Consider the following 206,133-nt stretch of genomic DNA (forward strand, 5'->3'; position numbering starts at 1 on the left):
TATTTTTAGACAATTAACATAACGTGCTTGTTGTACAGTTTTACTTAATGCTAAACCGGCGGTAGCGGCTGTGGCTGTTAAAGTGGCTAAGGCTAATATGCTACATATTAATATTCCAATGAATCGTTTAGGTCTTTTTAAAGCTTCAGATAATTCTAGCCAAGCTTGCATGCTAGTACTATGATACCATGGTTCAGAAATATTTACAGGCAGCATTACATAGGAAGGTTGTTTTAACATCATAACAGAAAAAGTTCCTTTCATAGGCAGAATGCAAGTACTAAAAATACAATTCTGACAAGTTATATTATATCCTAAGGAACCAGAAGTAAACTCAATCTGTAAATCTCCTATTAGCAAGGCATATGAGGGTGTAACACAAGTAATAACCGGTTGATAAGAATAAGACAATGCAAACTTCCCAAAATCCCAATGCTTATAAAAAACCAAACTATTATCAGTAACAGAAACTGAAGAAATTAGAATGGTACCATTATTATAATTTAAGGTGCACCAGATTTGAGAATTCAAAATCAGATTGGGGAAAATCAGAAGGAACAAAGGAGGGAAACTTCAAACTTGTAACAGCTTTAACTACCTTTAAACTATGGCCGGCCAGTAAAGTCCCTTGTCCTCCTACATATATTTCAACACAAAAATAGTATCTTTGACTTTGCAGCTTCTATTAGAGCTCTACTTTCAGCTTTATGATTAGACCCATCTTTGTTGCCGTAATTACCAGTCTCATTCTTTCCATTTTTGTTATTGTTGCCCTGTGAAATCATTATTTCTAGAACAGCAAGAAGATGTAAAGCTTTCTCAGCTGGGTAGGTTAATATATACAGGTCTACGAACAAAACACACACTGCTTGGGCAAATTTTTCTTCAGAAGGTTCTATGAACTGATAAAGTTTTTCACCAATGGATATGGCTTCTGTATACTGTCGGACATGATACAGGATGACTGCTTGATTGTAATACAACATACTGTTTTCAACATCATCTAATCCATCCATTTCTTCCTGATTCTTCAACTGGTTAAGTGTCTGTCTTAAACTATCTGTTGTTGTCTGGTTACTTTTGAAAAACTCAGCTACTGCCGTATTCAAAATTATTTTATAATCGTCTTTGTTTATATCTTGTAGGCAGGCAGGATGTTGTAGACAGACATTATAATTTCCAGCTGTGAAAGCCTGGAAAACACTGGTGGACAACTCCTTCTCTTGATCAGTGATCTCAGGTCGCTCCTTGGATACTTTTTGTCCCATATTTTTTTACTTCTGACTATTGCCCCAAGTTACTATCAACTTTACTATGTGGCCACACTTTCACTCCTAACTCCGGGGATTCATTTACTGAGATTCAGATGTCCCTCTTGTCAAGTCCCTGTTCAGGCGCCACTTGCCGCCAGCCGCGGCGGGTCCTCAAAGTGCAGCAACAATCGACGAGAGGGGGTAGGGAACTGAACGCACCAAGGTATGGGATCAGAAGGGCACAGACAACTGATGGTTGCAAGGCAAGTTTAATAACAAAGCATAGCCATATATATACCCCTAAAGCAGGGAATTTGCTTAGTCACGCCTTATCGGCATCAGCTGGTTGATTGGCTTCTCGGCTTCTCCCTCAAAGGCACCAAGTTCCCCTCCAGGGTTGCTTTTCCTAGCTTTAGGGAACAACCAGGGACTCCCAGTAACTGAGCAGGTTCCTGGAGCGATCTGGCCAAAGGCCATCTCCTTTTTTACGTTCACACCATAAAGTCCAGGATGCATATACCAAGGAGAGTACAATCGGGCCCTGAGGCTTATGAGGGTCTTAATGGCGCCTTCCTCAGAGGGCAATGCTCGCCACATATTCCCTGCTATTTACACAAAAAGTTGTCCTTGTATCAGTTTATACTTTGCTAAAAGGACATTCCCCAAACCGCAGGGACTAGATGTACTCAGTAATGTAAATAGACTATAATTCTTCTCTGCAGAGCCAGAGAATGTTAGGGCTAGAATGATGTCCCTCAGGAATCTCATTCACGTCCTTCATTTTGTGACAGCAATGGAAGCTCAGGTATATTTAGTGACTTGTGCAGAGCACACATCTCCCAAAGACAGAACAGGCAATCTAGCTCAGGAGTCCTAATTCTAAACCCAGTGCCCTCACTGCCACTAGAAGAGGCCTTCTCTGCTCCAGAGGAAAACCTTCTTCTCTTGCAGTGTTCAGTCTTTGTTGTCCTAGCCTGAATCATAATTAGTTGTTTCGTAGGACTTGAAGTTAGAAGTGAGCCTGACAACCCTATCCTGTTAATCCCTAGTTAACTGGGTGAGATTGTATCAGCTGGGAGGCATCCTGCCATTGCCTTTGAAAGACCTCTTCTCACTCAGTAATGGAAGAACCGTGAAAGGGTTCCCATCGTTTGCACAGAGCTGCCTTAAAAGGCAGCAGTAAAAAAAAAAATAAAATAAAATAAAAATAAAATAAAATAAAAGGCAGCAGCACCTGCAATGATTGTGGCAGGCAGCCCTCGGGAGGTTGCGGGCCAGGATCTGCAGAAGAGGCAACAACCATCCCTATCCAAGGAAGGTAGAAAGAATACTAGGGATAAACACAGGCTTGGGTCACAAGGTCTCTCACAGTTGAAGCAAAGTCTTAGAAATAAGGGAAGATATTCTCTTGGGTGAAAACGATAACTCCCAGCTCTGGAAGTGACCAGACACTCAAAGAGCAGGAAATAGAAGTTCAAAAGGTAGAATCCTATTTGGGCAGCTGAGGCAGCACAGTCACCAGCTAGAGGAGCCTGTGGGTGGCTTCCCTGGCCAGTGCCACCTTTTAGAAAAAAGCCCTCTCAACCGGCTGAGGGCACAGGGCAGCTGCACCCAGCCAGGATGTAACTGCAGAATCCTGATGGATTCCAAACTTCTCTCGAAAAATCAGTACCTTTCAAGAATGCATGTTGTGGGACTCTGGGGTGATTACTAAAGATTTCAGCATGTCTTCTCTTTTAGCCATCAGCCTCCTGCACAACCAGTGAAAAGACTTCCTTGGGTTTCTGAGTGGGGGCTGGAGTCACAGTAAATTAAAAAGTTATCCAAACTGTTTATTCCACTGGCATCTCTGACACAAGACTTACAACTGTTGATGGGATTTAGTGGTTAATAACAGATGGCAATGGTTTGTCTTTTAATTCAATTATTCAAAACAGACAGAAACTAAATAGTGGCATGGCTCTTTCCGGTCCAACAACCATCCCTTAATTTCTTTTCTTCTTTATTACATCATTTATTTTCACTGAACTTCAGTTTCCTTAGTTATAAATAGAGTTAGACCAGATGATTTCTGGAGTCCCATATTATTTTCTCTTTTAGGAATCATTTCTTTTAAATTTTTTGTTTCTTTTTAAAGAACAGTTGATAAAGTTTTGGTTTTGTTTTTAGGTATTTGTACTTGGGGAATCAAATACATGTAACCAACAAATGCGTGACCATACTAAACCATCACAAAACAAATTTCACAATGATAAACCAGACTCTCTGCTGTGTTTCACGGGGTCCTGCTAGCTTAATTTTCATCCTTTGAATTCAATTCAATTCCTATAACAAAAACATAAGAATCTTGCAAAGTTCCCAAATCTTAAATTCTGTCATATTACTTACTTGATTGAAGGTTAAACTTAGTGGGAAGAAAGTTACCTTCTTTTTTTCCTTTCCGTAGGAAAGTGCTGCCAGGTTCCCATTAGACCTTCTGGACTACTAAATGAAATAAACTAATGACAAAATCTTCTTTAAAGAAAAGCCCTATAATAAAACAGCTACTAATCAGGAAGCTCTAATATGAGCTAACTAATATTAACCAGAAAATTCTTTTGCTTAAATGCAGGGACATATTTATATGCATGCAAACAAATTTGCAAAAATAGTAAGTTCATGTGGAAAACAAACATTAAAAAAAAAGACTTGACCTAAGTGTTCTAAGCCCTTTATATTGAAAAAGAGAAGGATGAAAATATTGATTAATTTGATGACTTAAGGATTTACATTAAAATATCTAGGGTAACCATAAAAGAATACTGAGTTTGAAAATTTATTTTAAAATAGCAGAAGAAAAAAAGGTAAGAAATTAAAGAAAGTGAAATAAGGGAAAATAGAAGAGCATATGCTGGTAGAAATGAAAATGTATCAATAATTCCAATTTATATAACTAGCCTAAAAAATTAAAGGCCAAAGATTATCAGACTGGATTAGAAAAACAAAATACAACAATATGCTATTTGAAAGAGACACCTAAAGCATAAGGACACAAAGAAGTTGAAAAGAAAAGGAGAGAAAAACATAAATATACCAGGCAAATATTAACCAAAACAAGACTGAAGTGGCTTTATTCATATTAGGGAAAAAAATAGACTTTAAGGTATTTCTCAAGATGAAGAGGGTTACAAGGAGATATAACAATTCTAAAATTTGCATGCAGCTAATAACATGCAAAGATATATAACAAATATATATTTTATCCTTCAATATAATATAGGCTTCAAAATATATAACTAAGTCTGGCATCGTATAAATGGAAATTGACAAGTTCACCATCATAGTGGGAGATTTTAACACACTTCTCACAGTAATTGGCAGATTTAAAAGAAACAAAAAAAGATATAATTTTTTAAAATAACATCTTTATTGGAGTATAATTGCTTTACAATGGTGTGTTAGTGTCTGCTTTATAACAAAGTGAATCAGCCATACATATACATATGTCCCCATATCTCTTCCCTCTTGCGTCTCACTCCCTCCCACCCTCCCTATCCCACCATTCTTTGTGGTTCCAAAGCACCGAGCTGAAACGATACAGATTTGAACCACACAGTTAACGAAATTTACCTAATGGACATAAAACAGAACCAAAGGGTTTTTTTTTTTTTTGGCCATGCCATGTGGCTTGTGGGATCTTAGTTTCCTGACCAAGGATCAAACCTGGGCCCTTGTCAGTGAGAGCACAGAGTCCTAACCACTGGACCACCAGGGAATTCCCCAAAAGCTCATTTTTAATCTCAGTATGGAACAACTTCAAAACTTGACCACTTACTGCACCATGAAACAAATCCCATTTAAAGAACTAGTGTCGCACAGACATCCTTCCCCAGCAACAATGAATAATTAGAAATTAATAGCACAAAGTACACAATAATTTAAAAAATAAGAAAAATTCACTTTGTTGTAAAGCAGAAACTAACACACCATTGTAAAGCAATTATACTCCAATAAAGATGTTAAAAAAAATAAAAATTAAAAAAATTAAAAATAAGAAAAAAACCCCTGATGTTGGAAATGAGAAATGTACTTTTAAGTAACTCGTGATCAAAAGGAAACTGTCATGGAAAATAGAAAATATTAAAAACTAAACAATAATAGAAACACTGAATTTTATTTTATTTTATTTTTTTAAAATTTTATTTATTTATTTATTTATTTTTAACATCTTTATTGGAGTATAATTGTTTTACAATAGTGTGTTAGTTTTTCCTTTACAACAAACTGAATCAGTTATACATATACATATGTTCCCATATCTCTTCCCTCTTGCATCACCCTCTCTCCCACCCTCCCTATCCCACCCCTCTAGGTGGTCACAAAGCACAGAGGTGATCTCCCTGTGCTATGCAGCAGCTTCCCACTAGCTATTTAATTTACATTTGATAGTGTATATATGTCCCTGCCACTCTCTCACTTCGTCACAGCCCACCCTTCCCCCTCCCCATATCCTCAAGTCCATGCTCTAGTAAGTCTGTGTTTTATTCCCGTCCTACCACTAATCTCTTCATGACATTTTTTTCCCTTAGAGTCCATATATATGTGTTAGCATACGGTATTTGTTTTTCTCCTTCTGACTTACTTCACTCTGTATGACAGACTCCAGGTCCATCCACCTCATTATAAATAACTCAGTTTCATTTCTTTTTATGGCTGAGTAATATTCCATTGTATATATGTGCCACATCTTCTTTATCCATTCATCTGTTGATGGACACTAGGTTGCTTCCATGTCCTGGCTATTGTAAATAGAGCTGCAATGAACATTTTGGTACATGTGTCTTTCTGAATTATGGTTTTCTCAGGGTATATGCCCAGTAGTGGGATTGCTGGGTCGTATCGTAGTTCTATTTATAGTTTTTTAAGGAACCTCCATACTGTTCTCCATAGCGGCTGTATCAATTTACATTCCCACCAGCAGTGCAAGAGGGTTCCCTTTTCTCCACACCCTCTCCAGCATTTATTGTTTCTAGAGTTTTTGATGATGGCCAATCTGACTGGTGTGAGATGATATCTCATTGTAGTTTTGATTTGCATTTCTCTAATGATTAATGAGGTTGAGCATTCTTTCATGTGTTTGTTAGCAATCTGTATATCTTCTTTGGAGAAATGTCTATTTAGTTCTTCTGCCCATTTTTGGATTGGGTTTTTGTTTTTTTGTTATTGAGCTGCATGAGTTGCTTATAAATTTTGGAAATTAATCCTTTGTCAGTTGCTTCATTTGCAAATATTTTCTCCCATTCTGAGGGTTGTCTTTTGGTCTTGTTTATGGTATCCTTTGCTGTGCAAAAGCTTTTAAGTTTCATTAGATCCCATTTGTTTATTTGTGTTTTTATTTCCATTTCTCTAGGAGATGTGTCAAAAAGGATCTTGCTGTGATTTATGTCGTATAGTGTTCTGCCTATGTTTTCCTCTAAGAGTTTGATAGTGTCTGGCCTTACATTTAGGTCTTTAACCCATTTTGAGTTTATTTTTGTGTGTGGTGTTAGGGAGTGTTCTAATTTCATACTTTTACATGTAGCTGTCCAGTTTTCCCAGCACCACTTATTGAAGAGGCTGTCTTTTCTCCACTGTATATCCTTCCCTCCTTTATCAAAGATAAGGTGACCATATGTGTGTGGGTTTACCTCTGGGCTCTCTATCCTGTTCCATTGATCTATATTTCTGTTTTTGTGCCAGTACCATATTGTCTTGATTACTGTAGCCTTGTCGTAGAGTCTGAAGTCAGGGAGCCTAATTCCTCCAGCTCCATTTCTCGTTCTCAAGATTGCTTTGGCTATTCAGGGTCTTTTGTGTTTCCATACAAATTATGAAATTCTTTTTTCTAGTTCTGTAAAAAATGCCAGTGGTAATTTGATAGGGATTGCATTGAATCGGAAGATTGCTTTGGGTAGTAGAGTCATTTTCACAATGTTGATTCTTCCAATCCAAGAACATGGTATATTTCTCCACCTATTTGTATCATCTTTAATTTCTTTCATAAGTGTCTTATAGTTTTCTGCATACAAGTCTTTTGTCTCCTTAGGTAGGTTTATTCCTAGATATTTTATTCTTTTTGTTGCAATGGTAAATGGGAATATTTTCTTAATTTCACTCTCAGATTTTTCATCATTAGTGTATAAGAATGCCAGAGATTTCTGTGCATTAATTTTGTATCCTGCAACTTTACCAAATTCATTGATTAGCTCTAGTAGTTTTCTGGTAGCATCCTTAGGATTCTCTATGTATAGTATCATGTCATCTGCAAACAGTGACAGCTTTACTTCTTCTTTTCCTATTTGGATTCCTTTTATTTCTTTTTCTTCTCTGATTGCTGTGGCTAGAACTTCCAAAACTATGTTGAATAAGAGTGGTGAGAGTGGGCAACCTTGTCTTGTTCCTGATCTTAGTGGAAATGGTTTCAGTTTTTCACCATTGAGAATGATGCTAGCTGTGGGTTTGTCATATATGGCCTTTATTGTGTTGAGGAAAGTTCCCTGTATGCCTGCTTTCTGCAAGGTTTTTATCATAAATGAGTGTTGAATTTTGTCAAAAGCTTTCTCTGCATCTATTGAGATGATCTATATGATTTTTCTCCTTCAGTTTGTTCATATGGTGTATCACGTTGATTGATTTGCATATATTGAAGAATCGTTGCATTCCTGGAATAAACCCAACTTGATCATGGTGTGTGATCCTTTTAATGTGCTGTTGGATTCTGTTTGCTAATATTTTGTTGAGGATTTTTGCATCTATGTTCATCAGTGATATTGGTCTGTAGTTTTCTTTCTTTGTGACGTCTTTGTCTGGTTTTGGTATCAGGGTTATGTTGGCCTCATAGAATGAGTTTGGGAGTGTTCCTCCCTCTGCTATCTGTTGGAAGAGTTTGAGAAGGATAGGTGTTAGCTCTTCTCTAAATGTTTGATAGAATTCGCCTGTGAAGCCATCTGGTCCTGGGCTTTTGTTTGCTGGAAGATTTTTAATCACAGTTTCAATTTCAGTGCTTGTGATTGGTCTGTTCAAATTTTCTATTTCTTCCTGGTTCAGTCTCGGCAGGTTGTGCATTTCTAAGAATTTGTCCATTTCTTCCAGGTTGTCCATTTTATTGGCATACAGTTGCTTGTAGTAATCTCTAATAATCTTTTGTATTTCTGCAGTGTCAGTTGTTACATCTCCTTTTTCATTTCTAATTCTATTGATTTGAGTCTTCTCCCTTTTATTCTTGATGAGTCTGGCTAATGGCTTATCAATTTTGTTTATCTTCTCAAAGAACCAGCTTTTAGTTTTATTGATCTTTGCTATTGTTTCCTTCACTTCTTTTTCATTTATTTCTGATCTGATCTTTATGATTTCTTTCCTTCTGCTAAATTTGGGTTTTTTTTGTTCTTCTTTCTCTAATTGCTTTAAGTGCAAAGTTAGGTTGTTTATTCGAGATGTTTCCTGTTTCTTAAGGTATGATTGTATTGCTATAAACTTGCCTCTTAGAACTGCTTTTGCTGTATCCCATAGGTTTTGGGTCGTTGTGTCTCCATTGTCATTTGTTTCTAAGTATTTTTTGATTTCCTCTTTGATTTCTTCAGTGATCACTTCGTTATTAAGTAGTGTATTGTTTAGCCTCCATGTGTTTGTATTTTTTACAGATCTTTTCCTATAATTGATATCTAGTCTCATAGCGTTGTGGTCGGAAAAGATACTTGATACGATTTCAATTTTCTTAAATTTGCCAAGGCTAGATTTGTGACCCAATATATGATCAATCCTGGAGAATGTTCCATGAGCACTTGAGAAAAATGTGTATTCTGTTGTTTTTGGATGGAATGTCCTATAAATATCAATTAAGTCCATCTTGTGTAATGTATCATTTAAAGCTTGTGTTTCCTTATTTATTTTCATTTTGGATGATCTGTCCATTGGTGAAAGTGGGGTGTTAAAGTCCCCCATTATAATTGTGTTACTGTCGATTTCCCCTTTTAAGGCTGTTAGTATTTGCCTTATGTATTGAGGTGCTCCTATGTTGGGTGCATAAATATTTACAATTGTTATATCTTCTTCATGGATCGATCCCTTGATCATTATGTAGTGTCCTTCTTTGTCTCTTGTAATAGTCTTTATTTTAAAGTCTATTTTGTCTGATATGAGAATTGCTACTCCAGCTTTCTTCTGATTTCCATTTGCATGGAATATCTTTTTCCATCCCCTTACTTTCAGTCTGTATGTGTCCCTAGGTCTGAAGTGGGTCTCTTGTAGACAGCATATATATGGGTCTTGTTTTTGTATCCATTCAGCCAGTCTGTGTCTTTTGGTGGGAGCATTTAATCCATTTACATTTAAGGTAATTATCGATATGTATGTTCCTATTACCATTTACTTAATTGTTTCGGGTTGTTCTTGTAGGTCTTTTCCTTCTCTTGTGTTTCTTGCCTAGAGGAGTTCCTTTAGGATTTGTTGTAGAGCTGGTTTGGTGGTGCTGAACTCTCTCAGCTTTTGCTTGTCTGTAAAGGTTTTAATTTCTCCATCAAATCTGAATGAGATCCTTGCTGGGTAGAGTAATCTTGGTTGTAGGTTTTTTTCCTTCATCACTTTAAATATGTCCTGCCACTCCCTTCTGGCTTGTAGAGTTTCTGCTGAAAGATCAGATGTTAATCTTATGGGGATTCCCCTGTGTGTTATTTGTTGTTTTTCCCTTGCTGCTTTTAATATGTTTTCTTTGTATTTAATTTTTGACAGTTTGATTATTATGTGTCTTGGCGTGTTTCTCTTTGGGTTTATCCTGTATGGAACTCTCTGTGCTTCCTGAACTTGATTGATTATTTCCTTTCCTATATTAGGGAAGTTTTCAACTATAATCTCTTCAAATATTTTCTCAGTCCCTTTCTTTTTCTCTTCTTCTTCTGGGACCCCTATAATTCGAATGTTGGTGCGTTTAATGTTGTCCCAGAGGTCTCTGAGACTGTCCTCAGTTCTTTTCATTCTTTTTTCTTTCTTCTGCTCTGCAGTAGTTATTTCCACTATTTTATCTTCCAGGTCACTTATCCGTCCTTCTGCCTCAGTTATTCTGCTATTGATCCCATCTAGAGTATTTTTAATTTCGTTTATTGTGTTGCTTATCGTTTCTTGCTTCCTCTTTATTTCTTCTAGGTCCCTGTTAACTGTTTCTTGCAAATTGTCTATTCTATTTCCAAGACTTTGCATCATCTTCACCATCATTATTCTAAATTCTCTTTCAGGTAGATTGGCTATTACCTCTTCATCTGTTAGGTCTGGTGTGTTTTTATCTTGCTCCTTCATCTGTTGTGAAACACTGAATTTTAAAATGTGTGGAATGCAATTGATAACCTTAAATGTTTATAGTCTAAAAGAAAGGGTGAAAAATATTTTGTGACTGATACAAATTATGGAGGTCAGTAAAAGAACAACAGAATACACTTCTAAAAATTGGACAAAATAAGCAGACAAGCAGAAATTGAGTAAAATAGAATCATAAATGGAGACAATTAACAAAATAAAAAATTTGTTCTCTCAAATGATTCATATAATTGACAAAACTGACAAGCTTAATCAAGAAAAAAAGTAAAAAAGGACAAGAAAATGATTTAGGCATGAAAAGAGACCTTACAACAGATGTTACACACTCTCAAAAAGCAGTTAAGAGGATATTTTGAGCCATTTATGTCAGAAGATTTGGAAACTTAGAAGATGTGGACAAATTCATGGCCGGAGGTGAGGACTTATCACTTGGACTCAAATAGAAATAGAATACCTAAATTATTAAAAATATAAATTTCTTTTATAACCATTAAAGAAATTCAATCCTAATTTTAAAACTTTCTTCAGATAAAACCCCAGGTCCAGACAGTTTTACTTAGAAGGTCTACCAACATCTAAGGGACAAACACGGCCAGTCTAACACATATACCATTCCAGAGTATAAACAAAGAAGTAACACTCAGCATTTCTTTTTATGAGATTAATATAATCGTAACATCAAAACTTTAGGAGACAATAGGATCTAAAACCACTAGTCTGATTTTACTTCTGAGCATAGGTACAAAAACCCTAAACAAAATATTATCCAAAAAAAATCCAGCAAACCAACCAAATAGGTGACAATCAAGTTGGGTTTATCCCAGAAATACTTGATTATTTTAACATTAGAAAATCAGTGATCACACTTCACTGCATTAATAGAACTGCAATGCCAACTAGGGAGTCTTAGGGGCAGCTAAACATCCAGACTTAACAGTATCACAGGCCTCCCTTGGTACCAATATCCTCAGAAAGATACTGTACAGCACAGGGACCAGAGCTTAATGGCACAATGTCACACTTTCTTCTCTGGGAGTCTTTGCAGCCATCTGGCAGCAGTTCATACCAGCTATCCATGAGCTGTTTTCTTTGCCTGCCTAGATAAAGTCTCAGATACCAGGAGACAAGATTCATGCCAGATGGATGTAGACACCCCAGTTTAAAGGTCTCATCTCCACAGAAGCCAGTATCTCTTGTAACAACTCCATAAGCCCAGCTCCCAGACGCCTCATAGATGACACACCTGTTTATAAGAGTTACACACTCAGGAAAGCGCAGAGCTCTGGCTCGCCTATCGGGTATTTATAGTTCGCTTATACTGGATTGGATTCCTCCCAATCCAAAGCAATTTACCAATCAGGGATCATTTTTACCAGAAACAAGTTTACCTAGCAACATAATTGACATACTGTATTATCAGATTACTAGGTAAACTAAGCTAGAGTTAAGCAAAGATCATCTTTTTAATGGGGAAAGGTTCTGTTAAGCCCTATTCACAGTAGATTAAAGAAGAAAAATAATTTGATCTTAGTAATGCAGAAGCACTTTATATAATTCAACATTTACTCACGACAAAAGTAAACCCTGAGTGAACTACGAATAGAAGGGAACTTCCTTAAGTTGAGAAGAAAACTTGCAGCAAATCTTATATTTAATGGTAAAGTATTGAAAGCATTTCCTTTCAGATCAGTGATAAGACAGGAATGCTTGAAATCACATTTCTATTAAAAATTGTACTGGAGGGTCTGGTCAGTGTAGTAAGTCAAGAAAAAGAAAATATGATATTGGAAAGGAAGAAACAAGACTATTATGCAAAGATGATATGATTATCCAAATAGAAAACCTGAAGCAACCTGCAGGTGATTAGAATTAATAGTTTCACAGGTTTGTCTCTTAGCCTTAGCCCAAAACAAGATATAAATATTATTTTATCATATATAATTAAGCATCTTGAGTTAAGTACATGAGGGTCATTATTCACACGCTAACAGCCTCTTTTTTTTGTGTGTGTGTGTGTGCTCTTTTATTTTATTTTGTATTTAGTAGTTTTCTAAGTTTTATTTTATTTTATTTTATTTTTTAACATCTTTATTTGAGTATAACTGTTTTACAATAGTGGGTTAGTTTCTCCTTTACAACAAAGTGAATCAGTTATACATATACATATGTTCCCATAACTCTTCCCTCTTTTGTCACCCTCCCTCCCACCCTCCCTATCCCACCCCTCTAGGTGGTCACTAAGTACAGAGGTGAACTCCCTGTGCTATGCTGTAGCTTCCCACTAGCTATCTAATTTACATTTGGTAGTGTGTATATGTCCCTGCCACTCTCTCACATTGTCACAGCTTACCCTTCCCCCTCCCCATATCCTCAAGTCCATGCTCTAGTAGGTCTGTGTTTTATTCCCTCCTACCACTAATCTCTTCATGACATTTTTTTTTTTAGATTCCATATATATGTGTTAGCATACGGTATTTGTTTTTGTCCTTCTGACTTACTTCACTCTGTATGACAGATTCCAGGTCTATCCACCTCATTACAAATAACTCAGTTTCATTTCTTTTTATGGCTGAGTAATATTCCATTGTATATATGTGCCACATCTTCCTTATCCATTCATCTGTTGATGGGCACTTAGGTTGCTTCCATGTCCTGGCTATCGTAAATAGAGCTGCAATAAACATTTTGGTACATGACTCTTTTTGAATTATGGTTTTCTCAGGGTATATGCCCAGTAGTGGGATTGCTGGGTCATATGGTAGTTCTATTTGTAGTTTTTTAAGGAACCTCCATACTGTTCTCCATAGTGGCTGTATCATTTTACATTCCCACCAGCAGTGCAAGAGTGTTCCCTTTTCTCCACACCCTCTCCAGCATTTATTGTTTCTAGAGTTTTTGATGATGGCCAATCTGACTGGTGTGAGATGATATCTCATTGTAGTTTTGATTTGCATTTCTCTAATGATTAATGATGTTGAGCATTCTTTCATGTGTTTGTTGGCTATCTGTATATCTTCTTTGGAGAAATGTCTATTTAGTTCTTCTGCCCATTTTTGGATTGGGCTGTTTGTTTTTCTGTTATTGAGCTGCATGAGTTGCTTATAAATTTTGGAAATTAATCCTTTGTCAGTTGCTTCATTTGCAAATATTTTCTCCCATTCTGAGGGTTGTCTTTTGGTCTTGTTTATGGTATCCTTTGCTGTGCAAAAGCTTTTAAGTTTCATTAGATCCCATTTGTTTATTTTTGTTTTTATTTCCATTTCTCTAGGAGATGGGTCAAAAAGGATCTTGCTGTGATTTATGTCATAGAGTGTTCTGCCTATGTTTTCCTCTAAGAGTTTGATAGTGTCTGGCCTTACATTTAGGTCTTTAACCCATTTTGAGTTTATTTTTGTGTATGGTGTTAGGGAGTGTTCTAATTTCATACTTCTACAGGTAGCTGTCCAGTTTTCCCAGCACCACTTATTGAAGAGGCTGTCTTTTCTCCAATGTATATTCTTGCCTCCTTTATCAAAGATAAGGTGACCATATGTGTGTGGGTTTATCTCTGGGCTTTCTATCCTGTTCCATTGATCTATATTTCTGTTTTTGTGCCAGTACCATACTGTCTTGATTACTGTGGCCTTGTAGTATAGTCTGAAGTCAGGGAGCCTGATTCCTCCAGCTCCATTTTTCGTTCTCAAGATTGCTTTGGCTATTCGGGGTCTTTTGTGTTTCCATACAAATTGTGAAATTCTTTTTTCTAGTTCTGTAAAAAATGCCAGTGGCAATTTGATAGGGATTGCATTGAATCTGTATATTGCTTTGGGTAATACAGTCATTTTCACTATGTTGATTCTTCCAATCCAAGAACATGGTATATTTCTCCACCTATTTGTATCATCTTTAATTTCTTTCATCAGTGTCTTATAGTTTTCTGCATACAAGTCTTTTGTCTCCTTAGGTAGGTTTATTCCTAGATATTTTATTCTTTTTGTTGCAATGGTAAATGGGAGTGTTTTCTTAATTTCATTCTCAGATTTTTCATCATTAGTGTATAAGAATGCCAGAGATTTCTGTGCATTAACTTTGTATCCTGCTACTTTACCAAATTCATTGATTAGTTCTAGTAGTTTTCTGGTAGCATCCTTAGTATTCTCTATATATAGTATCATGTCATCTGCAAACAGTGACAGCTTTACTTCTTCTTTTCCTATTTGGATTCCTTTTATTTCTTTATTTTCTCTAATTGCTGTGGCTAGAACTTCCAAAACTATGTTGAATAAGAGTGGTGAGAGTGGGCAACCTTGTCTTGTTCCTGATCTTAGTGGAAATGGTTTCAGTTTTTCACCATTGAGAACAATGCTGGCTGTGGGTTTGTCATATATTGCCTTTATTATATTGAGGAAAGTTCCCTCTATGCCTACTTTCTGCAGGGTTTTTATCATAAATGGGTGTTGAATTTTGTCAAAAGCTTTCTCTGCATCTATTGAGATGATCATATGGTTTTTCTCCTTCAGTTTGTTGATATGGTGTATCACGTTGATTGATTTGCGTATATTGAAGAATCCTTGCATTCCTGGAATAAACCCAACTTGATCATGGTGTATGATCCTTTTAATGTGCTGTTGGATTCTGTTTGCTAGTATTTTGTTGAGGATTTTTGCATCTATGTTCATCAGTGATATTGGCCTATAGTTTTCTTTCTTTGTGACGTCTTTGTCTGGTTTTGGTATCAGGGTGATGGTGGCCTCGTAGAATGAGTTTGGGAGTGTTCCTACCTCTGCTATCTTTTGGAAGAGTTTCAGAAGGATAGGTGTTAGCTCTTCTCTAAATGTTTGATAGAATTCGCCTGTGAAGCCATCTGGTCCTGGGCTTTTGTTTGTTGGAAGATTTTTAATCACAGTTTCAATTTCAGTGCTTGTGATTGGTCTGTTCATGTTTTCTATTTCTTCCTGGTTCAGTCTTGGCAGGTTGTGCATTTCTAAGAATTTGTCCATTTCTTCCAGGTTGTCCATTTTATTGGCATACAGTTGCTTGTAGTAATCTCTAATAATCTTTTGTATTTCTGCAGAGTCAGTTGTTACATCTCCTTTTTCATTTCTAATTCTATTGATTTGAGTCTTCTCCCTTTTTTTCTTGATGAGTCTGGCTAATGGTTTATCAATTTTATTTATCTTCTCAAAGAACCAGCTTTTACTTTTATTGATCTTTGCTATTGTTTCCTTCATTTCTTTTTCATTAATTTCTGATCTGATCTTTATGATTTCTTTCCTTCTGCTAAATTTGGGGTTTTTTTGTTCTTCCTTCTCTAATTGCTTTAGGTGCAAAGTTAAGTTGTTTATTCGAGATGCTTCCTGTTTCTTAAGGTATGATTGTATTGCTATAAACTTCCCTCTTAGAACTGCTTTTGCTGTATCCCATAGGTTTTGGGTCGTCGTGTCTCCACTGTCATTTGTTTCTAAGTACTTTTTGATTTCCTCTTTGATTTCTTCAGTGATCACTTCGTTATTAAGTAGTGTATTGTTTAGCCTCCATGTGCTTGTATTTTTTACAGATCTTTTCCTGTAATTGATATCTAGTCTCATAGCGTTGTGGTCAGAAAAGATACTTGATACGATTTCAATTTTCTTAAATTTGCCAAGGCTAGATTTGTGACCCAAGATATGATCTATCCTGGAGAATGTTCCATGGGCACTTGAGAAAAATGTGTATTCTGTTGTTTTTGGATGGAATGTCCTATAAATATCAAGTAAATCCATCTTGTATAATGTATCATTTAAAGCTTGTGTTTCTTTATTTATTTTCATTTTGGATGATCTGTCCATTGGTGAAAGTGGGGTGTTAAAGTCCCCTACTATGATTGTGTTACTGTCGATTTCCCCTTTTATGGCTGTTAGTATTTGCCTTATGTATTGAGGTGCTCCTATGTTGGGTGCATAAATATTTACAATTGTTATATCTTCTTCATGGATCGATCCCTTGATCATTATGTAGTGTCCTTCTTTGTCTCTTGTAATAGTTTTTATTTTAAAGTCTATTTTGTCTGATATGAGAATTGCTACTCCAGCTTTCTTCTGATTTCCATTTGCATGGAATATCTTTTTCCATCCCCTCACTTTCAGCCTGTAAGTGTCCCTATGTCTGAAGTGGGTCTCTTGTAGACAGCATATATATGGGTCCTGTTTTTGTATCCATTCAGCCAGTCTGTGTCTTTTGGTGGGAGCATTTAATCCATTTACATTTAAGGTAATTATTGATATGTGCGTTCCTATTACCATTTACTTAATTGTTTCAGGTTGTTCTTGTAGGTCTTTTCCTTCTCTTATGTTTCTTGCTTAGAGAAGTTCCTTTAGCATTTGTTGTAAAGCTGGTTTGGTGGTGCTGTACTCTCTCAGCTTTTGCTTGTCTGTAAAGGTTTTAATTTCTCCATCAAATCTGAATGAGATCCTTGCTGGGTAGAGTAGTCTTGGTTGTAGGTTTTTTTTCTTCATCACTTTAAATATGTCCTGCCACTCCCTTCTGGCTTGTAGAGTTTCTGCTGAAAGATCAGATGTTAGCCTTATGGGGATTCCCTTGTGTGTTATTTGTTGTTTTTCCCTTGCTGCTTTTAATATGTTTTCTTTGTATTTAATTTTTGACAGTTTGATTATTATGTGTCTCGGCGTGTTTATCCTTGGGTTTATCCTGTATGGGACTCTCTGTGCTTCCTGGACTTGGTTGACTATTTCCTTTCCTATATTAGGGAAGTTTTCAACTATAATCTCTTCAAATATTTTCTCAGTCCCTTTCTTTTTCTCTTCTTCTTCTGGGACCCCTATGATTCGAATGTTGGTGCGTTTAATGTTGTCCCAGAGATCTCTGAGACTGTCCTCAGTTCTTTTCATTCTTTTTTCTTTCTTCTGCTCTGCAGTAGTTATTTCCACTATTTTATCTTCCAGGTCACTTATCCGTCCTTCTGCCTCAGTTATTCTGCTACTGATCCCGTCTAGAGTATTTTTCATTTCATTTATTGTGTTGCTCATCGTTACTTGCTTCCTCTTTATTTCTTCTAGGTCCTTGTTAACTGATTCTTGCAATTTGTCTATTCTATTTCCAAGATTTTGCATCATCTTCACCATCATTATTCTAAATTCTCTTTCAGGTAGATTGGCTATTACCTCTTCATCTGTTAGGTCTGGTGTGTTTTTATCTTGTTCCTTCATCTGCTGTGTGTTTTTCTGTCTTCTCATTTTGCTTATCTTACTATGTTTGGGGTCTCCCTTTTGCAGGCTGCAGGTTCGAATTTCTATCTATTTTTGGTGGCTATCCCCAGTGGCTGAGGTTGGTTCAGTGGGTTGAGCAGGTTTCCTGGTTGGGGGGACCAGTTCCCCTGTTCTGGTAGATGAGGCTGGATCCCGTCTCCCTGGTGGGTAGGTCCACGTCTGGGGGCGTGTATGGGGATGTCGGTAGCCTTACTGTGATTCTAGGCCGCCTCTCTGCTAATGGATGGGGCTGTAGACCTGTCTCGCTCTTTGTTGGGGATAGGGTGTCCAGCACTGTTTGTTGCTGGTCCTTGAGTGAATCTGGGTCTTGGTGTTGAGATGGAGATCTCTGGGAGATTTTCGCCGTTTGATATTACGTGGAGCTGAGAGGTCTCTGTTGACCAGTGTCCTGAGGTTAGTTCTCCCACCTCAGAGACACAGCCTTGACACCTGGCTGGAGTGCCAAGAGCCTTTAATCCACACGGCTCAAAACAAAAGGGAGAAAAAAGTAGAAAGTCAAGAAAGGAAGGAAGAAAGGAGGAAGGGAGGGAAGGAAGGAAGAAAGGAAGGGAGGGAGGAAGAAAGGAAGGGAGGAAGGAAGGAGGGAATAAAAGGAAGGGAGGGAGGAAGAAAGGAAGGGAGGAAGGAAGGAGGGAATAAAGAAAGGAAGGGAGGGAGGAAGAAAGGAAGGGAGGAAGGAAGGAGGGAATAAAGAAAGGAAGGGAGGGAGGAAGAAAGGAAGAGAGGGAGGAAGAAAGGAAGGGAGGGAGGAAGAAAGGAAGGGAGGAAGGAAGGAGGGAATAAAGAAAGGAAGGGAGGGAGGAAGGAAGGAGGGAATAAAGAAAGGAAGGGAGGGAGGAAGAAAGGAAGGGAGGGAGGAAGGAAGGAGGGAATAAAGGAAGGAAGGGAGGGAGGAAGGAAGGAGGGAATAAAGAAAGGAAGGGAGGGAGGAAGGAAGGAGGGAATAAAGAAAGGAAGGGAGGGAGGAAGAAAGGAAGGGAGGGAGGAAGGAAGGAGGGAATAAAGGAAGGAAGGGAGGGAGGAAGGAAGGAGGAAATAAAGAAAGGAAGGGAGGGAGGAAGAAAGGAAGGGAGGAAGGAAGGAGGGAATAAAGAAAGGAAGGGAGGGAGGAAGAAAGGAAGGGAAGAAGGAAGGAGGGAATAAAGAAGGGAGGGAGGAATAAAGGAAGAGAGGGAGGAAGAAAGGAAGGGAGGGAGGAAGAAAGGAAGGGAGGAAGGAAGGGAATAAAGGAAGGAAGGGAGGGAGGAAGAAAGGAAGGGAGGAAGGAAGGAGGGAATAAAGGAAGGAAGGGAGGAAGAAAGGAAGGGAAGAAGGAAGGAGGGAATAAAGAAAGGAAGGGAGGAAGGAAGGAGGGAATAAAGGAAGGAAGGGAGGAAGGAAGGAAGGGAGGAAGGAAGGAAGGAGGGAAATAGGAAAAGGAGGGAAGAAAGGAAGAAAGAAAGGGGAGAAGACAAAATAAAGTAGGGTAAAATACAGTTATTAAAATAACAAAATAATTATTAAGAAGAAAAATTTCTTTTAAAGAAAAAAAAAAAAGGTCGGTCTAACCCCAGGACAAATGGTGAAAACAAAGCTACACAGACAAAATCTCACACAGCAGCACCCACATACACACTCACAAAAAGAAAAAAGGGGAAAATAATAGTATATCTTGCTCCCAAAGTCCACTTCCTCAACCTGGGATATTTCGCTGTCTATTCAGGTTTTCCACAGATGCAGGGCACTTCAAACTGACTGTGGAGCTTTAACCCGCTGTTTCTGAGGCTGCTGGGAGGGACCACCCCCTCTCTTTGTTCGCACAGCTCCTGGGGCTCAGCCCTGGACCTGGCCCCGCCTCTGTGCGCAGGTCGTCCGAGGGCGTCTGCCCTTCGCTCAGAGAGGGCGGGGTCAAAGGAGCAGCGTTAACGGAGCAGTTGATTCGGGGGCTCTGGCTCACTCAGGCGGTGGGTGGGGGGGCACGGATGTGGGGCGAGTCCGCGGCGGCAGAGGCCGGCGTGACGCTGCACCGGCCCGAGGCACGCCGTGCGTTTTCCCGGGGAAGCGGTCCCAGGATCCCGGGACCCCGGCACTGGCGGGCTGCACAGGCTCCCGGGAGGGGCGGTGTGGAGAGTGACCTGCGCTCGCACACAGGCCTCTTGGTGGCGGCAGCAGCAACCGTAGCGCCCCACACCCGTCTCTGTTGTCCGCGCCGACAGCCGCAGCTCGCGCCCGTTTCTGGGGCTCCTTTATGTGGTGCCCTTAATTCCCTTTCCACGCGCCCCAGGAAGCGAAGAGGCAAGAAAAAGTCTCTTGTCTCTTCGGCAGCTCCGCGCCCGTTTCTGGAGCTCCTTTAAGCGGCGCGCTTAAACCCCTCTCCTCGCGCAGCAGGAGGTAAAGAGGGAAGAAAAGGTCTCTTGCCTCTTCGGCAGCTCCAGACTTCTCCCGAACTCCCTCCTGGCGGGCCGTGGTGCGCTAACCCCTTCAGGCTGTTTTCGCTCTGCCAACTCCAGACCTTTCCCTGGGATCCGCCCGAGGCTCAGTTCCCAGCCCCGCCCACCGCGGCGGATGAGCAGACAAGCCTCTCGGGCTGGTGAGTGCTGACCGGCACCGATCCTCCGTGCGGGAATCTCTCTGCTTTGCCCTCCGCACCCTGTTGGCTGTGGTCTCCTCCGCGGCTCTGAAGTTACCCACTCCGCCACCCGCAGTCTCCGCCCGCGAAGGGGCTTCTAGTGTGCGGGAACCTTTCCTCCCTCTCGGCTCCCTCCCACTGGTGCAGGCCCCGTCCCTATTCTTTTGTCTCTGTTTATTCTTTTTTCTTTTGCCCTAACAAGGTACGTGGGGGGTTTCTTGCCTGAGGTCTGAGGTCTGAGGTCTTCTGCCAGCGTTCGGTGGGTGTTCTATAGGAGAAGTTCCACGTGTAGATGTATTTCTGATGTATCTGTGAGGAGGAAGAGTGATCCCCGCGTCTTACTCTTCCGCCATCTTCTCCTAAGTTTTAACAGCCTCTTTTTAACATAGAAACTATGGGGGTGTACATGGATGTACAGAATTAGGGATTCAGATGGGGCAGCTCAGGGACATACATAGAAGTTTTTCTGAGGGATTTTAAAGTTATTCTGTAAAATTCTGACTTTGTTTTTGTAATCTGCTTCTTCCCTAAGTCAACAATTAGGTTTTAAAAGGCTAAAATTTAATTAGATATAAATTTGAAACAGGATCTTTTGCTTGAAGGATGTCCCTGTGGCATTCTGATACCAACATTAAGTTAGATTTAAAGTGAGGGTTTTTTTTAACATCTGTATTGGAGTATAATTGCTTTATAATGGTGTGTTAGCTTCTGCTTTAAACAGTGAGTTTTTTTAAGTATAGAAACCTATAAAGAAAAATTACAAGCTTAACGTATGACTTTATAAAGCTGATTGATTTATCCCACGAACAAGAAATTTATATTAATAGTAACATAATACAATGAAGAGCCTCCTGGATGAGGAGAAACACTTGGATTCTCCTTCACAGTGCAGCATTGGGAAACCTTAGTTTCCTTATCTATAAAATGATGCAGTTGAATTGGATTCTTTCTGAGATCCTGTATAGGTCTTCAACTGTTTCCAAATTCTTGAATAACCAAACTGATCAAGATATAAAGTAGCACAGAAATAAAATTAACCACTTTCTCCATTCTAAACCCTTGGTCCCTCCATGGCCTGGCTTGTTTATTTTCTAAGACTGACTCTTGATTTTTTTATTTATGTTTACTACCCCACTGTGCATCCTTTCCCTCTGTCTCTTGCTCATCTCACTGGTCTCTGCTTCTGACCTTGGTCATAAACTTAAAGGCTTTAGTAAACTAGTCATTTAGAAAATAGGGACTGGACATCTTAAGTTCTGTTCTCTGACCAAGATGAAACTACAGTGAGAAATTCATTCAAACAACCAAAGTGTTTGGGTCTATCTTTCCCAACACAAATAATAAATTGAGCTCAAGATCTCAAGTCAGTCATTGTACCACCTGGACAAATTACTTAAAATGTCAGTTTTCTTTCCTATAAAATAAGAAGGTTGAAGTAGGTGATCTAAGTTTTCTTCCAATCCAATTTGATGGAATAAGACTTAGAGATTGCAACTGTTAGAAGGGTATCTGACTGGATATAATTTCCAGGTTATTTATACAAATAGATAATGGCTAAATTTTCATTTAACAAATTTGTGTCATTTAATATCAACAACATACTTAAGCTGAGGATACAGAGAATAAAAGAACTGCCCCTTCCTATGCTTAGTTTAGGTTTGTACCTTAAAAAAAGAAAAAGAAAAAGCCCTCTGTGTTAAAACAAGCAATGTGCTTGCTATTTCTACTGAAATATAAAACGGGGGAAATGAGTTTTAAATATGGAGTTGAATCATCTCCCAAATTAATTTAATTTCTGAATGAGTTAATGAGGTGGCTAGTACATTTTCTTCCTCAAAACCCTTTTCAAATGGCACCTGATAGTTTTACTATCTTAGAATAATTTTCTCTAAAACTGAAAGGATTGATCAAATAGTCTTACTAATGGAGAGAGACAGAGAGAAACGTCTAGATTGCTGGTAGCAGGATGAAGAAACCTGTCATTATGTGGCTGAAACAGTTCTTTTTTTGAAACATACATTTACCTCCTACCCAACCATGCTGCTTTGCCTCTTGTACTACTGTAATTTAATTTACATCAGAAACCATGTCTCTTAAAGATGGTTATTTTAAACCATGTAACTAACACATAAAATTTTTCCTACTTTTGAGTTCCATATTTGAAGCACGTACTTCAAACTGGAGGCAGGGGGAGTAGGGAAAGAAAAAAGTAGTGTGAAATGACCAAATGAAGAAAAACACCATCATTGGCAATTCTTCTAAATACCTCTTCAAGAAACACAACATATCTACCCACAGGGCAGTGATGCCAGAAAGCTGACAAATTTACTTACACATGAGAAATCCACAGCAGCCATTGCCCCTGGTACTATTAATATTTTCTTAGTGCAGCAGCCATTGCCCCTGGTACTATTAATATTTTCTTAGTGTAATTTTGAATAATTAGACTCCCTACAGCCTATAACCTCTGCCTATTTGTTATTTTATAAATGTATTTTCTGAGGAAAAGAAAAATTTCAATATCAATGCAATTCCAGTCAAAATCACCACAAGGTTTTTTTGGTAGAAATTGATGGGCAGATTCCAAAATTTATATGAAATAGCAAAGAATCTAGAATTGCTAACATAAATTTTGAAAAATACAAAATTCTTCACCCTGGCATTTACTACCACACTTTAAGTGACTGTGTTATGTTACTAATGGGCTACCGGTAGACTTGCATATTCAAGCACTGTTTTCTTCCGGAGTGGTAATAAATCATAAAATTCCACTGTTATTTTCTTAGTTTGTTCTTTCTTTTCATCGAGGTATTGTTGATTTACAATATTGTGTTAGCCTCAGGTGTACAACATAGTGATTCAGTATTTTTAAAATTATATTCCATTATAGATTATTATGAGATATTGAATATAATTCCTTGTGCTATACAGTAAATCCTTGTTGCTTATTTTATGCATAGTAGTCTTTATCTGTTAATCCCATACTCCTAACTTGTCCCTCCCTCATCCATCTCCCCTTTGGTAACCATAAGTTTGTTTTCTATGTCTATGAGTTTTGTATATAGATATTTTTTTTTCTAGATTCCACATATAAATGATATCATATAGTGTTTGTCTTTCTCTGACTTATTTCACTAAGAATAACATTCTCTAGGTCCATCCATGATGCTGCTGCAAATGGCAGTATTTCATTCTTTTTTATGGCTGAGTAATATTCCAATATATGTGTATATATATATATATATGTGTATATATATGTATATATATATACACACACACACACAGGTGGTATATATATATATATATATATATACCACATCTTTTTTTTAACATCTTTATTGGAGTATAATTGCTTTACAGTGTTGTTAGTTTCTGCTGTATAACAAAGTGAATCAGCTATATATATACATATATCCCCATATCCCCTCCCTCTTGTGTCTCCCTCCCACCCTCCCTATCCCACCCCTCTAGGTGTCACAAAGCACCAAGCTGATCTCCCCATGCGATGCAACTGCTTCTCAGTAGCTATCTATTTTACATTTGGTAGTGTATATATGACAATGCTACTCTCTCACTTCTCCCAGCTTACCCTTCCCCCTCCTCATTTCCTCAAGTCCATTCTCTATGTCTCCAACTTTATTCCTGTCCTGCCCTTAGGTTCATCAGAACCACTTTTTTTCTTCAATCCCATATACATGTGTTAGCATATGGTATTTGTTTTTCTCTTTCTACTTCACTCTGTATGACAGACTCTAGGTCCATCCACTACAAATAACTCAATTTCATTTCTTTTTATGGCCGAGTAATATTCTATTGTATATATGTGCCACATCTTCTTTACCCATTCATCTGTTGATGGACACTTAGGTTGCTTCCATGTCCTCGCTATTGTAAATAGAGCTGCTATGAACATTGTGGGATTGCTGGGTCATATGGTAGTTCTATTTTTAGTTTTTTAAGGAAGGTCCATACTGTTCTCCATAGTGGCTGTATCAGTTTATATTCCCACCAACAATGCAAGAGGGTTCCGTTTCCTCCACACCCTCTCCAGCATTTATTGTTTGTAGAATTTTTGATGATGGCCATTCTGACTGGTGTGAGGTGATAGCTCATTGTAGTTTTGATTTGCATTTCTCTAATGATTAGTGATGTTGAGCATTCTTTCATGTGTTTGGTGGCAATCTGTATATCTCCTTTGGAGAAATGTCTATTTACGTCTTCTGCCCATTTTTGGATTGGGTTGTTTTTTTTGATATTGAGCTTCATGAGCTGCTTGTAAATTTTGGAGATTAATCCTTTGTCCGTTGATTCATTTGCAACTATTTTCTTCCATTCTGAGGGTTGTCTTTTCATCTTGTTTATGGTTTCCCTTGCTGTGCAAAAGCTTTTAAGTTTCATTAGGTCCCATTTGTTTAATTTTTTTTTAATTTTTAATTTTTTAAAAAATTTTATTTTTGCGGTACACGGGCCTCTCACTGTTGTGGCCTCTCCCGTTGCAGAGCACAGGCTCCGGACGCGCAGGCTCAGCGACCATGGATCATGGGCCTAGCCGCTCCGTGGCATGTGGGATCTTCCCAGACTGGGGCACGAACCTGTGTTCCCTGCATCGGCAGGCAGACTCTCAACCACTGCACCACCAGGGAAGCCCTATTTTTGCTTTTAGTTCCATTACTCTAAGAGGTGGATCAAAACAGATCTTGCTGTGATTTATGTCATAGAGTGTTCTTCCTATGTTTTCCTCTAAGAGTTTTATAGTGTCTGGCCCTACAAATAGGTCTTTAATCCATTTTGAGTTTATTTTTGTGTATGGTGTCAGGAAGTGTTCTAATTTCATTCTTTTACATGTAGCAGTCCAGTTTTCCCAGCACCACTTATTGAAGAGGCTGTCTTTTCTCCATTGTATATTCTTGCCTCCTTTATCAAAGACAAGGTGACCACATGTGCATGGGTTTATCTCTGGGATTTCTATCCTGTTCCATTGATCTATATTTCTGTTTTTGTGCCAGTACCATACTGTCTTGATTACTGTAGCTTTGTAGTATAGTCTGAAGTCATGGAGCCTGATTCCTCCAGCTCTGTTTTTCTTTCTCAGCATTGCTTTGGCTATTGTGTCTTTTGTGTTTCCATACAAATTGTGAAATTTTTTGTTCTAGTTCTCTGAAAAATGCCATTGGTAGTTTGATAGGGATTGCATTGATTCTGTAGATTGCTTTGGGTAGTATGGTCATTTTCACAATGTTGATTCTTCCAATCCAAGAACATGGTATTATCTTCCCATCTGTTTGTATCATCATTAATTTCTTTCATCAGTGTCTTACAGTTTTCTGCATACAGGTCTTTTGTCTCCTAAGGTAAGTTTATTCCTAGGTATTTTATTATTTTTGTTGCAGTGGTAAATGGGAGTGCTTCCTTAATTTCTCTTTCAGACTTTTCATCATTAGTGTATAGGAATGCAAGAAATTTCTGTCCATTAATTTTGTATCCTGCTACTTTACCTAACTGATTAGCTCTAGTAGTTTTCTGGTAGCATCTTTAGGAGTCTCTATGTATAGCATCATGTCTTCTGCAAACAATGACAGCTTTACTTCTTCTTCTCTGATTTGGATTCCTTTTATTTCTTTTTCTTCTCTGATTGCTGTGGCTAAAACTTCCAAAACTATGTTGAATAATAATGGTGAGTGGGCAACCTTGTTCTTGATTTTAGAGGAAATGGTTTCGGTTTTTCACCATTGAGAATGATGTTGGCTGTGGGTTTGTCATCTATGGCCTTTATTATGTTGAGGTGAGTTCCCTCTGTGCCTACTTTCTGGAGAGTTTTTATCATAAATGGGTGTTGAATTTTGTCAAAAGCTTTTTCTGCATCTACTGAGATTATCGTATGTTTTTTATCCTTCAGTTGGTTAATATGGTGTATCACATTGATTGATTTGCATATATTGAAGAATCCTTGCATTCCTGGGATAAACGCCACTTGATCGTGGTGTATGATCCTTTTAATGTGCTGTTGGAGTCTGTTTGCTAGTATTCTGTTGAGGATTTTTGCATCTATGTTCATCAGTGATATTGGTGTGTAGTTTTCTTTCTTTGACATCTTTGTCTGGTTTTGGTATCAGGGTGATGATGGCCTCATAGAATGAGTTTGGGAGTGTTCCTCCCTCTGCTATCTTTTGGAAGAGTTTGAGAAGGATAGGTGTTAGCTCTTCTCTAAATGTTGGATAGAATTCGACTGTGAAGCCTTCTGGTCCTGGGCTTTTGTTTGTTGGAAGATTTTTAATCACAGTTTCAATTTCAGTGCTTGTGGTTGGTCTGTTTATATTTTGTTTGTTCCTGGTTCAGTCTCAGAGGTTGTGCTTTTCTAACAGTTTGTCCATTTCTTCCAGGTTGTCCATTTTATTGACATAGAGTTGCTTGTAGTAATCTCTCATGATCCTTTGCATTTCTGCAGTGTCAGTTGTTACTTCTTTTTCATTTTGAATTGTTGATTTGAGTCGTCTCCCTTCTTTTCTTGATCAGTCTGGCTAGTGGTTTATCAGTTTTGTTTATCTTCTCAAAGAACCAGCTTTTAGTTTTATTGATCTTAGCTATCATTCCCTTCATTTCTTTTTCATTTATTTCTGATCTGATCTTTATGATTTCTTTCCTTCTGCTAACTTTGGGTGTTTCTTGTTCTTCTTTCTCTAATTGCTTTAGGTGTAAGATTAGGTTGTTTATTTGAGATGTTTCCTGAGGTAGGACTGTATTGCTTTAAACTTACCTCTTAGAACTGCTTTTGCTGCATCCCATAGGTTTTGGGTCATTGTGTTTTCATTGTCATTTGTTTCTAGGTATTTTTTGATTTCCTCTTTGATTTCTTCAGCGATCTGTTGGTTATTTAGTAGGGTATTGTTTAGCCTCCATGTGTTTGTATTTCTTACAGTTTTTTTCCCTGTAATTGAAATCTAGTCTCATAGCATTGTGGTCAGAAAAGATACTTGATACGATTTCAATTTTTTTAAATTTACCAAGGCTTGATTTGTGACCCAAGATATGATCTATCCTGGAGAATGTTCCGTGAGCACTTGAGAAGAAAGTGTATTCTGTTGTTTTTGAATGGAATGTCCTATAAATATCAATTAAGTCCATCTTGTTTAGTGTGTCATTTAAAGCTTGTGTTTCCTTATTTATTTTCATGTTGGATGATCTGTCCATTCGTGAAAGTGGGGTGTTAAAGTCCCCTACTATGATTTTGTTACTGTCGATTTCCCCTTTTATGGCTGTTAGCATTTGCCTTAAGTATTGAGGTGCTCCTATGTTGGGTGCATAAATATTTACAATTGTTATATCTTCTTCTTGGATTGATCCCTTGATGATAATGAAGTGTCCTTCTTTGTCTCTTGTAATAGTCTTTATTTTAAAGTCTATTTTGTCTGATATGAGAATTGCTACTCCAGTGTTCTTAGTTCTTTATTTTAGTATGTTGTAGCATTATGTAGTTTTGTCAGGTTTACTGAAGCATAATTTCCATACATTAAAATTCATCCTTTTAAATGTATAGTTTGATGAGTTGTGCAATCAGTCTTCTCTTCCCACCAGATCCTGGTAACCAATGATCTGATTTTGGTTTCTATAGTTTTGTCTTTTCTAGGATGTCATATTAATGGAATCACACAGTGTGTAGCCTTTTGTGATGAGTGTCCTCACTTGGCATAGTACTTTTAAGATTCATCTGTGTTCCTGCATATATTTCACTAGTTTGTTCTTGTGTCAACTTGGGTAGGCTGAATTATGATTCCCAGAATTCTCTCCCGTGTATGCTTCTAGGTAGGGTGGGCACAAGACACTTTTCAGTGTGAAATTTGGAGGGCAGAAATTGAGCAGCAGCCATTTGGGGTTTTTTTGCAGGCATTTTCATAGTTTATACATGTTGAAACTTATCTGCTGCCTCAACCTGCTGGTGAAGGGCAGCAGCCAGGACTCTAATCATTCCACCTTTCCTTGGCTTGTCCTTCAGTTTCTCTAATTCTGGGCCAAGTGTGTTTAGCAACGTGGCAAAGGGTAACTTCTCCCACAGGATTCCCACATCATCAAGGTTGGAGACAGTGACAAGTGACAAGGGTCTCAGACCATCCTCATGGGTTCCAACTTATCCACATTTCTTCCCCCTGACACCTATTTTCCTCTGCGAACAGCCAACCTGGTGAACTTCAAGCTCCAGTATTAGATGCAAAAACAACAGCCTTGGAGACTGCTTAACCAACTCCAACAATTGTGTAATGTCAAATCCCTGTAAACAAATCACTGTACACACAAACATATGTGCCTGCCAATATCCTAGTAGTTCTGCTTCTCTGACTGAACTCTGATACGATTCCTTTTTATCACTGAGTAGATTTCCATTGTATGGATCTATGATTTACTTACCCATTCACCAGTTCACGGGCATTTGGTTGTTTTCAATTTGGTATCATGAATAAAGCTGCTATAAACACTCACATACAGGTCTTTGTATAAACATATTATTTAAAAACATGGTATTTACAAATATAAGAAGAAATAGCTAAAAGAGTCAAATATCATTGCCACCAGAGGCAGGAAGAAGTACAAATGGGTTTGATGTTGATGCTTAGCATTTTAGACCTTTGTTGCCATAATTTAAAAAAACAACAACAGTGAACTGTATACTTTAAAAGAGTGAATTTTATGATATGTGAATTATATCTCAATAAAAAGTATAAAAGTATATAATATACAATGAACAAACTGTCAATTTATAATCTAATATCAAGTTTTATTTACCTTTTTTCTTACAATATGCTGTCATTCAAAATATACCTCGTAACTCATGCATACAGTAGGCACTCTATAAATATTTTGATTTAATAATTAGATATTTTTTAGAATGACTAAAAACCCTGATGTAAAATCCCAATTGGGAAGTGCATAATCCCATAATAGACAAAATATATAACTTTACAATAAACATTTTTATAAGAATTTGCCCAAAAAAGGGAACACTTACAATTTGGAAATTAAAAAATAAAAAGTAAAAAGCAAGATGAAACACAACACTAACATATTTCAACAATGATCCCTGGATTGGTGGTACTTATAGACCAAGGGCTACCTGCACCCTGTGGCCTTAAGACCATCTGACATTCAGTTAAGAAGCTAATTATATACATAATAACCTCTTAACTGGAAATGCTGCAAGAATAAATAAGGAATAGCCTATGAAAAAATGTTAACTATATCCCTACATGAGCACAGGAAAAAAATTTAAATATATACTTTATTCTCCAATTTAAAAAGTCAATGTTTTTCACCCTAAGCATCAAGAATGAGCTACAAATAAGCATGAAGTCTCATTTATAGAACTATGTTAAATCCTGTGGAAAATACTTTCGGATATAAGATCAAGAACCTTAGTCCAAAAATAAAACAAATCCTTGCATTAAAGGGTCTTCCAATGTTTACACAAACAAAACAGGCTGTGACCATACATGACAAAGAAATACCTTCTAAATCTTTATTTTGGGTTAGCTTTATAACTAGGAACATTCACTCCAGCTTGAAAAAAATTATATCACTTTTATGATAATAAAAAATTAAAAGCCAATAAATACCTAATCTTAGAGAAGCAGCTGTGCAAACTTATAAACATAATCAAATACTCTATAGCTACAAAATGAAAAGTCTAACTATATTTTTCAAAAACTATATAATTCTATAAAAATTTAAATACGTGGACTCTATCAATACATGGAAATGTATATATAAAATACTATTAAGTGAAAAAAGCAAAATTAAAAATATAAAGTGATTACAACCATGTAAAAGTAAATATATTACAGTAACAAACACTGAGGTGAATTTAAATTTATAGACACAAATAGATTCAAACATTCATTAGGGCTTTATCTTTGTTGTTTAAGATTATAACAAAAGAAAAAAGAAAAAACAGACTACTGTTTTAGGTAAACCTATACTCCTAAACAATAAATACTGAACTATATATGTAAACTCCTAAAACAAAGATTTTAAAAAACAAGACTTCTATATCTCAAGTGTACCCTATGGAAGGAGATCAGTCCACATTTGCTGATCTTCATTTTTACAAAACCTTCTGGCAATAGTCACTACAATTCTAATGCTGCCCTTCTTAAGCAGAAAGAGAAAAAAAATTTAAGCACCGTTTAAATAAGAAAACTAAGCAGCATGCTAACAAAATCTATCTACTTAATCTGTTTTATTACTGCAAAAAGCCATGAACAGAGGGTTTTAAAAAAACTAATCATATATACATATTTTACATAACATACATTTATGCTATAAATATTTTAAAGAATGGCTTTTATATAATTCTTTATTTCAATATATATCTTACTAATTTAATTGAAAGTTATACAAATGCAGTCTTTCAGATTTATTATTGAAAATTATTCTCTACGTGATTTAGAAAATGGCTAATTTCTTGGATAAAACATAGCATATTTAGAAGTCCGAAAGCCAAGTAAATCCCTTATTTCATTTCGGAATTTTGACAGATCTTGGCGCAGTTCATTTAGATTTTCCACAGTTGCCTGATCTGTACTTTGCATCTTTTGTCTCATGGAAGTCAAGTAACGATGTACTAAACAGCACATCACTTTTTGGTAGTTTTCATCTCTCTTTTGCTTCAAATTTCTCCATTCCTTCAAAACAAAAAATATGATACTAACAATATGCATAAAAATATTTAAATGAGGTGGATTTTTAAAAAAATTTACAGATAGAAACACATATCTTGTAATGCTTTATTAGACTATATTTTTGCCACTACATGTTACAAAATAATATTCAACACATTTGAAACATGCCATGAATATTTATTTTATTCATTTACCTGTATACTTACCTTGATTTAAGATCTTTAGTTTATAGTAGGGATTAGCAAACTATGACTCACAGGCCAAATATGACCCACTTCCTGTTTCTGATGGCCTATGAGCTAAGAATGGCTTTTACAGATGAACATTTTATAATCAATTTGATGATGGGGACTACTAACTTTGAACTCCAAATAAACAAAATGGTATTCCACCCCCAAAATGGAATTCCATTCATTAACAGAGCTGTATTATTAAAAAAGTATTACTCAATTATTCTCATATGTTTAATTTCATCAATAAAAATTTTGTGGAAATTTGTTTTCTCTCGTTATATTACTACCCACATAAAATCTACAATTTTTTCACAGCCCACAAAGTCTAAAATATTTATTATCTGGTTATTTACAGAAAAAGTCTACCAATTCCTGGCTTATAGCAACATGTATTGAATTATTCACGTATTGAGCAACTTTCAAGCAGAACCAGAAAAATATGCATTGACTCTGAGTCACTCTTATGCTGACAGCCTAGGTATTCTGAATATTTTCCTTGTTTTAAAACTGTGAGATGAGAATTCATGAAAAAAATCACAGCTCTCTCCCATTTTCAATAAATGTGTATTGAATCCTTACTTTATGTTAGATACTATGCTATGCATTAGGGATACAGGAGTGAAAAAAAAAAAAGACAAGTCTTAGCCCTTCTTTTTTTTTAAGCTGTTTTGCTACTTGCTTTATAACCACAACAAATTAGTACAGAGAATGCCCTGTACAAAACAACACAAGTCTTAGCCCTTAGGAACCTGCATATTTCTGCTTTAGAAACATCTGAGATTAGTAATTATTAAAATTATCATGTTGCAGTTCAACCATCTAACTTCTTACCTTTAAGCTGTTCTGCCGTTTAACCTTGCCTTTTGATGTATGAGAGCAAATCCATTTACTGAGGCTACTAATCATATAGCAGATAGTCTTTGGTGAAGGAATGATGTTGAAAGGTGGGGGTAATGTACATTTGTCATCAAAGTAGCTAAGCCACAACTTTGCTCGAGCAAACTTCCATTCTTTGTCTTCATGATTCTATAAGAGGCAAGTGAAAAAACAACACAGGATATGAATAGGCATGCACACGCGCACACACACATGGTAGGGCTGGTATGAAGAGTTTGTTTAAGATTGTTCAAATGTTTCCACACCTTGTAGGTAAAAATTTGGTTCAAGACTTGCAGTTAATATACATTACTTACATTTTTAAAAAATCTATATTTAATTTTTAAATGACACATTCTTAATTCTTTTAAATCTTTGCCTTATCTACTACACACATTTGGTATGGCCTGAAGATAATATAAAATTTTTAAAAGAATGAACACTTACTGCTATCAACTGAAAACTTTTATGAAGCATTGCTACCAGCAGCTTGGTAAGCACAATCACAACCACAACATTGTATGTCCCAACAATAACAGCTCCGACGAAGGACTGTAATTCTTCTCCGTAGCTAAACCTTGTGACAAAGATTGCCACATGTGCTAAGGAGAAAATATACCAGAACAAAGCAAAGCAAGTGCCGATGAACCTGTAAAGACAAATACATTTCTGTTTAAAAGAAATTTTAAGTTAATCAGGGAAAATAAAGAATTCATTTATATCAACATTACATAAAGAATACATAGATAGCCCAGGAGTAATATTTTATAAAATAACTGAGGTTGGACCCAACATCACAGATATGCCTTACTTTAAACTAAGAAACAAACTCAAAAGGAAGATAAATTATTTCTGTTAAATCTCTTACTACTTCTCTGTCTTTTCTCAACACAGCAGCTTATGATCCTGTAATACTTAATTAGATTTTGCCACTTCTTTGCTCAAAAACTTCAAATGGCTCTCAAGCCCAACAGCCCAAAGTCCATACAAGGGCCAACAAGGTCCTACATGATCCCATTACCTTTCTTTCTTTTTTTCCCTCCCTTTATTTCTTTCTTTCAATTGAAGTATAGTTGATTTACAATATTATGTTAGTTTCAGGTGTACAGCATAGTAATTCAGTATTTTTGCAGATTATACTCCATTATAAATTATTACAAGATAATGGCTATAATTCCCTGTGCTATATAATATATCCTTGTTGCTTATCTATTTTATACATAATGGTTTGTATCTATTAATCCCATACCCATAATTTGTCCATCCCTGCTTCCCTCTCCCCTTTGGTAACCACAAGTTTGTTTTCTATATCTGTGAGTCTGTTTCTGTTCTGCATATACATTCATTTGTATTATTTTTTAGATTCTACATAGAAGTAACATTATACAGTATTTGTCTTTCTCTGACTTATTTCACTAAGTATAATATTATCTAGGTTCATGCACGTTGCTGCAAATGGCAGAATTTCATTCTTTTTTATGGTTGAATATTGTGTGTGTATTTATATGGATTAAGAAGATGGAATATATATATCCCATCTTCTTAATTCATTCATCTGTCGACAGGCCCTTGGGTTGCTTCCATATCTTGGCTACTGTAAATAGTCGTGCTATGAACATTGGGGGTGCATGTATTTTTCAAAATAGTGCTTTCATTTTTTTTTGGATATATAACAAGGAGTGGAATTGCTGGATCATACAGTAGTTCTATTTTTAGTTTTTTAAGGAACCTCCATACTGTTTTCCACAGTGGCTGCACCAATTTACATTCCCACCAAAAGTGTATAAGGTTTCTCTTTTCTCCACATCTTCTCTGACATTTGTAATTTGTAGACTTTTTGATGATGGCCATTCTGACTGGTGTGAGGCAATATCTCATTTTTGCTTTGATTGCATTTCTCTAATAATTAGTGATGTTAGGCACCTTTTCATGTGCCTGTTAGTCATCTGTATGTCTTCTTTGGAAATATGTCTATTCAGGTCTTCTGCCTATTTTCTGATTGTGTTTATTTTTTGATATTGAGTTGTATGAGCTGTTTACATATTTTGGATGTAAGTCCTCTGTCAGTCACACAACTTATAAATATTTTGTAGGTTGTCTTTTCATTTTGTCAATGGTTTCCTTTGTTGTGCAAAAGCTTTTAAGTTTAGTTAGGTCCATTTGTTTATTTTTGCTTTTATTTCTTTTGCCTTAGGAGACTGATACAAAAAATATTGCTATGATGTATGTCAAAGAGTGTTCTGCCTATGTTCTCTTCTAGGAGTTTTACTGTGTCGTGTCTTACATTTAGGTCTTTTAACCACTTTGAGTTTATTTGTGTATATGGTCTGAGGGAATATTCTAATCTCATTGTTTTAAGTGTAGCTGTCCAGTGTTTCTAGCACCACTTGTTGAAGAGAGTGTTATTTCTCCACTGTATATTCTTGCCTTGTTTGTCACAGATTAATTGACCAAAGGTGCATGGGTTTATTTCTAGGCTCTCTATTCTGTTCCACTGATCTGTTTTTGTGCCAGTATCATGCTGTTTTGATTTCTGTAGCTTTGTAGTATAGTCTGAAGCCTGTGAGGCTTACACCTCCAGCTTTGTTCATTTTTCTCAAGATTGCTTTGGCAATTCAGGGTCTTTTCTGGCTCCATATGAATATTAGGATTATTTGTTCTAGCTCTGTGAAAAATGTTATGGGTATTGATAGAGACTGAATTAAATCTGTAGATTGCTTTGGGTAGTTTGGCCATTTTAACAATGTTAATTCTTCCAATCCAAGAACATGGGATAACTTTTCATTTCTTTGTATCATCTTAAATTTCCTACATCAATGTTTCATAATTTTCAGAGTACTGTCTTTCACCTCCTTGGTTAAGTTTATGGCTAGGTGTGATTTTAAATGGGATTGATTTTGGTTTTTTACTTTCTCTTTCTATTTCATTATTAGTGTATAGAAACTAACATGCACAGATTTCTGTATGTTAACCTTGTATCCTGCAACCTTGTTGAATTCATTTATTAGTTCCAATAGCGCTTTGGGTGGAGACGTTAGGGTTTTCTATATAAAATATGTCATCTGCAAATAGTGAGTTTTACACCTTCCCTTCCAATTTGGATATGTTTTATTTATTTTTCTTGTCTGATCACTGTGGCTAGGACTTCCAATACTTTGTTAAATAGAAGTGGTGAGAGTGGCCATCCTTGTCTTGTTCCTGAATTTAATGGGAAAGCTTTCAGCTTCTCATCATTGAGTGTGATGTTGGCTATGGGTTTGTCATAAATGGCCTTTATTACGTTGAGATAGGTTCCCTCTATTCCCGTTTTGATGAGTTTTTATCATGAATGGATGCTGAATTTTGTCAAACACTTTTTCTGCAACTATTGAGATGACCATGTGATTTTTATCCTACCTTTTGTTAATGTTGTGTATCACACTGATTGATTTGCATATGTTGAACCATCCTTGTGATCCTGGAGTAAATCCAACTTGATCATAGTGTATGATCCTTTTTACACATTTTTAGATTCAGTTTGCAAATATTTTATTGAGGATTTTTGCATCTATATTTACCAAAAATATTAGCCTGTAATTTGCTTTGTACTGTCTTTGTCTGGTTTCGGTATCAGGGTAATGGTGGCCTCATAGACTGAATTTGGGAGTGTTCCATCCTCTTCAATTCTTTGGAATACTTTGAGAAGGATAGGTATTAATTCTTTATATATTTGGTAGAATTCCCCTGTGAAGCCATCCCATTCTGGACTTTTGTTTACTGTTTTTTTTAACAAATCCAATTTCACTTCTAGTGATCAGTATGTTCAAATTGACTGTTTCTTCTTGATTCAGTCTTGGCAGGCCATGTTTCTAGAAATTTGTCCATTTCTTTTTGGTTGTCCAATTTGTTGGCATATAACTGTTCAAAGTATTCTTATGATTTTTTTTTATCTCTGTGGTATTGGTTGTTATTTCTCCACTTTCATTTCTTATTTTGTTTATTTGGGTAAAGGCTGGCTTTTTCTTCTTGGTAAGCCTGGCTAAAGGTTTATCAATTTTGTTAATCTTTTCAAAAAACCAGTTCTTGGTTTCATTGATCTTTTCTGTTATCTCTATTTTATTTATTTCCACTCTGATCTTTATTATTTCCTTCCTTCCTTCTGCTGACTTGGGGCTTTGTTTGTTCTTTTTCTAATTCTTTTAAGTGGTAGGTTAAGATATTTGTTTGAAATTTTTCTTATTTCTTGAGGAAGGCCTGTATTGCTATAAACTTCCCTCTTAGAACTGCTTTTGCTACATCCCTCAAATTTTGGAAAGTTGTGTTTCCATTTTCATTTGTCTCGAGCTATTTTCTGATTTCCTCTTTGATTTTATCATTGACCCATTTGTTTTTTAGTAGCATGTTATTTAGTCTCCATGTGCTTGTTCTTTTCCCATTTTCCTTTCTATAGTTGATTTCTAGTTTCATACCACTGCGGTCAGAAAAAAAATGCTTCATATAATTTCTATTCTCTTAAATTTATTAAGGCTCGTTCTGTGGCCTAGTATGTGATCCATCCTGGAGAACATTCCATATAAGATGTGTATTCTGCTGTTCTGGGATGGAATGTCCTGTAAATACCAATTAAGTTCAACTGGTTTATGGTGTCATTTAGGAACACTGTTTTCTTACTGATTTTCTGTTTGGATGATCTCTCCATTGATGCCACTGAGAGGTTAAAGTCCCCTACTATTATTGTATTACTGTCAATTTCTCCCTTTATGTCTGTTAGTATTTGCTTTATGTATACAGGTGCTCCTGTATTGGGTGCATATATGTTAATGAGTGTAACATCCTCTTTTGTGTTGATTCCTTTATCATTATACAGTGCTCGTCTTTGTCTTTTGTTACAGACTCTGGCTCTGTTCCTTTTCGAGTGTGTTTTTCCTTCTCCCCACACCAGGATCTTTGCCCCAAAGGAGGGGGGTGCTGAAGCAAGTGGGGTTCATGTACTTATAGAGGTCTAATGCACTACCTGTGTAGGTGTCCTTGGCTACACTCAGATGCAGCCCATGGTCATGTCTTTTCTCTGGTATTGGCCACCCCAGATCTAGCACTGCGCTATGGTGTGAAGTGAGTGGGGCCAGAGCATCCACTCAGCCTGGGCTTGGGCACATAGCAAGGTGGTCACAGGAAACCCAGCAGCTGTGCTGCTGTCAAAACTCTGGGCTGCTTCTGGGGTGCCGCTGGAGTAAGCTCCAACAATGGCAGCTGCCGCACCACCTGGGCTACGCTCCAGGACTGGTTGCCTCTATGTCACAAAGACGAGTCTTTTCCCAGGTCCTGGATGCCCTAGGTCCAGTGCCATGCTGTGATGTGGAATGAGTGGAGCTGGGGTGTTCTCTCAGTTCGGGCTGGGGAGAGCAGCAAGGTGGCCACAGGAAACTTGACAGCCACTAGCATGTTATTTAGTCTCCACGTCTTTGTTCTTTTCCCATTTTCCTTTCTATAGTTGATTTCTAGTTTCATACCACTGCGGTCAGAAAAAAATCTGTGGAACACATTACATAGGGCAGACCTCTCTCTTCCCTAGCCACTAGGGCAGACCTCTCTCTGCCCTAGCAGGGGGCAAGCCAGCACCTGTACCCGTCATGAGTGGCATCCAGGCATCTCCAGCCTTTCTATCTCTCCCAGGGGTTCTCCTACCAGTTAAGGGGGCTTGTCTCCTATGCGTAGAAACCAGACTGGAACACCCAGTCTGTGGCTTGACCCACTAACTCCCCAGGGCAAGTATCCACCTGTGCAATCTCCCTTTTCCTTTGAATCCCTTCCCGGGGCATAGGTCCTGACCAATCACTTTATTCTCATCCTACCCGATTACATGTATACCTTTCTTACAGCCTTGGTTGTACAGGAGTCCTTCTGCTTATTTCCAGCTAGCTTTCAATGAGCATTATTCCACATGTAGATGTATTTTTGATGTGTTTGTGGGGGGAGGTGAGCTCCAAGTCCTCTTACTCAACCGTCTTGATCTGCTTTATTCACCATTACCTTCCTGACCTAATCTACTACAACTCTCGCTCTGATTCACTACATACCATGCTCGCTGACCTCCTGGCTTTTCCTTGACCATACCAACCACACTCCCATCTCAAGGCATTTGCATTTGCCATTCCCCTATCTGCCAACGCTCCTCCTCTAGATACCTTTTCATGTCTTGATCCTTCACCAGCTTTATATTTTTACTTGGATGTCATCTTTTGTGAGGCCTTCCTTAACCTCCTACCTAACTAAAGCTACACCCTCTCACACAAAAATCCTCCCTGGCCCAAGCTTTATTTGGGCTACAGGCAAGGGCCTGTGTAATACTGATATATACTATATCAATACTGTGTAATATACTATATATTTTATTTCTATTTTTATTGCCTGTATCACCTCACTAGAATAATAAACTCCATGAGTGTAGTTTTGTTCACTGATAATTCATTTACTTAGCACTTAGAACAGGGTCTGGCATACTGAAGGTGTTAGATGAATATTTATTACTCATTTAATCTTATTCCTTAAATAAACTAAAGAATAGTTGGTACATAACAGGAATAACAACAAACATGTAATTCTACACTTCTTCTCCATTATTTTATCTAAGAATGTGGGGAGGTATTTTGTCTGCCTCACAACTGGTTGTTCAATTCCTTCTAATACAATAAATTAGAGAAAAAAATGTTCTTGAAGCTTTAACAATCTCAACCCTAATGACCTCCTAAGAAGTGTTGAAATCTGAGAGTGCTTTGGTTGTAACAATGACTGAGAATTGCCACTGACAATTAATACTTGAAGGGCAGAGATGTGGAACATCTCACAATACATGTATAGGACCCACAAAGAACTGTCCTGCCCAAAATGTTAAGAGTGCACAAAATGCAAGAGTTCCTCTGTTAAGATAGACTGTAGTGAAGGAGACAATGTAATAACTCAGGCCACTAATTATTTAAGATTCTATGTGTAAAGATGACTATCAAATGATTCATGAAAAATAAGTATTCTTATTCAAAATGCATTTCTTAAAGAAAATCTGAAGTTCTATTTCTGTAGGTATGAATTCATACATAACACAACAGAAAGGCATATATTTACTAAAAATTTAAAAGACACTCACGAATGGAAGGTATCATTGCTTTGCTGTTCACAGAAGATGCCTACACAGTCCTTCTGTTCTTTTGGAGTATAGTCTTTATCATACAGTTGTGTCAGTCCAATTGTGAAAGAAAACAAAACGAGAAGAAACATTCCAAGAAATTTTCCAAAATCTTGTAACATCTGTCCCATTGAAATCTGTGGAATAGATTACATAGGCATTCATTAAAATCATCAGGAAAACAAAATATGAAAAACTAAATGACCAGGCAAGAAAACATATGATCCACAAGGCTACTCCTTGTTTTCCACCTGTTTGAGATATTTCATAACTTTTAAAACACCAAAAATCCAGCTGCCAACAAAAAGCCATTCTGATCATGCCAGCACTGTGAGTGTTGGATGGTACATTCCTTGAATCCAGACCAAGTCTGCAGAGGATAATTTTGCTATGAAGGTAGAGGAAGAGACATAGAGATTTAAGAAAAGGCCTAATTTGCAAGGGATGAAAGGAAAATTCTTTGCTAAAACCTAAAGGGAAATAAATGCCTATATTTATAGTTTCTCAAAGTTTACAAATATAAAACCATTAGGACATAAAGTATTTCATTTGATTTTTGCAACCAATTCCAAACCACTTCCTGAAGAACAGCATTTCCCCCTCTAGGACTGCCCTAATCTCTTTTGCCAAGGTGATCAATTTTCTTTCATTTGGGGTCTATTATAAGAAAAAATTACACGTGTTAAGTCAAATGAGAGGGTCTAATACTTATGTGAGTATTTACCATAATTTAGGCATGTGTAATGCGTCTGGGAGCTTTATTCAAGCTTAATTTCATTCTCCTTTAATACTCTTTCAAATTCTGGGGAATAGGTACTTTTCATAAATTCTTGTTATTTAAATTGGCATAAAAATTTGGAGAATAATTTAACATTATGCTTTGATCCCGAAATTCTATCCCTAGGAATTTAGCCAACAGGAAGTACACAAAGATGCATTACATACAAGGATTTTCATTGTAGCACTGTAGAAAAAAAAAATTAGAACATCCTAAATGTTGTTGTTAAAAAGAATGAAGTGCTATGTGCTGGCATAGAAAGGTGCCTACAAAACATTAAGGCAAAAAAGCAGGGTACACATCAGTATTAAACAGCTATTTTTTAAAGGATAGGTTAGATACATATTTTCATATAGATAAGGTTTGATATGCACAGGAAATTTCTGGAAGTTTACACAAGAAAACATTAACAGTGCTTATCTATGGGAGGTAGGACTAGGGGTATGGTTTGAATCTTCTTTGCTATATGCATTTATTACTTTTAAGATACAAAAATTAGTGTTTAGAAATAATCCCTCCTCAAATGTAACCAGGCCAAATTTATATAATTAGTGAAATCCAACTTCAAATAAAATTCCGAACTCCCTCGAGTCTGCCAACATAACACACGCCAATCACCGACGATACAAAATAGTAGCAGCAGGCAAGTGGCCAAGCCCCTCCAGCCCACTATAGTGAGCCAGCTAATTAAGTCGAAGAGGTGTGCTAAAATTTTTAGGCACAGCACAAGCTAGTATTCCAGGCGACTTGGAGTGGGGAGGTCCACTATGCCTGACTTTTATGCACTTGGCTAGCATGTGGCTGTTTTCAAAATCTTATGCTTCCCTCACTTGGCCCCCTTGCAAAATTCTGATGGAAGAAACAGAAAACTTTTAGAATCAGAGAGCTCAAAATGTGTGAGAAACAGAAGAAATACATTTCTGTCTTAATCAATGATAGCTTTATTAGGTCACTTTGGAAAGAAATCATTTATTCAAATTGTGTGTGCTTAGAATAAAGCTGTATCTTGTTAGTAGAGAACCTAATAATGTATGACAGTAAGAGTACAATAACTGCTTTAGATAAGTATGGAGGAGATTAGATTTGAAGAAAATTTAGACACTGTGAGCTTAAAGGTAAATAAAGTTTTCCAAGAGTGACCATGTATGCTGTTATAATTTTAATTTCAAAAATTTAGTCCAAAAGTAAAAGCCTTAATATAATATTACTGTTTTAAAGATAAAAGTAATTTAATTTCAATATCAAGATGAGCAGTATTTAATGAGAACACTACAAACTTCATGACTTTTTTAAAAACATGATATTAGTTCTTGTATAACATGGAAGAACCAAAATTAGCTACAGTGGATATTGCTGAGGTGACCATTAGCTTGAAGAGCACACTAATGAAACATTCATGTGAAATGCAAACATTAAAAGCAGTAAATTAATTTTAGTCTGAGAAAGATTATAAGGCTCATTTATTTGTAAAAATAACAATCACGCTTTCTTACGTTTACTTATTTTAAACTACTTAGTAGTTTTAATTGAGAAATATGAACAGTAAGTAATAAAAAAAGATGGTAGTTTACAAATTAGTACTGAAATTTACACAGTAGTTAACACTAGTACACACAAAGAAAAGTATTTTCCTAGTAATCAGAAGAACAGAAATTAAAGAAAACTACTAAGATAGTATAACAAAGAAAGATAGCACTAAAGCTACTAACATGGTGAACTGTTAACTGTTCGTGTGCTTTTACACTGTTTGTGTGACTGAAAATTAACACATCCTTTCATAAAGAAATAGAAATACTGAGGCACTATAAGAATCCTATCTTTTGATATGTTAATACTACTGAAGATGTATCCTTAGGATATAACTTAACAGAGGAAAAAGCCTCATACACAGAGCACTATGTAGAATAGAAAAAACATGCTAAATGCCTGATAGAGGAAAGAGGTGTTATCATTAGGGTGCATATTAAGTGTTCAATTATAAAAGTGGCTGACAAAAGGGAAGAAACAATAATAACTTCCAGTCATTCTTTTTCCAAATCTTTCTACAGAAAAACCCACAATTATCTGTAGGAAAGATAATCCATCTATCTAATCAAGCCATTCATGCTCAAGATGCCCTTTATATGTGTCAAAAGAATCAAACTGGACTACTTCTCACACCATATACAAAAACCTGAAACCGTAAAACTCCTAGAAGAAAATATAAGCCAGTATGCTCTTTGTTATTGGTCTTAGCAATACATTTTTCGATATGTCTCCTCAGGCAAGGGAAGCAAAAGCAAAAATAAACAAATGGGACCTACTCAAACTTAAAAGCTCTTGCACAGCAAAGGAAACCATCAACAAATGAAAAGGCAGCCTACCGAATTGGAGAAGATATTTGTAAATGATGTGTCTGATAAGGGGTCAAACCTCCCCACTCCAAGCACCCCCTCAGTCATGCTCCCGAGTCCTTTGTATGTAATCTCTAAAATAGTATTCTTCACTTTATACTTTATTTATGTTTGTCTCTTCTAGCAGTCTGTAAGGGCAGGCACAATGTCAGTAAGCTCCAGAGCCTAGCATATTAATTAAAATATTGAATACAGGGACTTCCCTGGTGGCGCAGTGGTTGAGAATCTGCCTGCCAATGCAGGGGACACAGGTTCGAGCCCTGGTCTGGGAAGACCTCACATGCTGCAGAGCAACTAGGCCCGTGAGCCACCACTACTGAGCCTGCGCCTCTGGAGCCTGTGCTCCACAACAAGAGAGGCCATGATAGTGAGAGGCCCGCGCACGGCGATGAAGAGTGGCCCCCGCTTGCCACAACTAGAGAAAGCCCTCCCACAAAAACGAAGACCCAACACAGCCAAAAATAAATAAATAAAATACTGAATACATAACTACTTTTTATATGTCTTTTATCTAACTCTTTACCATTTAACAAGAGGTATCACATATTTTTACTTATCCTGCAAGGTGGGGAAGGCTAGCATTATCTCCATTTCTCCAAGTGACAAAAGATTTAGTGAATTGCTCAGGGTGAAAGAACTAATAGATGGCAAAGGTGGAATTGAATTCTTGCTTCTGACTCCTTGCAAGGGCTTTTCTAAAACATCACTTTGCATTTTTTATCTTAGCTCTCCCATTAGAAATTTGGGGCTGGGTACAATTAAGAAATATTTCGTTCTCACGCATTTTGCCTACACAGCAGGGCTTGTTGAATTAATACACGAATAAATGTATTTTAAAAGATGTAATTGTTAATTAACATTTTGCACCGTCTTTTTTCTACCACTATGTGAGCTGGGCCTTACTTTCCTGACCTATAAAAGAAATGGCCACATGCTGCATCAGACTTGCTCATCTACATGCTATTAAAAATTTGTCAGATTTCACCCCAAACTATTTAATCAGCATCTCTGAGGGCAAGACTGGAGAATGTAGGTTAAATGTGTTCCCCACACCATCCTTGCAGCCTCTCCAGTTTTTGAACCCCTAGACTATACGACTTCCAATTTTCCCTCTAGCTCTGACATTCCATACTCCTTTCAAGAAAAAATATCCATCCCCAGTATACCCTAAAATGCAAAACACCTGAAATCACTCTTTACTCACAAAGAACAATACTTTACAAACAACAATAATATGGCATTTATGTTCTACAGGCCACTAAACTAAGTCTGATAATTATCCAATAAAAACAAACAATTCACTAGGAATAAAGGATGCACTCGTGTGTCACATACTACATTCACTTTCCAAGTTTTCTTGTATTATTTTTCAGGTCGGTCACAGTTACCTCCACTACTCTAAGGGAACGGAGGAATGGATCTAAACGTTTATGTAAAGCCCATGATGCGTCAGGTACTCTGCTATGCATCTGATATACACTGACCCATTCAATCCTCACAACAGATACAGAAACTGAGACTCAGAGAGAAGAGGTAACAGTAAGTTATGGAGCAAGATGCTGAACCAAGCTGTGTGATCCTGTCTCTTCCTTCTTGTCTAATCACCCAACTACCAGTATTAAAGGCTGCGTAAGTCATTTGACACACATGGATAAATGAAGAATTTTTAAAATCTATAAATTATGAAAGCCTGCCAACAGAAGTATTGTACAGTAAAAGTTAATGAGGGACTCATATTACTCAAGAGAACTCTTGAGAAGCAATTCAGCACAGTGGTTAAGACCATTAGCTCTGGAGCCAAACTACCTGGGTTGGAATCCCAGTTCTACTACTCAGCCGTGTGACCTTGTACAAGTTACTTAATGTCTCTACACCTAAGTTGCTTCCTCTGTAAAATGTAAATAAGAGTCTGCCTCTTCGAATGGTTGTGAGGATTGAATGAGGTCATAAGTGTAAATAAAGATCTTAGAATAGTATCTGACACACAGTTAAGGACTCAAATGTTCACTGTTAATATTACCATTATTCACGATTATTTATAGATTGTGTCTTTTTTTTTTTTTTTTTTTGGTTGTTGAAGTATGTAACGTTACTGATTTATGCCCAATCATGTCTCTCACATCTGTTGAGGTAGATTAGCTGGCATTCTGAATTCAAAAAAGCGGAAGAGCTAACTTCAAAGAGCAGGCTGGCCTCTGGAGTCAGACCGATGCAGGTTCAGCTCTTGACTCTGCCACTTAATAGTTCTGTGAACTATTTCTCTCCCTAAGCCTTAAACCCTGCATTTGTAAAATGAAAATAAAAAATAACAAGGGTTGTGATGGGGCTTAAATAAATGGAAAACATATAACAGAGTGCCTGGCCCACATGAAATGTTCAGTAAATGTTAGTTGCTGTTATTAATGGGAACAAGCAGGTACAGCAACAGCTAGGATGTAGCCCTATTTCTCCATCAGATTTTTTTGTTTTCTCAGACCAATCAGTGCTTGTATTTACTCAACCCCATCTAACAAGGTTTTCAACTCAATTCAACAAACAGACATTAAGTCCATTCTATGGAGAAATTCATTCTCATGGGAGTACGAGTGTAGGAATAGATTTTCTAGTGGTGGGGACACTAAAGCTGGTGCATGTCCCCTCTCCCTGGAATGCCCGACAGCCAACCTCCTTTCAACTCATCTTTTAAGGCTTAATTTCAGTGTCATCTCTTCTGGGAAGTCTCCTCTGATGCCTTCGACTGAAGTGAGTACCCTTCTTCTGAGCTCTCTATTACAGCATCTACCATTCCAAATGTTGTCATTGGCTTGTCATCCTCAGTGAACAATGCATGCTTTAAAAGGAGCCTGCAGCATACTCACTTCAGTATTCCCAGTGTCCAGCACCTATCAGGCACTCAGTACATGTTTACTGAATGAATAAGTAAAGTTTCAACAAGCAGAGGATAGTCTGGGACAGCGGTCCCCAACCTTTTTGGCACCAGGGCCTGTTTTCGTGGAAGATAATTTTTCCACATACAGGGTGGGTGGGGAGGGGGGGGATGGTGCCGGCGGTAATGAGAGTGATGGGGAGCAATGGGCAGCGGCAGATGAAGCTTCGCTCGCTTGCCTGCCGCACACCTCCTGCTGTGCAGCCTGGTTCATAACAGGCCGCGGACTGATACCGGTCCGTGGCCTGGGGGTTGGGGACCCCGGGTCTGGGACATTCTAAACAGGGTAATAACATAAAAAATGACAAGGAAGTGGGAAAGCACAGGACCTGTGTGAGATGAGTGACTGGTCTTGGCCCAGATGGAGAAGTATTTCATGAAGAGATAAGGAGATGACTATATAGTGAGCAATGGCTAGAAAGTAAGGCCCGATTGTAGAAGGCCATCTTCCAAAGTCTACCTACAACATGTCAGAAATTTAACAAATACGATCATACAAATTTCAAGTAATAGAATAAAGGATTCAATCACTGCTGAATCAGGATCATTTTATGTATTCCACTACAGGATAATTCCATGACCTTGCTTTGCCTGGTAGAGTCCCAGTTCACAGCTGTTGTCCCAACTTAGTAATGAATAATATCCTTTTCATTCTCTGAAGTGTCTCTATTTGGATGATAAATTATAGTTATTCTAACTAAGGGAGAGATCTGGACTCCTACTGCAGGTTATATAACCAGCTAAAATAAAAGTCTGTCAGCTTCTAAATCTACAGATTTGGAAGGAAAAAAATGTTAGTAAATGGAGATAAATTTAACAAACAACTGCAGTAATCACATAAAAACATTACCTGACACAGCATGTTATGTAAAGAAAAAAAGCTGCATTTTGGCTAAAGTAGTTAACTTATTGTCAGTTTTTCTTTTGCATTTCTTTTCGCTTTATATTCATAACTGGATCACTCTCTTAATTGAGTTCCTTGCTTCTGATCAACAAAATAGAAGAAAATATATTATAAATCTTCTGCACAAAATTATTCTAGAGTTCTTTGTCACCAATATGTTATACAAATCTGTCATGTCAATAAGATTATACTGGAAAACAAATAACTTTATTGGAGACATTTTTTAAGTAAAAGCCTGAAGATAGGACTCTACAGATTCTTATTAAATATCTATTTTTCACCCTCTTTCTGACTAATCAGACCTTGTTTTCTTGGGGAGAAATATGTTCAATTAAAAGTACTCATCTCCTCAGAGATACAAACAGCCATATGACCCAATTCTGGCCAATGAGTTATAAGTGGAAGTATTTCGTAGGCCTCGAGGAAAAAATAATTGTCCTCTTGTTAAAAAAAAGAAAGACAGCTGGCTCATGGTCTCTGCCTTTCCCCTTCGTCCTGCTGGATGCAGACTTTATATAATGACTTGGAGCAGGGAGCCTGCGACCATGAGAACCAGTCACACTCGAAACAAGTTTATATATTTGCAAAACTCATCAAACTATACAGTTAAGATGGGTACATTTTACTGTATGGCAAATTATACCTTAAGATAATTTTTTAAAAAATCATTTGCTGGACTAGATCATAATATTTAAACATATATTATGATTAACCTGTAGACCTTTTAAAAAATAAGAGCACAATAAATATTTGTTAGCTTCACTTAAATTATTTGCTAGTTGTATGGCTATTAGAACAATATAAAGTACCCTGCTGGAGGAGAAAAACACACACCACGGCTGAAAAGACAAATACCCACTTACACAGTATTTGTATACATATCTATAGTTCTTTTGGGAAAAGATTAAGTCAGGAAGACCTGACTCAACAGTTCTAAGAAAAAGAAACAAATAATTTGCTAAGAAATAATAATATACTTTTTCCTTTTTAACTCGTTGTAAAAATCTGTAAAGAAATTTTCAGTATAGAAACATAGTGATACCATCAGTTTTTAGCTAAAAAACCAAGAAAACAATGTGCATGTAGAAATACTGTGGACTCTTGATTAAAACATTTACAGAAGATATTAGTGATAAAATTAAATCAAAATAACAGATAGTCTAAAGCAGTGTTTCACAAACCATGTTCTGGAGAAAAAAAGAGACCCGAGCATATTTCATGAAAAATGGGTATGATGCTAACTGAATTTAGGTGATGAGAGTATGAACAAGATCAAACAAGTTTCTTTACTTCTTTCTCATAGGCTTTAATGTGATAATGTGCACTGTGAATTCCCAAAAGAGGTTATAGGGAATGCAGTGGATCCCAAACTTATTTCAGTCCGAGCATCTCACAGGACTTGACTAAGAGAGAGTCACACTTCAGGAAACACTCTTGGAGGATGACAGCTCAAGCCAAATCAAATGGGGTTTTTCCTACATATTTTGTTTTCATATCTCTGTTGGAGAAGGTAATTATGCATTTTATTTAAAATATCTCCTTTAAAAATACAAAAAAAATCTAAATTGTTAGTAAATTTTGACTTAACAAGGAAAAATGAATATTTTTTTTTTTTTGCGGTATGCGGGCCTCTCACTGTTGTGGCCTCTCCCGTTGCGGAGCACAGGCTCCGGACGCGCAGGCTCAGCGGCCATGGCTCACGGACCCAGCCGCTCCGCGGCATGTGGGATCTTCCCGGACCAGGGCACGAACCCGTGTCTCCTGCATCGGCAGGCGGATTCTCAACCACTGCGCCACCAGGGAAGCCCAGGAAAAATGAATATTGCTCAGGTTTTCAGACTTACAAAATAACAAAGTATTATGTAGAGCTGGTCACCAAGCAGAACTGACTCCACCATTCAAGAACAATCAACTACTAAAATCTGTGGGGTACATGCAACCAATTATGAGTCCTTTCTTTAGTGTAAAGAGACTTAGAATTTAGTCCTGGACTCTCATGTATAATAATCATACTACTTTGAAAAGATAAAAGCTCAATTTCTTTAACTATAAAGTACTGTAAAGCATAAAGTTGGACTATATAAGCACTATGAAATTTTTTAGCTCTAAATACTCCATTTTCCAACTTACTACATTTGATATTTAGTAAACAAAGTAAAAGAGTATTTTGTTAAAATATAACTTGCATATTTTCAACATCATCATGAAGTATGAATTCTGTTTGTACAACATCTCCCTTATATTTATCACTTAAAACTTTAAATGTGAAATTCATTTTGGTAAAAAGCAAAATTTTATGTCCCTCTACTGTCTGAAATATAACTATATTTTACATACATCTACACCTACGTCTATGAACTCAGGGGAGAGGGACAACGGACCACAGCTTAACACAGTTTGGAATGTCTGAAAGCAAAGAATTCTCATTCAGCCAGAAGCAAAGCAGATGAACATGCTGTGACTTTTCAACTGTTAACTATTTTCAAAAGCAAAGTTTAGCTTTAATATCATGAGAAAACAATGTTCCAGTGGACAAGTAAAAGGTGTAGTAGTTTTACAAATTTTCTTCAAGAAATTTTAATTACTTACCTGTAATGGACCCAAGATAGAGCTTGTTGTATACATAAAAAAGAGACGAAGATAACTCAGAACATTGGCAAATGCAAAAAGCCCTTCTGCCACCAGTGTAGGATGGAATGCATCCCAGTCCTTCCGATCAGCAAAATCATGAAACTAAGGTTAGGAAAAAAAAAGCCAAAGATAAAACAGCTCTCGCAAGTTAGGAAAATAAAAACAAATATTCTGACTGTTGAAAGAAAACTATTTTATGTCTCCTTGTGGGGGAACTCCATTTATGTTTTATAAAGTTCTCTTCTTTTAATAGAAATAACATTGTTTTAAATAAATAAAAGATTTCTACATATGTGGGGCAATATCACTTGTGCTATATAAAGAGGTTTTCTCAGAAATTCTTATGTTTTAAAAAACTAATGTTTTAAAAACTGTCATTAAATTTTTTATGAATGAAATTTTTGCTAGTTTTTCTTAAATTCCACAACACAAACTGTAAGAATGTGTGCTGTCAATTAATTAGCTATCACATTAAATTAACCTAGCCCTTTGACTCAGGATTCTACAATGGCCCATAGATGCATTCTCCCTTCTAAATAACAAGAAAAAAAAAGTGTATTATTATACTTAGACATAGAATGACCACGTGTTCCAATTGCCTGGGACAGTCCCAGATTACATACCAGTTTTCCTGGCATAATTATTAATTGTGCCCCCTTTCATTTGTAAAGTGTCTTGGTCTGAATAATAAACTATATGGACACCCTGATTCTAGAACTAGAGAGACCAGTCTAAAAAAACCAATGACCATCAACCTCTCTATCAAACCATCTATCTATATATGATCTTTTCATTTTCTTAATAACTTCACAACTCTGGTCATTGAACATACCTAATAAACATGTTTGGTACTACTGATCAATTACATGAATAGAGGTTTTTAATAAAGTGATATAAGATAAACAGTTTGCTTTCTCTATAGTTTATAAATTAGTCAAAAACCAAAAAATATTATATAAATAGTTCCTTGAACGTGACGCCTCAGAATTCTAAACTCAGGTGTAAACAAAGATAGTTAACATAATCTCCATTGCCTTTCCTGGGCTTTTAATAAATCTTTATAAAAGTAACATTATAAGATGTCTATAAGGTTAGATTTTTGTCAAATTTTAAATTTAAAAATAGAGGAATCAGAAAATAACCAAATTTACATAACTTTTTAAGCTGTGGAAGATAATAGTCATGATTTGGATTGTGTAAAACACTATATAATGAGTTCCATTCAGATAAACTTTTTCTTGATAGATATAAAGATATCTAACACTAATCAATTTAAGTAACTCTATGTTACTTAGGTTAATGAGGTAATACATAGGTTAATGAGGTAAGTGAACCTAGCTCAGATGTAAGGAATTGGCATTTGGTAGAAAGAAAATGCCTAGACAGACCTGGATTTAAATCCAGTCTTGGTTTCTTACTGTGTGGTCTTGGACAAGTTACTTATTATCTCTGAGCTTCCTTTTCCTTATTTGCAAAATGGGGATAAGGACATCTGTCTCATAGAATCCCTGTGAGAATAAAATGAGATAAAGTATAGCAAGTATCAACCATGGTGCCTGGCATAAAATAGGTAACCAACATTTAATGGTAATTAACACCCTTGAAGCTATTAGAAAGGAAGGAAACAATGTGTACTATTCCCTTGCACAAGGATAGGTTTAGAATAAAAACACATAAGACACAGATTTGGGCCAAAGTAACTCTGAGATACATAGCTAAATATCCTGGTTTTTTCCTAAATAAACTTCACTTGTGCCTCCAGTTGACATAGTTAATAGTCACCTTGTTGTGAGCAACCACTTTGAGGGCAAAGGTTGCCAAATAAAGTGAATTCATGACAAAACTGAGTTGATTACGTGATTCTTCTAAAAAGTCTTCCAACCCTTCATACCAGAGTCTTTTAATGTCTGACCAAATCATCCCTAAAAAAGGAAGAAAAAAAATCAGATAATGCTCTTAATTCAATAATAAACTAAAAAATACCTTAAGACTCAAAGTATTAAATAAATAACACGTGTCAGTTGTAGCCTCATTCAGCAGAAAAAAATAACATTCAGTAAAATGTTCTTAAAATACGAAAGAAAATAACCTTAAGTTTCATATGACAATATCTTTCCCAGAGAGGGATTTTAATAAATGATGTGAAACAAGCATAAGAAAGCAAATTGATGTTAAATACATAACCCCCAAAAGGCTCAGTTCCTGATTCTTTTCTCTGTCTACACTCACTCCTATAGTGACCTCATCCAGTCTAGTCTAATGGCTTTAAATACCATCTATGTGACCTCATCCAGTCTAGTCTAATGGCTTTAAATACCATCTATGTGGTAGACTCTCAAGTTTTTATCTCTGAACTCAACCTGTATTTACATAATAATAAATATCTCTAAACTTCTTTCCTAAACTTAACTTGTATAGGTACTTGGCTACTCTACATCTCAAACTGGATGTCCTAACATGTCCAAACTGAGCTCCTAATCTCTGCACCCAAATTCACTGCTCTTGAAGACTTCCCCATCTCACTTGATGGCAACTCCATCCTAGCTGCTCACTCTAAATGTCCTTGAATCATTCCTGACTGATATTCTTTTAAATCACACATTCATTGCAGTAGTAAATCCTGCTGGCTTTACTTTCAAAATATAGTTAGGATCTAACCTTTCTCACCACTATTTCAACTTCAAGCCACTATCTTCTCTGGCCTGAATTACTGAAATAGCCTAGTCTCCCTGCTTCTACCCTGTTCTCCCTAAAATCTATTCTCAACATGGCAATCAGAGTAATCCTTTTAAAATGCAAGTGTTACTTCTCTCCCCAAAACACTGTAGTAATTCCCAGAGGAGAAAGAATTAACTGCAGGACAGAACGCTTTTCCCATGGGAACAAAATCTCATGTTTTCATCTATTTAAGTGTTGCCTTGGAAACATACTACATTAAGAAAAATATGGAAGGTCAGCTGTGTTCAAGATTGTTATAAAAACAACCACTGATTGGGAAACTGCATCTGGACTGGGAGGACCATGAGTGGACTCATAGACCTTAAAAGTATACCCAACCAGGACTATATAAAAACATGCTGAGAAACACAGGCCTCAGCTTCTCTGTGTGATGTCTCTCTTAATGTAAAGTGTGCATGTAGTGGGAGCTACATTCTGAGGCTTTCTAAGATATCCTGCTGGATTTATAAGAAATCCTGGTAGATTTCAGGCTTCTTTGGCTGGGGTAGCCCACACCCATGAATATGGCCTCATTCCATACAACTGAGTGTGCCCCTATGGGGCTGGGAAGCAGCCCTGTCTTTTGTAAGACCTGCCAATAAAGATATATTTGAAGCTGTCATGCGGATGTGCTCTATTTCCTGTCATGTCTTCCGAAGGTAAGTAAACCTGGTGCCAGGTTTTTGCCTATCGTGTCCGGCGAGTGTGAATGTTAATGAGAACCTAAGACCACTGCTGCTGACTGTGCGGAGTGGGCATTGCACCTTCCCTTACAGCTCATTTTATTCAGAGTCAAAACCAAATTCCCTACAATGGTCTACAAGGCCCTACATTACCTCTTCTCTCTGATCTCCTCTCCTATCAATATTTCCCTCCACTACTGGCCTCCTTGCTTCCTTGCTGTTCTCTGAACACACAAGACTCCTGCCTTAGGGCCTTTACGTGGGCTCTTCCCTCTGGCTGGAAGCTCCTCACCCAGACATCCATTTGGCTAACTCCCTCACTTTGCATCTTTGCTCACCACCTACTCCGATCACCCTACTTAAAATTGCAAACCCCGTGCCCCTCACTCCCAATCCCCCAACTCTACTTATCACTTTTAAACAATGGATATAGTTTACTTATTATGTCTATTAGTAACTGACTATCTTCCTCCCACTTCGGGTAAACTCTTCAAGGGTAAGAATCTTTGTTTTATCAACCAATGTCCTAAATGTCCTATATGGTGCCTGATACACAGTGGGTGCTCAAAAATTTGCTCAATGAATAAATATACATAAATAAAAACCAACCGAACCAAATAACTCCCTTCCCCTTCTTTGGCCAGAAGTTTCTCCATAGTTATATATTCCTGGGAGTAACAGAGAACAGTACTACAATCAAGAATAGCTTTATGACACATTCCTCCACTAAGGTATTTTTAAGGAGAATGTAAAGTGACAAAAGAACAGAGTGCTACAACCTAAATATGGATGAAGATCAAGGTAAGCCAATCAGAATCATCCTCTGACTTACCAGTGAACAGAGTAAGTCCCCTGGGAAACACATGAAGTATTCTCGAAAAACTCTGTTCGTAACATCTTAATTATACAGTACCCATATTTTACTTAGAAAAACATTTTAAAATATTTGCAGGTCTGACAGGGAAAACACTTTTTAAAAATTCCACTTGGGTGAGCTTCTATTTAAAATGAATAGATAAAAACTAACCAAAAATGTTAAACCAAATAGTTTACATTTTATTAACCCGAACACTGTAACAGTAAAACCTAAGCCAAGAAAGATGCTTACAGAAATAAGTGTTTTATTTCTGTAAAATGTAATATTATACCTAAAGGGAACACTTGACAAAAATTACAACATGAATTGGAGAAGATTTTGATCAAGAAAGGCAGACATATGAAAGAATATTAAGTACCACTGACAGGTAGTTTCCCAGCTCCTGTGGAATATCCCACACCAAAGTGAAGCTAATACACTTGATGTATTTCACATTTCTGAGCTGGATTGGAAGAACACAATAATTTTAAACTATTATAAGCAATGCAATCACTACATAGTCAATGGACTATATTTTGGGGTCCTTTTTTGTTGTTTTTTAGAATTAGTAAGATTAGCAAACCGTAATCCCATCATTCTGGGAATTCCTCGAGGCTTGCTCCTAGGTCCTCTCTTCTCATCTTACACTTTCTCAAGTGTCTCATGTGTGCCCACAGTTCTGTCTACGACATATATGCAGATTATTCGCATACTGCTAACTCAAGCTTAAACTTCTTCTTGAGCTCTGGACTATGATATCCAATTGTCTGACTGACATCTCTTTTGAATTTCTCGAAGGCTGTTCAACTTCAACATACCTAAAACCACACTCAGGATCTACTCTTTCACAAATCCTCAAACCTAGTACTCTCCTAGAATACTTAGGTTGCTTAATAATTTCCTCCTCCCTCACTTCATATATATATATATATATTTCCATGTCCTACTGGCTTTACTTTGTAACTATCTCTCAAATCCGTTTCCTTCTCTTTCTATGGCAAGTGTCATAAGTCCAAGGCACCATCAGCTTTCATCTAGAGTACTGCAACAGGCTCCTTATTGGTCTCCCTCTACCTGCTCTTGCCACAGCTCTTCCTCCCAACCCGTTCTCTACGCTGTAGCCAGAACGATCTTTTCAACCTGAAAATCTGATCATGTCACCCACCTACTTAAAGACGCCAGTGGTTTTCCACTGCTCTTAGTATAAAGTCAAAATTACTTAATATGGCCAACAAGGCTGTCCGTGGTCTAGTATTACATCCACTTCTATAGGCTCAGTGGTCACGGCTCCCGGGCCCAGCCGCTCCGCGGCATGTGGGATATCTTCCCGGACCGGGGCACGAACCCGCGTCCCCTGAACCGGCAGGCGGACTCTCAACCACTGCGCCACCAGGGAAGCCCGGGAAGCCCCCCTTCTAGAGTTTCATCTCAAATCCCAATTCCCTTGTCCTCCTTCCTCCAGCCTTTACGCAGTCCCTTCTTTGCGCCATGCTCCCTCTTCGCCAGAGGGCCTCTGAATGTAACTTTTACATCAACCTAGAATATTCTTCTCTCCCAATTCTCCCACAATACTTTTCTTTCCCGATTCTCCAAGTGGACTCATTTATCCTTTAAATCTTAGCTTATTTATCACTTCTTCAAGATAGACTTTCCAACCCCCTGAGTAGGTAAAATGCCCTTATAAAATGCTTGCTCTCCTAGCTCCATGACCTTTACTTAGTAGCACTTAACTCGTGTAATTTTTAAATTTTATCTGTGTGATTTTCAAGTTATTGGGTGTTTTTCTTTTAAACAATAATTAGACCATAAGCTCCATGAGTGTTGGGCCATATCTGTTTCTGCCTGTGCCTGGACAAAGTAGGTAAACAACATTTCAAAATATACATTTCTGTAAGGGCTGTTCTATTATATTCCAATGGTAAAAAATTAAGTAAATGGATACCATTAATATTCTGTGGATTCATCAACACATTGTTTTCTTTTTTTCTACCTTGCTTTTTATAATTTAACCCTACTTTTTTCCTGAAGGGCTAAGGAAAAGAACAGGAAACAAATGTACAGAAGCCAGGCATCATGAGTCAGAAGTCCCTGTGCTTATTGCATGAAAAAGTAAATTGAACCAAGGAGTGACTCTGAACAAGTAGGCAAATGATTCCTACATGTTTCCTTAGAGCAAGTTCAGATCTATATATTTAAGGAAGTCAGAGTGATCTAAAGACATAACAGGTTCAGAAAACATCCTTGGCAAGGTTTATTCATATCTAACTGTTTCAAAGCAGAAGCTGTGCTGAGAAAAGAAAAACACTTCCAGGAATTTTACTGGCATAATTCATACTGCACTCTTCTACTGAGAATATGTTTAGAAAATTAATAATAGTGTGTGTGTGTGTGTGTGTGTGTGTGTGTGTGTGTGTGTTCAGGGCCATTGTGATTAGAAAAGAGTAGCCACAGTTTTACCACTTGTTGTGAAATTCAGTGACAGCAGCAATATTTATGCTATCCAAGGAGTGGTATGACTCTCTGACTTCAATGAGTTTTTACTCACTGCTAAGAAATATAAACTTTACTTCTTATACAGACTTGGCTACAGACTTGTTTATTTTACAAAACAAAGAAAATATTTTTTCTCTCTCACTACTATTTAAACAATAGGTTACAGATGAATGATATAAATTTTCCCTTTTATATAACTAAGGTATATATAACAATCTTTCAGAAGTAGTTTAAAGAGAGGGGAAAAGTGCTTCTAAGAGATTCCTTTCAGCCTAACCTACCCAATTAAAAATATAAACAAATTTCACATTGAAAAGATCTACAACAATGCAATTTGGAGTCAAATAAGATAAAGTATAAATTATTTCCTAAATTAAAATATTAAATTTTAGATAAGATAGTGGAAATATCAGAAACATGAAAATATTAACAAGAAATTATTTAATTCTCTTTAACCTAAAGTTCAAATGTGTATTATTTTAACTGTATCTACTTAATTTTAAACATAACTCTGATTTAAGATCAAGTTACTTGAAATGAACTAATTTCCAAATAAAAATAAAAATCCCAAAATACACTTTTATATCTGAAGAACTAAAGGTGAACAGTGTACATTAACTCTTCTTAAATTATTTAATAACTGAAACAGTCAAGAACGTATTAATCAATCAGTGCTTCATAACATAGAAAAGAATAAATTTCAATATTCCTTTTACTCTATAGCAAATAGTAAAAAAAAAAAAAAAAAAAAAAAAAAAAAAGGTGGGAAATGCTGAGGTTAAAAACAAGGTTGAAGATCCAGAGGGAAATAATAAAGGGGATGTCATTAAAAGACCATAATACCTCAACTTCCCTCCTCCTCCCACCTCTCCCAAAAAGGGAAAGGGCAGTAAAAACTGCAGAAGAGCATTAAAATATTTATTATACAGCATAATACTTATTAAAAAAACCCAATTTTCAGAAAATAAAATGTCTTTTTTTTAAAAAAAGCTGTCATTTCTAAAGAGATCTGGCTGTCATTACAAAGAACTGATTTATAGAGTGAGTCACCAGGGAATGTTTTATCTATATAAGGTAATATGTAACTATAAAAGTTCATAGGTTCTTAAAAGAAAAACTAATGATATAATAAAACAAAAGAGTTAACTCTTAAAATGCAACCGAGTATAAAATGGATTATTACATTTCAAAATACCTAAGAAAATGTTCATATTCTTATAACCAAAAAAATTCATCGCAAAATTTGTTTTTCTGTTTTAACAATCATGAACAATTTTAGCAACTGAGAAAGAATTTTTAACTTCCATGTAATTAAGTAATACTAAGTAAGAGATCTGCTTATCATCAAGTTCAAAAACATTTATCTTAAAAAAAAATATGTTAAGTCTTCAATGATCATGGAAGCATTCAAATTCTTCCTGTATAAACAGTGTAAAATTACAAGTTGAAGGCAGCTTATAATGCCACCAAGCAAGGGAGAATTAATGGGATAAATAAAGGCAGAACTTTTTAAACTAACTTGATACTTACCAATAATCCACAGTATAAGGAGGTAGTCTATTCTTTCAAGGGCTGGCCCCATTGTGTTTTTCTTATCCTCATTGTAGACAAGAGAGTATAAGTTTAGTAATAGCAGGAATGTAAAATATGATGCTCCATGAATAATAAATTTCATAAAAGGTGTGTGAATAATTCTGCCAAACTGAGATTTGGGAGCTATCAAATAACAAAGTGACAAAACTGGCCAAAACATGCCAACTGTCAAAACAGTCATTATCTTCTTACAGGTAGGCTTACGTCGGTAACCTGACATCTGTCCAAACCAAACAGTGTTCAGGAACTGCTGACAGTTGGACTGGGAGACAAACTGAAAATGAAGCACACACATATAAAAAAAGTAAAATATAACTTGTGAATACGATCTGATAGTACTATTATTTAATTGATATTCAAAGTTTTAATAATAGTTTGAAATCAATTCTATACAGTCCAGTTCCTTTTTTTTTGTTTTGTTTTCTTACGTGTAATAAAAGAGTGTAGTGGTTAAGAGCATAGACTCTGGAGCCAGATTACCTAGATTCAAATCCAGGCTCTGCCACTTACTTACTAAATGACCTTGAGCAAGTTTTTAAATCTCTCTAAGCCTCAAATTCCCCATCTATAAAATGGGGATAATAATAGTATCTAGTCATACACTTGTTATGAGGATTAAATGTAAAGCTCTTAGAATAGTGCCTGGTCATAGCATGCACTATATAAACATTAGTGATTATTACTAGCCTACTCAGCCATTTCAAAACATTTAACTTATAAAGACTCATAATAGTGTTTATGAAATTTCAAAATTAACAAGCACAATCCACAGAAAGAGACTTCAGCCTAGAAAAACTGATGATTTCAGCTACAAGAAACCAACATGTCAAGATAGCAAAGCAATTAAAGTCTAGACATGAGATATTTTTATGCTCCACGAAAACACTGAGAATTTCTTAAAATGTATTAAAAATACTCTTAAATCTTCTTACAATGGAATTCTATGTGAGAAGAAAAGGAAAAATATTCCCAAATAAGAGGAAAATTCTAGTTCAAGTATAAAAATGAATTTACCAAAGTTTATGAAGCTGTTTAGTTTACAAAATTCAAAAGCAATATTTTCCCAATATAATGCTCAAGTTGTGAAGTATAAGTTAAGGATTCTGATAACTCTGGACACAATAATGTAATCAGGTTTGAAATCACCAAAGTAAAGCACAAGTGATAATAATATCATTCAGATATTCAATAATATTTGGTCAATGTTCTGTTTTAAAATGATTTATCCCAAGATAGAATATAATCTATAGAATGCAACACTGTAGTTTAAAAAAGTAGGCAGAGTTTTGTTGTTTGTTGTGCTTATCAAGAAATTTCCTAATATATCAATACTATACCTATTTTTGGCAGTTAAGTCTTCATTATTTATCCTTCTGCTTAGATTCCAGTGTTGTTAGGGAATCGTAATTTGTCCCTCAAGAGGAAATATCAGGGAGGAAAATAGCTTTTCTTCCCACCAACTACCCAGTTTAGTAGCATCCCAAACTTAGTGGTTTCATCCTTCCCCTAAGTATCAAAGCAATCTCAGGTGTGACTGCTGCCCTTGCCATTCCTCTATATAATGATGATTTAATTAACAGTAATGTTAAATATATAATTGGAAGAACATATTTTCAATTGGAGATGTTCTAAGTCTGTGGTGGTTTTTAAACATAGACACAAATTCTTTGATACTCCTCTCATCAATAGGTGGGCTACCAATATTACCTACCCTTCAATTCAACAAGCTTATGATTGCTTTAACTAGTAGATTCTGGAAGAAGTGATGCTACGTGACTTCTGAAGGTAGGTCTTAAAAGGTCATTCAACTTCCACCTTATATGAGAAACACTTGCTTTTGGAGCCAAAAGCTGGCAGGTAAAAAGTCCTACTACCCTGAAGCCACCATGCTATGAGGAAGACCAGGCTACATGTAGGCACTCCGGTCAGCCCTCAGAGGCTACTCAGACCATCCCCCTGCAGCCAGCCCACCATGAGGGCCCACCCATGCCCCTCCAAGGTTCCAGTCCTAGGTTCTTAGGGGACCCACCCTCTATGGACCCACCCACCTGAGCCCACTCAGAGCTCCCTGTTTGAATCCTCAGCTGCTGCTCAGGCACCAGACATATGAGTGAGAAGCCTCTCGAATGATTGTAGCCCCCCATCATTTGAGCTATCTCCAGCTGAGTCCTTGACATGGAGAAGCAGAGACAAATCAGCCTTACTGTGCCCTTTCCTAATTCTTTTTTTTTTTTTTTTTTTTTTTTTGCGTACGCGGGCCTCTCACTGTTGTGGCCTCTCCCATCGCGGAGCACAGGCTCCGGACGCGCAGGCTCAGCGGCCATGGCTCACGGGCTTAGTTGCTCCGCGGCATGTGGGATCTTCCCGGACCAGGGCACGAACCCGTGTCTCCTGCATCGGCAGGCGGATTCTCAACCACTGCGCCACCAGGGAAGCCCCCCTTTCCTAATTCTTGACCTAAAGAACCCAAGAGCATAATAAAATGATCATGAAATTACTACAAAATGACGATGAAATATTGTTTTATGCCACTAAGTATCACAGTAGTTTGTTATTCAGGATGTATGACCTGAACAAAGCCTACCAACTATTTGGAAAAATATTATCTTCCCCTTTGATTATATTTAGAAATCTAGTTTAAAAAACTAATTTACATTTTCATTAAATCTTAAAATTATAGAGTATCTTCCTTCCAACTAAAAATATTACCACTATTTCTTTTTCCTTTTCTCTACTCGTCTTTAGAATGGAACATTTGGTTATCCTCTGTGAGTTCTTCAGGGATATACATATATATATATATATATATATATATATATATATATATATCATGAGGAAACTGCCTCTTAGTTTTTTCTTCTCTTACCAGGATAATCTTGGTTCTTTCCACCTTTTTTCGAGGTTCTTTTTCCAAGCACTTAAGATGGTTTTGTATCTTTGTTATATCTTTATTCTATCATTTTCTAGTATTTTGTGTCTATTTTAGGTTGTGCAACACATAAGTAAATAAATTAACATAAGATCTAGTCAAAATGTATGTTAGGAGAAGATTACATCAGGGTTCCTATTTTCTCTGTTTCTACATGTACATATTAGCCATTGTATTTCCTTTTAAAGCCACATAGGTATGTTGTTGATTTATAATCTTACAGCTACACTGATCCAAATTCTTGTACTTAATTTTTTTTTCCTATAAATGGTTTACCTTAAGCAAGAATGCTGGAGTACTAGAAAAATTATAGGATTTGAAGCCAGAGATCTAGATAAGAAATATAATATTTAGGTTATTTTATTTTATTATTTGTTTAACATCTTTATTGGAGTATAATTGCTTTACAATGGTGTGTTAGCTTCTGCTTTATAATCTAGGTAATTTTAAAGTAAACATCTTAAAATTCCTTTATCAATCTCCTGAGTCACGAAGCTATTGGGAGGCTCAAACTGTCAATGAAGATAATCAAAAACTCTGTCCCTAGCACCAAAAGTCCTATATCTTGCCTTCTACCATAATCTGTTTGGAGCCCCATTTTTATATTAATATAAATTTGATAAGCAAGTTTTAGTCCAATATCTATGTTGATAGTAAGAATAATGGGTCTTAGAAGAAATACCTTAAAAGTACCATTTACCAACACCCTCTACTGAACATCATTATCTACATATAAATATCCATGTCTAATAAATTATCTCAAAAAGTGAAGTTAAAAATTCATACCTTCCTTCTTCAAGTTCCTGAATCATGTGCATGTGAGTGTATGGGGAGTAGAAATAGGTATTTCCCTTAATAGGAAGGGATGATGCCAGAAGAGCCAGATTCAACTTAGTTATCATAGCATACGTCTCTCCACCTTTGGGTTTCACAATGAATTAACAAATAAGAATAAGGAACATAATATCTGATATTTTATTTTTAAACAGAAAGGCCCTATTACTATAGAAAGGACTACTTATAAACAGATCAATAATACAAACCCATGACAGACAAAACACAAGACGGAAACTTCATTAGGAAGGCATTTACTATTTACTATACAGGATCTTACCTGCATAGCTACTATTTAGCAAAAACATTACATTAACATCCATATTATTATTATTAATGTTAATTGTTAAAAATAATAGCAACTACCATTTATTGAGTACTTGCTTAATGCTAATACTCATTGTACTAAACTCTAAATATATATACCTTTAATTAATTCTTAAAACTAAAGCTCAGACAGAGTCAATAACTTTCCCAAGGACACACAGTTTTTAGGAAGCAGAACTAGGATCTCAACCTAGATGTATTGCTCCAAAGCCTTTGTTCTGAGCCACCAGACTACTGTGGAGGAAATAATTTAAATATATCACAGAAAACCTCATACCTCCTTTTGGTTATATTTGATAGCAAGTTTTAGACGACTTAAATTCATTCTTTCTTCTAGCAGTCCCCGTTTGTCAAGAGGCTCATCACTAGATGTATGGTTTAGGATAACTTCTAATTCGCGAGAATTCCGGGCTTGTGCAAGTAAATCTTTAGCAAACATTTTACATTGCCGGGCTAGTTCCTCATAATCATTCCTGCAAAGTGCAACAGTCTATTATTAGAAATGTCACTTCCATCTTCTAATTAAGCTGTTCTCACCAGAACATTTTTTACTCAGTAACATTTTAATTCTGATACTGCTACACAACATCTTTTGTGCTGACAGTCAAAGGAACCTACTGGTGCATCAATTCTCCATAGCTTTGGGGAAAATTGTAACACAGTTATGTTCTCTGTGTACACTCTGATAACCTTAGGTAAGCACAATGTTTTCTTACATATACTGATATTCCTAGAAGTTCTGATAATATTTGCCAAGCAGCTCTTCACTTAACTCATTTGCCGTCATTCTATAACAGTTTTGTATAAAGCTTCCTTTTATATTATTTATCTAAACAATAGATAGTAATATCTTGATGTTATCCAATAAATATTATTATATAATTTTTAACTAGAAGTTTTTTCAAGCATAGTCTACAACATGTTTATGCTATTCTGATATTAAAATAGTATTCTGTTTCATTTTTAAAGTGCTCATTTAAACAAAATTCAAGTTAGAAAGAAAACTACTGAAACACACCTAGTACAGAATTCTCTTTCAGAATCACTATTCCTTGAAAGTTAGGACCTACCTGCTCATTAAAGGCAAGCCTAAATCACTTCTGAGAAATTAAGAAGTTTTAGTAGATAATTATTTTTAAAATATCAATTACATTAAGCTTATGCCTGAGTGGAACAACTTAAGAATAAAGTTAGAAATAAATAATTATGAATTAATTGGGGTTAAATTTCAGAAAATAATTTTTCATTCAGTTTTTTTAAAGGGAAAGGAAGGGAAAATAGGGAGATTTCCCATTGATTAATCTTTTTTTTTTCAACGGGATTTTCCATGAACTGGCTGCATAAAATTATAACTCAAGGAATTAAAAAGTTTTCCTCACCAGCTAACATTTTTAAATCCATTCTTTGCACTTACTATGTAACCAAAATTTCCTAAGAATAAGTGGTTGAATTTCTTTTTTGAAAAAATAAATAAATTTATTTATTTATTTATCTTTGGCTGCGTTGCTACACACAGGCTTTCTCTAGTTGTGGTGAGTGGGGGCTACTCTTCGTTGCATTGCGCAGGCTTCTCACTGTGGTGGCTTCTCTTGTTAAGGAGCACGGGCTCTAGGCGCGCGGGCTTCAGTAGTTGTGGTGCACGGGCTTAGCTGCTCCGCAGCATGTGGGATCTTCCCGGACCAGGGATCGAAACCGTGTCCCCTGCATTGGCAGGTGGATTCTTAACCACTGGGCCACCAGGGAAGCCCAGTAGTTGAATTTCTTTAACAAACAAAGTATTACCTACTTCTTAGTCTAGGAATCTAATTGCAGTCGAATCAATTTTATGCCTACATGTTATGTTTCTCCTACTAGAAAATCTCACCAAACAGTGAAAAGGGACAAAGTTGGGGTGTGTGGAATGTACCTGACATACAAAAAGCATTCTATATGCTTCTGAAAGTTATGAAGGATCGGGCTTCAAGGATGCTTACAGAATCTAGGAATGAGGGGAGTAGGACAGAGAGGAGTTATAAATAAGTTTGTTCTTGCTTAAGGCTACCATTCCCACTACTCTTCACACTGCCTTGAATGCCTCCGGCAGTGTTGAACAAAGTAGGGATTTAAGGGTGGTGGAAAAGTGGAAGAAGGAAGATGGGGAAGGAGTGACGTAAGTGGGACTGGGGTCTATTCCACTGAGGGAAAAGGAAAATCCCAAGTATGTGGCAGCAAGGTTTGGTCATTTTGGATCAAATGTAGATAAATAAATGATAATTTGTCCTATGAAAAAACTCAGGCTGCAAATATTCTGGAAAACAAAGAGATAATTTACAATTTCCAAGGCTTCCCTGGTGGCGCAGTGGTTAATAATCCACCTGCCAATGCAGGGGACATGGGTTCAAGCCCTGGTCCGGGAAGATCCCACATGCTGCAGAGCAACTAAACCCTTGTGCCACAACTACTGAGCCTGCACTCTACAGCCTGAGCCTGCGTGCTGCAACTACTGAAGCCCACGCACCTAGAGCCCATGCTCCACAACAAGAGAAGCCACTGTATTGCAATGAAGAGTAGCCTCCGCTCGCCACAACTAGAGAAAGCCCACGCTCAGCAACGAAGACCCAACACTGCCAAAAATAAATAAATAAAATAAATAATTTTTTTAAAAAAATTTACAATTTCCATTCATTCCCACCTGAATTCCACCTCCACAAGGCTTAGTTCTTTTAAATCAGCACTAAGTTCAAATGCTCGCAGAATTGGATCCTCCTCTGTTAACATTATTAAAGCTGGACTGGCCAAGCAGCGATATATATCAAGACGAAACCTGTGATAAAATTTGATTCCATAATGTAAAACAAATTTATTAGATAAATATGATCAGTATCTTTAGCCTATAATTTTCATAAATTTAAAATTAAAGTATTATAAAATTAAAAGAAAATAAAACAACTATAAAATACTTATTATAAGGTAAACTGCATAAAAGACTTAAAAATAAATATTTTGAAATATAAATATTGTAATTTTTTTATATCTACTGCTTATAAAGAAATTGTTTTAGTATTTGTTTTCAGATTCAAAACTTTGTATCCTTCAATTGAATTTAATTTAAAAATTTCTATTCCTGAACTCAGTATTATTTTAAAGGAAATATGTTAATAACTAATACATTTTGAATATGATATGAATGATCATTAAATTTTCCTTCCCCAGTGATAAGTTTACTTTAATATGCTACATATATATAACACATGACTCATTCAACCAGGTTATTTTTGAAAGACCTTTCAAATCTTAAGAATGAAATCACTGATTTATGTCTAACCTCTAACTAATAGAAAAGTACTCCCTTTACCTTCCATAAACTAATTAATGTTTATAATCAATATCTAAATAGGAACCAAGTCAGAAAAATTTTGCTATAATTCTTTCATTTATAAATATATAATTCTTAATTTAAAATTTGGTAGATATTACATAAATATTTTTTCTTTTAAATACAAATTTAATATATGCTTGTTTAAAAAAAAGCAAGCAGTTTAGAAACATAATGCTCCCCAATTCTCCTCCTTCCACCAACTCCACTCCTCAAAGAGTCACATTTCAGAGAATTATGAAAATCTTTCCTGATATTTTCTATTCACACACAAACATAATCAGACATACTGTGTACAGGGACAACTATTTCTTTTTTTTTTCTTTTCTGAGTTTGTTTATTGATTTTTATCAATTTTTGGTTATTCATAAGGAATCAGCTTTCATGCTACTTTTGTGACAAGCCTACAACCCTAAAATCCTTAGGTGAAATTTATTGCATCTGAATTTCCAAGACACTTTTTAAATTTTTTTTCTTTTTATATTTCTTTTTTAAAATTAATTTTTATTGGAGTATGGTTGCTTTACAATGTTGTGTTAGCCTCCACTGCACAACAAAATGAATCTGCCATACATACAGATATCCTGTCCCTTTTGGACTGCCCTCCCATTTAGGTTCACAGTGCATTAGGTAGAGTTCCCTGTGCTGTACACTATGTTCCCATCAGTTGACTATTTTATACATAGTATCAGTAATGGATATATGTCAATCCCAGTCTCCCAACTCCTCCCACCCTACCCCTTTCCCCCTTGGTATCCATACATTTGTTCTCTACATCTGTGTCTCTATTTCTGCTTTGCAAATAAGATCATCTGTACCACTTTTCTAGATTCCATATATACACGTTATTATACGATATTTGCTTTTCTCTTTCTGACTTACTTCACTCTGTGTGACATTCTCTAGAAGGGACAACTATTTCTATGTCACTACATACAGAGTCATCTCGTTATTTCCTAAAACTGGATGGTTTTCCATTTTATGGCAGTCCATCCAATCTCCATTAATGGAACTTTAGGTTGCTTCCGATTTTTTACTTCCATAAATAATGTAAAAATGATTATTATTTAGTTCATACACCCTTTGCACATTCAGAACTGCTGGATAAAACAGCATGTTCATTTTAAATTCTGGTAGATGTTTCCAAAGCACTAACAATAAGGAGAGCTCATTTTCCCCTACATCTTCATTAGTACATTGCTACCCTAACAGATGAAAAATGGAATTTTAAGAGTTGTTATTACTCTGAATTTCTTTAGAAGCTTAAGCATCCTTTCATGTTTACTATTTGTTTATACTTCTGTAAACTACCTGTTCATTTGCATTAGCCTATTTTTCTGGTGTGTTTCTTTTTTAAATCACCAATTTGTAAAACCTCTTTATATATAAAAGAAATTGCCCTCTGTCTAGTCAAAAATGTTTTAAATACTTTTCTCTCATTGGTTGTTTGTCTTTTTACTTTGTTTGCAATGGAGTTTTTCTGTATGGAAATTTGAAACTTTTATGTAACAAATTTATTGAAATATTCCTTATTTACCTGATAGGTCTCATGTCTTACTTAGACACAAAAATAGGCCCTATACAATGCATTTTTTTCTATATAATGCATTTCTAAGAAAACAAATTTTATGAAATCCAGCTCTGATCTAGATATTTAATTAACAAGTACAATTACCTGTATCTTAAGTAAGGATTTCTACAGAGGTATTTGCCTATACCAAAACTATCCAAAAACTTGAGAAAAATATATATAATTGAGCAACTTATCTTTGTTTCCATCATTATGTCTATAGCAATTAATTTTTATAGTAATTAATTTTATCAGATTGTCTCTAAAAATGACTTTTGTATTAACCTACATAGTCATGTCTCAAAATATGGATTAGTCACAAAATGTACAGGAAGAGTGACTGCTAGTACTGGTGGCAACCAGCTATGCTGGAGTAATAATGAAGAGCTATAGTATGGAAAACAATTAGATATAATCTGAAAAATAATGAGGCTGCCTCGCTTTATTAAATCTGTCATTTTTGGTATCCAAAACACTATCAAAAGTAATGGTGGGGGCTTCCCTGGTGGCGCAGTGGTTGAGAGTCCCCCTGCCAACGCAGGGGACACGGGTTTGTGCCCTGGTCGAGGAGGATCCCACATGCCATGGAGCGGCTGGGCCCGTGAGCCATGGCCGCTGAGCCTGTGCGTCCGGAGCCTGTGCTCCGCAACGGGAGAGGTCACAGCAGTGAGAGGCCCGTGTACCGCAAAAAAAAAAAAAAGTAATGGTGGGATATGAAGAGGTCAGTGATTTCACTACACAAAATATATGCATAAAAATGACAAAATTTTTTTTAAAAAATCAACTATTTCAGGTCACTGGAAATTGTCTATTGAGAATCAATTATTGGAAAACTGCCGGGGCTTCAGGTAGGAATGGCTGGAATCTGTGGCCTTCTCACCTGAGGCTACCTCTTCACCTCTGCCTCCAGTTCACTCAATGAGAACCGCAGTTTTCCAGCCTGAAGCTGGTAAATCTGTATCTTTGTGCTATAGGGGTAAAAATCAATTCATTGGGAAGCAAAAACCTACAGCTCTGCTGGCTGAAAGGATTAGACTTAGTAGAGACGAACAAGGAAAACCTGCAGCTTTGCAAGACCAAGCATGCAGTCTGATTTGAGACAAAGAGTGGACCAATCAGAAATTTAATAGGGAGATCTTGGAAATGAGAAAAGATATACAAGGATTCATATATAGTCTCCACAAATCCCTGGCTGACTAAAAAATTAGGCATGTGTGCCAAGCATCAGAAAGTCTGATAAAAAGAAAAAGACAGGGAACTCTTGAGAAATGGCTGCAACTTTGAATGCCTTCTCCAACTAACTCACAGACTGTGTCTTATATTCCACATACAAGTGAAATCATATGGTGTTTGTCTTTCTCCGTCTGACGTATTTCACTTAGCATAATGCCCTCAAGCTCCATCATGTTGTTGCAAATGGCAAGACTGCATCACCTGGCACTGCATCATCTCTGAAATTTAAAACCCAACATCTTAGAAATACAGATTGCCTCTCTTCCTTATTCCTAGTATACCGACTCTTCAACGTCACTGAAACCTTTACCATCCCTTACTCATTTTGTTAGCTTCCTTTCTCCTGCAGGTCTGCTTAGCAATTCCTGGAAATGACTTCAGTCAGATCCCTTTGACATTTGCTATAACTGTTTTCTCAAACATCAATAACAAACTCTCTCAATGTCTTCAACAAATATACCAGACCATCCCTAAATAAACCACACTCACATACTGTGTAAAATGCCTTTTACTTGTTAATTCTCATCCATACTTAAACACTGAGCTCAAGCCACAGCTCCTCTAAAAACTTTCAAAACAAGCTTTTTCCACACCTCAAACCAAGACAGGTAAAGTGTTTTCTCCAGCTTCAACCCCCCACCTCCAACTGCTTAAACTACACACATATTTAATAAGCATACCTAATAATATTTAATAATATTTGAAAAATATTTATATTTAATATTAATAAAGGATTTTAATACTAGAAGAAGTCTTAAAGATCATTTCTGCTTGTCATTTTATAGACTATTTTATTTTATTTGCCAAGCTGCACATCTTGCAGGATCTTAGTTCCCTAACCAGGGACTGAAACTGCCTTGTCAACTTCACTGACACTGCCCTCGGCAGTGAAAGCACAGAGTCCTAATCACTGGATTGCCAGGGAATTCCCCATAGACTAGTCATTTTAAAACTAAAAAGTTAAATGAAATTGGCATAGCTATTAACCAGATCTTATCAAAGAGAAACACAGATCTCATTGTAAAATATTCTTGAAAATAGAGGGACTTCCCTGGTGGCGCAGTGGTTAAGAATCTGCCTGCCGATGCAGGGGACACGGGTACCAGCCCTGGTCTGGGAAGATCCCACATGCCGCGGAGCGACTCAGTCCATGCACAACTACTGAGCCTGTGCTCTAGAGCCAACACAGCCAAAAACTAATTAATTAATTTTAAAAAATAGAAAAAATTTCCAGTACAATCTCTGCAAGTAAACATTAAAACGATTCCCACACCAAGGAGCAGTTCCCAGAACGTATGCTGTCAGTGCCTTGTCCCCGCTGTGAGCCACAGCCACCCCTACCTCTGCAGAAGACCCTCTAAATCTAGCAGGCTCCCCCCCGTTAAAGATGGCGGAAGAGTAAGACGCGGAAATCTCCTTCCTCCTCACAGAGACATCAGAAATACATCTACACGTGGAACTTCTCCTATAGAACACCCACCGAACGCTGGCAGAAGACCTCCGACCTCCAAAAAGGCAAGAAACTCCCCACATATCTGGGTAGGGCAAAAGAAAAAAGAATAAACAGGGACAAAAGAATAGGGACGGGACCTACGCCAGTGGGAGGGAGCCGTGAAGGAGGAAAGACTCCCACACACTAGAGGCCCCTTCGCGGGCGGAGACTGCGGGCGCCGGAGGGGGAAGCTCCGGAGCCGCGGAGGACAGCGCAGCCACAGGGGTGCGGAGGGCAAAGCGGAGAGATTCCCGCAGAGGATCGGTGCCGACCGGCACTCACCAGCCCGAGAGGCTTGTCTGCTCGCCTGCAGGGGCGGGCGGGGCCGGGAGCTGAGGCTCGGGCTTCAGTCGGATCCCAGGGAAAGGTCTGGAGTTGGCAGAGTGAAGACAGCTTGAAGGGGGCTAGTGCGCCACGGCTGGCCGGGAGGGAGTTCGGGAGAAGTCTGGAGCTGCCGAAGAGGCAAGAGACCTTTTCCTCCCTCTTTGCTGCCTGGGCGCGAGGAGAGGGGATTAAGTGCGCCGCTTGAAGGAGCCCCAGGGGCGGGCGCGGAGCTGCCGAAGAGACAAGAGACTTTTTCTTGCCTCTTTGCTTCCTCGGGTGTGAGGTGAGGGGATTAAGAGCACCGCGTAGAGGAACTCCAGAAACGGGCGCGAGCCGCGGCTGTCAGCACGGACAGTAGAGACGGGTGTCGGACGCTAAGGTTCCTGCTGCCACCACCAAGAGGCCTGTGTGCGAGCACAGGTCACTCTCCACACCGGCCCTCCCGGGAGCCCGTGCGGCCCGCCACTGCCGGGGTCCCGGGATCCAGGGACAGCTTCCCTGGGAGAACGCACGGCGCGCCTTGGGCCTGTGCAGCGTCACGCCGGCCTCTTCCGCCGCGGACTCGCCCCGCCCCCGTGCCACTCCCTCCCCCCAGCCTGAGTGAGCCGGAGCCCCCGAATCAACTGCTCCTTTAACATCGTCCTGTCTGAGCGAAGGGCAGTCGCACTCGCACTCGGACAACCTACACGCAGAGGCGGGACCAAGTCCAAAGCTGAACCCCAGGAGCTGTGCGAACAGAGAGGAGAGGGGGAGGTCTCTCCCAGCAGCCTCAGAAGCGGCGGATTAAAGCTCCACAATCAACTTTAAGTGCCCTGCAGCTGTTGAAAACCTGAATAGACAACGAATCATCCCAAGTTGAGGAGGTGGACTTTGGGAGCAAGATATACTATTATTTTCCCTTTTTTTTAATTTTTGTGAGTGTGTATGTGTGTGCTGCTGTGTGAGATTTTGTCTGTATAGCTTTGCTTTCACCATTTGTCCTAGGGTTAGACCGACCCATTTTTCTGTTTTTTTTTTTTTAAAGGAAATTTTTCTTCTTAATAATTATTTTTTATTTTAATAACTATACTTTATACTACTCTGTCTTCTCTCTTTCTTCCTTTCTTCCTTCCTTTCTTCCCTCCTTCCCTCCTTTCTCCCTTCCTTCCCCCCTTCTTTCCTCCCTTCCTCCCTCCCTTTCTTCCTCTGCACCTTCCTTCCTTCCTTTCTTGCTTCCTTCCTTCATTTCTTCCTTCCTTTCTTCCTTCCTTCCCTCCCTCCCTCCTTCCTTCCTTTTCTTTCCTTTCTATTTATTCTACCTTTTATTTTGAGCCGTGTGGATTAAAGGTTCTTGGCGCCCCAGCCAGGCACCAGGGCGGTGTCCCTGAGGTGGGAGAACCAACCTCAAGACACTAGTCCACAAGAGACCTCCCAGCTCCACGTAATATCAGACGGCGAAAATCTCCCAGAGATCTCCATCTCAACACCAAGACCCAGCTTCACTCAAGGACCAGCAAAGAACAGTGCTGGACACCCTATCCCCAACAAAGAGCAAGACAGGTCTACAGCCCCATCCATTAGCAGAGAGGCTGCCTAAAATCATAATAAGGTAACCAACATCCCCAAACACACCACCAGACGAGGACCTGCCCATCAGAAAGACAAGATCCAGCCTCATCCACCAGAACAGAGGCACTAGTCCCCCCAACCAGGGAATCTACTCAACCCACTGAACCAACCTTAGCCACTGGGGACAGCCACCAAAAACAACAGGAACTACGAACCTGCAGCGTGCAAAAAGGAGACCCCAAACACAGTAAGATAAGCAAAATGAGAAGACAGAAAAACACACAACAGATGAAGGAGCAAGATAAAAACACACCAGACCTAACAGATGAAGAGGTAATAGCCAATCTACCTGAAAGAGAATTTAGAATAATGATGGTGAAGATGATGCAAAATCTTGGAAATAGAATAGACAATTTGCAAGAAACAGTTAACAGGGACCTAGAAGAAATAAAGAGCAAGCAAGAAACGATGAGCAACACAATAAATGAAATTAAAAATACTCTAGATGGGATCAATAGCAGAATAACTGAGGCAGAAGGACGGATAAGTGACCTGGAAGATAAAATAGTGGAAATAACTACTGCAGAGCAGAAGAAAGAAAAAAGAATGAAAAGAACTGAGGACAGTCTCAGAGACCTCTGGGACAACATTAAACGCACCAACATTCGAATCATAGGGGTCCCAGAAGAAGAAGAGAAAAAGAAAGGGACTGAGAAAATATTTGAAGAGATTATAGTTGAAAACTTCCCTAATATAGGAAAGGAAATAATCAATCAAGTCCAGGAAGCACAGAGAGTTCCATACAGGATAAACCCAAAGAGAAACATGCCAAGACACATAATAATCAAACTGTCAAAAATTAAATACAAAGAAAACATATTAAAAGCAGCAAGGGAAAAACAACAAATAACACACAAGGGAATCCCCATAAGATTAACATCTGATCTTTCAGCAGAAACTCTACAAGCCAGAAGGGAGTGGCAGGACATATTTAAAGTGATGAAGGAAAAAAACCTACAACCAAGATTACTCTACCCAGCAAGGATCTCATTCAGATTTGATGGAGAAATTAAAACCTTTACAGACAAGCAAAAGCTGAGAGAGTTCAGCACCACCAAACCAGCTCTACAACAAATCCTAAAGGAACTCCTCTAGGCAAGAAACACAAGAGAAGGAAAAGACCTACAAGAACAACCCGAAACAATTAAGTAAATGGTAATAGGAACATACATATCGATAATTACCTTAAATGTAAATGGATTAAATGCTCCCACCAAAAGACACAGACTGGCTGAATGGATACAAAAACAAGACCCATATATATGCTGTCTACAAGAGACCCACTTCAGACCTAGGGACACATACAGACTGAAAGTAAGGGGATGGAAAAAGATATTCCATGCAAATGGAAATCAGAAGAAAGCTGGAGTAGCAATTCTCATATCAGACAAAATAGACTTTAAAATAAAGACTATTACAAGAGACAAAGAAGGACACTACATAATGATCAAGGGATCGATCCATGAAGAAGATATAACAATTGTAAATATTTATGCACCCAACATAGGAGCACCTCAATACATAAGGCAAATACTAACAGCCTTAAAAGGGGAAATCGACAGTAACACAATTATAATGGGGGACTTTAACACCCCACTTTCACCAATGGACAGATCATCCAAAATGAAAATAAATAAGGAAACACAAGCTTTAAATGATACATTACACAAGATGGACTTAATTGATATTTATAGGACATTCCATCCAAAAACAACAGAATACACATTTTTCTCAAGTGCTCATGGAACATTCTCCAGGATTGATCATATATTGGGTCACAAATCTAGCCTTGGCAAATTTAAGAAAATTGAAATTGTATCAAGTATCTTTTCCGACCACAACGCTATGAGACTAGATATCAATTATAGGAAAAGATCTGTAAAAAATACAAACACATGGAGGCTAAACAATACACTACTTAATAACGAAGTGATCACTGAAGAAATCAAAGAGGAAATCAAAAAATACTTAGAAACAAATGACAATGGAGACACAACGACCCAAAACCTATGGGATACAGCAAAAGCAGTTCTAAGAGGCAAGTTTATAGCAATACAATCATACCTTAAGAAACAGGAAACATCTCGAATAAACAACCTAACTTTGCACTTAAAGCAATTAGAGAAAGAAGAACAAAAAACCCCCAAATTTAGCAGAAGGAAAGAAATCATAAAGATCAGATCAGAAATAAATGAAAAAGAAGTGAAGGAAACAATAGCAAAGATCAATAAAACTAAAAGCTGGTTCTTTGAGAAGATAAATAAAATTGATAAACCATTAGCCAGACTCATCAAGAATAAAAGGGAGAAGACTCAAATCAATAGAATTAGAAATGAAAAAGGAGATGTAACAACTGACACTGCAGAAATACAAAAGATTATTAGAGATTACTACAAGCAACTGTATGCCAATAAAATGGACAACCTGGAAGAAATGGACAAATTCTTAGAAATAAACAACCTGCCGAGACTGAACCAGGAAGAAATAGAAAATTTGAACAGACCAATCACAAGCACTGAAATTGAAACTGTGATTCAAAATCTTCCAGCAAACAAAAGCCCAGGACCAGATGGCTTCACAGGCGAATTCTATCAAACATTTAGAGAAGAGCTAACACCTATCCTTCTCAAACTCTTCCAACAGATAGCAGAGGGAGGAACACTCCCAAACTCATTCTATGAGGCCAACATCACCCTGATACCAAAACCAGACAAAGACGTCACAAAGAAAGAAAACTACAGGCCAATATCACTGATGAACATAGATGCAAAAATCCTCAACAAAATATTAGCAAACAGAATCCAACAGCACATTAAAAGGATCATACACCATGATCAAGTGGGGTTTATCCCAGGAATGCAAGGATTCTTCAATATACGCAAATCAATCAACGTGATACACCATATCAACAAACTGAAGGAGAAAAACCATATGATCATCTCAATAGATGCAGAGAAAGCTTTTGACAAAATTCAACACTCATTTATGATAAAAACCTTGCAGAAAGTAGGCATACAGGGAACTTTCCTCAACATAATAAAGGCCATATATGACAAACCCACAGCTAGCATCGTTCTCAATGGTGAAAAACTGAAACCATTTCCACTAAGATCAGGAACAAGACAAGGTTGCCCACACTCACCACTCTTATTCAACATAGTTTTGGAAGTTCTAGCCACGGCAATCAGAGAAGAAAAAGAAATAAAAGGAATCCAAATAGGAAAAGAAGAAGTAAAGCTGTCACTGTTTGCAGATGACATGATACTATACATAGAGAATCCTAAGGATGCTACCAGAAAACTACTAGAGCTAATCAATGAATTTGGTAAAGTTGCAGGATACAAAATTAATGCACAGAAATCTCTGGCATTCTTATACACTAATGATGAAAAATCTGAGAGTGAAATTAAGAAAACACTCCCATTTACCATTGCAACAAAAAGAATAAAATATCTAGGAATAAACCTACCTAAGGAGACAAAAGACTTGTATGCAGAAAACTATAAGACACTTATGAAAGAAATTAAAGATGATACAAATAGGTGGAGAAATATACCATGTTTTTGGATTGGAAGAATCAACATTGTGAAAATGACTATACTACCCAAAGCAATCTACCGATTCAATGCAATCCCTATCAAATTACCACTGGCATTTTTTACAGAACTAGAACAAAAAATTTCACAATTTGTATGGAAACACAAAAGACCCCGAATAGCCAAAGCAATCTTGAGAACGAGAAATGGAGCTGGAGGAATTAGGCTCCCTGACTTCAGACTCTACTACAAGGCTACAGTAATCAAGACAATATGGTACTGGCACAAAAACAGAAATATAGATCAATGGAACAGGATAGAGAGCCCAGAGATAAACCCACACACATATGGTCACCTTATCTTTGATAAAGGAGGGAAGGATATACAGTGGAGAAAAGACAGCCTCTTCAATAAGTGGTGCTGGGAAAACTGGACAGCTACATGTAAAAGTATGAAATTAGAACACTCCCTAACACCACACACAAAAATAAACTCAAAATGGGTTAAAGACCTAAATGTAAGGCCAGACACTATCAAACTCTTAGAGGAAAACATAGGCAGAACACTATATGACATAAATCACAGCAAGATCCTTTTTGACCCATCTCCTAGAGAAATGGAAATAAAAACACAAATAAACAAATGGGACCTAATGAAACTTAAAAGCTTTTGCACAGCAAAGGATACCATAAACAAGACCAAAAGACAACCCTCAGAATGGGAGAAAATAGTTGCAAATGAAGCAACTGACAAAGGATTAATTTCCAAAATTTATAAGCAATTCATGCAGCTCAATAACAAAAAAACAAACAACCCAATCCAAAAATGGGCAGAAGAACGAAATAGACATTTCTCCAAAGAAGATATACAGATTGCTAACAAACACATGAAAGAATGCTCAACCTCATTAATCATTAGAGAAATGCAAATCAAAACTACAATGAGATATCATCTCACACCGGTCAGATTGGCCATCATCAAAAACTCTAGAAACAATAAATGCTGGAGAGGGTGTGGAGAAAAGGGAACCCTCTTGCACTGCTGGTGGGAATGTAAATTGATACAGCCACTATGGAGAACAGTATGGAGGTTCCTTAAAAAACTACAAATAGAACTACCATACGACCCAGCAATCCCACTACTGGGCATATACCCTGAGAAAACCATAATTCAGAAAGACTCATGTACCAAAATGTTCATTGCAGCTCTATTTACAATAGCCAGGACATGGAAGCAACCTAAGTGTCCATCAACAGATGAATGGATAAAGAAGATGTGGCACATATATACAATGGAATATTACTCAGCCATAAAAAGAAATGAAACTGAGTTATTTATAATGAGGTGGATGGACCTGGAGTCTGTCATACAGAGTGAAGTAAGTCAGAAGGAGAAAAACAAATACCGTATGCTAACACATATATATGGACTCTAAGGGAAAAAAATGTCATGAAGAGATTAGTGGTAGGACGGGAATAAAACACAGACTTACTCGAGCATGGACTTGAGGATATGGGGAGGGGGAATGGTGGGCTGAGACGAAGTGAGAGAGTGGCAGGGACATATACACACTATCAAATGTAAATTAGATAGCTAGTGGGAAGCTGCTGCATAGCACAGGGAGTTCACCTCTGTGCTTTGTGACCACCTAGAGGGGTGGGATAGGGAGGGTGGGAGAGAGGGTGTTGCAAGAGGGAAGAGATATGGGAGCATATGTATATGTATAACTGATTCAGTTTGTTGTAAAGGAAAAACTAACACACTATTGTAAAACAATTATACTCCAATAAAGATGTTAGAAAAAAAAAAAAAAAGATTTCCAGGAGACTTTTCCAATTTATGGATTTGTGACTATCTGTTGAAAGGTGAGGAAGGAGGGAGGGTGGGTGGTTTGCAGCTTTAAAGGTAATTTCAAATATACTGTACAACAATCCTTAACTAGAAAACAATGTCAACAGATGACCTGGGACTTCCAAACCACATTTTCTGTAGTAAATGTTATACTTGATACTATTTCAACTATATTTGACTACTATATAGATAATATATACATAAAGGCATATGCTGAATATTAGATTCTGAAGTCTAGCTCAGAACCATACACCTTATACAACATGCACATGTGTGATCTTGCTCAACCCATCCAAGAAGGGGTACTTTCTTGTTAATTCACTCCTCAGTTGTTCTTAATATTTTTGACTGGGGTGAATGAGAAGAGAAAAAGACTCAAATACTGTGTGAGAGGAGAAAAAGAGGCGTAACAGGTTGAATATCTAGTTAGTTAGATGATAGTTTTTATTTTCTTATAAATAAGACAGGAAGTAGTATCTCCACCCCTTCCAGTGCTTGGAAATTCTCTTAGATTAAAAAACTCTGCTTTTAAAAAGGAAACAGTGACCCCATCCCTGACCAGCAAAAGTATGAGATAAACCTTATTCATAATTTGAAATTTTTTCCTAATTATTCATCATTTAGTAAATACTTCTTTAAAATGCAGAACTCATTGTATTAAGCAAAGGAGCTGGAAGTTTGGCTTTCATTAGTCATTGCAGTACCATATTTCTTAAAGTAGACATAGAAAGAACAACAACAACAAAAACTTCATTGACATATACCTTACTGCATCACACATCTTAATTTAAACCTTAATTTTCTGACCTGGAATGTCGGAGGCTGTCCTTTTTGTTTTTTGCAGAACACAATGTACATTCACAGCCAACCGCATGGGGCTTAGGTAGAGATACATCCTGTTTTAACAGCATTGTAAGAATTTCATAGTTGTTACGATGAGCAGCTAAAATGACAGGTGCAACATCCATAGTTGTTGAATACTCAGGATTCTGAATTCGCTCCATTAGTTTCTGAAAAATATTTATAGAAACGTCCAAAGGTTCTTATTTGTGACTTTAAAAAAACATTTATCTAAAAAATGTAATGAAAAAAATTGAAGGCACAAAGAATATAAAAATTATTTTGAGGAATATGATAAACATTTTCCTAGGATCAAATCTTTTTTGAAACCTCAAAACTTAACTTTCGTTAATAAATGCAACATAATCATGACAGACAAAATCTTCAATAGGAAATGTTCATACAGCCAGACTTCTGTTTTCCTAACAAAGAAGAAGTGTGGATATCTAGAGAAATACTTAGGAGAAAGTGTTTCATTTTCACAGGATTATGGAAACATGCATGACAAGGATAAAGAACAAGAATTTTAGAAAAACAATATAATGGAAAAACAGAAATGTTAAAGTACGCAAAATATAAATGCGTGAGAAAAAAAATTTTAATTCCACCTCTATGGCAAAACCTTGCCACATTGATAACAATGAAGTTACTTGAAAGGAATAAGTAAATAGGAGGCACTCTTCATTTTGTGTAATTCTCTACATATTCTCAAACACCGCCTATACTACTTCCTGTTACAAATGCACAAAAACACTAGCAATCATAGCTACTGGAACTATTAGGCAGTTTACATTTATCATCTCATTTAATCCCCACAATAGCCTGCAAAATTGAACATTATAATCCCCATGAAGAAACTGAGGCTCAGAGAAGTTAATGTGCCCGAGCTACACAACAGAGTGGCAAAGTGCAGACAGACCCCAGTTGAGTGTTACTCTGGAGGCTGAGCTCCCTTCACATGGGCTCATGCCTGGTGATTGCATGACACGAGGAAAGAAACATTACTAAATAAAGAGCAGGATTAAATAAAGAAGGTGGACTATTTTATGACTATTACATATTCTTTCTAATACTTATCACTTTTTCACAGATGTTTTCCTGTGAGCTGTTTGATTCCATAGTATAAGCTCATCAAGTTCACTGTTAATTTTTGTAATTTTTATTAACATTGTAAAAGTAGTGCACACATTATAAAATATCTGAAAAATATGCAAAAGCAGAATAAAAATGCCCATATTCCTACTACCCAAAACATTTTACAGTATTTCCTTTTAGTCCTTTCTCCACCACACCCGCTTTTTAAGGGCAACTTTGGCATGAATGACTTGGCACCAATGATTAAAAACAATGGTCCTTAATATTTTGAAGATCAAGGACCCTTATAATGATCTTGTAAAGCCATAACCCAGAATCTTCTGGAAAAAAAATTCATGTACAGAATTTTGCATGCAATTTAAGGAAGTTCATAGACTCTATGTTCAAGATATATTATTTTGCTAATATAAATACTACTACTACAAACATCTTTATGAATACAGCTTTTTCAAAATTCAGGATTATCTCATTAACATAGAACCCCTGAAGTGGAATTATAGGTCTGAAGGCCATGAACAATTTTGAAGCTGTGTATACCTATTATCAAAGCTCTTTTAATAGTTTATATTACCAATAATATAGGAATGTACCCACCCACTAAGGTTTACTCACCAGCACTGAGCATGATCACTCCCAATTTATGAGTGAAAAAACTATCATGAAATATTAATTTACTTTTCTTTTATTACTGGTAAATTTTAGTATTTTCTGACATTCTTATATTTTTATGCCTCTTTTATGAATAGTTTGTTTATATACTTCCTATCTATTTATTGGGGACTTCAAATTAATGAATTTATTTTAAAATTACAGAAAAATCTAAGAATTTACTCCATTCCCCCTAATTACAAAAAAAGAGGTTATAAGAGGAGAAAATCATATTTAATCCCTTAAGAAAAAAAATGGTCCTTATTTTTCCTATGAAACATAATTAACTGTATGAAAAACACTATTAGAGATAGATGATTAAAGTTCCTAATTTCAATGCTCATAATCTACATACTATCAAAAAACACCTGTATTTAAAAGTGAAAACTTATCAAAAGACAATTTTGATAAGCCAAGAATATACAATGAATTCACTGAGATGGTAGAAAAAAAAAGTATATAAAAATATTTGATACTGCCTGTCCAGTTGTAATGAGGCCGTTAAAATGTGATCTTGTCACTGGAAGTATTCAGGCAGAGGCTGGATAACTTTCTTTGTTAGAGATAGTGTAAAAAGTGTTCTTTCATTGAGTAGGTGAGGACTGCCCACCATTACAACTCAGTATTCAATTGGCAGTGGCAATGGTGATGAAATGATATCAGTCAGTTGCTGCAATACCCTGGCACACTACACTCACCCTCCCCAAGAGTGTAAATGGATTAAAAGGCTAGAAGGTGGAATAGGTATACCAAAACATACTAGTAACTGCAGGATAGGTGTCAGAAAATTGAATAGGATTTCTGATCATTGCTGATCTTTTGGATAGGAGTTATATTATTGGCCCTTTTTCCTCTACTCTTGTTGGCTGCTTACCACCACTTAAACTAGTTAGAACTATCCTCTGGAGAAAGTCATGCTTACACAAACTTCGTAATAGTTTAAATGAGAGAAAAATATTTCAGTTAATATACGATAAAGTATGCAATTTAGGGGAGCTTCTCATTGCTCTCAGAAAATGGCAGATAATTTGCAACCAATTTATAATTCTTTCTTAAAACAATATTTTTCTTCTGAGTATAGCCAGTTTACACTCCCAGAAATTATTTTTACTGATTGTTTTACTACATCCTCACCAATAATGAATGTTATAACTTTAAAATTTTGATACACAACAAATATCTCATTTTTACAGTAGAATTTATTTAATTATTAGTGACTATCTTCCTAGTTACAAAATAAAGAAAAATTTAAAAGTAAGGAAAAATATCCTTAATTTGGCAATGTGATGACTGCTGTTAGGTAACATTTTGCTACATTTCCATACAGTTCCTTTTCTGTGCATATTTTTAATCTCAGATCATATTATATGTACAGTTTACTATTCTCACTTTTTCCCTACTGTATGATATTTTTTCATGTTCCTAATTATTCCTTTAAAAAATATGTTAATATATATGTAATTATTTACGTTTCCAATCTTCTATTTTGGGATGTTTAGATTGTGTCACATGGCTTTTTCATTGCTACAAATAAGATTACAAGTAACATTTCTGTCCATATTTCTGACCATTTCCTTGACAAATTCCTAGAGGAGGAAGCACTCGGTTCAAGAATATGAACATCTTTCTTGTTTATGACATATCCTGCCAAACTGCTTTTCAAAATACCCTCTTCCAGTGGTGTATGAGATTGTACTATGCCTTTGCCATCAATGGTTATCAGTTTTTTTAAAAAACTTTGCTGTTTGATAAGCAAAAATTAGCACCTAGTATTTGATTATTAATAAGATTTAATATTTTGTACTTTCTTTTGAGAGTTTTCCATGTCTTTTATTGATTTTGATGTTGTTCATCAATTCATCTAATATTAAGATTATGAATTTGAGATATATGTTGGAAATATCTTTTGAAAGTTATCCATCTGCTTTCTAAATTTTGCCTGATGTCTTGATTCTAGAAGTTTAACTTCTATACAACCAAAGGCTGTGCCACTGTGATTTTTCTCCAAAGTCCTTCCCTCCCAGTCAGTTAAATATTCACCTATATTTTCTTCCAGTTCTATGGTTTCACTGTTTATATTTAACTTTTAAATGCACCTGGAAGCTAATCTGTATTTTCAACTTAACCTGCAGAATGTTCCAAACTAAAAATACTGGATCACACTGGCAAAATTATATAGAAGTATCATGAATTTTAAGAAGGTTTCCTGAGAGCAACATTAATTATTCTTGCAAATGTCTACTTACTTTAAAGCAGTATTTTACAGAGTAAAAAAAAAAAAAATCTATTTCTTTAAAACAAAGCAAATTGGAGGGGAGAGAGAAAAAAATGGCAGTGGGGCAGGAGATCTATTTTGGTTTAAAAATCCAAATTAATAAATATTTAAGAGTACTAACTACTATAGTTGGTCTTGATGATCGTTTTGGTCGATGATTAAGTAGTATATCAACAGCTCCCACTACTTCAGAGTCGATTGCCACCAAAAGTGCATCTGCGGACTTTAAAAAAAAAAAAAGGTTAAAAATGAAAATGGAGGATAAAAAGGTAAACTATTTATTTTTATTAATTCATAAAGAAAACTATTTTAAAATTTTAAACTGTATTATATACAGTAATACTGAATTTTTAAAAATTTAGACTGTCCAAATAGTATATTTGCTAGCCCTGGCAGTACTTCAGTGTACCACAACACACATATTTTTGTCCTGGTTTCACTGAATGAGCTGGTAAAATAATGAATGCTTGATAGTGGGGTTTATTAATGAAACAGTGCTGATCTATTCAGTATTAGTTGATATGTTATTTTTTTCAAGATGTTTACTCTCGAACTTTGGACCAAAAGAATCTTCATCACTCCAAATCTATAAAAGAAATTGCCAAGAACAATTACTACAGGTAAAGGATTGTTATTCTGTCTGATAAAAATGATAATCAATGCAACCATGAGGCTAGGGGACAATGAAAAATATGTTAACAGAAGGTGGAGCCCCTCTGTTCTCATCTTTAAAGCACACATGGATGACTGAAATGGTACAAATATGGCATTAATATTAGCAGTCTTTTTCTTTTTTTTGGTGGTGCCACACTGATTGCGGGATCTTAGTTCGCTGACCAGGGATCGAACCCAGGCCACAGCAGTGAAAGCGCCGAGTCCTAACCACTGGACCACCAGGAAATTCCCAACATTAGCAATCTTATCAAGTAAAAATCACAAAGAACTAGGATACCAATGTCCTTAGAGACAAGCGGGAGAAGTGACTTTATAGTTTTACTCCCAAACTATAGGTCATTATGAAGCTGCAACTTTGACAGGAGGAAAAAGTAAATAAACAGAAGCTGAGGAAATGGAGATTTTTCAACTTTTCAATATAACAAACTCTTCAGTCCTACTGTGATACTTGGCAAGTGAGACATCAGGTTTGGGGTTTCTTTTTGTTTTTTTTTTTTTTTTTTTTTTTCTTTTTTTTTTTTTAAGGAAAACCATAAAGGCAGAAGCAAAAAGTGGGGATAGGTAATGATTTAATCTAAGAAAATACCCTGATTATTTTAAAATGTACCCTGTACATTTTTAAAGTATTGTAATGTTTAACAACTATTTAAATCAATATTCTCTCCCATGGAAATGAAATTATAACATATCTTTAATATTCTTTGTAGCTGAAAAGAAAGCTTTCATCCACTTTCTCTAGATGTCAAAAACAGGACTAAAAATGGCAGACTTTATCTGGATGTCTAAAAATAGGACTAAGCACCTCTAATAATTGGGTTGGGGTCACATTCAACCATTAGGAACTGCCTATGTATTCCTACAGGAAAAACTCCCCACCCTCATGGGAAATTTAATTCATTATTTTATCCCTTAAGCATTTTAGGGTCCACTGGGCTGTAGCCTATTCTTTAAAAGCTAGAACTATTATTCTTCTGCTTTACAAACGTTTCTCTTCAGTTTTTACTGTACTTGGTCAGGTGAAGCAAACAAGCAAAAAGAACCATGTGTTCATTACTACTAAACAGTTCATTCATGGTTTTTAATTTTAACCTATAAAGCTAACTACAGCAATGCCACTGCTCTCAAAGTCAAAACACCAGGCAACTCCAATCATCTGAAACACAGCCATGGATCTAGCTGCAAATTTCTCCCCAAACCACACTGAGCTGTCATAAACTAACTTCATGGGCATTATTTCCTAGAAGCAACTGCCTCACCCACACCGACTAAGAGTTGTCTATAATGACAGACACCTGGCTTTCCCAAGTACCCTTCAGGCTAGATTAAAACCAACAAAGAAGAGAGGAAGGATGAAAAACGGCTAAACGTTGATCATTGAGAAGATAAAATATCAGCATAGCAAAATCACTATCAATACAAAGCAGTCTGAAGCCACTTAATGTAAGGGAAAACATGTCAATAGCTTCAGACTATATGAAGCAAAGTAAAATGATTAAACTCTCAATGATCCCCACTTACAATGGTAAAGTTAAATTATATTCAGATATACTATTCAGTAAAGAATAAAGAAAGATTCATGTTAAATCTTTCAAGGCTTAAAAGGATAAGCTTCAGGTATAAAAAAAATTTATGTAAAAACGTCATGTAAGGAGTTGCCCTGGACTTATTCTGCACAATGCAGTTACTTGATATATCAAAGGCAGGTCTGAAGGGAAAAATGTTTTAAATTATTTTTTAAGTATCTCTAGGTATACAAATGTCCTCATTAGTTTTGCTTCCTAATTTTTCACAGATATTTGACCATTCTTTATTAAAATCTATTCAGTACACACCTATTATGTATTAATGAGGTTACTATCTCCCTTCTCACCTCAGAATTTGTCTTTTCAACAATTCCCATACTCTCTCCTCTAAGCTTAGATACTCATTTATTTCCTTCCTTCCCAAAGCTAAATTTTCCACCTAGGTATTCTATTTAGTGCTCTGGTCTTCTACAGGACCTTGGTCCTTCCTTCGCAGAAACACCAGTCCCAGCCCTCACCTCCCCAAACCTCCCAAAACATGAAATACTTCTTCACTCTTCACTAATTGACATGATCCTCTCCTTTCTCTCACCACTAGAGTTTTCTTTCTCTCACTCTCACTCTCAAACTCACGCATGTCATTTTCTCTAATTCTACTGATGCCAGTTTCAAAATCCAAAGGCCTTTCCTACCATTTTCCTTGATTTCTCAGCAACATAATAAAACCGTTTCTTTGGTTTTCACAACGTTGTGTATCCTAACTCCTTTAATGAAACCCTTTCCTTCTAATGCCCTTTTTTACTGTAGATGCTTCCTGAGAAAGAATCAGCACTAGTTGTTTGCTCTTCTCTATGATTTCATCATAGAGATGAAATCTCTATGATGAAATCTCTCATGATGTCAGGTCATCTCCATGGCCACGACCGCTGTATCTCTCCAGCCCAACCTCTCCCTAGAGATGTCAGCTTTCCACGGGAAACTGCCTGATAGCCCCAAAACAAACAAGGCTAAAACCAGAATTCACAGTTCTCTGCCCCAAGTTTGACTTCTCTTCTTAACTTCCTGTTTTTCTGGCATCATTCTCCCAGTAACCCATGTTTAAGATTTTCAAATCATCTTGGACTCCTTCTCAATCCCCACCTCCAAATTTAAATACTCACTAAGTTCTATCAATTCTTCCTTCATAACACTTCTCACATCTGCCATTTTTTCCCCTATTCTTATAGCCACTATTCCAGTTCAGGCTTTAACCTCTTCACATCTGGATTATTATAAAAACTGCTCACCCAAGCTATTTATAGCCTTCCCCACTTGCCATTTTTTAATCTGCACTGAACACAGCCACTAGATTAGTTTTTCTAAAATACCATTGGACACATCACATCCTTCCTCAAAAATCATTTAATGATCTCACTATCTATCATATAAAATCCAAATTTCTTAGACTGGCATTCTAGCCCTTTTCATCAGTTTTGTCTTAGTTATTTTTCCAGATATCTTCCACTACTATCCAACCCAAATATTTTGTTCAAAAAGGCTAAGTCAATTCACTGTCTCAAGAATATACATTTACATGCCTTTGTTTATGTCCTTCTCCACCTCCTGTTCCCACCTATCTACATATTGTTTTACAGTAGTTTTAGGTAGCAGGTAAAAGCAGGGACTCTGGAGCCAGAACCTGGGTTCAGATTCCAGATCTGGCATTTACGGAGTAACTTTGGGCATGTTACTGAAACCTTCTGTACCATTGTTTCCTCCGCTATAAAATAGGGATAATAATATCACCTATCTCATAGAACTGTTGTAAGGATTAAGGAAGTGAATATATTTAAGATTCCTGTCACACAGTAGAACTATATAAATATTATCAATTATTAATATTTCAAGGCTGAGCTCAACTGCCATTCTTCCATGAAACCTTTCTTGCTAGCTCTAAACCACAGTGATCTTCTCTTTCCTATGTCTCCAAAACATTTATTATGAACCACAAAAGTTTAAGTATAAAACAGGGTTTCTCAATGGTGGCACTATTGACATTTGAGGCCAGATAATTTGTTATTGTGGGGGGCTGTCCTGTTCACTGTAGGATGATTAGCAGCGCCCTTACCTTCTACCCGCCAGACGCCAGTACTAACCCACCCCCAAGCTGCAAAATCAAAAATGTTCCCAGACATTGCCAAATGTCCCCTAAGGGACAAAACTGCCGGTTGAGAGCCACTAGTATAACACAAGATAAAATACATGAAAGCACTTTGTAACCTCAAAGCGACATACAAGGGTCAAGTACTATTACCACTCAGCACTTATGAAATACACTTTTGTATCATTTGATTGATTTAAAATTCATATGCACTTTCATTGTCCAATTGGTTTTAACATCCTTTAGTACAGAACTCATGTTTTACATATTCATTTCCACAATCACACCCAACCAGAGGCCTTGGACATCTGTTGACTGACAGATAAGACATAGGTAATTTAAGATGGAACACAGTGAATTGGAAAGAGCATGGGATTTGCAGTCAAAAGGTTAGCATCAAATCTTAGCTTTGCCCTTACTTATTTTAGAACTTTGGGCAATTCATTACAGTCTATGAGCCTCAGTTTTCTGATCTATAAAAAATATAACACCTAGACAGTCTGGCTATGATGTTCAAATGTGATCAGGTATGTGAAAGAACCATATATATCACAGAAATTTTATATATATAGAATCTTACATGTAAAAAGACAAAATGATTACTATATCAATACCGTAATACCCCTTTTACATAGAATCATCAGAGACTTTCTTTGCGACATTATTTTATAGGTAACTGAAGCTTATGCCTTTAAGTGTTTAACTTTGAAATTTAAACAAATTTGATGGAAGTTTTCTGCTTTCAGAAGTACTATATATATTCTTCTTTCTTCTAAAGTAATACGTACTGAGTATAATTTAACTTTCCTTTACTGACTCTGGGCCATTGTCATAAACAACAATTACCACTCTAACATACAGTTCCCTTAGAGATTAACAGGTATCTAATGCTATTGACCTCTTTAAAGAGTCAGAGGTACTGTGCCTAATTTTTTTCTGCTGCAGCCTCACGCCCTTTCTGTTGCCCCTGTAATTCTCTATGGATTAGAAAACTAAGTTAAGTTTGTTAAAGTGGAATCTAAAGTAAGAAAAAACAGATTTTGAAGGAGGACTCCAGATTACCCCTATGATAAAGCTCATAAATGGGAAACTTCACCGCATCTACCCTGGCTGCTCAGAGGTATTTTTCACTTACTTCCTGGTTCTGGATAAATGAAATTTCTGGGAAAGCAACTTATTTCTACTCTAAATATGTATACATAGAGACAGTACCACATGTTTTAATACATATATATGTATTATATTTATATATATAATAGAAACGTACATAGGACTAACCTACTTATTTTAAAAAAATCTTCCATGAGTACTTCCTGATACCACTCCCAAAAAAGTCTCATTAGTTTAAAGTTACAGAAGAGCAAAGAACCATACTGTTTGAAAGAAAAAAAAGAGCCAGAATTCATATGCTAAGTCCCATCATAAGCAAACCAAAAAGGAAGGAAAATAATATTATTAAATTTCCTTCCGATTTCTTAACTGAATTCTTTCAGGACATACACATGCCTGCTTTTTTACACGAAATGATATGAAGACAAGCAGAAAGGTCAATGTTTCCCAGTTTAAAAACATCCATTCACCTTTAGCTATAAACGAACACTAAATTTCAGACAAAAAGGACAATTTAATAAAACTTTGGAGAAAATCAAATTGAAAATTGCTTTGTAAGTGAGGAGTATTCTGTTTTTATGCTTGTAAATTATATGGGCCACAGAAATACCTGTTCCCCTGACACTTCCAGAACACTTGTACTATTTTTAGATATATAAGGTAAATAGTAATATAATAATGTAAGTAATAAAAACAAAGTCATCTTTAATAAGTCATGATAATTTACCTCTGTCGGATGGTTTAAAACATATAAGGGGCAGGAGTGAAAGTTGGGAAGAAAGAGATAAATCAAGTCAAAATACTATACTTTTTTTAAAAGGTTTTTTTTTGGTTTGTTTTTAAATTTTTAGTAGCTCAAAACAAAATAAAAGGTGAAAGAAAGAGAGGAGAAAAATAGAGAGGGAAAGGAAGGAAAGAAGGAAAAAAGGAAGGAAGGAAGGGAGGAAGGAAACTAGAAAGAAAGGAGAAAACATGGCATATCTAACAGTACTTAGAAGCTACTGGATAAAATTATCTAGCCTTGTACCTGACAACCGTAGTCCAAAAGAAGCTGCAGTATATCCAAGTTTTCGTTTTCAATAGTTATGGTAACAGCATTTCTCCCAAGCACATCTACGCAATTTATGTTCAAGTCACCTGAACTGTTTTCCTCCAAAATCTTTTTAACCATATAATAGTCACCTAAATAACAATATACAAACATAATTTAATATCCATGACATATTAAATAAGAATGACTGTAAAGAAAACTTAGCCTGTTGATTTAAAAGATTAAAAAATGTAAACTCATTTTTGTATATGGAAATGTGCAAAGAAAATGTGAGCATTTCCTTGCTGAAAACTTATACCCTGATAAAAGAATATGTACGTCAGTTGCAAATATAAAAAATAGAAAAAATTTAAATGTACAGTTTAAAATAAAAGTTGTTTAAAATTCATAACTGATTGATTATAAGGAGAAGAACTTTCAGAAGATATTTAAATAAAGAACGTCTAAAAACATAGACTGGCTGCTATCAAAATAAGATATAAGCTTAAAGGATTTAAGTTTTATATCTCAAATACATACACACATTTAATTGTTAAATGGTTAAAAATGAGATCTAGTAATAAGTGGAGGATGTTATGAAGAGGTTTTACAGGCGAAAATACTTTGGAAAAGCAGTGTGAACGTGTATATGCTTGCGGGTATGTATAGTAAAAGGGAAAGATGTCCGAAATTCCTAGTCTCCTCCTCACTCTCCCAACACACACACACACATCTCATTAATGAAGCTGTTTAGATTAAATAACGATAGAATATTCAGCTCACAAAACTCTTAAGTAAGACTATGACTAATGCTGGTAGAGGCCAATGTCAGAATATTTCAAAGCGAAATTTGACCTGTCAGGATTATGCAGATAAGCTTCTGCCTCACTCTACCCCACAACAAAACAGCTAACTCATCGGGGGAAATGAGAATAATTATGGAGGTGATCATTTTCACAGAGGGCCCACTATACTTGTCTGCTAACCAGCTGGTGCAGCAGGTGAAAGGGGAATAAGTCAAAAGAGAAATGCTAATTAAATGGAGAAAGAAAGCAAAGTGGGTTTTGTTTTATTTCATCTTACTTTTTAAACATACAATGAATAAATGATTTTAAGTGACTTGCAAATATAGCTGTCCCTTGGAAGTCTATGAATAAGAAACAGGAAAAGAACAATCAGAGTGTAAATCAAAAAGGAAAAAAAGGGCTTCCCTGGTGGCGCAGTGGTTGAGAATCCGCCTGCCGATGCAGGAGACACGGGTTTGTGTCCCCGTCTGGGAAGATCCCACATGCCGCGGAGCAGCTGGGCCCGTGAGCCATGGCCGCTGAGCCTGCGCGTCCGGAGCCTGTGCTCCGCAACGGGAGAGGTCACGACAATGAGAGGTCCGCGTACCGCAAAGAAAAAAAAAAAAAAAAAATCATTCTTCGCTCACAGGCCTTCCAAAAACAGGTGGTGGGTGGATTTGGCCTGTGGGCTGCAGTTTGCCCACCTCTACTCCAGCACCACCTCTTTAATCCACTCTCCACCCAGCATTCACAGTGATCATTTTAAAATTCAAATCATATCAGGTTTTCAATCCTCAAGATTTTTAATCACACTTTAAATGCCACAATTATGGTACCTGGGCCTTGCTATCATTCTGCCTTTACCTTGTTGCCTCTCTCCCACTTACCCACTGTGATCTTTGCCTCTCTCCCACTTACCCACTGTGATCTTTCTACACCAATGTTTCCCAAACTGCAGGTTGAAACCCATTAGCAGTCATGAAACAATGTACTGAGTCCTAACCAACAATTTTAAAAAATGAAATAGCATATAAAAATACTGTTGTAATCCCATGGATCCTTAGCAACAAATTCACCCTGGCCAACTTGAGAAAGACAGTGGAGATATGTTATAGTATCAGTGAAGAACTGGTAATCATCTTTTTTTCATTGCCATCTCATTTTATTTTCTGACATATGATGGTAAATTTCAACATCACTGAAATCGGAGTATTAATGTCGGTCAGTTTAATTTTATAGTAACCAAATTTTCATTTAGTTGTGAAGTATTGGAGAGTTTATTTATCTGTCAAAAAATCTGTATTTTTTCAAACCAAGTTTTTCTAACAAACTTTTTGACTATGGCAACTGCAACATTCTTACTGAACTATTACTAAAGACACTTAGAACAGAAGATTTTATTATTAAGAGGAAAAAGAATGATGAAGTAAAAAAATATAAAGCCATGATCAAATTCAATTGTTGGATCTGGAAATATAAATAGTGACAATACTGATTAAAATGTTAACTCTACAGCAAACTTCAAATTAGTCTGAACCAAATTCTAAAAAGAAAAAAAACACACACATGGAAGACTTTTAGAGTGAAGACAATTTAAAATGTAGTTTTACCAAATGTGCAAAACCCAATATTTATCATAGACCCCAACATGTTTGTAATCACATTGTTGTGGATGAAACCTTCAAAATTAGATACTCAGTAACATGGTATGCTGCACTGTCCATAGTATGCTGAATATTTTTGGAAAAAGAAAATTATTACTATAATTTCTTAGCCATTTATGTCTGTTAATTAAGACTATTAGTGATAATGAATATCACTTGGCAAAAGAGCAGACACTGCTGCAGGAAAAAATTATACTTATATCATAGAAGGTAATGCTGATTTTTTTTAGAGTAAATTAGTTTATAAATTAAAAATTATTAACATGTTCTTGAATCTATTAGAAGCAATGTTTACTTTGTAATTAGAGTCTGGTATATGCCTTGAGATCTAATTCACAGTGATGTTACAAGTTGTATAAAACTTTAGTTAATATCAGGTGTGCAGTAACACAGTTTCATAAAGGATTTATTGTGTTGCTTAAATTTAATCTCACATACATTTAAATTATACATATTTACAGAACTGAAAAAGTACACTATGGATCAATATAAATTAAGCTACAAAAAATATAAAAGGATTAGTGATGGATCAACAAATATGACCAGAAAATAAACATAGGAGTTTTTTGGGTTTTTTTTAATTAACAGGACCTATTAATAACAGTGCTGATCACCACTTTAGAGGTCACAAAGTTTGGGCATGCAAAGAAAATCCACTGAATCGCATAACTATACTGATATGGTATTGGAATTCTTCTAGTCCTGATAATTTGTTTAGGCTCTTAAAAGTCACTACTTACCTCTTAGTGATAGCTTTTGAACTCATTACATATTAAACTACTAATCCTAGATCTTAAACCTCTTAGTATCATTAAATTTGGTGGTCAGTTATAAGGAAGATATTTCTAACACTGGAAGCATGGAAGAAGAGGAATTATTCTTAGGTTGCAACAATACCCATACAATAAAATTTAATCTTTTAACACCCTTCCCCAAAGTTTATAATATACTAGGTAAAGGGGTTTGGCTTGGGTTACATTTTTCTAACTGCCCAGATAATAGACTGACTGTATACTAAGAATATCCCATCTTCCAAATCATAAATAGGCCATTTAAGTTAAACTGAGCATTTGTTTCTGCCCTTCAGACAGATCTATTAAGCACAAACATACTTTATTTCCCTTACTGCTCCTCACCAGAGCACAAGAGAGCATCTCCATTACAGAAGCTACTAAAGGATAGGGATGTAATCAGTTATTTCTTGATAAAGTACCTTTCTCCAGTGTCCTAACAAAATAGTCAGATGATGAACTACAGAAAAGAACACCAAGTTAAAAATGAAATAAAGAAGCACACTTCTGTAATCACTACAAAGAAACGCCAGTATTATACTACTAAGAAGCAGCTAGCTGCTCAATGATTAGCCTCTTACAATAAAACTATCCACAAAGATTCTGGTGATTTAAGAGTCTTTTTTGTTAAAATAAAGATGAACCATACACTATGGCACCACTGGTGATTTGAAAAACTCTCCTGTACAAAATCTTAAATGCTTAAATACTAATGACAATTTGTGAAATGCCTGTAGTATTTTGTATATAGTACCCTCTTTGCCTCTCCTTTCTGTAAAGTTTTCTTCCTTCACAGCACATACCTCTTAACATCAGGTGTCCCTTGTCGACATAAAACTTCTTGGCGGTACCCAGTACTCTGCACTTTTTCTTCCCACTGCCATCCTCTCCAACCCCAAACACTTCAAAATCTCTTTTCAAATAGCTTTTTTTTAAAGTCCCATTAAATATATTAAATGCTATTAAAACAACAGCTTAATATTACTTCTCCCAGAAATGTTACCCATTTCAAAAGCATGCTAAGCCAAAGGTATGCAAAGTTTAAGCAGAATTCAGGCATCAAAGCACCCTCCATACAATGCAGCAAATCAATACCACAAAGGTGACACAGATCTAGATTATTAGACTGAGCCCAAGAATAAAGGTGAAATTCAGCTCTCTCCATCCCTCCCCTGACTCCATGCTGAAATTTCAGGAAGGGCCTCCTGACTTATTTATTGCAAATCGAATTTCCTGAAAATGCTCTTCATGAAAAGTTGGCAGGGACTGAATCCAGACTGAATCCTTTCATCATTTTCTTTTTCTACACAAGAACTGATTACTGATCATCAGCAAATTAAAGGGTTCAATACTAAAGCTACCATCTACTCAACAGTTACTTTCAAAGAGGTGAATTAACAACTATATTTAGTTTAGGTGCTCCCTAAATAAAGGTATTAATTCTTTCTCCAGCCAGCAGATCTGAAGTTAGACCCCTGTCACCCACAAATAAAAGTGGCTCATTACCATACTAATTCTCAGTGTGAAAGGAAAAAGACTTGGGTGGTAAGAATCACTGCTTAATATTCCATAAAACAACAATCTTGTTTCAGCTCTTGTTTCAATTAACATTTACCTTTGAATTGCAGCATTCTACATCTAAAAAGAATATGTGTACTTTCTGAGAATTTTATGTGGGGTGGGGGGCCAGACTTAGCTTTATATAACTGGCACAGGAGCCTTCAATTCACTTTTTCTTCTTTTACGAAAAAGAACCGATGTTACCTTTGAGATTATTCTGACCCACTTTCAAGATCAACAATAGCCACTATTTAAGTCGCCACTACCTGGATCTGCGCTTGCCTAGATCTATTGGACTAATAATTTACATAAAAGCTAGCTGTACACACTATAAAATCAAACTATTAAAATCGTTTTCTTTCCTACCTTTTTTCTTTACTCCTTAATCTGTACACACCTTTCAAAGGGTCACCCATCCACTAACAAACACATGACCCCATCTCCACAATTTTTGCTTTAGGAATTTTCCTTAAATGGAATACATTACGGACATTTTACACATGTAGTGTAAACCTGATAAATGAAAAAAGGATGAGAAACATAGATGTTCTAGAGTGGATCTGCTCTTGTGCTATTAAAGCTTTTTACTTTTATTGGATAAATATAATCTATGGAAACCACAGTTAATAAAACATGCACAGAGAGCAAGTTTAATTTCCAATTAGTAAATCCAAATATGGATGTGTCTTTTCTAACACAAGTGCTTTTCATTCATTCAAATACAACTAGATCAAAACTTAGTGGTTAAGAGTACAGGCTCAAAATAGATCCGAGTTCTACAACTAACTATTGCAACCTTGGGCAAAGTAATTCTAACATTTTGCTAAGCCTCATTTTCCTTATTCATAAAATGTGGATAACAACATCTGGCTCACAGGGTTGTGAGGATTAAATGAAATCATCTAAGAAAAGCATATGCACTCTACCCCAAAAGCTGTCTCCGTCAATGTTTGCCATTTGGCTTGATGAAAGCTCCAAAGTAATAGTGGAAACTATAGCTACTTCAGGAAACTTTTCACTTTTAGATTTGGTTTGGGTAATGCTAAAAAAGGTTTAACAATATTAGTGAATATAAACAAGTAAACAAAAAAACCCTGCTATAACTCAAATATATTTTTTCAGCATAAATGTATACCATAAGTACACGTAAGAAATAAGCCATTTTTCCAAAGTTAACCTAAGAATTCATTTCAACATACCTGAAACAGAAAATACCTATTTAATCTCACTTGTTAAAAAATGTTTTAATTTATACGGGGAAGAAAAAGCATGCATATTTACTTTCCACCCTACCCCAAAAGCCAAATCTCTCCAAGGATCTTAATGATGTTATAAAAGGGAAACTGATGAAGAAAGAACATCAAGGCTATTTCAGCTGGCACTACTGGACAGGCTACAGAACTGTCATACATTCAAACTCTTCTGAGATATGTCATGCAATAATCCTAAATGTACACACCATACAAGTACTTATTCGAGCTATGTTCCATTATGACATTCCTCTGTCCTCAGTTTGACAGGAATATTAAATTGCCTTTCTTGACATAATTTCTGTTTGCTTTAAAATAACCATAGCTCAATAAGCTGGGGTAGATGTAGCAGCCACTTACTAATTCTAGTACAACACAATCTGTTCCCTTCCTCTCTCAGAGAATTTTTGAAGGAAGAGAACTCAGACTATCCACTCTAGAAATACTAAATAATTCTACATAATCCACAGACAATGATATTTATGAGGTTATAGACATATATTCTATGTTTCTTCACATTTCCAAGACTGTATGAACCTGTCCACGGTGGACTTTCACAAATGCTTTCATAATATACTTCAATACTATTACATAAGATCATAAAAGGACTCATGATGGACAGGGGTGGACTTTGTTTATACATCAATGTGTTTTCAAAAAGTTGTGTAAATAAAATCCTATCTCAAAGTAAAAGTGGTTAAGGAGGCTGTCATTTATTAAAAAAAAAAAAAAAACACATACAGACAAACAAAAAAATCCTCTGTACTTAATCTTTTCACAGTGTAAGTTGCCCTTTGGGTTTATGTTTTGGAAGTTTGCATGATCCTAAACATTTTTCCTAAGCAAGCATGGGCAATGGAAGGCAAGCTGAATAAATTTAGAAAGAAAATTTACAGCACTTTTTTACATGTAGGAAATAAAGGCAGTCTTAGGGCAATCAATTTCCCATTCTTTTTATTATATTCATCAATAGAAAGCATGCTTAAGTGAGGAGACTTTGTTATCGCCATAAAAGTGATCGATTTCCAGATTTTTTAAAAAAACAAAAACGCATTAAATATATTCCACATTTTTGCCCTGTAATTATTTTGCACTACCTTTATTTCCCAAAGAAGGATGAGGAGCAATAAACCTTCCTCTCTAATAAAAAGCATGAACAAAGTTGTTCCATAAATTTGGAGAAACTCTGGAACTTAGGCAGAATTCCTCCATAAAGTGCTGTCTTTATGTCCACCTAGGATATTGACATACCTAATGCCATTCGACAGTCACTGAACACCAAGGCACCAGGTGGCTGCAGTTAAATAATACAAGTAAGGTTTTAAAGAAAAAAGAAAACAATAAACCAGCTGAGAGCCCATAAGCAGGAGGAACCTTAAGCAAGGACATGGGATTTTTTCGGACTGAAAGGTCCAAAACTAGACAAAACCTCTGGGCTTCCAGAAAGAAAGAACTAAAGCCCCAAGCGGGAGACCAGGTCATTCAAGTGGTCAGTAGCGCAGGTGAGGCTGAAACCCTAGGGTCCCGGCCCCCACGACGCTACCCGAACACCTGCACCTGACCGCACTTAAAGAGACCACCGGGCAGGGCCGCCGCCCCAGGTGCGGCGCTCGGACGGCGCCACCTGCGGCTGCTCCCGCCCGACAGCTCTGCACTCACAAGGGAGAGGCGGTGCCGGGCAGCTCGGGCGGTTCAGCGGGCGCGGCGCGAACAGACGCTCGGCGCACGAGGAAGAGGGAGTGCCCCGAGTTGAGGCTGGGGAGAGGATGAGGGGTGTGAAGGACACGGGCATCCAGAAGCAGAGAAAGGGGCCTAGCTCTCACCCTTGTCGCATGCCAGCAAGAAAAGCTTCTCATTCAGGGTGTTCTCCTCCTTCACCTCCCGCACATCCTTCAGCGCCATCACCTCGTTCGGCGACGAAGAGGAGGATGGGGAGGAAGGCAGGGAGGAGGAGGAGGCGCCCGAAAGGTCCGTGCTCGGGTACAGGGCCGCCATCATCGCGGCCCATGAAGGGGGCAGGCCAGGAGACGGGGGCGGGGCCCCCACCAGCCCCGACCCCGACCCCAGCCCCGACCCCCGGCTGGAAAAGGGATGAGTCGTCCCCACGGCCGCCTCGGCGCGCGGCCCGTTGGCCCCGAAGGGCGTCGCCTCCCCACGGAGCCAGCACTCGCCCTCCACCGACAGCCCCAAATTGGTGGCGGCGCATGCGCGGCCCCGGGGCCAGCGCCCCCTCCCCAGCCGCCGGCGCCCAGGCCGAGCAGGTCCGCGTCCGTCCGGGGACGGCAGAGTGGCTCGCGCCAGGGCGGCAGCCGAGCGCGGGGCCGTGCCAGGAGCCGCAGGGGCCGCGCAGGGGGCGGCCCGGCCAGAGAGGAGGACGAAAATCGGTGGGAGAGGAGCTCCAAGAGGCGACTCTGCACCAGCCGTGCTCCAGGGCTGTGGAAACCGCCGACCGAGCTGCGCCCAGAGATGTTCGCAGCTCTCCTCACGTCATCTTCCGCTCGTTGAGAGCGACGACCACGGGGCGGGTTCTGTGGTGGGCGGGACCTGGGGCGGAGGCGGGGTCCGCGAGCGCACCGCCCCCTGGAAGGCTTCCAGTCTCGGAGGAAAAAGGCGAATGGCCAGGTGTACCCTCTCCACAACCAGGTTGCAGGTTTGAGGTAATTTCCCCGCCGTCTCGGGCTGCACACAAGTTAAACATGCAGCGGGGTGGTTCACTGAGCCTCTGATGACTTAACGTTTAGTCGAAACCCCCCCGTGGAATTGTCGAATTATTGCATATTCCTTTGTCCTCTGCCTAAAGCGGAAAGGACAGGGCCCTCGCCACGCCACCGGACCTGTGTTGTCTGTGGGTAATTATGTTGGGCTAGCTACTCTTGTTCCTAAAACTGTATTTAAAAAAAAAACTCCTTTGTGATATAAAATTGGCATAACATTTCTAGTATCATACATTTATTCGCATGTAACCATTGGATAAGCACATCATTAGGATCATACGACATAGTCCTTACAGTGGTTTCTTGTTCATCTTCATATTTATAACTCAAATTTTAGAAGATGAGTGTTATTTAAGCAAAAGCTAACCGAAGTGCAGTAAGTGCTATTTCCTTGAATATTTTTTTTAAATTAAGCTTGTATTTAAAGCATATTCTTGCACCTTTAAAAGCTGAGGGAGGGGGACTGGAAATTGTATCTCGAATAATTATTGCTTTCCACAGCCAACTGTGCAAAAATCTAAATTGCGCCCATAGTGCTTAGGTTTTTAAGGCAATACATAAATTTACTTGAGTACATGTATTTGAGAGAAATACTTCCTATTCTGTTCGGGTTGATTTGTTCCATCGCTGTCCTGGCCAACTCTAACTCCCAAATTTCCTAAATATATCTTTCTCATCATTCACAGTGCTCTTTCGATCTTCTCTAAGAGGCCTTAGGTAGACAAGATTTCCCAACCTTTCCAAACATTTTTATGTGTTTACTTCAAAACAGTTATCTATTAAATCATTTTAGCTTTTTCTTTCTTATCTCTAGTAGATCATAAATCTGCCCCATTCTCTAATGTTTAATATAGTTCTAAGTTTGCGTATTTAGTGGAATGTCAAAATTGCTCATTGTAACTGTGGCCAGTGAACAGAGTGGTACATATTTGAGTTTATGTGAGTGTACTTACACACTCTTTGTAGTCCAGTAAAATTTTTTTCTCAGTAGCAGAACAACTGTAACCTGGACCCAACCAAAAGTTCCAGAGTGTTTAAGGGTAAAAATTCAGATGGCTCAGAACTATAGAAACCACTTTAATCTGAAGTTTTTTCAAGCTTCTGGGTTTAGGTGATTCCTTTTCCATAAGGCTCCCACGGGGGCTGGACTGATTTCTTAGACTCAGGAGAATTCCAATTTACTTTAGGAGATAATCCTAGGAGGCATTCCAAAGTATTAGAGGGTTTTTCCTCCTTCAAAGTAAGCTAGTGCTGCAACTGTATCTTCAGAAGTCTTTTTGAATCATTTCAGATGCAGAATATTCTCTCTTGTTTCTCGGATCCTTTTTCATCCAGTGTAAATTGGGGTATTTTAAGATCCTCTATATGATTTATTTTTCATCTGTGATATGGAAACCGTTGATAGAGCTATGATGAACATGCAAGATTCAGAAGCAGCATGTTACTTAAAGCAACTCACCGAACCTCCTATACTGAAGAGCCATCACAACTCCAGTTGTGATGGAGAGGAGAAAATCCAGATTCAGATCTAGACCTATAAGTAATAGACCCTGTCTTCATCTCCAAACTCTCTACCTCTCCCTCACTACTCTTAGGCCACATTTGCCTATTTCTTTTCCTAAAATGCCTGCAAGACTCTTCCTGCCTCACAGCCTTTGCACTTGTTCCTTCTACTGAACAGTTATCATCTGGCTGCTCCTCCTACCATGCATACCTCAGCCTGACTATCACAACCTTAGAGAGACCTTCCCTGACCCACCCAAACTAAAAGCATCTTCACCCCAGTTCCTAAGTCTCTATCCGTTTCCCTGTTTTATTTCTCTTAGTGCATTTATCACCATCTACAAATCCTATGTTTACTGTCTGTCTTTCTCCACTAGGAAATAAGATTCATGAGGCCAGAAAACTTTGTCTGTATTTTTCTCAGCTGAATCCCCAGTGTCTAGTATCATACCTGGATCACAATAGACAAATTTTTGTTGACTAACTCAAATTATTTCATCACAAACTACATTTGTAGTAATCACATACTTGGTCTTTCCTAAAATTCTTCCTGTTAAAGAATCATAGAACCATCTTCACTCCTCCCCAAATAATAAATTTTTTGTTGCTGTTTTACTCATTAGTGTAGGAATTGTTCTCTTTTCTTTTCTGGAAAATAAGTTTATGATAGATTAATTTTCCAAGTTATATATTTTTCTTTAAGTGAAATAAATACTGACACATTTGTACATACACAGAATTTTTATTAAATATATTTTGTGAGAGAAAGAACACTCTAAAGTGCCAAATTTCATGTAAATCAGGTAACTTAGTGAATATAATGGTGAAAAAAATCAAGAGGAAGCGATTTAAATAATCTCACAGAAGAGCAAGAACATATTTTAATCTTCACATAAGAAAACAATTATCAAATGATAAAGGGAAAGGAAATCTCTTTTGTAGAATATATTTCAACGTTCCACCTGTTGATGATTTCATTTAAAAAATTCTATTCTAAACACATGAGTAGTCGTACTCTTACCATCACGTATGTTTTAATCCATGGTAGAAACAAGGGGGTTTAGACTACTCATTCCCAGTGAGATAAAGTGACAGCATTTTTTGTTGCACAGCAGTACTGGTCACTGGCACTAACAGTGGAAGATGAAGGAAGTAAACTTCTGAACTCAACTGTTAACAGAATTGGTCTACTGCTAAAAAATTCAGACAAAAATAGGTCTGAAGCAAAGCTACTGCCAAGTAACATAAGCATTAACCAAACATTGCCAATTTGAAGGAAACTGGGAAAAATGTGAAAATATGTTGAATATTAGCTTTGTGTTACTTTCTACTAAAGGTATTCAGTGGGCATATTCTAAATTATTTAGGGCTAGAATATCAAAAATTAGCATGTGTAATATGAAGCTAATAATATGGTATCAACATGTCTTGAGAGCTGTAGCCAGTGTTTGAAGTCAGTTGAAAAGTAACTATATGCACATCCAAAATGAATATTTCTAAAAGAAATCTTCATGTACCAGATAACTACACGCTGAAAAGTGTTACGCACCTAGTGGGGGCACAGTTATTACTTAATGTTGGTTAACTGACCAATACAGTCATCCTTCAGTATCCAGAAGACTGGTCCCAGGACCCCCCCAAAGGATACCAAAATCCGCAGATGCTCAAATCCTTTATATAAGACAGCTTAGTATTTGCATATAACCTACACACATCCTTGCGTGTACTTTAAATCATCTCTAGATTACTTATACCTAATATACTGTTTAAATAGTTGTAAATACAATGTAAATGCTATGGAAATAGTTGCTGGCACTTGGCAAATTTAAGTTTTGCTTTTTGGAACTTTCTGGAATTCTTTTTTTCAAATATCTTTGATCGCCAGTTGGTTGAATCTGTGGATGTGGAACCATTGGATATGCATGCATCAGATATGGAGGGTTGACTGTATACATACCACTTAAGAAAACCTGGGTAATTCAGGTGCATATGTATATGTACACACATTTCTCTAATAACGTCTTAGCAACATATATATGCTGCATGTCATAGTTAAAGCTGTATTACCAAACGAGTACATGTAAAGTATCGATGCAGTTAAAATTAAGTTTTAAGTAAAAAGCTCCTGCTACTTATATAAGAGAATGTACTTTGAAGTTTATTCATGAGTTAGTCCTTATATATAAAAAAGTTTAATGCTAATGAACAATACTTGTCACTTAAAAATTTTAGACACTATAGAAATTTACAGAATAGTTAAAGTTTTGGACCACTTCACATAGTTGGAGGAAAAAAAATAAAAGGATTAAACTGGATTATGACTTTGAATACATTTATGATCAAAATCAACACACACACAAAATCAAAACACATTTCACAGCAGGACCTGCAGAAGAAGTTTTGCATTGATCATTTCTGAACCATGAAAAAGAATGAATTAGTCTTGTTTTAATGAGACTTTCAGGAAACAATAATTTAATCATAAAATATCATATTGAAAATGAACACACTCTTATCAGTATCGACTGGTAAATTAATTGTCAACAAATCCTAGCTAGTATGAACAGGATATTAAATTAATTAATGATTCATACAACTGTTTTGAGCATACAAATAATCACTGGTTTTATACCCACTACATTTCAGAATTCTGTAAACTGTGAGGCATTCAATGTGTTTAATGTGGCAGAAAATCATAATAAATGTTTCATTATTTTAATTTGTTCAGTCCTTTTCCCATTAAGCATGCAAACACTGTCATAACCATCTTGGGTTTCACTTCCACGAGGTCATCAGGTAAGGCATATATCCGGGCACCTATCTTTCGAGCAACTGAAATGGCGTATCTTGAAAAGACAAGAAAAATATCTTGGTATTTGTTTTCACTTAATATATGTTAACAAAAGAATGAAACATTTTGACAAGGTTAACTTTACAAGAAAGTTAAGTTTGTGAGTCTTTAAATCATATTCCTCACATAAATTGTACTTAAAAATGTGAATTTTAAGGACATCATAGCCTCACCTGCAAGGGTTAAGAACAAAGGAGCCACTATGTTCTAATATAAACCATAAAGGCTTACTTAGCATTGTTCAGCCTGTCCTCATCAGAAAAGTCTTCTCTCTTGATCATTTCTTGACGAACTGCATTTGGTGCAATGGCATCTATTAAATCCAAGACAGGTAAACTAGTGCTAATAGATTTGTCCTAGAAAAGAAAGAATAGATGAACATTCATAAACATCTTTTGTAAATGTCAGACCAGAAGATCATAACAATATAACTAAAAGCATTTTATAAATTTTCATTATACTTAACATTCAGCTATTCTGCAACCAACACACATTACAAACCATTTAAAATATGCTTTTCCTTTCATCCTTACAGAGCTTACAGTATAGAGAATTGTCATCATACCTGGAATAAGGTTTGTGGATTTGACAGTTCCTAAAGTATGCTAACTACAGTATCCATTCTGTAAAAAATAAACAACTTTTGAAAGGGAATAGGAGATGAATTTTCAGTGAATAGTTCTGCAAATTCTACTAATATTCTTTTTCTTAGACCATGGACTCCTAAGCCTTCACTTAATATTTTTCAGAAAGAAAAATTAAAATAATAGTGGAAAGGAACTAATATTTATAAAGGCATTATTCTTGTTGCTTTACATGTTCAGTTTGTTTAATCCTAACAGCCTGGTAATAAAGAAATTATAATCTCTCATTTTAAAATGGAGAACATGAAGGCCAGAAGGCTCAAAAGAGCTGTTCACGCAACCAGTACGTACAGAACCAGTATTTGAACCCATGACTGTCTGACTCTACACGCCCAAGATTCTCTCCACTTTTGAAGTTACCTCCAAGGCAACTAAAAATGGACAACGAAATTCTAGTGGATAGAACACTGCTACTGAAGTCAGAAATCCTGGTCTGAATTGATTGTATAACTTACCAGCACTTGAACAAATTATTTGTTTTGTCTCTCAGGATGAATAGTAGCAAATGTCGCTTGCCTACCCGGAATCCACTCCTTACTACTTTCTCTATCCTACCAGAACCCGCATGTTTGCTCTGTGTCCATATATGGATGTGTGCTTCAAGGAAAATTAACCCCATCCACAGCTCCAAGAGTGACCCTGAATTAGTGTAGACCGTTTATTCTGCGGGTAAGGTGATAAACTTATTCTTTTTATGTATAGAGCAATACAGTGAATAACAGATATACTAATATCTATGGCATTAAAATTTCATGGGGGAGGGGAATTTAGGAAGAAAATGTCTAAAAGACTCATTAGGCAAACAAAAGTGAAAAAAGGTTGGAAAAAATAGTCTAAAAAAGCCAAAGGGAGGAATCCCATCTGATTGCCACAGTGATTTATTTGGCAATCACTAATTTAATTTAACTTAATTTAATTTAATGTGAGGCCCTTACTATCCAGGAAGAGCTATGGAAAGCTAGCAACACCTCCTCCTGACTGAATGAGAGGATGAAATCTCTGGCACAACCAGCAGCTATCCAATGAGCAAGAGGAAAACCAACTTTAGAGGAAACCACTTTAGACGGCAAAGCAGAGATGGACAAAACCTGATTGACATTCTTCAATTACTGGCTCAACCAATCCTAATGTCTAGCCTACCTCTGGATCTTTGCTATTCTATGCCTTTACTTTTGGTTTAAATCACTTTGAGTTTCTGTTACTTGAAGCCAAAAGCACCCATTCCTAATCACTACAATGGAACTGTCAAAGGATTCTTGGGAATATTAAGATAAATGAAGACATCTAGTACAGTTCCTGGCCAAAAGTGGTTTGTTTTTTTTTTAATTTATTTACTTATTTTTGGCTGCATTGGGTCTTTGCTGCGCGTGGGCTTTCTCTAGTTGTGGTACACAGGCTTCTCATTGTTGCAGAGCATGGGCTCTAGGTAAACGGGCTCAGTAGTTGTGGCTTGTGGGCTCTAGAGCGCAGGCTCAATAGTTGTGGCGCATGGGCTTAGTTGCTCTGCAGCATGTGGGATCCTCCCGGACCAGGGCTCTAACCCGTGTCCCCTGCATTGGCAGGCAGATTCTTAACCACCGCGCCACCAGGGAAGCCCCCCAAATGTGGTTCTTAATAAATGTTCGATAAAACAATTTGAAGCCATGTGAAGCGTACAAAGTTCTTTTTTGGGGCCATGATCTACTACATTTATTAATTTTAGAAAAATTTATATTCTTCCTTTTCAGGAATGTTCATTTTATGAAACAGATTTTTTGGGGGGGAAGTAGAAATAGAGGGATAAAAATAATTAGGGTCCTTAAGTCTATATGATGCTGGTAATCCAGATCTGGTTTTTGGGCATCTTTTCTATTTTTGAAAAACTCACACATATGTTCTCAATGTGTAGCCTGCAGACCGCCTACATGAAAATCACCTGAGGTGCTTAGTAAAAGCACAAATTAATCCTTGCACTCAAAGTAATGTCAGATTATTTGTGGATGGGGCTAGGAATCTACATTTTTAATAAGCTTTCTAGAAGACTCTAATGTACACCGTTACACTTTCTAAAATTAAAGCTTAACATGCATGTCATTCTATAATAAATTAAAATTTTCTATGTGCTTACTTTTCATATATTTCTATATGAATATGGTGATTCACAATCAGGTGGCTTAATTGTGCTATATTTTGATTACTTGTTTGCATATTTATGAGGGTTTTTTTAAGTTTGGGGAAAATTGTTTTGTTTTTTTTCAGCTTTACTGAGTTAAAATTGACAAATAAAATTGTAAGATACTTAACATGTACATCTTAATGATAAGATCTCTCCCATATAATTAATTAATACATCCATCACCCTCATTTATGTATTTTGTGTGGTGTGTGTGTGTGTGTGTGAAAACAAGTTCTACTCTAGCAAATCTCAGTTATACAAAAGAGTGTTAAGTATGGCCACCATGTTATATATTAGATTCTCAGACCTTATTCATCTTATAGCTGAAAGTTTATACCCTTTAGTGGTATTTTAAATATTTCTTAACCTAGATTTAGGAAACAAGGATTTTTCCACCGATTTCCTTATGATTCACCCTTTGAAAAACTTTTACTGAGTTGAATGAAAAATTTAAGTTTCTAAAGATGATATTGGATCCCTTATCTTCCTATTTCCAAAAAAACAGGCCTATCTTCCAGCTCCCCTGATTCGCATATTATCAGTGAAAGACATTTTATTGCAAAAAGGGCAGGGATTATTGTAAAACCCTTAGTTTAGTATATAAATACATTTTCATAATTGTTCTTTCACTTTCCTTAAGTTAATCATATAGAAATTACTTAAGCAAAAAGAATTTCTAGAATATTAAAGATAACTAGAGTTTGGCTTGATTTTTTAAAAAAATATGTTTATTTTGGGCTTCCCTGGTGGCGCAGTGGCTGAGAGTCCGCCTGCCGATGCAGGGGACACGGGTTTGTGCCCCAGTCTGGGAAGATACCACATGCTGTGGAGCGGCTGGGCCCGTGAGCCATGGCCGCTGAGCCTGCGCGTCCGGAGCCTGTGCTCCGCAATGGGAGAGGCCGCAGCAGTGAGAGGCCCGTATACCGCCAAAAAATATATATATATATTTATTTATTTATTTATTTATTTATTTTTGGCTGCACTGCATCTTCATTGATGCACGTGGGCTTTTCTCTAGTTGCAGTGAGCGGGGGCTACTCTTCGTTGTGGTGCGCAGGCTTATCGCTGTGGCTTCTCTTGTTGCGAAGCATGGGCTCTAGGTGCACGGGTTTCAGTAGTTGTGGCATGCGGGCTCAGTAGTTGTGGCGCACGGGCTTAGTTGCTCCACTGCATGTGGGATCGTCCTGGGCCAGGGCTCGAACCTGTGTCTCCTGCATTGGCAGGCGGATTCTTAACCACTGAGCCCCCAGGGAAGCCCTTGATTTTCAAGTTAGTGTGTTGTACCATCTCTTCTCTTAATTTGATATACATTACTAGTAGGACATTCCATTCCATTGTTCCTCCTGTCATTTTTTAAAATAAAAGTGGAAAAACTGTTGTGGCCGCCAAAACTCCCTAAAAAAATCACAACAGGAACCTCTCCATCATGCCCTTTATATATTGGCAGCACCAGTAGTATAGTGTAGTAAGCTCCATTTACTGACCCCTTAATTGTGCCAGGTATGACTGAGCTATTTACATGTGTTAACTTACTTAGCTTGACAACCGACCCAGAAGACAGATACTATTAATACCTCCATTTTAAATATGGGGAAACTCAGGCATAGAGAAACTAATAATTTGCTCAAGGTTACATAGATACTAAATGTGAGCCAGAGGTAAAATCAGTTTTATTCATCAAGAGATGTAACCCAGCTGTTAGGATAAACTGCTAAGATTTCTGGAAAACACATGCCCTCCTCACATGCTCCCTATTCTCCTTAGCTGATTTCTATAGCACTGCTAACACCCCATACTGTGATTCCTTTTTTCTTATTTGCCTCCTTTCCTAAACAGTGAGCTCTTTGAGGGTATTTTGTAGTCACAGCACCTAGCAAAGTACCTGACACGGAGTAAGCTTTGAATATTTATGGAATGAATGAGCAGTATGTCACATAGCTAAGAAGTGGCTAAGCCTATGTCAGACCCGGGGCCATACAACTCCATAGCTTGGCTTTCAACCTGCAGTTAGATCTGGATATGAAATCCAGCTTTCTGCTTAATAGTCGATGACAGTGGACAAGTTATTTAACTTTTCTAATGCTCACCTTTTTGCTTATAGAGTTGAGAGAATTAAAAGAAACAACAATGTGTAAAATGCTTAGCATAATGACACATAGGACTCAGTAAATGGTAATTATACTATTGTTATTAGCTGATATACCACCTCATCTTCTCGGTGAGGAAAAATTACTTTGCAACTAAAACGGGTAAATTTGTCTCTTCTAAAATTTCTGGGTACAGCACTGCCTTGATTATGATTAATAGGTTCTTACTAGTACCACTTATCATAGCTTACAAATATAACACACTGAGTTGGAAAAAACCTCCCCAGCCCAACTATTTTTTAGCATGCACTGCTATATTTCTTATTTATATTCTGTTTAAAGGTTTTATTATCAAGCATATATACATGCCAAGCACTTGTGCAGTATGTTTCTACCACCTCAGTTCTAGTAAAACCATAGTCTCAAATCTGCTTTTCTCTGTGAGCTCTCTCCCTTAAATGGGTTGTGTACTCCCATTTTTCAACTCTCTCTTCTATTCAACTGATCACCAAGCTTGTAATCCTAGTTTTTGTGGGGTTTTGTTTTTGTTTTCTTTGTGTGTGTGTGGTACGCGGGCCTCTCACCGCCGCGGCCCCTCCCGTTGCGGAGCACAGGCTCCGGACGCGCAGGCTCAGCGGCCATGGCTCACGGGCCCAGCCGCTCCGCGGCACGTGGGATTTTCCCGGACCGGGGCACGAACCCGTGTCCCCTGCATCGGCAGGCGGATTCTCAACCACTGCGCCACCAGGGAAGCCCAGTAATCCTAGTTTTAATATCTCTTTTCATCCAACTTTTCATCTCCTGAAAACAACCTCAAATTCAATAAGCTTAAAACTGAATTCAGGGCTTCCCTGGTGGCGCAGTGGTTGAGAGTCCGCCTGCCGATGCAGGGGATACGGGTTCATGCCCCGGTCCGGGAAGATCCCGCGTGCTGCTGCGCGGCTGGGCCCATGGGCCATGGCCGCTGGGCCTGCGCGTCCGGAGCCTGTGCTCCGCGGCGGGAGAGGCCACAACAGTGAGAGGCCCACGTACCACAAAAAAAAAAAAAAAAACACTGAATTCATTGCCTTTTTTGAAAGCAGCTGCACCTCAGACATCCCCATTTTTGTTGTTACCAGTTTTCCAGTTACCCAGGCCCCAAACATCCAGTTTTAACTCCTCTCCTCTTTCCTGCGCTTCCCTAAGTCAAGGAGCCAAACCCTACCTGTTCTTTTGCAAATAACTATACATTCTTAAAGTTCCCAGTGCTCCTCTGCCACCTGCCCCCACAGGATCCTTAACACCTCACACCTTGAGTTCAGCCTCAGCACTTTCTTTGCACTTACACCACTCTTGCTCCAACCAATCCTGCTCCCTACCTTCAGAATAGTATTCCTATGCTTTCGTTACTCCCCTTATCAATATCCTTTTTAAGGCCAGATTCCTCCACAGTCTTGGCCCAGCCTGTATCTTGCACTATATCCTTTAGGAACAATCCTGTCTAGCCAGACTATTTCTCCTAACCTTCTCAGACTTGCCTTTATTCAAGGTGGACCCCCTTCTAGCTTATTATTACCCTGTTGTTCTCCACCAATTCAAATCCTGCCTCCATCTCTGATGCTCAAATAAAGTCCAGCTGTCTCCACTAACCATTCAGTTGGAAATGATCAGTTAGATTTTTCCATAATATTAGTTGTATTATTTCTTTGGATTTTAACATTTACCCTGTAGGATTGTTACCTTCTCGGTTATATAAATTTTGTCTTTGAAGTAAATGGCAAACACTCTGAGAGCCAAAATAATTTCTTACATCTTTTTCTTTACCAAAAATGTTACTTAATAGTTAGAGCTCAATAAATATTTATTAATGTGCTTCTAAATATTTTCTCATTGTATTTACTTTAGTGATATACATGCTTGTTATTTTTCACAAATTAATGTACAAATGTATATAATTTCAGTATAACAATTTTAAAGAGTAACTGTCAATTAGAGAGTTTTATATGTCCCCTTTCCCATTTTACATTTTAAGTTGTGTTTTATATCTAAAATATATAAAGACAAATCATGGACTAAAAATTCTTTAAAAAAAAAAAAAAAAAAAAGCAACAACAAAAACTCAATTCCATTAGTTCCTTCCAAGATGGAAAAGAAAGAAACACAGCTGAACTAGGACTCAGGCAACATCTCTGCCAAGATCCAGCTGTCCACTTTGGGGCTCAGTTTTTGGTAAAGGACAGAAGATTGAATTTATCAGTTTCTGACATTTCTTCTGCTCTACCACGTTGTCAAACATATACAGCAAAGGCAAAGAAGAAAATAAAGATGGTTAGATAACTCCTGCGAGAGCTTAGGGTTTCATCTATTTGCACTCTTATTTCACTAAAAAAAATACAAATTGATGGGTAATTTTTCACATATCATGATAAAATCACAAACACAAGGTTCACTGAACGAATGTGTACAAGCAGACATGCTTATTTGTAGCCAATATCAGCTTGCATGCAAAAGCAAAACACAATGGAAATGCATGAGAATTAGTCGGTATGTATGTGCAGACTACATTTTGAGTGCTTTATGAATCATCCACAAATGCTCAGAAGTGAGTGTTGTCATTATGAAGCCAGATGACAAGATTTTTTTTTTTCCTACCAGTTTTCTCAATTCCGACTTGAATCGGTTTGGTTGGCTCTGTTATGCCTTGGAAGTGATGTCAATACAATTCTGAGACTGCTGCTAGGGAGCACAAAACATTATAGGTCCTATATAAGCAATGTCTTTTTATCTTTCTTTTTTCATTTGACAACTGGATTTTTGGCTCAATTTCTTTTTTAAGATTAGATTACTGAAGTCCAATAATATTAACCTGCATTTATACTCAATAAGATAACCAGTCAAAAATATAAGAATTCAAACTGAATATTTCTGGTTTACACATGCCAAATAATTAGTATGCCTAAGTTCATCAATTGTGTGCTTCTGAGATACAACATTGATGTAATTCTAAACCTAAACCAATGTAATTCCCAATAAAAATTCCTTCTTAAACTTAGTTTCTTACCCCCCCCCCAATTTTTAAATAGCTTTTGATTACCTTGAAGCTGGAAATAAAAGTATTTTTGCTTGCACTTTTAAGAGTCTGATTGACCCATTCAATTATAATTGCATCATTTACTTTTTCACCCTCTCCAAGATCCGATAACACATTCAACGTGTACCTGTAACAGAAGAGATGCATATTTAAGACTGAAAGGGGTAAAATTTGCTCTCACATCGTTTATATCAATAGTTAGATGAATATTTAAGAAATATTTCAGTTCTAATAGTTCTCATTTTAGTCTGGTAAAATGGTAAGCTCTAGTACAGAGCTTAGTAATCAGAAACAAAAACTACTCTATGGTACTTTAAAAAATTAAAACAACTCCTTACAAAGCAGTGTTTCAGAGGCATTAAGAAAAGTAATTGTGTTTCTAGAGACTGACCCACTTTTAAAACAAGATATAATTTGTAAAAAATTCATTATCAACAGTAAATCATTTAAAAATTAATATATTTCACATTGTATGTTTCTTCTGTGTTTGCTATTCTTCAAAAATAGCTAAAGTTTTAGTTCGGTGACTTGTGGAAGGAGACTGACAGTGATGTCACAAGCAAATCAGCCTTTACCTTCTCATCAGCTGCCACACTAATGCCAGAGTAAGTGTGGAATTCCCTTCATTTAAGTCCTGCCCAGCAATGCCAACCAAGGAGAATTTGGCCTTATTCTTCCCAAGTTCCACTGCATAGTTACAGTTTTCGATCTGTAAATAACAGTAAAAGTTTTGGTATAAAATGAATTTTTAAATATATTTCTTAAATATGCCAGCCTAGTTCAGTCATCTGAAAAATAATTATGACACTGAAAATTTATATGACAGAATTTCATTTCCTAATAACCAGTGAAATTAAGGAAATATTCCCATTTTATAGTTGAACATATCAAAGCACTGAGGGGTTAACCTAGATAAACAACTGGCTGAAAAGTTTAAAGATCCTCTCTTACTCTAAAAGTCTTTACTGTCCAAGATTACACAGCTGATTAGTGGCAAATCTGAGACTAAAAACCCAGTTTTCTGCATTCCATCAATAGAGGTAATCAATGTTGTTTTGTCTACATTTAAAATTAAGGAATAGAGGGCTTCCCTGGTGGCGCAGTGGTTGAGAGCCCGCCTGCCGATGCAGGGGACACGGGTTCGTGCCCCGGTCCGGGAGGATCCCACATGCCGCGGAACGGCTGGGCCCGTGAGCCATGGCCGCTGAGCCTGCGCATCCGGAGCCTGTGCCCCGCAACGGGAGAGGCCACAACAGTGAGAGGCCCGCATACCACAAAAAAATAAAAAAATAAAATTAAGGAATAGAGAAATTGTTTCAAGAATCTAACTTCATCTCCAATATTCTATATCTAGACCTCACTCATCCTTTAAAATTAAGCTTTTAGGGACTTCCCTGGTGGCGCAGTGGTTGAGAGTCAGCCTGCCGATGCAGGGGACACGGGTTCGTGCCCCGGTCCGGGAAGATCCCACATGCCGCAGAGCGGCTAGGCCCGTGAGCCATGGCTGCTGAGCCTGCTCGTCCGGAGCGCAACGGGAGAGGCCACAGCAGTGACAGGCCCGCGTACCGCAAAAAAAAAAAAAAAATTAAGCTTTTAGCCAATTTTCCTCATCAAAGGATTAAGCTTAACTGCATCATCTGCATCCCTTGATGAACTGCCAATCATGGTTATTTTATAATGCGTATGTACCATCTTCTACTTATATTTAGCATTTTATGAACTTTCTTTTGCCAACCATACATAAGCTCCTTTTAAAGGGCAAAAACTATAAAGTGTACAAATCTGTATCATACTCTCCCTACCCCTAGCCCAGGACTCAGCACGGTGCCCTGTCTACAGTAAGAATCTGATGAATGAACACCAAGTAAATTATCTACCTAACTACTTTCCAGTGGTATAAGTACAATTAAAATTTTTTTGTCTATCCTGGGCTCTGCAGAAATTTATCATCTCCAGTCATCTAGTACTATACTTCTTACCTCAGAACATATATATATAAATGTGTGTATGTACATATATATACACACATACATATATATATTTACCTTTCCCCCAGTGAAATTTTAAGATCTCATAATATCACCAGTAATAAAAGATGATTAAATATTTTTTTAGAATAAAGTAAACATTTAGTTGAGAAAAACAGTATAACTGGTTTCTCTTGATTTTCTTTCCCAAGTTAGTTAAGGCCTCATTAAAAAACAAGTAAACCTGAGATACAAAGATATACTTCTTTCTAAGAAGAAGAAAATATTTCCAGGAAAGGTGAGAAAAGGACCCCACAGTAACAGAATTTGTACAAATTAATGGATACTGTACTTGCAAAAAGAGAATCCAAATTTCCAGAGGTCAGCCTGTTACAAATAAAAATGCAAGAAGATACTTTGAACCTGCTGTAATATCTGCCTGGTTCCCTTAATAAGTTAAATCAAATCTTTGATATGTATTCATTTTTTTATATGCATGGAGATAATATTCCAAAATTCTCGTTCCTACTAGTCATTTAATATTATAGATTTAGTCTTCCAAATAGAAATATGCACATAATTTTTAAAAATGAATTCCTAATTTATGGAAAATAGTAGAGCCCTGATTATGTAATAGTGTGAACAAGAGAGATAAAAAACCAGCATATTTTCCACTGCCACTCATTGTAACAGGACAATTTTCTAGCAAATTGTAATAACCACTCATGTAAAATGTGTTTCAATGAAGGGCCATCTGTTTTGTGGTTAGTTTGACCAAAGGTCCTGAGGGGAATGACGGTGAGAAAGGAGCTCAAGGTTAATAGTTTAGAGGGCTAACATGTCGATGTGACCAGCAATGAAAGAGAAACTGGAAATGGATGCTAGCGTTAAGCGAAAAGATATGTTCTACTTTTCGGCAACATTCGATTTCAAGTTTGGCAAAATACTTCTAAGATCTGGAGAGGTACCAAACTAGAGAAGGAGTAAGAAATTAGGTTCCTAGAGGTAACCATATTTATGGCAGTACTTAATACTCTAAAAAGGGATCTGCTCTCTGAGGATGTAAATACAGAAAGTTAAGAGCATTAGGCCAAGAACTGAGCCTTGGAAATTCCTCCAGTTGTCAGAGCTAAAAGTTTAAGACCCTGTGAAAGTTAAGAATGAATACAAAGCACGAAAAAATTGCAGAATACAGTCTCATAGAATTAATGGAAGAAATGATTACCAAGCACTTCAAAAGTGAGGCTTAGATCATTTGGAAAATGAGAAAAATTACATAATGGGATACAGAGTTCCAAGAGAAAAGAAATGCTGAAGAAATAATGAAGAAAGACTATTCAAGGGGTGCAGCTTTATGAACTTTACAAATGAAGCAACTGACGTCCACTGATGAATGCCCAAAGTCCATAAAATAATTCCCTGGATACCATTTCATGAAAGTACTGCTTCTTTAATTCTAAAACATCTTGAACTGATTTCAGGCCTTGTGTTTCATTCTATAAATAGCTAGTATTTGCTGAAAGGAAGCATTCTACATATGATTGAGACATCTTATAATTAACGAAAAATTCCAGATAGAATGAATGAGTGGTTCAGTTTTGTTTTTCCTGTTACATGTAAATTGATACAGCCACTATGGAGAACAGTATGGAGGTTCCTTAAGAAACTAAAAATAGAAATACCATACGATCCAGCAATCCCACTACTGGGCATATACACTGAGAAAACCATAATTCAAAAAGAGTCCATGCACAGGGAGATCCGCTCGGTGTTTTGTGACCACCTAGAGGGGTGGGATAGGGAGGGAGACGCAAGAGGGAGGAGAAATGGGGATATATGTATATGTATAGCTGATTCACTTTGTTATAGAGCAGAAACTAACACACCATTGTAAAGCAGTTAAGCTCCAATAAAGATGTTAAAAAAAAAAACAACCTATGTGAAATTAGCCAACGAAATTTCCTGAATTCTACTCCCCTGAGAATTATAGGCATATCAAATAAAATATAAAACGTAGACAGTCCAACCACTAGAAATACTAAAAAATCTGAATATATATATAAATCTCTTGTAATTATACTACCCATTTAATTACTTTTAATATGATGCCTTCCTTTTTTGCCATTCTTTCAAAAAAACAGGGCTTTTAAAAAAATCTTGAAGTCTACAAATACATACATATTCTAGGGATCTGGAGGAAGAAGTCCTTTTTGAATGCGTGTGTGTGCCCATGTGTGTGTGCGTGCGTGTATGCATGTGTGTGCGTGTGTGTGTTTTAAACAAATTAGATTCATATGTATATATATATATTTTGTATCCTCATTTCCATGTCACTATTACTAAAACACTAAAAACGCTATTTTTTAATAGTACATTTCACTTCATTTTATTGGTGTATCCCAATTTATTACCCCTTTGTTGGACAACTAAGTTGTTTTCTTTTTTGTTTGTTTATAAACATTGCTATGATGAGCATTTTGGCACACAACTTCTTGTCTGACTTTCTGATTATTTCATCAGGATAGATAATAAGTGAAATTATTAAGTCAAAGGACTTTTTGAAGATTATTGATATGTATTACTAAACTGTTCTAGAAACGTTACACGAATGAACACTCCCTCTAACATTGAATGCAGTGCTATCCAATTGTTTCTTATTTTAAATTGCATTTCTTTATTGTGGGTGAAAAGTTTTTCATGTATATATTATCCATCATTACTTCTTTTTCTGTGATTTTTTCACTCATATTGTTCACTCTCCCATTTTGCTATTACAATTTTAGTAATAGTAATCAAGTTTTAGTAACTGACTCGAACAGTTTATATGTTAAGGATATTAACCATTTGTCGTTTTGTTGCAAATGTTTCCAAGTTTGTTTTTATTTGCTTCTTATTTTTGTTTATGGTGTTTATTTTTGCATACAGAAGTTTTAAATTTATATGTATCTACTGTATCAATTTTTTCCTTTGTAATTTATCATTCTAAGAGTAGATTATCACTCACTTCTATTTTCTCAAAGTTTTATTAAACATTTACCCCTTTACTTTCATTCCATTGGAATTTATTTTGGTGGATGACACATGGTGAAAATTGCTTTTTTCCCTAACAAAATAGTTAACCAGTTGTTCTGACATCATGTTTTGGACGATCCTTTCTTTCCCTACTGAATTTAGTAAGCACCTTGTCATATATTAAGTTCTTATATTCTAGGATAGGTTTCTAGGCTACTCTATTTCATTCTATTCTTAGATACCTATTAAACTATTTCAATTACTTTAGCTTTATAGGTTTTTTATATTTTCTAACAGCTCCTCCCTCAATATTCTTGGAAAATGTTCTTGATGATTTAGGCCTATTTCTTCATCCAATGGAACTTTAGAATCACTTTATAAATCCCATCCCCCAACACACACAAACACAAACACACACACACCCACATATACATAAAAGGAGACCTCGAATTCTAACTGGAATTATTTTCCATCTGTAAGTTAATTTGCAAGAATTTTATAATATTTAGTCTTTCTATCAAGGAATATGGTTATATTTCCCTTTATTCCACTAGAGATAGTTATTAAGTCATACGACTGCAGGTTGATTTCATAGTAGCCATATTGATAAGTTATAACAATTTGAGTCCATTAATTTGTATTATATATTTAAATTATACACATTTATTTTATTTTATTTTATTATTATTATTATTTTGGCTGTGCCACACGGCTTACAGGATCTCAGTACCCCAACCAAGAATTGAATCCAGGCCACAGCAGTGAAAACCCAGAATCCTAACCACTATGCCACCAGGGAATTCCCATATACACATCATTTTAAATGAAAGGATAAAGTTAAATGAAAGATTCCATATATGTGCATTAGCATACAGTATTTGTTTTTCTCCTTCTGACTTACTTCACTCTGTATGACAGACTCTAGGTCCATCCACCTCATTACAAATAACTCAATTTTGTTCCTTTTTATGGCTGAGTAATATTCCATTGTATATATGTACCACATCTTCCTTATCCATTCATCTGTCGAGGGACACTTAGGTTGCTTCCATGTCCTGGCTATTGTAAATAGAGCTGCAATGAACACTGTGGTACATGTGTCTTTTTGAACTATGGTTTTCTCAGGGTATATGCCCAGTAGTGGGATTGCTGGGTCATATGGTAGTTCTATTTTTAGTTTGTTTTTTGGGGGTTTTTTTGTGTGTGTGGTACGCGGGCCTCTCACTGTTGTGGCCTCTCCCATTGCGGAGCACAGGCTCCGGACGCGCAGGCTCAGCGGCCATGGCTCACGGGCCCAGCCGCTCCGCGGCACGTGGGATCTTCCCGGACCGGGGCACGAACCCGTGTCCCCTGCATCGGCAGGTGGACTCTCAACCACTGCGCCACCAGGGAAGCCCTATTTTCAGTTTTTTAAGGGACCTCCATACTGTTCTCCATAGTGGCTGTATCAATTTACACTCCCACCAACAGTGCAGAAGGGTTCCCTTTTCTTCATATCCTCTCCAGTCAGTACTGCTGAACCTAGAGGCAGGACAGCAATAAAGATGCAGATGTAGAGAATGGACTTGAGGACATGGGGAGGGGGAAGGGTAAGCTAGGACGAAGTGAGAGAGCGGCATGGACATATATACACTACCAAATGTAAAATAGATAGCTAGTAGGAAGCAGCCGCATAGCACAGGGAGATCAGCTCGGTGCTTTGTGACCACCTAGAGGGGTGGGATAGGGAGGGTGGGAGGGAGGCTCAAGAGGGAGGGGATATGGGGATATATGTATATGTATAGCTGATTCACTTTGTTGTACAGCAGAAAGTGACACAATATTGTAAAGCAATTATACTCCAATAAAGATATTTTAAAATAAATAAATAATCTACTTCTTAAAAAAAAAAACTTAAATGAAAGTATAAAAATTTTAAAGTCCTACATACTTTTACTTTATAAAGCAAATGAACCTGGTATAGAAGGTAGAAAGGAAAAGTTGAATATTAAACCAGCAATTCAACAGAACAAGCAGGTACACAAAGGACACCACAGATCCCCTATATGAGGAAGGAGAATATTGGAGACAAGCACTTCCTTTACCATTCATCTGCCAGCTATTCTCCCACCAACCGTAATCAAGTCACTGTCCTGCTCAAAAACGTTTAACGGCTTCCAAGTGCTTGCAGTTTAAAACCCAAACTCTTTCACTGTTGTGGCCTCTCCCGTTGCGGAGCACAGGCTCCGGACGCACAGGCTCTGCAGCCATGGCTCACGGGCCCAGCTGCTCCGCGGCATGTGGGATCTTCCCGGACCGGGGCACGAACCCGTGTCTCCTGCATCGGCAGGCGGACTCTCAACCACTGCGCCACCAGGGAAGCCAAAACCCAAACTCTTTAATCTGGCATTCAAGGCTCTCAACATCGGCTTCAATTCAAGTTTTTGGCATTCACATTCACTTCTTACCTGTCAGAAACCTCTGCTATAGCCAAACTATTCTTTTTAATCGTCAGCTCCCTCTCCAGTATCCTTCTGCCAAAATGCTGTCCATTTCTCAGAGTAAAACTCAAAACTACCTCCTGCATGAAGCCTCTGATAAGTGCAGCCTGTGGCTTTTTCTTCCTTAAAACTGATAATATTCACTTTTGCATACACTGTGCTGTAATGTAGTTATTTGCACACATATCCAATTTCTTTAAGGTTTCCTAAGGACCAAATCCATGCCTTTTACTATTTTATATCCTGGCATTGCACTGTACAGGCCATAGTTAATCAATAAATATTTGTTGAAAAATATTAACGAATAACCAGTAAAGATCTGCAAGTTCTGGTGATTATAAAATAGGAATTCATTTATGATACATCTCAAAGAACATTAAGTATTACAACTTGCTAAGGATAAAAAGTTATATAAAGTATCTGACTGGGGGGGGACTGCCTTCATCTTTCCAAACATTAAAGCTCACTTGTAAAAAGACTATTAAGCTTAACACATTTTGGGTTGAATCTGTGGGGACAGACCACACTTTACTAAGCTTTATGAAACTCTAAATCCTCTGTTTCCTATCTGAACAATAATAAAATATCCATGGTCATTATTTCATTCACCTTCTTCATGTTCCCTCCAAGAGCAGGATACGGAGGTTTGTTGACATGGCCCCAATCCACTGGCACGCGGATCATCTCGTAGAGCTGAAAGATGACTAAAGCATCTGCAAGGTCGCTAAGACAGGAGGAAAAGAAAATGAAGGAGAAGGAAATGTTGGCACTACCTGATTCTGTTAAGCTCACTGGAGATGGGCGTTTATCTACAAAAATACAGCAGGGTCATTTAATGCTCAAAGAATGGCAGGCGGAACAGACCATTTGACCCCAAAATTTTAACCTAGGAATCTGTCCACATTTTTTTTCATAAATGTTTACAAAGATACATGTACAAGGATATTCACTCCCAGGGTATTTATTAATTCGCAAACATTCTAAAGGCCTGGCAGTAGGGGCTGTTGAATAAATTATCCATACCATGGACTCCTGGGCCACCATAAGACACAATAAGGTAGATCTCTATGTACTAACATGAAAAGCTTTACACAACATATTACGTTTAAAAAAGCAAGAGGCAGGACACTGCATACAGTTTATTATCTATTAAAAATATTTTCAAAATTAGTAGTATTTAAATACCTCTGTGTGATATGGACTGTTAACAGCAATTACCTCTGGTCAGGAAAAAAAGGAATATGGGAGGAGTAAAAGGAGATTATCATATTTTATTTTGTTCTACTTAACGTACATACTTCCTGAAGCTTGTGCAGTGAGAATGAGTTCATCTATTACTTATGTAGTATGGTTTTTAAAACTTTTAAAAAATAATTATATAAAAATCACAATAGCTACTCAGTAGGAAGCTGTTCATGTTAAATAGCGAGCATTAAGAGGAAAGAATTTATGAGCAAGTAGGAGTTATTGAAGTAAAAATACTACTACTTTGTATTCAGAAAAACACATTCTTCCGAGGTACGCAGAGTATGTCTATTGAGTCTGTTTTCAATTCTGTATGCTAAGGACATAATGCAACAGTGATTGATTTTTTTAATTGCTAGCTCTGTGATGAATTACCTGACTTTTCTCCCTCAACAGCTTGTTCATTGAGTTATGTTTTGCTAAGGTTCATATTAAAGTTACTTTGCATCTCTGAGCACACACCATATGGCCGTGAAGGGGGCTGGGCCCTGTGCTGAGTGCAGGAGGGAGAAAGTCCTCCTTTGATGAAGGTAATCAAGAGCTAAGTTATCTGTCAGCACATGGAGAACTTTGTATGAAAAATAAATCACTGAAGTAGTTGTATAGGTTCTGAAATCTCATCTATTTCATGAATTTTTTCTTTTTACTCTAAAGGAATTCATTCTTATTTCTATGTAGTATGGTTTATTACTCATGTCTTCCAAATAGGGAAACTGATGCCCAGAGAGTTAAAATGATTTCCAGAGAATTTAAGATGTGTTCCAGAACCAACTTGTCATAGAAAAATTCTAAGACCAGTAGTTCTTAAAATATATTTAATAACCTGTTGAGAGGAGAGAATTTTCAGTTAAAATCAATCTAAATTTTTATTTTGCTTTGGTCTGGGTTTGGTATAAGTAGGTGGGGAGCTAAAATCACTTAGAGGTGGGTTTAGAAATATGAGCCAGACACAAATTCATGGACACATAGTTCAGAGGTCTACTCTGGTTATTGTTTTTCTACATCCCGATGGTTCTTTTTAAGGTTATGTTATTTTTGAGAATTTTCTGAATTCCCTTTCCCCCTCCAAAAATTACGTACACCCAGAAGCCCTGTGCTAGCAGTTCAGGATCTAAATAACTAAAAATAATCTTTAGCTAAAAAAATTTGGTCAATTCTTCTCCACTGTCAACCACAGAGAACTCTAGTGTTCCTGACATTTATGAAGTTACCATGAAGTTTCAACAAAGCCTAATGCCCTAGTTTTAAATATATTTCTTAATTTAAAAAGAAAATGCATGCTCATTGTAAAAAAACAAAACAAACCCATATTTAAGTTACTAAGTTTGAAAATAAAAGTCTCCTCACTACCCTACCCTCCTCTCTAGGTTGCATACAGTTTGGTAGCCATCCCTCCAGATTTTTCAAAAATTCATATACACATATGTATATACTCAATTTTTAAATAATAATGAAATCACGGTAGTCCTATTATTAGTTTCTCTCAATTATATATTATAGACATTCTTTCAAATGAGTCCATAAAGATCTAACCCCTCTTTACCTTCAGCATTTGAGTCCTTTACTGCCCTGCTACTGTAACAGAAGTTTCAGTCTAAATATGTATATTTCTTGTCATCTAGCTAGGATTTACACACTCCTATTAAAGACTTTATTAAATTAAGTCTGTCACATCAACGCTAGTTACCAGAATCAGGCAATACCGGTTTTAAAGACTATTTTGAATATACACCAAGAAATAACTGCACCATAAATCTCAGTTAGCCAGTGAACGTGGTCTTTTGTGGCATTAATCTTCAGTTCATATTTTAAATAATAATGAGTTTCCTTGGTGTGTAAATTATTAATAGGTTTAGTTAATTAGACCTTTTTCCTAAAAAATATACAACTAGCTGAAGTTGAGTTCTTTTGCATTTTTAAGGCATGCTGGTAGATCTTATGATAAAGAGAGAAGGAAGGTTTCCTCTCATCTACACCTAGAAAGACACATTGTTAGCACTACCAGAGAGCACAGGAAATGATTCAATAAAATATTTTCTTAGTCCTACCAATGTTAATAATGTGTCGCCATTTTTAAACAAGAAAGAACAAAATAAACAAGTACTCAGGGAAACCAAGTTATTTCTACAAATTAGAAAAAATATGCTGAACAAATTACGGGAGAGTTGAAGGTTTGGGCAAAAATAAGTAGAAAGAATGTGAATTATATATATAATGAAAAATACTGATAAAATGGTAATTAAGAGCAATTTATAAAATATTATTGTTCTTCTAATCTGTTAAAGTTGATATAATTTATTATTTTCCTGATTAGTAATTATAAAAAAGCAAGATGAACTGATTATCTTTACTAAATTGGTTATTTATATCATCACAAATTATAACTAATATTATCATAATCTTATCTTTTCAAATAATACTTTTGTTTTAAAATCTAGTGTATTGCCAATCCCCAGCATTCTGAAACTCTAAATGTTGGCTAAAATTCTTGAGATTTTTATAAAATGTTCTCATGTAAACATACCTACAATTTGAAACTAGAAAAGTTGGACCCTGGCCATAAAGCTGAATCACATAAAATATTTACCTGTACAAATGATTAATGTATGGGTTGACTCCCAAGGAATTCATCCAGTTCCGAAATGTCCTCTCTTCCTTGCTTTCTCCTAGAGTAGACACAAGTTCACACTGATGATTCAGGACCAAAGAAATCAAGAACTATATTTTAAACCATTCTGGCAGGTACAAAGTGGCCATACATACTTTGCCATGGTTCCTACGACACTACAATCTTTTTAGGGGGAAAAAAAAAATCTCTTACTGCCGAAGTCCTTGTTTTCCCTGTCTAGAAAGCCTCCATTTGCTTTCTAAATGTCTCCATCTAGAATCCCTGACTTGATGTCTGTGAATTACTGAGCCATGGGTTTCTCTGTTCAGAAAAGTAAGAGATAAACTTATGTGGTCCTATCTGTAGTTAATGATTACATGCAAAAGGGATTGGCTAAAAATTAATACAGCAGCCTTTTAGGGTAGCATTAGCACATTAAACAAAAATAGAAAAGCTGTACCTTCCCCAATGCAGTATCTCTAAATTTGTACAGATTATGGTTTTACACAGGAAAAGCGTCTGAGCACACAAACCTACATTTTAATCACACCAAACAGCAATGAAGGGGAGAGGTAATATAAAAACAAGCAACGAGGGGCTATAACTATTTTACAGGCTTCCTGAGTTATTTTAGATTGTCCCTACTGAAAATACATAAGGGACACAGCCCCCATTCAGAGAGTGAAGACAAAGACACATTTCATCATGGTAAGTCACTAGACCTCAAAGATCACCTCAAGAAGAGACTCCTGCAGGCACGATTACTGAACCTGTGATTACCTACGCTCCCTGAGCAGTCCCTTCCCAGCAGTGCTTACCCCATCCATAAGGGAAATGTGGGCTCTGGTGTGCCACAAAGTGGGCAGAGAGAGATGGGGGCTCTTTTTGCCACGTCTGCTTTCTGGTCATCCCCTGGATTGCAGATTGTCCTAAGTGACCATCTATAAATATTATTGTTTGTTTTTCAGCCAAGTTAGGAGACAGTGGAATGGCCTTGCCTACACCTCATCACCAGACTCTTGAAAATTTGAAACATTTACACTTCTCACCACTTCTGAGCCATGGGCAAGTCCAGGTCACCATCTGGACTTTGGCTCATGTGGGATCCCCAGGACAGCTTGGCACATGTAACCACCTGGTCTCCAGGGGCCCAGTCCTATGCAGTCATCCCTGCAGACTGAGCGCCACACATGGTGTACACCTGCACACCCAGAACACAAATCCAAACCTTGTAAAATCTAAAAGGTTCTGTTTTTTGTGCCGACTGTTCAGGAAATAATCTGTCCCCTGTATTTTCAGGTGGTTTTCAATACCATTACCTAAAGGCTTTCCCAGAATCTGCTTTAATTCTTGCTCTATTCAATTACATAGCCATATAATTTCTTGCTTAAATTCTGTTCCCTCTGTTCTGTAAAATGTAACTGATCAGTCTGTTGTATCTGCCACTGCCATTTTATAATATATAACTGATATGAGAACCCTTTTAAAAGAACCAAGTTAAAGTAAATACTCCTAGAACCCACGCTTGCCTTGTTTTAGGAGTTATTAAATAGGTTCAAATTAACTATCTGAACTTTCCTGGAAGTGACATAAATATAACCATACTGTGATCAACAGCTTGATGCATGTGACTTGGGTTCACCTTTTAGTTGTTTCACTATTACATTCTATTATTTTGCTATTTTCTAGTAATTAGAGAATTTTTACATTACTTCCATCTAGGAAAATCCAAATTATGTTTTAAGATTACAAACATTGATAGTGTATAACAATAATTTAATTTTTACTTAAAGTAATATGCAATTTCTGCTGAAACTGATGATAAAAGACATTAAAGTTGTATCTTGACTGAGTTCTGAAACTATTACAAACTTCAGTGTTTCCTATCTCTTCCTATTGTTCTAAACTAATCATTATTTTAATTTTTTTTTTTTTTTTTTTTTTTTTGCGGTATGCGGGCCTCTCACTGCTGTGGCCTCTCCCGTTGCAGAGCACAGGCTCCGGACGCGCAGGCCTAGCAGCCATGGCTCACGGGCTTAGTTGCTCCGCGGCATGTGGGATCTTCCCGGACCAGGGCACGAACCCGTGTCCCCTGCATCGGCAGGCGGATTCTCAACCACTGCGCCACCAGGGAAGCCCCATTATTTTAATTTTTGATACTTGGAAAGTAAAACAGATTCTATAAGTGAGCATTTGTTTATCTAATACCATTTCAAATTGTCTTGGTAAATAAATGCTAAAAGCCAGAAGCACTATGCATTTGCACAAGAGCCATGGTAAAGCATTACAAAAACATATGTATTCCGGACTGGAAATGTTGTCTGGATTTCAGACAACTGAAGCCATCTTAGAAGTAAAATCTTAATTGTTGACATAAAAGAGAGAAAGAACTATAAAACAGTCTTTTCACGTTCATGGCCAAACTGACACTGCAATTGATAAAAGTTTCAGAGAAAATAACAAATATATTAAAAGTAGGCTACTAAGAGGAAAGAAAAGGAACATATATTGAACACTCACTACATGTGCTAAGTGATGTATTAAGTGTTTTCCTCTTCCCGACCTGAACATTATTGAGCACGTACTGTATGCTAAACTCATTCATTCATGAAAGTCATTTTAACTTGCTCTGGAATTCTTCAAAATAAGTATTATTAGTCCTGTTTTATATATGAGAAAACCAAGGCTCACAAAGGTCACTCAGTTATTAAACGGTGGTGCCGTGATTTCGACAAACTCTAATTCCATGTTCTCTGTATTTTCTATCACCACAAATTAATTCTGAGATTGTCTCTCTATATGTAGCCCACATACTTGGCTCAATTTAATATAAAGATTTAACATTTAACTGGGCTTTTAATTTTCTTTAATTCCATACAGATAAAATTCTTTGCCAATGAGGACCTACTAATATATGAATATGGGATGTGATAAGGTCAAGCTTCAAATTTCATAAGGCTCTACAAAAACAAATGTACAGAGGAAAAAATTCCAATGACAGTCAAAGTCAAATTCATTTTTGGCAGATGTATCAGGACATACATATGTTCTAAATAAAGATGACTGATAAATATTTCCCACAGTATCTTTTTACATAAATAAAGTAAATACTAATGGAAATATTTAGCAATCCTATTCACACTGAAAAATTCCAAAAGCATGCTGAACACTAGCAAAAGAATTCAAACGTGACAAATAGGAGAGCAAGTTGGAAAAGGTATCTAGCAAGAATTCAGTGACTATAAAAAGCAGATCATTTTTAATATGCCACTCTAAACAATGCCTTCTACTGTAAGACACAGAGGAATTTTGAAATTTCCCAGACCGAGAAAAACACAGCAGTCTCCCTTTTTAATTTTTTAAAAGTTCTAATCCCTCACCCTAAATTTCTCTGCTGAAAAATCAACATTTTTTAACCTAGCTTACCTCTCAGTTACATATCTATGTAGAGGACACAATCTTTACTTTAGTGAACTTCTGAAAGAGTGAATTAATCATATTCCTCAAGGAACATGTTTGTTAAATCTGAAACTTCTTTCATTAATCAGAAAGCTGTAATCATAAAGTGACCAGGACCTTGGAACTCTGGTTGTGGCAGTCAAAGAGAAAAAGACGATGTAGCTGATTTCTCCCTCTGTCTTACTGGGGAAGAAGGGAAGAAGGTGGGTGATGTGAGAGAATGAACGCTGCAGTATCAAGTTCTCCCCACCAGGAAGAATCCCCACCTGAGGACCAGCTTCTCCAAACCAGGGTGACCAGGTTAGGAGTGGCCCTAACCTCTGACAACTGCCACCACTGCTGCCACTGTTTTCACCCTTAGTTCTGGTACTAATGTGGGTTTTAGTATGCATGTGAGTGAGTGTGAGGGTGGCAGAAGAAAAGGAGAGAGGCTGAAACAGATAAGGAGAAAGAACTAGACACTGAGAATGTTTTTGTCATTATGATGATTCATATATTGTAAGCTTCGATGACATTTAGTAAATGTAATGTAGCTAAGTAGCACAAAATGATCTATGTTATAGAATCTGAACAGATCCTGCCAAAGATTACTTGAGATAAAAGATAAGTTTGTTTATTCACAGCAGAGGGATAAAGGCGTTACATCAAATCATGAAATCCAGTTGTCAAAACTGATTTGTGATGTGTTAACAACTACACTATTCCATCATTATAGAAGGCAAATTAGGTGGAGAGTTTACATAATCAAGTCTTGCTCTGCTATTCTAATTAGGTTTCATTTGTGTTTCTTCCTGTCATCATTCATTCTTTAGGCATATTAAGACAGAAAAAAAAACACAACATGAACAATGCAAAAAATAAATATCAACCCAGACAGAAAGAATAAATGGTACTAATAAAAAGAACATTCAGAATGAATACATTTATAGAGTATAGAAAAGTACTAAATACAGTACCTACATTAGGAGGGGTCAAATCTGCATTTCATGAAGCAAAACAGGAAAGTATTATAAATTATGAGACAGATAACAATAGCCCACACACAAGACAAGTAATGAATATTGTAAATTTTTTCATGTACACTAAACACATTAAAAAGAGAACAATACTGGAGTCAAACTGTAGCTTTCAAAGGAGAAAAAAGCTACAAATAATTATTTTTTCCAATAGCTATAATTCATAGTCCATATTGGTGGTGTAATTATGTTATGTGGTCATTTAAGAGAACGTTTTAAATGTATGATAGTTTTCACTAAACTCTTACGGAGAAATGACAGACATGTAAAATCTACCTCAGCATTCTCTTTTAACCAAAATGAAAAACGACTTTAAGTTGAACTCTTTAATGAATGCACACGCCTACACACAGTAAACTTCGTCTCCCACCACAATGCCCTACCTCTGACAGCGAAGTAGGACAATACCACAAAAAGATACACACAGTGCATCAATTAGAGACAGAAAGAGCATACCTTCCAATAAATTCATATCGATGTCATTATTATCAGGCTTGTGTAGGCTTGGGTATGTGTTAAACAGATTAGCTACAAAAGCTAAATTAAGTTTAGGATTGCCTGAAACCACATCTGCAGGAGTAACAAACTGTCTGCAGCCCAGTTTATCTGCTTCCTGAAGCATGAATTCAGCACGCTTCAAGTCATTTTCCTCCTAAACAATGAAATAAAACAAAAATGTTCAAGATTAAACTTTTTACTGGCATAATTTTTTATTCATATGCATATTTATAAACAACTACTTTTCTGGAACTATATCAAATAATGGCTCAAAATAGGGTCAGAATGTGCAGGAATTCCAAATTAACTTCCCCATCTCTTTTAAATCGGTAAGAACAAGGCTCTGAGTTTCCTTGCTGGGATCAGAGGAATATTTCACCCTCATTGCTGAAGTACTCAACAAAACTCTCAAACATTGTATCAGTAAGCTTCTACTGGCTGTATTATAGGTAACTTGCTCAAGGCCATATACTAGAATGCTTTCTGGCTAAGAGGCTTAGCTATCTCACCCTTTCTACTCTGGTATTTCCAGTAGGCTCTTTTCTCAATGAAAAACAAGTTGGGATACATATAAAAAATATTAAAATCAGTAGGAACAGCCCTTTTCACAATTGCAAAATGCTTGAAACAAACCAAATGCTTACCAACAGGAGAGCAAATGAAAACTGTGAAACTGTTATATTCATACAATGACATATAACAACAATATGAGTGACTCATTCATATAATATGTTCAAAATAAGTGTAGAAATTTAAGTACATGATAAACTTTATATGAAGTTAAAAAGTAAAATAAATTTTGTAGAAAACAAACTTAATGGTTACCAGGGGACAAGTAGAGGGGGGATAAATTGGGAGATCGGGATTGACATATACACACTACTATATATAAAATAGATAAGTAATAAGGACCTACTGTGTAGCACAGGGAACTCTACTCAATACTCTCTAATGGCCTATATGGGAAAAGAATCTAAAAAAGAGTGGATATATGTATAACTGATTCACTTTGCGGTACACCTGAAACTAACACAACACTGTGAATCAACTATATCCCAATAAAAATTTTTTTAAGTAAAATAAATTTAATTTTGTAAGAAATACATTTGGTTGAAAGAAAACTATAGCAAAAGAAAGGCAAAAAACTAACATAAGATTCAAGATGGTGATTATCACATTAAGGGGAGGCAGAGAGATGGCATAGGGAAGAGCTACACAGCTAAATGGAAACTGATGTCAAAGTCTTAGCTTTCTTGTTGGATTGAGGGTTTGTATGAGCTTGTTACAATTTCAATACAAACAACTACCAAACAAAAATAAATAAAAAGAGGGACATGGCTGGACCCATGATGAGAGTATATGACGAAGAAGGATTATGACTTATCTAATTCTGTGCACCAGAGTTGTAAATAAAATGCAACTGAAATCAGAGAAAGTAATAGGTTCAATGCTATTAAACAGCAATAAAAAGCTCCTCAGGTAGACGTGAACAAATCACAATATGTGGACCTTACTTAGATCTTAATTCAGATAAATTATAAAAAGAAAACCTGACATTTATGAGGCAACAGGAAATGTCAACACTGACTAGTTATTTTGATATTAGATTACTGTTAATTTTTTAGTTATGTAAGGTACTATGATTTTTTTTTTGTTTTTTTGTTTGTTTTTTACAGAACACGGGCCTCTCACTGCTGTGGCCTCTCCCGTCGCGGGGCACAGGCTCCGGACGCGCAGGCTCAGCGGCCATGGCTCACGGGCCCAGCTGCTCCGCGGCACGTGGGATCCTCCCGGACCGGGGCACGAACCCGTGTCCCCTGCATCGGCAGGCGGGCTCTCAACCACTGCGCCACCAGGGAAGCCCTATGTTATATTTTTAAAGGGTCTTTATCTTTTAGAAGTATATTTTGATGAAATGATACCATGTCTAGGATTTGCTTCAAAATAATATGGAAGAGGAAGCAAACAGGTAGGTGATAAAAGAAGAAACAAGACTGACCATGGGAAGTTCCCTGGTGGCGCAGTGGTTGAGAGTCCGCCTGCCGATGCAGGGGACGTGGGTTCGTGCCCCGGTCCGGGAAGATCCCACGTGCCGCGGAGCGGCTGGGCCCGTGAGCCATGGCCGCTGAGCCTGCGCGTCTGGAGCCTGTGCTCCACGACGGGAGAGGCCACCACAGTGAGAGGCCCGCGTACCACAGGAAAAAAGACTGACCATGAGTTGATAGTTGTTGAACTTGGGGGATGAACACATGGTAGTTCAGTATATTAGGTCCGCTCACTTTTGAATAGGTTTGAAACTTTCTGTAAGTTTTTTTAACTTCCTAATTTTTGTACTCAAGCCAATTTATAGATTTTGCAATACTGATTTTTTAGATTTTATAATAATGTAAAATATAATTAGTGATGACTCAAGTTGCCTTTAAAACTAAGTATTCTGGATATTACACTTAAAGTACTTAATAGATTTTCATACAAACTATAATCTGACCGTACTTTAAGGTTTCGATAGAACCATCCCTGGTATTTACAACTTATGCTAAAGGAATGGGCTTCCTATAAAATGTGTTAGATGGGTCAGGATTTGTATCAGTTCTTCCTACACCATAAATACTAGGAATTGCCACTTTTTATTTTGTGTATTGTCAAATAGAAGTTGGAAGAACTGATAATCAATTACTTAGAAATCTAATAACAGCTTGTTGCTCCCTTTCCTTGGGCACAGCCGCAAAAGCACCCTGGTGAGCTCCAGTGATGTTGCACCAGGGAAACGTGAGTGTAGGGTTGATTCCACACATACTCAAGGTCAGAATTCTGCAATTCCGCTTCCTCACTCATGACAGCCAGATGGCTTAGCATGGAAATTTGGAGCCTAGGGCATGAAAAATAACTTCTGAAAAGCAAAGAGCCAAGGTTTAATGAAGGGCTGAGGACGCCACCAGGGAATGCTGCCTGAAGCGGACTGTACTCGAAACATGACTGGACTCGCTAGTCAAATTCATAGAGATGCAAAGTAGCATAGTGGTTCCCAGGAGCTTGGGAGAGAGGGGGATGGGAAGTTATTGTTTAATGGATACAGACTTCACTATGTGATGAGGAAAAAATTTTGGAGAGGGGAGACTGGTGATGGGTGCACGTACTGCAAATGTAACGCCACTGAGTTGTACGCGTAAAATGGTTAAAGTGGTAATTTTTATGCTAGGCATATTTTATCAAAATTTTAATTAAAAACTATACTCACATTAAACCCTGAAAGGTCAATGGCAATGGCAGGTCCATCATCCCGGTCACCTTTAGGTGCAATCTGATCAAGCAGATGAAAATAGGCTCTTGAATCCTTTAAGGAAAGAAACAAAATAGAATTTTTCAAATGAATAAAATCATCATTGGATTTAGGGGGGGAAAGTACTCAAATTGAAGCAATTGTCCTCATCTCAAAGAATGGAATAATAACTTAGTAACCTTTACTCATTACTTACAGAATCCTGAATGCACTATGCTGTTTCACACTTGAGAGCTTCTAGCAACACTGTTTCCTAAACCTGGAATGCCCTTCCTTACCTCTTTCATTTGTTTATACTCCTAAGGCTCAGCATCCGTTAAGATTAGGGTCAAGTTTCCTTGACAAGTCTCTTCCAGTGGGGAGGGAAGTGTTTCAAGCTACTTTGGTTCAGAGACACACCTGAAGGCCTCCTTTTGTCTACTGATTCCCTATATGCCCTCTGATACTTTGGTTTCCTCTTAGCTGGTTATTGAGAAAATGGAAGTAAGTATGAAACTGGTCAAGCCCACAAGGGCCTCTAGTCTAGCAACAGATGTAATTCTCAGTCCAAATTAACAGACTGACATTCTCATTATAATCTAGTCTATCCGTGGCAAAGCAAAAGGGAAAGGATACTTTAATCTGCTAATGCTAGCATCTCTTTCCTCTCACAACCAGTTGTATTTCTTTTTAAAAGCCAATAAACCAGTTTCGTTTTGTTTTTTTTAGTAAAAGATTTTGTGATTATAAGTGGGGGATCCACCTCACACAGAGAAATGCAAAAATTTCATTTTCTATACTGTGTGCTTGTGAATTAAACTTCAATTCAAATTTAAGTCTGTGATTGAAGTTCTTTTTTGTCTTTGTTTAAAAAAATCACAGCCATAACACACACACCCATACAAATTAAGTCTGAACTCCTTTTGTTCCTGACATGCATTCTACATCCTTTTTGTATGTCACAGATTTGAACATTAAAATATGAACCTTAATGTCCTGGCTGAAGTTGCTGATGGTACGCCATCCTGCATTGGTCAGATGGTAGTTCACCCAACGCAGCAGTAATTCCTCTGGAGAAAGCTTCATCAACTCTTCTAGATCCTCACCTTCGTTTAGCAATGCAATCAGGGCTGAGAGGAAAACAATGAAATATAAATTCTTCCTATAGTAAGTATATATCAATGAAAAGTAAATATTTTTGATGACCTTACCTTCATTCCTGGAAATCTCAATATCAGCAAAAAGACCAACTTTGATGATCTGCCAGAGAAGTCCCAAGACCAAGTGAGGTTTTCCTTCTTTGAGATCCTGTGCACCAATGTTGACTACTGTACAACCAATGGCTGAGGCAGAATTCAGGGCTAGGTTTAAATTTTCCTAAATCGCCACAAAGAAAAATACACGTGAGTAAGTACTTTCTAAACTCTTATCAACAAGTTGTGAAGGTAAGTAAGACGCAATGGATGGTGAAACTTCCCATTTTTTAACATAAGTAGTACTTATATCATCACCTCTATATGCCAATGACTTTCAAAGCCGTATCTCCAGGCCACACTTCCTCCCAGCACCCACTGTAAGCTCCACACCTGTATACATATTTGGTTATGTCTACCTGGATGTTTCGCAAGTATCTCAAACTCAACATGTCCATAATTGAAGCAATTTTCTGGCCATGCTTCTCTAGTCTTCCTCTAATCCTCTGTCAAAACTGGCTTTTCCTTTATTTCCTGTCTTGGTTGATAGGACCAACCTTCATTCTTGCTTCTTTCTTCCTAAGTCAGAAACCTAAGCAGAATCCTTGTTCTTCTTGCCTCTAACATCCTGTGACCAATTTCTGTCAATTCCACCTTCTAAATACCTCTGGAAACTGTCAGTGCCTTTCTTCAAGTTTCTTAATTCCTTCCTGACACACATGCTCAGACTTACTCTCTAAAACCCACCTTCCATAGTACCCTGCTGTTGGTAACCTTATTCAAATATGGACCCGATGGCACTCCCTAGCTTTAAAACCCAAACGTTCCGCATCATTCCCACTATCTCCTCTCACTCACTCTGTTCCAGCTCTATAGGGCCTTTGAACTTGCTGTTGCCTCTGCCTGGAACACACTTTCCTCAAATATCCACAATTCCTTTTTACTGCTCAAATGCACCTAATGGCTTTCTCCAATTGTCCTACACAAAAGAGCAAGCATCACCACAGCCTTTGCTGGCACTCATTATTCTCTATTTTACTCTGTATCATTCTCCGACATGTTATATATGTTTATTTTTATATCACCCCCAATTCGAGTATGAGCTCTAATTATGATGAGAGAAAGAACTCCTACAACTCAACAACAATAAAACAACCTGATTAAAATATGGGCAGGCGACATGAACAGACATTTCTCCAAAGAAGATATCAGATGGACAGTAAGCACGTGAAAAGCAGATCATCATGACTAATGATTAGGGAAACATCAACCAAACCACAATGAGGTACCATCAATTCTAACCTCAGCTTGAAGACACTGCCACGGGGTTGCAGGTGGTGTTCTCTCTTACTGCTGTAAGCAGTAAAACTCAGCTTTGTCTGAACAGGTTATGCTGGTGATATATGCAGAACCAGCTTTTGATGTTAATTTTATTCAAAAATGTTGGCTTTACAAGTATAGCAAATGACTTATGAGTAATTGGCTAAAAATGGATTGAAAATAAGGAGCTAAAATGTGCTTCCTCAAATAAATGGTAGTTTCTAATTGGTAAATGCATTATTGCCCTACTGGAAATGAGGGAATAGGATGACCACCATTGTCTAGAGCCAATTCTAAAGATCAAGAAGTGACAGGAGAACCGCATACAGAAGCTGCTCTCCAAGTCCTAACACGGATAACTGCCCTGAGTGCTCAATCTTCCTTCCTGAAGACCTGTTTTGGTGGGCAGAGGCGAGAACAATGGGGAGCCTTCAACAACGGAGACACAAGAGGGGTGTTGTTCCTCCTTGTGTTTCAGTGTCCTAATCTGCAAAATAGGGGCTCTTACCTTACAGAGATATTAACAAAACAAACAAGCAAACATGGCAGTTTATCTTGGATAAGCCATCCATGCTCTCCCATCTTTTTTGTGCATCAGTGAATTCTCTGTGTCTAAGGTAGAGCCCACTTACTTTACCAGGCAGAAAAATTTACACTGCTGTTAGATGGTTTCTCATGTCCCTTCTATTTTGATTAACTATCCAACTCTTTACTAACAGTCTCAAATAGGGACTGCAAGTTTTCTTTCTTTTAATCCATACCACTTTGCAAATTTTCATTTCCAATAAAGCTTCAATTCCAGGTGAATCCACTTTTGTTAATGATTTTTTTAGAGGGCTGTGCTAAACACTTACCCGGGAAGGACAAAGGCATTCTTTGTTATTCAGATTTCATCCTTATTTTACATACCATCACTTTCACTGCATTTGTAACATCCAAATGAGATTTACGTTTTCCCTACTTAAAGTGTAATTGAAGTTAAGGTCATACGTGTGTGTACATTTGTAAACATATGTAAGTGTAAAGTATATACACACACACCTTGTATGTATATGAGTATATCAATTGCAATGGATTTTTTACATTTATAAGGAACAGATTCAATCTCCTATACCTACTCTTGTGTTAGTTTCCTGACTTTTAGGTCCCTAAATCATTGCCATCTGTTTGACTCTTACTCATATAATTATTTTTCTTTCAATAATGACAATCAATCAAAAGAATGCAGCTCAGTAACACACTGGGTAGAAAGAGAGATGACAAAGTATCCAAGATCATGAGTCCTGCTCTTAGCTACTTGATCTCTTTCCCTTGCTTTCATAGTTATTGTATGTCATTTTCATCCTTTTAAATTTCTCTTCTTTCATACATCATGATACTTTACCAACCTATCATCATGAGGTGAAAAACTATATTATCACAATCTTTTACAAAAGAATTAGGCTTCTTCGAGATAAAGTTTCATGGGAAACGGGTAGCTGTCTAGCAGATCTATTCCCAGAGCTCTAAAATTACTGAATAAACAAAACAGATTTAATAACCACAGTAACAATTTGCCCCTTCCCAGAGGACTATCTTTTCTCATTCTACATTAGTATACTTTTTCAAGCATCTTAGAGACCTCGACTATTACCCCTACTCATACTGGAAGAATGTTATCTCTAAAAATAGAAATATAAAAGACTTAGCCCCTCAGACCCATTCTATAGTATCGCAAAAATAGTTACAGAACATTTTTCTTCATTTTCTCCAATGCCCTGCATATAAGTATTAAAAGTAAAACCGTACAATTAATGTATACAGTAGTAAGAAGTGTTGCATTTCAGATTCAGGGCCATAAAAAATTGTGTGACACATGTATTCTAAAAATAAGATGTATATTTTCAACAATGATAGATATTAGAGGAAACATCCTGACACAAGATATGAAGGAGAATAAACTTCTGGCAATTGCAGTCAGAAAGAGGCTTCTTCAAGAATGGTAGTTTCTGCTAGGAATATGTAACATTATTGGAAAATGGGGGTCTAGAAAGCCATGTTAGTCAACAGCCAATTCTGTACTACTCAAGAATAACGGGAAATGGGAGGACCCCTTGGATAGTCTGAGACTAACCACGTACCACTACTCCAGGGTCATAGCTTCCTTACAGAAGAGCCTTAACAACCTTAGCAAAATCAAGAATTATACCTGCCAATAGAAATAAAGGAAACAGCCTAGCAGTAGCTCACTTTTAATAGCTACAGCTGTGACTAGCACGTTAACTTAGTTGCTTATTACTACCACCACGTGAGAGTGGCAGTATAGCTTGGTGATTAAAAAGGATGGGTGCTGGAGCTAGACTGCTGGGACCAGATCCTGCGTCAGCCACTGTGCAACCTCTCAGTGCCTCGGTTTCCTCATCTGTAAAATCATAGCATCCACCTTACTTGAAGGCTGCTGGGAGAAGTCAAAGGGATAATTCATGTGGTGTGTTTAGAACAGTGACTGGTACCTAGTATGTACTTAGTAGATACTGATATTCCCCTATTGATCTAGAGATTTTGAGGGGAAAAGTGTGGTGACTATAAATTCCCGGACTTTAACAAGATCTGAATGGAGAAGCTGACTACAGAACAATCTAGTACAGAAAGAATAGCGAAAATTTTGTGAAATGGTAAAACGTGGTAAAACTATGTAGTATTCTTATCTCAATCAACCAACAAAAACACCGGCATCAAGCGAATATTCATTACTAAAAATAACACAGTAACTACAATAGTTGAGTAACATAATCTGAATACTACGTTAAGTTTCATCCAACATACTTTGAATCTTTATTTCTTCATTAAAAAAATGTAGCTGAATTTTTACATAGTAAAAACCTAGTTTTTAATAGGAAACCAAAATTATGTTAAATCAAAGGATTTGCCTGGGCCTAAAGATCCATTAATAAGGGATCCATGATCCTTATAGTAACATGATTACTAGCAAAGGACAAATACTTACAGAAATAGTGAAAGGGGTGAGCTTCTTCTTATTAATGGCTCTTTCATCAATTGTATCTGGTTCAGATAAGTTGATCATTTTACTAAAGAGAAAATGGGAATAATTTAGTTTAAGACTCCCAGAAATGTTTTCAGTTTATTCTTGCAAGTAGACAATAAAGTTAAATTTTGAAAAGTTATCATCCATTTCTTTGAAATATTATACTATAATTCATGTCAGGGACTTAATTTTTAAAATCTAAGAAATATTCCCTAACCTAAAACACATTCATCATTCACTGCAATTGTAATCTTAGCATTTCCTTCTAACTGTTTTCAAACACTCTTTCATTTTCTTTATGTGAATCTTGCCTTTATTTCCTTTAATGATCATGAACATTCAGCAGCCTGAAATGTTGAACAAAAAAATCCTCAAGAAGGCAAATTTCATAAAGTGGTATCAACAGCATTAAAATTACTGTTGCTGCAGAAAGATGAAGAGCCAGAGGCTTGGTCTGAAATTCAGTAATTCAAACATTTTAAAAGAAACTAATGTAAATTTTATCTCTGTATTTTAGAATACATTTTGTATTTTAAAATAAAGGTAAGAAAATACCCATTCAATTCACAATAGGAATTTCCTCTGAAGGTCAGAGGAACAGATCAGACTTGTAGGTAGAATTCAAGGTATATTGTATATGTAATGTCCTAAAAACTAATATCCTGTACTCATGGATAGTTTTTTATTTTTAACTAAAAAACACAGAAAAAAGACAGAGGAAATGTGCCAGAATATCAATAATAGCTATTTATGGGCACTAAGAATATTTGTGGTGGCTATTTTCTTCTTTGAAAGTCTTCTGTTTTTTTTATAAACTTAAAAAATAAAAGATGTCTGCTTTGTTCAAAGAAGTACGCTGGGACTTTAGTACACACAACAAGGACAAAGACATGCCCTTAGAGAGTTTACAATCTAGTGAGCAGAAATAGATTGCAAAGAGCCATGGATATGACAAGATTGAATTAAAATGTTAATCTGATTTAAGCACAAATGAGATACATAGTTCTATTATATTTCCTCATGTTCCTGTCCCAGTCAATGATCAACAGTCCCACACTGAGAAGTGAAGAAAGAAACAATGGGGAGTTCCCTGGCGGTCCAGTGGTTAGGACTCCACGCTTTAACTGCCAGCAGGACCAGGTTCAACCCCTGGTCGGGGAACTAAGATCCTGCAAGCTGCGCGGCATGGCCAAAAAAAAAAAAAAAAAGAAAGAAACCCTGTGAACATTATTAAATGCATCAGAGGAGTAACTCAAAAGTTTCCTGGCATCATTAAGGAAACAGATGAAAAAGATACCAAATAAGAGATTGCATTTGAAAGAAAATGTTGGAAAATATATAGTACTTGATTTTCTATATAATATATATAGAATATAAAAATTTCAAGACTAATGTAGCTACCTGTTAACTAATTTCAAAAGACAATGGAGTCACTGAATTGTAGTTTTCACTGAGTGCTCTTCAGCGGACAGTAAGAACATAGCTCCCTTAACGCAATGCTCAACTCACCAAAGAAGGATGCCATCGGCAAGTGATTTGAAAAGACTGCCATCATTGGGATTCATAGGTATGAGATGCTTACAGTCAGCGTCATTCTCCAGGGCTTTGTTTATCCAGTTAACAAAAGCCACTTTTTCTTCCTCTGAAAACAGAAAATCTTAGTTGGCATACCTCATTTCACAAAAATAATTGCACCACAAAAACATAATTTTCAATTTCTGTTCAAAAATAATAAATGCCAATTTTTAAAACCCTACTGAAACAATAAAGGGTTTAAGAGGGTGTAGGTTTAAAGAAAAAGGGGAATTCATTCCACTTTCTTCATCTGATATATCAGGGAAGAGTAAGTCATATAGCTCAAGTTAGCACAATAAATACTCGGTTTGATTCTAAAATCTTTCCAAATATATATTGCTTTTGAGAGCTAGTGGATCAGGAACCAAACACCAGCGGTCAGATTACACACACACACACACACACATACACATATGCCAGGGGGGAAAAATACAAGAAACAAATAACCACAGCAATAAATTCCACCTGCCCCCCAAAAAACTTTCATAGAGTTGTGATTTGGAACTTACAACAGAAATACTAGTTTTAATCAAGTTATTTGAATGAATAAAATAGCTCCATTTCTGTAGAATTTCTATTATACGAAATGAAGACCCAATGCAGACAAAAATAAATAAATAAATTTATTTTAAAAATAATAAAACATAAAAAAAAAGAAAACTGCCACATCTAGATACCAGTCCTACTCTCAGCCATCTCATCCTCAACTTCTCAACCCATGGCTTCCAGCATAAAAACAGTGATCTTTAGGCAGAAAAAATTGTTGGGCTATGCAGTGGGGATAATAGGAAGGAACTTAAAGGAAAAATGGTCTACTGCCTTATTATTATTATGTAAATATAAAAAAGATTTAACAATATAAAACTTAAAAGAAAATAATTCCCATTTCCATCACAGGGTAGCTGGCCTTTCTCTTTATTGCCCCAATTCCTAGAACTAGATAATTTTCCTAAGGGGATATTTGGCAGATACCCCCAAATTCAATCCAACACACACACAATAAAGACACAAACATTTACTTCTGTACGTATCATTATCTGCCTTCTTATCTTCTTACCTCACTACACATACCTGCTTAGGGACTTAGAATCTAGGGATTTAAAGATCACTAAGATACTGTACCTCTCCCATCAAGGAATTTTTAGGGTAGTGATAAGATAAAACAGATATATGAAGAAATGCAACTAAAGGGAAATGAACATACCACAAGAGTGACGTAAGTAATGTTTCAGGGAATTTAAGGAAAGAATCATTTCTCATTAGGTTGATCAAGAAAAGGCTTTATGGAGAAGATACTATTTGAAAGATAGATATTTAATAGGTGTAGACGGTCAGGGAAAGGAAATGTGTTCCAGGTATAGGAACCAGGAATGAGATACCACTTCCCAACTACTGGATGGCTGTAATAAACAAAATAGACAATAACGAGTGTCGAAGAGAATGTGGAGGAATTAGAACTTTCATACCTTGCTCGTGGGAATGTAAATGTGTGGCCACTTTGGAAAACAGTTTGGCAGTTCTTTAAAATGTTAAACACAGAGTTACCAAAAGACCACTCCTAGGTATATACCTAAGAGAACTCAAAGCATATGTCCACACAAAAAATGTGTACACTAGTGTTCATAGAGAATTATTCATAATAGCCAAAAAGTGGAAACAACCCAAATATCTATCAGCTGATGAAAGGATAAACAAAACGTGATATTAGCCATAGAACAGAAATTATTCAGCAATAAAAAAGAATGAAGTACGATACATGCCACAACATGAATGATCCTTGAAAATATTATGCCAGGGAAGAAGCCTGTCAAGTGAAAGGCCACTACTGTATAATTTCGTTTACATGAAATTTCCAGAATAGGCAAATCTATACAAATAAAAAGTAGATTAATGGTTGCCAGAGCCTAGGGGGAAGGGGCAATGGTGAGTGGCTGCTAATGAGCGTGGGCTTTCTCTATGGAGTAATGAAGGTGTTCTAAACTTACAGGGTGCTAATGACTGTACAACTCTGAAAATATTAAAAACTACTGAACTATACTTTCAAAGGATGAATTTATGGTATCTCAATTATATCTCAATAAAGCTGTTCTTTTTTTTAAAAGCCATTACATGTTCTGTATCTGGTTCTAAATAATGGTTACATGGGTGTATTCATAGGTTAAAAAAATCCTCCCATATACTTAAGAATAGGGCACTGTATGCACTTTACTCTGTGCATCTTGTACCTCAATAAACAAGTTTAAAAAAAAAAAATCTATGGTGATAGACATCAGAAAGTGGACCGTTGCTGTCAGAGGCAAGAGGGAGACACTCAGGTGATGGAAATGTTGTTTTGATCTGGTTGGCAGTTGCATGAATGCAGCTACATGATTTATACACACGTGAAAACTCATTGAGCTGTACATGTAAGATCACAGTACTTTGCTAAATGCATATGATACCTTAATAAAAAGTTGTGTTTTTTTTTTAAATGGAGAAGTCATTTCATTAGAATAGACAGGCAGAAATAGAGTTAAGGAGTAAGTGCCTTTCAAAAAATGGAGGTAGCAGTTATAGACCACTTCCTTCCCCACTACACTTCCCTGGTGGGAAAAAGTTAGGAAAATATATACAATGGGTAGGAGAAGTGTGAGTATATTGTTAGAGGAAAATCCATTTAGAAAGGAAGAGAACCAAGAGGATAATTAACAAATTCACATCTCAAAGGAAGAAAGAGGGGGAAAAGTTAAAGTGAGTTTTTTGTCAAAAATTTTAAAAGCATAGTTCTAATTATGTTAACATGAACAAAAGGAACTTGGCCAAAGGTTTTTAGGCATCTTGAGCTTAGCATGGGGCAAGCCGTCTCCTCTTAGGAGTTAATGCGACTCTGGATTTCCCACTGGGCAACAATCCAGTGATCCTATCAGATCAAGCAAATCAGGTGCTGTGCTCTACCAGTCATTTGGTCGCTTGATAAAAGATGAATCAGGAATCTCAGTTCCCCAAAATGGAAAGTCCTTGCAATAAACCTCTCTGCCATCCCTAAAATAGGTCTAAAGTAAACTCTTCTCACCGGTCAGGATGAAAAATCCATTCCAAGGTCATAATTAAACACATTCAGTGTTGAAATATAAATAACTTCTACTTTGCTGTTTCTAATCTCTGTTATCCACTGTTCCTGACACGTAGTAAAAACTCATTTATTATTACTTATCATAAATTCTAAGATTTTTCATTCTGACACCTCTGAAATTATGATACATTTCAAATCGGATGGCACTTCATAATTTAGTCTCATTTTCCCTCAAGGACACATAAAACAGTGGCGCAAATTCCAATAAATGGCATCTTAGATTTGATGAAATACAGGACTTGTTGAGCGAACCAATGACTGAAAGATTAAACTTGGAGCAAGCAGGTGGTTGGTTACCTGAATAAGAATGCTGTGTGCCCTCACTGGAAATGGATGAAGTTCCTCCAATAGCAGTAATCCCTTCTCTCTTGTTAATTATTTTTCTGAATGTTTTGCTGATGTCTTTGCTTTTTAACTCTTGCATTAGCTGGAATGAGAGAGAAGTAAAATTGACTCTTGATTAAATAACCATTAAAATCCGTGCAACGTAAAGGATAGTTATTTATTCGGAATGACATCAAAATAAATACTAATCAGTTGTTCTTGCACTTACTGCTTGTGTAGACAGATAACTCTTATGTCATTTTATAACAACACAAAATGGACAAATGTTTGCACCCCAACCTATAATTAAACTCAAAGTGTACACACTGAAATTGTTCACCTAGACCTGCCATGGTCTTTTGTACTAAAAACTAAAGAATAACTAGCTACGTGATGAAGATTTTAAAATGCCTTAACAAAGATATTATCCCATCTGAACAGCTCAAACATACACATGTTAAAGTCAAGAAGTCAGCTTTTGATGGAAATTACACAGGCATAGAGAGAAACGCCCTCTGTTGGTTCCTCTGTCACTGGTTACCCCAGAGCCTGGATAAACTGAATTCAATCAGTTCTCCATGCAGCAGACAAAGTGAGTTTTTAAAAATGCAAACCTGATCATGTCAATTCATACTCTATTCCACTGGCTTCCTACTGCTCTTAGGATAAAAACAAAAATCCTACAAGACCCTGATGACCTGACCCACTTCTCTAGCCGCATTCCTAACCCTCAGCATCTCAGCTCCAGCCACACTGATGTTTTATTCAAGTGCTTGAGCATTCACCACCCCTAAAGGCACAGAGGCTCTACACATGCTGTTACCTCTGCCTGCCTTGCACAGTACTCGTTTCCCCCACCCACCCCTTTTATCTGTTCCTTCAGATGGCAACTCAGTCTTCACAGCTTCAGGGACAGTCTTCCATTTCCCTGAATCTCTGAGTTCCCTAACCTCCCCACCAAGTTCACTTCCTCCTACTACAAACTTTCAAGGGACCTGTCCTGCTCTGTCACAGCATTTATCACAGTTATCTTTTATCCATCTGTGTGATTCCGTCTTCCCCTCCACCTGTAAACTCCATGAAAGCTGGAGCTACATCTCTTTTTGTTCATATTACTCACAGTGCCTGAGTTCCTGGCAAGAAAGGAGCTCAAATAGTTGCCATACGAATAAAGAATGCAAAAGCAGACAATTTCTGTTTCATAAATATTTATTCAATTATATTAGTGAATAAATTAGTTCATTAATTTTCATATGAAAAACACAGTCATGGTGGTGTTGATGGAAGGTAGTGACAGCTCTTCCTCAACTGCCAGCTGGCGATGGCAACTCAGTCATCTCTCTCAGCCTGAGAGGTTTGAAATACCTGATACACAATATTCAGTTCTACTTTTATTGGTGGAGTCATATATTATTTTGCATCTTCTTCAGTTCCCTGAGTCTCAAGGTAGTTTAATAATGAAACCATAGCTGGCATCAAAATTCACCTGGTGGCTTTACCAAAACTGAAGATACAACCAATCACAAGGAAACAATCGGTTTCTAGGAGGTATGTCTTCCATACCTTAGCTATTTCAGTTACAAAAAAATATTCCACTTCTCAAGACCAAGTACTAAGATACGAAAATATTCTGCATACAGAGATAGTCAATAAGCATTTAAATTCAACTGTAGTTTTAGTAGGGCATGAAAGATTATTATCTAAACCTGACTTCAATTCCAACAATTTGAGAATAATTTTTTCCTTTGTTTTATGAATTATCTGTGGAAATTATTGTTGTTATTGTTATTATCATCATCATCATCACTTTAAAGCAGTGCATTATCTGGTCTCTGAAGCCAGATTTAACCAAAGAGAGCAATGACATTACTGAAATTCTGCTTGAAGCAAAACAATCAGTAGCCAGGAGAGGATTTAGACTACTTACTGACACAAACTCTTCGAAGCTGATTTTGCCATCTTTGTTGTTGTCAGCAACTGCTAGAATTTTCTCCACGATTTCACGAACCTTGTAGCCAGGCAGAGGAAGGCTTGCTTCCTTAAACAGGTCCTGGAGTTCATAGTCACTGACATACCCACTGTTGTCAATATCTAAAAAGATAAATTATGAGCTATCAAATACCACTTGTACCCTGTTGGAGATGTGCACTCAGAAGGCTGTTTGGGGACCTTCCTGGTGGTCTAGTGGTTAAGAATCCACCTTCCAGTGCAGGAGATGCAGGTTCGATCCCTGCTTGGGGAACTAAGATCCCACATGCCGCAGAACAACTAAGCCCGCGTGCTGCAACTACTGAGCCCACGCACTCTGGTGCCCACGCACCACAACTAGAGAGAAGCCCACATGTCGCAATGAAGAGCCTGCGTGCCACAACTAAGACCCATTGTAGCCAAATAAATAAATATTAAAAGAAAAAATAAAAAGAAGGCTGTTTGGGAGATTCACAGGCAGGCAGAACATTTCAGGTTTGTTTCACAAGTGGCAGTAATCTTTTCTCCTACACCTGAACTGTACAAGGTATACTATATACTTTACCAAAAAAAATCATATTTAATGAACTTTACCCCCATAGATTTAGGGCTACCATATGTATTTTAAGTGTATAATAAGGACATTGTGCTGACAGACGAAAAACTCAGGTTTAGCACATGCCTAAGTTTCAAAGAATTAAGCATGGGGAGGTCTCAGCTATCTAGAAGAAATATAGCAGCATTGGTCATAGGGGAACACCCACCCAGACTTTGACTTCTTTCTGTAATTTACGAAATAGAAATGCTGGTCCCACATTCCATATAAAATGTGTGCATCATGTAAAATACACATAAGGCACTTCTGGTCTACATTTCACTTGGTGACAGTTCTGTTTCACTTGTCAATAATTCACTGCTTCTTCATTAGGTATTTATGATACCATTATGTAGGCTGAATGATGTTTGATGTCATTTTGAGGTTAAGTGTTCAAGAAATAATTTCACACCTACATTTGGACTTTTGGAAATAGATTTCCAGGTGTTTTCACATCATCACTGAGATATCCTTCCCTGGGTTTTCCCTAGAGACTGGATATCAATTCTTGACACATAACAAAGGCAACACAAAACACTTCTGGCCAGAGTTGGCAACAGGGCTTTGGATTGTTTGGTTAGTTGCCTGGATCCACCTTGTATAGGCTCTCTTTACTCATCTGGTAATAGTTGTTTTGTTTCCTGTATTTCTTTTTTCTCGCAGTATAAGAGCTACCAACACTAAAACTGAATGAATTACAAGACAGAAACTTTTAAACTCTCATACACAAGTTTTAGAATTAATACTGTTCAGAATGATGAAAAATTTCTAAACTAGAATCTACCAAGAACCAAAATAGTGCTATAATCTCAAAAGGAAGCTAAATTGCTTGAAATTGCAATAATTGCTTTCTTTGAATTTAGAGTAAAATCTCATTATTTAGTACATCACCAGTTCAGAATTGTTTCCTATAATTCTGAAATAGACAAATAGACTAGGCAGACTTACTGCCTAATAGCACTGTGGTGGGGAGTATTTAAAAATAAACAAGATCAAGAAAAAGTTACTTACATGCTAATCGTCATGCTAAACTATCATTAAGAGTTAGGGCTCTGAAGATGGACGGATCCGTGTGCTTAAATCTCAGCTCCATCCCTATAACCTCTGTGGGTTGGGTGTGACATGACAAGAAATAACAGATGCCACTTAATGAGCACATATTCTGTGCCAAGTGATTTGTTAAGAACTTGACTTATCTAATGAAATCCTTACAACAACTTTGAGGTAGTTAATAATATTATTCTAATTTTAAAGATGAGGAAATCAAGGCTTAGGATAAATAGCCATAAAATCACAGTTTAAAAAGAGACAAGACTTTCCTACAACTCAACAACAAAACAACCAACAACCTGATTTAAAAATGGGCAAAAGACTTGAATAGACATTTCTCCAAAGAAGACATACAAATAGCCAGTAAGCACATGAAAAGATATTCAACATCACTAATCATCAGGGAAATGCAAATCAAAACCACAATGAGATATTTTATACTCATGAGGATAGCTGTTATAAAAACAAGCAAACAAACAAAAACAGAAAGTAATAATCATTGGCGTGGATTTGAAGAAATTGGAACCCTTGGGCATTGCTGGTAGGAGTTAAAACGGTGCAGCCACTGTTGGAAATTGTTTGGTAGTTCCTCAAAAAAATTAAACAGAATTAAACTATCCAGCAATTTCACTTCTGAGTATATACCAAAAATAACTGAAGAGAGAGACCTGAACAGATATTTGTACACCCACGTTCATAGTAACATTATTCACAATAGCCAAAAGGGTAGAAACAACTCAGAAGCCCATCAACAGATGAATGGATAAACAAAATGTAGTAGAGACATACAGTGGAATGTTATTCCGTCTTAAAAAGGAAATTCTGACACATGCTACAACACAGATGAACCCTGAAGACATTATGCTAAGTGAAATAAGCCAGTCACAGAAAAACAAATATTATATGATTCCACTTATATGAGCTACCTAGAGTAGCCAAATTCACAGAGACCAAAGTAGAATGGTGGTAGCCCCAGGGGCAGGCGTGCTGGCGGGGGGCGGGGGGGGGGGCGCTGTGTGTGGATTGTTGAGTAGTTAGTCTTTAATAGTCTTTAATGAGTATAGTTTCAGTTTGGGAAGATGAAAAAGTTCTAGAAATAGATGGTGGTATAAGTTGCATAACAATGTGAATCTACTTAATGCCAACAAACTGTACACTTGAAAATGGTTAAAATGGTAAATTTTATGTTATGTATATTTTACCACAATTGGGAAAAAAAGACAAATATTTTAACTTCTCACTTCTCCCTAGAGAACCAAAAATATCCCATCTAGCAAGGTTGGATGGGCATGTCCCTCTGCCTCGGAGAAAAGTTGTTTGGTACAAATTAGCAGAGGATTACTGAGTTCATGAGTAAAACTTTATCTTATACATAAAGTAAGGAAGTATAAATTCTGCTAGTGTTAGCACATCCCTCACACAGAGCAAGTTATCTTGCTGTCAGAACTGTTCCATCAATGAATTATTTATTCAAAATATCATTAAATAAATATTGCAAGATTGTATGTCCATGAGTTATAAAGATTAAAGTTGGTGTGGAAAAGAAAATAGAACTAATTCATTTGTTTTAGTAAGACCGAGGTAGCACTTTTATTCAAGCTGCCAAACTGTACCTATAAAATAATGAAAAATACCAAACTAGGAGATACATTTTTATCACTTCCTCTGTTTCAATGCTCAAAATGAGCAGAACATTTCAATAATTGCCCAATTTTTGTGTTGGAAAGACTGTGCACTGCATACAATACTCCATTAAATGTATTTCTAACAATAACTTTCTAGAAATCATGCAATACTCTACTGCCTGCAAAATAACGAGCCTAAGGTGGCCACCATGTGGACTGTATTCTGAAGGTCTGAGTTACTCTGGAAACAGCTGTGCAGGGAGAAGTGGAAAGGCCCAGGGATTTGTAGAATTCACTTTATTTCATAGCAATAGTTTGTAAGTCATGAGTTTCCTGAGAACTTTACTCATTTTTTTTTTTCAGAGAGATATTTATTTTTTAAAACTTAAATCTTTCTTTATCTTCATCTCTGAAATTTCTGCACTGCATTTCACCTACATTAATTTGAGATATTATTCACTAGGTTTGTGAGAAATCTAGGCCCTAGACCAGCTGTGATCATTCCATCCTCCCTGGTCTACCCTCTGACTCTGCTTTCCAGAGTGCATTAGAATGCACCAGCAAAGGAGCCCCCTGAGGCACGGGCAAGGTTGAGGGTGTTACCATCTCAATGTCTATTCCCTACACTCACCTTTGCCTAGGTTCACCTTTCATTTGCACGCATGTACAGACTAGAGTCAAAGATGGTATTCATACTCTCATGGGTTTCCTAAGAGCAAAATGCAGAAGAATCGTGATCTGACAGAGGATGGGGGAATTTCTTGGAAGAAAAAGACAAAGCTGTCAAAGTGATGTCGTAAAGACAAAACACTGAATGGCTTTAAAAGTGAAAGAAGAAATATAAGAGGTGTGGCCTTTAAAAGCAACACTAAGATTTTTAAATTATGCATGAGGGAGAAGGAAAAATAAGGACATATGGCCTTTAAAAATTATATCAAGGGCTTCCCTGGCGGTGCAGTGGTTAAGAATCCGCCTGCCAATGCAGGGCACATGGGTTCGAGCCCTGGTCCAGGAAGATCCCACATGCCGCAGAGCAGCTAAGCCCGTGTGCCACAACCACTGAGCCCGCATGCTACAACTACTGAAGCCCGCGTGCCTAGAGCCCGTGTTCTGCAACAAGAGGAGCCACTGCAATGAGAAGCCTGTGCACTGCAACGAAGAGTAGCCCCCACTCGCCACCAACTAGAGAAAGCCTGCACACAGCAACAAAGACCCAATGCAGCCAAAAAGAAAAAAAATTAAATAAATAATTTTTTTAAAGATTTTTTAAAAATAAAATAAAAACTATATCAAGATTTTAAAATATTCTGCATGAAGGCAAAATGTGTTATTGTTCGTGACAAACACATGGAGGCCAGAGTTCAGTTTACAGACAAGGAAGGGTTTCTATATTTTCTCTGTAATGAGAAGATCATGTTAAGCATATGCAGTTACACTGTCATTCATTAACCTGGTGTATTCTCTGCAAAGAAATGATCAAAGAATTCAAAGTCCAATTCTCCTAGAAATTCAAGCCAGTCTTAGTCTATCTTTCAGAAAGAAAGAAAGAATCCAGTGAAACCCAGATGGGGAAAAAAAAAAAAAAGGAATAAATCTGGGGGTGAAGGGGTGGTGGTAGAAGCAATAGAAGGTATTGTTCCATTCCTGGAAGGCTGGTATCGAGCAGAATAGTAACTGTGTATTTAGTTTTTCTCAAGCATACCTATTTTATTAAATGCTTCTTGTAGTTCTTCTAGCTCCTCCCGAGAAATGGTGGTGGTGCTGTTCTCCATCTCTGAGCAGGAAAGACTACCTTCAGGTGTTTATATCTAGAAAAAGCAATGTTAGAAAAAGAATGTTAGCCCTCTGGAAACATTTACCCAAGCAATAACAGAGGACACAGGCAGTAAAATATCTAGAAGAAATCACCTGAGAGGTCTGGCTGACAAGGAACAACTAGGAATAGATCCCCTGATAGCACTCTTTCCCAGCATAGGTGAGCCAGACAATAACTGAGATTCAGTAAAGGGAAGAAACACCGGTTTTCCACACCCTGTGCTTATCCACGGCATAGGCATTTCTCAATGGTGTGTATAATTTTCACTTATATTTGACCCACTCTTTCAGTAAAAGAAGCATTTCAAGTTGAGGAAAGCATAGCATTTAAAAATATAAAGGGTGTGGTGTGGTTGGAAAGTAAACTTTTAGGACATGAATAATGTCCACAAAAAGTATAAAGTAAGTTAGAGCTGAATCATTTTGGATGGAGCTTGTGGCTCTAATGTTTAACTTTACAGCATTCAACCACTGCCACCTCCTTTCCCTTTCCCTGTGCGAGGTCTTTCCCAGATCTGCGGGGCCCTTCTTACTCTGAGCAGGTGAGACAAACTAAAACAAACAAACACAAATGATGTAAAACTGGGTTGTAAGAAAAGCAAGCATGTAATATTAATCATAGAAAATAATTGGTAACAAAGGCCCAAATCAGAAAATTTAAATTATCCACAATCCTACTATCCAGAAATATCAACTAGTACGTTTTGTTATCTACATCTTTCTGGTTTGCTTTTCTTTTTTTTTTTTTTTTTTTAATGATCAAGCCAATTGGGTTGTCTCTTTTTATTTATTTACTTTTGTGGTATACAGGCCTCTCACTGTTGTGGCCTCTCCCGTTGCGGAGCACAGGCTCTGGACGCGCAGGCTCAGCGGCCTTGGCTCACGGGCCCAGCCACTCCGCGGCATGTGGGATCTTCCCGAACCAGGGCACGAACCCGTGTCCCCTGCATCAGCAAGCGGATTCTCAACCACTGCGCCACCAGGGAAGCCCTGGTTTGCTTTTCAAATGCACCTGTACCTTTACTGTGGGGTGAAAATCTGAGTATATTATAATTTTTTGTACTAATACATTGTATGTATCAACATAATATTTAATGGCCACATAGTACTATGTCATAACTTATTTGGTAAAGCCCTTGTTTCACGGTATTTGCATTGCTTCCAATTTTGCATTATAAACAAATGCTACAATGATCCTTACAGGTAAAGCTCTGTACAGATCCATGTTTATTGCTGTAGATAAATATTTCAAGATGGAATTACTTTTTTTTTTTTTTTTTCTTTTGGCTGTGCCGCACGACTTGCGGGGATCTTAGTTCCCTGACCAGGGATTGAACTCGGGCCGAGACAGTGAAAGCGCCAAGTCCTAGCCACTGGAGCAACAGGGAATTCCCAAGAATTACTTACATTTTTAACGCTTCTAATATATAGCAGGACAACTCATTTTTTAAATGGCTTCATGGTTTGACTATTCAATGTAAAGTTACAGATGAAAACAAATCATGTATTCCTCTTAAACACACCTAATTACATTAAAGTTATACGTATTTCAGAAAGTAAGTGAAAATGAGCATTTTATAAGATAATAAGAACTGAAGCTAAGTAGGAAATTCTCTTTTTTTACACACATATTTATATAAGAGGTTCAACATCATCCCTGAACATTCCTAATTTGGGGGGTAAGTACATAATTTTTAAAATTATTATTATTTTTTATTATTATTTCTGGGTGCATTGGGTCTTCGTTGCTGCTCGAGGGCTTTCTCTAGTTGTAGAGAGCGGGGGCTACTCTTCGTTGTGGTGCACGGGTTTCTCATTGCGGTGGCTTCTCTTGTTGCAGAGCATGGGCTCTAGGCGCATGGGCTTCAGTAGTTGTGGCATGCGGGCTCAGTAGTTGTGGCTCGCAGGCTTAGTTGCTCCACAGCATGTGGGATCTTCCCAGACCAGGAATTGAACCCGTGTCCCCTGCATTGGCAGGTGGATTCTTAACCACTGAGCCACCAGGGAAGTCCCAGCACATAATTTTTGAAATGATTTATTTATTAAAATTTTCACTGATCACTTAAAAATTATATTAAATTGTGTGAAGCCCTCTAAGAGTACAGTGCATTTGTCATTCGTGATCTGTATACCAACTTGTTTAGGACTTTTGTTGTTCTTTCAAAATGACAGATTTTTTTTATTGAAGTATATTTGTTGTACAATATTATATAAGTTACAAGTGTACAATATAGTGATTCACACTTTTTAGAGGTTATACTCCATTTATAGTTATTATAAAATGTTGGCTACATTCCCCGTGTTGTACAATATATCCTTGTAGCTTATTTTATACCTAATAGTTTATACCTCTTAATCACCTACCCCTAGGTAGGTGATATTGCCCCTACCCCTTCCCTCTCCCCACTAGTAACGACTAGCTTGTTCTCTGTATCTGGGAGTCTGCTTCTTTTTTGTTGTATTCGCTAGTTTACTGTATTTTTTAGATTCGACATATATGTGATCTCATACAGCATTTATCTTTCTCTGTCTGAATTATTTTACTTAGCATAATGCCCTCCAAGTCCATCCATGTTGCTGCAAATAGCAAAATTCCATTCTTTTTTATGACTGAGTAGTATTCCCTTTTGTGTGGGGGTGTGTGTGTGTGTGTGTGGGTGTGTGTGTGTGTGTGTGTGTGTGTGTATCTTCTTTATCCATTCATCTGTTGATGGACACTTAGGTTACTTCCATATCTTGGCTACTGTAAATAATGCTGCTAGGAACAATGGGGTGCATGTATCTTTTTAAATTAGTGGGAGCTTTTTCAGTTATATACCCAGGAGTGGAATTTCTGGGTCCTATGGTAGTTCTATTTTTAATTTTTTCAGAAACCTCCATATTGTTTTCCACAGTGGCTCCACTAATTTACATTTCCATCAATAGTGTATGAGGGTTCCCTTTTCTCTACATCCTCACCAACATTCGTTTATTTGTTGTCTTTTTGCTGATAGCCATTCTGACAGGTGTGAGGTGAGATCTCACTGTGGTTTTGATTTGCATTTCCCTGATGATTAGTGATGCTGGGCATCTTTTCAGGTGCCTGTTGACCATCTGCAATTCCTTTTTGGAAAAATGTCTATTCAGTTCTTCTGCCCATTTTTTAATTAGGTTGTTTTGTTGCTTCTTTTCTTTTTGATGTTCAGTTGTATGAACTGTTTATATATGTTGGATATTAACCCCTTATCGGTCATATCATTTGCAAATATTTTCTCCCATTCAGTAAGTTGCAAAATGACAGATTTCTATCTCTTACAGTTGTTCTGGGGCCTGGTTCTAACTAAATCTGTAATTAAATCTTTTGGTTTTAAACACACACACACACACACACACACACACACACACACACACCACTGCCCACTATTTAATTCTACACTGTTTTGAAAAAACTGAAGAGCTCAAGTGATTAGGAAAAAGGTGGTAAATGGAATTCTTACTTCCTGGATGCAATTTCTTACATGTCAGCCTTAAATACACGTCCACATTTTTACTGAATTGTCACTGTTACAATGTTTTACTGTATTTAATACTATTTACAGGCATACTTATTTTGCGTTGCAAGAGATGACACAATCCTTTTAGGATTTTTAAGGATAACCCCCAGTCTGCAAAATGCTAATTCCGTCATGGCTGGCTTTGACTCTCTGTGGTTTTGGATATTCTGCATCCCCTTTCCCATATTCAAAATGGTTTCTATCCCTTGCCTCGAGTTTTAAAAATAGTGGTCCAGTTTTAGCATTTGCACTCCACAGAAAGGCTCCAAATTAACAGTCCTTGTGCTGACCTTGCATTTGAAATGATAAATATACCTGGAGTTCTATTCTTTGCTCAAGCCTATTCAAATGTATGTCACTTGTTAATTACATAAAATATTTTTATTCTCCCACAATCAGACAAAACCAGCACATAAACGTAGTGAAAAAGCAATTTACCCAAATGATATTATTTCATAAGTATAAAGAAGTTTATAGCATTATACAAGTCTTTTAGTATTTACATGAGAAAAATACAGAACAATCTTTAAGATATGTTCTTAAAAGAAGAAAGCAAGATGCAGAAGAATAAGTACGGTTGCAGGAAGGGGAGCTGTATCCGTTGTGTATTTATAAAAGCGTTTCCAGAAGGATACAAAGAAAGGTAACAGTGATTGCCTCTCGAGGGAAAATCGGGGATTGGAGGTAGAATGATAAAGAGGATTACTTTTCATTATGTATATTTTTAATTTATTTTTTTTAGACTAGAAGCCTACCAAAATCAAAAATAACTGAAAAACAATAGAAGTAATTGTGGTAAAACATTGGAAAAAAATAAAATAAATACTAGTGGTCTGGGCTTCCCTGGTGGTGCAGTGGTTGAGAATCCGCCTGCCAGTGCAGGGGACACGGGTTCGTGCCCCGGTCCGGGAGGATCCCACATGCCGCGGAGCGGCTGGGCCCATGAGCCATGGCCACTGAGCCTGTGCTCCGCAACGGGAGAGGCCACAACAGTGTGGGGCCCGCATACCGGGAAAAAAAAAAAAAATACTAGTGGTCTGAAAGTATACACTATTGAACACTGACAGATAATAAGATTAATATATACATACCTATATCTATATGTTACAATTTTAAGTAAGAGCACCTATATTTCCTTACAAAGCAAAACACTATGATTAAAATAGCAAAGTAACTTATAGCCTTCCACAAAGGCATGACAATTTAGCAGTAGAATGGTTAATGGAAAATATATTGCCTCTTTTATAAGTGTAGACTCATAAACATACAATATCAATATTTTTCTAACGTTTTAAAAAATTATGATAATATTAGGATTCTTCAGAAACTCAGTATATAGTCTGCCTTAACAAGCATGTTTTTTTTTTAGCTGCTCCACGCAGCATGCAGGATCTTAGCTCCCTCATCAGGGACTGAACCTGCACCCCCTGCATTGAGAGCATGAAGTCCTAACCACTGGATCACCAGGGAAGTCCCAACAAGCGTTTTTACATAGCACAGTCAACTTATCGGGAGCAATATACACTGTTGGCTGAGAAAATATTTGGTATGTAAAAGACTGTTACATGATCCCCCAATAAATTGCTTACTGTGATTTTTTTTCCATGGAAAAATGTTTCTGCTACAATAAAAAGCACTGACGTTTAAAAACTTTATGGACGGGGGCTTCCCTGGTGGCGCAGTGGTTGAGAGCCCGCCTGCCGATGCAGGGGACGCGGGTTCGTGCCCCGGTCCGGGAAGATCCCACGTGCCGCGGAGCGGCTGGGCCCGTGAGCCGTGGCCGCTGAGCCTGTGCGTCCGGAGCCTGTGCTCCGCAACGCGAGAGGCCACAACAGTGAGAGGCCCGCATATCACAAAAATAATAAATAAATAAATAAATAAATAAAACTTTATGGACGAGAATTAAATTTTCAAAGTAGTATGTTACAATTTTAGAAGAAAAGCCCAATGACCCTATAACTAGTATCCCCATATTTATTTTTCTTACTACTCCCAGACTTAGGTGATGAATGCACTGTCCTAAATGCTTTGTGTCCATTCTCACTGACTCCTCCCCACTCCATGAGGTAGGTACTGTCCTCATTTTATAATTGAGAAAGGGATGCTTCATAGGATTGAGTAACTTTCTCAAGGTCCCAAAGTGAATAACTCTCAGAGTCTCCTAACCGAGGTATGGCAGAACCTGTCTCATTCCTGCTTCTAGGCCGGTATGTTCTGCAGTCTCCCCCACATAATCTGACATCAAATCATAAAGACGTGTCAATATGTGTTTGTACAATAATCACACAATAACTTACATAATATATGAAGCATATATTATATACTGTGAAATAGGAATTTGCTTTTTTTTTTTTTTTTTTTTTTTTTTGTGGTAGGCGGGCCTCTCACTGTTGCGGCCTCTCCCGTTGCGGAGCACAGGCTCCGGACGCGCAGGCTCAGCGGCCATGGCTCACGGGCCCAGCCGCTCCGCGGTACGTGGGATCCTCCCGGACCGGGGCACGAACCCGTGTCTCCTGCATCGGCAAGCGGACTCTCAACCACTGCGCCACCAGGGAAGCCCTGGAATTTGCATTTTAAAAGAAATCAGCTTCTGTAAAATTCTTTGTAAAGTTTTGGGGGAAAAAACCTAGCTACATCAACTCATTTTTATTTACCACATAGCTTGTCGGTCCTGAAACACTGTAGCATACAGTTACTAGAATTCACTTTGTAGTTTTAGAAATGAAGAACACATCACTAACAGGTACCCTAACACGTAACACTGAAACACACATACCTGGATGCCTGAAACAGCTCAGAGCATAGTTTTCCAAAGTCAGTCCTGAAAGATGCAGCCCAGAGGTGGCCAGGATCACTGACCAGAGACCCACCAACAGGGCAGGTTATGCTGAATTCTCTACACAGGTACATCTTCCCATGGATTTTGACATGTGTCCTATACATCTTCAATAATTTCAACTCTGCTTTCCTCCTCTGCTTTTTTTTTTAGCCCATATAATTTTAAGTAAAACCTTCTTTCACCAGTTAAAGCCCCTTTTCTCCCCTCTCCTAATCCTCAAGTGTACCTGACACAACCAAACATAAATTTGGAAAGTTAAGAAAGTATATTCTAAAAATGAACTTCTTAATTTAGATGAAATTGGATCTCATCTTTTCTCCCCCTGCAAATTTCTAACTTCCTTGAACCTTTAAAAGCTTTACCAAAACTAGTCTAAGTAGCCCTTTACGATTGGCAGGATCTAAAGCTCTTAGGACAGTTGCAAAGAAAAAGGCATTAGAAACAACCCTGAGACCAACACGACTTTGATGCCTTTCTACCAATCCCAAAGGTCCCAATTTCGAGGGATCAAAGCTGTCTTCCCTGGGCTTCCCTGGTGGCGCAGTGGTTGAGAATCCGCCTGCCGATGCAGGAGACACGGTTTCGTGCCCTGGTCCGGGAAGATCCCGCATGCCGCGGAGCAACTAAGCCCGTGAGCCATGGCCGCTGGGCCTGCGCGTCCGGAGCCTGTGCTCCGCAACGGGAGAGGCCACAACAGTGAGAGGCCCGCATACCGCAAAAAAAAAAAAAAAAAAAAAAAAAAGCTGTCTTCCCTGGTACCTTTTGGCTTCTCGGCTATTCTGCTTTCCCCTCCCACTGTGGTTCTGGACCAGGACACCTGAGATTCTGAGTTCTCCAGGGAACCACTGGCACAGGGCAGGCAGCCTTCCCACAGCCCATTCTCCAAAATTCCCTTCTTCCCTTCTTCCCCCTTCTCTAGTCTTAAAAACAATAATGGCAAATATTTAGAGAGGACTTTCAATGGGGCTGGAACTATGCCACCTTCCTCACACACATGAGCTCACCATTTATCTGTTCCTCTGATGGAACAAGCATCCTCCCTTCAAATGTAAATTAGAGGCCTAAAAAGATTAGGTAACCTGCCCAAGGAAGGTAGACAAAATCAAAGATTCAAAATCAAATCAGTTGGGCTTCCCTGGTGGCGCAGTGGTTAAGAACCTGCCTGCCAATGCAGGGGACATGGGTTCGAGCCCTGGTCCGGGAAGATCCCACATGCCGCAGAGCAACTAAGCCTGTGCACCACAACTACTGAGCCTGCTCTCTAGAGCCTATGAGCCACAGCTATTGAGCCCGTGTGCCACAACTGCTGAAGCCCGCGCACCTAGAGCCCGTGCTCCGCGACAAGAGAAGGCACCACAATGAGAAGCCCGCGCACCGCAACGAAGAGTAGCCCCCGGCTTGCCTCAACTAGAGAAAGCCCACGCGCAGCAATGAAGACCCAACACAGCCCCAAATAAATAAATTAATTAATTTTTTAAAAAAAGAACGTAAAGAAATGTGATATTTCTTTCCTACCTGATTTTTTATGGCAAAAGCCTTGATGGTGTCTCTAGAGAAGTGACCAGGATCAGAGGTCCCAGAGCATTTCAGTACCTCTGGTGAGTAGCAGTTCTACTAGTGTCCTGTCTCCTCCTTCCCTTCTCCACAAACTTAGCTCCCACCACAGCCCTCCTCTTTTCCTTTCACATCCTATATTCAGCTCTCCACTACAAGTTGAAAGATCACAGGTGAAAAATTTTTATAAAAGAAAGAAAGAAAGAAAGGGAGGGAGGGAGGCAGGGAAGGAGAGAGGAAGGAAGGAAGGAGGGAAGTGAGGGAGGGAGGGAGGAAGGAAGGAAGGAAGGAAGGAAGGAAGGAAGATAGATCACAGGGTCACTGGAATAAATCACTATGTGAAAAAAAAACAGCTAAGAAATACAAAATCAATTGAAGAGTTTTCTTTCTAATTTAAAGGAAACCTGGAAAATATTTTTAGCTCTCTATAATATTTCCATCAATCTCCTTTTCAATTACATTTCACAATAGGGAGTTGCGTCATTCATTTTGCAAAAAGCAAACATCATATTCCATATCAACCTGTTAATTTCTTCAAATCAGATTTTCTTTAGTTAACTGGAATGTCCACTGACTCTTAATATAAGTATGAATTGGGATCCCATTGACATTGTTAAGTATTAGTCTCCTATTCTACACACCAGCCTGGAGTGACCTCTGGACAAAGCAAGTTATTAATGGATACGGTGTAATTCACATTTTCCCTGAGCATCTTCCTGCTCTGACAGAACTGAGCTCAGCTTTCTCATTCATTCTACAAGGGGCAGCCATGCTAGGTTTCCTAAAAAGTGATCAGTTTGATCGCCAACAGCCAGGATTTTCCAAGCCCCAAACTATTTTTTAAAAGGTAATGTTAAAAAGAGTTCACGTTATTCTCAAATAAGCAAAATAATTTCCTAAGTGCCTGCACAATCCTAGAAACATAATTAGGCACCATTATGAAGAGTTAAGACAGGTTTAACACCTGGGATGAAGGGACAAGTTGGCTGGGAATTGACTCATTTGTGACCTCTCAAAGGGAGGCCTGGTAATCTGCAAAAACAAACAAAACAAAAAGTAACAATATTCTGTTATCTTAATGTTGGGGCTTTTTTCCGCTTCAGATTTTCCAAGTCTTAACCATCTCATTACTCCCCACACTACCAAGTTAACGTGCTCTCTGCTGCCTATACTCAATCCAAAATCCACTCACTAATGCCCACATCTCCTTAACCCCTCTCACCCACGTTAGACACGATCGCCTCTGTCTTTACCTTGGCTCTTATGTATTATTCATATATGCTAATGTATTCTTGATTATGTGTTGTCTTGTAATCATCACATTTTGCTATTTTATTCTTATTCACCTTCCTAACTTCATTGCTTGCTCTTTGCAGGTAAAAGATACATATTTTCTTCTTTTTATGTTTCCCATGGCCTTACTGTATTATGTACGTGGGGAAAGTTTAGTTAAATTTGTTATCAGGCATATTTCCCTTCATAGAGCAGGGAGTACTAGGTCAAAAAAGGGCCAAACAAAACAATGGTTGGTGGGAAATGTGCCACCAACAGATGAGTGAAAAGACTGAGAGAGGGCTTCCACACCTCGATAATCAGTCCTCTTCATTCGTTCACCTCATTATTTATTCAACAACAACTTATGAACACCTGTTCACTGTGCTGAGTATTAGGGGCACAAAGACGGCACTGCAGTTTTTGAACCCACAAAAGATTTGAAAGATTTGAAAATCTTTCAAAATAATCTTGCCCTAAATCTTGCAAAATAATTTTTGTCAACTTTTTCCTAATCCTTTCACAAAGAAGTAAATAATATAGCCCGATTCTTCCCTAGGGGAACCTTTTAAGTGTTGCTCTTGCAAACACCAGATAGAGAAATAAAGAAATCCGCCGGCAAAGTAGAGAAGAACAGAGAGTACTCGCCTACATCTTGTCCCCACTGCCTCACTGCATGGGCCACCGCGATGGTCACCTCCATGACCAGCTGCAGTTAAATTCATCATAGTCCTGTGTATTTGTACACCTAGGCTCTGACTTGGGTTGCCTTCTGAGCATTGAGTGGCTGTAGAGTTTCCACCAAGACCCTTCTACATCCATTTACTTCAAAGCCCCAATACGAAGCCCCTAGTAAGGGAGTTTAAATTCATTCATTCAAGTACTCAACAAATAACGTACTCTTTGACTGGACTAAGCATGGAGATTTAAAGATGAATAAGAATCAGTTTCTTCTAAAACAACATTCAGTGTAATGCTGACCAGGTTCAACTATAAATGCCTGAGAAGTTTAACTAAAACTGATTTTTTTGGATAAATGATATAAAGTAATCTTTTTTTTTTTTTTTTTTCCCTGTACGCGGACCTCTCACCGTTGCGGCCTCTCCCGTTGCGGAGCACAGGCTCCGGACGCGCAGGCGCAGCGGCCATGGCTCACGGGCCCAGCCGCTCCGCGGCACGTGGGATCCTCCCGGACCGGGGCACGAACCCGCGTCCCCTGCATCGGCAGGCGGACGCTCAACCACTGCGCCACCAGGGAAGCCCGATATAAGGTAATCTTATGATGACTTATCTTCGATAAACAAATTAGAATCATCCCTTAATTCATTTGCTGTTTTAATCTGGATTTAAAGGGACCTCTTTGTATACTATATATCACTTCTTGTAGGGGTTATTCAGCGTATATCATATATAATCCTAGGTTGGAAGTTTCTAACTGTAGCCAAGGCAATTGTAGTATATGGAATGGCAATATGAGAAGGCTAAAACGGGTGTGCGTGTGTGGGTTTGTGTCTGTGTGCACACGCACGTGTATCTACACACATGCACATGCAAACATATGCACTGAAGAGAAAATAAGAATGGGGGAAAGAGACAGGGACCTAAGACTTTTGAAGAAAACAGAAGTTTTTGGAAAAACATTTAGCATGTGAAAATTTCATGTAAACTCTCTTTCTTCATTAAAGCAAAGTGCAAGTCAGAGGCAGGCAAGACCCAAACCAGAATACCTATGTAAAAGCATGTGGTGAGTCCACAAATATTTGGAGTCCAAAAATGGACTCAGACAAAAAAGAAAAAGTGGATTATACAGATCATTTGACTTGTGCAGTTGAATGAATAGGTGTGAAGAGTTAGAGTTGCTCACTGAATGGTTAAATCAGCGTGTAAAAAAAAAAAAATTGGTCTCTTCTCACAAGGCCCTTACTCCAGAGTTCTCCCCATTATCCCTGACTAACACCAAACAGGTGCTGACTCAGGTTTGAAACCCAAATACTTAAAGTAGGTACAAGTGCAGAAGTGATCAAGGGAGGGCCTAGGCAGACAGGGACAATGTGCAAAGCTCACCTCCCACCCTGTGCCCTTAGCTCCACCCGGACGGCTACACTAATGGATCCACCATGCCTCAACGGTGCAGACACAGCTCCTCCACTGCAGCCTGTCCAAGGGGCAGGGAAATCTCTGCCCCTCTGTTAGCGAAGTTAACAAATTTAATAAATAAATAAAATAAATTAATAAATAAATAAATAACCAAAGTTAATAATATTTGTTTAGTTGAGAAATAGGAAACTACATTAAATGTATACCTAAAAGATACAAAGTAGAGTTTATTGATCCAAGCTTAAGTCAAGAATATCCATAGGAGACCGTGATTGGAACCATTTGGAAGTGTGAAACAAAGGGGAGGCCTTAGTCCCCAGTACCCGCCTGAAGCCTCATGATCTAAGTTCAACATTAAATGAATATAACTAACTTGTAAACTGAGGAAATTACAATCTATGAAGTGGGAATCAGTTCTTCTCAGGGCCTACTGACCCATGATACCCCATGGTCCCAAGCTCAGCAACACTTCTGCTCTGAAGGCCATGAAAATTCTTCCTGGTCCCTAAAGTCCTAGATGAGGGTGGAGGTCCCTATATCCGACTTTTTCACCCCTTTTCCTGATGTTTCCATGATGCCAATCAGGGCTCTAAAAGAGGAAGCCATGGCTGAGCTTCAATGGACTATTGTCAAGAGGAATCAGGCCAAAGTCGCCTGATCTTCTGATGTTTAAATGGAAGCAGAAATCCATTTTTACGTGTAACCTGATTTTTAAATCTGGCAAACAATTTGAATTATTATAAACACCAGGGGTGTCAAACTAGAACTCTAGTCTATTAATTTTGGTTCTGTACCTCCCTAATTTTGTTACTTCACTTGGCCTCCCAAAGGGTCATGGAGGAAATGCTGTGTTTCTCTAGAAACACTTCAAGAAAACTAGCTCATTCTAAGGGCCAGAGGAAAATATTTAGTCCCTTAATGTGTTAAAACCCAACCTCGGTTATACGCCACTTACCATATGATCTCAATGAGGGACATTTCCAAGTGTCAGCTCCTCTGAAAGAAGAGGGTCCAACAGGTCAAGAGCCCATCAATCAGATTCCTAGCTCAGGTAACTGGATCTGCCCACCATCCCAGGATCTTTTTCTTCTCGTTTATTATTTACGTCCCATCTACTCTCCCCCAACCCCACACCGACTTTGGACTTCTCTGGCTAAGAAAATTCAACACACAAGTGTTACCCAAGTTCCTACCATATAATGTTACAATATCATCAACACTTCAAGTATAATTTTCTCAACATATTTTGTTTTCTTCTCCAGCAACTATTTCTATACTTCTGGAAACAGCACCAATTTTAGTTTTGGGGTTCTACTCATTCCCAATAATCTATCCATGCCATTTGGGTGAAGCTCCAGGTCCAAGCCAATCAGCACATCACACTCTCTGGCCATAGTGATTTGGTTTAGGGATGGCCATATCACCCAGTTGGAGCCAAGAAAACAGAAGTCTTTCGTGGAGCTTTCTGTAATGAGAGTCCCACACACTCCCCTTGACCCATATTCATGAGGATGTAGAGGCCAGAGTAGCTGCAGCCATCTTGCCTCCACGAGGAAAGAACCCAGGGCTGAGAAAGAAGTCCAAACCAACACTCAGCAGAAAACAGTGACAATGAGTGAAAACCCCACACCTGGCAGGGCTGAGTCTTGAATCCCACTGTGCTAACGCCTTTGTGCTTCTTTAGTTACTTGAAACAATATTTTTTAAAGCCAGGTAAACTGGGTTTCTATTACTTGCAACAATGAGTCCAAACCGATAACAAAGAGCAATAACAGACATAATTTACAAAAAGAAAATGGAAAAAGGGGGGGGGGGTGTCAATTCCTCAAAGGATAGAGCGTATTTGGAGATCCCGAATTGGGAAAGAAAATTAACCATGATTATATTTTCTGAATAGATTTACATCTAGTAAGAAGCATTTTTTTTTCATAATTTGTTCTTTACCACCACCACACCTAATCTCAGAAATTCAGTGTATCAGTGAACTACGGAACAGTCAGTTTATGGTTGCTCCCATAGCAATCAGCAGTGTTACAGATTATATTCATAGCCTAAAGGCTTCCAAGCCTATGGCTTCTTTGTACCTTTTTTTCCTTCCCTTCATCTACAAAGGTTCTCCTCACTTCTCTCTTAAGTCATCTCTAGCTAAAGATGACAAACTGAGTAGTAATACAGTATGAGAAATAACAGGTATTTCTGGTATGAGGCAGGGCAGGGCAATCTAGCTGTAATAATGAACATTCAAAGTCAACAAATCATTAAAATCAGGACATTACTAATTCACTGCAGGTAGAGGAAAGAAACAAGTAATTTACCCAGTCCCTGAGAGTAAAAAAAAAAAAGACACACAAGATGTTTGCAGGTTTATCCCATGGCCCACCCAAAACAGGTACCCCCAGGCATCAAGTCCCTGTAAGTTAGTTCAATTTCCAAAGGGATACTTAACCCAGACCTCAGCAGGACTCATACTATAATTTGCTGTGTGGAACAGTAATGTGCTTCCAACGTACAAAGGGAACAAGAAAGATACATGGCAGACAGGAATTCAGGAATGAATGAGGCTGAAAATTAAAACTCTCCATCTATTCTTATAATAGCATTTTTATACATTATCAGTAGTATGGCTTCACGAGGAAATTGGCCTGAAATAAACTTTGGGTAGGAACATTAGAAATTACATGTTTCTTTCTTTCTTTCTACCTTTTTTCTGTACACAGATAAGATTTAATCCTGCTGTTTAAATCTTCTAAATCCTTCCTGAGTTTTTGGTCTCCTTGATTTATCAGTTACTGAGAACTTTCTCGTCGTTAAAAATCTCCCAATGTGATTGCAAATTTGTGCCTTTCTCCTTTTTGTTTGGTCATTTTTTTGCCCTCGGGGTGTGTGTGTGTGTGTGTGTGTGTGTGTGTGTGTGTGTGTGTGTGTGTGTGTGTGTGTGTGTGTGTGTGTGTGTGTGTTAGGTGCATATAAATGTGGAATTGTTATAACCTCTGGTAGACTGACCCTTTTTTATTATAAAATGTTTATCTTTAGGACCGCTTCTTGCCTTAAAACCTACTTGGACGTTAGTACAACTTTCTTTTTTTTTTTTTTTTTTTCTGTATGCGGGCCTCTCACTGCTGTGGCCTCTCCCGTTGCGGAGCACAGGCTCCGGACACGCAGGCCCAGCGGCCATGGCTCACGGGCTTAGGTGCTCCGCGGCATGTGGGATCTTCCCGGACCAGGGCACGAACCCGTGACCCCTGCATCGGCAGGCGGATTCTCAACCACTGCGCCACCAGGGAAGCCCAACAACTTTCTTTTGATTAGTGCTTTCTATTTTCAATTTTACTGAATCCTTGCATATAAGGCGTATCTCTTATATAAGCAGTATATTGTCTATTTAATATCATCAAATATCCACTCAAACAATTTTTATCCCTAAATAGGAATATTTACTCAATGTAAACTTAATGTAATTACTGATGTGTTTGGGCATCAGGTTACCACCTTACAATTTATTTTCTATTTTTCCCACCTCTTTTATCTCTCTTTTTCTGTCCTTTCTTGATTTCCTTTGAATTAATGGAGTATCTTCTATTATTCTAGTTGTTTTCTCCTCTATTAGCTTCTTTATCAAATCTCTTTCCTGCTTTTATTGTTGTTTTGGACTTCCAGTTTACAATCATTTCCTGAGATGTCACTATATTGCTGTCTAAAATCATACAAGCTGCCTAATTATTCTCTATTTTTAAATTCTAGAGGAAGAAAACATTCCAAAAACTGATGTCTCCCAGAACGGAATATTCTCTTGTCCTTTTTTGTTCTTTTAAACTGTATTTCAAACAATTCCCTTCATCAGAGTACAGCCTCAACGAGTTTGGCTAAACCTACGCCTCTAGACTCCACCCTTTCTCTGTGAATACCTCTTATTTCCCACTCTGCCCTGAGAAGGGCCTTCTCTTTCTGTAGAGGCCTCTTCCTGATGGGCCCCTCACTTTCCTTCCTGCCACTTCCTGTGGCCAAGCACAGCTCGAACTCCACCATGACTTCCTTCATTGCCCTCAGTCCATTTTAGCACAAGTTTCTTGAGAAGATCTGAGGTACTAGGTATTGTACCAATATCTGGAGGCAATCAAATGGTGATTAACACTGCAGCGTGGCTCTCAAAGAATTTACAACCTAGGGAGGGAGTCAGTAAACCACAGGTGACAGCAATGGCAAACGCACGGGACTCCTTCACCTGCCGCCGACGTCACTCCAATCGCAGTTCTAACCCACGGAGCCTGGAGTTGCCTCAGGATTCCCTTTTCAGCATGCCCCCCCCCCCACAGCCCCTGCCAGGGGGCCAGCCCTCAAAATCCACTGAATGTCACCTCCAGAACCGCAGTACAAGCTGGAATGAAATAAGCAGGAAAAGAAGAATCTTCTGACTGGAAGATTCAAGGAAGACTTTACAGAAGAGGCACCCTTTGAGACCTTGAAAAAATGAGCAAGCATAGAGAGAGAGATGCAAATCCCAGTTAAGGGAGAAAAGTCCTCGAGGTCTCCCCACAGAGCACTGGGTCTGACAAAATGGAGTTCTTAACTAAGTATCTACGTTGTATTACAGCATCGTATCACCATGTAATTTTCAATTACAGAAGAAATGTAAGATACACCACTGCCCTCAAGAAAGTTAAACATTTTCAGGGTGATAAAATGATGCACTACAACATAAATACTTATCTTAAAAATCCACTTTTAACTTCTGGGTGACAATGATGGTGAGTGATCCTATTCAAAAGGTGTCACTCCTTTGAAAGCCTTTAACTCTTCTGTTAGCTCTTTTGCCTATTGGTAATTTCCATCTCTAACATATGAAAAATAACCGCCCCCCCTGCCGTCTCCAAAGATGGCTGCAAGCTACACCTTGTATTCGGAACAGAACAGTGCTGACCAGCCTGAAGACTTCCTCTTTCCATTCAATTAGGCCAAAATTCACTTCTTTTGCACCTCAGAAAACAAATGACATTATCCTCCAAGCCATACTTTCTAAACAGGACGTTTCTATGACTTCTAGGACTCTTGGCCTCATCTGTGTCCCTTTACCTACTGACAATAGAAACATTTAATCCATCTACTTGGTATTTGTGCCAATTAAGGTATTTTGATGGTTAGCAATAAAACTGATTCTGGCAAAATTTGCCCAAAAAGGACCCGCACCGGAAGGGCACTGGGGGTTGGCTCAAAGAATCAAGAGAGGGCTAAACACGCAGGCTCTGGAAGGATGGGTGCCAGGAAGCTCTAAGGAAACCCACAGTGGAAACTATAATGTTCCACTTTGGGCGCTAGTTCCAGCTGCTTCAACCACCACCATCTGTGGATGACGGTATCATTCCCAGGATGGGGAGTCTTATTGGCAGAGCTCAGGCCACATGCCCATCCCTGTGCTCAGAGGATACCAGGAAGCCAAGGCCTACAGCTGTAGAGAATCTCATTTGCCTTCTGCACGCCTCTGTGTCTGCATGAAGCAAAGATAAAAGTTTAAATCTGACTCCAAAACAAATGCAGGCATTCCATCCTAATGGTCTTCTCCCCACCTGAACTCCTCTCACCCAACCACAAACACCTGAAGGTCACATAAACCTGACTCATAAAATCGCTCCCAAGTTCCCCACCCCAAAACCACAATACACAGCACTCATACACAATGGCAGTCTGAACAAGGCAAGGAAGACTTGGGCGCTCACTACCGGCCAAGCACTGTTCTGAGCAGTACACATATTGTCTCACGTAATCCTCATAGCAATACTATCAGGTTGGTAATAATACAACTCCCATTTTACAGTTAAAGCAATTGAGGCCAAAAGCTTCACAATAAGTGACGGAGCTGGGATCCAAACTCAGGGAGTCTGCCAAGTCCAGATCCTTAATTATACATTGCCTTCTCAGTGGTGGTGTCCATCCATCCCCTTTCATCCCTATATCTCAAGTTATACACCCTGTGGCCTTTTCCTGTTAGAAGCTGCCCTAGAACCCTTCTTGTCAGTATAAACTGTTAGGATGTAGCGTGGACACAGTGTGATGTGTCTTACAGAAACTCAGGCAATGGACGGAAGAGTTTGAACGAGCTTTGGGAAAGTGATATGAATTATTTCACATCACAGTTTTTTTTGTCTCTGGAAAAGTACTTTGCTTTTTTCTATGTATTATTTGGTCACAGGAAAGTATACACCAGGGAGATAATTGCCTAGATTGTTACTGCCTATATTGCCAAATATCTCATTCAGAATGAATGCCTCAGTACCAACACCAAAGTGCTGTCAGGGAACAGGAAGCCATGAGTCATTTCTAAGTGCTCTGGAATAAACCGGGCATTACTTCCTAGTTTATAACCCCCTTTCTCCCCGATTCTAGCCAAGAATGTCTATGTAAATGATTCACAGGGACACAGAGATTCTGGTCCAACCTGTGCCCAAGTGAGCAGTGGAGTCCTACTAGGGTGTTTCCATGTCAGTGTTTGAACTTTAACCTCCAAAGCACACACCGGTTGTGCTTTGAACACACGTAAAGTCTTCATGTTTTATGCAGAAAAATTAAACCAGTATTTTCAGGAGTTGAATCTCTGAGGTACCTTATATTACAACCTGCAGAATCCAACTCTGACATTTCTTTATTAACAAAGCAAGCAAAAGAAGGAATTATCATTATATGCGGGTGTTTTCAAGGATCCCTAGGAATCTTTCCTAAAATCCTAAGTTTCCATAAATTATGGATAAAAATCATTAGTACTGAAAAATATTTTCAAATAATTGCAAAGGATGCCATATAACAAAGAACTAACAACTATCAAATTATTCACACAGTTTTCTTTAAAAGTACCACTAGATAACAAATCTACAGTTTTATCATTCTTTTAACAGCCTGCCTGCTACCAGTGAAGGGTTCTATCAGCCAAACATAACAGGTTAGAGTTTTTTTCCTACTCCCAAGAGATGGACACCCTCATAGTACAACTAGATATTTGCCCAAGAACTATGAGGTACCTTTGCTATCAGAGAATGGAAGAAAGCAGTACCCACTACCAGCTCTGGAAATTTTCTCTCACCAGAATCTTGGCATTACAAAAATTAATAGCAGCACTATATATTTGCTAAGCATTTTACACTTTCCAAAGCAGATCCACATTGAGTACCTCATTCTTAGACACAGGCACCCCAATAAAGGAATCGAGACACAATCAACTTTAATGATTTATAACATTTTAAAAATCCAGGCCACACTCCTCTCTCCAGAGACAAGAGAGCTGGCACCTAGACTGAGGGGTAAAATGATGTGCTCAGAATTCCAGAACAAGTCATCAACAATACTGGATGAGAGGGCTTACATCAAAAGAGAACTCAAAGGAAAAACCACTAAAGAAAAATACAGTCAAAATTAAGATACATAGGCATTAATGCTTATATGCCTTGAGTTGTACAAGTTTAGACATAAATTAATAAGAGCACTACTACTGTAGAAGATGTTAAGTACTGATAGTTTAATTAGTCAAAAGCAAATAAGGATATAAGAATTTGAATAAAATTAATAAGTTGGGATGGTATAATATTTTCTACAACCCTCAGATTATACTCCTTCTTTTCCTAAATTAAATCAACGTTAGCTCTAAGGCCTACCCAGTATCACCTGAGAAGACCAACACCAATGTTATATAGATCCCTCTCCATTCTCTGAGTTATACCAGGACCTCAGAGAATACATGAGAATAAAACAATGAGAAAATCCATTTTGTCATCAGTGAGCAAGAGAGAGGCTTCCTCTTCCAGGTTTATGTCATACATTCAAAAGCGCCATCCCAGTGACAAGCCAGAAACAGTGACCTTTCCTCCCAAGGTCAGTCCCAGTCACTTGGAACATCTCCTATATCTGCAGTCTCCCCAGCCTCAAAGTCATCCTGACTCTATTACTCTCTCCCTTCCAAAACCCATAACTTACCACCAAATCCTACCACCAAATTCTGGAATATTCCCCTCATATATTCCCCTCCTCTCTGTCTTTACTTGTCACTGCCTTAGTCCAGCAACCTGGTGACTTGTTAGGGCTACTTCAGGAGGTCCATTTCTGCTCTCCCTGACTCTCCCCATCCAGTCTTTGGCTCTTACCCTATGCCCATCAGCTTCAACATATTCCCCTCAAGTGAAGCCAATCTAACAATGCATTTAATAAGAAATATTTTACTTAAGACTTTACGGAGAGGTAGAGAAGAAAATTTACATTGCACACCATTGGGCAAAACTCTGCAAGTTTTCCCTTAAGTACCTATCTTTCCCCAAAACTCCTCTCTGAGAGAGCCTCCTTTCTCTCCTTCTTGGATAGAAGGGACTCCTGAACTGTCCCCTCTCTGGGCTTCAGCCTCCTGTCCTCGACCATCCCAATCACTTTTCTTACACTGAGCAATTCAGCTCTTTCCTCAGCTTCTACAATTTGCATCCTTTCACCAATCACCCAACACAACTTCCACCTAAGGATGCAACTTCCTTAGAAGACAGTAGGGGAATAGCAAGTAACAAAAGAGGACAAGTTAGTAGTAACATAAGCTCCATATGACTGTCTAAGAAATTTTTTTTAACTGAAAAATCACTGACCTACTGAAAACATCTTTTTTAAATGTCCATTAAGCCAAATGAAAATTAAGCTGAAACAATGAAATTTCATTGTTTTGCCCGGAAAATTAGCAGCCATATTTTAAAAAGTATAAGAATCAGTTGGAGCTATGGTTCCAGGAAACATAAAGACCCACTGTATGGGGTGCAAACTGAGAGACCACACTGGTGGGGTGCAAATTGAAATAAATTTTCTCTAGGACAACTTAACAACAACAGAATTAAAAGTCTCAAAAATGTTGATAAAAGAATTCCACTTTTAGGAACTGTTCTACATAACAATCTGAAATGAGCAAAGAGATACTGGTATAAATATGTTCACTTCATCATTATCACAATAATGGAAAAACTAAAACAACCTAAATTTCTAAAAATAGAGGATTTAATAAAATATGGTATACTCATAAAAAGAAATGTTAGGCAGTCATTAAAAATCATGTTCTCAATGAGTATGAGAAAAAATTAACAATATATCATCAGGTTTAAAAAAAAGGAGAATATCAATATGTGTAATGTATTTGCAACTTTGTTTAAAGCATATATCTATGCAAAGAAAAAAGAGTGGATAGACCAGATGATACAGGCAATAAGGTAAGTTCCCCCAACTCTGCTTCAAATACATAGGATTGTTGGATAAAATATAAACCTTTAAATTTTGACAATAGGCATCTGAGCCTGAGCAAGCCAAAGAAATCTCCTGGTACCAGAAATGAAGTGGGAAATCAAGCAAGAGCAGGTCCACGTTCACATCTCAAGGGACAGGAGTTGAAACCTCAGGGCTTGAACACAGCAGAAAGCTGGAAGTGGAACTCAAAGCCAGAAACTAGGAAGGAGCAAATTCTCTCTGTAAAACAGCATGCTCACCATGGACAATGAGTAGGAAAAAGGCACCCATGAGAAGTCAGAACCCCCAACCTGCCCTGGGAGTGAGTGTAGGGCTGAATTCACACCATCCCACTATAAGAACCCAAGAAACCAATGAAACCATATGGATCTGGCAGAGGCAGAAACAAAACTGTCCTATAGCTAGATCTCCACCATCTAGAGTATACACTGAACTCCAACTGAAGAAAATGCTCTGAAGATGAGCTCACAGACAAAAATTACAAATCATATAAGAACCTATCACCACAGAAGTCAGTAAGAGACTTCCACACTGGGAATCATAAAAAAGACTTTAAAATAAATATGTCTGAAATGTTCAAAGATAAAAGAAGGAATTCATTCACAAGTGAAAAACAAGACAATCTTAAAAAAAGAGAGAAAGTATATTTTAAAAAATGAATAGGACAGGGCTTCCCTGGTGGCGCAGTGGTTGAGAGTCCGCCTGCCAATGCAGGGGACACGGGTTCGTGCCCCGGTCCGGGAAGATCCCACATGCCGCGGAGCAGCTGGGCCCGTGAGCCGTGGCCGCTCGGCCTGCGTGTCCGGAGCCTGTGCTCCGCAACGGGAGAGGCCACAACAGTGAGAGGCCCGTGTACCGCAAAAAAAAAAAGAATAGGAGATACTGTATGTAAAAGTAGTAACAGGCACTATTTTGGGGGTGACGGTGGTGAGATTATGGATGATTTAAGTTTTTCTATATAGTTGCATATTTTCCACAATGACCAAATATTACTTTTATAACAGACGAGAAAGGAAGAAAAGGAAGAAAAAAAAGTGAAGTTTCACATTTAACCATTCCTACATGACAATTTAAAAGAATTTTGAAAAATGGAGGGGATAAACCTTGATGTATTAATACTACGAGAATGAATCCAAACTGGTATCTAATGGAATGCCCCTACAACCAGCCAAACCCATATCATCAGATGCTACGCCTGCCCACACCACATGCCCCAAACATACTGAGCACATCAGCAGATTGTGTACATGTTAGTTCTTCCTTAATACCAACCCTCTACACATGCCCTTTCCCTAGAATTCCCTTCATCCTTTCCTCAACCTGCAAATTCCTAGTAACCATTCCCCTGCAGAGTCTTCCTCACTGAGCAGCTGTCACTCAGTAATGCCAAAGAAAGTCATCCAACACCCTGGCTAATGCCATTTTGCAGGCTGTATTTTCTGTCCATCCTACCTCCATCAAGGACTATGCATTTAGGGATGTAAGAATTAACTTTTCTCAGATCATCCCTGAATACTGACTGTCCAACACATCACTTACCCATAGTTGGTGCTCAATGAAAATTTGCTGTATGAATGTAAGTGCAGAAAATCATTAAAATCCTACCAAAATAGAACTTCCCTGGTGGTGCAGTGGTTAAGAATCCACCTGCCAATGCAGGGGACATGGGTTCGAGACTTGGTCTGGGAAGATCCCACATGCCGTGAAGCAACTAAGCCGTGCACCACAACTACTGAGCCTGCACTCTAGATCCCACGAGCCACAACTACTGAGCCTCCGTGCCACACCTACTGAAGCCTGTGCACCTAGAGCCCGTGCTCTGCAACAAGAGAAGGCACCGCAATGAGAAGCCCGCGCACGCAACGAACAGTAGTCCCCGCTCACCGCAACTAGAGAAAGCCCGCACGCAGCAACAATGACCCGATGCAGCCAAAAAAAAAAAAACTTTTCTCAATTAAAAAAAAAATCCTACCAAAATAAACTCAGGGGAATCATCTGCTCAGTGTAGTTTTTCTCCTTTAGCCTCAGAGAAGTGAACTGGATTCATCTACCCACTGTCTGCTTACATCCTCTTGAATAATTGCCATCACAAATAGTATTGGCCGGGTCTTTTTCTGTCCTTGTTTTGTTTCCTATCTCTGAAATGACTGCACCATGTATGCAATTACGCTCGTTTTACCTTCCTTCCTTATTCTATAAAACTCTCCCAGCTGGTTAAAAGCAATACCTTAAATCAGGGGTCCCCAACCCCCAGGCCCGCGGACTGGTACCAGTCCGCGGGCCTGTTAGGAACCAGGCCCCACAGCTGGAGGTGAGCAGCGGGCAAGCGAGCAAAGCTTCACCTGCCGCTCCCCATCATTCGCGTTACCACCTGAACCATTCCCCCCACTACCCCGGCCGCAGAAAAACTGTCTTCCAAAAAACAGGTCCCTGGTGCCAAAAAGGTTGGGGACCGCTGCCTTAAATCATTTTCAATGAGCAGTCTGTAGCAGATATGGCTTTTCTAGGCTTCTTTGGGCACTGGAAATACATGTAGAAAGAGTTAACATACAATGACTCTCAATTCAATTAAATTAAGTAAATCGTTCGGGATGGCTCAGTGTTCAACACTATGTTAAGCATTATAGGAGATATAAAAGAAATATTAGATGAATTCTCTGTACTCAAAAAGTTTAAATTCATTCAGCCGATATTTACTGAGGACCAGCTATGCATTCCACCCAAAGCTAAGCACTGGGAAGAGCATCAAGACTTTGAATCCCTCACCTGGGCATTCCAGGAGCTTATATACTAGTTGAGAGGGATGTAAAAAACAAAAATAGAAAGTTAAATAGCAATGTTAGTGCTCTGCATGTAATCAATAACATTCAGCAGGAAAAAATGTTGAAAGATTGTAAATGATGTTAAGATCACTTTTAAGATGTTACAAGGGATGTCATTGGGTAGATGGTGTGGTCTGGACACAAAGAATTAAGAGGGGGAGGCTTCTGTGTGCCCAAATGATCCAGAAAAGTGTTCCAGGTAGAAGTGGGAATTGGGGACAGACTACATGTTATCTCAAGTACAATAGGGTGAAATTGCTAAATAGTAACTTATTGTTTTACAACCCTCACTACCCCATACCCCCCACCATTCCACTAGTACCAGGTGGGCTTGAAAGGGATTCAAGGTCTTAATGAAGGGACACCACATGGACCACAGACCAAGTGGGAATTCAGACACTTCAGCAGACATCAGCAGGGAGGGGCAGCCACACCAAAGTCTAGGGACTAGGCAGGAACTAAAGTCTCAGCAGAAGCCAGTGTCAGAGAAACAAAGCCCCGAACTAAACTCCTTACCCTTATACCCATGCCATGACAGAATGAAATTTCTGAAAACTAAATACCACCCAGGGAAGACAACTGCATTCAGTTTTATTTTTTCTTAATTAAATTAATCTATTTTTTGGCTGCGTTGGGTCTTCTTTGATGTGCTGGGGCTTTCTCTAGTTGCGGTGAGCGGGGACTACTCTTTGTTGCAGTGCACAGGCTTCTCGTTGCAGTGGCTTCTCTTGTTGCAGAGCACGGGCTCTAGGCACACGGTCTTCGTTAGTTGCGGCACGCGGGCTCAGCAGTCGTGGCTCACGGGCTCTAGAGTGCAGGCTCAGTAGTTGTGGCGCATGGGCTTAGTTGCTCCACGGCATGTGGAATCTTCCTGGACCAGGGCTCAAACCCACGTCCCCTGCATTGGCAGGCGGATTCTTAACCACTGCGCTACCAGGGAAGTTCCTGAGTTCAGTTTTAAATGACTGAATTTTACCCTGTACAACTAGAAGAGTCTTCCACTATATGGGTACTGATGATGGAAACTATGTTGTAGAAAAATAAAGATGTTTCTTACACACCTAAATTTTGAGGCCTGAGAATTTAAATCCTGATGCAGAGGTTTTAAGAATCAAATATAATACAAGGTAGCATATCATTACATTCCAAAATGAGCCTCAGAGATACAGATGATATGGCTAGAGTTTAGCATGTATACTAAACACCACACCTAGGCAGTCTTTTTAAAGCAGGTCTTATGTTTCAGTCCTTTGTATAGATCTGTATTTCCACATGGTATCATTTTCTTTCTGCCTGATGGACTTCCTGTAACATCTCTTGTAGTGTAGATCTGCTGGTGATGAATGTTTTCACTTTTTACATGTTGGAAAAATCTAATTCATCTCTGTTTTTGAAATATATTTTTGTTAAGTATAGAATTCTAGGTTAGCAGTTTTTCTTTCAGTACTAACGATGGTCCTCCACTGTCCTGTGTACTTTGTTTTCAACAAGAAGTTTACATCATCTTTATCTTTCTTCCTCTGTATATAATATGCCTTTGTTCTTTGGCATCTTTTAAGATAGTTATCACTGCTTTTGAACAATTTAATTATAATGTGCTTTGCTTTGATGTAATTTTCCTTATGTATCTTTTGCTTGGGTTAATTGAGCTTCTTGGATCTGTAGGTTTATACTTTTCATCAAATCTGGGAATTTTTAACCATGATGTCTTCAAATATTTTTTTTCTCTTCCCCCTCCTCTTTCAGGGACTCTAAATACATGGATGTCAAGTGACTTGAACTTGTCCCACAGATCACTGATATTTTTAAGTTTTTTGTAATTCCTTTCTCTGTTTCATTCTGGATAGTTTCTAATGCTGTGGCTTCAAGGTCACTATTCTTTTCTTCTGCAATGTCTAATCTGCCCTTAAACCAATCTACTGTATTGTTCATCTCAGAAGTTATAGTTTTTAATGTCTAGAAGTTCAATTTGGGTCTTTTAAAATATTTTCCATGTCTCCATATGGAACATAATAATCCTTTTAATGTCATTGTCTGTTAATTATAATATCTGTGTCAGTTTCTAGGTCATTTTTATTTGATAGATTTCCTCTCTTATTATAGGTCATATTTTCCTGCTTCTTTGCATGCTTGGTAAATTTTGATTGGATGAGACACTGTAAAGTTTCCTTTGTTGAGTAATTGATATTTTTACATCCCTATAAATATTCTTTTTTTTTTTTTTTACTGTGGTAAAAAATATTTTAACATTAAATTTACCATTTTAACCACTTTTAAGTTTACAGTTCAGTATGTTTACGTATATTCACATTGTTGTATAACTGATCTCTAGAATTTTTCATCTTCAAAAACTGAAACTCTATATCCATGATACACTAGTGCTCCCCTTCCTCAAGCCCTTGGCAACTATCTTTCTACTTCCTATAACAATGGTTTTCATTAATTTAAATACTTCATATGAGTGGAATCATATAGTATTTGTCCTTTTGTGACTGGCTTATTTCACTTAGCATAAAGTCCCTGAAGTTCACCCATGTTGTAGCGTGACAGGATTTCCTTCTTTTTTAAGGTGCATATTATTTCATTGTATCTCTATACAACATAGTCTTTATCCATTCATCTCCTGATGAACATTTGTGTTGCTTCCACCTTTTGGCTACTGTGAATAATGTTGCAGTGAACATGGGTGTGCAAATATATCTCTCTGAGATATTGCTTTGAATTCTTTTCAACATACACCTGGAAGTGGGATTGCTGGATCATATTACAATTCTATTTTTTTTATTTTTTGAGGAACCATCTGTTTTCTGTAGTGGCTTCATCGTTTTACATTCCCACCAGCAGTGCACAAGTGTTCCAATTTCACCACATCCATGCCAACACTTATTTTCTATTCCTTTGATATTGGCCATTCTAATGGGTGTGAGGTGATTTTGTGGGTTTGATTTGCATTTCTCTTATGATTAGTGATGTTGAGCATCTCTTCATATGCTTATTGGCCATATGTATATATTCTTTGGAGAATTGTTGATGCAAGTCCTTTGCTCACTTTTCATAGGGTTATAGGCATACCTCATTTTATTGTGCTTCTCTTTATTGCACTTCACAAACATTGCATTTTTTAACACATTGATGGTTTGTGGCAACCCTGCATTGTCAGATGATGGTTAGCAATTTTTAGCAATATTTTTAAATTATGTCTTTGAGGGCATTATGCTATTGCACACTTAATAAACTATAGTATAATATAAACATAACTTTTATAGGTACTGAGGAACCAAAAAATTCATATGACTTGCTTTATTGCAATATTTGCTTTCTTGTAGTGGTCTGGAACCAAACCTGCAGTACCTCTGAGGTATGCCTATATTTGGTTTTTGTTGTTGAGTTGCAGAAGTTCCCTACATATTCTGAATATTAACCTCTTATCACCTATATTATTTGCAAATATTTTCTCCCATTCCATAGGTTGCCTTTTCTGTTGATTGTTTCCTTTGATGCACAGAAGTTTTTAAGTTTGATGCAGTCCCACCTTCTACTTTTGCTCTTGTTGTCATATTCAAGAAATCATTGCCAAATGCAATGTCCTGAAGCTTTCCTCTATGCTTTTTTCTAGAAGTTTTACAGTTTTAGGTATTACTTTTAGGTCTTTGATCCACTTTAAGTTAATTTTTGTATACTGTGTAAGGAGAGTCCAACTTCATTCTTTTGCATGTAGATATCCAGTTTTCCTAACACCATTTATTAAAGAGACTGTCTTTTCCCCATTGTGTAGTGTTGGAACCCGTGTCAAAAATCACTTGGCCATATACACAAGGGTGAATTTCTGGGCTCTCTATTCTGTTCCAATGGTCTATATTCCAGTTTAATACCATCTTGATTATTGTTGTTTTGTAGTAAGTCTGGAAATAGGGAAGTGTGAGTAAAAATCACCTTATTATTATCACCTTATTCTTTCAAATTTATTTTTATATAGGCTCTAGTGTATATAACACATACATTAAGTAGCACTTGAATAGAATAATAAATTAAAAATATATACCTTGAAAGTGTTGTTATACAAAACACACGAAGCTTTTTTACTGGTGGGAGTAGAACAATGAAAAAAGCCTATGTTCACCTGAAACTAACACAACATCGTAAATCAACTATAGTCCAATATAAAATAAAAATTTAAAGAAATAGAAAAAAAGCCTAAAGGCCACTACTCCAAGGAGAAAGAGCTCAACTTCCCACCTCTGCTGGAGTAGGTAAAGGGATAATTTTCCACTACTCGTTAATGACAGCCTCTCTCCCATCCTGCAAGACTGAGAACTGGGTCAGAAACTTTTGGAAGGAAAGAGAAAGAAGGAACCCTAAAAACCTCAACGCTAAAGAAAGATGTAGTCAGAAAAGGCCAGTAAACTTTTAAAATTCTCAAAGCAATTCAGGCCCAGGCACACGGAGCATTAGAGATTAAAATCAGCACTTAGAAGAAAAAACAGGCATCGGGTACTCAGTAGAACATATTCAGGAGTTCAAGATGTATGTGCCTGCAGTGCATACCTAACCCCAAGTGCTGCTCCCTCCCCCCAGGCTCGTATTACTGGGGTCCTTAGCAATAGGGCCTTCTACAACATTGACCGCAAGTCAGCATGAACATGGACTTTTAAACGGCTAGATAAGGCCACGCCATTAGCAACATTTGTAGCTAAGCAAAGTAACATAATAAGGGTAATCAAATATCATGCTTTGGGTGGTAAGCTGATCTAAACTGGGGATCATAAAGGAATGTTATCCCCCTCCTCTGTAAGAACACAATTGAGCATTTGGCTGGTTCATTATGAAAGAACTGGCAGAAGAGCATAGCCTTTGTTGTGTTATTATCACAGCCTTTGTTATTATCCGCGCATAATACAGGAACGAGAATTCTGGCTCCTAAAAAAGCCATAAAGGGTTGGTGGGGTTTTTTTTGTTATTTTAAGAATGATATGGAATTTGTCCATGGCACTCACTTTCCAGAGTTAATTGGTCATGATGTGTTTGTTTCTCTAAGAAGAGCCAAGGTAACTCTATTCTATTATGCCTACGAATAAATTGAAATGGTTGACTGCTTCACAAAGCTGAGCAGATAAGTCTTAACTTTCTACTTAGCTTTGAGAGCTCAGGTCATTGCACAAAGGAAACATACTTAACTTTTTAAAAGCTGGCCTCTCTCAAGAAAACTCAAGAGTCTTACATTCTTTGGCAGTAAGACCTATGCAAATTGCCAGCAGTATCAGTATCCAGGTTTCCTCGACATGTATCATTCAAGAGCTTCTCAGCTTTACATGGGCTGGGAACTGTTCATTTTCTGCTTTACTGAGAAAAGAGCTAAAAGTAAGGCAGCTACAGATGCCAGGACTGTGTAGGGTGAAGATACGTGGTTCTTCAGCCAACTTCAGAAACCATTACAAAGGCTCACTGTTTAAGGGAACCTGCTTATTTGAACACAGTTTATAGGAAGCTCTTTCTGAAAGCCTTCAGCCTCTTCCCAAATTCAACGAAATAGTGAAAAAAGCTTTGAAGCAGGAGTGCTATCTCCAAAACTTAAAAATATATTTCTATTTCTTTTTTCTTTAAATTTTTATTTTATATTGGATTATAGTTGATTTATGATGTTGTGGTAGTTTCAGGTGAGCAAAAATAATGATAAAGAATGTATTTCAATTAAGATGTTTTCTTCAGACTCCAGATGGTTGGATATAATCGTGCCATAGCCTTAGCACCGACAATATCCTCTATTAACATTTGTTTTATGTATCTGTGGAATCTCTTTAGAAAAAAGAGTTTTGCTTCTCCATGACTAAACTATGGACAGGAAGTGCTGTTTCATCAGATTGAAAGAATCTTCGAAGCAATAATACATATACATTATAGATGACACAAAAAGTATATTCAGTCACTTTAGCGTTTTCCTAAAATTGTATATATCTTTCTAAAGGGAAAATTAAAGCTAAAACAAAAATTATGAATTTAATTTTTTAATCCAACCCTGAATAAACCAAAACAGTTCTTTCTTACCTAACAAGTATTGTTTGAGAAATAAATAATTTTTAAGACAGAAAAATTAGAGAATAAGAAATTATGTGACCCTCACACCATGGTCACTATTTGCATTGATTATGCAAAGCTACCTAGATGCCCAAAGCAAGAATGCACTAAAACAAACAAAAAAACCAAAAACATGAGGGGGTTTATCTCAATTTAACAATCATATAAAAAGGCATCTCTAGAATCTGAGGCTGTATTATTGCTATTAACATAAGGGAAAATTCTGCATGCCTGTTTCTGTTGGTGTTATCACCTGAGATTTGGAGGTCCAAGAGAACAATTCAGAAGATTCAAAATTCAGTTTCTTTAAACTGTGTCTATTTTCAAATAATCTTCTGCCAAAGTCAGCATCTGACCAAAGAAAACAAGCAACTAACTCCACTTTTAGCGTTCTCCCTACTACTACAGATTTTAATCTCAAAAGAACTTGGTCTCAAGTAGAAAGGCCAATCTGCAATGGGTGTGGTTTGGAACCACAAAAAGAAAAAAAAAAAAAAAGGCAAAAATGTGGATGTCCTCACCTTATCTGTTTGATTATGACTGTAGTGCTTAAAATACACCAGGATATTTACCATATATATAAATATATATAAAACAGGATATTCACCCTTTAGTTCCACTCAAACAGGTCTTCTTCCTCTGACATGGGACTGCCTGCCCTATGAGGTCTTATATGAATTTAATAAATATTCCTTTGCCACTTTAATTTTGAAATGGCAATTTCTTATTCACCACGTGAAAAATCATTAAGCAATTACGTATACATTGAGATTCCTAAAATGATTAGGAAACTGTGTTAAACTTTAAAAAATAACAACAAAAACCCTACACCCTACTGAGTTTTTTTTTAAAATAGTCCCTGGACTAATTTCAATTAAATGCACAAAATTAGCTTTGATTAGTAACTAGAAACATTACACAGAACTAAACAGTGTTAAAGCTGGAAACTGCCCTCAAGGGTTATAATCCAATTCTACTTTTTAAGTGAGGGAAGGTTCACTTATTAACTCTATAATACACTTTCACTGAATGGTGAGTTCTCTGAAGAGGAAGTCTGAAACACCTTTTACGATGGCTCCATAAAAGTAAAGAATGGCTTTTACAAAAATTCTTCATAAAGTGAAGGAAAAAGTTAAGGGTTTGTTATGTTACAAGCCAGTTTTAAAAAGAAAGTACCTACTGCGTGGTTCCATTTATATGAAATTCTAGAAAATGCAAACCAATCAATGGTAACAGAAGGTAGATCAATGGTTGCCTGGAACAGGGGCAGAAGAAGGGATGCACTGCAAAGGAACACGAGGAAATTTTAAGGAGTGGTGAAAATGCTCTGCATCTTGATTGTGGCGATGATTTTATGGGTGTACACTCTGTCAAAACACATCAATGTCCACTTTAAATGGGTACAGCCTACTACACCTAACTTACACCTCAATGATTGTTAAAAGTACACATACATGTATTTAAATAGTTAAAAGGGACCTGTGTTGAATAAGGCTTTCTCTTGCTCTATATGGCCACAGGATGGTAGAACTAGGTCCATTAAGCAGAAATACCCAAATTCCACATCAACATAAGGAAAAATATTCTGTCCAAGTGGTCCAGAGCCAACCTAGGCTACCTCTGGAACAGTGAAGAGGTTCTCTTCACTGGGCCTGCCGAATACAGGCTCAAAGTACATTGTGGGCAGATGACGTTGTTTGGGGGCTTCTTACACAGAAAATTGGAAGAAGTGAACATTAATGTTTCTTGCATTGAAAATTCCATTGTTTCAAGGATGACCATTCATTGATGGATGTTTGTGACCATGCTGCTGTGGTGTGCAGTTCTGCTGACCTCTTGACTAACCAATGTATCTGCCATTTCCGATCTCCCCCAAAGACTTCACTGCCCAGGAAAAGTCAATTATCTGCCCAATGCATCCTTTTTTTAAAAAATGGATACTCTGTGGTTATTTTCTGATTTTTGAAAACTTTTATATATATATACATATATATATATAAAATGAAAATATAAATATTTGGAAAATAAAAAATCTAAGTTGCCCTCAAGCACACTACTCTAAAACAACTAGGGCCAACAGGTTATGAATTTCCAGTCTTTCTTCTATGCACATGTGCATGAATACACTTTTTTTTTTTTTTTTACAAAGTTAGTAGTTTTCAATATATAGTTTTAGTTAACTCTACTAAGAAATTTCTCGACTTAAAAGCTTTTGCACAGCAAAGGATACCATAAACAAGACCAAAAGACAACCCTCAGAATGGGAGAAAATAGTTGCAAATGAAGCAACTGACAAAGGATTAATCTCCAAAATTTATAAGCAACTCACGCAGCTCAATAACAAAAAAACAAAAACCCAATCCAAAAATGGGCAGAAGACCGAAATAGACATTTCTCCAAAGAAGATATACAGATTGCCAACAAACACATGAAAGAATGCTCAGCATAATTAATCATTAGAGAAATGCAAATCAAAACTACAATGAGATATCATCTCACACCGGTCAGAATGGCCATCATCAAAAACTCTAGAAACAATAAATGCTGGAGAGGGTGCGGAGAAAAGGGAACCCTCTTACACTGCTGGTGGGAATGTAAATGGATACAGCCACTATGGAGAACAGTATGGAGGTTCCTTAAAAAACTACAAATAGAACTACCATACGACCCCGCAATCCCACTACTGGGCATATACCCTGAGAATACCATAATTCAAAAAGAGTCATGTACCACAATATTCATGGCAGCACTATTTACAACAGCCAGGACGTGGAAGCAACCTAAGTGTATATCGACAGGTGAATGGATAAGAAGATGTGGCACATATATACAATGGAATATTACTCAGCCATAAAAAGAAATGAAACTGAGTTATTTGTAGTGAGGTGGATGGACCTGGAGTCTGTCATACAGAGTGAAGTAAGTCAGAAGGAGAAAAAACAAATACCGTATGCTAACACATATATATGGAATCTAAGAAAAAAAAATGTCATGAAGAGCCTAGGGGTAGGACGGGAATAAAACACAGACCTACTAGAGCATGGACTTGAGGATATGCGGAGGAGGAAGGGTGAACTGTGATGAAGTGAGAGAGTGGCATGGACATATATACACTACCAGACATAGGGTGGATAGCTAGTGGGAAGCAGTCGCATAGCACAGGGAGATCAGCTCGGTGCTTTGTGACCACCTAGAGGGGTGGGATAGGGAGCGTGGGAGACGCAAGAGGGAGGGGATATGGGGAAATATGTATATGTATAGTTGACTCACTTTGTTATAAAGCAGAAACTAACACACCATTGTAAAGCAATTATACTCCAGTAAAGATGTTAAAAAAAATTTCTCATATCATTAAGCATTTTCTTTGGAAACATGCCTTTTGTTTTTCATAATGGTCCACGTTATGACTATAGCATGATTCATTTAAGCACTCATGTTTATAGGTAAAGTGGTTTCCAGTGTTTTACATTTAGAAATTATATTTCAACATCCTTGAACACAGAAAATGAATAGGGAATGAGGGAAAGACAGCCCTGAATCCAGCTTCTTTTAACATTTTATCCACTTTATTTTTTTTTTTTTTTTTTTTTTTTTTTTGCGGTATGCGGGCCTCTCACTGTTGTGGCCTCTCCCGTTGCGGGGCACAGGCTCCGGACGCACAGGCCCAGCGGCCATGGCTCACGGGCTTAGCCGCTCCGCGGCATGTGGGATCCTCCCGGGCCAGGGCACGAACCCGTGTCTCCTGCATCGGCAGGCGGACTCTCAACCACTGCGCCACCAGGGAAGCCCTATCCACTTTATTTTGCTACAAGCAATTTCACTTCCACTCAGCTAGGAAGTGTTGTGGTAGACAGTTAAAAATATATGGTATGGTGGCTGCCACCTTTGCTGACAATAGTTTTCTTCTTGAGTACCTACTATGAACCTCAACCAAAATTTGAGAGAAAATATACTAATTTGTTCTCAATAAAAACTATGTAGAAACTGATGTGGTGTCACATCACTGCCAAGTACCTGGTGCAGTTTTAACAACTTGTGAGTATTCGAGGCAAGAGGATCGTTTGAACCCTTACAAATACTCAAAAAATACTGAGAAATAATCTGACTCAAAGTTGCTTTTGTAACTCAAACTATTGGATAAAGCAAGAATATTTAGAAAAGAATTTACTGTTCCATGTTTAAATGCACCTTCAGGGCAGGAGAGATTTTTCAAATCTCTGTAAACCCACATACCCTTGTTTAGGAATTTGTTCAAAAGAAGTATTTTCACAATAATTCTAAGAATTTTTTCTGTATCTTAAAAATAGTCCATTTCTCAAACTTCTAAAACATCAGGTTAGTGACTACCCTTGAGAGTACTAACCACTGGAAGGAAGCAAGAAGGTTTCTGGGTAATAATTCTGGTTTCTTGATAGAGATGCTGATTTCGTGGGAGTATCATTTTGTGAAAATTCATCAAGTTATGCACTTACCATATGTATATATTTCTGCATGTATACTATACATCAATTGAATATTCAGAAACAGACCCCCCAAAAAGTTCCCTTGCCCCACCATACTGCTAGGTAATCTGACAGAATATGAATTACTATATTCAGTAAAAGAGAATTGGAAACTTCATCTCTAACAATACCAGTTTTCCTCACTCACACAGGACATTGCTAGCAATGTTCTTTTTCTTAACAACGTTGTAAGGAAACATTAAGTACACATATCCTGCAGAATTGGGGTGTATAGATAACATAATCATGATCATTTAAGTTTTGCACTTTGAATCAATTCAATTAGTAGTTGTGAGTACCAACTACGTCCAAGATGTAACAGGGAATTTTTCAATGTTGTACAGACTTATGGGGGAAGACATCACAGAGAACTCAAAAAGAGCCTCTGAAAGACTGGGAAATAACATGGATTCTCTTTTTTTGTGTGTGTGCTAGGCGGGCCTCTCACTGCTGTGGCCTCTCCCGTTGCGGAGCACAGACTCCGGACGCGCAGGCTCAGCGGCCATGGCTCACGGGCCCAGCCGCTCCGCGGCATGTGGGACCTTCCTGGACCGGGGCACGAACCCGCGTCCCCTGCATCGGCAGGCGGACTCTCAACCACTGCGCCACCAGGGAAGCCCAACATGGATTCTTTTTATCATTTGAATTCAGCGACTGGGAAAAATGAGTAGATGCCATACTTTTTAGCACCTTGGAAAGTGTTTCCTAGAATGAGTAGGTATCAAAATTTGTCATAAATATGTACTATTACAGATAAATGGGCAGAAGGCGAGAAGGGCAGACCAGGCAATTGGAAGGGTTTCAACAAACCTGTGGAAGCATGAGAGCATGTGGCATAATGACTAACTGAAAGCCAGTATCCTGGCTGAATGACTGTGCCTATTTCACACCATCATTTTTTTTAAATCTAAATCACCAGAGAAGCAGGCACTCTGTGCATTACCTCCTTTGTGACACACAGAGAGAAGTGATGCTGCAGCTCTGCTTGACTGGACTGAAGTCCTGAAACATCCTTTCCCAAACTACTTGTTTAGGAATCTGGCCTTGAGATGATTTCAACTGAGAAAACGATCCAGTTCAGTCAGTTTCTCATACACATCAGCATGAACTCCTGAACCTCCACTGGCAGTGATAACCACTGCTGTCTTATTTGTCAACCAAGGCACACAATGTGTCTGTGACAGGCAGGATAATTCCCCCTCCCCCAGAAGAGGCCCATGCCCTAATCCCCAGAACCTGTGAACTTGTTACTTTACATGACAAAAGGGACTAGGCAGATGTGACTACGGGTACGGTACGAAAGAGCCTTGGGAAAGGGCTGATTATCTTGGATTATCTAGATAGGCCCAATCTAATCACCTGAGTCCTTAAGAGCAGAGAACTTTCCGCTGCTGGGTAGAAGAGATTAAATAGAAAGAGGAGGAGAGTGCAAGGGGCGGTTGCTGGTTTTGAAGATGGAGGAAAGAGATCACAGCCAAGGAATGCAGGTGGCTTCTAGAAGCTGGGAATGGCCTTCAGTCTACATTCAGTAGAAAATGGGGGCGCTTCCCTGGTGGTACAGTGGGTAAGAATTCGCCTGCCAATGCAGGGGACATGGGTTCGAGCCCTGGTCTGGGAAGATCCCACATGCCGCGGAGCACCGCGCACCTAGAGCCTGTGCTCCGCAATGAGAAGCCCGCGCACCGCAACGAAGAGTAGCTTCCACTCGCCGCAACCAGAGAAAAGCCTGCGCACAGCAACAAAGACCTAACATAGCCAAAAATAAAATGAAATTTAAAAAAAAAAAAAACTTTATTTAAAAGAAAAATGAAAACGGGGCTGTCAGGCCCACCACCTCAAGAAACTGAATGAGCCATGGAAAGGATTTTCCCCTAGGGCCTCCAGAGAGGAACGCAGCCCTGGTGACACTAATTTTAGCCCAGTGAGACCCATATTGGACTCCTGATCTATAGAACTATAAGATAATAAATTTGTGTTGTTTAAGCTGCTGAATGTGTGGTATTCTGTTATGGGAGCAATAAAAAACTAATACAAGTTTAGACAGTTTGATTCCAAACAGGATGCCCTTATCACCTTGGCCTTGGATTGCCCACAAGAGAGAACGGTTATCATTTAGGAGAAGCAGAGAGAGAGGAAGAGTATATTTGGGGGGAGAGGCCAATGTTGGCTTTACAATTCTCCTTAAATAAATTTTCCCTCCAACAGGATATACGTACACACATATTGGAAGTCAAATATTCAGTTTAGCAGCTTAAAGAGAAAAACATTACAAAAATTAAAATATTCAGTAATGGTAAGCAGAAGTGCCTTTGTCTGAACCCTACCTAATAGACTGGGGACTAGAGATCCCTGCAGTAGACAGTAAATGCTACCCAGCAATTAGGTGTGGTGGCTGTCATCGGTCGTCACAAGAACAACCTGTGGAGTTTACATTAAATGCAGGTTCGTGGATCTCATCCCCAAAGAGCCTCATTCTGAAGTTTTAGGGTAGGGCCCAGGAATCTGAATAGGCTCAAAATGACTAATTTCTGAATCCTGTCTTCTAACAAATGACTAATATTGCTGAAGCATTCTCCACTTCTCCCACCAACCACCAGAGATCTCTGCTCTTCGGACCAAAGCCCAAAATACAATTCTTATCAGGAGTTCGCCCAGGAGGTAGCCCATCAGGTAGACCAGATGGTTCAGGGTATAGCTTTGAAAGAAACAAACCTGGATTTGACTCTGCTTTTACCTCTTAATGAGGGAGTGTTTGAGCATTCTGGGGCAAGTCACTTAAGTTCTCTGTACCTCAATTTCCTCATTTGTACAAAGGGAATGACCTACCTACCCACAGGGTTGTTGTGACAGATTGAACACAGTTCTTGGGATTAAGAAACTATTCAGTTACCGTGATTTTAACACCACCATAATTCCATCTCTGGATGAAGTCAAGCAAAACAGTCATAAGCAGAGGTAGTTTAAATTCCATTCTGTAATTTCCATTCCTGTAACAGTATCTGGAAAGATTCAATATGTAATGGAAACCACCTTCTCCTCTAGACTGCACGGAACTGGGTGTGTTTATAAGTGGTTGTGTTGTGGGAAAAAAATAAAGGGAACCATATACCCATTTCTCTTTGAGGTTGTACAGAATTTCATACCAATGCTCTAGAAAGGTTGGCTAAGGCAAAAAGACATTTTTCCCAAGCACAGGCATTTATCTCTTTTTTCACTTTCGAATACGAAATGCCAACTATATGGATTGTTGAGATCACTCCTTGTCATCACTGAGTATTTCCATGGCTGAGCGGGCCTCCATTCTGATTTGAAGACTGCTGAGAGTGAAACAATTTCCTGCTCAAGGTTACAACGCAAGTTAAATAATCTCAACTGCCATAGTCTCAACTGACTATGAAGGACATAAAGAATCATGTCACTGAACGATACACGTGATTCAATAACGTGAAAATGAATAGATACAAATAAGAAGCAAACAGCACAGCACCGTTGAGTCCATGCCAATGACAGATGATTCTACCACAGTCAAATGGCCTGTAGTTGGGGTCACAACTAGAAAAATAAATCAGACTAAAAATTAAAATAATAAAATACAAAATAAATGATGAATTAACTGTAAAGAATGATGTTGGAAGCAATATAATACCTATTTTTTACTTTCCTTTTATATCTTTTAGTGTTTTTCCTCTCTCTGCTTGTATTTATTCCTTCATCACTCCTTTTTCTCTCTTTTATTCTTTATAGAAAAGGTAGGAAAGATTAACAGATAAGAAAGGGGCATCTGAAGAAAATCTTCATGTTTGCATCTGCTGGTCCTTCTCAGACTATAGTCCTCTACAGAGGGCAGGATTATCTGTTGGGGAAACCCATTCATGGAATCTTTGTTTCCATAAGGGCCTATTATTAAAGCAGCACTTCTGGCCTCTTTCTCGGCACTCCTTTCTTACTCTCCTCCGAAGAAGGGGAACAATTTCTCTCACTCGTGAGAGGGTTAAGTGTCTTGGGTCCACTAAACCTCCTTCCTCCATGGCAATGATTCTCAACCTTTAACTGCAACAGAATCACAAGGAGGGCTAGTTAAAACACAGACTCTAGGGTCCTACTCCCCGGAGTCTCTGATTCAGTTTGTCTAGGTTGGAGACCACAAATCTGCATTTCTAACAACTTAGGTAATGCTGATGCTGGGTACTGAGGACCACACTTTGAGAAACACTGCTATTGCGAATGGGGCTAAGGTGTGTTCCACGTTACTGTCCTCACATTGCTTGCCCCTTCCCTAATAGCAGTAGCTTGTCCTCAGGACACTAGCTCTCCTCTGCTTCCACATGGTAAGGAACCCATGGTAAGGAAATGTCCAGCAGGTCTGCCTGCAATGGGGTGGGTAGAAGCTAGAATCCTGGGAGGAAAGGTATGAGGAAGGCCATCTGGCCGCCGGCCCAGCCTGCAATCCTGATCCAGCTCCACCAGGAATCAAGTTGATAGTTTGAACTCTATGTAAGAAAGAGGCCTCTATCAATTTCTCAATCAGTTCAGAGAAGAAAGAGAAGAGTCTGAGCTATCAGCCTCCTCAACCCACGAGCATCCAGCATAACAATCATGGAAATGACAGGGAATATGACTAGAAATTCCAAAGGCTGTGGCCTCAATCTGGAAGCAGAGTGACCCTGTCTTGTCTAAGCCGTAATGCTGAAGCCATATCACATCAACTGTGCATATAATAAATAAAGGACTAATGTTCCTGCTCTTGAAGAACATGTAGTTATCACCAAAGTGGTGCCAAAGGAGACAAGAAGATACAGGGCCTTCAGGAAATTCAGCCTAGATTACTTCTCTGGGTCAATCATCAACAACCGTCCAGACCCGGTTGGCTGGCTCAACAACTCCGTCCTCACCTGCAGCTAAGTCAAGCCTGTGGGCTATTCTTTAGCACCCTGGGCACCTCTCACCACCCTTTCAAGCCCCACTTTCCATCCTTGAGCCTGGCAGCTCTACTTCTATGCCATGTTCTGCTCACCTACCCAGATCCTGCAGAGATGCGTTTGAGTCTCAGTTCTCAGATGGCACCCTGGTTTCAAACCCTGCAGTGCAGCCAGTTCTGTTGCACCTCTGTTCAGCCCCACTCAGCTCCTGGAGCCCCCCAGCTGGGTTCAACCACCCCAGGTCCTCCTTCTCCAGGAGAAAAATCTAGATAGCACAAGGTTTTCCTTAAGAAGAGCAGAAAATTTACAACACAACCTCATCAGCCAGAAAAAAAAGAAAGAAGAGGGTGAAACCCAAGCCAGGTCTTGCATTCTGTGGCCTCCGTATTCCCGGGCACCCATCTCAGTTTAGTGAAAAAGAAGTTACAAGAGCTTCCGGCTGCCCAAGGGACAAAGTGGTACCATGGGCCAAATCCTGCCTGGACATGTGTCCTCTGTGGCTCATTGAGTGTTCATTAACTTTTGGAGCAAATATATAAAAATGAGGAGGTTAACATAAAATTCAGATTCCTATTTTCTCTTTTCAGATCAGAACGTCTGGCAACACTGAGCCCACATTTCCACATGGTAACACTGGGCTAGGCCAGTGACAGTCGTGCCCTTTAGATAAAGCGTAAACGTTCAAGTTCACCACAATCCTTAACAATCCTCTGCCATCCCCATTCTCCCACAGCCTTTCTTCCACAGAACATATATGAACCAACGGTGGTTAAGCACAAGCTCTACTCTCTGCCACTGTTGATTTCATCAGGTATCCTTAAATTCAAATTAAAGTACTGTGATCATGAGAAAAAGAAACATATGTATTTTTTTTCGCTTCAGCTGTTGGTTGCTTCCATTCTCAGTCATGAAGCCATAATTGTAGGAATCATGAACAAATGGGCAAGTGCTTACCCCAAAGTGGCCCAGACTCGTGGAAGGTGAGGAGAAAGAGGATAAAGGGACTCAAAATAAAAAGGCAAAATCCCTTTTCCAACATCTTGATCTCCTTAAAAGATGAGGACTCACTGAAAGCAAAAGTAGCCATAACCTGTGTTGTTACAGGACAAAAATTCCATAATCTGAAGTCACCAGACATAGAACTTTATGGCCCATTTAATTATAAATTATATATAAAGCAAATAAAAGGTTACTGTTTTCAGAAAGATCCTATCGCCTGATGTCCCTTTTTATTTAGCAATAAGCTAGACCACAGAAAAACTTAGAGGAGAATTATTATCTAATTAGGATATGAACACTGTGCAATAAAAGCATACAAAGATCTTTTCTTATCTCAAATCATCTGTTATTTGCACGCACAGTGAACTGATTGAAAGTACTGCTGTGCCACCACCAAATGACTGCAGTGCCACAGCCAGAGACTTGCCCCAGAGTGGCACAAGTTTGGGTACCTTTTGAATTCCTGGTCTTTGCCCATAAGATTAGATGAGTGGGGCGTCCCTGGTGGCACAGTGGTTAAGAATCCGCCTGCCAATGCAGGGGACATGGGTTCGAGCCCTGGTCTGGGAAGATCCCACATCCCACAGAGCAACTAAACCCGTGCGCCACAACTACTGAACCTGCGCTCTAGAGCCCGCGAGCCACAACTACTGAGCCCACGTGTCACAACTACTGGAGCCTGAGCTCTAGAGCCCGTGCTCCTCAACAAGAGAAGCCACCACAATGAGAAGCCCGGGCACCGCAACGAAGACCCAATGCAACCAAAAATAAATAAATAAAATTTAATTTTTTAGAAAAAGATTAGATGAGTGAGTCAGTGTCAAGGTAAATATTTGATTTTCAGAATTCTTCCTTCTCTTTCTCACTTCTCTCCCTCTACAGACAGCATTTGAATGGGAAAATAAAATGTGTCAGGACTTACTTCTCAGAAACTTCCCAGGACAAGAATGGATTTTGTAGTCCTTTTCCTCCTGGTTCAACATAAAAGGGGTCCACAAGTAAATGAGGGAAACGTTAAATGGTCCACTAAGAATCTTTCACAGTTTATGTTCCCTTGAGATCTAACCTTTTCTACTGATCCAACTTAAGGAGCAATGAAAGTAGGGCTAAGGCTATATCTATAGTGGAATAGCCCACTGGAATGACTAACAATGATCCCTATGGAATACAATTTGCAGGTTACAAAGTGCTTCCACCTAGTGTGTCACAAGCAAGAGAGTATTTTATAAGTGCTATATACAAATATAAAGTATCTGTACTACGATTTTTGAGCTGGACACGATGCACCATTCTACTGTAAATCCAGCCCCACCCTGATTCAGCTCAGGAAAGAGGAAGTTCTCAGTACATTGCTTATCCTAAAGTTAGAGTCTTAAGTTGATTACCTTCATTCACGGACAGAAACAAGTTAAAATAAAATCAGTGAAAACTATTAGAAAACTTGCTTCCTAAATGTTTCCTTTTGCAACCACATTCTTGCTTCTTAGAAAAAATAATTAAAAAAAAAATTTTGTGTGTGTGTGATACGCGGGCCTCTCAGTGTTGTGGCCTCTCCCGTTGCGGAGCACAGGCTCCGGACGCGCAGGCTCAGCGGCCACGGCTCACGGGCCCAGCCTCTCCGCGGCATGTGGGATCTTCCAGGACCGGGCACGAACCCGAGTCCCCTGCAGCGGCAGGCGGATTCTCAACCACTGCGCCACCAGGGCAGCCCCAAAAAATAATTTTTTAATCTTTATTCACCACTTCTATTTTCTTCCATTGTAATTTAAAAACACAGTTTACTTTCACGCATGTATTTCAGTACCAAGGAAGGCATAATTTATCATTAGAATCCCTGACTCTGGAGTCAGAATTCTTAAGAATGAATATAGACTCTGCTTCCTATTAACTATATTACCTCGGGTGAATCATTCTGGGTCTTGGTCTACACAGCCAAAAAATGAAGATGATGATGATGATAATTCCAACTTCATAGAATTTTGGGAAGGATTAATTAAAATAAACAGCAAAGGGCTTAGAAAAGGGTCTGACATATAGTAAGTGCCGAATAGATGTTAGCTATTATTTTAAATATTGGTGATTCATGATCTTCATAGCATTAGTGGTCCTCAAAAGTAATACAGTTGTGTACACACTTGTATATTATGTGTACACGTACATATATGTGTACATGAATGTATACACATAATATATTTGGAGGAAAGGGAGGAAGGGATGGAAAAATCATCTCAGTCTGCAGAAACGACATTCCCCAATAACTGATGGGAGACTTGTTTATTAAATAAAGGCCTGGATGAAGTTAATTATCTTTGAACACTGAACCTGATTAATTTAAGTAATCATTAAGGCAGTTCACTATCTACTTGTGAGAAGAAAAACATACAGAACTTTACAACTAAACTCAAACCACTTATATGGATTCTTTCTTACAGATTGTTTTAAAAAAACAAAAACAAACAAACAGAAAAGAAAAAACAAAAATACACCATACAGAGCTGATTCTACACCAGGGATGAGCAAACTCAGCCCTCAGGCTAAATCTGGCCCACAGCCTGCTTGCATACTACCTAGGAACTAAGAATGGTTTTTACATTTTTAAACAGTTTTTTAAAAAACAAAAAGAATAATAGTTTGTGACATGCGACATTAAGGAATCAAAATGTTAGTGCCCACAAATAAAGTTCATTGGAACACAGCAAAGCTCATTCACTTACGTATTGTCTACAGTGGCTTTCGTGCTGTAAGAGCGGAGTTAGGTAGTCGAGACAGAGACCATATGACCCATAATGCCTAAAATACTTATTATCTGGTCCTTTACAAAGTTTGCCAACCTTTGGTCTAGACTGTTGTTTCTATGAGGGCGGAGACTGTAGGGCCTAGCTCAGTGCCTGGCCCAAACTGTGTTCAGTAAATATTTGATGAATGAATATGGCATCAACATAAAGAGCACGAGGTGGGGTTCCTTGTATGTGGTAAAGAGAGTTGTTCTCAAACAACAGAGAGCCTTTTTCAGACAGAGAACGAGAGAGGACTGCTCCGGTCTGTGCGGCCCAGCTAGGATCCTTGATATCCTGTAATTCTAATGGTAGAATTTTAGGCCACAATGGAGCAGATCATAAGGACAAACTACAGAGGAGTTCTGCATTTACTGGCAGTATATTTTTAAGAAAAAGAAAAATGGCATCACAAAAACACAACCAAAGAGGATTACTTTGGAAGAAAAACATTTATATATCCAAAAAAAAAAAAGCCTATGGTCTTAAGTCTTAGTTCACCAGAAGCCTTATTTCTAGATACAACTGCTAAAGAGGTTTGCAAAGTCTTATGTTGCATATATACAAATATAAATCCAAATCACAGTAAACATTGGGTCTCACTGTAATCCACGCTAGTTAGACGACATCCAGAGTGCCACCTTCAATCTAAGGAGGCTGTTTTTAAGACAGTATAGTGACAATCTGGTTTCTAGAGAACTATCAGCATGGTGACGGGTCTAATCTAGGCAGCATTTCCAACAAGGCAAGTTGATAAAACTGAAGACAATTTACCAAGGAATTGAAATCACAGTCCTCAATCTGAATTAATTTAATTCATGTAAAACACTTAGGACACCTCACTAAATACAAGTTTTGATCACCAGCGCCATCACCTTTAGAATTATGATATGAAAGAAGTACACTTTGTTATCCCCTTGGAAGATGTAGCCTTGATATCCACAAATGGTATCAAGTCGCTGAATCAGCCATACCTAAATAACTATCAGGTAATTATCACTATCTTAGTAGACTTCTCTCTCTTTATTGGAGGTTTCTTCCCCACCCCCACCCCCAAACTAACCTGTTCTCTTACTGTGAAGAGGTGAAGCAAAGACATGTATTGTTCACTGAATAGCTAGCTATGTGCTGCCCCTCACTTCCAGCAGGTCATGTGGTTAGTTCCAGCCAATGGGCCGTGAGTAGACGTGACTTGTGTCCCTCCAGCCAAAGCATTTCAGAGCCACGTGATCCTCTAGCTCTCCTTTCTCTGCTGCGACAATCTGGAAGTCCCATGTTAAAACAGCAAAATCACAAAAATCACAGCAGCCCGACTCTGAGTCGCTGCATGCAGAACAGCTACCCTGGAGTAGAGCCAATGCACACTGACATTTATGTAAATAAGAAATCAATGGCAATATCAGGGTTGATTTGTTACTGTAACATAGCCCACTCTATCGGGACTCATGCAGAAAGTCTGAGCAGAAAGAAGCCTTGTATCCTGAGACATTTATAAGGATGAATTGGGGAAATTTTCCAAACCTTCCTCAGACAGGTATCTGTGCAACTTTATTTTATCTTATTTTTTTATTTTATTTTTTTTTTTGCGGTATGCGGGCCTCTCACTGTTGTGGCCTCTCCCGTTGCGGAGCACAGGCTCCGGACGCACAGGCCCAGCGGCCATGGCTCACGGGCTTAGTTGCTCCGCGGCATGTGGGATCTTCCCGGACCAGGGCACGAACCCGTGTCTCCTGCATCGGCAGGCGGATTCTCAACCACTGCGCCACCAGGGAAGCCCTGTGCAACTTTATTATTTCATTTCAAGTTCATTCATAGATTATTACCACACCTACTCCTATTCCAAGGTAAGTATTTAAAGCCAAATCCTCTATGCCACTCACTTAAGATCTTAAAACTTAAGATCTTACTGAGATATATACTGAGCTATGTGCCTTGCGCTATGTTCACCAAAACAATGTAACCACTGACGAACCTTAGCTGAATCTGTTGTTCTCCCCGCATGGCTCTTGTCTTGCTTTATGACTCTCAGAGTTCATTTTCAGCAGACACATTTGGTGGTGGGGTTACTGCTCCAAGGACAAGATGGTGGAGGGCCCCCGGGCAGAACTGGCCCAGTTCTCTTTTGTTAGCAGGAACAAGTATGCTGTTCATTGGACAGACTCATTTCGGTGGGGCTTTGAACACAGAGAGATGCTATCTCCTCCAGCTGGCAATAAAAACATCTAGAAAGATAAGGACTCAATCCTGTGTCCTTTGATACATTCCGGATTTAAAACCACTAGAAACTCTGAAGCCTGGCCTGGCAAACAGCAGGGTACAAACTTCCACAGCCCTGGGTTCAAATCTCAGCTCAACAACTGACAGCTGTGTGAGCCAGGCCAAAAGACGAAGACACAGCCCGTCAGAGCCTCAGTTCCCTGAACCCTCCACAAGGCATCTGTGAGGATTCATGGAACTGATGTAGATTGAAATACTCACTGCACGTTGGACCCTTGCTGCCCCCAAATCGTGGAATTCTTCTTAAAGTCAACTGGAATTTCTATTCCCTTCATGTTTTATTGCAAGCAAAACAACATTCTCAGGTACATTTAAAGCAGTGAAAAATATACTTTCAGCTTTATCCTTAGATTAGATGCTGTCTAATGACAGTCACAAAAATTAATTCTATTACTTCATCTGATCCTCTTCCAATGTGATCAAGCCCTTACTAGGAAAATATATCTTGAGTTAAATTTCTGCTCATTTTCCAGAGGCAAATGAATCTTTAAAATTCCTAAGAATTTCCTATTTACCATACTTTTGCTGATTTCCAATTCTGATTATGTATTTTTATGCTCCAAGTAAATTGCTCGCATTTTTTTATACTAAAAATCAATGTCAATGCAGCCTAATCATAAAAAAGAATGAAAAATTAGACAAATTCCAACAGAAGGGCATCCAACAATGTACCTGACTACCCTTCCTCAAAACCCTCAAGGTCAACAAAAAACAAGGAAAGTCTGAGAAACTGTCACAGCCAAGAGGAGCCTAAGGAGCTAAATGTCAATTAGATACAATGTGGATCCATCAGGAATCTATCAGGATTCCAAGGTGGGATCTTGGAACAGAAAAAGGACTTTAGGCAAAAACTAAGGAAATATGAACAAACCACAGACTATAGTTAACAATAATGTAACAATACTGGTTCATTAATTTTAACAAATGTACCATACTAGTGTAAAATGTTATTGATAGGGTAAACTGTATATCAGTGTGGAGGCACATGGAAAATCTCTGTACTATCTGCTTATTTTCTCCATAAAGCTAGACTTGCTCTAACAAAAAATCAAGTTTACTAATTAAAAAAAAAAAGTCATCACAATGAGACACCACTTCACAGCAAGATGGTCAGAGTCAAAAAGAGATAATAACAAGTGCTGGTGAGGATGTGGAGAAACTGGAACTTTCATACGTTGCTGGTAGGAAGGTAAAATGGTGCAGTCACTTTGGAAAACAGTCTGGCAGTTCCTCAAAGTGTTAAATGTTGAGTCACCATATGACCCACCCAGCACTCCCACTTCTAGGTATACACCCAAGAGAAATGAAAACATATGGCCCCCCAAAACTTGCTTACAAATGTTCATAGCAGAATTATTCATAGTGGCCAAAAAGTGGAAACAACTCAAATGTCCATCAACTGATGAATGAATAAATAAAATGTGGTAGATCCACACAATGGACTATTATTCAGCCACAAAGAAGGGAAGTATTGGTGCTACAACATGGATGAGCCTTGAAAACATTATGCTAGGTGAAACAAGCCGGACACAAAAGGCCACACAGTGTCTGATCCCATCTATATGAAATGTCAAGAATATGCAAACCTATAGAGACAGAAAGTAGATTTGTCATTGCCTGAGGAGAGGTTCAGGATGACTAACAGGATCTGAATGACAGGAGCAAACATTTCCAAATAAAGTACTATCCACCATGTTTTTAGAAAAATGAAGACATGAGGAGTGCTAGTGGATATAGGGTGATGAAAATGCCCTAAAACTGACTTATACTTTATTTACTTTGTGGTACGCGGGCCTCTCACCGTTGTGGCCTCTCCCGTTGCGGAGCACAGGCTCCGGACGCGCAGGCTCAGCGGCCATGGCTCACGGGCCCAGCCGCTCCGCGGCACGTGGGATCCTCCCGGACCGGGGCACGAACCCGCGTCCCCTGCATCGGCAGGCGGACTCTCGACCAGTGCGCCACCAGGGAAGCCCTATACTTTAAATGAGTGGATTGTATGGTATGTGAATTATATCTTAATAAACAAAATTGTTAGCTTAAAAAACAACATCATGTACACCAAGAACACTGATGGAACACATTCAATCCTATTCAAGGCAAATATTTTGACATTGTCTGGTTGACATGAAACCTTTAATTTCCCTGAGAAGTCTTCTGTTTGATTTTGTAATACCCTTAGTGTAATGCCTAAGGGCATAACATAATGAAAAGAACCTGTGCACACAGAAGGTTTGAATGAGGCTTTTCAGATTAAATAAGCAAACTATATAAATATAAGGCCTCCCTAAAGTGTGTCTGAGATGTGAAAGAGGATGCAAAAAATATTGCCACTGATATTTAACAATAAATTAACTTACAAAAAATAAGTATCATTGTGTACTCTTTTAGCATACTACCTCTGAATGCAATCATTTCCTCTGAATTACTAGAAAATTACAATGCTTTCAGTTCTTCCATTATTCATTGTCCTGATCCTATGAGAAATGTAATACTCATCTTGCAGAAATATGACAATTAAACTTTAGTCTCCCACAGCACAACACATATCACATAGGTAGGATATAACTCAGTGAAAATTTAGAAAGTTTAATCTTTTTTAGCCTACACAAACCAAACTACTTCGTTCACAATGAAAGAGACAAACTTTTTTCCCATATTAATCAAGTCTAACTTCATTAATGTAGAACTGAATTACTGTTAACATTAGAGAAACTGTAAAACCTAAGGTAGAATAAAGTTACTTTTAGTTCTTGTTTCATTTCATTCAGGTAAAACAGGTATCCAAGCCTCTAGTAGATTAGTGTATTAATATACGTTTCTTTGAGCATCTCTATAAACTACTGTCCTACTCACCTCTAATCTGATTTCTCTTAAAACAGTAAGAAATACTTCAAGAGGAATATAACCTCAATTTATATATGTCACTTTCTTTCAGAGGTGAATGTTTTACGTATAAGCATTACCTACATGTGAAACGTTATTATTATTTAATTCATTTCTGGAATTAGTCTAGAACGCATATGAATCTACAAAGATTCTTATACTTTGAATTCAAGCTATGCAGCTGTCTCCTGGGTAAAGCTGGAGTCTCTCTCAAGATTTACTGTCGGGGGCTTCCCTGGTGGCGCAGTGGTTGAGAGTCTGCCTGCCGATGCAGGGGATACGGGTTCGTGCCCCAGTCCGGGAGGATCCCACATGCCGCGGAGCGGCTGGGCCCGTGAGCCATGGCCACTGAGCCTGTGCATCCGGAGCCTGTGCATCCGGAGCCTGTGCTCCGCAACGGGAGAGGCCACAACAGTGAGAGGCCCGCCTAGCACAAAAAATAAAAATAAAAAAATTTTTTAAAAAAGATTTACTGTCAATAAAACACAGGCCTAGAGTTAGCTGTCTGAAAATAAGGCACCACGGATCTTAAGTCTCTACAGGCAAGTAGAAGCTAGAAAATATTGGGTATGTGGATGGGATGGGGGTGGGTATAGATTCATCCATTCATTCATCCCTTTTCATGTTCCATTCATTCAACAATTTATCAAGTGCCTCCTTGCAGAGCAGGCATTCAGGCAATGAAGATACAAAGTGAAAAAGACACAATTCTGCCCTCAAGAAACTCACACTCTGCATGGCCACAAATATGGCCACAAGAACTTATAACAAAATAAATCTTAGTATTGGAAGATTTTGATCTAACATGCATATTGTATCATTCCTATTTTATCTTATTTAATCCACAACAAAAAAGAAAAACAAAATGCAAACAACAACAAAAACCAAGGTTCAGACAGGCTGAATGACTTGGAGAGTCTCCTACCCACTGAACCTCTCAGCTGTGGCTGAGTCACTCAGCTCTGTCCCACCCACTCACCTCTTCTATTGATAATCAGCTAGCAAGTGAAAATGCTGGGTGGCAACTTCTACTTACGAATCCACCTTTTTTGCTTTTCCCACCACACTGTAGTTTTAGACACATGATTCCTTTTAGGAGACACACACGGAAGATTCTCAAAATCTCCACTGATACACGACTGTCTTTACCATCTGTAGACGTCACCCCAAAAAGGTGAACGGAAGGCCTTAGTACCTTCTATCCCCCAGAGACAAGCTTTTCGAAACCAGTACTCAACAAGTAGAATCTCCCAATGGATAGCTAAAGCATCCCAAAGAGACACCACGTCGCCTCTCACTTTTACCTCTGTAATCCTTCAGCGCTTGAAGTCAGTTTGAAAGCGTCTGTAGAACACCGTGCTTACAGCCTTAGCCTTCACTTTCGAATTCCATCCTCTTCCCAGAACAACCCTGAACAAGTACTATAATCACTTGCCTTGGTGATTTATTTATTTTTATCTTGCTTTTTATAATCTGTCTCTCAGAAATTGAAGTTGGTTGTCCTTTTATATTTTACATATTTTTGAAAGATACAGAAGCCTTTAATATGATGGATTAATTTTTGCAAGTCTGTAAGATGACTGAAATACACATATTAAAAGCAGGGACTTCCCTGGCGGTCCAGTGGTTAGGACTCTGTGCTTTCACTGCTGAGGGCACGGGTTCAATCCCTGGTCGGGTAATTAAGATCCTGCAAGCCAAGCGGCACAGAAAAAAAAAAAAAAAAAAAAAATTAAAATCAGAGCTAGGAAAAAAGCATTTTTAGGTGTTTTTCCAAAAGAATATGAAGCACAGGTCAATACACGGCAAGAAATGGGGTGCCTCCTCTTCCGACGTGTTGGGAGTTAGGAGTAAACCAGAAGTGAAAGAAAGCCGAGATAAACCTGTGACTTCACACGGCCTAAAGAATAAAGTCCAAATCCCGCAACCTCATACTCAAGAGGTTCCACCATCTTCCCAAAACGCTTCTCCAGTCTTATCTCCCTGTGCTTTCCGTAAAGAACTGGAGAACTCAGCACTGGCTGAACCCGCGTTTCCCTGTTGCACCTCTGTTTGGAGGTTCAGTTGCTCCTTTGTCTGGAACACGTCTCCCCATAACTCCCCGGCTGCCCACTCTACCTGGTGAGCACCTGCCTACTTCATATGCTTCCTCCTCCACTATTTTCTTTATGTAGACAAAAGGAAGCCCTCTTATCAGCTGGCTCACAAAGATGGGTAAAACATCAGAAGACAGCATAAATGATCACGCCATCAACTCTGCCCTGCCTGCCCTAATTATTCCAATGGAAAGTGAAACTTCCTCCTTCTCAGACCTATCACGGTTGGTTCCTATCTTTCTTATAGCACTTAGCACCAGCTGCCCTGTACTGGAGCCAGGAATTCATATATCTTAACCTTCCTAGAAGACTGCACGTTTTCTGAGGGGCAAGGAAGGAACTTTCTGCAATTGTGTACATCCTACCTCTGACCTCGGATCTTGCCAGCTATTCCAAAAATACTTATTTTTGAAGTTTAACATTACATCCAGATTAACAAAATAAAATCCAAATACATACTCCTTGAGTTTATTAGTCATTCACGCTTGGTTTGGGTCAACTCCTAACATCTTCTAGCTGATGTCAGCTGTTCAGCTCTCCATAGGTGGAATGTCATACTGGCTGAACCGCAGTTATTTCAAAAATATGGAATACAAGAAAAGGGCTGGTTTCTTGGGAGAACTGGGGGGTTGGGGTCAGGCTGGAGCGGGTAACAAACTTCCAGAGGGCAGCAAAGGGCACAAGGCAGCAACCACTTGGTAAATGAAACTAATTTAAAAAGAAAATAACAATTAAAAAACCCTGTAACAACAGTTTTATGAAGTTAGTACCGTTTCAAAAGAAAACCACTTGTTTCTAGCTCTCCTATCTAACCTACATTACTATATTCTCCTCCCGGGGCTCTCAAAGTGTGATCCCCAGATCGGCAGGCTCAGCATCACCTGGGAACCTGTTGAAATGAAATTCTCCAGCCCGGATGAACTTGTATGCAAAGCAGAAATAGAGACGCAGATGTAGAGAACAAACATATGAATACCAAGGAGGGACCAGAGGTGGTGGTGGGGTGAATTGGGAGACTGGGATTGACATATATACACCACTATGTATAAAATAGGTAACTAGTGAGAACCTACTGTATAACACTGGGAACGCTACTCAGTGCTCTGTGGTGATCTAAATGAGAAGGAAATCTAAAAAGGAGGGGATATATGTATATGTATAACTGATTCACTGTGCTGCACAGCAGAAACTAACACAACACTGTAAAGCAACTATACTCCAATAAAAAAATTTTTTAAAAGAATATAGGAAGAGCAGACATAGGAAGCAGCCTAATATTACTATATTCTCTCTGCTGCTTATTACCCAATCTCTCATTACTCCAGACCCCAGTATAGTTAATAATTCTTTATATTAAATGTTCCCTGCTCAAAAAAATAAAAATAAAATATAGACCTAACTCAAAAGAAAAAAAAAAAAATTCTCCAGCCCCACCCCAGACCTAAAGAATGAGAAACTTGGAGTTGGGACCCACCAACCCGTTTGTTAACAAGCTCTCCAACTGATTCTTATGCCCTATCACCTGTTAGAACACATTAAAGTACCTGCATTTTCCTGAACAGGTCAGCTCCATCCTGTCTCCGTGCTTTTGCTCATGCTGTCCCTTCCCCAAGGAATGCTTTTTCCTCTATCTACTCTCTATAGATTGAACTTGTGCTTTTCTTTTAAGGCTCAGCTCAGAAGTCTTGACATCTTCCTCAACCCACTGAACAGAATGAACTGCCCTCCATTCGGGCTCCCCCAAAGCCTCCTTCTGCCCTTGCTCCTGGTGCCCGCCTGTGTCACAGGCTGTCTGTGTGTCTGCCTCCCCCAGCTGACTGAGAGCCTGGGAGTACATGGACCGTGCCTCACTTACAGTGCTGTCGCAGCCCAGCTCCCTTTCAGCAGTCAAATCCCTTTGATTTTGCAGAGGAAGAGGGAAAAGTATTCTTCTGCAACAAGCCCCTGATTGACCAGGAGAAGGATGCTGAGAGGCATCCAACTCCTCTCTCCACAATGGAGATGAATAAACACCCTGGGGCTTCCCTGGTGGCGCAGTGGTTGAGAGTCCGCCTGCCAATGCAGGGGACAGGGGTTCGTGCCCCGGTCCGGGAAGATGCCACATGCTGCGGAGCGGCTGGGCCCGTGAGCCATGGCCGCTGCTCCTGCGCGTCCGGAGCCTGTGCTCCACTACGGGAGAGGCCACAGCAGGGAGAGGCCCGCGTAACGCAAAAAAAATAAAAAATAAAAATAAATAAATAAATAAACACCCTGTCAAGTGAGATCTGAAGTTTAGGGGGCAGTTGCTGAAGGCACCTTTGGGAACACAGAAATCACTTAAAGAGCTCCATAGTCGAGGTTTAGCCATAAACACATTTAAGATTTTATAAAAGCCAGATGTCAGTTTCATAGAGAAATAATTCCCTCTGGTCAGTAAAAGAAGGACATATGGATTGACTGAAAGAGCACTGTATTTGGGGTAAACTGATGCTCCCTGAGGACAGGGACCCTATATCTGTCTTGGCCATCACTAGGGTCCCAATGCTGAGCCCTAAACTTTTGTCAAATGTTGAAATGAAAAGACACAGATGTGAATTCCATCTCTGCCATTTCCAAGACAGGTAACCTCAGCAGGCAAGTCATTCATTCTCAAAGTCCTGGCCACTTACCAATGAAAGGCAGTGAAGCTGGAAAATTATTATATCGATAAATACCTTACCTCCTCACCTTATAGGTTACTAATTGCTTTCAAATTTAGTATCTTGTTTAATCATCAAACCTGCAGCCTCTCGTCTCATGGGGTCAGAAACAGAATCACAGACTTTGACTTCTCATCCATGGCCCTGATCATAGGCCAACTGATTTCAGATATCTAAACTTCAATTACCCTACGGGGCTCATTTTGATTGAGCAATAAACTTTCAGAGATTCTCAGATTACCTTTTTTCCTCGGATGGTGATCTTGGGTTTAACTTGGGCTGTTTGAGGATAGGAAAAGTGATCAGGCCAATTGCTGCTAGTGCTGTTTTTCCAAAATTAATTCACTTGGCATGACAGCTTTTGCTGAAAAACATCATTCGGTTTTTGTGAGCTGTGTTTCATGCCTGGTACCTCATTGACCTAATAACACTTCAACTCTGAAATAACCGGGCCTCTCTCGGCAATACCCCTTGGACCAAAAGAGTGCCCCAATGACCCTCTGAGGGGAGAGGAAGGAAAAGGAAGACTTGACCAGGACAAAATGCTGAGAGATCTTTCAAGTGCAAGAATTACGGAGTCTTTGAGAACTTTTGATTTGTTCCAATGGTTATAAATACTAACTTGCTATTGAGCTGAAGGTTCAATTATGTACTAATTTGATATTATCATTCCACCAAATTATTGATGAATAGCATTAAAACCCTAAGCAGAGATATTTATCAAACCTCAGAATTAGAGTTTGCATAGATTTTTACCTATAAACAGTACACAGTATATATCAAGGCCAAAAAAAGAAAAAAAACCACAATATAGCCATAAAAGGTGGCATTTAAGATGACAAAGTGAAATGAGACAAAAAGTCTACTTGTGCCTTTGATCATTCACTGTAAACGAGTCCATTCTGAACCCATTTTTCTTTCATTTTAACAATTTAATCTAGATTCTGAGCACCAGCTATGGGAACAAAGTGTGAATGCAGCCAGTACTTTCTGTCTAAGGCATTCAAATTCCCTTGATCAACATCAGTTTTAGGTCACAGACTGTCATGCATCACTTTGGGTTTTACAACTGTGATCCATGGAGATAGGTTTACTCTTTTATTCATGGAATGCAGAGGCCCCATGTGGGAATTCATTGTAGGGGGCAATTAACATGAAATCCTTCTACATACATTTACCATTACCAATGTTTTAAACTCAAATTCAATCCAAATTCTATTTTGGCAGTACTGCTAAAATCTCTTGTTTTTTGGTTCTCTAACAAATTGAAGGGGCTTTCATCATTTTTCTCTTAAATGTTATTTCCTGGGACTGGATCTTTAAACAATTTATTGAGTTTCTCAATAATGAAGTAATTCTGGTTTCCTCTAATACTGAGTTTCTCCTGTCAACCATTCCCCAAAACCTTTTGCTTTTTTGCTTCCACCTTACTAAGATATCCATCCACCTTACGATTAGGAAAAGACAGTTTCTCGTGTTTTCTTTGTGGTTGGCTTGGGTTTTCTGAAGAAGGCATATCTCTGTGCAAATATTCTTGTAGTTTTATAGCTCTGAATTGCTCAAAAAGAAAAATATAGTTTATTATAAAGTTTAAAGTCTCCTTCACAACTGGACTTTATGAACAAATAACACATAACCCTCAGAAAATACTTTCTGATGCAACAAGTGTTTTCAATAAGAGGAAAACTCTCCTCATCAGTCCTCTCTCGCCCTTTCTGTGCCCACAGTATTACTAAAAAGCAACTCGCTTTCACAGAAGCCACACTACATGTTTCTCACCAGAAAAGGCAAGTAGGCACTTTCAGACACAGTAGTACTGAAAAGAAATAAGACGATCAAAGTTAACACAGCCTCACATCTCATGTGATTTTATATGTCAGCAACAGTTCCAGCGATCAAAACGGTATAACCATTTTATAACCAATAAACCGGTAGGCATCACAAAGGCCTCTCTCTCCCTGATTTTCATCAAAAGGTTGACTTGGATTTTTGGATGTTGAAACACGTAACAGGTAAGGGCCTGAAGCAGGCGGCAGCCTTTCCTTTCACGTCCAGAGACAGGCCCTGAGAATGCAAAGAACCAGCACAGAGGCAGAAGCAGGAAACGGACAACAGGGGCTCAGGCAGCACAGGGAGGAGAGGAGCATCCTCAGCTGGATTCTATTCTGAGATTCCCATGAGAGAGTAATGTGGTTCACCAAGCAGGGAGGTACGGGACATTTTCTCACAGCCAAGTCAGCCGGTCAAGGCGGAGGCCTGCCAGCCCTGCCTCTAAATCACTTGTCTCTGACCTGGGGCCTTCCCTGAGGTATCGACACCCGCCTCCAACTGCAACGTGTCCACACTGACGTCAGAACTCCCTGAACTGAAGGATTCCGGAGGAAGTGTCCAGGTTTGGAGTCAGCCTGGGGGTTCTGACCACAGTTCAAAGATCTGAGATCAGGGTTAGGGTCAGGACCCACAGATCTTCCAGGAGCTCCCAACGGTGGATCCTGCCACCCCAGGTGAAAAAATCCTAATGAACTGTTCACCCTAGAGTCCTTAGGCTTATACACAAGGTGAGTGTCTCACCCCCCAACTCCAGAGGCATCTCCTGGATCCCTACCAACTCACCTCCATCACCCCAAAAGAGCTTTATGGTGCACCCAGAGAAAGAGCTGCTGTCTCTGCCTCCAGGAAGGCTTCAAGGGTGAAAAGGAGATAAAGACTGAGTGGAATAATTTTAAAAACAAAACCCAGAAAGATTCACCACTGTTGTTTTGTTTCTCTTATGAAAGTCTGGCTCAAAGAACGTTGGGAGTGTCACCCGATAAAATTTGTAGCCATTCTAAGCATCTGTTAGGGTTACCACATTTATCCGTTTTGCATGTTGTTAAGCTATTTGATTAAGTTACTTTAGCTCTCAGTGCCTGAAGTCAGGTGGGCCTGGGATCCAAGCTCAGTTCAGTCACTTGTCCATGATGTGACCTCAGAAATGTGATTTTTACCTAAGTCTCAGTTTTCTTGGCTGTAAAATAGGAATAACTTTTGCACCAACTTCATCGGATGGTCTGTAGAGATTCAACGACATATTGCTTGTAAAGTGTTTAGTACAGTGTCTGATCCATGGAAAACATTTTAAAATACTAGCTACTAATATTACTATTATTATTTGGAGAAAGTTACATAGTACAGTCATTTCACACAGGGTTATGCTACATTACTCTGGAATTTAATACCTGGGCGTTAAGTGTATGTGACATTAACTTCAACATACTGCTTGATCTTGCATTTCACTGTCCAATCAATTTGGACTAACATCAAGATAAAAAAAAAAAAAAGTAATTCCTCTATACTTAGCCAACCCTTCCCTGCACCCCCACCCCCAGTAATCATCTCTCAAACTCCGTATATCCTCCCAAGTGTTCTCTCTTCTTGACTCATAGGAAGAGGCATCACTGCCAGTTGAAGATGGTGATCAACTACGGTGTGATGGTGTGCTCCAACAGCTCCCTCAGTGCTGTGTGCAGCTCCGTGAAAAGGCTGTGTTTTGATTTGCAAAACGGCTATTTGCAACATCTGTTCCAAGTAAACAAATATACCAAACTACTTCTTGATCCAGGATTTGGGGTTTGGAAGCCCTGCCTTCTGTCTTGTTTCTCCAGGTGGAGAGTCTGATCACAATTCTCTCTCTCTCAAGCTTACCTCACGTTCCTGGGTCATAAACACCACGGCCATCACTCACTACCTCCCGGTAGTGTGAAATATCTCTCCCAAATACACTCTCAGTCCACGGACTTGGGGCCCACCCGTTTGTATCTTCTGCCACTGACAAGCTAAGCTACCATGTCCTTTCCAGACTCCTCCTCGACTCCAGATCCCCAGGTCGGCAGCCTTGCCCCTCATTCAACCTTGAACTGGCCAGTCATCCTTTGTGTGTCATCTCTTCCAATGACACAGACATCCTCCCATTGGCCACCAAGTTCCCCTCTTTAGATTGGGTCTCTGAGGGCTTTTGATCCACAGGACATCTCCAACTCAAATTAATCTTGGGGTCACCAATCTTGAAAAGTTAGGGACTAGTAGCGATGAAACTAGGGCAGAGGCTCTGGCTAAACCACGAACTAGCTTAGCTAAGCACATCTCAGCTCCACCTCTACATCATGAGGGGATGGTCTGGATAAAGTGCTACCTTATAGCTCTGAGATCCTAAACTCCCACCCTCCCCATGTCAAAATACACTTGTTTGTTTATTTATTAATGCAATAATTATTGAGTATCTAATACTGCAAAACTACATGCCTGGCACTGTGAGAGATTAAAGGTCATCTTCCAAAGAACTTATCATCTAGAACAGCAAATGAAACAACCACATCAACAACTGTAAGAAACAGAAAGAGATAATGTCACCGTTGGAGGTTATTTATAAAAGAAAAAGAACATTACCAACACCCCAAACCTGAAGCTAAAGCCACTTTCAGAGTATCTTTTCTTCTCTGCATCTAGTTTCTGGCAACGCGGCACGCGGGATCTTAGCTCCTCGACCAGGGATTGAACCAGTGCCCCCTGCAGTGGAAGCTCAGAGCCTTAACCACAGGATTGCCAGGGAAGTCCCAGCATCTAATCTCTTACAGATGCTTTCCCCTTTACAACACTTCTCACATCTGTGCTCTCCACTCTGCACTTAGAATCACATGCTTAAGTCCAGGCCTTAGGCAACTCTCCTCTGTCATGATTTGACTCCTGTCCCCAGAACTGCCCTAAATGATCCATCATGACCTCTCATGAAGATATGAGAATCATCCCATCAGGCTGGTTTGACTTGGCCACTGTCTTGCTATAGCTCTAAGGTGGCCTCCTTCATTTCACAGAACATCCACATCAAATCCCTTCACCAAGCCGTCCCTACTTTACTTCCTCCCTCCCACAAACAGTACCAGGAACATTACTGGTGCTTAGTTCTGGGTGGGATGTCTTAAGTCACAGGCTTGAAGCTCCAAGAGCTTACCCACACTGGTCAGGAAGTTAGGTTATGTACTAAAATTCAACAATCCGGGATACTAAAGATGAGGGATACTAGCACAGGCAACAGTAATAAACGTTAGAGGGTTCAGAAGGGGGAGAGCTACTTTCTGGCTGCAGTAATCAAGGAAGGCTTCTAGGAAGAGGCGCACCCGAGCTACACCTTGCAGCATACGCAGGACTTCAACATGGAGGGAGGCAAACAAACATTCTGAGGCAAGGAAGGAGGGCGGTTGCAAGACCAGCCAATTGTTAGGTGGGGCTTGAATGAAAGGGTACTCTTTGAAAGGAGTTTACAAGGTACTAGCAAGCTTAGTAGCAGGAATAGCTAATCTTCTGCCTAAGCCAGATGACAAAGTATAAGGAGGTAGAAGAGAAAAAGAAAGTGTAATAATCTAACCAAACTCTGAGTATCGGCAGGGGATGGGAAAAAGAGCCCTGCAAATCAGAAAAGCTGAGGCCTGGGCCCAGCTTTGCCAAGGAGGGGCTCCAGCAGCCACAGCAAGTCATTTAACCTCCTTGGTTTCGGTTTTCTCATTTGTAAACTGAAGCAGCTGAACTGGCTGACCTCGAAGGTCTCCACAGGCCAAAACTAAACCAACTGTATATTATTTCTGCCATTAAAACATTCATCATGGGCAGGGGCGGGGGCAGGAGGGGTGAAGGAAAAGGCAGATATCTGTATTCCCTTTCCATATAGGTTTCTCCTCCTGAACTAGAAATTTTTTTCCCTAAAGTTATTAAGTCTATGTACATGCCTCCCATGTCATAAATTTAACACTTAAAGAATGTTCAGTGTGTGGTCCCCAAATTTTGATTATGGCTTACAGGTTATCCAAGAAATTTGTACAGCATAACCTTAACCTCATACACGCGTTTCCAATACCGCAGCCCCACGGTAAAATATCTCCGTGAACTATTGAATGTGCCAGGGTAAATAAAGGGGAAAAAAGTGAGAATTCTGTTACTCATCTAAAAGACCGCTTCCCGACATGGATGGATCTAGAGATTGTCATTTTGAGTGAAGTCAGACAGAGAGAGACAAATATGATATCACTTAAATGTGAAATCTAAAAAAATTGGTACAAATGAACTTATTTACAAAACAGAAATAGAGTCACAGATGTAGAAAACAAACTTATGGTAACTAAGTGGTAAGGGGGGGAGGGATAAATTGGGAGATTGGAACTGAGATATATACACTACTATATATAAAATAGATAATAAGAACCTACTGTATAGTATAGCACCGGGAACTCTACTCAGTACTCTTTAATGACCTATGTGGGAAAGGAATCTATAAAAGAGTGGATATATGTACATGTGGAGCTGTTTCACTTTGCTGTACAGCAGAAACTAGCACAACATCGTAAATCAACTCTACTCCAATAAAAATTAATTTTAAAAAATAAAATAAAAGACCGCTTCCTTTTAAGACCAAATGATGCCTGAAATAACAGTAATGTAGAAAAGTAAGGGGGGAGAATCTTCAACTTTACGAAGTCTCTACTTCAAAATGCAGCTGAAATGGAGAAGGTTTGGGGCACTGAAATGCGCTGAAAGTTGGCTTTTTTTTTTTTTTTTTTTAATGCCGCGTCCAGGGGCCCCCTGCTCCAGGAAAGGCACCAAAACCAGAAACCACGGATGCTGATTTCACTCCAGTCCTACTGATCCTACACACCAAAAGACCAAAGGCAAATAAACCAGTCACAGAAGTCCAGCGAAAACAGGCTGGATCAGAAAGCCTCATCAGCGGCCACTCAAAGTTTAAAAGAGAGGAAACTAGAAAAGTTAACGAAATGCCTAACTTCATGCAGAGAATCATAATGCAGTTCTCAGGCTTACTGTGTAAATAGCAGAAATACACGAGTTAACACCTGCCCGCACTACACGCTGCCCAGACTGAGAAGGAGCGCGCCCTGAGGTCGGCGGGCGCCGCACCGCACAGCGGACGCCGGGAGCCACCTCTCCAGCGAGGGAAACCCGGAGAGACTCCCCCTGGAGCCGCCGCGGAGCGCCCGCGACGACGTAAAGCTTTGTTTTCTGCCTGTCGGTTCAGCCTTCCTCTCGGACCCCACCGCCGCGCCGCGTACCTGCCCTCCAGCCCGCAGCTCCCGCTCGCGATTCAGGAACCCGCAGGTCGGTTCTGCGGCTACCTGGCCGCGCCCGCCTAACTGCTGCGTTCGCGCCACTACGCATGCCCGGCCGGCACCCGGGTCAGCAAACTCGAAATCCACTTGCCGGGTTTTGGTTGCGGCTCCCAGGGGAAATGACCCGAGGCCAAGAGCTGAAGTGGAGCTGCAGGTGCTGGGAGAGGAGAGCGGGGAGTGGTGGAGGGGCGCTCAGGCAACCTTATCCTTACTGCCCAAAGCTACCCAGGACGCACCTTCCTCCAAGCCTAAAGATGACCATCTACACAATCGGAATGATCTTAGCACAGTGCTTCTCAAACTTGAGTGTGGATCTGAAGCACGTGGAGGGCTTGTTGAAACACAGTTCCCACACTCAAGAGCTCAGATTCAAGTAGATCTAGGATGAGGCCCGACCATTTGCATGCATAACATTTTCACAGGGGAAACAGGTACTTCTAATTCGGATACCACACGTTGCGA

At 38.2% G+C, this 206,133-nt stretch overlaps 2 protein-coding genes and 1 long non-coding RNA gene across 9 annotated transcripts; 1 reads left to right on the forward strand and 2 right to left on the reverse strand.

Annotated features, from left to right (window-relative positions):
* Window positions 1-29,088: 29,088 nt before the first annotated feature.
* Window positions 29,089-96,253, reverse strand: TRPC1 (transient receptor potential cation channel subfamily C member 1). Of its 7 annotated transcripts, XM_059063800.2 has the most exons (13): window positions 95,608-96,253; window positions 87,732-87,886; window positions 81,378-81,479; window positions 77,206-77,408; window positions 64,101-64,232; window positions 61,707-61,902; window positions 57,277-57,613; window positions 50,779-50,918; window positions 48,955-49,098; window positions 39,326-39,501; window positions 32,653-32,854; window positions 32,161-32,355; window positions 29,089-31,099 (listed from the first exon to the last, which is right to left on the reverse strand). In XM_059063800.2, exons 1-13 carry the CDS (start codon window positions 95,780-95,782, stop codon window positions 30,872-30,874), a joined length of 2,385 nt encoding a protein of 794 aa, XP_058919783.1. In that variant the 5' UTR covers window positions 95,783-96,253; the 3' UTR covers window positions 29,089-30,871. The 7 variants fall into 7 exon arrangements, with proteins under 7 accessions (XP_058919783.1, XP_058919784.1, XP_066889720.1 ...); XM_059063801.2 differs by lacking the exon at window positions 81,378-81,479; XM_067033619.1 differs by lacking the exon at window positions 64,101-64,232 and having other exon boundaries at window positions 95,608-95,860.
* Window positions 96,254-96,371: 118 nt separating this feature from the next.
* LOC136794220 (uncharacterized) lies at window positions 96,372-103,775 on the forward strand. Its single transcript, XR_010840612.1, has 3 exons — window positions 96,372-96,441; window positions 101,987-102,165; window positions 102,439-103,775. It is a non-coding gene; the product is annotated as an uncharacterized lncRNA (long non-coding RNA).
* On the reverse strand, window positions 100,140-205,720 carry PLS1 (plastin 1). The gene is made up of 16 exons (XM_067033625.1): window positions 205,615-205,720; window positions 145,842-145,947; window positions 140,829-140,992; window positions 138,875-139,004; window positions 135,400-135,532; window positions 133,852-133,933; window positions 129,564-129,729; window positions 129,340-129,482; window positions 128,332-128,427; window positions 125,052-125,247; window positions 120,100-120,178; window positions 116,877-116,991; window positions 109,384-109,517; window positions 108,812-108,935; window positions 101,084-101,208; window positions 100,140-100,847 (listed from the first exon to the last, which is right to left on the reverse strand). Exons 2-16 carry the CDS (start codon window positions 145,909-145,911, stop codon window positions 100,712-100,714), a joined length of 1,893 nt encoding a protein of 630 aa, XP_066889726.1. The 5' UTR covers window positions 145,912-145,947; window positions 205,615-205,720; the 3' UTR covers window positions 100,140-100,711.
* Between the last annotated feature and the right edge of the window lie 413 nt (window positions 205,721-206,133).

The sequence above is a fragment of the Kogia breviceps genome, chromosome 5 (assembly GCF_026419965.1).
Source record: "Kogia breviceps isolate mKogBre1 chromosome 5, mKogBre1 haplotype 1, whole genome shotgun sequence".
NCBI lineage: Eukaryota > Metazoa > Chordata > Mammalia > Artiodactyla > Physeteridae > Kogia > Kogia breviceps.

What these genes read in the sequence shown, in the direction of transcription:
- TRPC1 (XM_059063800.2), bottom strand. Translation starts at nt 95,782, where the DNA reads ATGATGGCGGCCCTGTACCCGAGCACGGACCTTTCGGGCGCCTCCTCC. An exon ending in CTTGTGGAGGTGGAATTCAG is followed by an intron (nt 61,903 to 64,100) that starts GTGGGAATGAAT and finishes TGCACTTTGCAG; the next exon opens with GAATGATTATGAGGAACTAG. An exon ending in CCTTATACTGTGGATTATTG is followed by an intron (nt 50,919 to 57,276) that starts GTAAGTATCAAG and finishes TTCCTTTTTTAG; the next exon opens with GGATGATTTGGTCAGACATT.
- PLS1 (XM_067033625.1), bottom strand. Translation starts at nt 145,911, where the DNA reads ATGGAGAACAGCACCACCACCATTTCTCGGGAGGAGCTAGAAGAACTA. An exon ending in GCTTCGAAGAGTTTGTGTCA is followed by an intron (nt 139,005 to 140,828) that starts GTAAGTAGTCTA and finishes CTCTCATTCCAG; the next exon opens with CTAATGCAAGAGTTAAAAAG. An exon ending in GTGTGGCAGCTGATGAGAAG is followed by an intron (nt 108,936 to 109,383) that starts GTAAAGGCTGAT and finishes CTTCTGTTACAG; the next exon opens with GTACACGTTGAATGTGTTAT.